General features: G+C 38.3%; 1 protein-coding gene across 1 annotated transcript; it reads left to right on the top strand.

Annotated features, from left to right (window-relative positions):
* The first annotated feature begins 6158 nt into the window (after positions 1 to 6158).
* Positions 6159 to 209746, top strand: PRR16 (proline rich 16). The gene is made up of 2 exons (XM_047093227.1): positions 6159 to 6317; positions 208991 to 209746. Exons 1-2 carry the CDS (start codon positions 6159 to 6161, stop codon positions 209744 to 209746), a joined length of 915 nt encoding a protein of 304 aa, XP_046949183.1.
* The last annotated feature ends 78612 nt before the right edge of the window (positions 209747 to 288358 follow it).

A 288358-nucleotide genomic window follows, 5' to 3' on the forward strand; every position in this document is an offset into this window, starting at 1 on the left:
CCAACATAGGAATGCTTTGGGCACCTAAACATTCAGACTATAACAATATATATTTGAAGTTTAGGTTGAGGCTTGGGCGAAAGCTCATGGACTTTTGATGAGCAAGAGGGATAAAAAATGGAAGTAGTATGAGGATTAAATAGAGTAGTGGCTTCATTATGGATCCCAATGATTGTATCACAGTCCACTAGCTCAGAGTGGAAAGGTGTCTGAGTCCTTATTCTCAGCATTGTACAGAGTGCTCTAGACTAGAGCATTGCAGAGTTAGGTCATTCCATCCCAGTTTTCAGATAAGGAACTAAAACTACATACTCTGTCTGGCCATACACAGTGGATGGCATTCCTGGCCACCTTATACCCGGCAGGACTTGGCTTTATATGCCTGAAGGCCAGAGTATTGCTTAAGCAGAGGGAGGGTACAACCACTGCCAACTTCTCCTCTCTGACGTTATCAAAACCAGTAATTGTTCTCGGTTCACTCTTACTTTCTTGGAAGGAACAAAACAAAAACTAAGACAAAAACTGAGGACCCTTAAACTTCTAAGAACAGCAATTGCCAAGTATCTATGAAAATTAATTGGACGCATGAATGAGAAGTTTCAGTGATCTTGGTACTAATATGGTGTCTTGTTTTCTACTAAATGATCAAGTTTTCCTTGGTTGTGGCTGAATCGCCTTCCAGGGAAAGAGACTGCTAAGCTATTAAACTGTGCAGAGTGGCAAGTGGCCAAGTCTTAAAAACACCTCTTTGGCAGGTCTGTAACAGTCCTGGAGTATTGAAAGTCTCGGGTTCTCTGTTCACTTGGCCCAGAAGTTTGAAGCTGAGAGGCAGAATGAGATGTCAGGCACAGGTCCCAGGGATTCAGGATGAGTGGAAACTCCTGAGTGGAGGAAAGAGGGTAATTGTTTCAGTATTGCTTCCACATGTGGTGGGGGCAGTTCAGCAGCTCTGGGCTGGGTCAGGTCTTCAAAGCTGGGACCCTGAGATGGGAATGGATGAAGGGTTCTTGGCATGGGTGAACTGAATGTCTAATCTAAGACTTGAGTGAAGCTTGCTTTGGGAAGCAAGAACAATTTAAAAATGTCAGTCTTTAGGAGGGGCCTGGGTGGCTCAGTTGGTTGAATGTCCGACTTCAGCTTAGGTCATGATTTCACCTTTTGTGAGTTTGAGCCCTGCACCAGGCTCGCTGCTGTCAGCCCTGAACCCTCTTCTGATCCTCTGTCCCTCTCTTTCTGTCCCTTCCCCACTTGTGCACACGTTCTCTCTCTCATTGTCAAAAATGAATGCACATTAAAAAATTTTTAAAGATAAAATGTCAACCTCTAAGTGTGAGAAAAAAATCAAGGTATGTGATCCAATTAAAGTCTGTATGGTGGATACCTATTTTCCCCCCCAGGGGCACACCTCCTCTTTTGGAGGAGAAATAGGGCACAGGTACAGATGACTTGATTGAAGTTGGGCCAGTCACTGTACTTTTTGCCATCAGTTTCTCCCCAAACAGTGCTGATTCATATGGGGTCTTTCTTTGTGTGAATCTGAAAATGATTTTACTTCCTGAAAACACTTTACTTCCATATAAGAAAATTATCATAATATACAGATTTTGTTAGAATAACTTGTTTTAGTGCCACCTGCTGGAAAATCATGGTAATAAGTATAAAAATGTAAGCCTTTTCTATAAAAATGGCACAACTCTGGTAGCAGCTTTGCACCCAACTCAGTCGCAGTGATTGGCTCATGTGTCCATAGCCTAAGCTAGACCTATCAAAGTCGTCTCCTGGGCACTTGCCGTGATGATCTTTTTCTTTTCTAGCTGCAAAAGTTGTGAAAATGTGAGCCTTGACTTACCGGTGACCATGTTTTAACTTTATGTAGGAATGAGCTTAAGAGAAAGAATGCACGAAAAGAGGGTGGGATACAGGGACAGAAAGACATAGTCCCAGTGGTCTCAGAATTTCTGACTCCAGTCCTACTCGAAGACATTTCTATCCATACTTTGCTTTGGCTATGAAATAATTTCCTTTGTTGAGTTAAGCAAAAGTTCAGTTTCTGTCACATGGATAAAAAAAAAAAAAAAGCCAAGTATATATTGACTTTGGATGTCAAGTAAAATAAACTGACTACAGTTGGGAAAGAGGGCAAGATTAGATACTTTGAGTTAATCTCGGTTTTTATATTAGAGTCATGTGTGGAGTTAATCTAAAATTGTTCCTGCTAGGACTGTGTCGTGCTAAACCTAGTCGTACATATCCTCCCTAGTGTAGAGTCGTGCCTAAAGTAGCCATTTAAAAAAAAATTGTTGAATTAAAGTCCATTGACTTTAAAGACTTCCATTGAAACTTCCAGATCACGTTTGTTAAACCAGTATGCGTTTATCTATAGTAGGTAGACATCATGCCAAAAGCAGTTGATAAAAAGGAGACATTTCTCCAGACAAATGGAGACCACTCCACAAAATGTATGAGTCAACACAGAGTTCTAGCTCTTAATTTGTATTCCCTAGATATGAAACATTGATGTACCATTTAACTGCCCAAGGCCTTGGTTTTCTCACCTATAACATAAAAAGATAGAACTAGATGATCTTTAAGGCTTACTCTGGAAAAAAAAAAAAAACAAACAAGTTTTCTTTTAATCTCTCCAACCAATGATTTTCAGAATGTGGTCCCTTTCCAGCTGCCTAGAAACATGTTAAAGGCAAATTTCAGACCCCACCCCAGACCTACTGGATCAGACACCCTGGAGGGAGGATCTAGTAATCAGTGCTTTAACCAGTTTGAGAACCACTGCCCAGACATATGCAATATACTTATTTAATAGTCAACATATATATGGAGAACTTTCCTAATTTCTCTCAGCTGTGTTTCAGTGACAACATTTTGTCCTTTAGACATCCGTGTCCTTCTCCACCAGACTCCTCCTCAGTCCCCCAGTGAAAACTGTTTTGGTCAGAGCAGTGTCGCCATTCTTTTTTTTTACATTTTCAAATATCTCTAATAACTTTATTAGATTTTCCAAACAAAAAAATAACTTCCTGCAAAAGAAAAATAAAAAGTCAAAGCATTAAAAGCGATGTTATATTATGCATATCATCCTTTTTTGAGAATCGATAAGCATTGTTAAGGTAATGAGAATCCATAAGAGCTACTGCCAACAAAATGGAACACGGTATTTTGGAATATTCTTGAACTCTTTGTGATTTAAAAATTATGTCAGTGTCATAACATTTCCTACAGGTTAATTATTAGGGACCCTTCGCAATAGATTACACACACACACATACACACACACACACGCTCAAGAAAACTGATAACTGCTTGTAACTAAAAAAACAACCACTAGATGATCTCCTATAATTATCCAATCCTTCTTGCTGCAAATCCCAGAAAATATAGATAAAGAGACAGAAAGAATAAAATGCTGGGTACACGACCACTTCTGTGAATAAGGCTTTCCTTTTTTTGTGTGTGTATCTAAGTGATGAGGTTTGAGTTATGTACCCAATTGCAGCTAGTGCTAGTACATAAACAAATTTATGGACAGATTGATGGTAAATTTTACTATGTGTCACTTTGCGGTGTGGTCCCCATAATTTGGCTTTAAAACTTCATATATGAACCTCTGAGAGAGTCCAGGGTAAGCCAAAGGAATAAATTATGTTTTTTCCATAAGTGTAAAAAAAAAAAAAGTAAATAGACTTTATGTGTCCTTTTCATTCTGCTTCCTTCTCTTCAATATTTTTAACTCTCTTTGTAAGAATTTCTTCTTTAGGCATATTTTACCCATACCTGTTTAATAACTGGAAGATCGTGGTAGCCACCCCTGGTGGGTCCTACCAGCTTTCTAGTTTGGATTTGGAAGTCCCCTTTCACTTGACTCTGTATTATATTCAAATACAGATCTAGACAGGTGACAGCCATTATTTAAGAATAAATTGTGCTATGGATATGGATGGTATGTTTTAGAGCGATAATTATGATTTGATTTTGAGCCAGAATAGTTTAGTTCATTAATACTAATCTTAGGACAACAGATTTATTTTTTTTTTTTTATCTTTAGTGAAGGAGATTCAGAGTAGCATGGATATATTCTTAAGTTGTAAGAGTATTCTTTTGTCAGTGGAAAGGAAAACATCCCTTCTTTTCCTCCTCTCCAATGTTCTTGACACTTTGAGTTTTGTGGGCTTCTGTATCTACCTGCCTACAACTGAGAGTCAACAATTCAAAGCTAGAGAAAAAGCATTTTTCCTTTTTTTTTTCTCATGCTCTCCTGCCATTTCTGACCATTTATCTTTATTCACATATAAAATAAAGCTATCATTAAAGATCAGAAATTTCCAGTAGGAGAGTTTGTAAACCTGATAAAATTATTTTTACTGTTACATCTTTATAAAATAAAGAACCTGCAGAGATAAAGGAACTTAGAAAAAAAAATCTCTTCTCCCTACCTCAGAGACGTTGAGCATATTGCTTATTGAACACTTCTAATTATTTCTTCCTTTTTCTCCTCTCCAATTTTCTTACTGAACACTGGTTCTTTTATTCTTTCCTTATTTTAATTGTCTCCCAGCAGCTCCTGCTGAGACATCCTATCTAAATTTCTATTTTTTTCTTCCGGTGCGTCTTTTTTCCATATTCATATAAGACTTCCAATGATTTTGTCAAGGGAAGGTGTTCAGAATTAAGACAGTGATTGATTACGGAGGGCTTAAGGAAGTCAGAAGGGGAGAAGTGCCAAGATTTTTTTCATCTAAAGAGGCTTGTTGGGACAACCTAGGGTGTGAGAAGCAAAAAACAAGGGCCCTGCTAAGGCATGGCCAAAATGGGAAGCCTATTAAAATAATGATTTGGAGTAGTGTGCACTGAAGACAATAAAGTAAAACCATCCTGCGAGGTCAGTAGCTAATAGCCCATGGGTTTGTTACTAAGGAAATTAAAACTTTAGCTAATGAGAATGGGAGCCACCTACTGAGAATGAGACTGAAGGCTTCCTATTAGCTCTCCTCCCTGGATCCTTTTGGCAGAACAGTCAGAAAGTTATTTCCTATTTAGTAGCGAAAGGCTTGAAATGGAGATTTAAAAAAAAAAAAGATGGGGGGAAAAAAAAAGTTGGAGGCAAACTCTTCTTATTCAGCTCTTTCAAGAGGAGATCCAGACAGCGTATCTACCCAAACATACATCAGCATAGGTCATGAAAACAGAAAGAATAGTTAGAGAGAGAGAGAGGACCTGTCCCAGATAAGTACAGCCAAGATGACTCAGTCTCCCTGAGGGATTTTTGGTGTGGGGACGTGAAATTAATACACCCGCTATTAGTTTTGTGGAATCAGCAGGACTAGGCAACCTCGTTCAAGAACTGTGGCTGCATTTCATTATTCCACGGGTGAGGGGTCTTTGTGCACATTTCTCTCTCTGTCTCTCTCTCTTTTCCTGCAGAAGTAGGAACACCTCTGTGTAACTCCCAGATCAACTAGGAGAATGAATGATTGGAGGCCTTCTGAACATACTTGGGTCCTCGATAAACACTTACTGTCGCTTTACTGCCCCTAAACGCAACTCCTGGCCCTACGGGGGGACGGGGGGGGGCGTTCTTTCCATTTTGTCCTAAAGTGTGGTGGGGAACCAGGGCTCTGCTAGCGGGGGAGAAGGAAGGAAGCCGGCTAGGTGTGAGAAGACCCCCCCCCCCCCCCAGTCGGCTGCGGAGACGAGGGCATTTCAGGATGACGGCCAGGGCCGGGCAGGGCGCGGACTTGTGTCCCTGCTCGCGGACGCCCGCGTGCCGGGCGAGAGCTCCCGGAGCGCCGGGCCGCGGGGACTGCAGCTGACGGCCCGGGGCGCGGCGGCCGGGCGGCCGTCTCCGCGGGCGGGGAGCGAGCGCGTGTGTGCGCGAGAGCGGCGGGCGGCGGCGGGAGGAGGCGCAGGCGCGCTGCTCGCCCGTCTGCAGCCCCGCGCCCAGCGCCGCGTCTCGGGGAGTTGATGGCAGCACCACGGTGCGGCCGCCCTGCCGAGCGCCGAGCGCAGCCACCCGCCGCTGCCCGGGGAGCGTCCAAGATGCGGGGGGCTCGTGGCGGCAGCGGCCGCAGCAGCGCCAGGGACGGGGGCGCGCAGCAGCCTCCGCTCGCCCGCCTGTGCTGACCTGCCTCGCCTGCCCCCAGAGAATGTCAGCCAAGTCCAAGGGGACCCCCTCCTCGTCCTGTCCAGCCGAGGGACCGCCGGCAGCCTCCAAAACCAAGGTGAAGGAACAGATCAAGATCATCGTGGAGGATCTGGAATTAGTACTGGGCGACCTGAAGGACGTGGCCAAGGAACTTAAGGAGGTGAGAGGCGCGGGGGTGGGGAAGGAGTTCGTCACCTTTCGCCCCCTCGGGGTTCCGGTCCGGTTCTCAGTGGGGACCGCCAGATTTCTTAACTCCTAGCAAACTATAGAAGGACGCCTGCAGACGGACTTTCCTTGCTCCGGCGACTCCTGAAAAGAGTTGCTGCACTTTTTTTTTTTTTTTTTTTCCTTTTTAATCAGGAAGAAATCAACTAGTGTTTTTTTTAATCGATGGACCTGGGATCGTGGGAAGGGCGAACGCGTGCGTGTCTCTGTATCTGTGCGTGTATTGTCGGGGAAGGGGGGGCTCACTGGGGGTGTGTCGACAGAGGAAGAAATGAGCAGCCCGGCCGGAGCGTGCAAAATGCTCCTGTCCTGCCCTCTTGCTCCCCCAGAGTCCTTTGGCAAGTCGCTCCTTGCCTGGCAGCCTCCCCAAGCCGGGGCTGGAGGGGCGCCGGGTTCCGGGCCCTGGGCCAGGCCGGGGAGGGCAGCCTGGGGGAAGCTAGGCTCTGCCTCCCCTCCCCGCCTCCAGAGCTGCGCTGGGTGGAAGGCGACCGGGGCTGCAGGCAGGGCAGCCCAGACTTGGGGATGGAGACGGGGGTCTGGGACTTTCTCACTTTCGCAGTTCCTGAAGCATCCCCTGCCCTCCTAACGTCGCTCCCCGTAACTCCGGGCCTTCCCGCCACCCCACCTCCTGCGTTGCTCCCATCTTGTAGCCGCTTGGCTTTGAACCGGGGGAGCGGGGCGCGTGGGTGAGCGTGTGCGCGTGTGTGGTGTGTGTGCACCGGGGTCCTGCCACTTGGCGTCCTGGCTCTCGCCAACCGGACTGTTTGGGTTCTTTCCCGCTGCCCCTTCACCCTCACCCTCTGTTCCACTTCTGGCCTCCCACCCCTATCCCCTGTGATCAGGATTGAAAGCAGCCGGGGAGGTGTCGGGGCTGAGGCTGCGTAACTCCGGCGGCTGCTCCAGGCGAGGGGGGTGGGGGGAGGGGTGGGGTCGCCCGCGAGCCCGGCCGGGCGGCAGCTGGTGGCTTCGCGGAGCTGGTGGCCGAGTCCCAGTCCGCTGTTCATCTCCCTAAGGACGTCTGGTGCGGTTCTCGGTCCGGGCGTCCGCACCCGCAGTTGTGCCAGAGCTCAGACTGTAACTTCTAAGGTGGTGGCCGCGGCGGGAAGGGAAGGAGTGGGGCAGACGCGAGGTCCAAAATTGTATTCCTGTTCATGAGGCCAAGTGGGAGGAGACTGAGGGTTGTTTGGATGTCTGGCCTCCAGAGATTAACCTCCTGCATCCAATTTCCAATCCAAACGTGAGGAAAGAGACCCTCCCCTCTCCCCCACAGCCCAACTCCCTTTCTCCCCCGATTTCCCATTACCTCTAGGAACTGAACTCCGCGCGTCACCGAATGAAAATCTGTTAAAATGGCCCATTCATTGGCAGGGTTCGGTTTGCCGGTGGCACATGCCATTTCTGTAGGTTGTTCCATAAAGCATAATTGCCACTGAGGTCCTGAGAGTGGAGATTGATACAGATGATCGGTGCAAGGATCTAACTTGTTCGTGTTTGCAGGGCTTTTCTGGGATCATTGCTTCACAACTGGTTGACAGATGGCGAGGTTATGCATTGACATTCAAGTCTAAAGATGCTGTTCGTTTCTTTGTTATTCTTTTATTTGACGTCTTTGGCAGGCTGTGTTTTCATCTGAAACATTATGGCGTTTTAAAAAATGAACAAATTTGGGCATGTTCCTTTTGGCAAAATTTTGTAGTAGTTGAGGTTTCTACGGTAGGAAGTGTGGGAAACCTTTATCAGCAAAGTCATGTGTTTACTGTCAAGGCAGGAGGCTGGAATTAAGAAAAAAGGCAGTCAAAAGTCTGCATTTATGGGAACATGCTTCCTTATGTTACGATGTGTCACTCCACTGTCTATTTTAGACAGAATAAATAAAGAGGAACTGCACATGGGCCTGGTTCTGCTTTGCCTCATTATTCTATAGGCTTTTGGAGACCAGATAGATCTACATTGAAACTTTTAACCTTCCTAAGACTCTTGATTAGAATCCCAAAGAAGGAAATCAGAAAATTTGTGGGTCTCTCTTTCCCTCTTTCTGTGTCTTCATTTATTTGAGGCTTTATAAGGGAAAAAAAAAAAAACAAAAACAGGTCGTTTATTAAGAGTATGGGAAAACGTAAATAATGTACAACCAAGTAAATGAAAGGATCTATCTTCCAGACAGATCCAGAAATAAAATTTTGACTTAATGCTTTGGAATCTTTGATTGGCTGCCAGGGCCTTTTGTGTAAAAATCTTACCCTGAGAGTGAAATTTATGAATGATAAATGATGTCGTGGGATTGTTAATTACTTCTGTGAGGCTATCATCATCCTAGGTTTACGCACGGAGTTGTATATGCTAAGGCTGAATCTCAGAACATTGGTCATTTATGTAATGTGAATGATAGTTATTTTGAGAACAAATATTTATAGGGCATGTTTAACCTATGACATCTTGCAGTTGTCCAGCATTTATCTTTTGAAGATAATACTGCACATGTGATTGAACATATCTTTGATGTAGTTTTGTATGGAGGAGTAACTTAAAACTGTAAAATTGCAAACCTCGTTGGTCTCTAGATCTGTGACTTGTAAACATGAATTTCACTGTTCATCATTGGTTAGATTCAGTATTCTGGCAGTTTATCATTGGTATATATTGAACAAAAACTGTTATATTTAGAATCTAATTCTTTTATTGTCAATGGTATGCCTTTATGCCATACTCTATCTTGACATAAATTAGCCATGAGTTCTTATTAACTCGGAACAGAAATTAGAAATAAAAAAAGTGATTATGACTAGATCACTTTACCAGTCACCATATGGTATTTGTTTTTCTTTTCTGCTTTTTCTATTCTAAAAGGCAATATTCTTTTTTGAATATTCCATTTTTATTCTTACATAAACTCTGCACCCATAATACTGGACCTGTGTTGGAGGTTATTTTGAAATTGCTTTTCTTTTCAGAAGTTTTCTGGACTTGAGTCATTTGAAAATTCAGGTATTGGAGTAGGTTCGAACATAGTAGTGACTGCTTGAAACACGTTACTAATTAGGACAAAACTATGATGAGTGTCTTCTATGATTAGTTATTTACTGATCATTGCTTCATCATTTATAATTGGATTATATCTTGGAAGAAAAGGAACAGGATTTCTGGAAACTCTAAGGGCAGTTTTATTCTACCCTCGGTATTCAGTAAAATCTTAAATGATTTTCAGAAATAATGAGGATCTTTTGATCTTCTATAGTATAATGGAAAAGCCTTATGCATAATTCAGTGTATTTACTGAGTACCTACTATGTGCCAAGTACTGTCTTATCTTTTCATGGCTACCAAGAAGAAGAATTTATAGTTTCTGGTCTCAGTGACCTCAAAACATCAGTTTGGGATGCATTTTAACTGTCTTTGAACATCACTAGTGTAAAAAGGCATTATTACTGCTTTTAGTGGTCACTCTCACTCTGATCTAATGGGCTTGAGAATAAAAAGCAGAATTGAGAATAAGAATTAGTGTGTGTAGATTTATACAATGATATTTGCTGTGTACTTAGTAATGTAGCAAGACTTTGGTGAAGAATGTCAAAGCTTAAAAAGGATGATAAGACAGAATTTTAAGGACCTTACAATTTATTCAGATTGTCATGATTGACACAAATGGATCAATGCCACATACAGGAGATCACCTATCCAAGTCTTGAAACTGGATGTATTGAGTTTTTCATGAGGGATTAATCCTTTGGGTGGATGAAGAGTCAAAACAGAAGATTTTAGATCTTTGAGATGTGGTTACAATTTGAATAAGTAGAGAGGAGAAGAAATTAACAGGAAATAGCATTAGGATACAATATTAATTCATGATGCTTTTTTCTACACATTGGAAAAAAAGAAAATAGTGGTGAAACTGGAGTTTTAGGGATAAAATTAGCCATCATTGGTTTATTAGGTGTGGGCATATACTTTTTTTATATTAAGAAAAATAGAAAAACTACTTTTTAAAAATAGTTGTCAAATAATCTGACATCTTTGGGTATCTCTTTGCCTATTATTTTATGAAGATCTCACTGGTAAATTGTTTTGCATCAAATACTGTTGTTAATATGGTATCACAGATCTTGTTAGAAAGACACTGAAATACGTAGTAAAGAACCTTTTGATTTGGAAACAAAATTCGTTGCTGCTTTAGCTATATTCTCATTTAGTTTAGACTCATTATAATTTTGCACTTTTTTGCCGTGTTTCACTTTATAATGTGAAGTAATAAGGCTGCTAATAGGTTGAATATATGCATATGTTACATATTTGTTTAATGAGTATAATTTATTAAATTTAAATATTTGATAAATATGATTATATATGTGTATTTAGATACACACATTATATATATACATATATACATATGTATACATATATAATTTATCTATTTATCTATTTATTTATTGCTAAGCCTTTTAAGCAGATATGTCTCTCATAGAGAACCCAGTTAAGATGAGTTATTCTTTCTGCACCCTGGAATCACTTAGTGACTGGACTACTTAGGTGGGAAGCTATGTCAGTAGTGTGACTGTGGACTGGAAAGCACTCATGATTTTTCTTATGGGGTCATAAAGAGAAATAAATTAAACTTAAGTTTAATTTTGAAAAGTTTGGAACCCCACTGGAAACGGTCCATTTGGACACTGAGGGAAACAGAATTGACAGAATTAACAATTACCTGCAAAATATTTTTGTTCTTTGGGGTACCTGGGTGGCTCAGTCGGTTAAGTACTCGACTTCAGTTCAGGTCATGATCTCCTGGTCTGTGGGTTTGAGCCCAGCGTCGGGCTCTGTGCTGACAGCTAGGAGCCTGGAGCCTACTTCAGATTCTGTCTCCCTCTCTCTTTCCTCTCCATCCCTGCTTGTGCTCTGTCTCTCTGTGTCTCTCAAAAATAAACACTAAAAAAAATTTTAAATATTTTGGTTTTTAAATGTTTTCCTCTTTTCAGATGGCTTATTCACATCAAGTTCTGTAGTTTATTGCTCTAGGAAATCCTACCAAATATTTTTTGGTTAATAAGTCCATGCATGTAAAATTCATTACTAGAACAAATTATAGAGAATGATCTCTGGAATATTTTCCAAGTTCCAAAGTTGTGAATGAATGAAATTTCACAGTTCAATCAATTGTACCAATAACTATACTTTTACGACACTATGCAACAGTCCGACTCCTTAAACTCAAGTATATTTACAAAATGCTAAAATGTTTTTTTTTTTATTTTTCTTGTCTTAAGCATGATGGCTTAGCATGTTACTGGAAGAACGAATGGTTCTGAGAAAATAAAGATAACCAATAACCATGTTTCACTGTCTCTATTTTCTATGCATTAAAACCATTCAACACTCAAGGAATTAGCTGATAAGAAACTCAAGCAACCTTAAACCAATAAATAGATAATGTGCCTTCAGGCAATAGTGAACTAAATAGATAATAAAACCAATGCAATAGGTTTCATGTTTACCTGGATTATGTTTTTTTACCTTTGCTGTTTTGAGGATCTCAGGTATTTAAATCAAAATGTAGCAAAAGAGATAGAATTGCAAGTTTGAGTAAAACATATTTTATCAAACAAATTAAACTACAGATCCTTCTATGGAACTAGTTCATGAAAAATTTCGTGGGCAATTTTTGGGAATTAGAGGGCTCGAATTCTAATAGGCGCTAATTCAGTGCTGTTTGAAATGTGTGTAACCTACCTCATGCCGAAAATAGATTAGTAAACAACAAACAGTACTTTTTTTCTTTTAAAAAAGCTTAAAATTTATTTATGTATTTTATTAAGACTTTGTGGGGTTTTTTTTAATCCAACTTAGGCTCACAGCAAAGTTGAGGTGAAGGCACAGATTTCTGGATACCTCCTGCCTCCACACAATGCATTGTGTCCCCCATTATCAACATCCCCCACTGGAGTGGTGAATTTCTTAACAACTGATGAAGCTCTACTGACACATCATAATCACCCAAAGTCCACAGTTCATAACATGGCTCTTTCTTGGTGGTGTGCAACTTTGGGTTTGGAAAAATGCATAATGACGCGTATCCATCTTATGGTATCATACAGAGTATTTTTATGGCCCTAAAAATGTTCCGTGCTCTACTTATGCATCCCTCCCTTAAACCCAACCCCATGGGTACTTTGTTTTAAAGAACTAATTTCATTTGTTTTTCTCATTTCAGAAGCAATAGAGTATATGAATATCATAGAAAGTTTGGAAAAAACTAAAAATTACACAGAAAATTAAAATTATCTTTAATGTCAAATAGAAATAGATATGTTAAACATTTTGCTATATTTCCTTTCAGTCGTTTTGTATGCATATTTTTAACATAGATGAAGTCATAAATTATGAAATTTTATGCAGCGATATTTTTTGCTTTCTTAAGGAGTATTAGATCATAATGATTATATAGATCTGCTCTAAGCTACTGTATAAATCCTCTAATGTTGGACATTCTATCAATTTATGAATTTTTGTGATTGTTAAATATCACTAAAAATTTTTAAACTGCTTTGGCAATGAAAACTGCTAAGAGCTAGATTTTTACTCTCCACCTTAGTACTCTTTAAGTATATTTAGTTATATTAAATCTTCTAATACTCAAAACAGGCATATGAGAAAGGTACTACCGTTACGCCATTTTACAGATAAGAAAACAGAGGCCAGAGATAAGTCACTTGCCCAAGGTCACTTGGGAGACTTCACTGCCAGGCATTTTAGTGCTAGAGCCCCGACATTTAACCACTAAGCTCTATGACTTTTCCTAATTTGTTGTTGTTGTTGTTGTTGTTGTTGTTTACATTTTCTTAGAAGTCAAGAGTGTAAAAGTGTTTGAGCTTTTGATCCATATTAACAGTTTTCCGGGGAATTTTTACAAATTTTTACTCCCAGCAGCACTATATATAGACATTGTTTCTTTTCTTCTTTCTTTAGGTAAAATTAACATACAACGTTATATTAGTGCCAGATATACAATGTAATGATTCAACAGTTCTGTAAGTTTCTCAGTGCTCATCAAGATAAATTTACTCTTAATCCCCTTCATCTATCTCACCTATCCCCTCACCCCTCTCCCCTCTGGCAACCACTGTGTATTTAAAGAGTGTGTTCTTTTGTTTGTCTTATTTGCTTTCTTTGTTTTTTCTTCTGTTTCTTAAATTCCACCTATGTGCAAAATCATACGGTATTTGTCTTTCTCTGACTTTTCACTTAGCATTATGGACCTCCAGGTCCGTCCATCTTGCAAAAGATTTCATTCTTTTTACGGCTGAATAGTATTCCACAGCATATATATCCCACATCTTCCTTATCCACTCATCTATCGGACACTGCTTTTTTATTTTTTATTTTTTTTTTTTAATTTTTTTTTCAACGTTTATTTATTTTTGGGACAGAGAGAGACAGAGCATAAACGGGGGAGGGGCAGAGAGAGAGGGAGACACAGAATCGGAAACAGGCTCCAGGCTCCGAGCCATCAGCCCAGAGCCTGACGCGGGGCTCGAACTCACGGACCGCGAGATCGTGACCTGGCTGAAGTCGGACGCTTAACCGACTGCGCCACCCAGGCGCCCCTGGACACTGCTTTTTTAAATTTTATGTGAAGCTAATAAATCTTTTTATTTTTGTTTTGTAGTTAATTATTAATTTGTGGTAATAGTCATTGGTTTTGTGACTTGGCACTCAATTTTGGGCACCAGTCTCAAGTCAGAATTAACAGTGAGTTGATTAGACCTTGAAATTTGCATCATCCAAATAAATATGTGCTGCAGAATTAATCTTGGCTATTTAGTATTAAAAAATGTTGATAAAATACTACTTAGTTTTTTTTATATTATGACAGCAAATAAAGGAGCAACTAATACGGGAGCTTACTGATATATAGTATTGTGTGCTGCTGTTTCAAATTAATTGGAAAACTTTTATTTTCTTTTGATGCTATCAAACGGTCTCAGAAGGGATGCAGTATCCTTAAGTTTTCTGAGATGTTTGGAGTTTCATAGCATTCTGCTATGACTGATGAAGAGAAAAGCTTGTTTAACTCTCTACCAGACATAAACTTATTGACCCGACTAAAAGGTCACGTGTATTTTTATAATTAGATTTCTCATGTTATTTTTGGTGATGTCGATTGTAAGCCACCCCTCCTCCCATGTACATAAGGGATACAAGAAATAACCTTATTCTAAAATCTTGTTTTTTTACCAATATAATATTAATAGAAATGTTTTCATTTTATGCAAAGTTAGTTCATTAGGAAGAACTGCTTTAAGCTAAAATTCCCTGTAAGATCTGGGAACCTAGAGTAAGTGCTTCTTTGGCACTAAGTGCTAGAAAGTAACATTAATTAAAAGGAGGAAATAGACATATCTAGGTAATGTCCCAGCAAAGCACACTCACAAGGTGGCCTGTCAACTCAGGACAGATGTAGCTTTACATGGCATTTTTATTTTTGAGAATGAAAGAAGATGCAGATTCTAAAGGAAGTGAGCTTCTAGACCCCGCTCTAGGTACAAACATTGCCAATTTGAAGACAGAACTTATATTTATGATTTTTGTCTTCTCTCTTGCTGCTTTGCAAATGCTACTTCAAATTGGCATTTGGGATAAATGCTTACTTGTAGAATAATTGAAGTGAGCCAAATTACATACCTGTGCCCAATGAGTCAGTTATTACCGTGTTTGGCACACTATAAACAGATTCTCAGCTACAGATAATGTGCGCCATACTTGCTTAGAGAAAACAAATTTAATGATTTCCAACAGGTTCCCTTCTCTAGTACTACACAAAAGCTAACAGGTATGTTGGCCTTTATTTGCCTCTTGCCTAGTATCAAATCTTATCCTAAGATTTCCAACTGTATTCATGCTGTGGAAAAATAACAAGTTAATATCTATATCTATCTATCTATCTATCTATAGATATAGATATATATCAAACTAATTACCTTGTATCAGTGATTCTTAATTTTTCCTCCCATATAACAGAGCCCTTTGAAAGTTTGACAAAATCATGGATATTTCTCCTGGAACAAAAGCTCACAAGAAAATAAGGTTTCACAGATACTGAGGGAATCTTGGGTAGGTGAGAACAACTCTGGTGATGAGACAAAACAAATGATTGCTTGTGTGTTTTGTTTTCATTTTTAATTTTCAGGTAGTTACTTGAAACCCAGCTCCGTAATTTTCAAGATCAAAAGTCCTGGGTATATAAAAAGAAAACAAAAGAAATACTGATGGCTGTAATCTGATGGTTTTTGTGACAGGGAACAAATGGGTAGTTTATCCACAATTTACTTCAGATACACACACACACACACACTTCACTACTCTCCCCAGAGTATAGAAAGCTTATGTGTCTAAAGGTTATGTGACAGATATATCATATGCAGGACAAAATGTTTCCAGAACTTATTGTAAATTAAGCGTATTCTCTTAAAACTGGTCCCAAAAAAGTATTTTTTCCTTTCCTGCATGACATTATTTCATGAAGTAAGAAAGATTTATTGAATACTTGGTTTATGTAAGACACTATGCTGTAGACGATGAAGCATACAATCATGAATAAGCTTAAGGGACTGCACCTGAAGAAGGTCATCTATCATAGGGAACCACCTCTTCCAGTGTGAAAGAAGGCTCTCTAAAGCAATGTGGAATGTATAAAGGGCCATAATGTTAATTCTAGAATGAAGAATGATGGGAGAAACATTCATGTCACTTACCATTTTAATTGATTTCTTTCTACTTAGGACACTGCTTAGTAAAATGTGTGGTAACTCCTGTAATGATACCTAGTAATTTGGGGATATGAGCACAAGCCTTTCCAATTCATACATTTGTCGCTTGGTTATTCCACGTTAGAACAGTATTCTTGGATATGATGTTAATATATTATAACATCTCAATTCACATTACAAACACCAGAAATCTCTTTGTGAGACAAATCTCTCCCAGTGTTCTCCATTGCCAAGTAAACATGTATGTGGTTGGAAACAATCAGCAGCCAGTTATTGTTCTCTGTAAAATTTGTTAAAATAAATCATTAATATTTTACATACATTGGGGCAACCAAACTTATGTTAGTATATAATTTAAACATTTTAATTAAATTTCAGTAAAACAGCTAAAAACTGTGACCATGGCTGAAAAAGCTATCTGGGTAACCATTTCTTTTTTACTTTTGATGATAGTGATAAAACAATAATTGAAAACAACTTGTGATTTTTTTATTAAACAAAATTGTTAATGTTTGTTTTTGAGAGAGGGAAAGAGAGAGAGAGAGAGAGAGAGAGAGAGCGAGCTAGCTAATGGGGGAGGGGCAGACAGAGAGGGAGACACAGAATCTAAAGCAGGCTCCAGGCTCTGAGCTGTCAGCACAGAGCCCAATGAAGGCCTTGAAGTCACGAACCATGAGATGATGACCTAAGCCGAAGTTGGGCACTCAACTGATGGAGCCACCCAGGTGTCCCAGAAAATAACTTGTGATCTTAAAACTTAAGTATCAGCAATAAGTTTATTCCATTATATAGAATAAAGTTTAAATTTTATTATCCTTTGATTGGATAGCTGGATGTTTTTGACAAATATTTGGAATTACGTTTTTTTTTTTTTAAATAATAGAAAATTTCTGAGGCTCTGTCATACAGGGAGGGTAACATCATGTAGACAGGGAAGTTCTCAGCCAGACCAGTTGATTTCATATTGCTCTGCTGTGCAGTATTGGACATGTTTCTTAATGTCACTCTGACTTCATTTCCTCTTTAAAACAGCAATGGTAATGATAATATTACCTACATTAAAGACTCGGTATAGAGATTGAAAAACTAATTATACATAAATCACTTTATTAAAACAGTTCTCATGAATACAGTGAGCACTGTATATGTATCTATAATTATTGTTACTATTCCTTGAATTTGTCTGAGCCTCTTTATCCATTTACTCAACAAACACTTGTTTGGAACCTACTGTATGCCAGGCACTTTTCTTGTTGCTGGGGATATAGTGACAAAATTCCTTCATGGAGCATACACAGAGGTTGGGGAGGGCATGAGGAAGACAGACCAACATAATTGTCAAGCCACGTCAAATACTCAAAATCCACAAGTCCTGTAAAACAAGAGAAGATTATAATGGGAAGAGCAGTCACAGAGACGAGGTACAGTTTTAAATAGGATGGTCCAGAATAAGCCTGGCTGAGAAACACACATGACGATGTCAGAGGAAAAGCTTGAAGGTGAAGGAATATCCTGTGTGTATATGTAGGGGAGCCCTTCTCCAGGTGGGGGGAACTGCAGTCCCAGGGCCTCACGGGAAGCATGTGTGCCGGGTATTTGCTGAAGAACAAGGACTCCACTGTGTCAGGAGCGTATGTGCAGGCATCAGAGGGACACAGGGCAACATGTCTAAGGATTAATACTCTTGTTGGAGTCCGATGGGGGCTTTGTAGTTTTGATCAGAAGAGTGACTGGATCTGATCTATTTTCATGTTTTCCTCTTTACCTTTAATCTCTAGTTCAGGCTTCCTCAAACAAGGCTTTATTGACATTTGGGGCATAAAATTCTCTGGTGTTGAAGGCTGTCCTATGCATCGTAGGATATTTAGTAGCACCTCTGGCCTCTACTAACTAGATGCAACCAAACATGTCCGTGTGAGAACTAAAGATGTTCCTAGACTTTCCAAATGTCTCTTGAGGAGGTGGAGGAGGAGTCATTGTGGTTGAGAATGATTGCTTTAGCTCTGCCTTCTTATTCCCTGTTACTTAATATTGCTTTTTATTTATTTATGCTCTTACTTGGTGTTTATCCTTCAAGCATTGGGACTTTGTGTTTCTTTCCTATCTTGTATTCTCTTTCTCATCTTTTTAATGAACCATTATCTCTGGGTTTTTTTTTCCCTAAATTTACTTGATTCTTTTTTCCTTCCCTGAACTTACTTTTATTTATTTATTTATTTTTATAAAGTTTATTTATTTTGAGAGAGAGGGTATGAACAGGGGAGGGGCAGAGAGAGAATCTCAAGCAGACCCCCCACCGTCAGCATGGAGCCTGATGTGGGGCTCAAACCAATGAACTGTAAGATCATGACCTGAGCTGAAACCAAGAGTCAGACACTTAACCAACTGAACCACCCAGGCGCCCCTCACTGAACCTACTTTTAAAAGGCACATTCTCATTTCCATTCATCACTTCCCCTTATCTCATTTTCCATTCTTCACAAAGAAAAATTAACCTGATGAATTTGAAGCAATTGAACGGCATGTCTATTTTACAATTTGGGGAAAGGAAGAGAGACTCAGAAGGGACAATGGCAGTGGCCAAGGCTAAGTGCTCCTATTCTTGCCACTCATAGTTCCTGAGCAAGGTCAATAGCAACCTTGACTGGAAGGAGGGGCTCTTCACCTCAACTGTCAATGTGTTTAGACTTCTGCTGCCTGTTCCACTTCTATAGAAATAGGAGAGGTTTGAATGGTGTCTCAGCTCTGGGGTATAGCACGGGTTACAGAATAAATACGGTGATGGTGATGATGATGATGGTGATGATGGTGAAGGAGGAGAAGGAAGAGAAGGAGGAGAATGAGAAGAACAAGAACAAGAACGTGACTGACATCTGTTCAGGTACCAGGAGCTGTTCTGAGTTAATTCATTGAATCACCCTCATTAGTTAACCTGTGAGGCTATTACAAGGTTATTATGAGGTTGCTCTATGTATGGAGAAGCTGAGACAGAGAGGTTCACTCATGGAGAGCAAATGGTGGAGTTGGACTTTGAATATTTCTCCCTTTAAACCATCGTCCATCATCAGCTCCTCACTTTCCAGCAGGAACACAATTTCTCTTCTGTGATCGGGTTTTTAACTTCAGTATCATCTCTTTTTCCTTTCCTTCCTCCTCTCCCTTCTCTACTTCATCTCTTGCTTTCCACTTTCTTGTTCTTCCCTTCTGTCTCCTCCTCTTCGCTTCCACATTTTTTTGTTCCCTTCTTTTTCCTTTGGTTTCTGACCAACTTCTTTGCTATAACCCAAGGTCTTACTCATTTATTCATCAGTTTTCTTTGAATGCCTACTCTAAGCAAGGCAATGGAAATAACATAGTAAGCAACGTATGCATGACCCCTCCCATGTGGAACTTACATGTTAGTGGGGGGCCGTCATTTCAAATGAAGACAGAACTAATATTTATTAAGGAGCATCAAGGGCACAGAGAGAAAAGTACATGATGCAACAAGAGCATAACATCACTGATGAATCTTGTATATTTTTGCTAAACAGGGGATTTCACATTGGCTGCTGCCTTCCTTCCCACGGCCACCTCTCTAATCCCTTTGTGGTAAACTTCATGGATGATGTTTTAATAGCCCTACCACTAACCTCTCTCCTTTGTTCTCTGCCAATTCATCCTCTAAACACAGGCGAGATTAATCTTCTTAATGTGCTGCTTTCTTCGGGCCACTCCCCTGCTTAAAAGATCGTACACTATCCTCCTGATACTTAAAATGTCAAATGAACAAACCCAGCCTCCCAGCTTGACATCAGGGTCCCATGTTTCCTATTTGGCTTTATCTCTGGCTTCCCTTCAGTGAGTAACTGGGAGACCATCCCTGACAATCATGACACCATCTCAATTTTTTACCGGACTTGCATTCTATAGTCTTCATGTTTCGAGTCACTGTGTCACTGCTTTGCATCTGCTGGTGTTGTTAACGACTCTTCCTTATTTGTGCCTTTTTCAAAAGATCTAGTAATTTTTTTCTCTTTTAATTACTAACCATGTCATTTTCAGTAAAGCATTTTTAGGGGCATCTGGGTGGCTCAGTCAGTTAAGTGTCTGATTTCAGCCCAGGTCATGATCTCACGTTGTGGGTTTGAGCCCTGCATTGGACTCTGTGCTGACAGCTCAGAGCCTGGAGCCTGCTTCAGATTCTGTCTCTCTCTCACTCTCTGCCATTCCCCCTCATCTCAAAAATAAATAAAAATTAAAAATATTTTTAAATTAAAAAAACATTTTTAAAGTCTCACTCTTGTCTGTTGAGGAATTTGAACTTGAGGGTCCATTTCCCAGTAATACTTATTAAAGGTGTTGAGGGTTGAAAGCCAGTCATTCCACATATGCAGGAGAGCCTGCTTCTGATTATCTACTCAAGAAAATCATTAAGAATCTTCCACATCTCTTCTATACCTTCACTTTTTCACTCTGGTCCAGAGGATTCCCCTCGGCATACAAATGAAAATAAAGATGATAGTACAATCCTTTCCTGACCTGACTCGCCCTGAAAATTACCATCCTAATTCCTAGTTCCCCTTTACAAAACCTGAGGAGTCTTCTCTTCTTACTATCACCTCTTTGTCTAAACTCAGGCTGTTATTGTCTAAATTCAGGCTGATCAGTCATATGCTGTAACCACTGGACCACACCTGCCTCTATCTAGGTTGTCAGTGAATCCTCATTTAATCATACTTGATTTCGAATCCTCACTTTATTTAATCTATTGGCAGCATTTGACAGTCTCTTTTTTTTTTAAACTTTTTTTTTTTAACATTTATTTATTTTTGGGATAGAGAGAGACAGAGCATGAACGGGGGAGGGGCAGAGAGAGAGGGAGACACAGAATCGGAAACAGGCTCCAGGCTCTGAGCCATCAGCCCAGAGCCTGACGCGGGGCTCGAACTCACGGACCGCGAGATCGTGACCTGGCTGAAGTCGGACGCTTAACCGACTGCGCCACCCAGGCGCCCGGACAGTCTCCTTAATATTCTGTCTTCACTTGGCTTGAAGAATGCTATGCTTTTCTCACCTGATTTTCCTTTTTCTGTTACCTTTACTTATTCCTCCTCTCAGATATCTGAATACAAATTTTGATCCTCTTTTGAAAAACAAACAAAAAAAACTATTTACAGTCTTCTTCTTGGTGTTTGTATTCACTCTTGTGGTTAAATTCCATGTACAGGTCCATGATTTCCAAATTCGTATTCCAAATTCCTGAAGCAATAGCTGTCATGTGAGCTGTGCTCATTTAGCAAATTAATGAATAACTGGATCCCTTCAGACTCTTTTTCCATCAAAGTTCTCACAGACCCAACCATTCCCTTTACTTTCCACTGCATATCTACTAGTTCCAAAGAAGCGAGTTTATAGTAGATGCTTATTAAACAACTTCTGCATGGATTTTTTCATCTTCCAATTACATGTGCTTATAGTTTGTAGGTTGGCTGGAGGGAGCTTTTGTTTCCCCTCCTTTGATTTCAGAATCTACTTAACCACACTAAATGCATCTCATTCAACTCAACCCACATTCTTAACTTTTGAAATGAACAAAGGACATCCCAGTAATAGCACATACAGTGAATGCTTACTTTGTGTGAGGCAGGCTATTAAAAAAAATGTTTTTTAAGTTTCTTTATTTAGAGGGGGGTAGGGAGGGACAGAGAAGAGAGAGAATCCCAAGTAGGTTCCACACTGTCAGTGCGGAGCCTGACATGGGGCTCAATCCCACAAACCGTGACATCATGACCTGAGCCAAAATCAAGAGTTGGATGCTTAACTTACTGAGCCACCCAGGTACCCCGAGTGTTAAAAAAATATTAATTCCTCAAGTCTTCATGCTTCTAACCACCCAACCTTTGGTTCCATGTTATCCCTCCCAAACGGAAACTCTGGAGACACCTTGTCTCTATAAAACCCTAAATGAAGTGTAACCTCTGGGCTTCACCACCAGATAAAAGTCTGGCTCTGATTTGAAAGTGCCCATTATTCCCTTAGGCTCAGAGATGTCATTTTAAACTCTTTGAAGTGCTTCAGATATAATTCTGCTCTCTTCTAAAAGAATATGTAGATTAAAATGAGAAAGTATGTCTACTTTTTACAGCATTCACTGTGTTTTGCTGCTTTTTGAATATTGTATACCTTTCTTCCCAAGAGGGATTTATAAATTTTAAATTAACTGGAAAATGACATCGAAAAAGGGATAATTGATACTGTTTAAAAACATTTTAATCATTCCACCATGTCCATAAGAAATAACCCAGCAGTTTGTTGCAAAGACCCAATATTATGTAAAACACCCAAGAACTAGGTAATATCAGTATTTGGCTTCTTCTTCTTCTTTTTCTTTTATGTACTCCCTCTAGTGTTCAAAAGTATGAGTACTTAAAATTAGCCTATTGAGATACTGAAGGATGCACATTAATGTAGAAACAGGGCCTTCTTAACGTTGTTGTTGTTGTTGTTGTTGTTGTTGTTGTTGTTGTTTTGTGCAGGAGGTTATATTGTCCAGTTACTGAACTTTCAGTGTATTATATAAAAAACATATTCCCTCTTCCACTTTCCTGTGGCGATCTGGTCTTGTCTGTTTTTTCACGTGTGTATTTTCAGTCCATCTGCTTCAGTGAAGGGAGAATATTGAACTTCTTGGATTCCATCTTTAAAGACAAGACCATATTGAAAAATTGTCTTCAATTTTAAAACTAAACTCTAGGTTTCAGTTGGGCAATTTGGATATGAACAGAAACCTTTTCACATGCTAAATACAAAGTGAAAAAGAAAACCTATATGAACTAGAGAAATGTGTTTGTACATAGAAATTAAAATATTTAAATAGTTGACATCAGATTTCTTTAATATATTGAAATATTATGTAAATGCAATGGTTTTACACTACCTTAAGAAATAACCACAATATCCCTAGGAGTAACAAATGAGTGAAAAGAAGTGATATATATTATTGTCATTTACTATAAAATATTAATGATTTCTTAACACATATAGAAAATAAGATAATTAAATTATTACTATTTGTCAAGTTTTAAAAATAAGAGACTCTTGTTTGAAGTTAATTTTTTTTTCAATTTTTATTTTAATGTTTTTATTTATTTTTGAGACAGAGAGAGACAGAGCATGAGCAGGGGAGGGGCAAAAAGAGAGGGAGACAGAATCCGAAGCAGGCTTCAGACACTGAGCTGTCAGCACAGAGCCCAACACGGGGCTCAAACCCACGGACTGTGAGATTATGACCTGAGCTGAAGTCGGACGCTCAACTGACTGAGCCACCCAGGTGCCTCTGAAGTTAATCTTTCTAAATTACGTATAATTATGTCACTTATATTTGGTTAACGCCCTCCAGTCATTAAAGTACTTTGATACCTACTATTTCAGTTACTCATCATCATATGATATAAAAAATAGACTAAGTTACTTTTAGTGACTCTAGAGATACTGTTTTCTGTCTACTCTGTGGAATTTATGTTCAATACTTGAGCCTTATTCATACCAGGCTATCTTGTATGCCCTCAAGGACTTAACTTTTTTTTTTTTTTTAATACGTAGAATATCATGGCACAACATACCTCTTTGGGGTTGTTTCATTACAGACAGTGTGCACCACGTTGAGAGCTTAACATCTCCTTCCTGAAGTCACAAATACTTATAATGTCTAATGAATTCCATTGCTCACCAGTAAGTAGCCTTTTAGGTTACCTGGGTTCTCATAGTCTCCGTATTGAATACTGGGTTGGCCAATAACACTTCTAGGGTATTTTTTCGTAGGGGTTGGGGGGAGGGATAGTTATCAAAAAACTGTCCAAATTCTTATCCATAATGCCTTTATTTTTGTCATTTCACTAAAAAGTGGTCATATCTTGTATAGTGATTATTTATTTATTACCAAACACAGTAAACTCCTATGTTGTCATATTTAGCTCTTTCTTAGATTTGAAATGTTTCTGGGGTGCCTGGGTGGCTCGGTTGATTAAGTATCCTACTTCAGCTCAGGTCATGATCTCATGGTTTGTGAGTTCAAGCCCTGTGTCCGGCTTTGTGCTGACAGCTCAGAGCCTGGAGCCTGCTTGGGAGTCTGTGCCTCCCTCTTTCTCTGTCTATCCCCTGCTCGTGCTCTGTCACTCTCTGTCTCTCAAAATTAAATATAAACGTTAAAATTAAAAACAATTTGAAATGTTTCTAACAATATGATATTATTATTAGTTCTTGATCTTGTGACTTCTTTCCTCAGGAAAATTAATAAAGAAAAAGAAATTTAATGAAGAATTGATACCTGAACATAGTTGCGTAGTTGCATAGAGAAAAGAAAAACAGAGCAAGGGTTATCATTCAATGGAAAATATAACAAAAAACTTGTGATGTTTAGAGTTACGTAATTATTGTTATAATATTTAGTGAACTTGAAGGTAGACTGTTATTACTAAGTTGACACAGAATGATGATTGTTTTAAATTATGAAGAAATCTAAACCAGTTGGGTATTTTTTAGTCATAAAATTGGATCTCATTTGCAATTATAATACGAAATTGTCTTATTTCATGCTATTACTAACAGTAAAGATATGAGGGCTGATTGAATTCATGTCTTCAAATTCCTCCTCTAAGCCACCCTGTATAGTACTCCTCAACTTAACATTGATCTCAAGTATGTTTCAGCCATAAAGTACATAGAAGACACCACTTTAGCTGACTTACTTCCCTTTGTTATTTGTTAATTTTCAAGATACTTTAAACACACTTTACCAGCCTTTTAAAATATATCATTATAGGGGCGCCTGGGTGGCTCAGTTGTTTGGGCGTCCGACTTCGGCTCAGGTCATGATCTCGCGGTCCGTGAGTTCCAGCCCCGCGTCGGGCTCTGTGCTGATGGCTCAGAGCCTGGAGCCTGTTTCAGATTCTGTGTCTCCCTCTCTCTCTGACCCTCCCCCATTCATGCTCTTTCTCTGTCTCAAAAATAAATAAACGTTAAAAATGAATGAATAAATAAATAAATAAATAAATAAATAAATAAAATATATCATTATAGATACTTTCCATTATTAGTATAGGAGAAGTATTTAGTACATATGTATGCATGATAACATTGTGTAGGAAGTCTTTGGGAGACTGTTTTTTGAAAGTAGAGTTAAAAATGTTAATACAGGGGCGCCTGGGTGGCGCAGTCGGTTAAGCGTCCGACTTCAGCCAGGTCACGATCTCTTGGTCCGTGAGTTTGAGCCCCGCGTCAGGCTCTGGGCTGATGGCTCAGAGCCTGGAGCCTGTTTCCGATTCTGTGTCTCCCTCTCTCTCTGCCCCTCCCCTGTTCATGCTCTGTCTCTCTCTGTCCCAAAAATAAATAAACGTTGAAAAAAAAATTAAAAAATGTTAATACATTAATATTTTCCCTATAAATTATAGAAAGCATATTAATTTTATAATGTAGGTAGGAAGTGATGCATTAACATTGCTGGGAATATAATTAAAAAATAAGATGGTTCTGTAAATTTAAGAAAAGCTTTTTAATAGAAGTGTTACTTCCATGCACAGAATTTGGCTGGGGAAAAAAGGAATTAAAATTTTGTATTCTTACGCAATTAAGTGAAATTTATACCAGTTTGCCTCGAATATTTCTTTTCCAAAATAAATTTTGAAATAGTCTAATGATTATTCAAATAGGTTTTCCTACTCAAATAGGTTTTCATTACTAAAGAGAACAAAGAAATATCCATATTTGATTTAATATCTGATCTGTCATTCTAACAAAAAAGTGAGTAATGGCTCATTTTTTTGTGTATTGCTGTAACTGCCATAATTTTAGTATATTTTAAAATGAAATTTAGCAAGGGAACAGAAATTAGATATAATTATCTAATAAGAAAATTGCCATCCTTTTTTTAATGAGCAGATTCTCCACCAGGCATTTTCTTCTTTACAATACAGATGTATGCTCTATGAGAGTAAGGGCCTTGTATGGATTTTATATTACTTTACTTTATTGGTTTAAAAGAGCAGCTCCTATCAGGTAGTAGCCTAGCAAAGTATATTTAATGAATACCTATAAAAGTAAAGTGTAATAACAGTTGTTTCTTGATAAGTATATAGAGCTATAAAGAGTGAATAAGGAATTTTCAGTATCTGAACATCTATAATTTAAGTCTAATATCAAGTCTCTTTGCATTGCTGTATTTCAGAATCCAGCTATTGTATTGGCTAAGGTAGGCCAGATTATACTGCAATAATAAATGAACCCTGAAATATAGGTGTAACTCAACAAAAGTTTATTTGTCCAATACACTGTGCTCTCCTATGCAAGTTTAGTTTGGAATCTGATCCAAAGAGTCGCTCAGGGACCCAGGATCTTGTGTTCCTGCTATGTCAGCGCATGGTTCCCAGGCAAAAAATAATGCAAGGAGAATATATTGCATTTAATCTGCAAGTGACACAGATTGCCTATGCGTACAGAATCATAGTAACAACCTAAATTAAAGGAAGTGAACTCTTCTCATAAACCCATGTTGAAGAAAATCAGTTGGGATTTGATGAACCCATTGTTGTCTTGGCCACTAGACTCTTTCCAGATTCTTGTGTTTCAGAATAAGGTTTATGGAATGCTCATTTCATTGGATAGGTTTTACACACACACACACACACACACACACACACACACACATTCTTATATACACGGAGAATTTGTCAAACTCAATAAATTTGGCATTATTTCCTAAACTTATTGGAGTGAAGATTCTGCTTTTTGGGAGACCATCTGTCAGAATTAGTATTCCATGGCACAATTTGAGAAAACCCTCTTCTTGATCAAATAGGTTGAATAAATCACAAAATATGTCATAAAATAAGAAAGCTCATTTAATGGATCTTTAGCCTAGAGTAAATTTGTGGACACATCACTTGTGAGTGTATCTGTCAATAAAACCTAAATAGAAAAATAATGCACCATTTAGCTTATTGTGAAAGCAACTTTCTGACCATCTCAAGTGTCAGAGCACAACCACGGATCTGAAAATAAGAGAGAAAAGAAATGTAGGTCATGGACTTACGTGATTCTTAATTACTTTGTGTAGAGATCATGCACTGAAACGAAGTTTTTTTTTTTTATTCCAGTCAATTCCAGCTTCCTCTTGGTTGGCACAAAATATTAACATGAGATTGTTTTCAGTCCATAGCAAGTTATAGCTACCAAATTAGAAAGTTGCAGGTTTTCTTTTTCCTCCAGAGACTTGTAAACTGGCAGCAGTGTGAAACAAAAGCATCACAACCAACAATTAGGAAAAACCCAGAAGGCCCATTAAAAAGCAAGCAAACGCACAACGATGACTAACCATATTTTTAGTAGGAGAGGATATCTCTCTATTCCACAATTATTCAAGTTCTCCAAATAAAGTTAAATTACCAGTAGCATGCTCTGTTTTGAAAAGACAGGCAAATACATAAAACACTCTAAATGATTGCCATTTCAAGTACTGAAAGTAAAAAATAAGTAAGTTTCATTCCTTAAAACTGTAAGCTTCAGAAATAAGAGATGTTCAGAATGTATCTTTGCTTCTGTCGATGTAAATTAGAAGACAGTGCTATAATGCTGTTTTGAATTTATAGAATAAAATGTGTCATATAGATTTTTATTTCTCATTTTCTCTCTTAATAACATGGCAGTTATGCACTTCTAATTTGCAGTTACAGTGAAATCTTAATTAACTTGCTAAACTGTTACATTTTAGTATAATTTTTAGCCCATTTAGAAGAGTAGATTTTAAAATGTTTCTCTATGTCTTGTGTAATAATTGCACTTTTGTATCAATTTGCATCACATTTTTCCTTAAATTGTTTTCCCATAGTTCCCGAAAAAGTATCAAGATAAATAGTGATTATCCTCACTTTGAGGCATTTTCTTTGTAAAAAAATTACAAAAGGACTGTACATATAATTAGGTATACTTTTCATCATATGTTTGTTGGAAATGCATTTTGGATGATGGCAAATGCCATCATAAAGCAGGCATTAATAGGATTATTTACGAGCTTGTAACATCTGCTGTATGTACCTGCTGTGGATTTCCTGAAGTACTATTAAATGAAAGCAATGATGTATCATGCAAAGTATAGACCAACTGCAGTGAAATTGTTCACCATGAGTTACTAGTGAATCTTTTGCATACGTTGGTGTAAACTATGTCTGGATTTAGTATTTAATGTTTTCTACTGTCATATTGAATTTAGCGTGATAAGTGACTTGAAAAGAGTGGAAAATGACTAGGTCCAATGATTAATTTTCTTGGAAATCTCTTAGTTTGAAAATGCCTTAGAAATACTTTACCTTAGGAGTGCCTAGGTGGCTCAGTTGGTTAAACCTCTGACTCTTGATTTCAGCTCAGGTCATGATCTCATGGGTTCCTGAGTTTGAGTCCCTTGTTGGATTCTCTGCTGACATCATGGAGCCTACTTGGGATTGTCTGTCTCCTTCCCTCTCTGCTCTTCCCCCACTTATGTTCTCTCTCTCTCTCTCTCTCTCTCTCTCTCTCTCAAAAATAAATAAGTGACCACTAAAAAAAGAAATATTGTACCTTAATCATTTTTTTCTTTTCTATATATTTTTTAAGTTTATTATTTATTTTGAGAGAGAGAGAGAGAGAGAGTGCATTTGGCAAGCCAGCACGAGTAGGGCAGGGCCAGAGAGAGAGGGAGAGAGAGGGAATCCCAAGTGAGCTCCACACTGATAGTGCAGAGCCCGACTCGGGGCTCGAACCCCTGAACTATGAGTTGATTGCTCAACAAACTGAGCCACCCAGGGGACACTCTTCTTGCATATTCTATATTAGAAACAAGATCTAAGGGCACACACTTTTTATTTTTATTTTTATTTTTATTCATTTTCTTTCTTTAGACTATCTACTGTATAAGGTAATGGTGTTTCTTTCAAGATCAGAAAGCCTTGATCGCAAAATCCCTTAGGAACATCTGATTCCAATCAGTGAGTTGGAAAGACAAATTACCAGAGTACATGGGACTACAAAAAGTGAAAATGGAGTCAACAAATAATAGCATTCAGTCTCTTTATTCAGCTTTATTTTCAATTCCTATGTGGAAAACACACAGTGTTCAGTTTTCAAACTTTAAGTTTTGGAACCATTGCTGGTTTTGGTTTGTTGGGTTTTTAGTTGAAATAAACACACGAAAACCTACTGATCATGTGAAGACCACTTGGTACCTTAACTGTTACCCTTTTTCCTTATGTGTTGTTCTTCCAAAGTCTTAGGTAAGTGACATTTTTAAAAATCTAAAATGCGTTTACTGTGATGATTTCCCACTCTTGATTCAGGGTGCTTGTAGTGCCCCTTCTGAAGGAGCATCCTTCTGTGAGCCTTGCTTTGCCTCCTGTAAGTTGGCAGAGAGCAGTGGCGCAGTGAATACACAAAACTACACATCGCTAGTGACGGTTGTGACTTTATAGCGTCCTGGGCATTTCATACCGTGATGCAGAAATTGATGCTCCACTAGGTGCTGCTTCTTGTGTTTCCTCTTTCTTTCTTTCTCTCTTTCTCTCTCTCTTTCTTTCTTTCTTTCTTTCTTTCTTTCTTTCTTTCTTTCTTTCATTTTTTAAATTTTAAAAATTGTTTTAATTTTTATTTTTTTAATATGAAATTTGTTGTCACATTGGTTTCCATACAACACCCAGTGCTCATCCCAACAGGTGCCCTCCTCAGTGCCCATCACCTACCCTCCCCGCCCTCCCATTCCCCATCAACCCTCGGTTTATTCTCAGTTTTTAAGAGTCTCTTATGGTTTGGCTCTCTCTATATATAATGTTTTTTTTTTTCCTTCCCCTCCTGCATGGTCTTCTGTTAAGTTTCTCAGGATCCACATTAAGAGTGAAAACATATGGTATCTGTCTTTCTCTCTATGACTTATTTCACTTAGCATAACACTCTCTTTTTTTGAAAAAAAAGTTTTTTAATGTTTATTTATTCTTGAGACAGAGACAGCATATGAGCAGGGGAGGGGCAGAGAGAGAGGAAGACACAAAAACTGAAGCAGGCTCCAGGCTCTGAACTGTCAACACAGAGCCCGAAGCAGGGCTCGAACTCACAAACCATGAGATCATAACCTGAGCCAAAGTTGGATACTTAACCGACTGAGCCAGGCACCCCTTGTGTTTCCTCTTATCCTCTTTTAGAGAAGAATGGAGGAAGTCCTTCTCAAGAGTATATTCTTTTTTAAAAATGTTTATTTATTTTTGAGAGAGAATGTACACAAGCAGGAGAGGGGCAGAGAGAGGGACACCACAGAGGCCAATGTGGGGCTCAAACTCATGAACCATGAGATCATGACCTGAGCCAGCCAGATGCTTAACCGACTAAGCCACCCAGGCTCCCCTTGAGAGAATATTCTTGTGGGGAGGTTGTCACCACCACAAAGCCATTTCAGATAATTTTAGGTTTGAATGCAATGTAAGAAATCATACAGAGATATCCCATGTACTTTTACCCAGTTTGCTCCAGTGGTAGTATCTTGAAAACTCTAATGCAATATCATGACCAGTATATTGACATTGATATAGTCAAAATACAGAATAGTTCTCTCACCACAAAGATCTCTCATGTTGCCTTTTTATAGCCCCGCCTACTTCCCTCCTGCTCCCACCTGCCCTCTAACTCCTGCCAGTCACTAGTCTGTCCTCCCATTTCTCCTATTTACCATTTCACAGTTGTTATATAAATGGAATCACACAAAATACAACCTTTTGGGAATGGCATTTTTCCCTGTCCATCTTCATCCTCTGGAGACCATTAAAGTTTTTTATCAATACAGTTGATCCTTAACAACTAGTAGGTTAGGGATGCTGATCTTCCCCCAAGCCCCATGAGCTCAAAAATCTGCATATAACTTCTGGATTCACAAAAACTTAACTAGTAATAGCCTACTATTGACCTGAAGTCTTACTGATAAGATAAACAGTTGACTAACACAAATTTTGTATGTTATATGTATTCTATACTGTATTCTTACAACAAAGTAGCTAGAGAAAATAAAGTCACAAGGAAGAACAGATACATTTGTAGTACTGTACTATAAGAAATCTGTGTATAAGGGGACCCACACACTTCAAACCCTTATTTTTCAAGGGTCAACTGTAGTTTGTTTCTTTTTATTGCCCACTAGTATTCCATGGTGTAGATGTATCCACCATACCTCATTTAAGCACTCACCCATTGAAGGACATCTGGGTTGTTTCCAGTTTGAGCTATTGTAAAGAAAAAAAGCTGCTATAAATATGCATGTACAAGTTTTTGCATGAACATAAATTTTTACTGCTCTTAGATAAATGTTTGAGAGTGCAATTATTGCTGGACTATTTGGCAGTAACATGTTTAATTTTATAGGACCCATCAGTCTTCCTGAGTTGCTTTACCATTCATGGTTCCACCAGCAATGTATGAGTGATCCTGTTTCTCTGTGTCTTCACCAACATTTGATGTTGTCACAACTTTTATCTTTGCCATTCTGATAGGCGTTTAGTGACATTTATTGTAGTTTTAATCTGCATTTTCTCTGATGGCTTATTATGTTGAACATCTTTGCATTTGCTTTTTTGCTAGGCATATATTATCTTTGGTAAAATGTTATGTCAATATCTTTTGTGTCTCTTTGAATTGGATTGCTTATTTCTTAGTTTTAAGTTCTTTATATATTCTAGATACTTGTCCTTTGTCAGACATAAGGTTTGCTACTACATTTTCCCAGTTTGTAGCTTGTCTTTTCATCCTCTTCACAGGGCCTTTCTTAAGGCAAAAGTTTTAAAGTTTGATCAAGTTCACTTGAGCAGTTTTTCATTTTAGAGATCATGTTATTGATCTCTTTTCCTAGGGGCGCCCCTGCGTGGCTCAGTTGGTTAAGTGTCAGACTCTTAATTTTGGCTCAAATCATGATCTTAACATTCCTAAGATCGAGCCTCACATCAAGCCTTGCATAGAGCTCCGTGCTGACAGCATGGAGCCTGCTTGGGATTCTCTATCTCTCTGCCCCACCCTCCCCTCGCTCTCTCTCAAAAATAAGTAAACATTAAAAACAAACAAACAAACCTCTTTTCCTAGACCCAAATCCTAAAGGTTTCTCTTATTTTTTCTTAATATTTTATGTTTTTGCATTTTACATTTAAGTCTGTGATACATTTTGATTTAACTCTTGTATAAGAGGTAAGAGTTAAGTTGAGGTTCATTGCTTTATCTATGGATATCTACTTGATCCAGCCCAATTTGGAAAGAAAGGCTAGCTTTCTCGCATTAAATTGCTTTTGCATATTTCCAGGAGATCATTTGGGCATATTTCTCTGGTACTATCTCTAGATTCTGTATTCTGTTCCAGTGACCTGTGTGTCTCTTCCTCCAGTGATATACAATATTGATTATTTGAACTATAATAATCCTTGAAGTTGGGTAGACGGATTCCTCCCACTTTGTTCTTTTTCCAAATTGTCTTAGAATAGCCAAATCATTCTAATTTCTTTGATTTCTATATAAATTTTAGAGTAATCTTGTCAATCTTTATTTTTAAAAGAGCTTTGCTGGGACTTTGATAGGAATTGTATTAAACTTGAATATCAGCTTGTGAAGAATTGACAACCTTTTAAGTGGAATCTTCTAGTCAATGAACATGATATGTGTATTTATTTAAATCTACTTAATTTTTTCTAGTAGCTTTTTGTGGCTTTCTTGATATATTCATATACATGTTTGATTAGATTGCTACCTATTTTTGAGCTATTATAAATGATATCTATCATGTTTTAAGGGTTTTTTTTTTAATGTTTATTTATTTTTGAGAGAGACAGAGACAGAGTGTGAGTAGGGGAGGGGCAGAGTGTGAGTAGTAGGAGAGGCACAGAATCTGAAGCAGGCTCCAGGCTCTGAGCTGTCAGCACAGAGCCGGACGCGGGGCTCGAACTCACAGACCGCGAGACCATGACCCGAGCTGAGGTCGGATGCTCAAGTGACTGAGCCACCCAAGCGCCCCTATCATGTTTTAAATTTCAGTGTCCACCTGCTTATTGCTAGTATATAAAGATACAGTTGGCTTTTGTATGTGTATCTTAAATCCTATGATTTGATGAACACATTTTTTATTTCTAGGAGATTTAGTTTTTAGTTTATTTTTAGGTTCTCTGGGATTTTCTGACAATTGTGTTTCTTGCAAATAAGGACAGTCATATTTCTGCCTTTTTTTATTTGTATACCTTTTCTTTCCTTTTATTGCCTTATTATACTGACTAGATCCTCCAATGTGTGCTACAAAAAAGTAGAGAGAGTGGCTGTCTTTTTTTGTGCCCACTGTTAGGGAGAATATATTCATTTTTTCACCAGTCAGTAAAATATTAGCTGTAGGATTTTGTAGGTGTCCTTTATCAACATAAGGAAATTTCCTTCTATTCCTATTTTTTTTTCTGAGAACTTACATCATGAATGGATGTTGAATTTGTTTAAATTCTTTTTCTGCATTGATGGATATGATCATAAATGATAATTTTTTTTTCTTTTGCTTTTTAATATGGTGGTTTAAACCAGCCCTGCATTCCTGAAATAAACATCATTTGGTTATGGTGTATAACTTACATATACATGAATTTTATTTGCTAATAAACTGTTGAGGATTTTTGTTTCTGTAGTCATGAGGGATGTTGGTATGTAGTTTGATCTTCTTGTACTGTCTTTGATTGATTTTTGCATCAGGGTGATACTAGCTTTATAAAATGAATTGTGAAGTGTTCCCACACCTTATATTTTCTGGAAGAGATTGTGTTGCATTTATGTTAATTCTCTGAATGTTTGATAGAATTCTCCATTTGAGCTTGGAGATTTTTCTTTTTAGGAACTTTAAAATTATTATTTCAATGTCTTTAATGCTTATAGGATTAGTCAAATTATCTGGTTTATATTGAACAAGGTTAGGTAGTTCATGTTTTTCAAAGATGTGATCGATTTCATGTCATCTCTCAGCTGTTATGTCTGTAGAGCTATTTATGGTATTATTTTATTTTATTGTTTTGGTATCAGCAGGAGCTATGTTGATATCCCCATTCCATTCCTGATACAGGTAATTTGTACTCTCTGTCTTGTTTTCTTGGTTACTCTTTAGAGGTTTGTCAGTTTTGTTGTCCTTTTGAAAGATCAGTTCATTATTTCATTGGTTTTTTTTCTGTTTTTAATTTCATTGGTTTCTGCTCTTGTGTTTATTATTAACTTCTTTTACCTTGTTTGTTTGTTTGTTTTGTTTCTCTTTTTTTTTTTAGTTTCTTGAGGTAGGAATTTGGATTTATTGTTAGGCTTTTCATCTTCCCTAATGTAAGCTTGTAATAGTATATATTTCCCTTTTAGCTCTGCAATAGCTGTGTCCCACATATATTAACATTTTATATTTTTATTTTCATTCAGTTCAGTTTCCTTTTTAATTTCTCTTGAAACCTCTTCTTTGACCCATGGGTTATTTAGAAGTGTGCTGTTTAGTTGCTAAGTATTTGGAGATTTTCATGTTCTCTTTTTGTGATTGATTTCTAGTTTGATTTCCATTGAGGTCAGAGAATACACTCTGTATGATTTCAATTATGCTAATTAGTTGAACCTTTTTTATGGCCCAAAATATGATATAGTCTGGCATATATTCCATATATAATTGAAAATAAATGTGCATTCTGCCATTTTGTAGAGTGTTCCATGAATGCTGGTTAAATCTTATTGGTTGATGGTATTGTTGAGTTCTATTATATCCTTCTGATTTTCTTTCTGGTTGTACTCTCAATTTCAAAAGAAAGGTTTTAAAGACTCCAACTACAGCTGTGGTTTTGTCTACTAGGTTTTGCTTAACTTGTTTATAGCTCTGTTTTGGGTGCATACTCAGGGTTGCTATGTCTTTTTGATGAATTGATCCTTTTATAATTGTATAGTATTTCTCTTTCTTTAATATATACATTTTACTTTGACTTCTATTTGATCTGATATTAACATAACTACTCTTGCATTTTTTAAAATTAATGCCTGCATGCTTCATGTTTTTCCATGTTTTTCACGTGTCTGTATCATGTTAAAAGTGAGTTTCTGGTAGACAGTATATAATTGGGTCATTCACATTACTAATCTCTTTCTTTTAATTGATGTTTTTAGACCATTTACACTTAACATGATTATTGGTGTGTTAAGGCTTAAGTCTGTCATTTTAGTTTTGTTTTCTGTTTGTTTTCTTTCATTTTCATTTCTCTCTTTTTTCCTAACTTCTTGCATGTTACCTGAATGTATTTAAAATTTAATTTTGATTTATCTATAGTATTTTATGTTTATCTCTTTACATAGCTTTTTTAGTGGTGGTTCTAGGTATTAAATTATATATGCATAGTTTATCACAGTCTACTGATGTTATCATTTTACAAATTTGAGTGCAGTGTAGACACCTTACCTCCCTTTATGTCTTCACTCTTCCTCATATATAGTACTTGTCTAAAATATCTTCTCTACATATATTTACAGTTTTATCAGTCTTACACTTTATTATTTTGCCACCAAACATGGGGCACCTGGGTGGCTCAGTCACTTGAGCATCCGACCTCAGCTCGGGTCATGGTCTCGTGGTCTGTGCGTTCAAGCCCGGCGTCGGGCTCTGTGCTGACAGCTCAGAGCCTGGGGCCTGCTTCGGATTCTGTGTCTCCCTCTCTCTCTGCCTCTCCCCCACTCATGCTCTGTCTCTCTCTCTCAAAAATAAATAAACATTAAAAAAAATTAAAAAAAGAAAAGAAAACTTAAGACCAAAGCAGTATCTGTTGTATTTACCCATGTTTTTGTTTCACTGTGTTTTTTCCTTCCAGATGTTTTAATTATCTTTTTAAATTACTTCCTTTTTGTTTATAGAACATCCTTTAGTCCTTTCAGAAGAGGTCTGCTCATGACTAATTCTCTTCACTTTCCTTCATCTGAGAATGTCTTGATTCACCTTTCATTCTGTAAGGGTATTTTCACTGGTTATAGGATTCTGGGTAAACAGTTCTTTCCTTTCAGCCCTTAAAAGGTGTTATTCTACTTCTTTTTTATATCCATGGTTGCTGATATGAAATTTGTTGTAATTCAAATTACTTTCTGCTATAGACAAGATGTTATTTCTCTCTTACTAATTTCATTATTTTTCTTTGTTTTCAGAGAGTTGCCTGTGATATATCTTGGTTCGTATTTCTTATTGGATTTATGTTGTTTTGAATTTGCTCATTTTCCTGAACCCAAAGGTATATGTCTTGAAAAATAAGGGAAATGTTCAGCTGTTATTTCTTTGGGTATGTTTTTTGTAACCCTATCCTTTTCCTCTCCTTCTGTGACTTCAAGTTGTAATGAATGTTAGATCTTTGGGTAAGGTCTTATGGATCCCTGCAGGTCTTATTGTTGTTGTTGCTGTTTTCAGTCTATTTTCCTCTGTTTTTCAGATTGGATTATATCTATTCTGTCTAGTCCGTAATATTCAAATAAATTCACTGATTCTTTCTTCTGTCCCCTCCATTCTGTCATGGAGCCCATTCCATGAGTTTTAAATTTTGATTATTGTATTTTTCACTACTAAAACCTACATGTGGCTCTTCTTTATGTCTCTGATTTCTTTACTGAATATATTTCTACATTTTTTCAATGTTTTTGTTTATTTCAGCATATTCACAATTATTTATTTAAGCTATTATTTTGTGATTTTCTTTAAAATCTTTATCTGATATTTTTTGTCATCAAGATGTTCATATCTATTGATTATCTTTCTTTTTTTCATTCTCTTTGGAAATTTCTGGTTATTGGAATGATGAGTGATTCCCAACTGAAACCTGGACATTTTGGATATTATGTTATAAGTGTTTGTGAAGAGAATATAATACATCATTACTGCCAGAGTGGGTACAAGTCCAGTTTCCATACTCAGCTCTGTTGATACCCAAGGGCATGAAAGAAGGGTGTAGGAAGGGGAGGTAGACTTTAGTCTCCTTTGGGAATGAAAGTTCAGGTCCTCTCCAAACCTAAACTTTTCCAGCATGCCTCTTTATAGCCTCTCCAGGGTGGAAGTCTAGGCTCAACACTTGGCCTCTGCTTCTGCAGGTGGGAGTGGGTCCACAGTGTTTTCTGTGGTTGTTGGTTAGAGTAGAGCAGCTGTTGTCCAAATTCTCTTTTCCTGTCAGGCTGTTCTTTTCCTGGTGATTTGGCTAGAGGAGAAAACTTTTTGCTGGGCCTTCTTAGTTTGTTTCCCTTTATAGTTCCAGCTTGCTGGTTCCTTCACCAAGAAGTCAAGGATATGTAATACAAAAGGAAAATTCAGGGAACTTACCACCTTTATTCCCCCTTGGATTTTGAGGTCCCTACCTATTCTTCCTTCTCTCTTTCTTTTAGAGTCCTATTATGTTCATTTTGTATATAATATCCAGGGATTTTATTCTATTGTTTTATTAAAAAAATTTAATGTTTATTTCTGAGAGAAAGACAGAGTGTGAGCCGGGGAGGGGCAGAGAGAGAGAGGGAGACGTAGAATCCTAAATAGGTTCCAAGTTCCCATCTGTCAGCACAGAGCCCAATGCGGGGCTTGAACCCACAAACCATGAGACCATGAACAGAGCCAAAGTCAGTCGTTTAACCGACTGAGCCACCCAGGTGCCCCTGTAATGTCCAGGATTTTAGTTGTACTTCATGGGAGTTATAAAGTATATCTACTCCATGTTTCTGGAAGCTGAAGTCCTTGATACCATTTGCTTTTCAATGGGAACAGTAAACAAATTCTATATGTGATGGTGTAGACATATTGTAAAATTAAAACTTTTTGGCTAAAATGTTAAAATTTCAATTATGAATCTTAAAAAACATGTCATTCACCAAAGAAAAGCATTAATTCTTGATGTCTTGCCTGTTTGTAATTAGTTAATAGAAATACCACATGGAGAACTGATTGCCTCTGAAGAAGTTTGTATTTTCTGTCAATCTCATTAAAGAAAATACAAATATAGAAATAAAGTAAAGGCCATGACTTATTCCTATTTTTTTTTTATTAAAAGAAACGGTCTTTCAGAAGTGGTCTTACAATGGGCTATGCCAGATAAAATAAATCCATGACAAGAGAGTCTACATTATTTAAGTTAGGCTAGATTCTATACATTTTCTGTCCTTTTTGTTGTTTACCTTATAGGTTGATTAGAAATTAATGTTTGGATACCACTCTTTTGTATTTATATTTGATCTTACTATTTTGATCTTATGAGCTTAGTACTACATAATAACCAAGAAGTCTTAAAAATAAAGTGAGTGGAGCATCTGGGTGGCTCATTCTGTTACGTGTCCGACTCTTGATTTCGGCTCAGGTCATGATTTCACAGTTCATGAGTTTGAGCCCTGCATGAGGCTCTGCACTGATAGTGCACTATCAGTGCAGAGCCTGATTGGGATTCTCTTTCTTCCTCTCTCTATGCCCCTCTCCACTCACCCACTCTTTCTTGGTCTCTCTCTCTCAAAATAAATAAATAAACTTTAAAATAAAAAGGCTATCTTTTAAAATAAATAAAGTGAGTAACTATAATATGAAAGTCAATGGAAATGCAAAACGAAAAGGTGAATTCCTTTCCTCAAGAATTCAGGGAAGAGGCGTTTAACTTCAAATGACAGAAGTCTTAAACTTGTTAATTTGAAATAATATGAAAGGTTCTGCATGAGTCGATAGGGTGAATGTGAAAGACCTTAGGACAGTAAAAATGTGTAGGATAAATTAATAAAGAAACCTTCAGAATTGGTTTTATTATTTGTGGGTGACACACTTCGTTTAATGGCATGAATGAAATTAAATGCACTTTGCTTTTGAATTCTACTGCTTCTCAGTGGAGATGGGTTTAAACATATATTGTGACAGAATTGAAGAGGGATATTATATCCATCATAAGTTTAATTAGATGCCAGATATTTCTTTTGTCTAGAAAAAAACGGATGGCTTGGAGATATTAAATCCACATCCATGTGTGCTCACACACACCAAACTGGATCTTGATAAGCAAAGATTAACTTCTAAAAATAAGTCTAGGGGCGCCTGGGTGGTTCAGTCAGTTGAGCGTCCGACTTCGGCTCGGGTCATGATCTCACGGTCCGTGAGTTTGAGCCCCGCATCGGGCTCTGTGCTGACCGCTCAGAGCCTGGAGCCTGTTTCGGATTCTGTGTCTCCCTCTCTCTCTGACCCTCTCCCGTTCATGCTCTGTCTCTCTCAGTCTCAAAAATAAATAAACGTTAAAAAAAATTAAAAAAAAATAAATAAAAATAAGTCTAGTGCATGACTGTATGATGAAAAACTAGTTATATGCTACCCCCTGTTTTTTTGCACTTACTCTTTTAAGGGGACGTCATTAGTAAACAATATCTTCTCTGTGACCTAAAGGACTTTTATATTAAGATGGTGTTTTTTTATGTTGGTTCGGGTCTCATTCATAGAAATGAGTGGAAATCTCCAAATAAAAATATGTCAGAGAATCTGATCTAGTAGTTCATAAAATAAAAAGAAGAAGAAAAGGCTAGTATACATATGAAAAATTGCTCTAGATAGCAGGAGGTAGTCAGACATTTTCAAAACAAAGCTAATGAAGATATAAATTGGAATAATAGTTCTAGAGGGCAGTTTGTCAGGATATGTCAGGATCCATGCAAACCCTTTGTCCCAGTAATTTCACTCCAAAGAATCTGTTCCAAGAAAAATAATCAGAGAAGCACAGAAAAATTTAAATAAGAGCATGCATCAAAATATCTCTATCAGTTTTCTGTTGTTTTCACTGTTTATTATTTTTCTTCCTAATCCTGGTACTATTTATCTTTTACATTTGACAGTTGTTTCATAGTATCAATTTCCAAATTGGTAAAGGAATATAATAAATACTATTTTCAAAAGCATATATTAAAATTGTCATAGTTAACCCATTTCAATCTCATACCGTGGTAGCCAGTTAAGAATTGAATATTCTTCTTATGGTCTTTGTTACTCTTTAGACACAAAATCCCTTTAATTCTTTCTTGTGTCTGTGACCGAAATGTTTTAAATGGTAGACACCAGAAACTGTAATAAAAAGCCAACCGATAAGTAAGAGACTCTGTGTGCTTAAAATGCAGGGCCACCTGGTGTGGAATCCACAGATCTTGTGTTAGATTCCGGCTCTGTTACTAACCTTTGGCAAGTCTGTTAATCCCTCTGGAGGCAATTTTCTTTTTATTACTTGAAACATATGATGTTGTTGTTTTTGTTGGTTGAAACATTTCTATAGTGGCAATTTCTTGTTCAACACAATAAAGTGAATAATAGATTTTCTCCTAGCACCAGTGATCTGTAAGTGTATTGTAGAGTTAAGGCTGAATTGTCTTAAACAAATAGTTTCATCTTCAAAAAATCTGCTTCAAGAGGCAAAGGAGACTCTGGCCATTCACAAACATTCACATATTCACTAGTGAAATGGTTAGGTTATTCTTTCATTTAAAAAGTATTTTCCTGGTTCCCAATCCTGTGTTATGTTGAGGCACAAAAATAAAATACTAGCGGCCCACTAGGTTGAAAAGAGTTAATTGGTACATGTTCAATCTTGAAGACACCAAATTCCAATAGTCTAAGCAAGTTTAAGTATAAATTAGAAAATATCAGAATTGAGAATTTTTTAAAATGTCATAAAAATAATAGGTCAGACTCTAGGGACTAAAGTATTTTGTGTTTGATGAAATGAGGGAAAAGGAGAGAAAATGTAAATTAAAGAAAAATATTTACTTTAAAATAATGTAACTTACAAGAGTGTGAAGTTTTTTAAAGAAATTATACAATTCTATTCTTTTACAGTTTCCATGAAGTGATGCAGTCTTACATGGTCTCATTTTAAGGGGATGAAAAATGAGTTTGTTGATACAGTATGTATGCTCTAATAGAAATAACAATAGACATGGAGTCATTGCAGGGAAAATCTGGAATCTGATTGCTGTACTCCTAAGAGGGCAGAGAGATTCAGATAACCTCATGAGCTAAAGATATTTATTATCATTCTAGTAAGATTCATGCTTCTTTGGGAAAAGAAACTGTAAAATAATCCACCTGTTGGAAGCAGTGATACTTGGCAGAGGTTCAGGACCCCCCTCTCCCCGCCCCCCCACCAACACACTCTCTTCTTCCCTCTGCCCTGGCCGTGGTGCTGATTCTGCTGGAAGTAAACAGCCAATCATGGTGCATTATCTCACACTGGAAAAGTGTCACCGGCAACACACCAGAATCAGAATCAGTAGACATGCATTCGGGGTCTTGCAACATATCATATTCTAGTGGAGAGAAACCAAAAGGGATGGAGAGAATTTCTTTGAGTTCCTACCAGGCGTTTCTTATATACAAAGCTGTTGAGTTAGTAGAGAAATCATGTGGATATGTGCAGTCTTTTTCAGCTACTCCTTTGAGACTTCCTGTTTTGAAGAAGTCTGTCATGTCTTGGATGACATGTTGAAAAGAAACTCTTTTGCTCCAGTCTTTGCGAAGTACTTCAAATTAACAAAGAGAGCAGTGAGTCACTCCTCACAGGGTTCACATGGGCAATGAATATTTGGTCCAAGAAGGGCAGTCTCTGGAAGAAAATGATGATGTGGTCAGTAGGGAGGCACTCATGCAGGAATTCAGAAGAGGGCACTGAGCCAGTTCCTTGCTGCACAGCCGTACAGTCCCCATTAGCCACAGGGAACCGCTCTGAAGCCAGGACTCTGAAGGGGATGACAGTGGCTGTGGCCTTTCCATGCTGCTTCTTAGGCATATCAGATGAGAATGCCAGAGAGTCACACACTCTGGAATTACCTGCGCCTTCACGTGAAATTCCTCAGGGCCCGTCATCACAAATCTTAGGCAAAGAAATGTTCTGCATTTTCAGGGGTTTAATCCCACTGACTAATAGAACTGGAAGACATTGCTGATGGTAGAGGGCAGGAGCACGTGTGCTTGATATTGGCAGCTTTCAATATAGCATGTCTCCAGGTTCTTAGAAATTCTCTCAGTTTGGTATTATTTTGTTTTTCTCTACACATTTGCAATGTCATCTGGAGAATCAAGCTGTGTTTCCGTAGTGTCAAGAATAATGCTAAAAAGAATTCCACCTGGTTAATTTAATCCTCTCTCTTTTCTCTTCTCCTGCTCTTTCTCTTCTGCCTTTCCAAATACTTTTCTGACTACTAGAGATGAGTTACAGGATAATAGAAACTTAATGAGGCTTCTCATAAGTGTTTGAATCGAAAACTCGAATGTCTAAAGAAATACTGATGGGCTCCTTAATAAAGGAACAATTTCTAATCCATTTGGTTATTAAGTGCTCCTAAGCAAGTGTAATAAAAACAGCCCAAGTCCTGGATAAGAACTCTAACAGGGGATTCGTTGCTTTCAGTGTATCTGAATACAGCCTCTGCTTCCTGTTTGGGCAGGTGTCCAGTCACAAATGGATTTCTCAAATGGGCTCCTTTGCACCTCGCTTACCAGATGGAGAGGGTTTGAGTAGGTGAAGCTGAAATTCCAAATGTGGTTCTCGAATTTTACTTTGAGATTGTTCATCCTAAGAATTATTAGTGTCCCCATCACTGGAGGATAAAGGTTACATGCATTTGGCAGTTGTATTAAGTGTCAAGTATTTAAATGGAAAAAGTGGCATGGAATTTTCCATTTTTCTTTTACAACAGATCACTACGGAGTAAGTTTTAAACAGGTTGAAACCTTCTGTTGTCTTTTCTCTTTTAATAAATCTCAGAAGCTCTATGACATCAAAATTGCTCATGAATTATTTGCACATCTACCTGAAGCTAATATCTACTTTTTAAATTTACTACCTCTCTTCTGAAAGTGTGTATATTCGTGTTTTATGTATCTATGTATACATATATATGTACATATATATATATATTAATAAAAATACACTTCATTTTTGTTAAGTCACACATAAGCTCGTATTACATCCTGACAGAGTCATATCATGTAAAAAGAATAAAACTTTGCTTGCCTTGAAAACTTAAAAATACTGATTTCCCAGTAATGACACTTTAAAAACAATGAAGAAACAGGCAAACATATACTATGAGACGATACAGTATTTTCATATGAATTACCTATGAGTCATCCCCCGTGTGTCTCTGTTTCCGTTTAGAATTTTGATAAAAATTACCTTTTAGGTTTATTTACAATTCTATTTTTTATTCCCTTTTATAAAGAAAGGACAAATATGATCTTATTTTATAAGAAATCCCTGCAAATAAAAATGGAAACATTGAAATATATATTTTGTTTAGATATTTCTAAATAATGTTTGAAATTTTCTCCCAGAGATATGGCTTCATGTTCACTGAACACATACGTGCTGTAAGCTGACCTGGTTTGTGTGAATTAGGACTCTGTTAAAAATGCAGATTATAGAAAACCTGATTAAGAGTGGCTTAAGTTTATTGTGGTGATTTTTCTTATGTAACAGTTCTGAGGCAGGCAATCCAAGTCTAAAGCAACATATTCATAGTATCATGATGCACTTAGACATTTTCTGTCTTTCTGTTTCTCCACCCATGTCATATGATTTTTTTTTTTCCTGATGGTGATAAAATGACTGCTGCATGTCCAGCATCACATCAGTTTTCAGGCAGAAAGAAGCGAGGAGAGCAAGAGGCTAATGAGGACTCAGAAAAGCTTGCCAGCTGTCTATTCCTTTAAAAAAGTTTCCTATCTGTTCCATCTCATTGAACATAGTGGGTCCCATGACAGGAAAGGGGGCGAGAAAGGGGAGTAGTTTAGCTTTCTGGCCTCAGAAGAAGAAGGCAACTACAGTGGCTTTGGAGATGTCTGCCAGCCCATTCATTGCAACTGTCTGTCAGTGGTCACACCAGGCAAAGCAGTCTAGCTAAGCAGCTACTTCTTTTCATTCTGATCATTGAATGATTTGACTTACAAGTCAGTTTTTATTTTTGAGAGTGTATCCAGAAGCTCTGCAGAAATTGGATACCTAAAGATACCGTCTTTCTGAAGCCTGTCACAACTGCACTTCTATGAGATAATACTCCACATTTAGTCATAGAGATTTACACTCTCTGAGGCATTTTTATGTTATGTGTGTGTGTGTGTGTGTGTGTGTGTGTGTGTGTGTGTGTGTATCTACATTTGTCAAAGCTAAAATGGGCATTAAGATTTATTTCTATTTTTGATGACATTATGCCTAGAGAATATTTACTTCAATTACAAAACAACCTTTTTATTGATTATCATTCCAAATTTATGGGTAGTGGTTTTCAATTTGAAAAATCTTGCAGTTAGCAAAAATGGCAATTGTATGCCTGCGTGCAGACAGATGGCATACCTCAGCAATTTAGTTTGTTCATCTTACAGAAAAGTATGAATTCCCTCAGGACCAACATGCCTAGTTCATATCAGCTATGGAGGCAGCAAGAGTAAAATGTGGGACTGACACAATGTGGACATTGTCTGTAAAGCCTGAAGAATGAAATTCAATATTTTGGTGATTTTTATGATTGTGTTTTGCTTTGTTTTATATATTTTAATTAAAAACATCTTTTTTCCATTAATAACTACATGCTCAAGTCTATTATTATGATATAACTTGAACTTTGTCAGAGAACACAGATTCAGAATATTTAAGACGTCCGACTTCGGTCAAGTTCCTGGGTGGGGAGTGTGAGCTTCTATTTTCTTCTTTGCAAATGGGGACATTACCACATGAATCACAGTCATGTTTCCGTGATATAAAACATGGGATGTGCCTAGCACAGAGCCTGGGCAGAGCAAAGACTTAGTTTCTTTTCCTTCCTTCCTCTTTATTTCTAGCTTTTTACCTTCATACCTGAAAGTGCCTAGCTCTTTTATAATCTTTATTTCAGATTGGGGCAGGGGCAGGTGTGTGCTGGGGAAAGAGAAAGGTACAATAGTGAACAGAGTTGCAGAGTCATTCTGGAGTGTCCCAGGAGCTTAGAGATTCAGAGGACAGCAGTCGCTGCCAGAGAAATCTCTTCCAGAACTCTTAAAACTATGTCCTGTTGGGTTTGTATGGAGACAACTGGACATCAAAGCCGTGCTTTCGTATCAGCAGCAGATACCGCTGGTTGCCTGCCCCCTGCAGATTCCCTCTTCCTCCCTTCCTTCATGTCACAATCTTGCTTTGGTTTGAGGTGCTCACGTGTCCACGACATACATATAATTTTCAGCCTCTTTTGCTAAATTGTGATGCAGTCAGGTAGTGACATCTAAATGTAAGGCATTGGTAGCACTTCTGGGAAACCTTTTAAAAGGGAGTAGATGGTGGCACATACAATTTCTCCTTTTCCTTCCTTTCCTCCCTTCCCATTGCCTGGCATAGGGAGACACAGTTGCCCTTCTAAACCATGAGGATGAAAGCCACACACAAAGATGGGTGATATCTGGAGTATTCTTTCTAGACTTCTTTTGGTTGTGGTATATTCCCTGGAGGGCTTAATATTGGGCTTTCTATCGCATAAACCCCTATGTGCTAAGAGCAGTGTTATTTATTTATATTTTTTACATGCAGCTGTATCCAGTTTTCAGCTGTTGAAATAACTTAAAAGAGAATGTGTGGAGACTAATGACAATTCACCCTCCTAATAGCCCTCTGCTGCCATATGATAAAATCTGCTTCCTTCACTTGATAGTCCAGGAAGCCCCAACTACTTTAGAAATCACAGTAGAAAGGAAGGGCTTTAGAACAATGGTATTCTCTTTCCGTTCATCATTAAATTCCCATACTCATAGGCTCACACTTCTCTACTGTGTGCAGAATACACCTACGTTATAAAACCTGTTTTTACTTAGCAGCGCCTTAGTGGGTAACATCCTTCCGCAAACATTCTTTTCCTATATACAAGGATCATAGGTTTTATCTATCTATCTATCTATCTATCTATCTATCTATCTATCTATCTAACTATCTAGAGAGATAGCTTGAGCAGGGGAGAGGGGAAGGAGGGAGGAGAATCTCTGCATGGAGCCTGATGCAGGGCTCGATCACACGACCTTCAGATCATGACTTGAGCCGAAATCAAGAGTTGGATGCTCAACCAACTGAGCTACTCAGGCACCCCTCCTCTTAGGTTTTAAAGCATGAATTTGGGGACAGAGCTACTGTATGATTATGATCTGCTTTATCAAACAGTGAAAATGTTAAATATGTAAATGCTGCATATGAGTACATTAAACCATAATGTCATAAGAAGTACTAGGGTTGTCATTGTCTGAATTTAAACATTCATTACTAAATGCTTTTATTCTGTATAACTTGTAAATTCTGTTGGGTGAGGTTGAATGGTGATGATAATTTGCTTAGTAAGATAAAATTTGTCAAACTGGAAATATATAGTGATGGGCCTAGCTTCCTCATAAATGGGCTGTCGATTATATAGCCCTATTTTCTGTTTACGTTACCGTGAATCTAGATAGTGAATTTCTAATTAGCTGACAAAACGCAGTAGTGTAGTAAATCCTTGTCCTATACATTCACGCGTGTTTTGTGTTTCTTGTATTCATCTTGTAAATACTTTAACTCACATGGTTTATGAGCAGCACAGGCCCACTATGGTGTAATCATACATCTGTGGGCCAGATTTTCCCCTTGGCTTCTGTTGGAGTTTTCTGCCTCCATCTGTAGGACTGTTTACAACCATATGCTTTGGGGATCATGTGAGAGAAAAAAGGGCTGGTTAAGAACACCAGAAGATGGATGGCAAGCCATTCTGGGCTACTGAAATTTTTCAGTTGATGCAGCCGGGGAAAGTATGCTGCTTGCCAAGGCTCTGTTTTCTCAGCGTGGGGGTATAGGGAATAATGGCTGAGAAGCACCCTACCCCCAGGGTTTCTCTATCTATTGACAGTTCCTTTTGCCATTCTTCATAGTTAAATGCAGTAGTATCTAGACATTACTTGGGAGAGAGGGGGAGGATTGAAATTTGAGAAGGAGAGCTATCAATTTTATGCTACTCGTGGCTGTTGAATTTTTGTCATGTTTCAGTGTTAATGGAACTGCAGTTTTCCCCTAGAGTATTGAATTGGAGTGGGAGGAAATTCTTGTGAATTTCAGGCAAATGACAGGTGACTATCAGGGCAGTTCACTTTTCCTTGTGTCTGTTCAATCAGAAGTATGGACTAACAGGAAATGAATAACCTGAATGTGCTGCTTAATTTTGTGTCAGCATTAAGTCATATTTACTCCGTAATAGATCATCAAGACTTTAAGTGCTTTTATCAGGATATTTCTCCAGCTTGACATGTTGGGCTTCTGGTGTATGGGGATTACTGACTCCCTGTTCAGTATACTGCCCTCTACAAGGGGGTGTTTGTACTAGTGTGTCAGTAAGGCTTCTTTAACCAAAAAGAGTTTCCAGAAGAGCCAGTGCATGAAAGGTTAAAAGATCCTTATGGTAAAATGTCCCAAACTGGATAAATACCTGTTTTATCCTAGCCAGGCTTACTAAGGTGTATTGTCATTAACTTACTCTGACTTAGTGTTCGTTTCTCAACTGTTGAAGTGGGAGAATGATTTATGCCTGCTTCCCAAGAGATGGAGTTACAAGCAAAGTACTCATGATTGGCACAACACTTGGGGTTCTCAGAAGGCTACTTAAATACTAAATGGTAGCATTCAGTGCGTTACATAGGAGCTTGTTAATGTATGTTAGAATACAGTTCATAATGGGAATATGAGAAATGGATAGGTCTTGACAGTCAAAACCGCTCCTCAGTTGAAACCGCTAAGATGTAAAATTACTCTCTGGCATTGCTTATCATTGTGCAACAGAGCCTGCTATCTTTGAGGGATTATTTTGAACTTCCTATCATTTGTAGAAAAGGATCATGTCCCATGAAATGCCATCTGTACCCACATATTGGATGTCAGACATGGTATGATGCCACTATTTATTTATTTATTTTTAACTATCATAAGCAACCTTATAACATGGCTGATAAAGGGGATAGGATGCACTGGGTGATAGTGAGGGGGGATTTGAAAATCACCTTATTAGATAAATGAATTCTACTTAGTGTGGTCCCCAAATTGGAATACCTAGAGGATTCCTATGTATCCCAAACCCTAGAATTTAGACAGATTTAATAGACAATTAGCGTGTCATATATATCTCTGATGCAGCGTGGACAAGGAATCAGGAGACCCAAATTGCACTCCTGGCCCTGCCTGGTATTGTGCCATGGGCCTTTAGTTATCTCATCAGTGAAATATGTGGGGTGCCTCTTTTTACTTACTTGGAAACACTAATGTCATGTGTTTAAGAGTACAGTATGATATTATGAGATATGGTCTGGTGTTCAGCCTTATGGTTTCAGAAACCTGATTTATTGGCATACTGAATGTGACTCTGTCTCTTAGGATCCCCCACACAAGCTCCCATAAACTAATGAATAAAAGCATAATGCCAATGTATTAATATATAATGAGAAATAACACTACCAGAGGGGCCATCAGCTTTTGGCTAGCTGATTTTCTTCCTAAAGGCAGGCTACTTGGGAAACCAGAATATAATTAAAAGCCTATACAGGTTGAATGAAATCAGTTTAGATTAAATGGCATCAATCTAAAGTAACTTAATTTGTGCATATAAGGCTTTATTTATCCCTGGGACCAGAGAGAATGTATCTTTGGGCCAAAGCATTCCCTCCCTGGGACCATGCCTCTGAGAATGTTCCCTTTCTACATCTTTCTAAATTTCCATGCCAGCTCTTCTGACTGGTTCATTATTATTGATGATAGCCAGGTTTCCATGTCTGGGAGCCATTTCTGTCTCTTCAAAATGACTTACCTTATCTCTCTCTAACCCATTATGTACTAATTTTATAATTCAATTTTCAGAAGGAAACCTTATCTCTCTTATTTCTAAGTTCTTGGTGGAATTTCTCTCCATAGCCCTGGCCCTCTCCTCACTGCCTATGTTAGGTTAATTCAATATTGAGAGAAGTCAGGTCTAGGGTAACTTTCTACTCACTTAATGCATTTATTTGGGAAGTTCTTGGTGTTTAAGAGGCAGTTAGACTTTTCAGGTTTACTCTTATCCTATGGAAAATAATCAAATTCCTTCGATTTTGACAACAGAGAAGAAAGAATATTACATTTTGGTCCCAGTTTAGTGTCCAATAAAAAGACAAGCACACAAACAAAAACCTAGAAGAACCCCTGCGGATGTGTCATTTCCACTGATTTATCTTAGGAAAGTAAAGGATAGGGGAGCCTGGGTGGCTCAGTTGGCTGAGTCTCTGACTTTGGCTCAGGTCATGATCTCACAGTTCATAGGTATGAGCCCTGTGTCAGGCTCTGTGCTTACAGCTCAAAGCCTGGAGCCTATTTTGGATTCTGTGTCTCCTTCTCACTTTGCCCCTCCCCCGCATGTGCACACTCGCTCTCTCGCTCTCTCTATAACATAAACATTAAAGAAAAGAAAGTAAAAGAAAAAAAAACAACCCTGCCCTTACTGGAGGTCTTCTAGGAAAATGAACAACCATTGTTTTTGGAAGCTTTGATGTAAGAGAAATCTGTTTGAAGTCCCTAAGACCCACAGTTAAATTATTCAGTTTTATTCACCGCACCAATTAGGTCACGCTTTACTAGTGAGGTTAAGGAACCCTGAGAGGAAAGATGCTAATGGAGTTTCAAAAATTTTCCCCCTCACAGCTGTGCTGAATTTCAGCCCTGCCCCAGATTCAGGTACCTACCTGCTTTGTATGCTACCAGCACGACCCAGAACTCTTGATATTGCTGGACTCCCCTTGTGTTGACTTTTTCTCCCTGCTCCCCATGCAGGGGCTAGTGTTTAGGGTATAAGTCTCCTTCCCTCATGCAACTGCTGTCTTTTGCTTTTCCAGGAGGCATAACTTCCTGTTTCTGGCAGGTTTCTGAGCAGCCGGCTTGTGAGGGCTCCAGGGGATCAAATCCATAAAAGATCCCAATTTTTTCAAACTCCATGAGTATCTTTCCTGTCAGGGTTCCTGGCTGTGGCTTCTATACTTAGTTAACAAAATGAGCAGTCATGAGGATGGGGTGGAGGAGTGCCAGGAAGGCTGGAGTACCTCTGGTGAAACTTGGTATATGGAAATCCCTTCCTCAGGGACTCTTGTTCCTGGCCATTCTTCCCACACATTTGGAAGGGATGCATGAATGTTATCTTACAGGAGGTTGGATTATGGCAGCAGAGAAAAATGAGGATGACACTGAGGAGGTATTGCCTATAGGCACTCTCTAAAGAGCCGGCTTTAAGACTTAAATCAGGGGCGCCTGGGTGGCTCAGTCAGTGAAATGTCAAACTCTTGATTTCGGCTCCCGTCATGAGTTCACACCCCCAATATGGTTCTGCACTGACAGTGGCGTGGAGCCTGCTTGGGATTCTCTCTCTTCCCCTCCCCTGCTCTCTCTGACCCCCACCCCCACCCCCTCTCTCAAAATAAATAAATAAACTTTTTTTTAAAGACTTAGGTCATTCTGCTTATATCTTTTCAGTGACTTCCTAGTAAATTTAAATTTTGACATCTCATCATGGCCATCTGTCATAGCCTACCTTTCCAGGCTTACCTCAGACCTCATTCTCCTTTGCTCTTTATACTGTAGCCGCACTCCTCCCCTTCTGGGTCTCAAAACCTCATACTCTATGGGCTCAAAGGCTTCACATCTGCTTCTTGAGACCTGACCCTCCTCTTCTTCAGCTGATTCCTTCTCATTCATGGTGAGATCCTGATTGCTGGCCCTGTCCTGTGTTCCCGTTTTTCATAGAACTTCTCATAGGACTTGTCACAGTTTGGACTTTTATATTTACGTGTGCGTGTGTGTGTGTGTGTGTGTGTGTGTGTCTGTTTAATTGACTGGCTTACAAGGCTAGCAAGAACATCCGTCTCATATGTTATCATATGCTTAGCCTTTAGCACCACCTCTAGCATATAGTAGGCGCTCAATAAGTATTTTATAAGTGAATGGTGAATAGATGAATCTTAAGCTTCCAGTCTAATGATGTGCAAGTGGCATCCACAATGCTGGCACAGTCGCTAAATCCAAGGATTCAAAATTAGTTCTGTATAGAACTAATATTAAGATTTGTGATAAAGGAATATTGATGCATTTTCTTTAACTTCCACAGATATGTATACGGAGTGTATCATCTGTCCCCTAATATCTTCCAGGGACTCCTTAATTCTTACTTTTTTTTTTAATGTTTATTTTTGAGAGAGAGAGAGACAGAATGAGAGGGGGGAGGGGCAGAGAGAGAGAGGGAGACCCAGAATCCGAAGCAGGCTCCAGGCTCCAAGCTGTCAACACAGAGCCTGACGCGGGGCTCAAACCCACGGGTCCTGAGATCATGACCTGATCCGAAGTCAGACACTTAACCCACTGAGCCACCCAGGCACCCCTCCTTTGTTTTTTTAATAGAGAGATAAATGTTAAATGTCCTGTTCAGATGAAGTGCCATTCTAACATAATCTCTTTGGTAAATTAATGAAAGAGTGATACGTGATTGATAATACCGGGGATGTAATACCGATGATGATCTGGATAGCAGGAACTTTGTGTAATGTAGCTGATCTTGGCACCTGTCTTTGGAAATTCCTTGGCTTAAACAGCATCAGGGATGCCCTCCCTATGGATCATTGTTCTTTTAAAATCTTTATCTACTCAGTCACTCTAAAAAAACAAACAAACAGGTTAATAGTATGTTGTACTCACACATGTATGTGCATATTCATTTGCACGGTAAACATGTGTTTCTCACAAAAAGCAATGTGTTACAGAACGTTCACCCCTGGAAAGAGAAATATACGGTGTACCTTGTGTGGATTGGGATTATGCAAAGATCCCACATCCATTTCCTTTATAGCATCTATATATTCTGATATTATTTTGATTTTATTCAGTTGGAAGTGCAGTAGTCTACCTCATCCATGGGGAGTACGCTCCAGGACCTCCAGTGGAGGCTCGAAACCATGCATAGTACCAAACACATATACTATGCGTTTTTCTATACGTACATACTTTACGATGAAGTTTATTAATTGGACACAGTGAGAGATTAATAATAATAATAATAAAATAGAACAATTGTAGTAATATACTGTAGTAAAAGTTATGTGAATGTGGTCTCTCTCAAAATACCGTAGTGTATTGTACTCACCCTTCTGGTGATGATGTGAGATGATAAAATGCCTGTGTGATGAGACCGAGCGAGGTGAATGTCGCAAGCATTGTGACGTAGCTAATGTAGTCTTAGGCTGCTGTTGACCTTCAGATCATACGTCAGGAGGCTCATCTTCAGACCACAGCTCACTGCAGGTAACTGAACTCTGGGAAGTAAAACTATGGCTCATGGGGAACTTCAGCATTTTCCACATATTATGTTGATACAACTTCTTTCTTCAGTGCTCTCTTGAGACACCCTGACCTAAAACACCTGTCAAATTTGAATTGATGCTGTTTTTGTTCTTATTGAGGATATTCTGGTAGGTGATTTTTACGTTTCTGATTGGCCTCTCTTATTAAGACAGCTGTTTCCCTACATTGTCTCCACATTACAATTTGAATTTGAAAATTTTTATGTTAGAAAGTAAAAAAAAAAAAAGTCTCTTGACGTTATCTCTCAGAAGGGAAATAGTACACATACTCTGGCAATTAGAAGACATTTACATTGCACTTCAAAATTATCCTATCACAATGTCTGTAGGCCATCACTTGTGCTGAGCCAAGTATGGCCTACATAGGTTCTTGTCTTTTTATACTTTCTTCTTTCAAAATGTGGTTGTTTCAGGCACCAATCAAAGAAGCAAAAAGGAAATCGGCAGAATATATTGAGATGCCATTTGGTATGTGGCCATGGATTGGTGATACCCCATGGATAGGGGGCATTTCAGAGGCAGGAATGCTTTGCATCATAGACTGATGCTAATTCTACCATGGCAAGGGAAGCTGGTGACTTCAGAGCCTGCTGCTTTATTTCCCATTTTAGCAATTACCATATGGCTCATATGGTACCTACCAGCAGGCTTTGCCAAGCAGGGCCACTGAGTAGCCTGTGGCATTTTGAACATCCCGCTGGGTCTGTATCATAACCAAGAATGATTTCTATTGTTAGCAAAATCTGTGAGCAATCCTCCTGAGGTGAATAGAACCCAGAGAGATGGCTTCTTTGGGGTTTCCCTGAGTCAGAGTCAAAAATTGGTGGAAAGAAATCTTTGGCAGCAGATATTTTTACATCACTGTACTGGAAAAGTCTTGGAGAAAACTGGTATGATGGAGAACATAGGCTGATTTGCTTAACCTAAATCCTTTTAGAAAGTCTACTTTGTTTGTTTCAAAACATCAATTTTGGTGTTTTATTTTTCTTATTATAGTTATACAAACAATGGATGAATTCAATTAATTCCCCTTTAAGAGAAATTGGAACATTATTGATGGAGCAGAAATCTGCCCCACCATCCACCAGTGTGGGCCCCCCCTTCTCCCTCTGCTCCCCACCCCCACAGACTTTTCTCCATAACTCCTTTTTTTTTAGTAATCAATACTTTATTTTTTTTATTTATTTTTTTATTTTTTTAAATTTATATCCAAGTTAGCATATAGTGCAACAATGATTTCAGGAGCAGATTACTAAATGCCCCTTACCCATTTAGCCCATCCCCCCTCCCACAACCCCTCCAGTAGCCCTCTGTTTGTTCTCTATATTTAAGAGTCTCTTGTATTTTGTCCCTTCCCTGTTTTTATATTATTTTTGCTTCCCTTCCCTTGCGTTCATCTGTTTTGTGTTTTAAAGTGCTCACGTGAGTGAAGTAATATATTTGTCTTTCTCTGACTAATTTCGCTTAGCATAATACCCTCTAGTTTATCCATGTAGTTGCAAATGGCAAGATTTCATTCTTTTTGATTGCTGAGTAATACTTCATTGTGTATATATATACATCTTCTTTATTCATTCATCCATCGATAGACATTTGGGCTCTTTCCATACTTTGGCTATTGTTGATAGTGCTGCTGTAAACATGGGGGTGCGTGTGTCCCTTCGAAACAGCACACCTGTATCCCACGGATAAATGCCTAGTAGTGCAATTGCTGAGTCGTAGGGTAGTTGTATTTTTAGTTTCTTGAGGAGCTTCCATAATGTTTTCCAGAGTGGCTGTGCCAGTTTGCATTCCCACCAGCAGTGCAAAAGAGGATCTCCATAACCCTTAAGACTTAAGATTCTTAAGACTTTTGGGGTGCCTTTGGTGGCTCAGTTGGTTAAGTGTCTGACTCCTTGTTTTGGCCCAGGTCATGGTGTCATGGTTCATGGGTTCGAGCCCTGTATTGGGCTCTGTGCTGACAGCGTGGAGCCTGCTTAGGATTCTCTCTCTCCACGCCCCCCTCCCCTTCCCCCCCCAACCCTCTCACTCACTCTCCCTCAAACTAAATAAATAAACTTAAAAAAAGACTTACAACTGTTGTTTATACTTTCATACACTTCTTTAAAAATCTTCCATATATATATATATATATATATATATATATATATATATGGGCTCCCATAGAAAAATACAGCTTTCTTTCTTTATAAAACATAAATGAAGGGGGAAAAACTTTCTATGTTGAAAATATACCTTAAAAAACCTCCAGGGTCTTTAAAAATATTGCAGTTTCACAGTTTGCCTTTCCTTTAAATGTAGCTACATTTTTTTTTAAGATTGCTCTTTTTTTTTTTAAGAGAAGTACTGTAGAGTATTCATGGTTAATATTTTGTAGATAATGAGTGTTTATAGTTTTAACTTGGTTTTCTGTCTGTCTCCCTTATTTCCAAAGAGAAGGGCCAGTGTGCAGTGTTTGACTTTTGTTTTGAGGACCGGGAGAACTGAATTCTAGCGTCTTATCTGCAACTGTTCTCTCTGTGACCCTTCTGGGTGTGATCTCTCTGAGATCTACAAGGGCTTAGCTCTGAAGTTCTAAGATTCCCCATAATGGAGCAGTGTGGTTGCAGATGGATCAGTATGCTTGAATTGAGTACCTTGGCTGGGGAAAATGTTGTATGTCCATACAGTGAAAGATGGGTAGTTTTATTGAGTTATTGGATCTTGAGTCATATTGCCTGGATTTGAATTTTTCTCGTCTGTTTGTGGGTGTGCATGATCCAGGAATGTGGTAATAAAAAGCCTAGTTATCTTTTCTGATATTAACTTTAGCAAAAGTTAAAGATGATGCTCTCATTTATATACTTAAATCTCTTAGTACCTGTTGGATTTCTCACCTAAACCATCTCTTGTACCAACAGTGAAATAGCAGCTGTTTGATTGCTTGTTCTAGGTCCTATTTATTTTATTTTTTTTTAATTTTAATGTTTATTTTTGAGAAAGAGAGAGACAGAGTGTGAACAGGGGAGGGGCAGAGAGAGAGAGAGGGAAACACAGAATCTGAAGCAGGCTCCAGTCTACATGCTTTGAGCTGTTAGCACAGAGCCCAATGTGGGGCTCGAACTCACAAACTGCGAGATCATGACCTGAGCCAAAGTCAGATGCTTAACCAACTGAGCCACCCAGGCACCCTGGTCCTGTTTATTTCAAAGAGAAAACTGTGCCAGTTATTTTATTGGGCCTTTAAGATCTGGGAAGATGACATAATAAGCAGGATTCTTAACTTCCCGGAGCCCTCGACAAACAGACACACACAGCAGCTTCGTAATTACAGATTACAGTTATTATGGAAGGAAAGAGTTGGATGCAGTGGGGGAAGAGGACATACCTATTGGGATAGGAATCCTGTCTCAGGGCGAGTTTCTGAGGAACTGACATGGCGGCTGTTTTAGGGATGGTCTAGCTGGGGCAAACCTAAGAGGAGGGAGGAATGCAGATGAACGCATTGAGATAGGAAGACCTCCTCATAATCTAAGAAGTGGAGACAAGGTACCTGCAGCAACATAGTGATACTCGGAAAGAATCATGCAAGGTAACCTAGAGAGCGTGTAATGGACTCTGTGAGAGTAGGGGCTACGTCTGGTATCGCTCACTGTTGTATCTCCAGACTCCATTCTGCCGAATGAATGAGCAAACGAACGAAGAAAAGTGTGCCTGAGGTGACTGAAAGGAGCTGCCAACAGGTTAGCAAGAAAGCCATTTGGTGTGACAGAAGCACAACATTTTTCAGGAAGAAAGGGATGTTCCTCCATTGCCGCTGAGAAGTGAAGTGAGGTGGCATGAAAGGACCCCAGGTTCTAGTAGCCCTGAAGGGACAGGTAACTCGTGGGAGAGGTTTCATTTGGGCAGTAGACTTAGCAGTCAAACTTGATTGGATTGTTAGGGATAGCAGTGGAGAATGGAGGTGGGATGTATTATAATTCTCTTTTAGAAGCTGAAGGAAATCGTTTCAGATGAAAGAAGAGAGACACCAGAGCGTTTTAGTGCTCTAGGATAGGATCCAACTGAAAACAATATGCAGATGTAAGAGGTTGTAACATAGTAGGGGAATTGGTATCTTGAGGAATTGCTGAGAAGCAACACATTTTATTTATTTATTTATTATTTTTTTTTTTTTTAGGGCAGAAGAGATTTTTTTTTTCTTTTTTAAAGGCAGGTTTTGGGGCGCCTGGGTGGCGCAGTCGGTTAAGCGTCCGACTTCAGCCAGGTCACGATCTCGCGGTCCGTGAGTTCGAGCCCCGCGTCGGGCTCTGGGCTGATGGCTCAGAGCCTGGAGCCTGTTTCCGACTCTGTGTCTCCCTCTCTCTCTGCCCCTCCCCCGTTCATGCTCTGTCTCTCTCTGTCCCAAAAATAAACGTTGAAAAAAAAATTTTTTTTTAAATAAAAAAAAAGGCAGGTTTTTTTTTTTATATATGAAATTTATTGACAAATTGGTTTCCATACAACACCCAGTGCTCATCCCAAAAGGTGCCCTCCTCAATACCCATCACTCACCCTCCCCTCCCTCCCACCCCCCATCAACCCCCAGTTTGTTCTCAGTTTTTAACAGTCTCTTATGCTTTGGCTCTCTCCCACTCTAACCTCTTTTTTTTTTTTTTCCTTCCCCTCCCCCATGGGTTCCTGTTAAGTTTCTCAGGATCCACATAAGAGTGAAACCATATGGTATCTGTCTTTCTCTGTATGGCTTACTTCACTTAGCGTCACACTCTCCAGTTCCATCCACGTTGCTACAAAAGGCCATATTTCATTTTTTCTCATTGCCACGTAGTATTCCATTGTGTATATAAACCACAATTTCTTTATCCATTCATCAGTTGATGGACATTTAGGCTCTTTCCATCATTTGGCTATTGTTGAGAGTGCTGCTATGAACATTGGGGTACAAGTGCCCCTATGCATCAGTACTCCTGTATCCCTTGGATAAATTCCCAGCAGTGCTATTGCTGGGTCATAGGGTAGGTCTATTTTTAATTTTCTGAGGAACCTCCACACTGCTTTCCAGAGCGGCTGCACCAATTTGCATTCCCACCAACAGTGCAAGAGGGTTCCCGTTTCTCCACATCCTCTCCAGCATCTATAGTCTCCTGATTTGTTCATTTTGGCCACTCTGACTGGCGTGAGGTGATACCTGAGTGTGGTTTTGATTTGTATTTCCCTGATAAGGAGCGACGCTGAACATCTTTTCATGTGCCTGTTGGCCATCTGGATGTCTTCTTTAGAGAAGTGTCTATTCATGTTTTCTGCCCATTTCTTCACTGGGTTATTTGTTTTTCGGGTGTGGAGTTTGGTGAGCTCTTTATAGATTTTAGATACTAGCCCTTTGTCCGATATGTCATTTGCAAATATCTTTTCCCATTCCGTTGGTTGCCTTTTAGTTTTGTTGGTTGTTTCCTTGGCTGTGCAGAAGCTTTTTATCTTCATAAGGTCCCAGTAATTCACTTTTGCTTTTAATTCCCTTGCCTTTGGGGATGTGTCGAGTAAGAGATTGCTACGGCTGAGGTCAGAGAGGTCTTTTCCTGCTTTCTCCTCTAAGGTTCTGATGGTTTCCTGTCTCACATTTAGGTCCTTTATCCACTTTGAGTTTATTTTTGTAAATGGTGTGAGAAAGTGGTCTAGTTTCAACCTTCTGCATGTTGCTGTCCAGTTCTCCCAGCACCATTTGTTAAAGAGGCTGTCTTTTTTCCATTGGATGTTCTTTCCTGCTTTGTCAAAGATGAGTTGGCCATACGTTTGTGGGTCTAGTTCTGGGGTTTCTATTCTATTCCATTGGTCTGTGTGTCTGTTTTTGTGCCAATACCAGAGAAGCAACACATTTTAGATTTTGGGTTTTTATTTTTTAATACCTGGTGACCTCATATCCAGCTTCCCCTTTTTATAGGAGGATATCTAAACTTTTTTTTTTTTTTTTAGAGAGAACATGAGTGGGAGAGGGGCAGAGGGAAAGAGAGAGAGTGTCAAGCAGGCTCCACACTCAGCAAAGAGCCAACTGTGGGGCTCAATCTCATGGCCCCGGGATCATGACCTGAGCCAAAACCAAGAACTGGGGACTCAACTGACCGAGCCACCCAGGCACCCCAATACTTCATCTTTTTGATTCACTCTTCTATATCTATATCCCTGAACTAATATTTTCTATTGTTCTTTTCTAAACCTTTTCTAGATACAGTTAATCCAGGACATTATTATTAAAAAGCTTATGAAAGGGTAGAATCAAATTTTCTATTTTTATATGATGATGTCCAATATCTTATTAGAATATTTACCCACAGAATTTGATCCTGTTCCTGAACTTATAGTAAACTCAGAATAAAACAGAAGCAAGGCAGAGGGCCTCTACAGATTGATAACCTCTTCCCTTGGAAAGAACTTAGGTTGAACCTGAACTCAGTTCATGTTGGACCCCTATTCTAACAATAACTGAAACATTCAGTATTTTACTGTCTGTGGTGCCTTAACACTGGGTTTCCTTTGATATGGGTAAATATTTCATCACTTCAGTTTATTGTTCTCCTCAACTGAACATCTTTTGTGAGTTGTCATGTATGTGTTACATTTGAAAAGCAGTCATAAACTAAAAACATGTCTAAGTGAAAATGGTAATCCTTTGTTTAAAACCTTGAAGGTCTTGGGGCACTTGTGTGGCTCGGTTGGTTAACCATCAGACTCCTGATCTCGGCTCAGGTCTTGACCTTGAGGTTTGTGAGATCAAGCACCAAGTCAGACTCTGTGCTGACAGCCTGGAGCCTGCTTGGATTCTCTCTCTGCCCCTCCTGTGCTTGCGCACATGCACATGTACTCTCTCTCTGAAAATAAATAAATATTTTTTAAAAATGAAACTTTGATGGTCTTATTTCTCCACTCAAAATTGCGTGTCTTCCTCCCCTTCCTCCATCTCACATTCTTACAGATTTTATTACACTTTTGTTAATTTCTTTGTTTTCTTTTATTTTTTTGTCTCTTTTTTAAAAAAATAATGTTTATTTATTTTTGAAAGAGAGAGAGAGAGAGAGGACAAGTTGGGGAGATGGACACAGAATCTGGAGCAGCCTCCAGATTCTGAGCTGTCAGCACAGAGCCTGACATAGGGCTTGAACCCAGGAGCCATGAGATCATGACTTGAGCTAAAGTCGGACACTTAGCTGACTGATCCACGTAGGTGCCCCTCTTTTCTTTTCTCTTTTTTTTTATTTTTTATTTTTTATTTTAGAGAGAGAGAGCACCAGAGAAAGGGGCAGTGGGAGAGAGAGAATCTCAAGCAGGCTCCACCCTCAGTGTGGAGCCCAATGTGGGGCTCGATCCCATGACCTTGGGGTCATGACCTGAACCAAAATCAAGACTCAGACACTCAACTGACTGAGCCACCCAGGCACCCCTTATTTAATTTTTCTTAAAGTGAGCTATAGCAACTTTTCTTTTTTTTAAGCACAGTTTCATAGATCACGTTCCTTGGGAGATGGAGGTTTGTCTTCAAGGGGCTTATTTGGAAGTGCCTCTGGAAACACCTCTAAGGGAAGAACAGAAACAGGGTTAGGCCAAGGGAGAAGTTAAAACATGCTATCATTGCAGCAGTGGGTTTACCTAGTTCCAGAGGAAGTGTTGAACTCACCATGGTTCTTCAGAGAGGTCCGATGTGAAGCCAGGGCCTTTGTTATCTCCCCTTCAACCAGACCTTGAGTAGGCGGTGCTTCCCGAATGGAATGTCACCTTGGATGGGACAGCTCCCTTGGTTCAGGGCGATTCCTGGAAAGGACTCAGTTATAAATTGTCAGCAGGCATCTGGTGGTATTATTCTTCTGTTCTGAATAGAGAAAGTAGGCAGCATCCAGAATTGAATTTACAACAATTGTAGTGAGGGAAAGAAGGAAAAACCTGCAATAATTCAGAAATGAGTTTAAGGACAGAGGAAACAAATAATAGGTTTTCAAAGAGTCTTCATTTTCTGTCTTCAAAGTATGTTAAGATCTATACTATATAAAATGTGTGTGGCCTGGGATCATTCACTTTTCTTAGAATAATCAGAGAGAACATATCTTTAGGGTTTTTTTTTTAATTTTTTTCAATGTTTATTTATTTTTGGGACAGAGAGAGACAGAGCATGAACGGGGGAGGGGCAGAGAGAGAGGGAGACACAGAATTGGAAACAGGCTCCAGGCTCTGAGCCATCAGCCCAGAGCCCGACACGGGGCTCGAACTCCCAGACCGCGAGATCGTGACCTGGCTGAAGTCGGACGCTTAACCGACTGCGCAACCCAGGCGCCCCTCTTTAAGTTTTAATATTCTATAGATTTCTGGATTTGTTGTTGTTATCGCAATAGCTGTAATGGAGTGTGCACACTGTGTTTCTGCATGTTACATGTGCACACTCACACACCCTAGATCATAATCACAAATTACAGTCTGCCTGTCTTTATGAGACTTATTTTTCTGGTGGAACGTTGAGCCTGTTGTCTGCCTTTTGACTTAATTTAGAATCAGAAAGCATGAATCCCAACCTCTCTTATTCTAAATTAACTTCAAAGGAGTGACTTGAATGATTTACTTTTTAAGTCTTTTCATTTATTTGTTTCTATTTTAAAGGGGTGGACTTCATAACTTGTGCGTTTCTAGAAAATAATGCATCTGATCATTTCACTTATTTATGACTCTGGTCTAATTAACCATTAGCTCTGTGTTGGGGTGATAAAAACATATGGAACTTTTTTAAGTGCGTTTGCCTCTATGATAGATAGATTTCAATAGAATAACTCAACTATAGCCTGTAATACTGAATGTGCTATTTAATAGCCAACATTATTTTAATATTTATTTACTAATGGGGCAAATGCTGCTTTGAATTTCATATATTAACTTTGCCGTAGCACAGATCCATATAATAAATTCATTTGTATTTGGGAATATTATAGTTAAACACCATTTAGTATTGACATCAGTGAATATGGTTTATTCACTTCATACTGTTTAATTTCTTTTCATTTGTAGCAGTGTTTTTTGAATATAAAAATTATTAATATTTTATGATTTAATGTTTATTTTCAATTGGATTTTTTCTTAGAGCTTTGTAATTTACTGTAGTTATAACCCTCCACAGTGAGTGCTTTATCATGCTTGAATTTATATGCCTTTTAAATTAACAAACATATATTTCCTGGTGGAACTCACACTCCGTCAACGTTTTCAGAGTGAGAGTGTATTCTTCCTGTGACTCATTTATTGATTATTTTGTAACCCAACTCATACCACAAAGATTTGAGATACTATTAAAAAAGCTATCTCCTAAAAGTGGAATAAAGAAGAAATAGATGATTAAACTCAAGAGAAATATAAACAAGTAATAACTGAAGACCAGACAAGAGAATATTCATATGTAGACCACAGGGATCAAAGTGGTTCCTGAAGTTAAGCTTCCAACTTGGCTCTGTGTTTTTCAGAAGTCAAAATAGAAAGGATACAATTTCTCAGTTATGTAGATTCACCAATAGAGAAAGCGATGACATTATTTTCAACTTGCAGAGAAGGAAATTGAGACACAGACATTTATGTAATCTGCCTAATATAGCCTGTCCAGTGTGAATCAGGATTCCAGGAGTTAAGCTGAGTTCTGTGCCGCATTCTTTCTTTACCTTTCTCTATGGAATAGTTTTCAACAGCCACCCCTAAAAAAATCTGTACATAACACATAGTACCAGAATCTAGAGTTTCTTGTTGCTGAATTATTGTTCTGAAAAAGATCTTACAAGGATAGTGTTCTTTGTTTATACGTCTTCCTTAGTGGAGACATGGCATGTCTCATGTGCAAGCTACAAAATGAAGTGAGCATGAAAAAATTTGGATACTTGAGAAGATACCACACTTGATTTTCATTGACATCCAAACTATGAGGTTGAACGTCTGAAACGGCTGATGTTTAACCAATTTTTAACCCACAAAATGGCAATTCCATTATGGTTTAATTTAATATCAAAAGTGATATCTTAAAGATATGATAATATAGAAATGTGTTGTCAGTAGGGTACTGTGGAGACTTCCTTTAAAAGATTCTATAATTCTGCTTTTCCAGTCTGTAAGTATCCTTGAAAATTTTCCATATTATTGTCTGTATAAGGCAACTTGTCATGGCGACACACTGTTTCTTGTGAGACTTAATTTCCTCATTTCTAATGTGGACTTACAGAGATAAGGAAATAAATATGTTTGATGGTCTTTGATTACTGCAAAATGATCGGTAAATGTGAGAGGGCTCTATTATATATTTAAATACACTAAATGACGTTGCCTTCAAGTTCACGCACTTAATAACTCAAGCTATACCACAAGGCCCTATTATAGCTCCTTATTCCTGACACTTCTTGAACTGTATCTAAACTTAACCTTAATAAATTAAATACAAATTGTAACTCCACCACTGTTTTTCTTTTTTCTTCCCCACTTTTAATGTATGCTGCCTTGCTACACTTTAAGAATCTTTATTTTTTTTATATTTTTTTAATTTTTTTTTAACATTTATTCATTTTTGAGAGACAGAGACAGAGCTTGAGTAGGGGAGGAGCAGAGAGAGAGGGAGACACAGAATCCAAAGCAGGATGCAGGCTCTGAACTGTCAGCACAGAGCCTGATGGGGGGGCTCGAACCCACGAACTGTGAGATCATGACAGGAACTGAAGTCGGATGCTTAACTGACGGAGCCACCTGGGCGCCCCTTTAAGAATCTTTCTAAGCCATCTCAGTTTTTTTCCAGAACATGACTGATTATAAATAAATACATTATTAAGTAGATGTGCCACTTCAAACCATTCATTTGGATGCTCCACTCCGGATATGCAGTAGTGACTTAATTTAAGATCACATGACTTTCCTTAGCGGCAACAGCAATGATGCATTATTTTATTTTATTCTTTTTTATTATTTTTTAAAGATTTACTTATTTATTTTGAGAGAGGAGGAAGTGAAGGGGCAGAGAGAGAGAGAATCCCAAGCAGGCTCTGCACTGTCAGTGAACCCGTGAACCACGAGATCATGACCGGAGTTGAAATCGAAAGTCAGACACTTAGACTGAGCCACCCAGGCGCCCCAGTACTGCATTATTTTAGTAACTACCAGATAGGAAATTCTGCTAGGTATCGTGAGGGCTGTTGTCTTGCTAAATCTGCACCCACGAATAAGTAATATAGACAAAATGGATGCACACAGAGCAGTTACATGTCAGTGTTTGTAAGTTATTAGTGCACTTTGAGAAACAAGCCTTGGCAAAGACTCAATGTGCAGTTCAAAGGGTCAAGTTGGTGTAATAGATGTTAGGCATAAACTTTTTTTTTTTTTTTAATGAGGCAATGGATGAATTACTGGGTAATGATAAGTTTTCTCCCTTTTTGGAGAATTTCAAGTGTTTAAGAAGAAACAACCTTTTTGGAAAAGTGTTTCCCCACGCAATCATAAGATCTGAAGAGAATTCTGATTTAATTCGTTCTTCTATTGATGGAGCCAGAGGACAGTCAGGTCTGCACTTCCGGACCTAGTCTTCCTGTTCAGAGGGGCAAGGCGTCCAGGGAATGACCTGTGAAGAAAGTGTTAAATGTTTCCCAGAGCCTTTGTGGGCCTGGGCAATAAAGTTTCATCCTGTGGCCACCTTCTCATCATTACTGTGAGCCTTGCAGACTTTCTTCCCTTCATACACTAGGTCCTGCCCAGACCCACTGTTCCCAAGGAGAATACAGATCAGGCCACCCAGTCCCTTGTTACCCCTCAATCCATTTTACAGCTGCTTTCAGATCTGCATGTCTTCCAAAAGCATGTTATTTAAATATAATTACATACCTTTCATTCCATTTGTGACTTCTGGAATATACTTCTGTGCCTTATATATTTTCTCGAAAGGCAACAAATCCAGGAAATAACATGAATCATTGCAGGTGTCCTTCATTTATTCATCTCATAGTCTACACCTTGAGCTCCATTGTGTTATAAACCCTGGGTTGGAGCACATCTTTGGAAATATGGCCAGTGCTGTATATACTAGTTCAGCTCTCTCCCAGAGATTAGTAGTCAGAAAATAATATTGCCTGTAAATGCAATAATTGCTTAAATCACATCCTTAAAGACTTAGAACCATCTGATCTCAGGAAACTCACAGCAAAGTAGCCAATGAAAGAATATGTAGTAATTATTTTTCAAGAATTTACAAGCATTTCCAGACTATATCTAGGTTTTTAGTGAAATTGTTATAGCACAAGTGTCCCAACTATTTCAGATGAGCCTTTGATGAAAATCATTAATGTGTGATCTGATCAGCCAGTATCAGAATCATTTGATCATCTTGGGCCACCATTCAGACAGCATTCTTCTCTAGATTGTGTCACTGTGTAAATGTATTTTAGAACTTTGAAATCATGGAAACATAGAGTTGGAAGAAACTTGAGTAATCATCAGAGTAAAAATCGTCACCAACTCGTAAACTCCTGGTTATGTAAAATGAAACCAGTGTCACTCGGCGAGTTAATGGTTGAAGTGGTTTGATAATCTAGGTTTCCCTACTGCTAACACATTGCCTTTCCTGATCAATTAATGTGTACTTCCTGTGATTCTGGATAGGTCTTCACTTTGATGGGAAATGGCTCCCAGGGTTAAAGCCTACTTAGGTTAGTCCCCAAGTGGAAGATGCAGTAAATAAGCTCCCCAGCTCCCTTGATCAGAGCTCCTCACTTCAGGAAAGCACGTCAAGCCTTTGACCCTGGCAGCACCAGCTCATGTGCGTGGTTCTCACTTGGATGTTTGCCTTTGTCCAGAGTTGCATTCTGGACTTTGTGATTTAAAGAAGGTCAGGGTGCCAGAAGTTCAAATTAGCATTGGGACATAACTGTTGCTACACTTCTAAATCTCCCTGCCAGTGTGAGTGGTTCTGAATGGGGGGTGGGATGGTAGAGGTTCAACAGCATTGACTTGCTACCTGTAGCACCAATGGAAACTGGAGATAGTGAAAGGAAATTCCCCGAAGGAGAGGGTAAACAACAGGAGAAACGCTCTCTGTGACTAAGAATGGGGGTCAGGAGTCAAAGTCATCTGTGCCTCATACTAGCTCTATGTCTTATGTAAGCTGGTGAGCCTTTCAGGGCCTCCATTTCGTCATCTTTAAACAGGAGCAATGCTTACCTCATGTGGTTGGTGAAGGTCTTCAAGTCTAATAATTAGTAGGTATTCAGTCAGTTCCAGTAATGAGTACTGATTTGAAAATAGTAATACTGTACTTGTTTTAGCAAGAAAGTGCAGGTAGAGGAGTTACCACTTAGAACTTTTACTTAATATGCATTGCAACAAGCAGAAAAACAAATACACATATAAATATACAAATATATATTTGAAAACATACACACACACACACACATATATACACACACACACAAACACAATATATATAGTAACTTGTTCTGCAACTGTTCCACAAGATGAGCAAACATTTCTAATAAATGCTAACTGGATAAACGAGTGATGTCTTGCAATATGAGTAGTATGTGATGCCGAATGTCACATGATCAAAACTGAGTCAATGGTTCTTGAAATTTGCTTTGATATAAGGTGCTTTGGATTTCAAGCATGTCTCTGGATTGAATTATGCTTACAAAATAAGGTTTAATTGTAGACTGAAACTTCCAGAGTTCTTACATTAATTAACTACTGTGGAGATTTTCCTTTGCATTCCATGGAATGTCTCCAGCTGTGTTCCCTTAAAGCGGGATCAGCAAACCTTTTCTGTAAAGGGCCAGATAGCAACTATTTTAGGTTCTGTGGGCTCAGAGTCCAAATCAAGAGCATAATGTGGATGCTTATATAACAAAAACATTTCCACAAATTTTATTGATGAAATTCAAAATGGAATCATAATTGAGTACAAGTTTTTGCAACAAATCTACTGATAAGAAGTTGAACTCTTTTTTGGGAGGAAATAACATTTTCCTTAATCATAGTTCAAAGTTATCACCCCTTATCATCAAAGTGATTGCTAACATTCATTGGTAAAAACCATTCTTAGCTAACGGGCTGTACAAACAGGCGGTGGGCTGGATTTGGCTCATGGGTTGCAATTTGCTGACCCCCATCTTAAAGGATTAAAGAAGCAGAAGATCCATGAGAGATTCTGATCAAATTAACATATTAGCAAGGAATAGTTTGAGTCACCTCTGGCTAATTTTGGGTCATGAAGTGAAAAGTAAAGCTATAATAGTGTCTGAACTTATTTAGATGTAGAGTGCATTTGGAAACAAAACTTGGGACTATGCCATAGGTTCTCTGGTTTCTGGAAGGCTCTAGAATCTACAACTGAGTATTCTTTCTTTTTTTTATGTTTTCTTGAACTTTCTGCTCAGAGGGTAGGACAGGGTTGACACATACCTTCTTATGTGCATGTTCTCAGATGTTGGGGCCATTTTAGAAGAAGAAAAGAGAAAAAAGACATCAAAGTCAGTGCTGAGGGATGTTTGTTTTATTTTCTGTATTAGAGCAACACGTAGCCTGGAAGTGAAAACAGACAAGAATAAAAATTACCTTTCCCCTTTATGCCTAATGGAGAAACAGTAGGAAGAAATGAAGGGAAATCCACAGCTATTTCATAGAACTCTTTGTTAAATGATTTTTTAAAAATGCCAAATTAAGTTAATGAATATTATTTTAGATAAAAATCAGACAGGAAAGGCATGCAGAAGCCCTAATAGTGATAGAAACCTAGCTGTTCCTGCTGTGCCTTGATGAGTATCTTGTGCACCTGGACTGGTATCTCTTACCTGCTGCTGCTGCTGCTGCTGCTGTAGAAAATTCTAGAATTTAGGTATAATGGTGACATGATATCAGAAGAAAGAATCCAAATATGACACCAATAGGGACAAAAATACCCAAAGCTTTTTGCACTAAGTCAGCACTGTGGAGAGCCACAAGGGTGATTTCAGAGAACAGTGGTTGAGGAGAGCCAGTTGGAGTATAGTAGGGTTGATGCTGCTCTGAACTGGCCCTCATTTGAGTGCAGCTGAATGGTGATTGCTGGACACATTGCTTTATAGGAATCAGGACATCAACCATCTGTGGCAACTTTGCCATATTCTGGGGATGGAGTAGAGAAAAGAGCCTGGAGTGTCAGAGAGCCTGTGGAAAAGCAGACAGTGGGAAAACTGTGGTACCTCAGAGGAAATACAAAGAGTCCCTCAGTCAGTTAGGGATTTGGGCTCAGTGAAGGCATCTGGGGTTATAGCTCAGCCTTAGAGATCTAATGCAGAATGGGATCCCCTTCAATGCAGAGATGGATGCAGACTGAGAAGGACGGAGGTACAAAGAGGATGGGGTAGAGATGCTGGATCTAGAGGTGACTTACAAAGAATTCATTCGAGCAGGGTAGGGGACACCGTTCTTTCCTCAGAAGTTTGAGAGTGTCAGGAAAATAATGGAGGCAGGTGGAGGCTGCCGTCTGGCGAGAGTTGACAAGTCTCCCCACCGACCGCCCACGTGCTGGATGACAATGGGAATGTCCATGAGGAATCCAGGAAAGTGAAGAGTAGGAGTATGGGTTTCCCCAAATTCCTGAAGAGTTGTGATGTTCTTCAAAGGCTGGCAAAAACAATGAGGCCTTGTGGAAAGAGGTAGGGTTGACCCTGTGTCTCATTTACCTGGAGGATGCTGTGGCTTGAACAGAAAATCATTTTTTTGCTATTTTGCTAACATATTTTTTTATTATTTAAGTGTTCTCTCCTCCCTGAAATGCAATTTAATCTCAAACCAGCAGATATTAGTTCTTAATGTGTATTAGGCCAATACACTTGATTTCTGAAAAAAAAGAGTTGGTGTTTACTGTAATAACTTTCCTCATATCAGCATTTATTGACAGCCTACTAAGTGGTGCTGTGCTAGTATTATAAAGATGAATTTGATATGCTTTCTGGAGAGGATAGTTTAACAATTATATTATTTCTAACATCACAGTCACTGTTAATGAAGAGAAACATAAAATGGCTGCAGAAACATGGAGGAGGTGGTAAGTTTGTAAATGGCTCACAGTGTTTACTTTTAACAGTGGCTTATTGACCACCCAAATCATCTCTAAGGTTATATATGCTCTGAAATAATGTATAGTGAGGCTGTATCATATGCTGCCTTGAATTTAAAATTATTTGTCTCTAAGACAAAAATCCAGATTTTTCTCTCTTAAATTGGCAAGCACACTAAAATAACCTTCTGGGTTATGTAACAAACTCTTGGCGATATTTATCCATTTGAATTAAGTGGAGAAATTCCTGTTGGGAGTTTACTATCACAAAGTGCCTCAGCTTTCGTGGTTTAAGAACTACTCCTGTTCACATCATTCTGATGTGAGGGGAAATAGGATGGAGAGCAATTCTTAAGCATTCTCTTGAAAATGAAAAGGGAGGAAAGGATAAACTTTAAGAGTGAATGCAAATCTCAGGATTCAAGACTGAGGTATTTTTAACCCCTTTGTATTGGTTTGCACTAAAATAGAATAATTGTCAAAGGATCTAGTTACCATGGTGATACATCTTTTAAGAGCATGTAACTAGATAAAATCACTCAATTATAATCCCAGAAAATATTGCACATGGTATTATAGGATTTCTTTCTTTTTAATATTAACCTTTTTAACTAAATGAAACTAATACAAAATTGGGTTTTGTGTGCTTGAATGAAATGAGAAGAAAAGAATACATTACGCATCATGACATATTTATTTCATTTTTTAGGAAGCTTACTTTTCTTAAAATATTTTTTTCCTGCCATATATCGAGCTAACAGGAACTGACCATCTGAAGACCAAATACAAGCAATTTTTAAGCCTTAAGCAAAAAAAAAAAAGTTATCTCTGTGAATATGCCATATATATATATCATATATATACATATATATGTCATATATACCATATATATGACATATATATATCATCATATGGCCATCATATATGGCATATATATATGATGTATATGTATATATATCATATATATATATATGGCGTAAACATAATATATATATATATTAACTTAAATACTGCATGGAAAGCAATTAGCACAATGTCTGCTCCAGCCCTAGGTATTTTTGAACCATGGAAATTCTTTGCTGGCTGTGTTTCCTTTTTCCTCTGGTTTCTCCTGTCTGCATTTTTTCTTTCCTTTACTTTCATTGTGTCTTTGGCACTTTTTCTTTTGTAACTCCTCTCATTTTTTTAATTCCTTCTTCCTTTACATTCCTGTTTTTTTTCTTTCCATTTTTTTAAACTAATAATATTTAAAAAAAATAAGTATGTGAGAGTAGCGTAAGACTAGTTCCAGGATAACCCCATAGTAGTGAAATGGTATATTGTTGCAAGGTTGAGTAGCATTGGATTTTGGAAGCGTAAAGTGCAGGGGGTATGGGAGAGGTGGGTTTGAGAAATGGATGGCAGGGTGGAATTTGAAGGAACGGGAAAGGAGCAACCTTAGTAGAAGAGGGACTTGAAAAATGAGTGAGTCTCCTTGGTAGGACTCAGGGTGAAAGCTCTTGTTTTCCCATCTGTGCCAGAGAGCTTCATAGAATCTATATACTAAAATTGTAGAAGATTTCAGCAAACATTCTGCACATTGAAATCCCAGTTGTGGGGGTAGGGCACCTAGGTGTCTCAGTCACATAAGCGACCAACTCTTGGTTTTGGCTCAGGTCATGATCTCGTGGTTTTGTGAGTTCAAGCCCTGGGGTGGGCCTCAGTGCTGACAGTGCAGAGCCTGTTTGGGCTTCTCTCTCTTTCCCTCTCTCTCTGCCCCTTCCCCACTTGCACTGTCTCTGTCTCTCTCAAAATAATAACAACTAAAAAAAAATAATAAAAAGAATAAAAAGAAATCCCAGTTAGAATTTTACCTACCTAATTCCATGCAGTGCATAGGTTAGTGCAACAGAAGATAGAAACAGTAATAGACATACATTTGGTGAAAACTAATTAAAGATGAACAGAAATGCACAGACAGCCTCCTCCTTCTCCTCCATCAGACATTCTCAGTGCTCGGCTCCCTTTTCTCTGTATCCCCAGTATATTGGCTAAAATAACTAGGAGGTTTGAAAACTCAGAGTCCAAGTTTTCTTTTCTCATTTAAAGGAAGGAAAACTGTCAGGTAAGAACCTTCCTTGAATATAAAGTATCTTTTCATCTTGAGCAGTGGTAGTTTGGTAGCAAATGCTAGGTTGCCATATTTGATCTCAGTTTCACTGTGGAAGCAGTTGTTCAGAGGGAGTGGTTTGGACCTTTAGGGTTTTTTTTTAATGTTTATTTTTGAGAGAGGGAGACAGAGTGTGAGCACAGGAGGGGCAGAGAGAGAGTGGGAGACACAGAATCGGAAGCAGGCTCCAGGCTCTGAGCTGTCGGCACAGAGCCCGACTTGGGGCTTGAACTCCTGAACTGAGAGATCATGACCTGAGACGAAGTAGGATGCTAACTGACTGAGCCACTCAGGCGCCCCTTGGACCTTTTAAAGAATAGTTCTGGAAGGCTCCTTGACTTCTCCCTCCCTCTACAGTGCTCTAGGGAGCTTGTGCCATTATGACCAGAATGTAGTATGGCGAATGGGTTGTAGTGAGTGTCTACCTTTCATCCATAATACCAGTAAGCCAATCATTGAATACATGCACTCACTAGCAGGTCATTCCCATATAAGCTTCACTTGGAGTATTTTCCTGTGTGAAGAAGTTTGAATCTTTTGATTTCTGCCTTCTTGTTCATATCTTTATTTACTTAGGCACCTTGCTTGGTGCCACTGTCTAAATACTGCTTCAGAACTCTCTAAACTGACACTCATTTGGTAAAGAACCCAAGAGAAAACACAAAAACAGAAGTAGTATCTTCTGAGCATAGTGCTAAATTATTAATTGTTAATTTATACATACATACTAAATATGTAAATATGGTGCAAAGCATAATTAATTTACTGAAATGACTGCTGAGCTATTGTACAATAAGTTGACAAGTCAATGGTGGAAGTTGTTAACAGCATCTAATGAGTTGAAGACATCCACAGTCAACTTGTTAACAGGGAGCTAATTGAAGAGATAAAATAATCTATTAAAACTTTCCTTTTTGAATACCTTGTGTTCTCTCATATTTCGAAAAATAAGAATGGAGTGAATTTTATATCAACAGAGAAGATGAGAATAAAATGTATTTGATGATTGTATAATGTGGTCTCCAAATCATAAAACCCTATTGGTTGGGATCCAGAGACCCCGTCTTACCCAGTCCCCTCACTCTGGGCAAGATTACACGTAAATCTCATTATAATTATCCAGATATGTCATTTTGGGCAAAGGTAATACACCATTGTTCAGAAATATTTTCTATATTTGTTACTTACATACAAGTTCTTCAGAAAATCTATTCCTTTGAAGTACATTTCTGGCTTTCTTTAATAGATACAATAAAAATGGATTTGAATATTCTTTGTTCATTCTTATACGAGATCAGATTTCAGAGGAATGGCTAATAATGCTGGTTTGCTCTGGTAGTCAGAGTTTTTATACATTCATCATCCAAGTTATTGTGCCTGAAAGGTTAAAAACTTTATAATATGTAATGTTGTATTCAAGGAACTTAGAAAAAAATATATGCAACTTTATATTTCAAGAATGTTGACTTATTTTTTATAAGGAAATGTATATAGGATTTTGGAAGAACTCTTATTTTCTGTAGGAGTTAACTTTTAATTTTATAAGAATTTTTAGGATGAAAATCCACATACTAGAGAAATGACAGGCAAAAACCCATTCCAGAGCCTGTTCTCCAGGAAAAAAGTAATTGTTACATTTTGCAAAGGTCATTCCCAACAACTTTCCTGTGTAAAAATAAAATCTGTAGAATGAGTGGGCTGGGGCAATGTCTCCCCAACATTTTTGGTGTTTCCAGGTCATTCTAACTCAGAGCAATGTCCCTTATGTCTCAGGTACATGGTTGCATTCCTGATCTTCTACTTCCTTTCCTCTCTGCTGTCTACCTCAGGCGTCTGCTGTTGCTGGAACTTAGGGTCCTGGATAATAGTCACTAGACTAATTTGACCAAAAGTTTACTACTCCTGTGCATGTGGAGTAATCTACTGGATTTCTCTGCAGTGATCTTACATATATGCCTTTCATCCACCTGGATACAATGCCAAGGCATCAAATTCAGTAATTCCAAAAACAACCTAATCATCTATACCCCTACTAAGTTTTCTTTTCAGTTTGATTTAATTCAACAACTATTTATCAAGCACCTATGATGTGCAGGGCATTGTTGCAGGGACTTGGTGATATATTAGTAAATGAAGCAAAGATCTTTGCTCTTTTGGAGCTCAAGTTTTAAAAAGGGAGATAGATATTAAACAATAAGACGTGATAAATTAGTAAGTTTCATAATATGTTAGAAAGTGATAAGTTCTGTGGAAAAAGAAAAGGTCAGCTGTTATAAAGGGATTCTGAAGTGTCAGGTTGGAGGTAGGGATAGGTCGCTATTCTGAATAGGATGGTTATTGTGAGAGTGGCATTTGAACCAAGACTTCTAGGGGGTGGAGGAATTGGCCATGTGAATATATTTGTGGAAAACATTTCAGTTGGTATATACATAAGCCAGGGAAATTTCCCAGCCAGAACCATGCTTGCCTGGTACATTCAAGGAAGCATTTGTGGCTGGGACAGAGGGAGCAAAAGAAAGGGCACCAGGAAGTGAAATTGGAAAGGCGTTTAAAACCTGGCCATTGAGTGTTGTCATTCTTGTCTCTGAGTGAAATAGGAGATTAGTGTGGACTGTTGAGCAAAGAAGCACATGATCTGTGAGCTATGTTTTTTAAAGGATTGTCCTAATGTGTGTGCTGAGAATAGTCTATAGAGTGGAATTGGGCAGAAAGAAAAAATCAGGCTGTCACAGCAGTGTGGGTGACAGATGATGGGATGGCATGGACCAGAAAGGTAGCCGTGGAGATAGTAGCAAGTGGATGGATGTTGGGTATGTTTTGAAAGTAAAACTAACAAGGTATTCTGGCAGATCAGATGTGGGTTATCATAGCAAGAGAGTAGTCATGAATGAATTCAGGCTGTTTTTTTCTTTGTTTTGTTTTTGTTTTTGTTTCTGGTCGGGGGGCGGTGCTAATTATTTGGGGTTATCTCCACTGAGATTTGGAAGGCTTTGAGAGACACAAGTGTAGGCAGATATCAGATATTAAGTTTTTGACAAATGGAGCTCAATGTGATTTTTAGAAATCCAGACAGATTTTTAATAGGCAATTTTGTAAATCATTTGTGAGTTTGTGCCAGGAGACCACCCTGAAGATACAAATTTGGTTGCTTTTGGGCCATAGGTGGTATTTAAAGCCATGAGACTGATTAACTCAATCAGTAAGTGATACGGAGAAGAGGTTCAAGGACTGTGTCCAGAGGCACTCAGTGTTAGAAGAATGAATCCCGCACCCCACATATGTCTGCTGGCTCATGTTTCTGAATTTTTTTTCTTATATTTTATGCTTTTTACATTAAACTCTAATATTCCTTTTTGAGAACATATACATAGAAGGCATTTTTATGTGCTTTTCACAGTCCCTAATAGAGATGGGCAAATACAACTTAAGCCCAGCTGTCATTGACTATTTTGCCCTTAAAATAATTTGTTGTATCTTTTTTTGGTATCTATCATTTTATTGATGAAATTATGTATCAGCCTCTTTGTACTTAAAAATATATTGTTTCTCACCTCTTTCTATGTATCATTTTTTCCCCTTTCCCTAAAGACTGCATACAAAAGGGTCCATAATTCTGTGTGTTTCAATGTGTTTCCAAAGGTTATCTTAAAATAAATCTTTTTAATCCTAGCATGTTTGTTGCTTTTATTTAATTAGATGTGAGCCCCAACTGGTCAAGTTAGAAAGGCGAGAGATATAGTTTTTTAAATAAGCTATTATGAGCATGTGTATTATGAAAGATTCTTGCATGAACAATTTTTATTTTATTGGTAGTTGAACTCCTTTGCCGTTCTGTAATAACCTTGTAAATGAACCAACATTTTTATCAGAACTTTGTAGTGCTAATTATTTTTAAAGGTTTCTATTGTGATGAGTAACAGACATGGATCTAGATAATGTAACGAAGCAGACTGTATTGAATTTGGGATTCAGAGTGATTGTGTCTATTTATTTTACATTGCCTGTGTTTCATTTGTGTGGCACACACATACATACACTTCATATACACGTGTATATAATGAACATAGATAAAAGCTACAATAGAGTGCCATATCTGTTAGTTTGCTTCTCTTTTCACAGTCGAGAGTAACATTGCAGATCTCTGCATTAAGTCCTTTGAGTATCCTCATGAAAGAAAATATGCTTTGTAAGATGGTTGTAAAACATTGTTTTGTTTTGAAAGAATTTCAGTCACAGAGAGTGTGCACAAATGGTACTCGGAATTCTTCTGTACCCAGATTCCCCAACTCTTAACATTTTACCATGCTTGCTTTATTATTCCTTCTCTTACCTTACAATTGTTTCCTGAAATCATTGAAAGTAATTTGCATACATGGTGCCCGCTTATTTCTCAATACCTTGTGTTTATTTCCTATAAAACAAGAATGATCACTTAGGTAAACACAGTACAGGTATCAAGACTAAGAAATTTATACTCATAAAGGGCTGTTATCTAGCCTGTAGTCTTTTGTCACATTTCATCAATTGTCCCATGCTTAGTTGCTCATGTTAGGTCATTTACTCTCATTAAGTGATGTACCTTCATTTATAAAATATCACATCAACCGCTGCCAGTGTTTCTGCTATAAAGTTGTGACAGTTGGCAGAAACAAATGACTTTATGTGTGTGACCTTCCTGTGATCAGAAGAGAATTCTGTTTGAATCTCCTTAGTGGCCTTTTGGTTTAATGTCAGTGATACACTCATTCCCATAATACTGCCTGTGGTCATCTCTTTTCTAGTGGCATAGTATTACACTTTGTACTTTACAAAGTAACTTTTTTTTTCCAGTTAAATATGTGACTATCTTATCCAAAGGGTTCTGCAAATGACAGGTCCCAAAATGTGTCCTTTTTGGAAAAAAATGTCGTTAAATTAGTATACGTATACACGTTTCACTTAAGCAAAACACACCTGAATCAATAGAAAGAAACATGCCCATGTAAAAGGTTGCAATTTTAAAGTGTGTGCAAGGTTTTTATGTTTACATTTTAGAGGATCTACCTCCGTCCGTATTGGCCACTGATTAAATAAGTCATAATGTTCGGACTAGCTGTTGTCTGCCTCAACCAAATGTCAGCCAACATACTTCCCTTATCTCTTAAGATTTATTTAGACTATTGGTTTTTTGACTATGTTCCTAGCACCATAGTATTCTTTAAGAAGAAATAATTACTTGATTCAAATTTAATTTTATGAAATTAATCATTTAAAAGCTCTAGGATAACACGCATTGATTCATTAACATACTTAAATGTGCTGAAGTTCCCCAAGATAGTTAATTTCTTTTACCAAATTGACTCTCGAAATAAAGACTTCCCCACCACCTCTGGACATCTCTGGCGTTTTTGGAAAATGTATTAGTGCCTAGAAGGATATAGTGCTGTCTGTATGTGGTTCACTTGCAGTCCTATCAGATTTCCCAATTCCTGCAGCATATGCGTCGCATTTCAGGGGAAACTCAGGGGCTGCTCTGGCAAGTATTACACAAACATCACCCATCCCGTCATAAATGCAATTTTTTCCACAATACTAGTGGATATTGTTAAACTGGAAGGTCCCCTTGCCTCACCCCTACCGTTATAAACAACATGAGCTGAATTTGGCCAAGCAAGATCATGTTTTAGTTTCTTTACTGACTCTTTAACTGTAGTTACATGCAAGTGACTGCACTTAAAAAAAAATCAGTAATGGAACTGAAATAAAATGTGGAGTCAGCCTGAAATGAATTGGTTTTGAAATTTTGTATGATTTTCTAACCATAAACAGTTGCCTCTAGATCTTGGATTTTTTTAATGATATTTCTAACATCATAATTTTAAAATATACTTTAAAGCATACTTTTTGCCAAACAAAGGACATTAAGATGGATTGGGTTGTCTGTTGGCACCATCCATGTTGAATATTTACTGTTTAGGAAATGCAAGAAAGCTGTTAGTAATGTTCCATTTCTAATCTGAACGAAGAAATTTCTACTACCCCTCTTTCAAGCTACCGAATTGGTTTAATTGATAAATAGTCTGAGATTTTAAGAGGCGCTCTTGAGAAAACATGGCAATTTCAGCTCTATTTCTACGTGAATTAGGGTTTTTTCATTGCTCTGCAACTGAAATGAAATCCCCAAGTAATGTGTTTACAAAAGCAGCAGTTGTATATCAACCTCACCTGCAAGATTTTGTGTTGTTAAATATACATCAGTTCGGTTTATGGGGTATACATATGACAATTTTGAACTCGTAAACATTAATATATACTATTAAAATGCCACTTTTAGTGGAGATTTAATGGGTTGAATAAAGTCTTCCACTACTAAAATTTTGATAACCCCATGGTGGTTTGAATTCTGTAGGAAAAAAAAAAAAAGAAAGAAAGTACAGATCCATAGGGTGCTTTTGAAAGCAGAAAGGATCTTCAGCCTTGGCATTAATACAAAAGAACATTGTCCTTGCTTCTCAGACTTTACTCAAAGCTCCCAAATAAGCTGGTTCCTCTGAAACCTCCATCCTCTGAGTGAGCTCACCATTCTTTTCCAAGAGATTTTAGCCTTGCTTGGAGCCTGGCGAATTTGTACCACCTGCTTAGGACCACTGCTGGGAGAAAGCGTTGGCTGCTGACTTAGCAATTGTAATGTGAGTTTGTTCCCTGGAGGAAGATTGAGAAAAAGTGAGGGAAGTGGAATAAAGAGAAGGAAAATTGGTATGCAGGAAAATGACTAAATCAGGAGCAGTTGACCCCAAAGGCAGGGAAGGCTTTCCCCCCGCCCCACAATACCTGCGCTCCTGAGAAAACAGGAAAGAACAGCTCAATATGCCTTTTAGAATCTTGTGCAATTTCTGGCAGGCAGCTCCGAGGCCATTTCTACAACACGAAGAGAAGAATGGATGCAGGTTCTCATGAATATTTCCTAATGACAGAAAAAAGGTTTTAAAAAATCATGATTTTGGTAAAACAAAGCAACTATATGTGTTTCTACACAGTATTTTTTTTTCCTGGTAGTTTCAAAATTTCTAAGTCAGGACCAGATATTTAAGATTACAATAATAACAGAAGAACTAAGAAATAAGAAACAATGACCATATGTTACTCTAAATGATTTTAATTTAGGTTTTATTCTGAAATTTATAAGATTAATACTAAATAATATTGTGAATAACTGTCTAAGAATCTTACAGCTTTAAATTTTTTTCTGTCACAAAACTTAAATATTTGTTGGCAAAAAGTGTATAGAATAGCATTATGAAGGGGCACCTGGGTGGCTCAGTCAGTTGAACATCTGACTTCAGCTCAGGTCATGATCTCACTGTTCGTGAGTTCGAGCCCTGCATGGGGCTCTGTGCTGACAGCTCAGAGCCTGGAGCCTGTTTCAGATTCAGATTCTGTTTCAGATTCTCTCCCTCTCTCTGCCCCTGTCCTATTCATACTCTGTCTCTCTCCCTCTCTCGAAAATAAATAAACATTAAAAAATTTTTCCAAAAAAAATATAAAAAAGAATAGCATTATGAGGCATAAGATTCTTGTATCATTCATTGATTGAGTGTTTAAGTGATCAGTTCAATATAATGTAATTAGATGCTTAATTTTTTTAAGAACAATTAATATATCAGCCTCAAGCAGATAAAGTATCTAGATTATTTTGTTTTTGCTGTTGCTTGCAAAGATTGTTATGAAAAGTTTTTACATGTATTAAGCTTTATTTTTATTTTTATGTTTTTTTGATGAGTGGTTAGCATATATAGTGGTAGGAGAGATGACTGGATCATTTGTAGAGTTCATTTTCTTTATATTTTAGGTTCTTTGTTGTTTCAAAATGTCTCTTTGGTTGATATTTGTGCCTGTCACTCGTAAAGCCTGGGAACGTAGCTATTTCTACAGAAACTCATACTTGTGTATACCTGGCCATGGTTTTTGTTTTTTGTTTGTTTTCTGTTTTGTTTTTGTTTTTGTTTTTGTTTTCCATTTTGGTGAAACTTAACAGGGTTGCATATTGTGATGGTTCATTAGGCAAAGAAGACATTAATTAAAAGTGTTGCCTTCTTGAATGAGCCAAGCATATTCACCCACTATTTCTCCTTTGAGAACTTTTCTTTAGGTCAGGACAGGAAGTCTTAGTAGGGCCACAACAGAGCCCTCTAAGGAGCCACTCTTATCTGCTTGCACACACTAGCCAGTTTGATCTTTTTTGAACACAAATATGAAACTGGAAAGAGACACACACACACACAGAGAGAGAGAGAGAGAGAGAGAGAGAGAGAATCCTAAGTAGTTTCCATGCTCAGCTGGACAAGAGGCTAAATCCCCCAACCCTAGGATCATGACCTGAGCCAAAATTGAGTCAGATGCTCAACTGACTGAGCCACCCAGGTGCCCCTGTTGCTTTCCTTGTTAACATACTTTTTATAGGCATGGACTTGCCTTTACCAGAAAATTCAGGGCTCTTAGGATCACAGCCAGATTTCTGTCTCAGTCCTGTGAGACCCTGTGTGACCTGGCCCACCTCTTTCTCTGGGTTCACTGCACACCTTGTGCCCCTGAACAGCCAGTGTTCAGGTCACATAGGCCTCTTTTCTGCCACTTGAAAATGTCATGCCCCTTCTTGGACCTTGGACATACTGCAACCCCCACTCCCTTCCGCTGTCCTTTGGTGTTCCCTAACCAATCCTTTTCTGTCCTTCAGAACTCTGCTTATAGGCTTTAGTCATTTGCTGACCCCAGGATAGATTAACACCCTTTGTTTGCTGTTTTTCAACACCGTGTACTATTCTTTTGTAGCATTTATCAACTCTAAATTATTAATTTTGTTATTGGTGCTAAGTTGTCTCCAAGCCCAGATAGAATGTACCTTCCATGTAGGCATGTGGTACAGAGCCATGAACACAGGGTGTGTGTCATAAATATTATTCAGACAAATATAAATGTAATATATAGTTACGTTTTTGTGAATTTATAAAGGGAATCATTTGACGTCTTCTAAGTTGCTTTAGTATTTGAGGTAGAGCAGAAGTAGCACAATTTAGACACAAAGACACAGCAATAGGTAACTATTTTTTGAAAGCCTGAATGTTTTCATCTACTTCCCAGCTCGCCATTATTTCTCCTCACAAGCATAGGGTTTTGTTGAGCAGTGTAGATCAAAATGCACGTAGGACTGCATTCTTCTCCTAAGAATTGATGGTAAGAAATTAAATAGTGTCTTCCACCAAAGCAGATATGGGACTTTAAAATGACTCCTTGAGGACAATTTGAAGAATTGCCTGTTTCCTAGGATTCTAGTGCCGAGATACCCTCATATCCACATCATTTTTTTTTATAACCAACATCTGTCTTTGGTAATAATTGATCTAGACATAGGAGAGTTCCTCCCAGGATAATTGGGGTCACGTAACTTTCAGGGCCCAGATGGGCTATTTTGGAAATGAACATTGTCCATCAACTGAAAAGACATTTCCCCCAGGATGTCTCAGCCTCTTCATATTCTCCTGATTGTTCTCTGAATCAGCTAGCAAATTTTTGTCGCCCTTTGTTCTTTTTTTTTTTTTTAAATACTCTTAAGTATTCATTGAAGCCATGGATTAAAAATAAGCAAATACATCTTCTCAGGTGTACCCCTTTAAAAGCAAACCTGGTATTTCTTCTCTCTGGGGTGTTACAAAGAATGTCTGGAAAGGACATGTCTTTATTAGTTAAAACTGTGTGTGTGTGTGTGTGTGTGTGTGTGTGTGTGTGTTGTATGTCTTAGGGGAACACCGTAGTTCAGCATTGGGGCAACTTCTGGGCCTCGTTGGAGACATGACCTTGTTATAAGCCTTGAGTCAGTCTGTTGCAAGGTTTTGAGTGGTGACAGTTACGCTGATGTAGTTTTTGTTTTGTTTTGTTTTGTTTTGGATAAAGGAATGTTTTCTTCAAGAAAAATGTATCCTTTTCTGATTTTACTGCTAAGGAATATGGAAGCCCCATCACATCTTTATTCATGGTTTCTCAATATTTTTAAACAAAGCCTTTATTTTGGAAATGATTTTTGATGTACAGAAAAGTTGCAAGAGATTGTGTGAAGAGTTCCACATACCTTTCAACTCATTTCCTCCAATGTTAACATCTTTGATTATAACCCTGATACATTTGTCCAAATTAAGAAATTAACCTGCCTGGGTTGTTCATATTTTAGAATGTACGTGGTATGCAGTGTTTGACCAACCCCAGCTGTGTGTCTTCAGGTGATATACACTTGGATGCTATAGGTGAGAAAGGCAATGGATGTGAACAGAACCTGATGCCAGTGTGACTCCAGTGTCGATCGCCAGTACTTTATTTCCACCAGCAATGTCTTTGTTACTGATAGACCATTTCCACATCACATCTGTATGCCTCCGTGGCATCAAAACTGCCTTTCATTCCTGCAAATTATGCAACTGAAGGCAGCCATGGGTAGTTGAAAGGGCATCAAGATAGAAGTGAGAACTTGGGCCACCTGGGTGGCTCAGTTGGTTAATTGTCCACCTTTGGCTCAAGTCATGATCTCGCGATTCATGAGTTTGAGCCCCGTGTCAGGCTCTGTGCTGACAGCTCAGAGCCTGGAGCCTGCTTTGGATTGTGGCTCTTTCTGTGTCTCTTCCCCTCATAGCTCGTCATGCTCAGTCTCTCTGTCTCTCAAAAATAAATTAAAAAGAGACATTAAAGAATTAAAAAAAAAATAGGAGAACTTATTTCTGACCATGGAGCTATTAACTCTGTGACGTTTGGCATTTCACTTGCTGTCTTTGGGTCTCAGTCTTCTCATCTGTGAAATGAAAGGGTTAGAACTCTGTTGATCTTTACTGTTGGTCTTTTGCCCTAGAGGTAGATAATTTTAGACTTATTTCTTTCATGATCCTGTACGTTCTAGACTCTGTGTCTTTAACATGAGTTTCCTTAACAGTCCCTGGACCTCTGTGATCATTGCCAGAGCACAAGTGTAGACAAGTAGGGACACATTAAAATGCCTGAAGTTATCAGGCAAGTATATAACACAGAGTGCAAAAGGAAAATGAGGTTTCCTGATGACCGGAGAGCTCCTGCCCTTTCTAGTGATACAGATACTTCTCAGCTCCTGGGGCCTGTGTGTCAGATGGATGCTAGATCTTCTGACCTTCCGAAAGAACCCACATAAACAGCTTTTTATGTGAGCTCTTGCAATCTTTATATATTAGCAACTAATTCAGTGTCAAGGAAGCCACTCTGTGGGCTAAATTAAATATTCAGCTTACTGGAACTTAGCTGTTGCATGCCAGTTTGTGATTTCTGCTTCATTTTAGTGGCTTTCGAACACTGCCCATTGAAACAGTAAGAAGTGACTTTTTCATCACAACATAGTATATACACCTATGTGTGTGATGTATGCAGGTGCATGTGTGTGTATATTAAACTGAAGCAAAATATAATGAAATACAATGTATGATACAATTATGTTTTCCATTTTATTCTATGTAGCATCTTTACTGTTCTGTAATTTCACATTTCATTTCTTGAAAACAGCAGTCCCATTCAAATTAGATCATTTTTATGACCCATCAGTGGACTGACTTCCTAGTTACTGCTCCTCTGAAAAGTTTGGAGGGCAGTACTCTTGATGCCTACATGTGATTTTTCCACCTACATTTCTGAGATCTGAAATATCTTAGACATGGTTTCCTCAATTTGATATCTTCAGAATCATTCCATAGCTAATGTGGAAGATGTGTTGCCTGTTGAGAATGTAGACTTTCTATGGCTCAAATTATCAGCGTAATAGGAGATAATAGTGCCTCTAAGAAAAAAAGGACAAGTAGAGAGGGTAGAAGAGAAGGGACAGAGGTAGGCTATTCAATTTGAACATCACAACTCTTTTTGGGAAAAGAGATCATTTTCTTCCTTTCAGTTGCCTACAGAGGACATGTCTTCATGCTTATCCACATGCACATAGCTGTGTCCATAAGCATGCTTGCCTCTTTTAAATGTTTTAGTTGTTTCCTGGCAAATAAAAATCTATTACTAATGAAAAGTAAAATGTTGTAATGAAGGGGCACTTGGATGGCTCAGTTGGTTAAGTGTCTGACTCTTGATTTTAGCTCAAGTCATGATCTCATGGTTTGTAAGTTAGAGCCCCACATCTCTGTCAGCACAGCCTACTTGTGATTTTCTCTCCCTCTCTCTGATCCTCCCCTACTCATGCTCTCTTTCTCTCAAAATAAATGAATACACATTTAAGAAATATGAAATGTTCTGATAATTAGAAATTATTGATGATTATTATAGGTAGTTTTATATATTGGATTCTCTCTATGAGGTTGATATTTTTATTAGACATTATATTTGAAATTAATCCGTGCTCTCCACTTAATGTCAAGCTCATTGACAAGGTTTCTTTCAAATCTAATAACTTATAGTTTTATAATAGGCAAGTCGTATATGGCAATGACTTTCATGATGTCATAAAGAAGGCTGAGAAGTATTACCATATGCTTTTTTATCCTTTAAGTCATTGGGGCTTATTTTTAGTTATTGGCAAGGAAATTATTAAAACTTCCTTATAAAAATAAGATGTCATATAGTGCTTCCCAAATGAAATTCTTTTAAAAAGTGCCACATGACGTATAAAAAGTTTTTATTCATATCTGTGGAGAAATATCCTAAAACCATATATTTTGTCAATGAATCATGGAATATCACAGCCGTATCGCACCACTCATAATAAATAATTTCCCTCATTAAAAATAAAATGAAAAGACGTTGGGTACCACTTTTTTGAACTCTTTAAAGTTTAGACCTCACAAAAATACATTTGTCCCTCAATTCCCAAACTTAATCTGAGGGAATACATCATACCCCAACAGCTTGAAAAGGAAGATATATTCATGCCAATTTCTTTTTAAGTAACCTAAAATAGCCTGGAGTCTCTATTTTCTACTGATCGTGACAGTGTAGTTAGATGAAGATACGTTCCGCTATTGAGGTAGACATATACCAGCATTTATTGAGCACCTGCCATGCAAAGTCCTTTTTATACATCACTCCATTAATTCTCAAAGCACTACAAGGAATATTTTTATCATTTCCATTTTATGAATGAGGAAGCTGGAGTTAGTAACAGTGTTGTACAGTTAGTGGCACAGCCCTGCTCTTCACCCGCTGTGTTACATTGTCTCCATATTTAACTAAAAAAGATTTACTTGCAAGCCTGCCAACAATTAATTTTCCACACTCCCTAGAATATAGAGGAGATGCTTATGCATGTAATTATGGCTAATTTCAGTACACAGTGGTAAAGATGGATCAGTAGGACTGAAAATACTGAAATATTTTTGTGTTGTTTGAAAGATAGTTACTGACCCGACCTGGCCTCTCTTGCCTCTCCTCAAGTAGCACCCAGGTTTTCTCCCAGAGCATCAATAGATCTTCCATAATTTAGAAATGGCCAGACTAGTGCTTGGCACAGCAGAAACCTGTTGAGGGCTGCCTCAGTGCTCAGGCCCCTGCTCTTTCTGCTTGGTTGGTATGACTACTGATTGTGTAATACTTTAGAATCATCCCTACATATCAATACTTAACCTGAGGAAACTGGTGAGGTGCTGTGACTAGTCAATGACTACAGCCTGATCTGTTGAACTGAAAGTCCTCAGTGGGGAAGTGACTAAGGGTTTGGCTACAGATTTCTTCTCTCCTCTCAGATGTCTTGAAGGTGAACATATAATCCAGTCATCCCAGTGAAGGGGTCTGGTGGTGTCTAAGGAGCTCACACTATAGTCATTTTCCAAGACTGGCAAAAAATTTCCAGATCCTTGGATATTTCTTTATTCCTGGGAAAATAGGCAAGACAAAGAAAGGTAGGGGCAATATGGAAGTTCTTGGGAAGTAATAGTTACTAACTGAGGCAGTAAATGGGATAGCCCATCAAATCCCATCCCCTGTAGCCTACCTAGGCAGGTGGCTGCATCTGTCTGAGCTCAGAGGCTCCGTTGGCCTGTCCTGAGAGGAAAAATAAAATATCTGGTGACCCTTCTTTCTATGGCTTTCCTCTGTAAACCTTTGATATTCTTAGATGTATTTCGGAGGAAGGCAAATCATCCTCATTATGATGCAATTTTCATTTTTTATGATATTAATTATCTCTTGGCGTTATCTACAAGAACATAATGGATAAAAACAAAATTTAATCTTTGTTATCTGGCACAGTATTTTAAAGAGGAGAATGTAAGTCACAAGCAAAGCGCTCATCTATTTGAAGCTATTTAAAAATTTCTGCAACAAGTGTTTATTCCCTTCATGCTGTGAGACTTGCAAACATTCACAAAAGGGTAAATGGGTCTCAGTGTCTATATGGATATAATAACGTATTCTCTTTCTTTAAAAATCAATTAAAATTCACAGTGAGTGAATCTACCAATTTTTACAAAAGCATGCGTGCATACAGACAATAGATGAGAAATTTTATTTCGTTTAATTTTCATAGGACCTTATTTCAGTGATATGGGAAAAAAATACCAGCTAATGAGGATAAAAACACCAGAGCTTTGGATGAGTGAATATGATAAATCACTGATTTGTCCTGGGTCTCCTTCACTTCTGTGTGCTGATTATGATGGCAATAAGTGTAAAGAGATACTGAGGAAGGTAGAGGGTGTTTGTCAAGTTGCGAATCTTGATTTCAGAAAAGGAAGCTAGGATTGTGTTTCCACATTTTGCAGATATACATGCATGATTGATGTTCCTATTCACTTTCTTTCCTAAATTGCACCTGTTTCTTTTTCTTTTCTTTTTTACTGTTTATTTTTGAAGGAGAGAGAGACAGAGCATGATCCCATAAGGGGGAGAGAGAGAGAGGGAGACACAGAATCTGAAACAGGCTCCAGGATCCAAGCTGTCAGCACAGAGCCTGATGTGGGGCTTGAGCTCACGAACCTTAAGAGCATGACCTGAGCCAAAGTCAGAAGCTTAACTGACTGAGCCACCCAGGTGCCCCTAAACTGCACCTGTAAACACATGAGCTTTCTTTGTGTTCAGCAATGCTTACCTGAGCCAGATGTAGCCACTATTTCACAGATATAGATACAAGGAGAGAGAGAGGGAGACCGAGAATGCCAAGGGGGCTCCAGGCTGCCAGCACAGAGCCTCAGAAGGGGCTTGATCTCTCACAAACTGCAAGATCATGACTTGAGCCCAAACCAAGAGTTGCACGCTTCACCGACTGAGCCACCCAAGTGCCCTGACAAATGATTGTTTTCCATTCACTTTTTTTATATTAAGTTACTAGTCTTTTATATTTTTTCCCTAAAGCTTAGCTAGCCCTCAGTTATAGCTTTTTTATGCAAATTCAATGAAGAAGGCTTGGAAATTCAGACAGTTAATAAATAGGAAAAAGTCTTTAAACTAGTCAATAATAAAGAGAAAATATTTAAAGTATTGCTGGTCAAAGGAGAATGTGTCATTTGAATCAGAGTTGCTTTAAATTCTTTTTAACATTTCATTATTTTTGAGAGGCAGAGACAGAGTGCAGGTGGGGGAGGGTCAGAGATAGAGGGAGACACAGAATCTGAAGCAGGCTTCAGGCTCTGAGCTGTCAGCACAGAGCCCAATGCGGGGTTCAAACCCATGAACTGTGAGGTCATGACCTGAGCTGAAGTCAGACATCCAAACAGCTGAGCCCCCAGGTGCCCTGAATCAGAGTTGTTTTAAAGAAAAATTGTGAAGTTTATAGAAAAATAATGGGTCATTCATTTCAGGCTGTCTGTGCTGGTTGACAGAGTAACTTCAATTTAAAGGGTCAAATGTTATAATTGACCTTCAGGCCTTATGCTTTTTCTTTTCCTGTTGTCCTGGAATTATCTTTTATTGATAGAGCTGGAAATAAGCAAGGACTTGACACATGTTATCTTTTCGTGGACTGACTGCAATGTCACACTGTGTGACATCTGACTTGCCATTGGCCAAGAGGTGACTAAAGAATTAGGAAACAGACAGTGATATGAACTGTTGCCCGACTGCCATGCTTTCTGCTTTTGGTTAGATTCCACAAATTAGATTTCGATGCACTCAGCTGAGTTTAAATGTGTTGATATCTGACTGCTGAAAACATTGAGATTTGATGTTAAAAAAAAAATAAAACAAAACGAACAAGAAACAAAACAAAACTAGGCCCTTTCTCCATCTGTACACACATACACACATGCACATACCACCCCCCCTGTATACATATCTGCTTCTTCTTCCGTAATAAAGCCAAATTACCATTCTAGAAGAGTGTATTGACTATTTTCCTTATACCTCCAAGTTTCCTATCCTTGCATGGTTTTCTACTTTTATTCCTTAAAAGATAAACTTGTTAGAATAATTTCCTGAAACATGAATTCCAACATGTCCTTTGACTGTTAAGAATTGGAAGGGGCTGGGGTTCCTGGATGGTTCAGTTGGTTAAGCGTCTGACTCTTGATTTTGGCTCAGGTCATGTCCCAGGGTCGTGGGATCGAGCCCCATGTCAGGTTCTGTGCTGAGCTTGGAGCCTGCTTAAGATTTTCTGTCTCTGTCTCTATCTCTGTCTCTCTCTCTCCTCTCTCTCTCTCTCTCACTCTCTCTCTACTCCTTTGCCCCACTCACACTTGCTCTCTCTCTCTCTCTCTCTCTCTCTCTCTCAAATTAAAGAAGAAAAAAAAAAGGCAAAACATAAAAGGATTAGAAGCGGTACTTTGTGGTCTACCCCATCACCTGAAGTCTTAGGCCTGGTTTGAAGACATTCTTTATTCTCTGGTCTCCCTGCATATGAAAATATTCTCACTGTTTTGCCACCCTCTGCAGGAGTCAAGCAGGCTTCCTTCCCTCCCTTCAGAATAGCTTATGTTTTCCCATTTCTCTAGTCTGGAAGCATCTCCTCTTCTGTTTTAATCTACATTCTGTGTGTTTCAGGCTGAGCACAAGACTCTGAGCCCCTGGTCTGCCATGGGTCCTCTCTGACTCTGGTGGCCTTCAGTGATCTCCCTCTTGGTTACTCTTATTTCCTGCTGTCACTTTTTCACTTCCTCAAATTCCTCACAACATATTAGTCAAATAAATTATAAATTTTTTGAGAGGAAGAACCACAATCTAGATTTCTTTATACTTCTGTAGCATGTGTTGGAAGATTCTGAATATATACCTATTGATTCTTTAAAATATACCTTTGTAGTCTTGGTATTGGGAAAAAATGACATACTGCTAAGGACTTAGGAGCCAAGGCAGGCCCCGGCTAACAGAGCTGTGGATGGGACATTGTCCCAATTAACTGTTTCGAATCTGGTAGGCTTTATTGTGTTCCATGGCTACAGATCTGCCTAACCTTAAACCTAGGCGGTTAACCTGCAAATGAGTCAACTCAACAAATACTTATAGAGCACCTACTACTCATAGGAATGTGACAAGCCATTTAGTGATATAGTGTTGATTAAAAGCAGATAAATCCCCATCCTCTGTGTAGTTTATGTTCTTCCCCTAGGACTAGATTTATCTAATCTCTCATCAAAATGTACAAATGCAACATTCATCTAGGGGCACCTGGGTGGCTCATTAGGTTAAGTGTCCGACTTCGGCTCAGGTCATGATCTCATGTTCATGAGTTCAAGCCCTGCATCAGGCTCTGTGCTGACAGCTCAGAGCCTGGAGCCTGCCTGGGATTCTGTGTCTCCCTCTCTCTCTGACCAACCCCCCCCCCCTTGCACGCGCTCTCTCTTTCTCTCTCTCAAAAATAAATAAACATTAAAAAAAACACACAAAAAACAAATGTAGCACTCATCAGCCCTGTAAAGGACCCAAAAGGGGGATTTGGCAAAAGTCAGGAAAATCAGACAAATTTTCCTATGAGAAGAAACTGAAAAATGAATCCCAATTAACCACCTGATGAGAGGAAGTGTATCAGCACTGGACAGATGGAATGCCCTTCAAATGTTATCAGGAAAACAAAGTATTGCACAGAATGTTCCCCAGCACCTGCTTGTCATGATCACTAGAAGAGCATCTTCAAGAATATAGTCTTCTTTCACTGCGTGATGCCAACTTCAAAAATGAAGCTTAACAGATTCCAGAATTTCTTGAGAAATAATAGACTTGGTCATTAGGTTTGAACAGCTCACCGCATAGGTTTTCTAAGAGGTCCCTTAGTACCGATATGATTTGGCTGCTCTGAAAATGGGAAAGAAAAACGAAGACAAAGGAAAAGTGAGTGGCACATGGTGGGTTTGATTCTTTTCCTGGCACCAGATAGAGGAAGGCTCTGGCTTTGGTGGTGAATAAATGTGAAATAAAGAAATTTTAGAAAGCAGTAATGCTTCCCTTCCACTCTGATCAGAAGTGCTCCTGTGTCCCTTATGCTGGTTGGTGTGACAGAAGGTGTGAGCGGATCTCACTGTATGCAGCAAACAAAACTGAAGATGCATCGTGTTTGAATCTAACAGCTATAGATTTATATCCTGGTGCTGCTATTCAGATACTGATTTCTGCACCTGTGGAAATAGGAACACTATTAGGAGGATTAATTGAGTTAATATTTGTGGATGTACCCAACAAAATATTTTGCACATAGATGTTTCCTCCATTGTTTTTCCTCTTTCTTCATGACACTTATTCCTTTTCTTCCTTGCTGTTCACATTACATTTGACCTTGAAACACATGGGTTTGAACTGTTCAGGTCCACATATGGGCTTTTTTTTTTTATATGTACACTACAGTACTGTGTTTTTTTCCTTATGATTTTCTTAGAAACTTTCTCTTTTCCTTGGCTTACTTTATTGCAAGAATATGTAGTGCATGTAACATACAAAATATATGTTAATCGACTGTTTATGTTATCAGTAAGACTTCTTGTCAACAATAAGCTATTAGTAGTTAAGTTTTGGGGGGAGTCAAAAGTAATATGTATATTTTTGGCTGCTTAGGGGTGACAGCCCTGACTTCCCCATTATTCAAAGGTCAACTGTATTTTTTATGTGGTATAGCTTTAAGAAGGGAAGGACAGAACTTGGCAGGTGCTCTGATTATTTCAGTATCTTCATTATTCCTTACCAGCCCTCCATACTGTGTTTCCTCTTTATAAAAGGAAGGTTAATTAGCACATGACTTTTAGAGTCAGGATATCTTGGGTTAAAGTGCTGGCTCTTTGACTACGTAAGCTGTGTGAGTGTTAACTCATTCTTAAATTTTGCTTTAGATTCAGATTCAGATTCATCGTCTCTTAAATGTGGATATTAGGAACTCCCTCATCAAGCTGTTGTTGGTTTAGCATATACCTGGTATATAATCAATATAAAACAAACGCATGTTAGTTTCTTCTGTATGCCAGAAATAAGTCCTACTTAAGTTTAAACTCTATAAAACATCACTGTATGTTAAGTCCAAGAGTTTTCTGCCAACTTCCAATGCTTTCTTTGGTCAACAAGCAAGACCTGTGCATTCATGTAAAGGTGGGCTATGATAAATATATGAGAAATTATTTTTAATGTGGAAATAATGCCAGTGGGGGGTACAGAAAAAGACATTAGCCATAATGGAAGGGCTGGTCGGCTCACTGGAGGGAAAGTACTAGTGCATTCTCTGACTTGGTAGAACATGTTCTCTTGTGGTAGTGTCATGCCTTATGTACATAATAAATATTCAAATGTATTTGATTAGATTAGTGGCTATGTCCAACAGGAGTTCAGTGAAGGGTGTGTAGAATATCTGCTGGAAGTGAGTCTCAGGCATCCTCTTAGATCCTAATTCATAGTCACCTATGGCATTTGGGGACTAAAAGTGACATGTAGCTTCCACAGTAGCAGTAGGCTATAATGCACTAAGTAGACCACTTCAGTAAGACCTCAGGAGCTTCTAAAGATTATACTGACTTGAAATTCAGTTTGTGTCTTTCACAAACTTCCAGTGGCTTCTCTGTCATTGTACGACTGAAGATGTTGTCAGTAGGGACTAATGGTAAACACTTCTTTCCTCCATGCCATTCTTCCTTCAAGTGACTGCATTGAGAACTAGATGCTTTATTCTTTCTTATAGATAGTCACTGGTTGTAACATTAATATGACCTATTAAATGCCAAATAATTATAAAGAGAACCAAAACAGTATGGCATATGTATTATTTTGGGCAGTGGTATTGACGCTTGAAATATAGCTGAGGTCGGGGCGCCTGGGTGGCGTAGTCGGTTAAGCGTCCGACTTCAGCCAGGTCACGATCTCGCGGTCCGGGAGTTCGAGCCCCGCGTCGGGCTCTGGGCTGATGGCTCAGAGCCTGGAGCCTGTTTCCGACTCTGTGTCTCCCTCTCTCTCTGCCCCTCCCCCGTTCATGCTCTGTCTCTCTCTGTCTCAAAAATAAATAAACGTTGAAAAAAAAAATTAAAAAAAAAAAAAAAAGAAATATAGCTGAGGTCAAATGGGAATTGTAAGACACGTACTTAAACACAAACACAGAATTAATTTATCTTTTTACCACTCAGAACCCATGCCATTTATATCTCTTAAAATGAACTTGCAAATAAGAAATATATTTTCTAATTGCATGTGGATTCAAAATAGCTAGCAATAGCCTGTTTTGCAAAATTGGAGTTGGTGTTTTGTTTTGTTTTGTTTTGTTTTAAGTTAGAAATAGTTTTGGGAAACTCTTGTCATTCAAGAACTATTATTCTGGGGCACCTGGATGGCTCAGTTGGTTGAGTGCCTGACTTTGGCTCAGGTTATGATCTCACTGTTTATGAGTTCGAGCCCCACATTGGGCTTTGTGCTGACAGCTAAGAGCCTGCAGCCTGCTTCAGATTCTCTGTCTCCCTGTCTCTCTGCCCCTCCCCCGCTTGTGCTCTGTCTCTCTATCTCTCAAAAGTAAATAAAAATGTAAAAAAAAAATTTTAGGGGTGCCTGGGTGGCTCAGTCGGTTAAGCGTCCGACTTGAGCTCAGGTCATGATCTCACGGTCCATGAGTTCGAGCCCCGCATCGGGCTCTGTGCTGACAGTGCAGAGCCTGGAGCCTGTTTCAGGTTCTGTGTCTCCCTCTCTCTCTCTGACCCTCCCTCACTCATGCTCTGTCTCTCTCTGTCTCAAAAATAAATAAACGTTAAAAAAAATTTAAAAAAAATTTTTAAAGAGCTATTATTTTTTATATGCAAACTAAAACCATGTTTCTTGATCTTGGACCATCCTTGTAGAAATAAATTGTGTGCGAATCTCTTCTGCAACTTTCTCTGTCTAGGCAAATTGGATCTTAGGGCCATGTCAGTTTTGCAGAAGAATGTTAAAGAAATTATCATTGTAAGTATAGCTCTTATTTCCATCAGATGTCATGCCTTAGGCAGTTCTTTAGCACTTATTTCTTATTGATTTTTAGAGTCTTCTATTGCATGTTGATGATGAATGAAAGATTAGAATTCAGATAAGGAAATCTGAGTTCTGAGTCTGCCTCCTCAACTAACCAGTTTCATCACCTTGACTTCATATATTCAACCTTCTAGGATCGCACAGTTGAATGGGTCAGGTTAATGCTGCACTCAGACTACTTCCCTCACTTTACAGTGTAGAGATTTTAGCTGGTTGGTCCAAGACAGATTTGTTCAGTTAATGTTAACTAAAAAATATAATGCAGTCCCTCTACTCATTTTTGTGCTTTTTCCACAACATCTTCAGATTCCATGAAGAATGAAGAAGATAACAGATTCCAAAGTGGTAAATCATTGTCTTTCATTTAGCAGACAAATAAAATATCACATGAAATGCTTACACAGATTTTTATTCTTGCACAATTCTGTGTGGACTTACTATTAAGCTATGATCTGAGGCCATTAAAAAAGAGCAGTGATAACCAAAGTGTAGTGTATATGCCCTAAAAACCAATTTCATCACACTTGTTTAAAATCTGGTAGACTTACTAAATGATAAATTCATTGCTCCTTCCTCTGTACCATAGCTTGATTTTAGTAAGGCATCATCTAAACCTAACTGTTTCTGAAAGGTTCCACTCCAAATACCATCACTTTGGAAGTTAAGGGCTCAATATATGAATTCGATGGAGAGACAAACCTTCAGCCCACAAACATTCATAGCAGGGCTTATCTATAAAATGAATAACTTTCTGGGTTTCCCAAATTATAGATGTAATTGGGTAGATAACCTGTTAAGGTTTTATCAGTTTCACTTTCTCAGTCCTTTTTTTTTTTCCTATGTGGGGCGGTAAAATTTTAGCTTCTGAAACGTAATTCTGACCATTGTCACAATTATTTTCCCATCTAGAAAATTGATTTTTTTTTTTTAATGATAAGCTCTTACTTTCCTGGGCAGGAATTGTATGTCAGCCAAGTCGTATTCTTTGAATATTATCACCAGACTTTTCACCAGTACCACTCTAAGACTAAAATGGAAAATCCATTTTAAATGGCATAAAATAGAAATGTGTCTTAATTTCCATTTTTGTGTGTCTCCTCCTATAGCATACAGAAAAGCATGTGTTTTGAAGGCCGAAGAGAAAATTGAGTATCTGCCTCACCTACAGTCAGTAGAGTTTTAGAGCTATATATGTACATGCATGTATCTATATAAGACATACAGACTTTCCAAACCTTCCTTACACTGCTTTATTCTACTTATATGATATTTGATTTTATTGTATCTGCACTTTTCTTTATTTTTTGCATATTGCTTTACGTGATCATTATTGTTATACTGATAATGATGAGAAGAGATACCATCTGCGTTTCAGGAGACCTGGCTGCAAATAATTGACCCTGTTGTTTGTTAGCTTTTTTTCCCACCAGCTTCACTGAGGTATTATTGACAAATAAAAATGCATGTATTTAAGATGTACAGTGCAATGATTGGATACATATATTCATTGTGAAATGGCTACCACAGTTAAGCTGATTACATATCCATCATCTCACATAGTTACCCCTTTGTGTATTTGTGGTGAGGACATTTGAGATTGATGTCAGCAAAGTTTATGTATACAGGACATTTTTAAAACTAATGGTCATGATGCTATACTTTCAGTTTCTAGAACTTCTTTATATGGTAACTAGAAGTTTATACCATCTGACCAATATCTCTCTTTTTCCCAACCCCACCAACCACCAGCCCTTGTCAACTACCCTTCTATTCTCTGATTTTATTTTTATTTATTTATTTATGTATGTATGTATGTATGTATGTATTTGGATCCGTATATAAGTGAAATTATGTAGTGTTTGTCTTTCTGTGTCTGGTTTATTTTACTTAGCCTAACATCACACATGGCAGGATCTCCTTTTTAGAGGGTAATATTTCAGTGTGTGTGTGTGTGTGTGTGTGTGTGTGTGTGTGTGTGACATTTTCTTTATCAATTCATTTGTTGATGGACACTTACCATGTTTACATATTTTGGCTACTACAAATAAGGCTGCGGTACACATGGGAGTGCAAATATCTGTTCAAAATACTGATTTTATTTCCTTTCATAGACCCAGAAATGAGATTGCTCAATCAAATGGTAGTTCTATTTTTAATTTGCTTAGGAATCATGATACTGTTTTCCATAACTGTTGCACCAGTTTACGTTCTGACTAACAAGTACATGGATTGCCTTTTTTCCACAGTTTTGCCAACACTTGTTAGTTTTAGACTTTTTGATACTGGTCATCCTAATAAGTGTGAGGGAGTACTTTATTATGGTTTTGATTTGCTTTTACCTGATGATTAGTCATGTTCAGCATTTTTTCATATCCCTTTTGGCCATTTTTGTCCTTTCGAGGGAATGTCTAGCCAGGTTGTTGGCCCGTTTTCTAATACAGTTATTTGTTTATTTGTTATTGAATTGTATAAGTTCTGTGTATATTGTAGGTATTAGCACCTTATCAGAAACAGGGTTTGCAAATATTTTCTCCTGTTTCACATATCGCTTTTACATTTTGTTCACTGTTTTCTTTGCAGAAACATTTTAGTTTGATATAGTTCCACTAGCTCATTTTTTTGCTTTTGTTGCCTGTGCTTTTTTAAAAAAATTTTTATTTAAATAGTTTTTTTTATTTAATTTTTTATTTTTTTAAATTTACATCCAAATTAACATATAGTGCAACAGTGATTTCAGGAGTAAATTCCTTAGTGCCACTTACTCAGCCCATCCCCCCTCCCACAACCCCTCTAGTAACCCTCAGTTTGTTCTCCATATTTATGAGTCTCTTCTGTTTTGTCCCCCTCCCTGTTTTTATATTATTTTTGTTTCCCTTCCCTTATGTTCATCTGTTTTGTCTCTTAAAGTCCTCATATGAATGAAGTCATATGATTTTTGTCTTTCTCTGACTGACTAATTTCACTTAGCATAATACCCTCCTGTTCCATCCACATAGCTGCAAATAGCAGGATTTCATTCTTTTTGATTGCCAAGTAATACTCCATTGTGTATGTGTGTGTATGTGTGTATATATACATACACACACACACACCACATCTTCTTTATCCATTCATCCATCGATGGACATTTGGGCTCTTTCCATACTTTGGCTATTGTTGATAGTGCTGCTATAAGCATGGGGGTGCATGTGTCCCTTTGAAACAGCATCCCTATATCCCTTGGATAAATGCCTAGTAGTGCAGTTGATGGGTCGTAGGGTAGTTCTATTTTTAGTTTTTTGAAGAACCTCCATACTGTTTTCCAGAGTGGCTGCACCAGCTTGCATTCCCATGTTGCCTGTGCTTTTGATGTCAAAACCAAAAGAAAAAAAAATCACTTTCAAAACTAATACTTTGGGTAACTCTCTGGCAGTCCTGGATATTCATTTTCTTATGCAAAATAAAGGGTTTGATTATGTATCATTAAAATTCTTGTGGTTTCTCTTGCATTCTTGAATGGGATTGTAATATATAATTATATTTAAATTCATTCGATATTTAGTAGAAGAAATATGAACCATATCTGATAATTAGGTTATTGACAATTTGAAATTATTTAGCAGCCCTTGAAATACGTAACATGGTTTTCAAACTTAGAATCCTTACATACAGGCACCTCAGAAGAATCATTTTGGAATTCATTCTATGTGAAACCTGTTAATATTAGAAAATATTTCAAATTTGAAAGGATCAGGGCTATGGTCATTGATTAAAATAAACTACAAAGTATGGGAGATTTTTGTTAGAAATGAGGCATTTTATCATATTCAAGTTTTTAAGCTATTTAAGCATTTCCATGTAAACTGTTGTTTAAAATAATCCATTCTCGGGGCGCCTGGGTGGCGCAGTCGGTTAAGCGTCCGACTTCAGCCAGGTCACGATCTCACGGTCCGTGGGTTCGAGCCCCGCGTCGGGCTCTGGGCTGATGGCCCAGAGCCTGGAGCCTGTTTCCGATTCTGTGTCTCCCTCTCTCTCTGCCCCTCCCCCGTTCATGCTCTGTCTCGCTCTGTCCCAAAAATAAATAAAAAACGTTAAAAAAAAAAAAAAATAAAATAAAATAATCCATTCTCTATGTTAATTAACTCAATTGTGGAAGTCTTTTCACAGTGTGTACTTATATCAAACTATCATGTTGTACACTTAAATATGTTACAATTTTATTTGTCAATTACACTTCAGTAAAGCTGAAAATAAAATAACATAAAATCATCCATTCTTCCCACAAAACAGAATAAAGGCCCTGAGATTTTGCCAACTAAAAGGCTGAAAGACCATTAAGAAGTAAGTTGGTATAATGACTTGGAGGTAAATTCTTTATTTATATACATGATATGTAGTATAGAAAGATAACAGATATTTGGAAGGATTATAAATAGGCTATTAACTCTACTTCTCTGTGCTTGATGTAGGAAATTTTGAAACAAAATCAGTATCTTGTCACTAGGCTCTAATGTCAGTTATATACATACCTTTGAATACGATCTTATGTATTTATTATTTTAGGTAACGATTAGTCATATCATTCTGGGAAACAATTGAGTGATGATGTTATTTTTAAAACCCCTATTATATAAATTCCTTTAACAAATAATACTATCTTCATTTCGCTCTCTTCCAACCATTTTTATACACTTCCTGTAAGGCACTTTACTGGTTACTCTTTATGAATGAGATACAGCTTGTATACTCTATTATGACATCAATAAAATATGCAGGCTTCATTTGATACTTTAGTAATTTTGGTTTTGGTTATTTTTGGATTACAGCACACAGCAGTACAAATTAAAGTAAAAATTGTATTGTCATGTATTAGTAATCCACAATGCCCAGATATATCTAATAGCATAATGGGTTGTAACAGTTTCTGGAAAGTATACCAGTGATCCTTTATATGCATGTATTTTGTGCTTGTGCTAGAATGCTGGCTCTTTTTTAATTTCTTCATATGTGATATATTAGAAGTTAACTAGAGGCAAAAGAATTTTTAAAAAAATATTAAAGGGAGGTATAACCTTGAAATACAAAGTGATACCTTGATATAATTATACATGTCCTTGAGATGAAATGAGACTTTGAGGTTCTATACTCTTAAATGTGGAAACTAGCCTATTCAGACTAGATAATCAGATGAACCTTGCCTAAATGCAGAGAAACATTTCAAAACCAGTAGTTTCAAGAAGAACTTGTTCTTCTCTGTTTGATTGGATATCTAATTCATCAACCTGTGATCTGGAAAGATAATAGGTGTTTGAAATAAAGCTGGATTGTGACTCCTTTCTCTACCCTTTCCTTCTTGTAAGATCCCTAGCCACTTTCTGGCCTTACACATAAAATAAAAAGTAGTGCTCTCCACTTAAGGGTTTGTGGGATGGAAGAGTGCTGGGTAAGAAATATTTTTAATTCTAGCATGCATTATTTTTCTAAATGTTTCTTTACTTTTGAGAGAGAGAGAGAGAGAGAGAGAGAGAGAGAGAGAGAGAGAGACAGAGCACTATCCTGAGAGGGATAGGGAGATGCAGAATCTGAAGCAAGCTCCAGGCTCCGTGCTGTCAGCCCAGAGCCCAATGTGGGGCTCGAACTCATGAACTGTGAGATCATGACCTGAGCTGAAGTTGGATGCTTAACCAACTGAGCCACCCTGGCACCCCTAATTTTATATTGCATTGTAATAAGCCTTATGCGTTAGCCTCTTAAAACCCGATACCTGTAAAATATCTTTCTATTTCCTTGTTTTGAGTACTGAGCTTATTATAAGTGCAATTAACTTTGCAATTGCATCACAAATGGATTTCTTTCACAGTATTTTGACATTTCAATTTATCCTGAATCGTTTTTCCCCCGAATTTTGACAGGGCTGATTTAGCTTCTTCACACATGGATCATGGCATATTCTGTGTTAAATGTATAAACAGGTCATGGTTGGCTGTGTGGGTGACTTTACCCTGCCCCTTCCAGTGGATGTCACCAAAACAATACCTTGACTGGCATGTACTGCTTTTGTATCCTACTGGGTTTTACGTATTTTTCTTTTTTTGGCGTTTGTTTTCACTAACAATCTAGGCTTTCTTCACCCTACAACCATTTGGAAAAATGACTTTTGCTGAGGTATGCTGTCTTCTGAGGGAAGGGTTTTTTTTTTTTTTTATCACTAATGTCAAAATATGGCTCTATCCATGTATATGAAAAACAAAGGGAGAAATTGAAACACTCATCTCTGGTTGTAAAATTCATTAACTATTAAATAGTTTCTGGCTCCACATTCTATAAAATTTAAGTTTCAAAAGGGCATTCACTTTACAGCGAGTCTCTTCTCTGTCTCCCTGCCTCTCGCTTCCTTCTCCCAGGAAGCAAAGGCTGTTAACAGTTTCTTGAACTGCTTCCCATACATATTCCAGAAGTAATTCTCTATGAATTCAATCACAAAAGCACTTTTACCCTAACTTAGCCAGCATCATGCTGTGCTTGGGCTTGACTCTAGTCTTTGATATATTACTCTTAAACTGTAAAAAAAATAAAAAATAAAAAATAAGTGATTTTCTTACAAGTGTGGTGAAGTTCTATCATTATTTTTTGTTTCTGTTCCTAAGGCAAACTCAGCTTCTGCAAAATTTTTAAGTAAACTGCTTTTCTGTGGTTTGTATTTTGTCTTCTATACTTATCAGATCAGTGTATGTTATGTTTTTATGGTTCTCATATCTTATAAATTGGTGTAGAGAAATAAATCTGCTATCCTAAGCCAGATATCTCATGCATGCCATTACACCTATAAAGCCTCTCTTGTGTCTACCCATGGGCCATATAGGCTCTTAATTTCAAAATTCATACTCATTCTGTGTTGCTGGCTTACTGGACTAATTTCTTTTTTTCTGAGATATAATGTACTTGCCTAGGGCCCTGTTATGGATTAAATGTCTGTATAACTCCAAATTCTTTTTTTTTTTTTTAATGTTTGTTTACTATTTTGAGAGAGAGACAGAATGTAAACAGGGGAGGGGCAGAGAGAGAGGGAGACACAGAATCTGAAGCAGGCTCCAGGCTCTGAGCTGTCAGCACAGAGCCCAACGCGGGTCTCGAACCCACAGACTCTAAGATCATGACCTGAGCTGAAGTTGGCCGCTTAATAACCAACTGAGCCAGCCAGGCGCCCCCTATATACCTCCAAATTCTTATGTCGAAGCCCTAACTCCCAATGTAACAGTATCAGGAGATGGGGCCTTTGAAAGGGAGTTTGGTTTAGATGAGGTCATGAGGGGGTGGGGTCCTCATGATGAGATTAGTGCCCCTAGAACGAGGGACCAGAGAGCCTATTGTTCCTCCCCAACAACAGGCCTTGTGCCTTGTAGAAGGTAGAAGGTCGAAGGCCATCTACAAAGCAGAAAGAGAGCTCTCAACACACATTAGATCTGCTGGCCCTGATCTGGGCTGGCCATCTGAGCTTCCGGGACTGTGAGATACAAATGGTTTTTGCTGTTTAAATTACCTGAGCTGCGGTATTTTGTAATAGCAGTCCAAACTGTCTAAGGTAGGCCCAGGCAACCTGTTCAGTAGAGCCTCTTACCTGAGGGACTAGACCTTACTTTGCTTTTTCAGTTAACCTTCTTACCACTTTGCTTTTCCCATCCCATTTGCCTGGAGTAGACAGTGTTCATAGAGTCCGGTGGGAAATTACCCTTAAGATAAGTGACTACCTTTTAGAGGACAGTCCTGTATAACAAATGATCTGTCTTGTTGGACAAGGCCCTATCTAGTCCAAGCCCTGTCTCCTTTCCGCCCATCTCCCCTGTGATTCAGAATGTCTTTTGGATGAGGCTACAGACTGTATGACATTTGTATGGATTTCATGTGGTTGCAAGGTAGATTTCTAACATGATATGACACAAGCTTTAGTGTACGTGAATTTACTAGAGCCTTGCATGTTTCCTGTGGTTCTTTGTACGTCACCAGTACTGCTGGACAAGTGATCATAAGCTTTGTGCTGTGAGATAATTTCTTCTTTGAGTATTAGTCATTTTTTTTAATTTTTTTCAACATTTTTTATTTATTTTTGAGACAGAGAGAGACAGAGCATGAACGGGGGAGGGGCAGAGAGAGAGGGAGACACAGAATCGGAAACAGGCTCCAGGCTCCCAGCCATCAGCCCAGAGCCTGACGCGGGGCTCGAACTCCCGGACCGCGAGATCGTGACCTGGCTGAAGTCGGACGCTTAACCGACTGCGCCACCCAGGTGCCCCTGAGTATTAGTCATTTTTTAGGAGACCTGGGGAATCCAGAAAAATGGATGTGCATGGAGCCAGGCAGTGTGCAGGCGTCACAGGAACTGCAGAGGGCGACACATTACCCTAATCGGCCTGGCTTCCCAGAAGTCTAGGTCTTCAGGTCCATGCAGGGAGATTCTGCATCAATGGGGCTGAGCTAAAACCCAGACAGTATGTACTTTTTAATGCTCCTTGGGTGGCCCAGCTGTGCAGCTAGTGGGGAATCACAGCTCCCAAGAGCCAGAGATGAACTTTATAAGAAAGATCTTTTTTTTTATTTAAATCTTTTTTATAAATTTTTTTAAATTTATTTTGAGAGTGAGAGAGAGAGAGAGAGAGAGAGCACAAACAGGGGAGGGGAAGAGTGAGAGCGGGAGAGAGAGAATTCTAAGCAGTCTCTGCATTGTCAGCACAGTGGTTTGTGAGTTCCAGCCCCGTGTCAGACTCTGTGCTGACAGCTTGGAGCCTGAAGCCTGCTTCTGATGCTGTGTCTCCTTCTCTCTCTGCCCCTCTCCTGCTAGTACTCTGTCTCTCTCTCTCTCAAAAGTAAATAAACATTTTTAAAAAATAATGCATATTAAAATTAATATGTGCAGAGCCTGATGCAGGGCTCGAACCCATGCACCGTGAGATTGTGACCTGAGCCGAAACCAAGAGTCAGATGCTTAACTGATTGATCCACCCAGGTGCCCCGAGAAAGACCTTTCTAAAAAAAAAAAAAAAACAACCAGAGTCAAATCACCTGGGGGGGGCGGGGGAGGGGGGGCGGAAATGACTTTTTAAGGTTTATGTAAAAAAAGAAAAAAAGAATATAAAGAAACTCATCGTTTCCCTCCATCTCCTCACTTTCTCTACCACCTAATCCTAATCCAGGGAACCAATTTAAAACAGAAATTCCTGTTTAATATTTGTGGATTTATTGTCTGTGTTGTATAGCATGGCATACAGGCTACAGTACTTTTCATGTTCGTAGCATACAGGGTAATATAAAAGTGAGAATTAACACATTGTTCGGTAGTGATTGATCCTATAATACCACCAGCTTTTTCTTTGTAAAGCGATTTTGATACTTTTTTGGCACACAGGATTTACACACTAACTGTCTTGATACACTGGGTTAAGTTGTCAGAACCATCTGAGTAGAAGTTTTGTGAAATGAATTTAGCTAATTTTATAACAACTGTGAAATGTTTCTGTAACACTGTCATCACCGGCTCCTGACAAACACACTATAGAATCACCAGCCACTTCTCAGAGCTTCGATACCAGCTCGCCTGTCTGGTTTATCAACTCATGGGGTTTCTTTGTGTTTTTTTTTTCTTCCTTTTTTTTTTTATATCTTCCCCTCACTCAAGTGAGAGTGTTTCATTTCACTCATGTTTTGACAGCACTGTTCCATACATCCTTCTCATCACTGTCCTGCTTTAAAGGTTGTTTTTCTTTCCATTTATAAATGTTTATAAACATGTGTTAGATGGTCTCAGATTTTCTGTTGTATACTCGTGAAAGACTTTTTAAAATTGATTGTTTACTGTATCCTCCATGAGCATTGGGATGCTTTATTTAAAAACAAACAAACAAACAAACAAACAAAAAAACATGTGCTCTCAGGGCACATGGGTCTGACTTCAGCTCAGGTCATAATCTCATGGTTCATGAATTCAAGCCCTGCATTAGGCTGTCTGTTGTCAGCATGGCGCCCTCTTCAGATGCTCTGTCCCCCTTTCTTTCTGAGTCTCCCCTGCTCCTGTACGCACGCACTCTCTCTCTCTCTCTCAAAAATAAACATTAAAACACTTTTTAAAAAACAAAGTATTGGGGCGCCTGGGTGGCGCAGTCGGTTAAGCGTCCGACTTCAGCCAGGTCACGATCTTGCGGTCCGTGAGTTCGAGCCCCGCGTCAGGCTCTGGGCTGATGGCTCGCCTGGAGCCTGTTTCCGATTCTGTGTCTCCCTCTCTCTCTGCCCCTCCCCCGTTCATGCTCTGTCTCTCTCTGTCCCAAAAATAAATAAAAAACGTTGGAAAAAAAATTAAAAAACAAAGTATAAAAAATGTATTCTCTTATGCGCTTGAAAATACGTGTAAAAACTCTTAAGTGTGCACAAACTGTTAGAGCATCCCATGTAATGCTCTGGGGAGAGACATTTGGTAGGCAAGGGTTAAGGCAAATTCATGGCTTCAGTTTGAAGAGTGATGAGTTTTGGGGGTTTTCCATTCAACCTGGAATCTTGTGTCTTGGAAACAGAGCAGCTCCACTAAGAATTTGGCTACCACCCTGAGACATCATGGACATGCTTTACAGAGTGTGTTCGCTTAATAAGGATTTACTGTCTTGGAAGAGATAGTAAAGTACAAATCATAGTTCCTGAACGCAGCAAGCTTATGAGTTGAACAAGGCAAGAAGCATCCCACAGCACAGCAGAAGACATCCGTCGGAACAGAAAACGCTCAAAGAGATGGCGAAAACAGAACATTACCCCACGAAGGACAGCAGAAAAGTGCCATAGTGTCCTGTGAAGTCCCAGCATGATCAGGGAAGTGTTCATAAAGACATGGCACTGAAGTATGGGCAGGAATTTGCTAGATGGAAGGTGGACATAATAAATACCAGGAAGGGGCGGGGGGAGGCAGTGTTTGGAAGCAAGGGACGTGGCTGGCAAGAGCTGGGTGAAAGGTTCGTAGTGTAAGGAACTCTTGGAGATAAAATGAGGGATGTTTTACAACTTTTATGAGACATGTAACAGAAACTCTACTTAAAGAAACAATGAAGTAGTAGTGATTATTGGATCAGACAGCATAAAATTCCAGGGATAGGATTCAGTTTAGATATGGCTGATTGGGGTCTGAAGGTGTGACCAGGACCTGGATTCTCTGTTGTTATTTCTTGACCTTGTGTTCCCAGGGTTTATTCCTTTTCAAGTTTACAAGGATTATATTGTTCATCCAGATGAGTATATCCCAGTCATTTCCATGGACGAGAAATAAAAGCTCCAGCAAACCTCTCTCAATGGTTTCCCTGGCTCCCTTTGAAGGCATTACTGTGGGTTGAGAGGATGGGGTGTATTGAATGGTTCCTGCCAGTCACTTTCATTCCTAGAGCTGACTTTGTCCCAGCCGCCTGAACTGCTGAAAATGGAAAAATGCGTTCATCAAGGGAACTGTTGGTGGAAGAAAAGGAGTGTAAATGTTGAAAAGGCAAACACTGGCTGTGCTGCTTAGCCAAATATATGGGTCCTGATGTGTAATGTAGGGAGTGAAGAAGCTCAGGTGGTTCATGTTCATTTTCAGTAGAAACATGAAACATGGCCTGGTACAAAGAATAATGGGAAAGCCCAACATTCGAATAACCTACCGCCTGGGCTTTATACTGCTAGGTATTTTACCAATGGAAACGCTTGCACATGTGCATAGAGACATGTACAGGCATATTCATAGTAGCTCTATGCAAAGTAGCAAATTTGAAAACAACCTAAATGTGAATCACTACAAGAGTGGAGGAGTCTTTTGTTGTGTATTCATAAAATAACACCATAGGCAAAATGAATAATGAGTAGCAAAATGTGTTGACATGGATTAATCTTAGTAATAAGTCTTTCAGTGAAAAAAAAAAAAGGATTCCCAAAGATTACACACATGATCATCTTTTTGCAAGTTTAAAACCAACTGAGTTTTAAAAATATGTAGTTTTTAAGAATCATGCAAATGCAATAGAATTATACACAAAGGGAGGAGACAGAAAAGAAATAAACAAGTGAATGGGTAATATACATGGCAGTGTTATGTGGCTCGGGAAAACAATCCATGTAAGATAATAGAGGATGCTGAAGGGGAAATGTTGGGATGTTATTTAATATGTGATGGTCATCGATGTCTTCTCTTAGAAGATAGCGTTGAAGCAGAGAATGGATGGAAGTGAAGGAGGGGGCCGTGTGGTTGACACAGGAAGAAATCTCTTCTGTGAAGCGGGGGGGAGTAAGTGCAAATGCAGTAGTTACTGTAGTGGAAGTGTGCTTAGGGTGTGCCAGCAGCTTCAGAGAAGCCAGTCTGGATGAAGAACAGCGGTATGGGGTAACATGGTAGGGTGCAAAGTCAGGACGGCAGAGGGGGTTCAGATCACGTAGGGTTCTCAAAGCCATTATAAAGACCTGGCAATTGACCTCCATTAGATAGGAATCCTTTGGAGGGTATTGAGGAAGGGAGTGATACAGTAATTTTAAAAGAGTTACTATGGCTTCTTTGTAAAGAAAAAAAAAATGGGAAGGCCAAGCTTGAAATTGGGGAGATCAGAGATCACTTAAAAGGCTTTGAAGTCATTCAAGAGAAGGGTGATGGTTCCTTGGGAAAACATGATTGTTCTGGTTATCTATTACTTTGGAATAAATGACCCCGAACTTAGTGGCTTGTAACAACAGCCAGTGTATAATACATCACATTTTTGTGGGTCGCACATTGAAAATAACGCCCTCAACTGGAAGTTGCGCTTCATGAGGAGTAAACAAGGATCATTTTGAGGTGTATGGCTGGTGGCTTATCTGGAGGATCCAACACCACTTCAGACACATACTTGATGCCTTGGAAGGGAGATCAAGAAGGCTGGGCTTCCTTGAATCCCTCTCTCCTTCCATGCAGTTTCAGAACCTCTCCACATGGTCTTTTCCAGTGTGTTATTCAGACTACTTACATAGTGCTTTACAGCTCCAAGAGGAAGTATCGTAGTAGACCAGAAGTGATAGCTGCCAGTGTCTTAAGGCCTGGATCCAGAAAGTGGGGCAACATCACTGGTGTCATATTCTATTTGTCATAGCTGCCACAGGACCCACCAAAATTTCAGGGACTGGGATTTAAGCGTTATGTCTTGATGGGAGGACTCTCAAAGAATTTGTGGGCATATATAACCTGCCATAGTGCAAGAGGTGCAGATTGTGAGAAAAGGTTGAATTCTAGTTAAGTTTTAAGGGCTTAGCCTGTAGGTTTGGCTAATGGATTAGATGTGCCTTTGAAAGAAAAAAGAAGAATCATGTTTGGCAGTATGATTTTATTTTTATCTAGACACCTGGAGGAATGCGGTTGCCGTTTACTGATACAGGGAAAATTGTGGAAAGCAAAAGCAGAAGTTCCATTTTGCACATGGTAAATTTGAGCTGCCTGGTAGACATCTGAATGGACATATCAAGTAGGTTGCCAGATATATGACTGTGGAGTTCAAGAGAGAGGTTTGAGCAGAGGCTATTTGCATATAGATGGTATTTAAATTAATGGGACTGGATGAGCTTCATTTAGGGAGGAGAGTAGGTGGAGAAGAGGAGAAATCTAATTACGGAGCCTAAGGGAATTTTAAATATTAGCAATTACTGAAAGGAGGAAGAACTAGCAAAGAAGCCAAGAGAGAGTGGGTCATGAAGAACCAAGGGAAAATGATGTCTTAGAAGCCTTGTGAAACTTTCTGAAGGACTAGGAATGATCAAATTAGTTACACATGGCTGATTACGTAGGTGAGGACTACAACTTGAATATTATCTTGGCACCTAGAATCCATTGGTGAACCTTATGGGAGCTATTTGAGTCCTAGGAACAAAAACCTATCTGAGTGGCCCCAGAAAACAAGTAGAGAAAGCGAGCATGGACAAAATCCATATATTATATGGATCCATATATTATATTCCTCTTGTTGGCTCACATGAAATGTCTCTATTCTCAGTCTTGGCCTCTGTGTCTGAACAGAGGGGACACCAAGGGCTCCGGGGATTTGTCTCAACTTAAGGGCACTTGCTAAATTAACGCCTATGACTTTAAGTCTGTGACTTAAAGAATGTTGGCTAGAATTGTTTTTGGCCATTGAGTATGTTTCTATCTGTTTCCCTCTCACGCTGTTAAATATCCAGAAGTCTTCTCCACTTTGAGTTTAAATGCTTGTTTGGAAATGCCTTGTTACTACTATGTCAAAATGGCAAGAGGAATAAATTCTGATTTCAAATCTGTGAGGAAGAAAATGGAATTTGAAAGCCTTTGGGCTTATACTTCTCAGCTGGCCACAGGTCACGCCATTATATGCTGTCTTCTTATTATTTCCCTCTTTGTCTCTGAAGGCATTGGTATGTGAACCGGTGTTTTCACTGTGGCAAGGCTACAACCTTCTTTTGGATTAATTTGGTAAAAGTTTAGGAGCACAGTGAGCCTGGAGGACATTGACCCCACTGGTAGGAACTCACTGCTACTCATTGGATGATTTTGACAGCAGTGATGTTAATGATGGCACCATCGCCTCTGCAACACTACTGCAAGAGAAAGAGGTGCTGTGGTAATTATGTTATACATCCTGTGCCATAGAATCGTTCCTATACATTGGGGTAGGAATTACTATTGTTGCCATTTACAGATGAGAAATTGAGATTTAATAAGGTTCAATAACTTGTTTAGTGTCATATATCCAGTCTGTGCTGTCAACACACAAAGGTAGGGAGAATGGAAAGCTTTTAAGGTTTGAGTGCTATTTCCCCTTTGCCAGCTTTAATTCAAATTAGTGAAATAGGATAGCAACTAACCTACTTATGCTTTATTGCGAGAAACAATCTATCTATCTATATATGAATACTTTTAATCGATAAAACATTATATGATTTTGAGATACATTTCTACAATAAAGGTTGGAACACATTGTTTTAACCCTTTGGCTGACCCATTCTTTAAGGTTGACAATTTGTAGTACTTTTACTTTGGTCTTTTCTTTAAGTTTTCTGGATTGCTAATTTCAATGAAATAGAGTTTTGTGTTAAATGATTGCCTTTCATATTTTTCTACCTGAAGCCAAATGATTTATATGTGCCTTTTTCTGCAAAAATAAGTCATATATTAATAGTAAATATATTTGTTTTTTGGGTGTGGAATTTTGTAGGTTCTTTATAGATTTTGGATACCAACGCTTTATCCAATATGTCATTGTGTGTATGTGTGTGTGTGTGTCTGTGTGTGTGTGTGTGTATAGTAACATACATAATATATAATAATATATATAATGAAATACTCCTCAGCAATGAAAAAGTATGAAATCTTGCCATTTGCAGCAATGCAAATGGAATTAGAAGATATTATGCTAAGTGAAATAAGTCAGAGAATGAGATATCATATGATTTCAGTCATATGTGGAATTTTAGAAACTCAGATAGATGAACATAGGGGAAGGGAAGGAAAAATAAGATAAAAATAGGCATGGAGGCAAACCATAAGAGACTCTTAAATACGGAGAACAAACCAAGGGTTGCTGGGGGCGGTAGAGGGGTGGGTGGGGGGGTGTATTAAAATGTTGACAGGCATTAAGGAGGGAACTTTTCAGGATGAGCACTGGATGTCATATATAAGAGATGAATCACTGGGTTCTACTACAGTGTATGTTAACTAACTTAAAAATAAAATTTAAAAATAGCAAATATAACTTTTATAGCATTTTTAATAGTATTGATTTGCCTAGTTTTTGTGATTATTCTCAATTCAAATAAAAGTCTTTGTTTTTAAGCTGAAAACAGCAAAGCTTAGAGAAGCATAAATAGGACTTAAAGAAATAAAAAGTGTTACCTGATTTTTAAAACATATTTGTATTTATGTTAAACTTACAGGTAAATTACAAGAAGAGAAATCCTGAAACTTTTTAAAAAATAAAATGTTAAGTTCTCTCTTCTTTCTCTGTTAAGTTATGAAAGACAATTTTCTTTCCATTTATTTTCATTTTGATATTATTTCACCCAGGGGAATACAAGTAGAAAGCTATTTATACTTGGTATCTACCAATTTATAAATTCCATGAAACTAATTAATTCATATATCAAAAGGTATGCTGAAACAATACTGCAAAGCATGTTGTCTGTTTTCTCTTTTTTTCAAATAATTATAAATATAAGCTTAACATTGGGATTGTTTAGTTTGAAAAATTCAGAAAGGACTGGATTTAAGACAGTTATTCAGTGGCCCAGATTACTCCAGATTAATCTAGAGGGAAAACATGACACAGAATTTGATTTAGGCAATCTTGAGATACTCCAAATTCAGGATTTAGTCTGTTCTGAAATGTCTCCCAAACTGCCAAGATCCTAGCATTCCATGGAGTGGAATCCATCATACCATCCTCTCTGTCGCCATCTCTGTCTAGTCAATGGTACTGCATCTGTATGGTCACCACATTTGCCAAGAGAAAGCGTTTACTTTTCTGGCCAAGTGAATGTATATGCACAAAAAAAATTAAGAAATTTATGGAAGGAATTAACTTGAGAGAAGTTTTGGATTTTTTTTTGTTTTTCTACTTTTCTAATTCTAGCTTTATAATTAACAACAGATAGAAGAGGGCATCCCAGCTTTTGCCCCTACAGAGTATTCAAAATGTCTTCTTTTTGAAAACTCTGATAGAAACACTTCTCTTGGAAAACCAGAGGTTTTGATACAAGTTAGACCTTTTGAAAATAACATTTTTTTTCCTATGTGTAAAAACACCATAGACTCGTTGTCATAAGTTCAGCTAATATACTGAAATGTAAAGAAGAAAGTATGGCATACCACAGAAATACTGCATATTCAGTTCCAGACCATGACAATAAAGCTAGTCAAATGAATTTTTTTTGTTTCCCACTGTCTATGAAAATCATGCTTACAGATACTGTATCTGTTAAGTGTGCAGTAGTTATTATGTCTAAAAAACAACATGCATACCTTAATTAAAAACACTTTATTGCCAGGGCGCCTAGGTGGCTCAGTTGGTTAAGCATCTGACTTCAGCTCAGGTCTTGACCTCATGGTTCAGGAATTCAAGCCCCACATCTGGCTCTCTGCTGTCAGCACAGAGCCATCTTTGGATCCTCTGTCCCCCCTTCTCTCTGCTGCTCCTCTGTTCACGCGGACACTTTGTCATTTTCTCTCAGAAATGAATAAACATTAAAAAAATAGAAATTTAAAAAAAGCACTTGATTGTTTAAAAATGCTAATCATTATCTGAGCTTTCAACAAGTCATAATCACTAATCAAAGACCACAAAAAATATAGTAATAATCAAAACGTTTGAAATATTGGGAGAATTACCAAAATGTGACACAGGAAAACAAAGTGAGCCCTGTGGGAAAAATGGCACTGGTAGACTTGCTCGACACAGGGTTGCTACAAACCTTCAATCTATAAAAAACATAAGAGCTGCAAAGTTCAATAAAGTAAAGTATAAAAAAACAAGGTATGCCTTAAAACATAATTCCAGGACAAAAATTGGTGCTCTCACATGGAAATTCTTGTAGTTAATTTCTTCCATGGGACCAGTTTAAAAAAATTTTTTTAATGTTTATTTATTTTTGAGAGAGACAGAGCGTGAACGGGGGAGGGGCAGAGAGAAAGGGAGACACAGAACTTGAAGCTGGCTCCAGGCTCTGAGCCATCAGCACAGAACCCAATGTGGGGCTGGAACTCATGAGCCATGAGATCATGACCTGAGCTGAAGTCGGATGCTTGACCAACTGAGCCACCCAGGCACCCTGTATGGGACCAGTTTTAAATGTTAAAGTTGTAAGGTAAAGAAAATTTGTTAGTGTTATGGAATTATCAGATTTTGGAATTCTTCTTTCATGGAGATACTATGTGTATCTTTTTAAGTTAAAGCACATTGATATGAATAGCTATTTTGAATATGGGTATATATTATGAAAAGCCATACTTACTGGATTTTTTTTTAAATAAATGAAACATTCTGTACTGTTAGGAAAATGTGAAGCGACTTCACTCAAGAAACATTTACTGAGCACCTACATGCCAGTTACTATTGTTGATGCTATAAGATCTCCAATTCCTCGTTCTCTAAGAAACTAGTAAAGTAGTAGAATTAGGAATATGATGAGATTATAAGCATTAATTTTTATTTTGTTCCCAGACCACTTTTAAAAAGCAACTGAGTTATCTATAATACTTGCTGATTCATGCTTGTGTATTAACAAAGCTAAATTTAGTACTCAAAATGTCTGTAGCTTGGGGCACCTGGGTGCCTCAGTCTGTTGAGCATCCAAGTCTTGGGTTTTGGCTCAAGTCATGATTTCATGGCTTAAGTCATGATTTCATGGTTCATGAGTTTGAGCCCTGCATTGGGCTCTGTGCTGGCAGCCAGCACAGAACCTGCTCTCTCTCTTTCTTTCTGCCCCTCCCCTGCACTCTCTGTCTCTGTCTCTCTCTCTCTTTCTCAAAATAAATAAAGAAGCATTAAAAAAAAATGTCTGCAGCTGTGGAGAAAGAATTTTTTTTTTGCAGTAAATAATGCTATTTCAATTGAATATATAGACTGGAAATAATAAATGAATTTTGAACCTTCCTGTCATTAAGAAAATCACTGTTAGCATGACTGTAGCTCTAACACTGAAAGAGAAAACAATATAACTTTTGTGAAAAAATAGAATATCTTTATTACCTTTTAGTAAGCAAAGAATTTTTTAAGAAACACAGGAAGTTCTATCTGTAATGGAAAAATATCAATAGACTGGGCTAAATGCAGTTGAGCTACTATTTATGAAAAAATCACAAAGAGAGTGAAAGGGGAAAACACAAGGAGGAGAATTTTAATATGTATATTTGATAAAGAACTTAATTCCAGAATATATAACTCATTCCAACAAATCAGCAGCAGTAAGAAAAGACAACCCCATGCAAAAAAAAAAAAAAATGCACAAATGGTGGGAATGTCCATTTTACAAAAGCATTTATGTAAATGACCAAAAAACATATGAGAATCTACCCAATTTCTTTAATCAAAGAGAAATGCAAATAAAACCCACTCTATGATATTTATAAACATGCATCACAATGATTAAAATGAAAAAAAATAGTATGAAAAGCTGATGAGGACAAGGAACAACTGGAACTCTTATGTCATTATGTCATTGGTAGACACATAAATTGGTTTGGCTGCTTTGAAAACCATGTCTGGAGTCTTCTGAAGCTGAACATAACATATACAGTAAAAGACAGAAATTCCATTTCTAGGTATATACCAAAGGAACTTGTTCATATGTTTACTGAAAGACATGTAAAGTAATGGTATAGCAGGAATATTTAAAATAGCTCCAAAGTAGAAGTAACCCAATTGCACATCAATAATGAAATGGACAGTGTGATATTTTCATACGATGAAAACTACATAGCAAACAGAGTGAAGTTTATGCAACACCATGGATTAATTGTATGAGTTCATAGCATTTCACTTACTACGTTGAGCAAAAGAATCCTGACACAGGGGCACCTGGGTGGCTCCATCGGTGAAGCATTCGAGTATTGAGCTCGGATAAGGTCATGATCTCTCAGTTTGTGAGATGGAGCCCCACACTGTGCTCTGTCTGCACTGGAGGCGTGGAGCCTACTTGGAATTTTCTCTCTATCCCTCCCCCGCTCTCTCAAAATAAATAAATAAACTTAAAAAAAGAAGCCTGACACAAAAGATTATTTATGCAATTTTAAAAACCAGTAAAATGAATCTGTGGAATTAGAAATAAGGATTGTTTTTCTGGGGATGTAGTAAATGAAAGGGGAGCAGTTCTGGAGTGCTTGTTCATAGTCTGTTTCTTGAGTTATCTGTTGATGTCGTAGGTGTGTTCTCTTGTGAATTCTTTTTTTTTTTTTTTAATGTTTATTTTTGAGAGAGGCAGAGACAGAATGTGAGTAGCTTAGGGGCAGAGAGAGAGGGAGACAGAATCCGAAGGAGGCTCCAGGCTCCAAGCTGTCAGCACAGAGCCCGACGTGGGGCTCGAACTCACGAGCTGTGAGATTATGACCTGAACCGAAGTCGGACGCTCAACCAACTGAGCCACCCAGGCACCCCAATTCTCTTGTGAATTCTAAATAGTCTCAGTATGCATGCTACACTACAATGAAATGTATTCATAAACACTAGAGAAATTGATGAAGGGAAATCTATTTGAAGCTAGTATATTGCTTGGGGTTGACTGCTCCAAGACAAAAACCTTAACCTTCTTAAAAAATCACTTCTGGGGGCGCCTGGGTGGCACAGTCGGTTAAGCGTCCGACTTCATCCAGGTCACGATCTCGCGGTCTGTGAGTTCGAGCCCCGCGTCGGGCTCTGGGCTGATGGCTCAGAGCCTGGAGCCTGTTTCCGATTCTGTGTCTCCCTCTCTCTCTGCCCCTCGCCCGTTCATGCTCTGTCTCTCTCTGTCCCAAAAATAAATAAACGTTGAAAAAAAAATTTAAAAAAAAATCACTTCTGGTAGTAAGGAAATGTTCACCCACCCCTCTACATGAGAGTTATCATGCTAAATTGAGCTATAATTCCTTATTCATGCTACTGTTCTTGTATTTTTGCCTGGGAAAATCAGAAAACTATCACTAAATTTAAAAAATAGTGACTGTAGCTGGGATATTTTTTTTTTCTTCCTGCCTTCAAACTTCAACTGAAATACTGACTTTCCTTGGGTCTTGACCCCACCAGCTTTTGAACTTGAGTCTCTGCCATTGGTTCTCCTGGTTCTCAGGCCTTTGGACTGGGAATAGACGAACCCTGTCGGATTTCGTGGATCACCAGCTTGCTGACCACAGCTCTTGGGACTTTTTGGCTTCCATCAACTCCTAAGCCAACCCCTTATAATCTATCTCTTTGTTTCTGTCTTTCTATGCATCCATTTGTTCCATTTCCCTAGAGAACCCTGACTAATACAGAAATGAATTTTTTAAATATTTGGTTTTCTCATACTGACAGCTTTTTTTAAAGCATGGGTGAATTCCAGGAAATGGTTCAGAACAGGTGAATAATTGCATATCCTTGTGGGTTCACACTAATATGATTCATGTATAACTATATATAGCAATGTGTACAGACAAAAGCAATATGTGTTCCAAGAATTTACTTTGAAATTTTAACAAAGAAATCCAAACCAGAACATTCTTATATTTTCATCTCAAATGTCCTGTTTAAAGCCCTGCGGTGTTCATATTGAGAAGGCAGTAGCATATGAAACCTCAGTAAGCAAAGGCTATAAACTCTGAAAAATGTAGAAGCTTAAGAGGCACTGTTTTATTGAGGTCTAGAGGATGACCTTAGCCCATCCATCCTCCCTGTGGACAGTAACTTGATTAGCACATTAGTTCAGTTTTGAGGAAATAAAATGGGAGCAAAGAAATAACACCAATGTGTTCTCCAAGATAATTTTTAGTTGTGTGTGTTTCTTCTGTTTTGCAACATTGACATCTTCCTGGAATTTTTGGGAAATACCATTGCATGATCATTGCTTTCTGGGACTTTTGCAAACCTTGCACAAGCCAGTGCAACATTAAACAACACACAGATGTTTAGTTTGGTAATGTTTGCTGTGTTTCTTCCTCTGTTAACAATGCTGGATTTCTGTTAAGGGGGTAAAGAAGGACACACAAGGGGGAGTGGCAGGCCATACAGTACAAAGTAGCAACCCTCATTTATTGAGTAATGGCCATGTGGCAGGAACAATGCTGAGAGCTATATTTCTCTTATTTAATTCTCCAGCAGCAGTGGAGATGCTATTATTATACAAATTTTTACAGATGCAGAAACTTAAGGAGTTACTAACTCACAGAAATTTACACTATTATAAAGTGGCTGGGATGTAACTTTTTAAAAATTTTTTTTAATGTTTTTATGTGTTTTTAAGACAGAGCATGAGTGGGGAGGGGCAGAGAGGGGGGGGGGACACAGAATCTGAAGCAGGCTCCAGGCTCTGAGCTGTCAGCACAGAGCCTGACGCGGGGCTCGAACTCACGAGTTGTGAGATTGTGACCTGAGCTGAAGTTGGGCTCTTAACCACCTGAGCCACCCAAGTGCCCCTGGGATGTAACTTAAAGCCAGTTCTTTTGGAATCTGGAGACCAAACCCTTAAATGGTATGCTAATTTGTGAATGAAAAAAAGAAAGAATGAGGAGAAAGGAAGAAGACAGGATAATAAAGACCAGCTTAATTTAACAATATTTCATTATTGGGGTGCCTGGGTGTCGTAGTCAGTGAAGTGTCCGAGTCTTAATTTCGGCTCAGGTCCTGATCCCATGGTTGTGGGATGGTGCCCCGCGTCATGCTCCATGCTGGGCAAGGAGCCTGCTTAATTCTCTCTGTCTCTTCCTCTGTCTGTCTCCCCCACTCACACACTCTTTCTCTCTAGAATAAAAATGAATAAATAAAATATTCTATTATGAAAGATATTATCTTCCATTATCATATATTAGGTAAAATAACAGGAAATGTGAAAGAAAAAAGTCAGCTAGACACCCACATCTAAGGAACCTCTTCTGTTGCCCATACCAGTTCTTATGCTGTGCATACATTTGCTTGATTGTGGTCCTTTGATATATGTGCTTTCATTATTTTCTCACTAAACATTATGCTTTCAGTATTTTCTGTGGTGCTATAAATCTTTGTAAACAATTTAGTGTTGTATAATACCACATTAAGAAAATGAGCCATAATTTAATTAACTGTATTTCTATCTGGGGACATTCATTTGTTTGCTGTGATACATAATACAAGTATGAACATCAGTATTCATAGACCTTTTTCCCAATTTGGGATTAATAGCCTCCTCTGAATATCCATTTTATAGGAAACTTTTTAAATAGTTGGTCCTTGACAGAATATTTATTTTAGAGATGGTGTATTATACCCTTTTCCGCCTGACACTGTGACTTTCCTTGCAATAAATTGTATATCATTGTTTTAATTTAAGTATAATTGACATACAGTATTATATTAGCTTCAGGCATACAACATAATGATTCAGATTCAGTATTTGTATATATTGCTAAATGATTACCAAAATAAGTCTAGTTAACATCCATCACCACACAGAGTTACAGAATTTTTTTTTTCTCGTGATGAAAACTTCTAACATCTACTCTCTTGGTAACTTTTAAATATGTGATACAGTATTATTAACTATTGCTGCTGTGCTGTGTATCACTGATTTTTAAGATAAAGCACCTCAGTGTTATTTTTTTCCTAAAATCTTAGAAAGCTAATGAGCTTCTTTTCCACAACTATAATACCTGTTTTATTCTTTTTAAACTCTTCCTTAATCTTCCTTTTAACAATACAAATCAGAAATATTCAAATGGAGATTTACTTTTTCCACAAAGGGCATGCTGTGTTCATCACCTTTTTATTTTAAGTTATCCCTTATCACCTTCAGGCTACTTAGGCTTCTGTCAGAGCATTTATTACTCTATTCTAAATCCCAAGCTGGACCTGATTATCAAAATTATTCATTGACATCAGTCCTTTTGCATGGAGAAAGAGAGATGGCCAAAGCTTTCTGGGGGTGGGGTAGGGGTGGGGCGGGGAGGTGCCTTGTACCTCTTTAAACTGAGAGAAAGGGCCACAACTTTTTTGGGAAAGAGACTGTTCAATGAAATTCTGTCTTAGCAGATGAAGTTCTGGTCATAACTTGGCTTCCTGAATTTGCATGTGTTTTGTCAAAATTAGTAAATTCTACACGAAATATTAGAAGAGGATCATTTTTCTGCTTTTATGTCTATGTTGTAAATTGTGGGCACCCCTAAAATTTGAATACGATTAATGTCAGTAAGAAATTTCAAGGTTTAATATCCTGACCTACTGCAAGTACAGATTATCACGTACAATGAATATGATGTAATTGGCTGGACACAGTGACAGTGTGAGACAAAGAACCTGCTGTAAATGTCTTGAATACCATTGTGAAAAGAAGATGTATATATTATAATAATTATGTGTAAACCTGGACCTAGTAAACACTTATATTTTTAATGAATTCTCACAGCAACCTTAGGAGCTAGATGAAACTTTTAGCCTCATTTCAATGGATAGGAACACTGCATTATGTATGAAAAAGCACATGATAGTCCAGGAAGGAGATGGGCTTATTTTGATGTGAGCAGTGTGTTATTTAGCAGATTGGAGTGAGATCTTCCAAGGGGGAGTGTTCTGTGAACACCTGTAGAATATCTGTAGATGGTGGGTGACTGGGTTGCAAAGGGCTTAAGATGAGCCATAAGTTTAAGGAGAAGTGGGAGAGAATTCTAAGAACAAAAACTGAGTGAATGAAAGCTTATTTCAGAGGAGTATTTTTATGAGTCAATTTTAATAGAGGCAAGGGTTTATATAGGTAAACGTAAATTCAAACAAATGCATGAAGACTTCATTGTGAGAAACTATGGAGTAGAGGTGTCTGGAGTTTACAGTGTTGTACATTTTCTGCCAAAGAGAATTCACATGTCATTTCACACAAAAAGACATACGTTTACAAAAAAACAACAGTAACAAAACTATGCTCTTCGGGGCACCTGGGTGGCTCAGTCAGTTAAGCATCTGACTTTGGCTCAGGTCATGATCTCGTGGTTCATGAGTTCAAGCCCCGCATCGGGCTCTGTGCTGATGGCTCAGAGCCTGGAGCCTGCTTCAGATTCCATATCTCCCTCTCTCTCTGCTCCTCCCCTGCCCCCACACTCACTCGCTCCCTTTCTCTTGCTCCCTCTCTCTCTCTGCCTCTCTCTCAAAGATAAATATTAATAAAATTAAAAAAAACATAAAACCTTTACTCTGCAAACCTTGTTGGAGAAATAGAGTTAAAAACATAGGGAAAGATTGTAGATGGCTTTAAAAAGCAATCTGGAATCTTCTATCACTTAAGATAGCATTTTCTGAATGATTTTCTTATGTTTTCCATAATGGTAATATCTGTTACAGGAATGTGAAACTCAGAATGGTTATTTGCAGATAGTCTTTCAATAAAAAAAGAAAAGAAAAAGTGCCCAAAGAGTATGAGGTCTCAGACTGACTTAAATCTAGTTGCAAATTGATTTTCCAAAGACTAGGCAGCCTGCCAAGTCTATTTTGATTATTCATTGCCTCATAACAAATCATTCCGAAACTTGGTGGCTTCAAACAGCAATAATCATCCATTATCTGTCATGGTTTCTGTGGGTCTCAGCTAGAAGACTCAAATGCTGGAGGTTGGGATTATGTTTACATTCAGTCACAGATCTGGTGGTAGCTTTTGCTATGGCTATTGATTGGAATGTCCACATGGGGCCTCTTCATCTAGCCAGGGATTCCTCACAACATAGTGGCTGTGTTCCAGGAGCAAGTGTCTCAAGTTAGAAGGTGGGCCTATCTGAGGTCATTTTGCTTTTTATTACTCAGCCTCCGAAGTCACATAGCCTTGCTTCTTCTAAAAAATTATTGATTGAGGCAGTTATAAAGGTCCACCCAGAGTTTAGGAGGAGAGAACATAGACCTCACCTCATTTCATTGGAGGATTGCCATCACATTTTAATGGAAGTGTGTGGGAAGGGGTGTGTGTGTGTGTGTGTGTGTGTGTGTGTGTGTGTGTGTGTGTCTGCCTTTGCAGAAAATACAATCTGCCACTCCATCTGAGGGTTCTAAAAATTGCCACAGCCTGGCAAACCAGGTAGGAAGCAATGAGTCACGTTTGTCTCCTGGAGGTATTTTATGAAACATGGCACGGGTTAGGGCAACTCACAAGAAGAGACTTTTATACTGTCCCTCTTAAGTGCATACATTTTGGTATTTGTATTGAGGAATTGGGAATTTTCCTTGTGAATATGACCAGAAACAGAGCTAAAAATAAAACAACCAGGTCCAGGATGAAGTAACTGTGTCAAGAATGGCATTGAAATTGTTTGTAAAACTCATGAGATTTGGTCCTGTTGTTCTGCCAAAGCTAAGATGAGCTGCCTGACACAAAGGAAACCCCAGACATTGGTAGATGCTTCAGAATTATGCGGTTTGTTGCTTGGTGACTGCCTCCTAAACGCCAGGCACCCTGACTCTAGGCCTACCCTCTGGTCGTCAGTGTTAGGGCACATTCTCAGCTGCCCTGATGCAGCAGTTGTAAACACGTAGGCATTTGATTCAGGATGTCCCAGGTATTTGAGGGATTTGTTGGAAGTTTCAGAAATTGTCTTGACTCTTTTTTATTGGCCAAGTGTAACACATTAAATATCTGTTGTGGGTCAAGCACTGTTTGCTACAATGGAGATGCTAAAATGTACCAGGTCCTCCCTGTTCAGTAACATACCTAAGGGAAAGAAGGCATGCAAATAGGCCATTTCACCACAGTAAGTGCAGTGCCCTGATACAAGGTCATAGAAAGGGAGGTCTTCTAGGCAGAGGGAAAAGCCCTTGAATAGAGACACAATGTCCCAAGCAATTAATTATAAATTATAGGATAACGTAGAATGTGATAGGAGTTGAGGCTAGCGAATTAAGGAGCATCTAGGACATAGATAAAGAGTTTATTCATTTTTTTTCTTTTTGAGAGAGAGAGAGAGAGAGAGAGAGAGAGAGAGAGAGAGAGAGAGAGAGGAAATCCTAAGCAGGCTTCATGCTCACTGAAGAGCCCGATGTGGTGCTCAGTTCTATGAACCTGGGATCATGACCTGAGCCAAATCAAGAGTCAGACACTCAACGATAGAGCCACCCAGGTGCCGAGGATTTTATTTTTGAGGGGCATTGCCTGAATTCCACACATACAATGTCTTCACTTTTTTGAGTTCTGATTTAGAGTCTGGGTAAGCAGTTTTTACAGGATGATATCAAAAATTATAAAATTCAAGAATCAGAAAGAATCTTAGAGGTCATGCAATAGCTTTAAAATTCTAATTAAATGCACAGTAATAATTTGCTCCTTGAAATGTATCATAGTTGATTAATAGAAAAGTTAATTGCTGAATTTTTTTTCTTACTCTTACTCTTGAGTTTTTAAAAAGTATTTTATGAATGCTATTTGGAATTTGTTTTACTGTGTTTATATTGCTTTTTCTACTCAACATGTAGTGCCTGATTTGATGCTTGTGCAATTTTGTTTAGACAGTCACATAATAAATTCTCTGCATTTTACAATGGAGTAAAATGTCTTTTTGATGAGTTATGAATAGCCTATGATCAAAATTTAGCAATTACACAACCAGGAGCAATAGTTCTGACTTCTGATTCAAATCACATGTTTAGAATGAAGCTACTTTTGGGGCACCTGGGTGGCTCAGTCAGCTAAGTGTCCCACTTCAAGCTCGGGCCATGATCTGACAGTTCATGTGTTTGAGCTCTGTGTCAGGCTCTGTGCTGACAGCTCAGAGCCTGGAGCCTGCTTTGGATTCTGTGTCTCCCTTTCTCTCTGCCCCTCCCCTGCTTTCAGTCTGTGTGTGTGTCTCTCCTTCAAAAAATAATAATAATAAAATGAAGGTACTTTCTTCCAAAATAGCAGCCATCAGTGTTTGTTAAGAGCATACTTTTTAGAAGGTCCTCTGGAAGCAACTGTCATGTTATCTTATTTAATCCTCCCAGTGATCCTGTGAGACAGATAGTATGCTACAGGAACCAAGACTCAGAGACATGAGGTCATGTCCATCGTGATCAGGACAGGGTGGGACTGAAACAGGTCTCCTTGGAATCCGTGTTCCTAGCTTTTCCACCTCACCAGATTGGCTCCCCTGTTGTCCTCAGTCTTTCAAAAGTATTTTGTAAAATAAAACAGCCATGTATTTACCTTCCCCCCATGGGAAATGAAAGGTTCAACTGTTAAAACAGTCTAAAAATCAATTGACTTCCAAAAGCTAAATAAGAACAAGGCAGACATGTCAATTTTACTTCTGGGCTTGAGGGAAGTACATTTTCTTAGTGAAGTGAGCCTAATTTTTTATTAATCAAATTTTAAGTCAATAAAAAAAGCACCACACATCACTACACAATAGTGTAAGAAAATTGCGCTGATTTAGGAGAATGAAGGAAGAGGATTTTTCTGTTCAGTTAAAAATAAAGCTTAATTTTTGTTTCTCTCCCCTAATATTTACATTCCATTAAGAATGTCAGCTGTGTTATTCAACACATCAAGGTAGTGTTTCCAGCTGAGCATATGTGTTTCGGGTACTTGTTAACAGATTACCTTCAGTTCTGGGATCCCTATTATCCTGGAATTTACTCTCTACATAGAGAAATAAAATACAGAAGTAGATTTTCTTTTTTATTTTTATTTATTTATTTTTTAATATGAAATTTATTGTCAAATTGGTTTCCATACAGCACCCAGTGCTCATCCCAACAGGTGCCCTCCTCAATCCCCATCACCCACTTTCCCCTCCCTCCCACCCCCATCAACCCTCAGTTTATTCTCAGTCTTTAAGAGTCTCTTAAGGTTTGCCACCCTTCCTCTCTGTAACTTTTTCCCCCCTTCCCCTCCCCCATGGTCTTCTGTTAAGTTTCTCAGGATCCACATTAAGAGTGAAAACATACGGTATTTGTCTTTCTCTGTATGGCTTATTTCACTTAGCATCACACTCTCCAGTTCCATCCACGTTGCGACAAAAGGCCATATTTCATTCTTTCTCATTGCCACGTAGTATTCCATTGCTAATACGCCAGAACCCATTGAAGCAGCACCACAAGCCTGGCAGTGTGTTATTTATTTATTTATATAATTTATTGTCAACTTGGTTTCCATAAAACACCCAGTGCTCATCCCAACAGGTGCCCCCCTCAGTGCCCATCACCCAGTTTCCCCTCTCTCCTGCCCCCCATCACCCCTCAGATTGTTCTCATTATTTAAGAGTATCTTATGGTTTGCCTTCTTCCCTCTCTGTAACTTTATTTTCCCCCTTTCCCTCCCCCATGGTCTTCTGTTAAGTTTCTCAGGGTTCACATATGAGTGAAAACATATGGTGTCTGTCCTTCTCTGCCTGACTTATTTCACTCAGCATAATACCCTCCAGTTCCATCCGCGTTGCTGCCAATGGCAACATTTCATTCTTTCTTGTTGCCAAGCAGTATTCCATTGTATGTATAAACCACATCTGTATCCTTTCGTCAGTTGATGGACAGTTAGGCTCAGTTCCATAATTCGACACATCTCCAAAGGTAAGGGAATTAAAAACAAAAATGAACTTTTGGGACCTCATCAAGATAAAAAGCTTCTGCACCACCGTAATCTTGAACTATAATACGTGTAATGACTCTTGATCTGGGATTAAGGTATCCATCTCTCATTCTCCCTTATTTCTTTGTTTTAAATATGTTTTTTAGTATTTATTTACATTTGGGAGCCAGAGAGACAGAGTGCAAGCAGGGGAGGGGCAAAGAGAGAGGGAGGCACAGAATCTGAAGCAGGCTCCAGGCTCTGAGCTGTCAGCATAGAGCCTGACATGGGGCTTGAACCCATAAAGTGCGGGATCATGAACTGGGACACTGTCTGATGCCTAACCGACTGAACCACTCAGGCACCCCTTTATTTCTTTGTTTTAAAAAAATAATAGGAAAAAAATATATAAAAAAAAATAAAAAAAAATAATAGGAGAAAAGTCCTAATAAACTTCCTAGATTAGATTCCTGGCTCTACCATTTTCTAGCAATGTGACCTTAGATTACTTAGCCTCTCTGGGCTTCAGCTTTATCTTCAGGAAAATAGGGATGATAATAATAAAACCCACTTTAGACGAGTATTATAAGGATTACATGAGTAAGCTTTTTATTTTAATAAAGAATAAAAATTAAGCTCATTAGCCTGGTTTTTAAGGGTTTTTTTCTATTTAATTTAAAGACACTTCATGAAATGTATATTAAAAATGTGTATTCCTCTTAACCTGGATGAAGCCTAATTTTCTGAGTGTTCCTTATTGGCTCCTACTTTAACACCTTTCCAGAAGTGATTGTCTTTAACCAGAACACCTCCACCTACTTCCCCGTGATTAGGATCTAATAATTTTTGGTATAACCTAGCCCACCACAACGATCGTACCTATAAATTCTCAATGTATGGAAATGTCCAACTCGATGCACACTTTGTTGCCTTTTCTCACAGGCTTAATCTGAGGCTGTGGATTTTGGCCAGTGATCTTTAGACTATCTGGTCAAAAGGCCACAACTCAAAAGAGACTGGGCTTTGAATTTGCCTGCCAAGAAAGGAACTTAGAACAGAGAATAGCTTCGCTTTATATGTATGATGGTCACCCTCCCTGCCTTCCTTTTCTACTGAAAGCATTTCTGTGGTTCATAGTTGATTTATTTAATTTTTTTAATCCTTTTATCTAGAATCTTCAGCTCATATGTGGTTTTTTTTTTTAACATTTCATGGAGATATGATTGGCATACAGAAAGCTGCACATGTTTATTTTATCCTCCTTGTTGATTTGGGGTTTTCTCCACACCTCTGAGGTAATCATCACAAGCAGTGCCGTAAACATATCCATCACCTCTGAAAGTTTTCTCCTGCCCTCTTTTTATACCATTATTTTTTGTGATAAGAACACTTAATAGAATATCTACACTTGTGGCAACATTTTAAGAGATACCTGCACTCCTATGTCAGCTTGTGTTTTGTTCCCCATCTAAGACATGATTTTCAGAAAGCACTGTAAGAATATGTACCCCCCTCAGCAGAAAAGAAACAAAAGATAAGTGATGCTATCAGATGCTCTCTTACCAGGGCCTCATTCCTCAACCTCTTCTTAGCTGGATCCCACCAGATCCAGCTCAGATTCTTGATTCTTTCTCTTTTACTCCTCTGCCTCTGAGAGCCTGTGGCAAGTTGTGCCCAGCTGCGTCCTTGCAGACTTGTGTACTGAAGTCACTTGTGCGCTTGACTTGTCCCCCTAAGAAATAGCCTCTTGAGAGCGGTTTGCCTTGTTTACCTGTTTTCTGTAAGTCTTTTGCCAGTAAGAGTTTCTTACTAAAGATTTCAGTTTATGCTTAATCTCTAATTACTGTTAGTATTTTTCGGTGTTTATTTTTGAGAGGGGAGGGGCAGAAGGGGAGAGAGAGAGAGAATGAAAGAGAGAATCTTAAGCAGACTCTGTGCTCAGCACAGAGCCCCATGCGGGGCTCTGTCTTACAACCCTGGGATCATGACCTAAGATGAAGTCAAAAGTCAGGCCCTTAACTGACCGAGCCATCCAGGAGGATGGCTTATGGATATTTTATGTTCATTTTGTAAAGACTGGTTCTACATTAAAGTTTTAGAAAATGTTGCTTTCTTCAGAAAGCTGCTGACTTATAAGAAGTAGCTACATGTATAGAATCCTTAGCAACTAACAATGATACTAGAACTGTGACGGGGAACTTGAGATCAGATCGATCTGGGTTTATACCACTGTGAGGTTGCTTCTAGATATGTGACCTCCCCAAGTTCCAGTTTATATAAGTGTGAAATGGAGAAGGAAAAATTTTTAAATAGTTTAGTGAAAGTCCAAGGAGACCTTGACTGTGAATTCAAGTGCCAGACTCACCAGGAACATCCAATAAAGTTTAGGCATTATTATTATTACTGTGAACAAATATGAATATAAATAAATGCATATTCATAATTATTCATCACCATTCTGGTTTATAGTAGTGCACCACAAAGAAAGCTTCTCTGGGGTACCTGGGTGGGTCAGTCATTTGAGCATCCGACTTCAGCGCTGGTCATGATCTCACAGTTCATGGGTTTAAGGCCCACACTGGGGCTTTGCACAGACTGCACGGAACCTGCTTCAGATTCTGTGTCTCCCTCTCTCCCTGCCCCTTCCTTCCCCACTCACACTTTCTCTCTCAAAAATAAAAACTTAAAAAATATATTAAAAAAAGGAAAAAGCTTCTCTGATCTTCATCTGTTACCTATTTTGTATTCTTTAGATTTAATCTGATAGTATTTCAAACTATTCTCACTTATAGTATTATATTTTTTTATAGTAGGTTCTTCATTAGCAGAAAATATATCTCTTCTTCTCCTGCCACAATCATTGTATTAAAGGCTGTATAAATATTTTTATAAATGGTTATAGCCCAGGATTGATTTATGACAAGTAGAAAATATATCTCTTTTTTACAGTATTCTGAGAATTTTCTGCACATTATAGAGTAAAATATGAATTTCATTTAGTTAATTTAATAAATACAGTACTTGTTTGGGAGATACAGTGAAGTAGTTTGCGTATGCATTTGTTTTCTTTTGTTTTTTAATTATCTGTACAATGACTCCCACTCTCCCTTTTGTGCTATAATCCCATGGATGGTCTAAGTGCCTTGGGTTTATAAGTTATGTTGGATGCTTTTAATTTTCAGGATTATAGAAATTGCTATATAATATCAGGGTAAAAGTGATTTTAAAATAGTAAAGTTGGGGCACCCGGGTGCCTCACTAAATTAAGCATCCAATTCCTGATTTCGGCTCAGGTCATGATCTCCTGATTGTGAGACCAAGCCCTGCAACAGGCTCCATGCTGGGTGTGGAGCCTGCCTAAGATTCTCTCTCTCTCTCTGTCCCTCTGCCCCTCCCCCTGTTTACACCCTCTCCCTCCCTCTCTCTCTCTCTGTAACTAAAATAAAATAAAGTAAAAATAGTAAACCCATAGAGATGAATAGTGTGGTAAATATACTTGCATGGAAGCATTTGGAATTTCTTACCTTGAATCTTTAAAAGGAAAAATAAAGTGTGAGTTTTAGAATGGTGTATTTCCCAAACGACACTGTAAAACAGCTTTGCAAGTACAGCTTATGTCCCCATTTGATGTGTAAAAGAGAAAAATCCCAGGATTGCCATCAGAGCCTTTGTTTCTTATGCAGTACCATAGCTTAAATCTTTATATGGTATTTTGGACAACCAAGAAGATACACCAGCATCATCCAAGCATTATACTTTGTTATCATTTTGTCATATGTAATGATGATGTCATACCATTCTTCCATAAATTTTGGTAGCATTCACTTTCCTTGGTTGAAGTTTATATGCTGCTTCCAAAGCACTCTCTTTCAAACATAAATTTTGTATAAAAAATAGTCTACTTATTAATGTGAAAAATATATTTGTAGGCCCGGGCAATGGAATGCAGAATAACTCTTAGAGCAGTATTCTGTGTGGTGAATGCTTGGTAAATAGTCTTGACTAAATTGACAGTTGATGTGACCAAGTTGTAAAATGCTATATTCAGGACCAGCCAATTTGTTTCTGTTTTGTTTTGACATATATTGCATCCACTGATATATTACATCTATATGAAGCATATGAATCAGAATAAAGAAGATTTTTTTTTTTTTTTACTATTTGTGACATTAAGAAGACAGGCTTTTGTGAATAATGGAACTATGATCTTTTGCAGTGGTTTATTTCAGAAGCAATTTGACATAAAACAGGTCTACACATTATTTCTTTCCTTTTTCTTTGCTGCCCACTCTCTACGTGATTCATCCTTAGAGGAGCATATTTTTTTTTTTAATGACACTGTAAATTCTCTATCTCAGCCAATAATTAACTTTGGATTTTCGCAATAATGGTTATTATTTTATGACACATGAAAATATTTTGTTACACTCAAAATATTAGTATTTTATTAACATGTCTCCCATGTAACTTCTAGATGTCTGTATTTTCTGGAATAGCATGAAGTAATTAACGATAACCTCTTTGACACAAAAACCTTAAGATACCTCCTTGGGAATTTCCTTCTTTAATTACTAACTTGAGAAGTCACTTTATTGTCAGAGTCTTCACATGAACTTGGGATTCTCCTTTAAGCATTTTTTTTCCATCAATTAATGTCTTTCTTTCATATGAATACTTAAAAAGGTTCTGAGTCCCTAATATTGCTTTATCTTAATGGTAGTCCTAATTAGAAGAATTTAGCTTTGTAACTTAAATCAACTCTTACTGTTTCCATCTTTAAAAACCACCCAATGTATTTCCTGTCAAAATGTTATCTTTTGTAAGCACTTTTTCTGGTTGAGAGCCCCATTGCAGGGCACTGGTAGCTACTGTGAAAATTTAAGAGGTGTCTCATCACAGTTAAGGATAGCTTTGTTCTCAAGTGTCAGCAATTACTTGGCTTGGCTTTGACTCCTTAGAACTGGCCATTGAAATACAGAAAAGCCTTCTCATGACTTGTACTTTTATTTATCAGTCTATCCATCATAGAACATTCCTAACAGATCCTACTTCTTCATCCCTTGTCTTTTTTTTTTTTTTTCCAACCCATTGTCCATTGTGATTGGTTAATGCACACGGTCTGGCTTGTGCTCATGAGACCTGAGAAGGCATATCCTGAAGCCTGTGGGAAAGTCTCTTCTCTCTGCCTGCATAATGCGCCTGAACTTTATCTGGGTGTGGTGAAGAGTGTGAGCCCTCCCTTTAACTTTTCCTTCTTGTGACCTAATGGAATATTTCAATCATACTCAAATTGCAGATGGTGAGATAACTCACACCTTTCTATCCCTTGCCTGACTTTAACAAAGCAAATATTTTACTGTATCTGATCTAAAATTTTTATAAAAGTTTTGCTAATAGAATGTCACAAATACAATTTACAACCGCTGTCCAAATCTGCCTAGTCCCACTCTCCTTTGTCTCGTCCTCGGTACCTGGACATAAACAAAATCGTTAATTTGATGTTTATTTTTGTAATGTATTTTCTATATTTTCTGCATATGTATACATTTGTACATAATGGACATAATTGATTTGAATGCTGCCTGATTAGAGTCATACGCATTGATTGTGCAAAATAGTTTTTCTTACAACATTATGCATTATAGAACTTCTGGTTAAAGTTCATACATTTTTACTGCTGGAAAGTATTCCATTATAGAATATAAAGGACATCCCATTATAAAGACATAGAACAACTTATTTGTATATTCACTCATTGGTGGTTACGGTTTTTCTAGTATTGTTACTAAGGATATTAAAGTGGTATGTAAGTAATGGTTTTTCTTTTTAATTTTTAAAAAATGTTTATTTACTTTTGAGAGAAAAAGGGAGAGAGACAGAGACAGAGGCTTGAGCAGGGGAGGGGCAGAGAGAGACACAGAGTCTGAAGCAGGCTCCAGGCTCTGAGCTGTCAGCACAGAGCCAGACAGATGCATGGTTCCAACATACAGACTGCAAAATTGTGACCTGAGCTTAACCAGCTGAGTCAACGAGGCACCCCAGTAGTGTTTTTTATTTTTAATGTTTATTTATTTTTGAGAGAGAGAGTGTGTGTGCAAGAGCAGAGGAGGGGCAGAGAGAGAGAAGGAGACAGAGAATCTTAAGCTGGCTCAGCACTGACAGCAGAGCCTGATGCCTGATGTGGGGCTTGAATTTAGGAACCATGAGATCATGACCTGAGCTAAAGCAGGGCATTTAACTGACTGAGCCACTCAGACGCCCCTCTAAGTAATGTTATAATCACTATTTCCATGATTACAAATACTCATTGGCCTTTAGGTTTTCTCATTAACTAAACTTATTTACATAACTTACATTTCTCTACTGGGTTATTCGTCTCTTATATATTGATTTATATTAGATTTTGTTTATTATATTTGAATACTTGTATTTTATAAGATATAAACTTTGAAAATATTTCTGTTTGTTCTTTTGGTTGTTTTTAACATTGTTCATGTAGTAAATCTTGTAACTTTTAGTAGAATTTATCAGCATTTTACTTTAGGCTTTGTGTTTTTGAGTCTTGTTAGAGAATTTCACTTATATTGCAAAGTCATAAAATGATACCATGTTCTTCTAAAATTGCTCAAGTTTTGCTGTTTGTATTTAACATATGTTTTCCACCCCAGTATATTTTACCCTATTTTTTTCTAGAAGTGTTAAAGACTTTCACATTTAAAATTTTAATTAGTAAAAATTTACTTTTGTCTGTCATACAAAGTAAGGATTAACTATTCTGATTTTTCCAGATTGATAGCAAATTATCAAAAACCATTCATTCTTTGCCCTTACTGATTTATCATGTCAAATCCCCAGAAGTATATTTCTGGGCATTTGTTCTTTCACTTAGTCTATGTGACATTACCACAGACCATGTAGCAGTATTGCATTTCTGAGTTGCTATAACTTTATAATAGTCTAAAAACAGGAGGAGGATCCTCCCAAAAGTGTGAAGCTCATTGCTCTTTCTTCTTTTCTTCCTCCATATTCACCTTCTATTTTTTGTAGCGAATATTCTTGGCAAAGCAAAAAAGCAAAAAATAAGTAAGACTATATCAAACTAAAAAGCTTCTGCATACCAAAGGAAACCATCAACAAGATGAAAAAGCAACTTACGGAATGGAAGAAAATATTTTCCAATTACATAACCAGTGAAGTATATTCAAAATATACAAGGAACTCATACAGCTTAATAACAAAAATAAAATAACCAAATTAAAAAATGATCAAAGGAGGGGCACCTGGGTGGCTCAGTTGGTTAAGTGTTCAACTCTTGATTTTGGCTCAGGTCATGATCTCACGGTTCATGGGTACAAGCCCTACTTTGGGCTCTGTGTTGAGCCTTTGGACTCTGTGTACAGAGCCTGCTTGGGATTCTCTATCCCCACTTCTCTCTCTGCCCCTCCCTCCACTTGTGTGTTCTCTCTCTCTCTCTCAAAATAAACTTAAATTTTTTTTTCTAAAAAAAAAACATGAGCAAAGGACCCAATTAAACTGTTCCGTGGAGAAGACATACCAATGGCCAACAAGCCTATGAAAAGATGCTCAACATCACTAATTATCAGGAAAATGCAAATAAAAACCACAAAGAGATGTCATCTCACACCTGTTAGAATTATCAAAAAGACAAGAATTAACAAGTGTTGGTGAGGATGTGGAGAAAAGGACCCCTTGCATGCTGTTGGTGGGAATGTAAATTGGTGCAGCCACTGTGGAAGACAGTATGGAGGTTCCTCAAGAAATTAAAAATAGAACTACCATTTGAACCTGCAATCCCAACTCTGAGTATATGTCCAAAGTAAACTAAATCATTAGATCAAGGAGATATCTGTATTCCCATGTTCTTTGCAGCATTGTTTGTCATAGCCCTGAAAGTAAACTTCCAATAGGAGATGAATGTATAAAGAAGATGTAATGTTTTCTAAAATGTAAAAGTACATATTCTCCTTGTATTTATATTAATAATGAAATCTTCAGCCTTAAAAAAAAGATGAAATCTTGTCATTTGCTCCCTATGGATAAAACAAGGGCACATTATGCTAAGTGAAATAAACCAGGCAAAGACAAATACAGTGTGGTATTAATTCCATGTGGAATTAAAACAAACAAACAAGGAACAAAGAAAAGTCAGACTTATAGAAAAAGAGAGTAGAATGGTGGTTGCCAGTGGGCTGAGGGAGTGGGGGAAATTCAAAGAGGCAAGTAAAAGGATTCAGTTTTTTAGTTACAGGATGAATAAGGTCAGAAGATCTCATGTAAAATGTCGGGTGAGAGTTGATAACACTGCATTGTATAATTGAAATTGGTTGTGAAACTAGAACTTCAGTATTCACAAGGAAAAGAAAGAAAGAAAGAAAGAAAGAAAGAAGAAAGGAAAAGAAAAAGGTAAATATGTGAAATGACAGATGTGTTAATTAACTTGGTAGAAATCCTTTCACAGTGTGTATGTAGATTAAATCATCATGTTGTATACTTTAATTGTATTACAATTTTACTTATCAATTATACCTCAATAAAAGTGAAGCAGCATACTTTATTTTTTTTAAGTTTATTTATTTTGAGAGAGAGAGAAAGAGAGAGAAGAAACACATGCGTGTGAGCAGGAGAGGGCAGAGAGGAAAAGAGAGAATTCCAAGCAGGCTCCGCACTGTCAGCACAGAGTCCAATATGGGGCTTAAACTCATGAGCTGTAAAATCATGACTTGAGTCAAATTCAAGAGTCAGACACTTTACCAGCCGAGCCACACAAGCTCCCTGAATTGCATTGACTATTAACTTTAATTTTTTTTTTTTATTTACCACCTGCAATCACTTTATTGACCACCAGCGTGATTCTCTTAGGATAAAGTGTTGTAAACCATATCACATTCTTTACCTAAGATCATGTATCATTGGCCCTAAGAATTTAGTCAAGGAAATATACAAAGCTCTGTTAAATAATTTCAAAAATGGAGGAAATGCATTGGAGGATTCCATCAGAAGGGAAGGCCTTTTTATTCCATTTTTCAGTATAGGAATTTCATGTATTAATAAATTATATTTTATTGCTGCCTCATTAAAACCTGAAAATAGTGGTGCTTGGTTCAGTTGTTTCAAAAATGTATTTGCAGCAGCACAACCTTCCCATGATTTATAACAAATTTGTTCATGGGGCCAGTCGTGAAATGTAGATCTTAGCTTATTCACTTTGCAAAGACAGACCTCTCTTCTCACCTTCAAACAAAAAGTGAAAAGTTCTGGGGTGCCTGGTTGGTTAAGCGTTCAATTTCAGCTCAGGTCATGACCTCACAGTTTGTGGGTTTGAGCCCCACACCGCATGCTCTCTGCTGTCAGCACAGAACCTGCTTTGGATCTTCTGTCTCCCTCTCTCTCTGCCCCTCCCCTGGTCTCTCTCTCTTTCTCAGAAATAAATTAAAAAAAAATTTTTAAATCTGAAAACTTCTCAATTTTTTATAACATACTATATCCCAGACCCAATGATGTATGAAATGTGATAATTATTACACTATAATAATATAATAAATGTATTAATACATAATATACTATAATAATCAGAACAATCACAATTAATAAAAATAAACTATTACACAAGATAATAATAAATATTTTTGTCTTGAGGCACCTGGCTGGCTCAGTTGGTTAAGGATCTGGCTTAGGCTCAGGTCATGATCTCCCAATGCAGGAGTTCACTCTCTGCTGTCAGCTCAGAGCCTGCCTTGGATCCTGTCTCCCTGTCACTCTGCTGCACCCCCGCTCGAGCACACTTGCGCTCTCTCTCTCTCTCTCTTTCTCTCAAGAAGAAATAAAACATTAAAAAATACTAAAAAAAAAATAAATATCATCTTGTTAACACTGCAAGGAAGAAACTAAAACAAACCTTAGATTCTTTTCACTTTTAGAAATCAATGGGTCATTTCTTCTACAAAGATATTTTGTACAAAGAGATATCTCTTCTACAAAGGAATTTTCATTGGGGATTTACAGAGATTTGTCCACATAGGTGAGCTGGGGACAGTAACTGTGCCCCCACTGTGGATGCTGCTCTAGGGACGCTTGCCCTGTGATTCCTCAGAGTCTAGTACTGTGTTCACTACCTGTGTTAGTTTCAAAGGCCTTTTTTAGTCTGTTTCACAAAGATAGCAGTTTTTCCCTGCACTTCCCCACTTCCCAAGGCATATTAAAGAAGATTTTCACTAACCCCTTTAAATCGTGCCAACAGGGAATTTTCTTTCGGTGTTTGTTTTGTTTCCTTCCGTTTGCCTTGTTTTCCTGGAGCTTATTACCATATCTGTATTTCTCCCCACCCCCCACCCCCAGAAAATTCACTTTATAAAAAAACAAGGAAAATCTTGTAAGTTTCACACATTCTGATATTTTCCTAATCAGTCCTCTCATGAAAATAAAGACATAAGTAAACAGTAACACACCTTACAGGTAGAGACCTACCTTTTAACGTCTTTGAATCACTCATTCTTTTCCTTCCTTGGAAGGAACTCATCCTTCCATTGGGTAGCACATCTTGGAGCACCTTGGGCAGCATCACTGACATGCTGGCCTGCTTTGGTTGAAGCTCTTCCCTTATGTTTCCTTGAAAAATGTCTACTTGTTTCCTTTTGAACCTAAATGGATCAGATGTAATGACTAGAGGCCTTTGCTAGCACAGGATGGAGTAAGATTTAGCCTTCCTTCTATAATCTCCATGTCACCTTACCCTCACCCCCTGGGATGGAACCTATGCTTTAAATAAAAATAGTTTTCCTGGGGTGCCTGCGTGCCTCAGTTGGTTAAGTGTCCCGACTCTGGGTCGGACATACATGATCTCAGTGTGTGAGTTTGATCCCCATGTTAATCCTCTGTGCTGACAGCTCGGAGACAGGTTGGAATCTTCTCTCTCCCTGTCTCTCTGCCCCTACCCTACTCTCTCTCTTTCTCTCCAACTAAATAAGCTTAAAGAATTTTTTTTTTTTTAATAGTAGTTTTGGTATGCCAAACAAATTTCTTAGCCCAAGTAGCTTCGACCCTGGCTACAGTTTCCAATTAGATTGCTGCCTCTGAGCCCTTTTCATGCAGAAATATTGAAACCAGTACTGATACTCAGAATTGGAGGGAAGGGTAGATGGTGGCGTAGGAGGACACTGGGCTCACCTCGTCCTGCTGATAGCTTAGATTTCACCCACATTGGCCTAGAAAACCGCCGGAAGACTAGCAGAATGGACTCTCTGGAGCCAAGCGTAGACGAGAGGCCCATGGAAGAGGGCAGGAAGGGCAGAGAGGTGGTGCACGCTACACAGACTGGTGGCTGGGAGCCTGGGTGGTGGAGGGGCAGCCCACCCAGCAAGGCAGAGCTCCTGAGTCTGGCTTGCAAAAGTGGAGGGGCCGGACTGCGTGAGTTCTGAGGCCAATGGGACTTAACATCTGGAAAGTTATAGGTCAACAGCTCTGCTCCGAGAGCAGGAGGGTGAGAGGACACCAGGAGAGAGAGATGTTGAGCCCTGGAAGACAGAGCTCAGCTGGGCAGGGAACAAAGGCACTGGGAAGTGCCATCTCCCTCTCCCATCCCCCAGCTGAAACCCCAAAGGGAACCAGTTCACTGAACTTGTTTGCACCACTCAAACACCCACTGCTTCCTCTGACCCATCTGCCTCCCTCCCTTCCTCCCTCCTGGTGCTGCAGAGCCCCTCCCGCAGGGGACCACCGAGGGCAAAGTGAGCTAAGTCTGCCCCTCCCACCCCCGTGCACCTTGAGGGTCCACCCCCGCTAATATGTCAGATCCCATAGAAGCAGCACCACAAGCCTGGCTATGCAAGCAGCCCAGACAGGGGCCACACCACTCCACATTGAGTCCTGCCCCTGGGAGGGGGGAAGGTAAGGTACACACCAGTCTGACTGTGGCCCTGCCCACCAACACAAATTTCTCTGGACAGCACAGGGGAAGTGCCCTGCAGTTTGGAGCTACCGCAGGGACTAGCCAAAATGATGAAATGGAAGAATTCTCCTCAAAAGAAACTCCAGGAAGTAGCAACAGCTAAATAATTGATCAAAACAGATTTAAGCAATATAATGGAACAAGAATTTAGAATAATAGTCATAAAATTAATCGCTGGGCTTGAAAAAAGCATAGAGGACAGCAGAGAATCTATTGCTACAGAGATCAAGGGACTATAAAATAGTCATGAGGAATTAAAAAATGCTATAAATGAGGTGCAAAATAAAATGGAGGTAGCCATAGCACAGATTGAAGAGGCAGAGGAGAGAATAGGTGAATTAGAAGATAAAATTATGGAAAAAGAGGAAGCTGAGAAAAAGATAAAAAAATCCAGGAGTTTGAGGGGAGAATTAGAGAACTAAGTGATGCAATCAAACGGAACAATATCCGTATCATAGGAATCCAGAAGAGGAAGAGAGAGAGAAAGGGGCTGAAGGTGTACTTGAACAAATCATAGCTAAGAACTTCCCTGATCTGGGGAAGGAAAAAGGCATTGATATCCAAGAGGCACAGAGAACTCACTTCAGACGTAACTTGAATCAATCTTCTGCATGACGTATCATAGGGAAATTAGCAAAATACAAGCATAAAGAGAGAATTCTGAAAGCAGCTAGGGATAAACGGGCCCTAACATACACAGGTAGACACATAAGGGTAGGAGCAGACCTATCTACTGAAACTTGGCAGGCCAGAAGGGAATGGCAGGAAATCTTCAAAGTGATGAACAGAAAAAATATGCAGCCAAGAATCCTTTATCCAGCAAGTCTGTCATTCAGAATAGAAGGAGAGATAAAGGTTTTCCTAAAACACAGTAACTGAAGGAATTCATCACCACTAAACCAGCCCTACAAGAGATCCCAAGGGGGACTCTCTGAGTGAAATGTTGCAAGGACCACAAAGTACCAGAGACATCACTGCAAGCATGAAACCAACAGACATCACAATGACTCTAAACCCATATCTTGCAATAATAACAATGAATGTAAATGGAATAAATGCTCCAACCAAAAGACATAGGGTATCAGAATGGATTAAAAAAAATGACACCCATCTATTTGCTGTCTACAAGAGACTCATTTTAAACCTGAGGATACCTTCAGATTGAAAGTGAGGGGATGGAGAACTATCTATCATGCTACTGGAAGTTAAAAGAAAGCTAGAGTAGCCATACTTATATCAGACAAACTAGACTTTAAATTAAAGGCTGTAACAAGAGATGAAGAAGGGCATTATATAATAATTACAGGGTCTATCCATCAGGAAGAGCTAACAATTATAAATGTCTATGCGCCGAATACAGGAGTCCCAAATATATAAAACAATCACAAACATAAGCAACTTTATTGATAAGAATGTGGTAATTGCAGAGGACTTTTATACCCCACTTACAACAATGGATGGATCATCTAGACACAGGATCAATAAAGAAACAAGGGCCCTGAATGATACATTGGATCAGATGGACTTGACAGATATATTTAGAACTCTGCATCCCAAAGAAACAGAATATTCTTTCTTCTTTAGTGCACATGGGACATTCTCCAATTTAGATCACATACTGAATCATAAAACATCCCTTCATAAGTATGAAAGAAGTGGGATAATAACATGCACACTTTCATACCACAATGCTATGAAACGTGAAATCAACCACAGGGAAAAGTCAGGAAAACCTCCAAAAGCATGGAGGTTAAAGAACACCCTACTAAAGAATGAATGGGTCAACCAGGCAATTAGAGAAGAAATTTAAAAATATATGGAAATAAATGAAAATGACAATACAGTAATCCACATGCTTTGGGGTGCAGCGAAGGCACTCCTGAGAGGAAAATACATTGCAATCCAGGCCTATCTCAAGAAACAAGAAAAATCCCAAATACAAAATCTAACAGCACACCTAAAAGAAATAGAAGCAGAACAGCTAAGACACCCCAGACCTAGCAGAAGAAGAGAAATAATAAATATCAGAGCAGAAATAAACAATGTAGAATCTAAAAAAGCAGTAGAGCAGATCAATGAAACCAAAAGTTGGTTTTTTGAAAAAATAAACAAAATTGATAAACCTCTAGCCAGGCTTCTCAAAAAGAAAAGGGAGAGGACCCAAAGAGATAAAATCATGAATTAAAATGGAATTATTACAACCAATCCCTCAGAAATGCAAGCAATTATCAGGGAATACTGTGAAAAATTATATGCCAACAAGCTGGACAACCTGGAAGAAATGGACAAATTCCTAAGCCCTCACACACTTCCAAAACTCAAACAGGAAAAAATAGAAAACTTGAACAGACCCATAACCAGTGAAGACATTGAATCAGTTATCAAAAATCTCCCAACAAATAAGAGTCCAGAACAAGACGGCTGCCTTGGGGAATTCTACCAGACATTTAAAGAAGAGATAATACCTATCCTTCTCAAGCTGTTCCAAAAAAAAAAAAAAAAAAAAAAAAAAAAAGGGAGGAAAACTTCCAGACTCATTCTATGAAGCCAGCATTACTTTGATTGCCAAACCAGAGAGCCAGCCAAAAAACAGAACTACAGGCCAATATATCTGATGAACATGGATGCAAAAATTCTCAACAAGATACTAGCAAATTGAATTCAACAGCATATAAAAAGAATTATTCACCCTGATCAAGTGGGATTCATTCTGGGGTTGCAGGGCTGGTTCAACATTTGCAAATCAATGTGATACATCACATTAATAAAAGAAAAATAAGCATCATATGATCCTGTCAATCAATGCATAAAAAGCATTTGACAAAATTCAGCATCCTTTCTTAATGAAAACCCTTGAGAAAGTCGGGATAGAAGGAACATACTTAAACATCATAAAAGCCATTTATGAAAAGCCCACAGCTAATAACATCCTTAATGGGGAAAAACTGACAGTTTTCCCCCTGAGATCAGGAACACGACAGGGATGTCCACTCTCACTACTGTTGTTTAACATAGTGTTGGAGGTTCTAGCATCAGCAATCAGACAACAAAAGTTAATCAAAGGCATCAAAATTGGCAGATGACATATTATACATGGAAAACCCGACAGACTCCACCAAAAGTCTGCTACAACTGATACATGAATTCAGCAAAGTTGCCGGATACAAAATTAATGTACAGAAATCAATTGCATTCTTATACACTAATAGTGAAGCAACAGAAAGACAGAAAAAGAAACTGATCCCATTCACAATTGCACCAAGAAGCATAAAATACCTAGGAATAAACCTAACCAAAGATGTACAAGATCTGTATGCTGAAAACTATGGAAAGCTTATGAAGGAAATTGAAGAAGATACAAAGAAATGGAAAAACATTCTGTGCTCATGGATTGGAAGAATAAATATTGTTTAAATGTCAATACTACCCAGAGCAACCTACACATTCAATGCAATCACAATCAAAATGGCACCAGCATTCTTCTCAAAGCTAGAACGAGCAATCATAAAATTTGTATGGAACCACAAAAGACCCCGAATAGCCAAAGTAATATTGAAGAGGAAGACCAAAGCAGGAGGCATCACAATCCTAGACTTTAGCCTCTACTACAAAGCTGTCGTCATGAAGACAGCATGGTATTGGCACAAAAACAGACACATAGACCAATGGAATAGAATAGAGACTCCAGAATTAGACCCACAAAAGTGTGGCCAACTAATCTTTGACAAGGCAAGAAAGAATATCCAATGGAACAAAAGGCAGTCTGTTTAACAAATGGTGCTGGAAGAACTGGACAGCAACATGCAGAAGGATGAAACTAGAGCACCTTCTTACACCATTCACAAAAATAAACTCAAAATGGGTAAAGGACCTGAATGTGAGACAGGAAACCATCAAAACCCTAGAGGAGAAAGCAGGAAAAACCTCTGATCTCAGCTGCAGCAGTTTCTTACTCAACACATCTCCGAAGGCAAGGGAATGAAAAGCAAAAATGAACTATTGGGACCTCATGAAGATAAAAAGCTTCTGCACTGCAAAGGAAACAATAAACAAAACTAAAAGGCAACCGATGGAATGGGAAAAGATATTTGCAAATGACATATTGGACAAACGACTAGTATCCAAAATCTATAAAGAACTCACCAAACTCCACACCGGAAAAACAAATAATCCAGTGAAGAAATGGACAGAAGACATGAGTAGACATTTCTCTAAAGAAGACATCCAGGGGGCACCTGGGTGGCTCAGTCAGTTAAGCGTCCGACTTCGTCTCAGGTCATGATCTCGCGGTCCGTGAGTTCAAGTCCCGCATCGGGCTCTGTGCTGACAGCTCAGAGCCTGGAGCCTGTTTCAGATTCTGTGTCTCCCTCTCTCTCTGACCCTCCCCCGTTTATGCTCTGTCTCTCTCTATCTCAAAAATAAATAAACGTCAAAAAAAATTTTTTTAAATAAAGAAGACATCCAGATGGCCAACAGGCACATGAAAAGATGCTCAACGTCGCTCCTCATCAGGGAAATACAAATCAAAACCACACTGAGATATCACCTCACTCCAGTCAGAGTGGCTAAAATGAACAAATCAGGAGACTATAGATGCTGGAGAGAATGTGGAGAAACGGGAACCCTCTTGCACTGTTGGTGGGAATGCAAACTGGTGCAGCCACTCTGGAAAACAGTGTGGAGGTTCCTCAGAAAATTAAAAATAGACCTACCCTATGACCCAGCAATAGCACTGCTAGGGATTTACCCAAGGGATACAGGAGTGCTGATGCATAGGGCCACTTGTACCCCAATGTTGATAGCTGCACTTTCAACAATAGCCAAATTGTGGAAAAAGCCTAAATGTCCATCAACTGATGAATGGATAAAGAAATTGTGGCTTATATACACAATGGAATACTACGTGGCAATGAGAAAGAATGAAATATGGCCTTTTGTAGCAACGTGGATGGAAGTGGAGAGTGTTATGCTATGTGAAATAAGTCATACAGAGAAATATAGATACCTTATGTTTTCACTCTTATGTGGATCCTGAGAAACTTAACAGAAGGCCATGGGGGGAGGGGAAGGGGGAAAAAGTTACAGAGATGGAAGGAGGCAAATCATAAGAGACTGTTAAAAACCGAGAATAAACTGAGGGTTCATGGGGGGGAGGAGGGAGGGGAAAGTGGATGATGGGCATTGAGTAGGGCACCCGTTGGAATGAGCATTGGGTGTTGTATGGAAACCGATTTGACAGTAAATTTCATATTAAAAAAAAAAAGAATTGATGATGATTACATTAGCATTCAAAATAGGAGGCAGAAGTGAACAGTACTTGGTGCAAAGCTGTCCAACAAGTAGAAACACAAAACTGTAGACATGTCTTCAAGGTGAAGATTTGTTTACTGCTTGAACAGTTCAAACTTTATACACAGTTTAGTAGTTAGAAAAAAAGGCTAGCATACTAATTCATGGTTTTATATCCTGAAAAAAGGCATTTTAATCTATTAATTATAGGGCTGTTTCTATTAGGCTAGATTTTACTAATCTATTTTTAATGATAAAACTACAATTCTTGGGGTGCCTGAGTGGCTCAATTGGTTAAGCGTACAACTCTTGGTTTTGGCTCAGGTCATGATCTCACAGTTTGTGGGATCAAACCCTCCATCAGGCTCTGCACTGACAACGTGGACCCTGCTTGAGATTCTCTCTCTCCCTATCTGCCTCTCCCCTACTGCTGTGCTTTCTCTCTCTCTCTCTCTCTCTCTCTCTTTGTGTCTCTTTCTCTCAAAATGAATAAACTTAAAAAAATTACATTTCTACGGGGCGCCTGGGTGGCGCAGTCGGTTAAGCGTCCGACTTCAGCCAGGTCACGATCTCGCGCTCCGTGAGTTCGAGCCCCGCATCAGGCTCTGGGCTGATGGCTCGGAGCCTGGAGCCTGTTTCCGATTCTGTGTCTGCCTCTCTCTCTGCCCCTCCCCCGTTCATGCTCTGTCTCTCTCTGTCCCAAAAATAAATAAACGTTGAAAAAAAAAATTTAAAAAAAAAAATTACATTTCTTGGGGCACCTGGGTGACTCAGTCGGTTAAGCGTCCAATTTTGGCTCAGGTCAGGATCTCACAGTTCATGGGTTCAAGCCCTGCGCTGGGCTCTGTGCTGACAGCTCAGAGCCTGGAGCCTGCTTTGGGTTCTGTGCCTCCCTCTCTCTCTGCCCCTTCTGCCCTCACTCTCTGTCTCTGTCTCTCAAATATCAATAAACATTAAAAAAATTATATTTCTTTCAAAAGTATACTGTGATAATTATTAAGCTTTCCTAAACTTCTAGATGGTATTTCATCTGTTTTTTGTTAATTTTAATTTAATTCAATTTATTTTTTTATTTTTAATTCTGCTGTGATCCAAGGTTCTGTGGTTGTGTTTGACCCATACAAAATAAAATGAGATTAACCCATTTTTGGTTGGAGTTTTGGAGTGTAAACTGAGATCTTCATTCTCATTATCGTCCTGGAATCAGAAAGTTGTCAAAAAGAAGATGTCTGCTGCTGGTCTCGGTATTCTGTGAGGCAAATTAATCCTCAAAACTGCTTATATTCAGAATAGAGCTGACTCTTCATCTTGGGAAGATCATATCCCCCAAAAATATGTGCTTTCCTTTTATAAGAATGGATATTCTTCATCAATTTACATCCCTTGGCTTCCCTTTTCAAACTATTCAGGGATATTTGTCAAATCATGTGGAAACTGATAATGATAATCTCAGGATGAGGAGTCATTCATCTAGGCTTTTAGACCATGAAAAGTTTCAAGATTAAAATAATAGGAATACAGGCATGAAAGTAGACTGGAAGCAATATAAATTTTATCAAATCATTCCTGTGTTTCTCTTAGAAAAGCAGTTCCTTACCATTTAGTGTATAGATTTGTAGCCGAGAAGGTAATGGGTTGTGTCCATCATTCTCCATATGTCTGCTAGCCAGGTCAATAAGTTCCCTTGCACAACGAAGATAACTGGTTCAAAATTCACCTGCCTCGAAATACTCTATTTCAATGCTGAACTCTTATTTAAACTCTGAATATCTGATGTGGCAACATGAGTTCTTAATTTTGAGATCAATATTAACTACAGTCAAATATACTTTAAAGCTAAAAAAGCTTCCATACATACATTATTTAATTTGATAATCTTAAAAATATGTTATTTTGGGTTCTAAAATGCTAATACGTGCAATTCTTTTATTGCATTATTCAGTGAAGCATGTATATATTACTCACATCCTCCTTCCACAAAACCTTAAAGTCCTTTTCAGCATGGGTATTAATGCCTGTGTTTGTTTGTTTGTTTGTTTGTTTGTTTTTTTAATTGAGCACTTAGGTGATTTGATCATACTTTGATTCTGAAAAGTCACATTTTCATTTTACTGAAGTGAGGGATTAGTGATTATGTCACTTTCCTTTCTGCAACTGAGATTCTTACTGGATAAAAATATGAGCGTTGTGCATACTTCATGAAGATTTTAGGCAAAAGCATCCAGTTAGGAGTTCAGCAGTAATTAAGGGACACATAATGCTGTTATTTACCCATGAATTTATACATGGATCATGGATATAGTGCATCTTGCACGAATCTAAATACAGTGAGAGAAACGTGGTAGTTAAGCTTGAATTTTAAAATAAGGATCACATCTTGTGTAATTGCTGGTTTTCTGAATAATCGTAGAATGTGCAATCATAGCTCGTGTTGGTATACTATAAATGAGGTATGCTAGATTTTACAGTCAGATTTCACCATTGTCTTTTTGGTAGCACTGAAGTTGCAATTGGTTTCAATTTGAAGTTTGTAAACTTTTTTGCTACTTTCTTCTTTCTCTTAAATCTTGAGAAAAAAATCTTTCCAATTGCCCTATGGAAGATCATGCTCTATATTTTTTCAATAATTCTATAAGCCTTTTATTACTAAAATTCATGACTTAAATCCCCTAAAGGTATTTCCATATCATTTACATGAAATCCAAACCATCATTTTACTTTCCATTTGGACAAAGTAACTAACACATTATCCAAAATTTGAATATTGCTATTATATTTATAATAGTCCTGTTATAAATAGGATTGCTTTACACATATGATCTATCACATAATTAAATTCAGTTTTTAAAATGTATTTTTACTGAAGGCTTTTCTGGGTTTCTTGTTGCAATTTCAACAGCATAGTGATATGCTGATATGCTGAAAAATTACTTTTTTCTTTAAGGCAGTCATAGATCCTATAGATGATGGCCACTAAAATGAGACTGAACCCCTGCCACCCCATTTTAATTCTTTGTATCCAGACACATGATTCACTTAAGAAATCTGGACCAAAAGTCCAATAGTGCCCTGAAGCTTAGCCTAAGAGCTGAGTATTAATTAAGTTTGTTTGGCCATGAACAAATCTCCTTTGATCCTCAGATGCTAATGTTCTAAACATGAGTAAGGGGTTATCACTTTCCCTCAGGAACTTTCATTGCAGCCAGTTGGATACTGATTAGAATTTGAATGGAGCTTTCCTTAGCAAAGCACACTAGCACACATGGATTCCATTGATGGTTTTTGGGGCTTGTGGGTATGGGTGTGTGTTTGATTCCTAGAGAAACGTGATAGCTTAAGACAGAGACATCTTTTTCTTCGATTACCAGACCATGACCCGGTGCATGTGACACATTTTACAAATGTGTGTGGTTGATCAGAAAGAGACTAGATAATGGGGCCTGCTCAGTGTAAAACCTATCATGCTTTTTGAAAAACCTCTTCGACATTCAGTTTTTATCCTGTGGGCTTTTGTCTGCCCCTTGTTGTTGGAAAAATAAGCAAATCCTCAGGACGGAGTTATTAAAACAGATTGTGGATGTTGATTAGTTCTGCAAAAGCCAAAAATGTAAATGCACATTTGTCAAGAATTCAGGTTTGCTGCTTTCCCCCTCTAACAAACCCAGATCATATTCTGTTGTTTCACAGTAGCTGTTTCCAAGCATAGAGTTCAGATGTTTTCCTTCTAGAATGGGAACTGATACTCCGGATAATTGAAACGCGATTTCATGACTTCCTTCGAATGTTTACCAGATAATTTTGAAACCTTTTTCCATTTTGGTTTTAGCCTAGTATGAGACTCTTTCAGAAATACATGGTGGGGGTTGGGAATGAAGGAAGACATTGTTTAGCTTGTAGTTGGCCAAAAAGTTCTGTTGCTGAATAAGATCACAAATTATGGCTAGAATGGTTTGGTAAGTTTTTTTTTTTTCCACTGTGCAAAGTCAGACAGTCTCTGCCAGACAGAAGAACGGAATCTATACTGTCAGAATGGAAAACATGAATAAAAGTGGTAGCCTTTATGAAGCTGGTGAGCTCTGGCAGTGAACTTAGAGGCTGGCACTTGTACTTTGCTGTGAGGGGGAACATATGGAGACTCAACTATGGCAGCATGGTCTGCTGCTAGATTGCCCAGAGAATATTTGACACTGAGATTAATGACAAGGCTAAAGTGTTAAGTTCCAAATTGTTTATTTGAAGTGTTCTGCCAACTTCTGTCGGTGAAGGTTCTGATGTGTATTGTTTCTGCCATGCTCTTCGGATTTAATAACAGAAGTGAAGGTAAACACTAATGTGCTTCAAAGAGTATTAAATCCTGTCCATGTATTAGCTCATTTAATTCTTACATTGATCATCTGATGCATGTGTGGTTTGGTTTTTTTTGTTTGTTTTTTGTGGGTTTTTTTTTGTTTTCTAGGGTTTTTTGTTTGTTTTGTTTTGTTTTTGTTTTTGTTTTTTTTTTAATACCTCCCTCTCAGAGATAAGAAAAGAGAAGCAAATTAGTATCTTCACTGGGCCCATAGTTTAGAGAGTCTGGCCGTGGATGCCTTACTTCTACAACCCATCTCCCGTGTGTCTTAATGTGCAGAATAAAACAGTAGTGTTCCATGGGAAAAATCGACATTCCCTTCCTTAGGCCTTTGTTTTAGTGGCCTTTTCATATAAAAGATTTTGGGCACGGGACACCTGGGTGGTTCAGTCTGTTAAATATCCTACTCTTGATTTCTGCTCAGGTCATGATCTCTGGGTTCCTGAGTTTGAGCCCCACGTTGGGCTCCACACTGACATTGCACAGCCTGGTTGGGATTCTCTCTCCCTCTCTCTCTCTGCCCCTCCCCTGCTTGCAATGTCTCTGTTTCCCTCTCAAAATAAATAAATAAACTTAAAAAACGATTTTGGGGGAAAGGAGGGGAAAACAAAAGTGCATAAATTCCATCAGAGGTATTAATATAGATAGCCTAATTTTTGACCCTTTCTTTGCTTTTCTATTTCAGCATTATAAGTTTATGAATCTCTGATTATTTTTTAAATTAGTAATTTTTACATTCAAATTTTATAATTATAATTCATTATTAACAGAAATGTTTCCTGTAATCCACATGTATATAATAAAAGTGTGGTCAGGGATTCTGGGTGTTTTATTCCCCAGAATTAGAAGGGCTCCTGGCACATAATTGGTGTTCAGTGAGTATTTCATGAATGAGTGAGTATTCATCATAAGCAGACAAGTGATAAAGTTAACTGCCTTGAGCTTATTCCAAAGTATGCTTTTGCATTTCCTCTACTATTAAATATTCAAAGTTATTTTGTAGATAAAGAAAATCAAGACTTGAACGGGAAGAAGCTAGATAGTGAGAACATTGTGCCCTTTCTCTTTACCAGTACTGACAAAGCACGGGGCTCTGTAGGTAGTTAGTGACAGAATGAGTGAATGATTGGGCAGACTGAATGACACAGCTCATGTCCTTTTGTGGATACCTAGTTTGAACAAGGTACAAATAGAGCAACTTCAGTATTTGAAGAACCTGCTGCTGGAGGTTTAAGGCAGGGACTGAGGACTCCATATTTCGGGAGCAGTGATCTAGCATCTCTGGATTGGGTGAAACCTTATGGACCATCAACTCTGTATTTAGACCTCACAGGCCATGGGCTCTGTATTCACTACCCTCTGGTACTTGGAGATTTTACAATAGCACTGCCAAACTTAGCCTCTGCTCTAAGTTCATCTGTCGCTCAGATTTAGTGTAGTCTTTTGTTAACAGGCTCTAGGGGATGTTTCTCTGAGGTTGGTTCAGTCCATTAGCCCCTCACACAGCCAGTCTTGGTTTCCTAAGAAAAGACATCCTTTCAAATATTTGAGGATTGCTCTCTGGTTTCCAGATGCTACTCAACACCACCACACTGCTTGTGGGGTATTTATATTGGTTTCTGGCACTTGACCGAATGCCCCTCCTCTTCCTGATCACTGTCTCTAGAGCTGGTCCTTATTTTTGTACATTAATGACTCATTGGGCAGCAATACTAAAACAGCATCGATTAATGTGTGCAGAACAAAACCGGTTATGTGTTAGTCTCAGGAAAACTTCCAGTGACTTGCTATATAGCAAGCTTTTGTTAGAAAGACCAGGTAGTCAGTGAAAAGTTCCTGGACATTTTATTGATTGATCTCTATACCACCATTCTTATGTTTTCAGCCACATGATGCAGCCCCCTGCATGTGCATTTGCTCCTTGCACACACTTCATATGTGAACTTCTCCTCTCTCTCATCTGTGTGCGCATCTCCATTGCTACAGCCAGTTCCTTCATCCTGACTCATGCTTCCCCCTCCTCCCTTCATAATCTCCTGCACCTGTTCAGTTCAGTGTGTTTGGAAAAGTCTAAAGTCAATACGCTATTTTTAAAAGTTCTCTAATTTTTTTAACAGAAGCTCCATAACCTACTCCCACCTCCCCACATGATGAAACAGGGAAACAGTGCTGCAGGCAGACAACAGGATACCAGGAAATGTCCGAGAAGGTCAGCCCCACCCTGACATGACGCTCACAGGGAATTGGACAACACATACCAGCATTTCTAAGAAACATGCAAGTCCAGTATATCATTTGTTATTCTAAATGTATACAGAAATGGTAATTAACAATTAGATGTTTGGATATTCAAGTTACTAAATAATGACCTTGAAAACAGGTAACAATCACAACACTAGTTATCACCATATAAGTTGTCATATGTCATTTTCACAACATAGAAGTTATGTTTTATGTTTAAATTCCCTAGAGGAAAATATCTATGATAATACCATGAAATTAAGCATTGTTTGCTCTGTGGAGCTCCAAAGGTATTTTAAGGAATACTTATACTGTTTATTTAATTGTAGGATTTAACTTTCAAGGTGCCAGGATTAATGGGTTCATGTTAGCATACCTATGCTTTTTATGAACAAAACTAGTTTACATTTCCATAACTTCCCTTTATAATATTGACTACAGACAACTAGTCATTTGGGCCATTAAAAAAACAAAAATTACATACAATATATGATTATTTAGAACCAATATTGAATTATGCTCATTTTTTCCCCTTAAAAGTTGATTTGTGTTGTTTAGAACTCATTCATAATTCAGGGATAGTCGGCCACACCATATGTGACCATAAGAAGGATCATTACCTTTAACAGCTGTGAATCCTTAATGAAGTGAAAACATGTACAGTCAAGGTCAACAATGTTCGTTTGTTGCAAATTTTTATTTTCCCACGATCAAAGGGTAACAATAAAGATTTCGTTGGTATCAGTACTTTTCTATATATGAAAGAATACGGGCTTATTACTTACTAAGCTGTGATGCTTCTGGAGTAATAATTTTATTTCAGTGTTCCTATCTATGCAGGACTCCAGTTATCCTTTGTGTTAAATATGAATACTAAATTTTTCCACACTAGATAAAATCTGAAAGATGCCATGGTCAGTTAACTATTGAATTTGAAGAGAAAATTTATTAAATGTAAAACCAAAAGTAAAAGATGTCTGGATAATGTCAAATATTGGGAATATTTTGACCTGTTTTCAAACAGGTCTATTCAGGTCTAATTCAGACCTATATTCAGGTCTAATATTTTTCTATTTTTCTTTAATCAGTTACATCCTTTGGTTGTGTGTTTGGAAATGCCCTATTTGAAATGAATTCCTCTGAGAGTATCAATTTTGTAGTTGAGAGCCTGTTAATTCACCTGTACAGCGAATTCAATAATGTAATTAGTAAACATTTTTTTCAGATATGGAGTTGTAATAATCACACTGGTTTTTAACAGGACTCACACCACGAATTGTCTTCATTTTAATATGTCCTACTTGTAAAACAAGAAGGAATGCTAGTTGCAATTTAGCTATACCTATCTTCTCAAATTCCACTTTTCAGATAAATAAAATACAAGTTATTGAGGTCTATGTAAATATAAAAACATACCCAGTGGAAAGTAAAGGTAAGTTTTTGACTAAATCAGGAGAAAGAGATTAGAAAACCTGTCTATATTTATATTGATAGGCAATACTCATGTAGAAATATTTAGAATTGCTTTTTATTTTACTTTTCTTTTTAATAAATAATGTGATTTCACCATAAAACTAAATGACACAACCAAGATCAAATCACATGGTGAAGATAAGACTAGAAATGAAGATTTCTTAAATTCATATTCTAGCTCTTATATTAACTGATGATTAATATTTTGCAAGTCACTTATTCAATATGAGTTCCTAAGACCTTCAGCTGACCTAGTGAGCCAGAGAATTCAGGGCCTCATTTCCATGTATTCTGTTTGATATGACTTTTACAGAAAAAGCAGAGCACTGCAGGCTTAGCATTTTCCATCAGAATAAAGTCTTGGTAATCTCCAACCAGACAGTGTATCTCCTCTCCAGTGAAGTATTTTGTACCTTTAAGATTTCTGTTGTACTTAGCAGACAGTGATAGAACCTCTCCAACTCATTTATAATTTTTCTAGGAAAAACATTCAGGTCTAATATTTAACTCTTTTAGCTGAGGATAGTTCGTTGAAAACAGAGAATTCACTGTTGAAATAATTATAAAGTTGACTAGTAGAAATAGTGATATAGAATTTATGGTAACTTTTCATAATGCTTATAAGAACTATAAATTTTACTTTATTTTACTTTAATGTTTTTATTTTATTTTTGAGATAGAGAGAGAGAGAGAATGGAGAAAGGGCAGAGAGAGAGGGGGATAGAGGATCTGAAGCAGACTCTGTGCTGACAGCAAAGAGCCCAATGTGGGGCTAGAACTCATGAACCATGAGATCATGACCTGAGCCAAAGTCAGATGCTTAATTGACTGAGCCATCCAGGCACCCCAGGACTCTAAATTTTAAAATACTTCTTCAGAAGTATTTGCCACACTGAACAAAAGAGAAAATCCAACATTTAATGATGCTATTGAGTTCAACCACATTGCTAGTTCCTAAGGCTAAGAAAAAAAAAGTCTAATGTCAATTGAATAGCAGTTGTCACTCAAAATGGTTTATTATACCAGCACACTGATGAAAATTACATATCCAAATTAAAGTTGGGACAGTTTGGAAGACTGATAAATCTCAGCAATAGGAAAATTGAAAATTTCTCTTAAGTGTGTAATTTAAATATAATAAAGCAGTCCTTTGATAGCTTTATCATTTTTGTCAAACTAAAAAAGAACAGTTTGAACTAATTTAGTAGATTACTTAATTCACGCATTCACTCAACACTTGGTGAAAATGTGCTTTGTACTGGGCACTTTGTTAGAAGTGAGAGATGTGAAGATTACCAAAACATGGTTTTGCCCTTGATAGGTTCAGAGTATGGCAGTGTGTGTGTGTGTGTGTGTGTGTGTGTGTGTGTGTGTGTGTGTATACATATACATACATACATGTATATACGTATATATGTGTATATATATATTTGTATATGTATATACGTACATATATATATATATATATATATGTATAAAAGCAATGTAAGTGAAGGGAGTTGGAAGTAAATCAGAGAGAAGATACGAAGTAGTAATTCGAGTACAGGAAATAAGGATGAATAGTGATGGTAGAGAGGAACTAAAACAAGTGTGGCTCAAAACATAACATAAGTATTGTTCAGTAGTCCTCAGAATTTTTAAACATGGGATGTGCAACGAACTTGCCAGCCACAGTGGAGTCTCCTTTTTCAGTTAGTGAAGTGAAAAGAAGAATATGAGGACTATGTAGCAGAACTTTTGCAGTATTGTGCAGTTCCCTAACAAAACAGTGAATGAAATTGATCTTAAATTTATTCATCCACGCGAATGACCTTGAACATGGTAAGAGTGAAACCTTGTAGAGCATAATGGCAGCAACGTCCGCAGGTGCAATGATGAAGCAGCTCTGTGGCCATGTTGCATTTCTTCACAGATGTGTGCAGTGATTGATAACCTGCAGGAAAGTGTGCTTCTGAGACGGGCTTGTTTGATTTTATTGTTAAATCAAAACACTGTGGAAGTTATTCTGGACAAGTATTGTGTACATTCAACCTTAGGCGGCACACAAGTACTTCTAATGATGCCGGCCAGTGACCTTGGTATAAACGCAAAGCTGTAGGTGAAATAAAGCCAGAATGCTCTCCTCTTTGGTTATTGTTGTGGTACCTGCCAAGGTTCTAGGTGCTGAACTGGTCAATTCACGTTTCCCCTCTGACTGGCCACCCCTCCGTAGTGCTGTTGGCTGAATCTTTCTGGCTTCCTCCACCACTGGATGTTGCTGGGCCCACATATTCAATCTGAGAGCTCTCTTCCTTCCTCCCCTCCATGCTAACCTCATCTAGTCCTTCAAAGCTCCATCAGCAGCTGTGAGTAACTCCCAGATTCACAGCCCTGACCCTGACCTCTCCCCAGAGCCCACGCATCATCTCTGTTGGACGTTTGATTGGTGTTGCGAAATAAACATGTCAAAAGAAGAACTTAAGAATCAATGCCTAGATCTGCCACTCTTCTTTCTCTTTCTTCAGTTTCCTCACTGTCAGTAAATCACTCCATAATCGCACCAGCTGCCAGGGCCCAAAGTCTTGGGATCGTTCTTGCTTCCTCCTTTGGACTCACCGTGCGTGTCTTATCCACTAGGAAGTTTTGTCAAATCTGACTGAAGAACATATCCTGACTCCTGTTTACCATCTTCACTCCCCTCTTAAGTAGACCATCCTTATGAATTCCTAAGCGGACCTTGCTTCCTCCCTTGCCATCCTACAATCCATTTTCCTCAGAGCACCCAAAGTAGGGGGTGAAGCAGAAAAGAACGATGGGGTGCCTGAGCGGCTCAGTCGGTTAAGCATCCATCTTTGGCTCAGGTCATGATTTCATGGTTCGTGAGTTTGAGACCCGCGTAGGGCTCTGTGCAGACAGCTCGGAGCCTGGAGCCTGCTTTGGATTCTGTGTCACGCTCTCTCTCTGCCCCTCCCCTGCTCTCTCTGTCTCTCTCAAAAATAAACATTAAAAAAAGAGAGAGAGAGAGAAGGAGTGTCAGCCCATTTTGAAAACTGTGGCCTCCTATTGTCACCAGGGCTCCTTCAGTTTCCTTACCGTGTTTGTGTACCTTGTGGTCAGTCTGCTGTGGCCCCATGGACCCTAGAACTCACCTATCAGTCAGATGCCTCTACCTTCTTCTCTACCAACGCAAACTATTCTTTGGGTTCTTTGGGCTTCCCAGACTCATTCGTGCTTCCAGGCCTTTGCTACTAGTATGCACATGACTGGCCCCTTCCACTCTTTTAGCCCCCAGTGGCTATGGTACCTCTTTCAGACCATCAGCCTGAGCTGTCACTGTCCATATGTGTCTCTGTCACTCCCTATCACACACTCAGCCACTTGGCACACAGTTGTCTCTCTGTAGCTTTTCTCGTGGCAGTTACCAACCACTCTGTGATTTCTCATTTATGCGTTTGTTTTTTTTTTTAATTTCTGACCGTCTCCTCCCTGCCAAATGGAAGTTCCTTAAGGGTACGGACCTTATCATTTCTTTTCACTACAGAATCCTCAACATCTAGGAAAGTAATGGCTCAAGAAGTATGTATGGAGTGAAAGAAAAAGATTCTTTCTACAGATAGGTTTTTTGTCCCCCCCCCCCCCCCATTTTCAGATGCTCTAAAGAGGTCACCAGGGAATGAAGACGCTACGGAGAGCTGCAGAAGTGCCTTACTCATTACTTCTATATTGTCTTCTGAGAACAAAACATGACAAGTGTGCATTTTTTAGAAGTTGGCATTCCATATTTTAGTAACTTTTTCCGGTCTTTAAATCAAGTGCTTTTTGCATGACTTTCTTTTCGCTTCTTAAAAGTCTATATGGCAAAATAGAATTTGATTTGCAGAAACTTAATGTTAGCACTTTGAAAAGTATGCAGTAGGGAGAAAATGATAAAAAAAAAATCACACTATTCACTCACAAACACAACATATTTTGTATTTTGGAATTAGGGATTAATGTATGAATAATCCTTCCAAAGAAAAATGAAAAGTAATATGAAATAATTCTTTGACTGCAGATACATTTTTTTTTTATTTTCAGCTATGTGTAGAATATACCACCATTTGAAAATGTGCTGTCACTGCAGTTATTTTTGGATAGGGAAGAAGAAAATAAAAATGTTCCAATCATCGGGCTCCTTCGTAAAGCGAAAGGAGACACACACAAATGGAAAGGTTTTATGGTAACAAAGGTATCCAGACTTGACATAAATTATGGTGAATAAACCCTATTATTTTTCCTAGATTTTCCTTGGTAGTTCTGCATAACAATTACCTATTCCCGAGTTTATTCCTGTGACTTGGGATTCTGCATGTGTAAGTGATAGGATTGCCTAGGACACAGTGGAAGGCAGTTTGCTTTAATTACTGGAAGATGAATTCTGGGTTTAAAATGCATGTATCTAAAGTCCACCTTTGCCTCTTTCTAAGTGCATGCCTTGAGCATATTACTCAGTTTCTTCTGTATGAAACAAGAATCAATAAATAAATGCTTGCCTTTTATGGTTGTTTTGAACATTAAATGAGGTAATCCACGTAGAACATTCAGTGTCTGGAGCACGATAAGCCTCTAATGATGTTAGCGAATATTACTCTCTTTATTTTCATCTTGACAGTTAACTCATGTTGCCATATATTATTAACTGTCATCTGTCTCATGCAGGCTTCAAAGATTGCATTCGATTAACTTTTCATTATGGGGCGCCTGAGTGGCTCAGTCTGTTAAGCGTCCGACTCTTGATGTCGACTCAGGTCATGATCTCATGGTTTGTGGGTTCAAGCCTCACATCAGGCTTTGCACTGACGGTGCAGAGCCTGCTTGGGATTCTCTCTCTGTCTCTCTCTCTCTCTCTCTCTCTCTCTCTCCCTCTCTCTCTCTCCTTTCTGCCCCTCCCCTATGCTTTCTCTCTCTCTCTTTCTTTCTCTCAAAAATAAATAAATAAGCCTAAAAAATGAAGAAGAAATAATTGCATCGATCTGTTATAGACTGGTTAGCCACCTAGGGCATTGTTTTCCAATATAGATCAATAGGTGTTTCATAGGAGAAATACAAACTGCATTATCTTAACATTTTGAGAAATGCTGCACTAAACAAATTTAGTCAGGTTTCTACATATCAAGACTTTTCAGAGCCTTTATCATGTTAATTAATGTAGGGCTGCATTTTGTTTTTCTGTAGGTTTTAAATTTTACACATATGTACTTAATGCTTATGTAATTAAAAAGTCAAAAGTGTTAATGTGCACCACGATCTTCCAGGGAGGGCGTAAATTGTGCAACATTTTTCAAAATTGGGAATGTTTTTCCTCAGAGGGTCTATTGCTGTCTCAATTCACGGACAGTGAAAAAGTGATTGGTAAGAGGGAAAATGTTCTTATGGTCAGGATTGGGATCCTTTCTGGCATGTGAAGAATCACATCTTTGAACTTGCAAAGCTTGACTTTTTCAGTATTACATTTATACAGAATGGATAACAGAATTTAAGATGAAACTGAAAGTAGGGTATAATTTAGACCTTTCTTATTTCACTCATCTTTGAAAGAAGCCTTTTCCTGTGGCTTAAAGTAAATCACATAGTATGATGAAAGGAAATTGGTCTGTGTGCAGAACAAACTGATGATGCTTCTACTTGTCTTTTCTGGGAATATGTCTTGCTTCAGTCACATGTGTCTGTCTCCCAGTAAAATAGATAGCAAAGTACAATGGTGTGAACTACACCCTGGAGCTCTGTTTTCTGGTCTGTTACTGGCTTGCAGTGTGACACTGGTCAAATTACCCTACCTCTCTGTGCCTTACTGATCTCATCTGAAATTGGAGGTAATAAATAGATACGCTTTATTGGGTTGTGATGAAGATTAAATTACTATCTTTGAAGGATTAAGAATTATTCCCAGCCCATAGTATGCACTCTATATTTGTTAAATAAACTAATTAAGCTGAGAAAGCTATGTCATTGCATTTTCTGTTTATTGTCATTCATTCTCTTCTGTGGCGTGTCTAGTGTCCTATTCAACAGGACTGACGTGTTAGCAGGAAGCATGTTCACGGTAGAAATCTAGTTCTGCTACATTGTCTCTGCACCCAGGATGTTCTGGGTTGGTTTTTGGTGTTGTTGTTTTGTTTTGTTTTGTTGTTGTTTTGGGGGGTTTTTTTGAGTATAGTTGACACACAATGTCACATCAGTTTCAGGCGTACAACGTAGTGATTTGACACGGTTCTGTTTTCTGCTGTATACACCACAAGTGTAGTTACCATCTGTCCTGTTACACTGCTATCCCAATATCATTAGCCGTATTCCTTATGCTGTCCCTTTTTTCCCCCTGTTTCATCCTGCACCCAGAAGCCTGTATCTCCCTCTCTCTCACCCATTTTGCACATCCCGCAACCCTCCCCCCACTGGCACCCATGAGTTTGTTCTCTATATTTCTAGGTCTGATTCGGCTTTTCGTTTGTTTGCTTATTCATTTGTTTTGTTCATTTGTTTTAATTCCACTTATGAGCTGAATCCTATGGTTTTTGTGTTTCTCAGTCTGAGTTATTTCACTTAGCATAATACGCTCTAGGTCCATCCGTGTTGTTGCACATGCACAATCTCATCCCTTTAATGAGTGTGGAATATGGAACATCTATAGAATATCCCTCCCCACACACACATATATATATATGTTTATGTTTCATTTTCCTCATCCATTCATCTGTTGAAAGATACTTAGGTTGTTTCCAAATCTTAGCTGTTGTAAATAATGCTGCAATATATGTTAGTGATACATGTATCTTTTCAAAACAGTGTTTTCGTTTTCTTTGGGTAAACACCCAGTGGTGCAATTACTGGATCTTATGGTAGTTCCGTTTTTAATTTTCTGAGAAGCCTCCATACCGTTTTCTACAGTGGCCGCACCAGTTTGCATTCCCACCAACACTGCACGAGGGACTGTTTTCCTCTACATCCTTGCGAGCCTTTGTTATTTCTTGTCATTGTGATTTTAGCCATTCCAACTGGTGTTTGATGATATCTCACTGTGGTTTTGATTTGCATTTCCCTGATGATTAGCAGTGTTGAACGTCTTCTCATGTGTCTGTTGGCCATCTGTATTTCTTTTTTGAAAAATTATCTATTCAGGTCTTCTGCCCATTTTTTAATCAGATTTTTTTTTTTTTTGGTGTTCTGTTGTATTCTTCATATATTTTGGATATTCACCCCTTATCAGATATATCAGTTGCAAATACCTCCAGTAGATTGTCCTTTTGTTTTATTGATCATTTCCTTTGCTGTGCAAAACTTTTTTATTTTGATGTAATCCCAATAGTTTATTTGCCTAGTGGTTACTAGATATTCTTCCCCAGGCCATCACTGTGGGGGTGGCCAGACAGGAAAATAGTTATTTGCCTGCTCTCTGTATGAAAACATACGGTGTTCGTGCTTGATAGTGTATTCTATTAAGCAAAAGCGATAGTTGTGTCTCTTAGTGTGAAAATAGATTGAGAAATCTAAACATCTTATTTTACTAGCAGTACTAACCTCTTAAAAATTATTTCCATGATGATTTGGTGCACAGCAGTAATGATAATAGTTAATATCTAGTGAGCACTGCGCAAAGCCTGTTTATCATCTAACCTTCACTATAAGCTTATAAAAGAGACATCGTCAGGGACGCCTGGGTGGTTCAGCCAGTTAAGCGTCTGACTCTTGATTTTAGCTCAGGTCACAATCTCTTGGTTTGTGAGTTTGAGCCTCACATCAGGCTCTGTGCCAACTGTGCAGAGCCTGCTTGGGATTCTCTCTCTCCCGCTCTCTCTCAGCCCCTCCCCTCCTCGTGTTCTCTCTCTCTCTCTCTCTCAAAATAAGTAAATAAACTTAAAAAAAGAAATAAAAAAATAAAAGAGGCATTGTCATTATCCCCATTTTGCAGTCAAGAAAATCAAAGACACTAATGACTTGTCTAACATAGAATTAATACAATGTTAAACTGGTTTACAAACCTAAGAAGTCCACCTCTAGACTATGTACTCCTAACCACTTTACACTCCTGTTTCTCTTCACCTCAAAACTTTAAAACAATCACAGAGCACTTAGAAAGTCTAAATCAATGGTTTATATATCTCAACACCAACTTCCCCAAGGCTGAATAAACACTATGGGTATTTGGAACCGTGCACGTGAGCATGGGCATATGATGAGTATAATTCAGTACATACCATGGACTATGATATCCATAGAAGTATTAATAATAGCCCAAAACTGGAAACAATCCAAATATCTATCATATGAAATATGATAGATAAATATAGATATTAAATATCCATGCAAGAGACTGTTATTCAGCAATAAAAAGTAACCAACTCTTGGGGCGCCTGGGTGGCGCAGTCGGTTAAGCATCCGACTTCAGCCAAGTCACGATCTCGCGGTCCGTGAGTTCGAGCCCCGCGTCGGGCTCTGGGCTGATGGCCCAGAGCCTGGAGCCTGTTTCCGATTCTGTGTCTCCCTCTCTCTCTGCCCCTCCCCCGTTCATGCTCTGTCTCTCTCTGTCCCAAAAATAAATAAACGTTTAAAAAAAAAAAAAAAAGTAACCAACTCCTGATACATGCTACAACAATCAAGAACCTCAAAAACATTCTGCGAAGTGAAAGAAGCCAGATATAAAAGACCACATAGTATAGGTTTCGGTTTATATGAAATATCCATAAAAAAACAGTCTCTAGAGTTGGAAAGTAGAGTATTGGTGGCCTGGGACTAGGGGTTGACTGCACATAACCTTGAGACGTCTTTTTAAGGGGTGATGCAAATCTGAAAGCTAGATTACATCAAAAGTTGCACACATCTGTCAATTTACTGAAAATGATTTACCAGAAAAGACTTGTACACTTAAGTGGGTGAATTTATCATTCATGTTCTTCTGTGATGTGTCTAGTGTCCTATTCAAGAGGACTGACATGTTAGCAGCAAGAGTAGTAGATTGATGGTAGTAATCTAGTTCTGCTACTTTGTCTCTGCATCCAGGATGTTCTGGGTTGATTTTTGTTGTTGTTTTGTTTTGTTTCGTTGGTGTTTGTTTGTTTGAGTACAGTTGACACACAATGTCACATCAGTTTCAGGTGTACAATGTAGTGATTTGACAGGGTTCTGTTTTCTGCTGTATACACCACAAGTGTAGTTACCATCTATCCTGTTACACTGCTCTTCCGATATCATTAACCGTATTCTGTCAATTTACTGAAAATCATTTACCAGAAAAGAATTGTACACTTAAGTGGGTGAATTTTGTCACATGCAAATTATTCCTCAATAAAGATGTTAAAAAAAAAAAAGATAAACCTAATGATAGCCCAGAGATTGAGTATTTTGGTCCGTAGTAAGTGATAAAGATAAGGCAGACTGAAAATCAAGTTCAAAAGTTGATAATACATTGTAATTTTTGTATTCATCTGGCCTCTCTCCATAATTTGTAGAGTAAAAGCTAAAAAAGTCATTTTTTTACAGTTAGCATCAAAATAAGTTGGCAATGAAATAGGAAGTTTTATTTATTTAGAATTCAGTCATACATAATTTCCCTTTGATGTGATAATCTGAGTATCTGACTTTGGAAATAAATTAGGTTTCTGTACCTCATTTAAAGCTCATCACTTGAAATAAAAATGTTTAAATGGAAGTTGCATTATGGTATTAAATTTATGTCTGGAGGAATTTCTGCAAAGTGTAGAAGAAACTCTCTATTTTAGCCTGGATGGCTAATTAATATACTTCTTCAGTCAGTGGCCCAATTTCATTATATTCTGTCCTTTTATTTTCACTCATTTCTACTTCGTGAGATATGCAGGGTGTTCATTTATCATTTCCCCTATTGTGCACATTAGGCAACAGAGGCATATAGGGATTTAACTTGGCCTCGTACTCAGTGGCCCTGAATACTAGTCGCATATAATCCATATATGATCCCAATACTGTGAACTCATTGTTTCAACTAGCAGATACTTAATAAGTGCCATTTGATGAATTTGGTAGAGCCATGTAGATATCATAACTAGGTTCTTTCTTTTTAAAGTTTCCTTAATTTATTTAAGTACACCCAGCGTGGGGCTCAAACTCACAACCCGGAGATCAAGAGTCACATGCTGGGATGCAGGGGTGGCTCAGTCGATTAAACATCCAACTTCAGCTCAGGCCATGGTCTCATGGTTCATGAGTTCGAGCCCCACGTTGGGCTCTGAGCTGACAGCTCGGAGCCGGGACCCTGCTTTGGCTTCTGTGTCTCCCTCTTTCTCGCTCTTCCCTCCCCCTCTCAAAAATAAATAAAATGTGAAAAAAATGTAAAAAAAAAAAAAGTCACATGCTTTTCCTACTGAGTCAGCCAGATGCCCCTTATAGCTAGGTTCTTAAGCAAGTTCATGACTGTCATCTTAAAGGATTCTCTGAACATCTTATAGTAAGTTGGAACTGCAAGCAGTAAGGATTTAAAATATGACTCAGTACCGATGCATTACAATAGTCTTTGTTGTGCATTATCAGGCATCTTACATGGGCAGATGGAGAAAAGTATGATCCCACACAAACTCTGCCCATTTAAAAATAATTTTCCCGAGTGCATCATTTCTCATTCCTGGGCTTCAGGCTTTGTGAAAAAAAATTAGGGAGGTATTATAGATTACTTAACTATTGTACTGGCTCTCCATGCATCAAAACAAAAGAAGAGCGACAGACTACTGGTTTTACAAGTTATTCTTCCCCCAGAAGCATCTTGAATGGCATATTCCCTGACGCTTAAAAGCCTCTGATCTCAGTCTATTTCTTATGAACTCAAGAATTTACTGCTAGAGACAGATTTGTCAAAAGCTCACACATCATTCTCCCCCTCCTTAGGCCCTTTCTTAAAGAAATAAAAGAACCCTTAGTGTGTTTTCTTGTTTTGTTTTAAACAATATCTCTTGACCTGTTCTTAGTTACAATTACATTTCTTAATTGCATTCTCTTTCTGTTGCCTTTATCCCGCTGAGTGCATTTTTTCTTCTAGCAGCAACGTGGCTCCTATAACCATTTCTTCAATTGTTCTGTTATCTCGTGAATTTATACTCCTTACATGCGAAGGTGGATTGTTCCCTGGAAGGCTGAACGTCAAGCCTGGATGCTTTGTTTGGTATTTGTGGCCCTCCTGTTTTCACTTGATGGTTTTTGTATTCAGAAACTCAGATGCTAACAGCAAGGGAACAAAGATGGGTATCTTTTTCAGAGAGCAGTAAGCATGGGAGCTATGTAAATGTTTTTCTGGTTACACTCACTTTGTTTTTAAGACACTTGTCTTTTAGATATAAGTGAGTCTGAGTGGGGTGGCCATAACCTAAAGCACATGTATTGGCAAGTTTGCAGACATTTGTTCGAGCTCTCTGAGCACATGTTGAATAATAGATTCTGTTTTTGTTTATATGTTTTTGGCAGCGCCCAGCACTGTGCTTTCTAAAGTTTAGGAAACATGTAAGTTTATGGGAACTCTTTGCCTCTACTAAGGCTGTAAAGGGGAGAAGATACAAAACGTAGGACAGAGAGGATGAAGCAGATTTTTGTTTCTTTTTTGTTGTAGGAAATTGTAGCTATGTCTTTCCCATGCAAAATTCAGCATCTTAAAGGTGGGAGTCTCTGATTTTCCTTGTGGAATCCCCTTACCTTGTTTGAAACACACACACATTGTTCTACTTTTTAGAGACTACATTCAGTTGTTAACATGCCTGCTTGATTTCTCCCAGTGCATGTTTCTAAAATGCAGGTTTTACATGCATACACGGTATTCCTAGATGTCTCTTGACCAATAAAAGGATCCTAGCATGTTTTAACTCTGTTCAATACCTAACTGTCCAATATTTTAGACTCGTCTTGGCTTATATGCCTTACAGTAGTCATTTCTATACTGTTTTATGCTAACGACGCTTATTTAGATTAACTGATAACGTTTTCCGTTTTTTGCTCACCTTTATTTCCCACTCCTTTCTGCCTACATTTCCATATTCCCAAAGTACATCCTTGAGTTTTTTAGGTAAGAACAGCTAGTAGAAGCCTCTCTTTGTTTTTGCTTTGAAAAATATGTATTTGATTCTCCATTTTAGATTTACTGGGCAGAGGATTCTAAGCAAACAGTTATTTCCTCTCAGCCTTTTAATAATATCATTCCATGATCTTCTGGTGTCTGCTGTAGCACTGAGTCCTCTAAATTCAGCTGTTGGCATAAGTATTAGTATTTAGCAGCTCATGTGCTCTTCATCCTGCTTGCTTTCAGGAGCTTCTCTCTTCTTTGGTCATTAGCTGTTCCATTATGACGGCCCCCAGCTGTGGATTTTTCCTTGTTAATCACACTCACCTCGCCTTTTATCCAAGGACTCCTGTTTTTCGTCAATTCTGGGAAATTCTCGGCCGTTCTTTTTTTAAAATATTAACATATTCCCACTGTCCTTACTTTCATTCTCTCACCCCTCCTCCCTCCCTCCCTCTCTGTCTCAGAACTTATGTTTGATTTTTGTTGTTGTTGTTGTTGTTGTTTTTAAGTTTGTTTATTTATTTATTTATTTGGAGAGAGTGTGTGCGTGTGAGTAGAGGGGCAGAAAGAGAGAATCCCAAGCAGACTCTGCACTGTCAGCACAGAGCCAGATGTGGGGCTCCCTCTCACAAACTCTGTGATCATGACTGATGAGGGAGCATAAGGTAAGCTGACACTCACAAACACACCACCCCCCCCAGCCGGGTGGGATATGTGTGACATTCCTCAGGCACTCCTGGCTGCCCAAGAACACAGGAAAGGGGAAAACAAATGGTTAACTGATAAGAAATCACAGTCATGCAGGACATGAGTCTCCATCAGTTTACAAACGTCTTAGTAAGTTACAAGAAAAAGGCAATCTTATCAACCTAATCTCCAGAAACCTACTGACTTAGTTTCTTGGAGCCCCAACGTCATCCTTCCCTCCATTGTAATGTGGGGAACAAAGGCAAGAAGGAAATGGCAGGTAAAATTAAATTCCTTTATAAGCTGCAGCCCATTGACAAATACTGGAGGCAAATACAGAGTAGAACATTTCTCCAGGAACCCCCTGCTGTCCTCACTATAGGAAAAATAACCTTAGCTTGACAATAGCAAGGCCTCCTATCTTGTGAGTCCTCTTTAGCATATCAAAGTCCTTCTGGAGGCCTCCTTTTGTCTTTACCTCCCCCAACTCCATATAATATCATCAGTCACTCTTCACAACCCCAGTGCAGCCCCTGCTCATGGGTCCTGTCCCCCTGCTTTAATAAAATCACCTTTTTGCACCAAAGACATCTCAAGAATTCTTTCTCAGCATCAGCTTCGGACCCCCACTACTCCAAAAACCATCAGTGACCTGACTTGGAATTAAAAGTTGGACACTTAACCACCTGAGCCACTCAGGTGCTCCCTCAGAACTTCTGTTAACTGTTGTTCCTTCTTATTGTATCATCTACATCCCCTAGCCACTTGCTAGTATTTTCAAAATCTTTCTATTACTCCATTCTGTTTCCTTGTCTGTTTTCTAGTTCACTGGTTTTCTCTTCAACAGTGTCTAATTTGAATTTAGCTTTCTTATATGTTTACTTACATGTATATGCAGTATCTTATTCAGTGTTTATTTTTTAATTTATGTCTTTCGTCACTTTAAACCTACTTATTTTACAGTTCATCTTTTTTTTTATTATTTTTAAGCTCTTGGCTTTCTATTCCTGTTGTGTGTTTTCTGTGCTGACACTCAGTCATAGTGGGTTGCTTTCTTATACATTTTGTCATTGCTTATTATAAAGTTATCTAAATCTTCAAAATATTGTAAGAGTGACCTGCCTCTACTTCTTCCAGATGCTTCTGTGCTATTACTAGCCTGCTGCTAGATACGCTTTCATAATTTCCTGGCTTGGGACTGCCACGGTGTGCAGATTCTGACATTTGAATCCCAAATCAGGTAAAGATTTTTAAAAGTTACCAAAAACAAACAAACAGAACACCATTTTCCTCGAACCCGCAGTGAACAATGTCCTTAATGCTCTACGTTAAGTGGATATATTTATTTGTTTTCTTGGTTGACCCTTCACAGAGGGTGGAGCTCTTCTAGAGCTCTTTTCTGTTACAGGTATTGCTACCTTATTGTCTGTGGTCCATGCTGAATGTCAAACCTCAAGCTCCTTGATCACCTAGACCGGCAGTCACCTTCCTCTTCACAAGTTTTGTCTCTGTACTAGCTCGTTGTCTTCCATGTCCGTTCCTGGAACCTAGATGGCCCCTTTCCTTTTTGAGCAAATCTAAATAGGCATTTTAGAGAAGTTTCAGGCTCTCTGGTCTGTCTAATCTAGTCTGTTGTGGGACACAGAAGTTTCCAAAATTTCTTAGTGGTGTATCTGTTCTCTCTAAAAGTTGACAACTCGCCCACAAATAAACAGATTTTTTAATGTTTGGACTCGACTCTAATCATAAGGAAACAAATGATGATAGGATAAGCTAATAGTGAAGATTTATTTAAAACCTAAAATTTAAGAGGGAATCCAAGGAACTTAAAATAGATATGACCTCCTCTTTGTACATCACCAAAGTAAAATAAGAGCTGATATTTTAACGTTCATGATTCTAGGGCAGATTAAGATCCCTAATTTCATATGCACATGCATAATAGGAGCCTGGAACCCTCCTTTTCTGCTGAGCCTGGAAAGAAATAGATTGGAAGGAAAATAATTTACCATTTGAATATTACTTTCTTGATTTTTTTTTCTCATTAGATGGATCTCCTTTCTGTCTTTATGTTTTCCTATTTTTTGCTGCTTGCAGCTCATTCTCTCCCACACACTTTAAAAAAAGATCTCTCTTGAAAGGAACCCTGATTTAGCAGTTTTGTTGTTGGTTTGCTTTGAAACTCATGCAAAGTAACACATAAAGGCAAAGAAATATTAAGGTACCATAATATTACTGTGTCATCCTCCTTGTTAGAAACTTGAGCCAGATTCATTCATTCCTTGTGATCTCCTCCTCCAGTGTTGGCAGGCATCATAGCCACCTTTTTTAAAATGTGGAAGTGACTTCACACATAGCTTATTTCCCCAAGGTCATTCATGGAGGCATTAGTAATTATGATATTTTTAAGCAGAAATAGATCCAAAAGCTCTCTAAACAATGTATTTGACCCAGTATTTTTAGGATAATTTATGACAGGTAGAGGCTAGAAGAACTTCGATAATGGTAATCCATAAGGTAATAAGGCTGTGAACCAGGCACTGTTTCAAGGCTTTCCATTTATTTATTCATTGAATTCTAACAGTCCATGAAATTCTTTTCTGATCCTGTTTTAAGGCCAGGCTTTCTGAGAAGTTAAGCCCCTCCTTAAAGTTATGTAGCCAGGATTTAGTGAAGCTAGGATTTACAATCAGGTCATCCGCAGTGTGGCTCCCACAGTCTATCTGTCTCTTGCTTCACACACACACACACACACACACACACACACACACACACACACACCCTAGTATATACATACAGGAACATACACACATTCTAACACACACACTCCAACACATACAGCCTGTGGTGTGGTAATTATCTTAGAAATATCTCTACCTTCGTCTGTCTTTTTCTCTCTCTGTTTATCTGTGTAGGAAGAAACAGGAAAAGAAAAAACCTTTCACTATTCAGTTTATATTATGACCCTAATATACTGGATTGTCTGATCACTGGCAAATGCTCCAATCCTATTGGAAAGATGTTATTTTAAAGGCACATATTTCATAGGAGTGAGGCTAAGATCTTGTCCTGTGCACTTAAACGAGCTCTGAAATCATCAGAACTCTTATTTTCTTATTATTGAAAAACAAAAGGTTTTCTTTTGAATTTTGGTATCTAGTGACTTAATTCAGAATATGTGCCTTCTACTAACTCAGAACAAGCAAATGAGTGACGCTTATCATTAGTAGGTAACTTATTTTTTGATGTTTACCTATATTATACACAATGATAAACCATTAACTAAGATTAGATATTTAAATGTGATGTTGGATTCAATTAATATATTTTTATTGTTTTAATATTATTTAAGGACTTTCTATACTATTGTTTGTTTAAATCATATAATTGTTTAGAAAAAAAATAAACCTTAATATTATCAGTTTTACAGCACAAAGATTAAGAAAATGGAAATAAAGTTCTGATTAATTGGAAGAGCATTTTGCTTCCTTGCATGATTTATCAGTGTAGATTACATTCTGTTTTCTTCTCTAGTTTGACCGACTGGGCTAAACTTAGTGAAAAATGGTATAGAAATGCTTTGTGTGGCCTCAGAATTCAAAGCCCCAAAAGGGCGGTCGCTTTCCCAATTCTCCTTCTTCTTCACCTAAAAAGAGTCTCACTGTCATTTTAAATCAATATCACTGAATTAAAATGTATGATATGTGAAAGCTACAAGGATTTTTACATTGATGGTACTAACATATTTGATGCCCTGCAGAAAGAAACCATGAGACAGGCACACATAAAGGTTTCATGATGAAAGTCATTGTCATGCTGCACTAAGACCTTCTAATTCACTGTCAGCACAGTATCAGCTTTGAAGGCAGTCTGTTCTTCGGAGACATGGTGTTTTCTTTATACACTAGCCATTCCTACATTAACAGAGAACTGGGATTAAATTTAAAAGGTTGCATGTGCCTGTCAGTGGAGCATTACGTATGGGCCAGAGGTAGAGCATAATTTCCTGCTCTTTTCTTCACAGGATAACTTTTGGCCAACTCTCTCATCTTTATTAAAAAGTAGACAGATAATACTGTCAAATGGCCTTACTACTCTCAAAAACAAAACAAAACAAGACAAAACAAGACAAAACAGAATAAAACCCAGCTCTTCTCTGCTCCTGTGTCTGAGTGTCTGACCCACAGGACTACGACGAAGGCTTTAACCCTTAGGCTGAGCTAGCTTACCCTTTAGGCAGTTTTTGCCTTGCCCTTCTGTGAATTGGCAGTCCTGAACTGGCCGTCAGTGATTTGGCTGACTTGCTGCAGAGCCTGGAGGCAGCGAGTGAGAGAAGTATGCACTGCCTACAATTTTAAAAAAAGAGACCCTTGTAGGGCTAGAGGAGTAGAGCAAGTAGGGGTGGAGCTGGACAAGGAATACGAGCAGAGAAACAAACAAGCCAACAAGGCAAACATCAAGGATTTAAACAAAACGTGCACCCAGTTTAAAATTATCCTGAGGCCGAGCAGATTATGACCAGTCTTCTCTAAGATGCAAGGAAAAAAACAAACCTTCTTCCTGATAGATCCATCTAGCAAGTGTCTACTGCAAACTCTGTGCCATGTAGAGTGAAACATGTGGAGAAGTCAACCCTTAAAAATCCCCATACCTGGTCTAGCAGAGCTAACAGAATAATGGCTGAGGCAGAAAAGACCAGTAAGTGTAATGCAATTTAATAAGCAGCAGCAGAATATGTAAGTACGATGTAGATTTAAAGAAAGGCATAGGATAGAAAGCAAACGGTTTTTTTCCCTCCTTTTCTTTCACTAGCTCTCCAACCTTTTATGATGAAGGAGAACTCCACTTTCAGATAGCATGGTCACACTTTCACACTGTTTGCATGAAGTCTGGAATGGTCCTCAGGCAGTGTTCCTGCCCGTAAGCACACCCTTCATATGCTCACAGAGAGGAAATAGAATACTACCTACGCCTCTAGATGGCCATCCATTTGCCCTTCTTATGTAGGACCACGTCAGGCTTTCTTCTGTTCAAGCTGACCTTCATTCCTTCAAATGAAAACAGCAATTAAGAGAAAATAGTACTGTTTTCTCTGAAACACATGCCAGGGACGAATCATCCATATGTAGCTTCACTCTCCATTACTAAACTGAGCAGAGCATTCACCTGAATCTGCAGGGATGACATCCTTTTGCCTGTTGATTATATTTATCTGCTTGTCCCCAGAACCTTAAACCCAGTATGTGAACACTGACCTCATATGGTTCTCCACCCTCCCTGCCACCAGCCTTGTCAGTTCTTCCCTTGTTAGGTATGCCTTGTATTGTCCATCCATATTCTCCAGCCAGAAATGTTGGTGCCATTCTAAACTTTCCTTTTCTGGGGGCACCTGGGTGGCCCAGTCAGTTGAGTGTCTGACTTCGACTCAGGTCATGATCTCACAGTTTGTGAGTTCAAGCCCCTCGTCAGGCTCTGTGCTGACAGCTCGGAGCCTAGATAGAGCCTGCTTCACATTCTGTGTCTCCCCATCTCTCGGCCCTCCCCTGCTCTTGCTCTGTTTCTCTCTGTCTCTCAATAATAAATAAATGTACAAAAAAAAATTAAACTTTCCTTTTCCTCTTTACCCTTCACGAATAATCAACCACCAAATCCCGACTGTCCTACCTCCCAAATGTCTCTACTGTTTATCCCTTACTTTGTTCCTTAATTTCTTCATACCATCGCCATGTCTCCCATGTCTCATGTGCGTTTGGGACCACATCCTTACTAATTAGCCTCAGGCTTGTCTGCTACCAAATGGTCCTTCCGGTTTTTTTATCTGCAAATCTGAACTTGCAATTTCCCTGTTAAAAGTTCTTCACTGTTTGCTTACTTCCCATAACGGCAGTTTTCAAACCTGTTTTTACTGGGCAAACAAGACCATCTCAACTGCATGGAGCTGATTCGATGTGAAGTATAATGTGGGAGACAGAGACAGAATAGAGCAGTGATCCCAGAAAGGTCCCTACTATCATGGCTTGCTGAGTGGCCTCAGGTACCTAGGTGTGTCTGCAGGGCAGAACAGCGGCTTGAAAATCATCAACCTATAGAAAAAAAATAGAAGCTCCCTTTGGGTTACCTGTAGACCGTGAATGATCTTCCTGTCTAGGCTCCTTTCCTGCACTCAGTGTCTTCAGGCTACATCCCCAGTGAACGATTGCTACTTCACAGAAGCGCTGAACACCCATCTCTCTGTCCAGAGCGTGAACTCCTGACGAGAACTCCAAACCGGCGACTCTGTTACTTAGCCCACATCATCCGTTCTTTGTCACGCTCCCCCCCTTGCCAGTCACACTAAACTTTCCCTTTTCTGTAGTTTCCTGCTGCATTACACTTTCACCTCTACAGCGTATTGCTTTGTGACTCATGTCTTACCATCTCTTTCTCCAAGATACTTGTGGTCCATAACCAGGCCTCCATTCTTGATTTCCTAATACCTGGCATAGTCTTTAAGCCTGTAGTGGGTCACTAAGAAATACTGGCATCGCAAAGAAGTGGATAACTTACTTCTTGTATTATTATAATTGGAATTGAAATAATTTCAAAGGTAAATAAACATACTCTTGAAACATTTGCTATGGGGATATGTACCTTTATTTTTTTTTTTAATGGAATAAAAATTCAGATGTCATTTTGTTGATAAATGTTTGAAAGCAAGAATAGATATATAGGTAAATAATAATAATAATAGTAGTAGTAGTAGTAATAATAAACAAGAAAGAACTTAAATTGTCCTATATTGGATGTAAAACTCTCTCTTTTGACTACTTTAATTTATTAGTAGTAAATTTAAGGCATTTGAACAGACCTTGCCAAATCCCCAGCCCATTCACAGTTTCTCTTCTCTATATGATTGTACTGGAAACAATACTGGCAGTCAGAAGTCACCGCTCCGGATTGTGTTCTGTCCAGGTTACATTCAGGTAATATGCTGGAAAATGGAAACATGGTTAAAAAAACAATCACTCGTTCTTTTGTTTTGGTCAAAATACTAGAAAAATATCTAGGAAAGTGAATTGTAAAATATACCTTATCATGGCTTATCTTTTTTTTTGCCTTAAATTATTAAAATTCATTTTAAATATTCAGTTTGAGAACCTGATGAATATTGCATGGTATGTCCTAAAAATGTAAAACCGACCAGTGAAACCTCACTGTGAGCTGAGCAGGTGATCTCTCTTCCAGGTGTGCCTTTGGTAGACCTGGATGAAGTGTGGGCAGGGGGAGTAGCCTTGGGACTAAAGCATTTAGCTGAGGCCATGGAAAGCTCTGGAAGAACTCAGAGAGCTGGGTTCCAAATCTGTACATTCTTTTATGAGATGTTCAGATACTAGAACCAGTCACCTAACTTCCCTCTCGTTTCCACTTCTGAGAAGTAAGAATGAGGACTACCTTATAGTGAATGTCCGCTGCAATAATATACTTAAAGTGCCTAATTTAAGTCCAGGCATACAGTAGGCATCCAATAAATGCTGGCTATTATTTTTATTTGACTCCAATATGTGGAACATTGGTCTTCTGAAAAGCTCTAATGTTTGTAGCAGGGCTACTGAGAGAAAAAGGCAAAAGGAAATGTCCAAGTTTGCCAAGTACAAAGAGCTTAGCAAATGTCAAGCACTGATATTTTAACAAATAATGTTTAATTTTGTTCATTTTCTTAATACAAGGGCCCAGTGGGAGTTAACAACGTATAGGGCAGGTAGATGTGCAGGTTAACGTCGACAGGGAGTGCAAACAGGGATTCCCAGTATGTCTGACAGCAAGCCATTGCATTTACAGCTAAGTCAACAGAAAATTGAATCACATTTATATTTTCATTTAATATTGCCTCTTGGGTCAGAATATTTCATACACTTTTGAGCTGAGGGCCAGGCCTACCTCATTTTTTATGATACCTAGTCATATTCTTCATTTGACCTGGCATTTTGAAAGGCATTCCAGAACCTTTCTTCTAGTAATGGATGATGCCTGTTTTCTTACATAGAACATTGTCATTGAGGGTATTTCATACAGTGAAATAACACTTCTGGTTTATATACTTCAGTTGGTTCATATTGTGAGTTCATAAACCATAATGGGAATTTAAATAACTTGAAATGAGACCTTTGATAGAAAGCCTTCTTACCTGACTTTCATTTACAGTTAAAAGATTCATCTCAACAACCTATTCATCTAAAGCCAGCTGTTGACTAAAATAAAATATTTATTCCTGTGGCTCTCTCCTGACTAGATGCCTTGCCAACATTTGTACGTCTTGTCATCTCTGAAGAGTGTTCGGTATTTTCAACTTTTCTGACAGCTGTACCTTTTCTATGCTCTTTAAAATTGTAGATTACCTGGCTGTGTTTATGACCTTATTATGTAGACAAGACATGAATCCTTTATTTAGTAAAGGAAAGATTAATGAAATTGAATACTCTTTGTCTTTTTCTATCATTGTAAGTATCAACCTGTGTATTACAGCATCATAGCAAGCACATTCTAATGGAGCTTGGAATTTAAGGCCACTAATGCTGAAAAGCATGGATACACACACACATACACACACAGTGAGAAAAAGGGAGGGAAGAGGAAGGGGGGGAATGTAAGTGAAAAATACTTTAGTTGAAATGCAACTTTAATTGTCCCTACTATTTTTGACCAGTTAATATGAGCAAAAGTCATGCCAGATACTATAGGAAAAATGGAGAGAAAAAGACATACACGCCATCATGAGTGTTTGCAATCTAGTAATGAAATATATCAGTATTTGCTGCTAATAATTGGCTTAAACAGAAAGGAAAATTCTTGTCAACTTAATAAGGGGTGTACAGATAGGTATGTCTGTGGGTACCACAGGATTGGTGAAATCAGTAGCCCGGTGATATCATCAAGAACTGGGTTTCTATTATTGCCCCCATTGTGTCATCCTTGGTTTTGGTATTATGCTCCCTCTGATGGCTAATTATCTGCAATACTTCCAGGCGTTACATCTTGAATATCAATGACCAGAAGAGGAGGAAGAAAACCATGCCATGTAATCTTGTGGTTATCTTTCTTAAGACAGAGGAATTTTTTTTTTCCTGGAAATAGTTCATCAATCTCTCCTCTTACGTCTTTCCATCCAGTATGGGGACCATGAATGATATAAACTGGTCATCTGAGAGGAATAGGTCTTCAGGAGTTACATCCCCCCAAATAGGAAGATAAGTTAAGATTTCAAATAAGTATTTTACAGGCCAGAGAGTGATACATACTACAGAAATATTACTGAGATATTACTGAAAGGTGGTAATTATATGGGGGTTAGCCACATGGGAAAAATGAGCACGATCTCTTTTGTGGTTGTCAGGGACAGATGAAGAAAGTGGCAAAAATATTCAGTCACATTATTTAAAGATGTTACTACTAACTCTCCCATCATGGCACCTATCACAGTTGCAAGCAATAATTTATAAGATTATTTGTTTATTTTCTGTTGTTGCTTCTGTACTGAAACTTCATGAGGACAGAAAAAATGACCATCATACTCATCAACGTGTCCCTCTCTATTGAATGAAGCAAAGAATGAATGCATTGCCATGGGGAATGCATAGAATTTTTAGCTGGTGCAAGGAGGCCATTCCAGATCAAGGGAACATCATTAGCAAAGTCCTCAGTCCGGAAAGCTCAGCCACCGGCCTGAAACTTAGGGTGAGTGTCGTAGAAAAGTGAGACACTTTCCAGGGATGATAATCGGAGGATGAAATCCATGGATTCTTCTTAGCAGTCATGAAGAAGAACGGAACGTTTCAGAGTTGGCTGATGGTATCATAAGAGGTCTGCTTTCGGAAGAGACACTTGGCAATGGTATGTTATAGATTGACCATAAGGGGACAGAGTGGGCACGGGCCTGACCAGAGGCTGTACTGGGTGGTCAGGAAGCTATTGAGATCCTGATTTGGGCTTAGCAGAGGAACAAAAAGGTAGAAAATGCATTTCTAGCAACATTAAAGATGAGAATTGAGATGACTTATTAACATGTAAGAGAAAAATGAATTAACAAAGGGAAAACCAAGAGAAAGATAACACCACAACTATAGACATCAGACTAGGCATTACATTTTGTTCTGTTTCTGTTTGTAGGGATATGAGGTACCGAGGCAGAATGTGTGGTAAGAACAGGCAGTCACTCCACTAGGGGGATGACTCAGTTACAGACCCCTGAGGCTGCCACGTAGGAGATGTTCAATACCGGACATTGTATAGAATGACAATAACAATAAAAAAGATGCCATGAAATGCTTTCTGAAATAAATTAGAAATAATCTGCTGGAATCTCCAGAGAAATTTCAAGTTAAGCGTTAGAATTAGACTATGACAGAAAAGGCCTAGGATGAGAAATTTTAGAAAGAAATATTGACTGTGTTGACAAGCTTTGCCTGAGTCTTTCAGCTATTGACTAATATGTGTCTTGGCTTTAACCATGTATTTGTAGAACAGAAAGGAACTTTGTGGTATCTTCCAGTCTTCCTTCTTGCTTTCAAGTAGATGACAATTAAACATTCCAGATACATGGAAATCTTAATTTTTGAAGAGAGTTCACCCCCAAAAAAGAGGTTTTTAGAAACTGAGTTACTTTATATTTGAGTGATAAATGTCACTGTCTGCCAGGAGATTTTTCTTGGTGTAATTATCCTTTGATATAATCAGTCACTTCTACCAGATGCCTTTTGTTGTTTGGTTTGGGTTGGTTTTTTTGTTCTGTGGATTCATAGACTACATTTGACCCCGTCATATTGAAGTCTATTATAATTTCAGCCCTTCAGCTTATTTCTTTAATAATTCCAGTCTCTTGGGGCACCGTGGTGGCTCAGTCAGTTAAGCCTCCAACTTTGGCTCAGGTCATGATCTCACACTCCGTGAGTTCGAGCCCTGCATCGGGCTCTGTGCTGTCAGCTCAGAGCCTGGAGCCTGCTTCAAATTCTGTGTCTCCCTCTATCTTTGCCCCTCCCTACTCGTGCTCTCTCTCTCTGTCTCTCTCTGAGAAATAAACATTTTAAAACATTAAAAAAATTCCAATCTCTTAAGAGTTATTTATAAGTACAGTTTTTAAAATCTGTAATTGCTTTTGGATGACCTCTGAACCTTTTTTAAAATTTCTTTTATTATTATTATTTTTCTTATTTTTAGAGCGAGTGAGTGTGAGCAGAGCAAAGGGGCAGGGTGGGGAGGGAGAGGGAATCTCAAACAGGCTCCACACTGAGCGTGGATCCCACCATCTTGGGGTCATGACCTGAGCCAAAACCAAGAGTCAGATGCTCAATCGACTGAGCCACCCAGGTTCCCCATCTGAACCTGCTTTGAAAGCTTATATAATCCTTCTAAATTCTGTACAGCCTAGAATAGGTCTTTGTCAAATTATCTGAAAGTCAGACTTTGTTTTAACTTTATGTTCTCAAGCACTTTGCAGACAACTAGTGTTTATAGGTAATATGAGGAAATTACCAGGTTACATACTTTTATTTGTAGGGGAACAGTGTGGGTTTCCTGATTTAGGGGCTACCAGAGGAATGAAACAGCAGTAAATGCATATTTAGATGTCCTACGGAAGTAGAAGCAAGAGGACTTATTACATTATTAGATCTAGCATTTTGGAGAGGCATGGCTTGCCAAGTCACTGAAATGGGAAGCTCGGGTAAAATATGAAAAGGTTTAGGAACACTGCGAAATGTATTTATTCACGTTCCTTATATGCAGTTCTTTTCTGAGCTTTACAATGTTCATACTCAGTGTATCTATACAAGCAGGGTTTAGAAAAGGCTCATCTACATTGTGTTTGTTGGGCATTTATGAATCAAAGCTTCACAGCCAGGGGCGCCTGAGTGGCTCATTCAGTTAAGTATCTGCCTTTGGCATCAGGTCATGATCTCACCATTGGATTCTTGGGTTTGAGCCCCACATGGGACTGTGTGTGGACAGCTCAGAGCCTGGAACCCGCTTCGGCTTCTGTGTCTCCCTCTCTCTCTCTGCCCCTCCCCCACTCGCACTCTGTCTCTCTCTCTCTCTCTCAAAAATAGATAAACGTTAAAAAAATTACATAAAAAAAGCATCATATCGGGGATGCCTTGCTGAACATAAATGTATGCCATGAAAACAGCTAGAATTTACAGAGAATCTGTGGTAACTTCACATTTATTATCTCACTTTACTCTTCGAAACAAGTCTGTAACATAGGGCATTACATTAAAACAAAAACAACAACAACAACAACGAGGGGCAACTAGGTGGCTCAGTTGGTTGAGCGTATGACTTAATTTCAGCTCAGGTCATGATCCCAGGGTCGTGGGATTGAGCCCCCATGGGCTCTGTGCTGAGTGTGGAGCCTTTTTAAGACTCTGTCTCGAAACGGGAACCCTCTTGCACTGTTGGAGGGAATGCAAATTGGTGCAGCTACTCTGGAAAACAGTGTGGAGGTTCCTCAGAAAATTAAAAATAGACCTACCCTATGACCCAGCAGTAGCACTGCTAGGAATTTACCCAAGGGATACAGGAGTACTGATGCATAGGGGCACTTGTACCCCAATGTTTATAGCAGCACTCTCAACAATAGCCAAATTATGGAAAGAGCCTAAATGTCCATCAACTGATGAATGGATAAAGAAATTGTGGTTTATATACACAATGGAGTACTACATGGCAATGAGAAAGAACGAAATATGGCCCTTTGTAGCAACGTGGATGGAACTGGAGAGTGTGATGCTAAGTGAAATAAGCCATACAGAGAAAGACAGATACCATATGTTTTCACTCTTATGTGGATCCTGAGAAACTTAACAGAAACCCGTGGGGGAGGGGAAGGAAAAAAAAAAAGAGGTTAGAGTGGGAGAGAGCCAAAGCATAAGAGACTGTCAAAAACTGAGAACAAACTGAGGGTTGATGGGGGGTGAGAGGGAGGGGAGGGTGGGTGATGGGTATTGAGGAGGGCACCTTTTGGGATGAGCACTGGGTGTTGTATGGAAACCAATTTGACAATAAATTTCGTATACTGAAAAAAAAATAAAAAAATAAAAAAAAACTCTGTCTCTCTCTCCTTCCCTCTGCCCCTCTCCCCTGCTCACTCTGTCTTTCTCCCTCTCCCTACAGCCCTCCCTCTCTCTCTCTCTCTGTCTCAAAAAGTAAATTAATAAAATAAAGACTTTGAAAGAAATTTAAAAATTAAAAAAGATGATTCAAGTCTTAGAGATATTAAGTAGGTTTCTAGTGTAAGAAATGGTGATGTCAAGATTAAACCCATTTCTGTCTATCACCAGTAGGTTCTACTACCTTCTCTGACATTTACAACTTAGAAAAGTTGCATAGAAGCTTCGGAATTTGTTAAACTCACATGGTAGTTTTCTCCCTGCAAGAGGGTTTCTTGGTCACACTGACTTTGCTTTTCAATTTTTCTGTCCAAATAATTAAAATCTTCATTATTTTTAAACGAATTAGTGTTATAGGTACAGCTGAAAGTTTCCCCAGAACAAGTATCCTTAAAGAGAACCAATACTTGGGCACCTCGGTGTCTTAGTCCGTTATTCATCCAACTTTGGCTCAGGTCATGATCTCACGGTTCGTGGGTTCAGGCCCCTCATCAGGCTGTGTGCTGACAGGCCAGAGTCTGAAGCCTGCTTTGGATTCTGTTTCTCCCCCACTCTCTGTGCCCCCCCTCCCCCACACTTATCACATTCTGTCTCTTTCTGTCTCTCAAAACTGAATAAATGTTAAAAAAGTATTTTAAAAAATTAAACACCAAAATGCATTTTATGGGAATGATTTAAAAGGGCATCACGGGTCACCTGGGTGGCTCAGTCAGTTCAGTGTTCAACTTCAGCTCAGGTCATGATCTCATGGTTCATGAGTTTGAGCCCTGCATGGGGCTCTGTGCTGACAGCTCAGAGCCTGGAGCCTGCTTTGGATTCTGTGTCTCCCTCTCTTTGTCCTTCCCCCATTTGCCCTCTCTCTCTCTCTCTCTCTCTCAGGTAAAAAAAATAAACATTAAAAAAACTACAGTGTTAACCCAAAAATGTAGCATGTAAGTATTGTGTTGTAAAATTCCAAATCGGGTCTAGACTGGATTAGTTATCCCTCCTGTATTCTTACTCAGCTCTTAGAAACTTTTAGTGTTGTCCTTAATGTCATGTTATTGTAATTACCATTTTATATGGCTGTTTGCCTCGATAGAATAAGGTCATGGAGAGCAGAAACATTATCTTACTGATCTTTTGGTCGCTAGCAGGTGACATATGTTCTGACAGGTAGCATGTAGTTAGTAGTTATGACTGGTATACAACGAGTGACAGAATGAATACAGACATACTTAGGTAAGTTCGTCATGAGTATCATCTACTGTTTTGAGATGTGTTCGTGTGTAATGTCTCTGATAATTCTCCTCATTCCTTTCTCCTCTCTGAAATCCACTTTCCTGGAAGCGGATTACAGAATGTCTCAGGTTGATGGCATGATATTTTTTATATTTTCTTACTTATTTTCCACTTCAGTCATTTTGTCCTGCTTTCTGGGACTTTCTCTTCTGTCCCTTTTACTGGATTTTTAAGTAAGGTAATAAAATGTTAAATATGTGGGAGCTCTTTCTTACTTTTATTGCATATTTTCATAGGACAATATCCTTTTTTAGGGGATGCAGTATATTCTGTCTCCCTCTGAAGATATTTATATTTGAGGTTCACTTTTTCTCTCCATTCTGTTTTTTTCTAGATCCTTTTATCTATGTTTTTCCCTTCCTTTGAGCCAGTGGGGGTAGGCGTAGGCTAAGAAGATTTTCTTCAGCTCTAAAATTTTTGTGAACTTTTCTGCAGCAACTATTACGTGTCGAACAACGTGTTAGGTACTAGGGGGATACAAAGACTATCTTTGCCTTCTAATGAGTCCATTGTCCAGTTTTCCTTGCAGAGGAGTAGAGGGTTGAGTAGAGGTGGGAGCAGAATATTTCAGACTGATGAGCCATCTTTGAGTAATACATAGAAGTAAGAAACAACGTGTGAGGTTGCTCAGGGAAGTGCCAGTCAGATAGAGCTGCCATGTAGAGGGCAACTGTGGGAGTGGAAAAAAAAATGAACTTAAAACGATAGGCAGAGAGATCAGATCCTATAGCATGTTTTGTGTTCTTTCAGATTAGGATTAACTCTGAGGAAATAACTCTCAAAATAACAGGAGTTTAAACGAGTTGGAAGTCTATTTTTCTTTCGTATAAAATGGGTAGTCCAGGCGTGCCAGGGTGGCTCAGTCGGTTAAGCATTGAACTTTGACCTAGGTCATGATCTCACGGTTCGTGAGTTCAAGCCCTGTATAGGGCTGTGTGCTGATAGCTCAGAGCCTCCTTCAGATTCTGTCTCTCTCCCTCTCTCTCTCTCTCTCTCTCTGCCCCTCACCTGCTTGCTCTCTGTCTCCCTCTCAAAAGTAAATAAACATTGAAAAAAATTTTAATTAAAAATAATAAATAAAGGAGGTAGTCCAGTGCCTCTGCCATACTGTGATCCAAAATGGCTGTTCTGGCCATCATGTCACCATTACAGGCAGGAGACAGGAGAGAACATCAAAATCTCCTCCCTTAGGGATGTTTCCCAGAAGTTGTACACATTACCTTCCATCAGTTAAGCCTACATAGTACCTCACATCTACTAGTTACACAAGAGCCCAGGAAGTGTAGACTTTTGGCAGAGGGTGGCCATTTGCCCCGTTAACATTCTTTTAGCTAGGTATTCTTTGGCTGAGGAAGAAAAGGGAAGCTGTTAGGGGACAATGCACAGTCTTGTTTAAGAGTTTAGACTTTACCTAGACAGTGGGGAGGGGCACTGAAGAGGTTTAGGTCAAGGAAATCTCACTTTAGAAAGGTCACTCTGGCTGGGGGCGCCTGGGTAGCTCAGTTGGATGAGCATCAGACTTCAGCTCAGGTCATGATCTCAGGGTTGGTAAGTGAGTTCCACCCCACATCGGACTCATTACTGTCACCTTTGAGCCTGCTTCAGATCCTCTGTCCCACTGTCTTGCTCTGCCCCTCCGCCCCCTCATAAATAAATAAACATTTAAGAACAAAAAAGAAAGGTCACTCTGGCTGTGACATCAAGGATAAAGTGACATGAAATTAGTGGCTCTCTGAGCAATTAGGCAACCATGAGAAGTATGAGAAGTCTAACATGTCACAGCTGTCCTTAGGGACTGGAGAGAGAACATCAGTGCTAGTGACATTAAATGACTGAATTGATTTTGTTTTTTTTATCCTCAGGGTTGCACATTTGATTCATAATCACTTATGGCAGTATGGTCACCGTAAACCTAAGCCTAAGTTAAACAGAGGGTGAGAAATACTCTTAACTCCAGATGCCCCTTCTGAATCTTAGAGGATTGTTGTCTTATTTGTAGAGAAGCTTTGTTTGTCTAACACTGTGTACTTTGATTTTTTTTTTCATGGCATATACAATATGGTAAAAGTTTAAATACAAAAAGATATGCCAATAAAGTATATTTTTATTTACATTCCAAAATCTGAGAACATTATATGTCCTACTGTGTCACAGGTATTTTTTATTCTTCTAGGAAACCTCCGTGTACACACACACATACACATAGACACCCCTTCTTTCTTTAAAACCTATGAGTATTATATGTAGAGGATTTCCAGCATAAATTGGAAGTTCTTCAACTTACAGGATTTAGCTAGGTGTGAAGATTCAGCATAATAAAGGATACTGGGAGGCGGGTTTAACTATGCAATCTGTTCAAAGTCCACATGTTTAAGAATGGGGACATAAATATTCTTCTCTAAATCAAGTCTCAGTGACCCCTAATGCCAACATTGTATAATATAAACATCCCTTTGAATTGAGTGTGATTCTAGTATTTATAAATGTACACATGTGCATTATTATTCTCATTACACATATGATGTGGACTTTAAATGCAAGCTAATTACTTCATCTGGTGCGGAATCAAGTGGTGAATCTGTCCAAAGGCTGGAGGAAAACCTCACTGTGTTAGAATTATGGAAAAAAGTATATATCAGTCTCCAACTTAGAATCTTCCTAAGGGCTTTTCAGAAGAACCTTGACCTCACTGTGTGCATTGCACCATATTTTTGCTATTTTTTAAAAATACAACTTCTCAGAGCACCTGCTTGGCTCGTTTGGTTAAGCGTCTGACTCTTGTTTTTGGCTCAGGTCACGATCTCCTGGTTCATGAGATGGAGTCCTGTGTCGGACTCCACGCTGAGAGCACAGAGCCTGCTTGGGATTCTCTCTCTCCCTTTCTCTCTACCCCTCTCTTTCTCTACCTCAAAATAAATAAATAAACTTAAAAAAAGATATATCCTCTTAATCTTTCCATGTCAGCCCCTGCAGAGCTTTGTACATTAGTTTTTGAAGCAGCTGCACTGTGTCAGTTCCTTACTGACAACATTTTGTTTTGAACTTTTGTTTTTATTTGTGAGAATTTGCTTTTGTTCTTGCTTTTTTTTTTTACATATAGCTCTTTAACAAATGGTATCGAAATCAGCATTCTTATATTCATGATGACAGTGTAACTCTGTTTATACACATGTCCCTATATAACAAATACTACTTTAGTGAATATGAGAAAAAAATACATATGTATAAATACATACACGCAGATAATGTGAATTCCTAGGTATAGAATTGAGGGCCAAATGGTATGATTATTTTTCATTTTGATTAATTTAAAATTATCCATCAGGACTAGTATGCCATGTGCTCCCGCACAAAGATTTTTATAATGCCCCAGCTAGGTAACATAAATGCACTGAGCAGCCTGTCTGTAAGTTATTTGTACTGACACCAAGCACCCTCTTTATATTCTCTCCTTTTTTAAAAATGTTGTTTATTTTTGAGAGAGTGCAAGCAGGGGAGGGGCAGGGAGAGGGGGTTAGAGGATCTGAAGCTGGCTCTGTGCTGAAAGCAGAGCCTGATGTGCAACTCGAACTCACAAACCGCAAGATCATGACCTGAGCCAAACTTGGACATTCAGCCGACTGAGCCACTCAGGTGCCCCTCTTTATATTCTCATTTAAAACGTTGCCCACCAGACTTTCTAAATCAAATAGCCCATTTAGGTTACATGCTTGCCAGGGCTATTATATTGTAAAATTTTTCACTATTGCTATTTTCTCATTGAAAGATGATACTTATTAATGATAAGGTTGAGCAGTATTTATATTTATAAACAATATGCCTGGCTTTGTGAACTTTTATTTTATTCCCTTTGTGAGCCATGACAGTAATGGTGATGAGGCCATAGCTGTTAACTGTTAGGAAAAGAATTGTGGTGAAAATTATACCAAGATATATTGAGTTATCAGTGGAACCTGAGTGTAGACAAAGAGCCGGTCGAAGGACAGAAAGCTTCAGAAGCTTCATAAGGCAAAAGAGATGTGCTCCTCTCATTGTTCACGTTTCCCCGATTCTTCATTAATATCCAACCCTCCAGCCTTTCCCCATAACATGCTTATATATTGCTCATGTTAACTGGCCCGTGGCAATGATGAGTGCTTAATAATGTGATACCTAATGACATAAATGCTCAGTTTCCACTGGTGATTGTGTATGTTGTCTTGTTGACGTTAAGTCCATAAAATTGAATGGTTAGAATCAAGTGGTTAGAAATGTATTGTGTTGACAGGAATTTTCAATGGATGGTTTTTCTTGAGTTTAATCACTGAACTTTTTAAAAAGAGATTTTTATGGTACTTAATAGTTTAGTGTATAAAGGAAAGTATAGAAGGAGATGGACATATATGGAAGGTTTCATATAAATAAGCAAAAAGACAGGAAAGAGGAGTAGAAGTAGTAATTTAGTAATACTTGAGGGTCCAATTTATTGCTTCATATTTTCCTCTAACGTCACTTAATTTAATTTATAATCTAAAAACTCGGGGAAATGGTCTGTGGGATTATCCATTAAAATACCCTAGGGGGCGCCTGGGTGGCTCAGTCAGTTGAGTGTCCGACTTTGGCTCAGGTCATGATCTCACGGCTCCTGAGTGCGTGCCCTGTGTCAGGCACTGTGCTGATAGCTCAGAGCCTGGAGCCTGCTTCGGACTCTGTGTCTCCCTCTCTCTCTCTGCCCCTAACCCACTCGCATTCTGTCTCTGTCTCTCTCAAAAATAAATAAACATTAAACAAAATTAGAAAAAATACCCTAGAATCAGACATAATACAATAAAGGCATGCAATTACATGCACCATCATAATGTGCATTTGGGTGGTAGTGATTGAAGGTTGGTTTTCATCCTTAGCCCAACTGATATATTTAAGTGAAGGTGATCAAATGAGAAGGCTGGATATGGAAGGAAGAATGAAACCCCCCCTTGGGGAGGCAGGCAAGTTGAGGAAAGTCCTCATCGTCTTGGTATTCATCCTTCCCAACTCCCTGGATGCGGGATAGGACAGGTGCCAGCTAATTTTAGATGGTACCTCATAGATTTGGGTTGCACATCCAGACCCATAGCATCCCAACTCCGCTAACTAGTAAGACTTGTCCAGTTTGTTTCATTATTCTTACAGTGTCATTACCGCCTTTTACATGAATGAATCTCTTGGACCCTACTTACCACATCATTACAGTTTTATTGTCCTTTAATTTCTGCTGACTGGATATCTGCTATTATACTACCTCAGCATCATGGAGGAAGAAGTCAACTGAGGAAACTTAATTGTGTAACCAATTTAAAGTTATGTGTTTGCTTCTGTTTGGCTCCATTGTCTGTTCACATCCTATAGCTGTGAAGTTGAAGGGTGGTAGTGATTATGTGAAAAAAAATGTGTTTTTTTTTTTCATAATCTCTTATCACATTGAGCTCCAAAGAAAGTAAGTAGAAAGACTTTCTTTTTTTTTTTCTTTTTTTTTTTATTTAAAAAAATTTTTTTTTTCAACGTTTATTTATTTTTGGGACAGAGAGAGACAGAGCATGAACGGGGGAGGGGCAGAGAGAGAGGGAGACACAGAATCGGAAACAGGCTCCAGGCTCTGAGCCATCAGCCCAGAGCCCGACGCGGGGCTCGAACTCCCGGACCGCGAGATCGTGACCTGGCTGAAGTCGGACGCTTAACCGACTGCGCCACCCAGGCGCCCCAAGACTTTCTAATGGTAGTAATGATTCTGAAAAAAAAAATGTTTAGATACATATCAAACATACCAGAATAGGGGAAAAATAATTGTGAGTACAGAAGTCAACATCTAAAATCCAGTAATTAACTGTAACTGCAAATAAGCTCTGAAAGGCACATATTTAAGTTGACATAGTTATACACCTTGCCAAAGCAGCTTTGTACCGTTTTTTAAGAGAGTCATTTATATAATTTTTGTGTCTAATATAAATAAATAGAATCAATTTAAATAGTCATTCACTTGACTTACATCCTACATTTGTGATATTTTTGTGCTTAATGTTTCAATACTAAACTATTTAGGAATTTATTTCATTCAGTCTGCATTTATTATGGGATTACCATATGTTTGTGAAGAAAGCACATGTAAATGCTTTCAGTAGAAATATTTGAGTTAATAATAAAAGGACCTAATATTTTTATTCCCCAGGGCTTTAGAATGAGCATCATCTACACTGACCTTTGTAGTAGCCAAATGATTTTTTTAATATGAGAGTCTAGATTATTTGCATAAAGGTTGCATAACATGCTATTTTGTATATATGGCAATATCTCTGTACCCTCATAAAATCAAATGTATTCATTCATTTTCATTTTCGAAGTGTTTCATAGGGTTCAGTTACCCTTTTCCTCATGGAGCTATAAGGGTAAATTAGAAATGGTCTCTGTATTGGATCTCTGTATATTTTGGTTGAGGGAGACAAATAATTAGCAGTCCTCTTGCCAACCCAGGCTTTAAACCAATTGAAAAATTCAGCATAAGCAGTTTGAAGCTAAAATATCACCTAAGTTACTGATAAAAGGCAGCTTGAAGACTGTTACTGACATACCCTGGTGGCTGGAGCCAGCTCATAGGGGGCATGAGAGCCCAGTGTTCACACACCTTCCCGGCTCGGTGTTCAGTGACACCATGTTGACATAGAGGAGTGACTTTTTTCCTCCTGGAGATCTGGTTGTTAACCCTTTAACAGCATACTGCTGTCCGAAAGCATAAATTAGTGTAACTACTGAATCCCAGGGCTACTCACTCAACGCCATGCAGGGGAGGTCAGGAGATGCCCTCCTGGCAGCTAGAGCTGAATACGTGTCTTGGGTACATATAGCTAACTCACCAGGGGAGGTGAAGAGGAACAATGTTACGTTTGGTCTTTGTAAACCATTCATTCCACATTCCCAAGGGCAGAAGCAGTGAGGATATGAACATCCAGGACTCCACTCGGAAGGAAACATTAGAGGTATTAATGTTCCTCCACCCTCAATAAATTGCCCCCAATCCTCTGCTTTTTGCTCTTTTTCCTGTTGAATTTAACTATTAAGAATTAACTATTAAGGAATACTGCTGTTCTCTGTGGGGAAGAAATTTCCATTCCATGAGGAGAGTTTTCTTCCTATCTTTATGAGCCTGCTACCTCAATAACCAACCATTGTTTCTTGAGTACCCTCTGGGAAATCCTGGTCCTCAGTTATCTTTTGTTTCCAGAAAGGCCTACCTATCGACCCACATATGAAAATGAAGTATTAATAGATTTAAATTCCATTGTTCTGACTACAGATTGAACTACAGAATTTTCTTGCGCAGTTTTTGTTTTCTGGAACAATACGTGATTTCACAACAGAAGGCATTCCTCACACTGTGCTGGGAAGGCAATGGCTGTGGCATTTTCTGGCATAATACATCCCTATGTAGTATATCAACTTTAGCCATGCTTAGGTTTGTAGGATTTGGGCATTTCTGCAGCTGTTGTAACAGTTTTCCATGGGAGGCCAAGGACCTGCTCTGAGGTTCATTTCTCCCTGAGGCCCACAACCTGTGCCAAGCCAAGATGGAACCAGGCAGAAGATGAGAAGAAGAAATACCTATGTCCATCACTCCAGTGTCTCCAGAAAGTACTGAGATTGCTCACATAGGTACAACAATTACATCAATTTCTGAAGCTTTCCTACTCAGTCTGAAGATTTATTTGCTTGTCTCTTTCTCCTCCCACAGTACGTCCAAGCACAATGTGTAGCAGAAGCTTTGCAGTTTGGTTAACAGAGAGATCATTCAATGTTAAGGATATGACAGATTTCAGAGCCAAAGTGTCTTCACAGGCTGTTGAGTTGGTCAGTGATGGAGCTGAGATAACATGCATATAATCCAGTCGCTGTGTCTGTGTTATCACACACATGTTCTCAAGTCAAATTCTTCTTACTCACGTTTTAGATTGCCTCCTCAGCGATCTTGAGTGTAAAGTTTGGGTCACAGATGAACACTCCATTACTAAACTTCAAATTATGAAACTAGCATAAAGACAGTACAAATACATCCATTGCTTTAGCAAAACAAACATTTTAGAGTAAATGTATCAACTTTCTTCGGATCCTCAAATATAAATATTATAGTTATTTTTAAATTTGGAATCATAGATCTTCTGAACAGTTTTTGTTGTTTGCAACACATTTTACGTAGCAGCAAGATATTTTGTAACTTTTTTTCATTGACAGACATCACTGCAAAAGAAGCTTGCCATGATGCTCTGTTTGTTTTCTTAACATATAATCTACATTTTGATAACTTCACATACTATAGATTAAAAATATTCAGAGCTTCTACATGGTAAAACAAACTAATATACTTCACAGGATTTGCATTTTTAAACATTTTTTTTTTTTGAGAGAGGAAGAGAGAGAGAATGAGTGGGGAAGGAGCAGAGAGAAAGGGAGAGAGAATCTCAAGCAGGCTCTACACTGTCAGCGCAGAGACCAACGTGGGGCTCGAACTCTCCAACAGTGAGATCATTACCTGAGCCAAAATCAAGAGTTGGATGCTCAACCGATCGAGCCACCCAGGCCCCCCTGTATGTTTACTTTTAAAGAAGTGTTTAAGACATCTTATAGTCTTTTGTGTTCCTATATACTTGAGATTTTCTGTCAGTTCTCTCTGTACTTGAAGGATCATTTTTTAAATGCTCTGGTAATGAATTTTCTCCTTCAGGATGCGTAGACATGGCCAATGAATATTGATCTAATCCTTTCTTCACAGCTCTTCCTGTGATCTTTCAGGTTGGGGAATTTTGGTGTTTGGTAGTTTGTTACTGGAGATTTGAGACTATTATGTTGGTTGTCCTTATATTGCACAGCAGTTTTTCTGGGGAGGACATTCTTGGATCACACTTTCTTCCTCCCAGAACTTTATACACATTGCCATTCCATCTTCTGTGATTTGATATTGCTCTGGGAAAATTCTTTTTTAAATTTTATTTCTTTTGAGAGAGAGAGAGAGAGAGAACACATGCGCAAGCAGGGGAATGACAGAGAGAGAGAGAGAGAGAGAGAGAGAGAGAGAGAGAGAATCCCAAGTAGACTCCGTGCCATGAGCACAGAGCCCACTGTGGAGCTGGATCACGAGCCATAGGTCATGACCTGAGCCAAGAGCAGGAGTTGGACACTTAACCAGCTGAGCCACCCAGGTGCCCCTGCTCTGGGGAAGTTCTGATACTAATTTGATTTGTCTCCCTTGAACTTGCCCTTTCTGCTTAGATGCCTATCCTTACATTGTTGTTTATTTCTTAGAGGCGATTGTGTAGTTTTAATAATCAAGTTAACTAGTTCCTTCCTTTCAGATAAATTAGCCTTTTGAATATATTATTTATTTTATTTTACAATAATGGAGTCTATTTACTAAGAAAACCAACATTTCTTATGATGGATATCCTCTATGATTTCCTCTATAATTTCTGCAATCATTGATGCCTTGAGGGGTGCCTGGATGGCTCAGTCAGTTGAGCACCTGACTTGGGCTCAGGTCATGATTTTGCAGTTGGTGAGTTTGAGCCCTGCATCCGGCTCTTTGCTGTCACTGCAGGACCCACTTCAGAGCCTCTGTCCCCCTCTCTCTCTGTCCTTCCCCTGCTCATGCTCTCTCTCTCTCAAAAAAAGAAAATTTTGCCTTGAGATGTAATCAGGATAGACCTTTGCCTTAGACACTGTATTTGAGAGCACCGCACTCTGCCTCCTCTTTCTAACATAGGGGACACAGCACACATGTGCACCTGGAGTCTGTATCTCCCATCTAGATTGCAGTCCAATATCCTAGATCCTGGAATTCCCCAAGTGTCAGCTCCAAACACAGTTCAAGGACTTTTAGTAGCTCCCTGTCATGATCTTTCTTTCTGAGAGCCGACCAAATTCCTGGTATGTTGAGACCCGAGGAGTGCCCAAAAGATGACTGTTAGCAGAAACTATGGACGGAGCTTGGAAGTATGGGCTGGGGTATACACATGTGTCCTTTGAGGCCCCTCATGGGGGAAGAGGACCAGGTTGGGAAAAGGAGAATGATGTGTTGTGGTTGAGGCTGGGAGGCCAGGAGCTTGTCCTTTTATTTTTTCTTTTTAAAAATTTTAATGATTATTTATTTTTGAGAGAGAGAGACAGAGCATGAGAGGGGGAGGTACAGAGAGAGAGGGAGACACAGAATCGGAAGCAGGCTCCAGGCTCCGAGCTGTCAGCACAGAGCCCAATGTGGCACTCTAGCCCATGAACCTTGAGATCGTGACCAGAGCCGAAGTCGGATGCTCAACCGACTGAGCCACCCGGGCGCCCCACTTGTCCTACTCACTGCCACACCCTGACACAGAATCCCGAGTTGTCAAAGAATTCTGCATTCACACCTGGACTCCAAGTCTTTTTATCAAGGTCCATAATTCAGTTTTGGTAATGTCTCTTCTCTGCCTTGCCGTTTGCATTGTATTGATTAGTTGAGTTAATGATGGTACGTTAGAACTCAGTTTGTTTCTTTGGCTCTTCAGTTTCTCTTTTCTTCTGTGTGTGTGAATATATTTATACACACACAAGATGTCTATATATCATGTGTCTGTGTATCTATAGATACAGACGTAGATATTCTTAAGGTAATGGGATAAGTGTATCATATTAAGTATTTCTCGAGCACGGAGCCTTCAGGGCACATTTTCTTCTGTTTCCCCCAAATGGAATCCATCACCTTTTTGGCATGTGTTCCACGTGTCTGTTTTTCTTCCCCCTGCCCTTGCCACAATAGTGTTTATAGAGTCTCTGTGCCAGTTCTTTTCATCTTGCCTAGCTTGAACATGCTCTGCTTGGAACTTGCCCTGGGCATCAGGCAGTGTGGGTGACTTTTCTCTACCGTGTTCCTATCGTGTTCCAGTCTGATTTATTTTCCCAGGCAAGCCCCGAGGTGAAGACAGAATTCTTTCATGTCCTAGCCACAGTCCCATAGCTTGAAGGCGTGGGGGAAATGGAGCGGAGCGAGCAGAGGCAGGGACGGAGAGGTATCATGAATTACTGCTCTCGTCGTGTAGAATAGACAAATGTCGCGTTCTGGTTCATTCTCTGACCGCATTCGGGGGTTTGTCACGGGCGTGCGGGGAAAGGCCTTCTGGGTTGTGTTGTTGCTTGAGTTCAGCCTGGCCCCAAGGCTTCTGCTACCAACTCCCTGCCCCTTTTGCTCACTTCCCTTGTTTTACCATCCATTCCTCTTCAGTCCTGCCCCAACACAGTCACGGTCCACATGTTGTTTTCCTATTTGGTGTTATTTGTGAGAATGTGAGGACTTTCACTACTTCACTCGTATCATACCGAGGCATTAAGGCAAATCTGAGAGTCTGTACTGAAATCAAGCTAAAACCCTCTTTTTCTTTAGCTGAATGTATTTAAAGTTCACCACTTAAAAAAAAAAGTTTAGTTATTTATCTTGAGACAGAGCACAAGCAGGGTAGGGGCAGAGAGAGAGTGAGAGAGAGAATCTCATGCAGGCTCCACACCATCAGCACAGAGCCCGATGGCAGGGCTCAAACTCATGAGCTGTGGGATCATTGATCCTGAGCTGAAACCAAGAGTCAGACACTTAACCGACTGAGCCACCCAGGCGCCCCTAGCTGATAGTATTTCAAATTTAAGGCCATGAATTGCACCTCTTTTGTTCTGCAGTGTCTGCTCTCAAGAGTTTTTCCTATTTGTTGTTTTATTTGTTACTGCAGAAGGGGATTCTCCTTTGGTAAGTTTTCACTGCGACTTCCCTTTGTATGAGTAAAAGTAATGCATGCATGTGCTAAAAAAGGTTGAAAAGGTTGAACAAGGTTTAAAAAGTAAAACAATGAATGGTCTTCTCATTTACATTTTCATTCAGTGCACACCTCCTACCCCCATTTGTTATCACCCAGAAAATTTTCCTTTGTATTGCTTCCGGGAAATGCTGTCTATCTGTCTTGCTGTCTTAAGTAAGTAGACTTTGTTCTTTACCTAGCTCTCATACAGGGGCATTTGAAGGTTAGGAAAAGAAGCATTCTGAGGAGTTTAGAAAGATACATATTAATTAGAAAATTGCATATTACGACGTTTCAAGTTAAACCTTCACTCTTTCCTATCTTGAAAACTCTGCCTTTTTTTTTTTTAATGTTTATTTACTTTTGAAAGAGAGAGACAGAGTGTGAGTGGGCAAGGGGCAGAGAGAGGGAGACACAGAATCTGAATCAGGCTCCAGGCTCTGAGCTGTCAGCACAGAGTCTGACGTGGGGCTAGAACCCATGAACTGTGAGACCATGACCTGAGCCGACATTATATCCTGTTCTGAGATGGACTGAAGGTAACTTTTGTTTACCAATTGCAAATATGGAAGTTGGAAAATTGACTTACTTTAAACAGTAATGGTATTCAGTAGTATATCTATTAGAACAGCAAATGTATCAAGAAGGCAAATCCTTGTGTCATAAAATATTCCTGCAACAGTCCTGGTAAGAAAGCCTATATGTGCACATCTTTCTACATGTGATAAGGCCATAACAAGGTTGAATAAAAATGTTTTAAGAGATATGCCCTATGTTAATTTATTGTTTGAGAAAGGCTAATTTGGGTATTTTAAATTTTTTTAATGTTTTTCTTTGTTTTTGAGAGAGAGAGAGAGTGCGAGCAGGGGAGGGGCAGAAAGAGAGGGAGGCAGAGGATCTGACGCAGGCTTTACACTGAGAGTGGAGAGCCTGATGTAGGGCTCGAAGTCACAAACTGCAAGATGGTGCTCTAAGCCAAAACTAAGAGTCAGCTGCATAACCGACTTAGCCGCTCAGGCACTCCTCGGGTATTTCAATTTTGAGAAAGGTTTGTCCAAAATATTTTTTTCAATTGTGTAGAAAGAGACTAATTCTGGGGTATATCCATGTAATGACACTGAGTCTGTTAAGCCAGAGGTCCCCAAATGATGATGTGTCAGCTGGATAATGCCTGAATACGGGGGGTTGGCCTGAACAATTATTTTTTAGTTGCACCATTGCTTGAAAAATCTGTAAATTGCACATAAAAAATCAATCTTTCTAGCTTCTCTTGAAATCTTTCAAAATGGGCAAGACAGGGCTGTCTTTCTCTGTTCCCTTTCCACAGTGGTATTCGCTGCTACTCACTATATTTATTGCAGTATATGCATATGCCTTCCTCCTGTAGGATCCGACCACTCGACTTTGTGGGATGCTTGAAAATGCTGTATTGCTTTCTGAACATTCCTCATATATTTCTCATGTTAGTGTTTAACCCTAGTCTTCTGCAAAAGAAAATAAAGGTTGAATGATTTTTTTGTTGTTGTTGTTATTATTGTTGTTAACTTTCTTAGTGTTTATTTTTGAGAGAGAGAGACAGAGAGAGAAAGAGAGAGAGAGAGAGAGACCGGACACCAGTGGGGGAGGGGCAGAGAGACGGAGACAGAATCTGAAACAGGCTCCAGGCTCTGAGCTGTCAGCACAGAGCCTGATGCGGGGCTCCAACTCACAAACTGTGAAATCATGACCTGAGTCGAAGTCTGACAGTTAATCAACTGAGTCATCCAGGCACCCCTGAATGGCTAGATCTTACAAATTACCAGGAATATTTAGTCACCATTCCCTACCTATTGGTTAACATACATGAAAATAGTATGTTCTAAAATCCATATACATAATTATGATTAATTCAAGATCCATGTATTAGATCTTGAAATTACAGAACATATGGTTTACACTCTCATAATTTCATACTACATGGAACATTCTTAAAAATCCCTTTCTTAATGAAATTAACTTACATAGCACAATTGTTCCATCTTTTCATTAAATTAGACCTCAGGAGAAGAGAGAATCTTACTTTGACAAAACTGCATTTTATAATAACAATGTAACAAATAAGCTAATTAATTTTTTTAATAGTAATAGGGAATTTGGTGACTTACAGAACTACAGTAAAGCCTTGGATTGTGTGTAACTTGTTCTGCCAGTGTTCCACAAGAAGGGCAAACATTTCAAATACATTGTAACTTGATAAACAACAAATATCCTGCAATATGAGACACCAAATGTGACACGATCACAACTGAGCTAATGGTTCCTGAGATTCGCTTTGATTACAAGCATGTTTTTTGAACAAGTTAATGCTCCCAAACCAAGGTTTTACTATAAATATAATTTTGGCCACTAGGGGGCTTTGCTTTTTTTTTTTTTTTTTTAAACCAATGATACTATAATTGTGAAGATAAACAAGGTTTTATGGCTTCCAAAAGTTTAACTGCGTAATTGCAAAGTTTTAAATGTAGTTATATAAAGAATGCAAGAATCTTATCCTAACTATAAGCAAAATATGTAATATTTGAAACTGGATGTGGGGAAGGCAAGGTTATTGTGAGAAGTAAAAAGTAGTAATGCAAATTCACAGTAATGCAAATTCACAGTAATGCAAATTTCATGTATTCATTGTCTTAATATTTTAAAAGTGTTAGAAAAATATTCTACATTTTGCTTATCCAAATACCATATGCAGAACATGTAGATGTATAGTACCTTTGCCAACAGTGTTGTTAGAACTAACCCATAGGAATAGCTTTTGCCATGAAAACTATGAAATCTCTGTTTTTGTGAAGAAAAAAATTCACATTGAAGTCTTTCAGGGAATTTTCAACAGAATGGGAACCCTGAAAGATAACTTTCCAAAGTCCTAGCACATTTAAGTGGCTGCTGGTTCTCTTTGGTGAAAATTTTCATTGTTTTTCAAATTATGTGTAATTTATTTTTATAAAGTATCTCCAGAGTCGTGTGACAATGAAGACAGATGCTCAGAAAGCTAATTCTAAAAGAATTCCAAATTTTAAATTCCTTCTTTCTCTTCCATCTTGTATATTCTGGTTCATTACATTAGACATGCAGGTGTTATATTTCCAAATACAACTCACCTTATTCCATTAAGAGTGCTCAGGCTCAGGCACAGAGGGGACTCTCAGAATGCTCGCACACCTTTATTAAACCACAGATAATGTCCCTGTGTACATTCATGCTACGCATGCTCTCATCATAATTGAGTTAGACCGGGTAGTTTCTAGTTAGGAAAGATTTCTTCAGAGATGAGATTTTCACATGTTTTCACTAATGCAAAAATAATGTAATATAACCTTCCCATTTGCATCATTTTCTGTAATTATCCCTAGGTTTGCTTATGACGAGAGTAATCTTTTTTAATGACTTACTTTATAGCAACGTCTTTCTACTTCCTCAGGGGTCTGTGAAATCATAGATGCTCGCATCACTTTTCTGTTCAAATCTTGCTTTTTTTTTTTTTCCAGATAAAAGCCAAACTCATGGTATTTAGCATGGTATTGAAGGCACTTTAACACATTTTACCACTTCTTCACCTCCATCATCTTCCCTTTCTGTCTTTACCCATGTTCTCCCTTCCTGTCTTGACCCTTCATGTGTCCCCAGTGCACGCACCCTCCCCCACCACACACACACACACACACACACACACACACACACCAACACCCACACCCAGCCACTCACGCTTCCAGGACCTTCCCTGACATGTTTTCTCCCACTCTGGTAGAATTCATTGTTCTTCCCTCTCTCCTCTCAAATTATTTTATCCCTACTTATATTACAGCACTTATCACAGATGGCACAGACACGTCTCCTTCTTTCTTTCTTCTTTTCTCTTTTTTTTTTTAATTGACAAAGTTGGGAACTAACATCAGAAAGGAAAGACTCACTTTCACCATTGCATTAATTAGTGAGTCTGCATTAAAATCACATCCAAATGACCTCCCTTCAAATCAAATAGTGGTATCAACATCAACATTTCTAGTACCATTATTTTGAGTGTTTGATACATGCTATTATTTCTATAGTGTAATTATATGTTTGAGATACCATGGAAAGGAGTACCAGAGTTTTCCTGATGTTTTTGACAAATAATTTCATATTCCACATGGATTCTAGGGGAATTGAGACAAAAAATGATCTAATTTGCTAACTTCTTCTTCCTTTGTGTTATATACTAAACATCTAGCTTAGTATCTGAGATGTGCAAAATGAAAACATATGTCAAAATGTCACTTTAATGTATATGTAGGTATTTCTTTAGAAGTGTCAATAAATGAATTGTTTCAGTAATCTTACAAGTTTTTTTTTTATTTTTTTATTTATTTTATTTTTTTTTTAATTTTTTTTTCAACGCTTTTTATTTATTTTTGGGACAGAGAGAGACAGAGCATGAACGGGGGAGGGGCAGAGAGAGAGGGAGACACAGAATCGGAAACAGGCTCCAGGCTCCGAGCCATCAGCCCAGAGCCCGACGCGGGGCTCGAACTCCCGGACCGCGAGATTGTGACCTGGCTGAAGTCCGACGCTTAACCGACTGCGCCACCCAGGCGCCCCTATCTTACAAGTTTATTAATTTTTTTTATGTTTATTTATTTTGAGAGAGAGAGAGACAGAGCAGGAGCAGGGGAGGGGCAGAGAGAGAAGGAGACACAGAATCCGAAGTAGGATCCAGACTCCAGGCTCTGAGCTGTCAGCACAGACGCAGCGGTTGAACTCACCAACCATGAAATCATGACCTGAGCCGCAGTTGGACACTTAACCAACTGAGCCATCCAGGCACCCCACAAGTTTATTTTAATGTGTTCTCTTAGTGTCTTCTCTCCAAGAGAGCTGTGTCTGAAAGTATCATATTTTTAAGATATGCATATATATGTGTATGTGCTTTTATTATTTTTACATTTAAATATATATTTATTTTTATCGTTTTATTATTAATTTATTTTTAAATTATTTTAAATATATATTTTATTTTTTATTAATTTTATTATTTTATTTTATTTATGTCAGTTTTAGTTTTTATTTTATTTTTAAATATATTATTTTAAATATTTTATTTTTATTATTTTTAAATTTTCTTTTTAATATATTATTTTTAATTTTTTAAAACTTTAAAATGATTATTTGTTTTATTATTTATATATATATATAATATATTAGGAGAGGTAAGTGAGAAATCTCATGAATATCATTTTTTTTTACAGTCCAAGTTCATCACCCCAAAACTTTATAAATATGCACCAAACTGCAAGCAGTACCTATGTAAAAATGTTTTGTTCTGGTATTTTTCATTTGATTTTTAAAGTATTTGTTATTTATTCATTCAATAAAATGTCTGTTCCAGACAAAGGCATGGGATGCCCTGCCCTCTGGGAGCTTATATTCTCACCAAGGAGACAGACATTAAACAGCTAAATGCACAGTTAATCACTATATTCGTGTGTGGTGTGTGCTGGGAAGCACAGATATCGGAGCTCTAGGACTGTGGTATAAGACTTGAGAACATTCTGGAAGGGCTCCTTGAAGAGGAGAAATGTGGGCTAATGTTTTAAGGGTAGGAAAAGTGTGTGAGACTGTGTGTGTGTATTTGGTGTGTGTTTTGTGGAAGGAAACAATGGGGAATGCCTCTGTCTTGGTAGACTTCTATGCCGATTCCTGGATTCTCCCTCAATGACTTCTGCCAAGATCCAGAGATCGGAGCTTAACATCTTTGAAGCACTGGATGAAATTAAAAGAGAAAAGAGTGAGGAAAGTAGCTTTGGGGCATGCTGGTGTGGAAGACAGGACCCTGATCTGAGGGATATTATGACCTTACTAAGTATTTGTCCTGCATCTTAACAATAGGATACCACGTAAGGTTTATTTATGTTGTATAAATGTATGTAAGAAATATATATATACATGTTTAAAAGCTCTGCCTGACTGCAGTGCAGAGAATAGATTAAATGGAAGGGTGAATTGGGTAGAGAGGGGGTTTTGCTCATATAACCTTACTCATGATGTTTACAGAATATTTTTATTGAGCTAGTTTAACATCAGTAGGTAGCATAATGCACAACCTGAGGTTTATTTCATTCACACTTTTACAAATGCAAAAAGATAGAGAGATTTAGAGCTGTATGCTTGTGCTAACATGTACACTTCCATTAACATGAGTTACAACCTCATCTTGAATATTGTTAACATAATGGAATCTTATCGAAGTGTATACTCACAAAGTGCAAGGAGATGAGTCTTTTACATCTATTAAGTTGCTAAAGCAATTATGATGAGGAATGTTTCCTTTTCCACACTTTACAAGCAGTCTCTGTGGAAGCATGTTGCCTGTTAAAATAACATGATACCTTATGAAAGTTAGTAAAGGCATTTCAGCCATTATAATCTGCGGATAATGTTTGTTACAGGGGAAAGAAAAGTCATAAATATATCGCTTGCTGAAACTGATAGACAAGTAAATGTGGGAGTTACATCATGTGTAGTACATTTTAATTATAGGAAGCTAAGCTATGTTTTAATGGCACTTTGTCTCCCCTAATTGTTTTACATTTATTCTAAAGAGTAAGCATTTAGCTGGCATGTGACCATGAGAAATTGTGTATAGGCATACCTCGGAGATATTGTGGGGTCAGTTCCAGAACACTGCAATCAAGTAAATATCCCAATAAAGCAAGTCAAATGAGTTGTTTTTTTTTTTCTTTTTGGTTTCCCAGTGCATATAAAAGTTATGTTTACACTATACTGTAGTCGGTGAAGTGTGCAATAGCATTATGTCTTAAAAAAACAATGTCCATACCTTAATTTAAAACAATTTTATTGCTAAAAAATGCTAGCCATCATCTGAGCTTTCAGCTGGTTATCATGTCTTTGCTGATGGAATATCTTGCCTTGATATTGATGGCTGCTGATGGGTCAGGGTGGTCACAGGGGTGGTTGCTAAAGGGAGGGGTGGCTGTGGCAGTTTCTTAAAGTGAGGCCACAGTGTCATTTGCCACATTGACTTTTCCTTTCATGAATGATTTCTCTGTAGCATGTGATGTTGTTTGATAGCATTTTACCTACACTCTTGACTTTGGAGTCAATCTTCTCAAACCCTGCCCCTGCCGTATCAATTAAGTGTACGTCATGTTCTCAATCCTTTGTTGTATTTCAGTAACCTTCACAGCATCTTCCTGAGGAGTAGATTCCATCTCAAGAAACCACTTTCTTTGTTCATCCATCAAAAGCATCTCATAATCCATTCAAGTTTTATCATGAGGCGTGCCTGGGTGGCTCAGTCGGTTGAGCATCCAACTCTTGATTTTGGCTCAGGTCATGATCTCACGGCTCAGGAGTTCAAGCCCCATGTTGGGATCTGCACTGACAGTGTAGAGCCTGCTTGGGATTCTCTTTCTCCCTCTCGCTCTGCCCTTCACTCACTTGCGTGCTCACTCGTGTGTGCGCACGTGCTCTCTCTCTCTCTCTCTCAAAAGTTTTGTTAAAAAGTTTTATCATGAGGGCGCCTGGGTGGCGCAGTCGGTTAAGCGTCCGACTTCAGCCAGGTCACGATCTCGCGGTCCGTGAGTTCGAGCCCCGCGTCGGGCTCTGGGCTGATGGCTCGGAGCCTGGAGCCTGTTTCCGATTCTGTGTCTCCCTCTCTCTCTGCCCCTCCCCCGTTCATGCTCTGTCTCTCTCTGTCCCAAAAATAAATAAACGTTGAAAAAAAAAATTAAAAAAAAAAAAAAGTTTTATCATGAGACTGCACCAGTTCAGTTACATCTTCAGGATCCACTTGTAATGCTAGTTCTCTTGCTGTTTCTACCATAATGTGGTGACTTCCTCCACTGAAGCCTTGAACCCCTCACAGTTTCCCATGAGAGTAGAAATCAACTTCTTCCAGACTCCTGTGAATGTTGATATTTTGACTTTTTCCCAGTGAATCACAGATGTTCTTCGTGGCATCTAGAATGATGAATCCTTTCCGGAAGATTTTTTATTCACTTTGCCCAGATATGTCAGAGGAATCATTGTCTATGGCAGCTATAGCCTTGTGCAGTGTGTTTCTTCAATAACGAAGACTTGATCCATGGGCTGCAGAATGGTTTTGTGTTAGCAGGAATGAAAACAGTGTCAGTCTCATTGTATCTTTCCATCAGAGCTTTTAAGCGACCAGGTGCAGTCATATTTTGAAAGGGATCCTGAGGTTTTTTTGTTGTTATTTTTGTTTTGTCTTTTCCTGGGCAGTAGTTCTCAACAGTGGGCTTAAAATATTCAGTAAATCATGTTGTAAACAGATGTGCTGTCATCCTGTCTTTGTTGTTCCATTTATAGAGCACAGGCATTTAGCATAATTCTTAAAGGCCCTAGGATTTTTGAAAATGGTAAATGAGCCTGGCTTCAACTTAAAGTCACCAGCTGCATTAGCCCCTAACAAGACAGTTAGCCTGTCGTTTGATGCTTTGAAGCCAGGTACCAACTTCTCTTCTCTGTGAAAGTCCTAGATGGCGTCTTCTTACAAAATCAGGGCTGTTTCATCTACAGTGAAAATACGTTGTTGAGTGTGGCCACCTTCATGAATGATTTTAGCTAGATCTTCTGGATAACTTGCTCCGGCTTCTACACCAGCCCTTCCTGCTTCTTGTTGCTGTTTTATGTTGGAGAGCTGGCTTCTTTGCTTAAACCTCATGAGCCTACACCTGCTAGCTTCAGACTTTTCTTCTGTAACTTCTTCACCTCTGTCAGCCTTCATAGACTTGATGAGAGTTTTGGCTTAAGGGAATGTCGTGGCTGGTTTGATCTCCTATCCAGACCAGTAAGACTTTCCCTGAAGACTGTTTTGCTTTCTTATCATTCATGTGTTTAGCGGAGTAGCACTTTTAGTTTCCTTCAAGAACTTTCCCTTTGTGTTCACAATTGGCTGTTCCATGCAAGAGGCCTAGGTTTCAGCCTTTCTCAGCATTTGATGTGCCTTCCTCACCGAGCTTGATCATCTCTAGCTTTTGATTTCAAGTGACATGTGTGTGGCTTTCTCTTTCACTTACACACCTCCAGGCCATTGTTGGGTTATTACTTGGCCTAATTTCAATATTGTTGTGTCTCAGGGAATAGGGGGGCCCAAGGAGAGGGAGAGAGATGGGGGAACAGCAGGTCAGTAGAGCCATCAGAACATACACACTATTTTTTTTTAATTTTTTTTTTAACGTTTATTTATTTTTGAGACAGAGAGAGACAGAGCATGAACGGGGGAGGGTCAGAGAGAGAGAGGGAGACACAGAATCTGAAACAGGCTCCAGGCTCTGAGCTGTCAGCACAGAGCCCGACGCAGGGCTTGAACTCATGGGCCGCAATATCATGACCTGAGCCGAAGTCGGCTGCTTAACCGACTGAGCCACCCAGGCGCCCCTACATACACACTATTTATTGATTAATTTTATAATCTTTTATGAGCATGGTTTATGGTGCCCCAAAACAATTACAATAGAAATATCAAAGATACTTTGTCACAGATCAACCTAACAAATATAACAGCAATGAAACTGTAATACAGTGAAAATTACCAAAATGTACACCAGAGGCATGACGTGAGCAAATGCTGCTGGAAAAATGATGCCAGCAGGGGCATCTGGGTGGCTCACTTAGTTGAGTATCTGAGTTTGGCTCAGGTCATGATCTCGCAGTTCATGAGTTAGAGCCCCTCATTGGGCTCTCTGCTCTCAACACACAGCCTACCTCAGATCCTCTGTCTCCCTCTCTCTCTGTCCCTACCCTGCTTGAGCTCTCTCTCTCAAAATAAATAAATAAACTTAAAAAAAATGATGCCAACAGACTTGCTCGATTCAGGTTGCCACAGACCTTCAATTTGTACAAATTGCAATATCTGCAAAGTGCAGTAAAGCAAATCACAATAATAAAATGAAGTATGCCTATATAATCATCGGAAAGATTTCTACTTCCTTCGGGAGCATCTCAGAAATGCTTACAGTTCTATGCAGAAGTGATTTAAATGAAATCAGGTACTTTCGTGTTATGGGCTTAAAAAAAAATCAAACTTCTTGGTATTGAAAATTGTAGAGTTAAAAATTTTGGATGATTTAATGGTTCAAGTAACATGACCTGTTGAAATGTGTGATTTTCCAAGGCTACCAGGGTCCATTAACATTTTTGGACAAATAATGTATGGAATTAAATTTTGTAGTTAGATACAGGCTCTCTACATACTATCAATACTCTGGCTGTAAAGTAAGTTATGACTTAAAGGAAATGAACCTACTGAAACGTGTGTCTGTCTGTATTTCTCCCTCAAAGCACTAACTTCATGCTTTTTTGTTTTGTTTTGTTTTGTTTTGTTTTTGACGGTGCCATAAACCTCAACCTTCTGAGGACTCACCTTTAATGTTGCAATTTATGGCATTTAAACTCCTTAATGTGGCCTACCGCCCCACCCCCACCCAACCTGGCCTTTATCTGTTTTCACCCTTGTGTCATGTTCTCTTGCCATTTCCTACTTCATTCTTTAGGAACACATGAAAACTTGTACTTCACAGGTGCCTGGGTACCTCCATTGGTTAAGCGTCCGACTCTTGATTTGGGCTCAGGTCATGATCTCATGGTTCATGAGTTTGAGCCCCATACTGACAGTACAGAGGCTGTTGGGATTCTCTCTCTCTGCCTCTCCGACCCCCCTTTCTAAAAATAAATAAATAAACTTAAAAAAAAAAAACATGTACTTCATACCTTCATGCTGTTGCCTCTGCCAAGAAATTCCTTTTCCTCCAAATTTTATTTTATCATTCGAGTCTTCTCCCAGGTGTCATCTGACTTGAAACTATCTCTGACCAATGCTGCCAACTGACCTGCTTGGAAAGAGTAAATCACTCCTGCTTTTCTATACTTGCAAATCCTGTTAACGTGCAATGTATCATAAAGATTCGCCTCTATGGGGAAGAAGTAGGACTCGTTCATCCTTTATCTTAGATTTTCTTGGGTCTGAATTTAACTATTATCAAGCTAGTTACATGCACTCATATCCTCATCTCCAAATCAGGTTCTTCATAAGGATGTACCTTTACCCAAGGCACTTTATCATCTTTACCCAATATCTAGTCCTTTTCCCCAGACATAACCCCTTTTAGCTATTTGTCTTTATTTTCTACCTAGGTAATATGCTCAAGCACTTAAAAAAATTTTTTTTACATTTATTTATTTTTTGAGAGTCAGAGAGAGACAGAGCATGAGAAGGGGAAGAGTAGAGAGAGAAGGAGACACAGAATTGGAAGCAGGCTTCAGGCTCCGAGCTGTCAGCACAGAGCCCCACGCGGGGCTCAAACCCACAAATGGGGAGATCATGACCTGAGCCGAAGTCAGATGTCCAACCGACTGAGACACCCAGGCGCCCCTCAGACACTTTTATTTTAACCTCAACTCATATTAGTTGGCTTATTTTTATGGAATATGAAGGATTGATCCTTTGTTTTTTCCATACGTTGGAGAGATCAATCAATAACCAATAATCTTAATAGTAAAAATAGAATGAAGCAGTGTTAATGAACTTGTAAGGAAATGATTTTAAACATATGTTTCTAAACTGAAGCCTCCCAGAAGGAAATTCAATTCACGATTCAAATGAATTCTCTTCTTACACAATTGTAACCAACCACACTGCCCCGTATCACTGCTGTGTTACCAATTTCCAATTATATGACCTGTTGAATATAATCCATTATTATTTTTTCTTGGAGCTTTCTGGTTCCCTGTTTTCATTTAAAATAATTGGTTTTTAGGTCTGTGGCACAAGTCATTCTTAAATTGTTTGCTTTCACGTTTCTGTGTTATAATGTTTCTTGGTTCTAATGAGGTGTTCCTTTCTTGGATTCCATTTTACTGTGTTACTGTAGGTTATTCATGTTTGAAGAGCAGACAGAAGGGATGTAAACTGGCCTTGTTCCTAATATCTAAAAATATTTTAATTTTCACTTACAGTGAGTTATTAATTTAGCCAGTTGTGGAATTGGGGCTGAAATCGCTCTAACCAGAACTTCTGAAGTTACTGGTAAAAATATTTTTCATCATTCATTCATTCTAAGGAACTGTGGTGATCTCATTTTCTTTTTTTTTCTAATGTTTATTATTTATTGAGAGACAGAGCACAAGTGAGGCAGAAGTGTTAGAGGGAGACACGGAATCTGAAGCAGGCTCCAGGCTCCGAGCTCTCAGCACAGAGCCTGATGGGGGGTTCGAACTTGTGAAATGTGAGATCATAACATGAGCTGAAGTTGGATGCTTAACTGACTGAACCACACAGGCGCCCTGGTTATCTCACTTTTGTTTCTTTCTGCATGTCCTGGGTTAGTTTTGTAGATGATCGAATTTGTTTTCTTTTTCATTTATCCTGATGAGCCCTCAGTTGATGCTTTCCTACTGAAGGTCCAGTTGTATAATCAACTATGAATTTCTTTTCTGTTATTAATACTTTGACCATTGCCATATCACATATCCCTCACCACCGCCTTTTTCTGGAACTTCCCAACCAGTTGGAGCCCCAGGATAGATTTTTTTGCTCTCCATGTCTTTTAACTTTTTTCTTGTATTTTCCTTTCATTAAAAAAAAAAAAATTCTTGTTTTATGGTTGCAAATATTTCTTAGATTGTATCTATCAGGCTTTCTATGAATCTTTTTCAATTTAGCATTTATGTTTTATATTCCCAGTATTTCTCTTATGTCTGCTGTATTCTTTTATAACTGTGTGTTCTTATTTTATAGCTGCAAGACATTCTCAAATCTCTGTAGCCCATTAATTAGAGTGACTGTAAAGTTCTCTTTGGCTCATTAATAATGGCAGTTTCATCTTCAGTATTGATCTATACATTCATCCTGATTTCTCTCTTTTGTGCTATTGTTTACCCCAAATTATCTTATGATCCTCAGGCGTATATTTACAGTATATAGATGTCTTGTAGTCTTTCCCATAATAGGATGGCACAGTGCTGATTGAATGTTCTGAATATGTCACTTGGGTGTCCACTACTTCAGAGTATGTGGATAGAGAGAAACTAGCTGTCCTTACCTCAGTTCCAGCATGTTCCCAACTAAAACATAATGGAGAAGAGTTCTGCTCTGAGTTACCAACTACACTCAGCCTACTTATCCAGACACATTGTTCAATTTCCTTATAGCTAGAATCTCAGGTTTTCTTTGGGGTATGGACTATTACCATGTTGCTAACCTTGCTGCCCTTAAAAGAGCATGAGGCCATTCGACACAGTGTTTTCCACTGTGAATTACAGCCACTCAATAGCTTCACACTCTACTTTTTACGTTACTTCTCACTCTCGCGCTGTCTATATCCCACTTGCAGATCTGAAATTCTTCTGAGGCTCCATCAGTGCTTTTTCCACCTTTTTATTAATTCATCCATGTATTTATAAAAATCTCTGATCCATATATATACCCCACTTTGAGAAAATTTTCTGAATTTGTTGCTTTTTCCCCCCTGTACTCTCATTTAAATATGATTTGGAGAGGAAGATACTAAGTACAGAATATCAGTCCCTATTAAACAAAAAGCCTTTTTTTTTTAGTCCTCAGTGCCTCATGTAATAACAGATGAATAGTATTTGCCTAAGAAATATTTGTTGAACCCAACTGAACACACAGAAAATAAGACACATTGCATTCTAGCTTTATCTTGCTTTTCTATCGATCAGGGTTGACAGGAATGATGGTGTTGTTTTTGTTTTCAATCTTGTTTACTTCTTTACTTCTGCTTGCAACTTATTTTTCCTTTCCTTCCCCTACGGTCTTCTGTTCAGTTTCTCAAATTCCACCATTGAGCATGGTCTATAGCTATGGGGAGGGAATGTTTTCAGCTCTCTCTTTCTCTTGGTAGAAATTCCTATGACTCCCATTCATTTCTCTTTTTAGATCTTTGCTTCTGATGCCACATATTTAAAATGTGGTTGTTTTGACAAACCAACATCAAAGACCTTAGAAGAATGCATAAATTTTCTTGTATAGACTCAAGTTGGGGTTAAATTCTTTCTTTCCTCTCATTAACTTTGTAATTGAAATGCTTATAGTTGAGAGTTGTTACTGAAGAGACCCTAGAGAAAGATTCACTCAAATTTAAAGATCATTTTCTTTGTTTTTGAGGCAATTGAACTATGTATTATGTGGTTTTTATTTAAACAAGATAAGTAGGATTTAGAAAAGTTCTAAATACATCTAGAGCAATATAGACAGATATTTAAAGATACACATAACACTTAAAGTATCTTCATTGTTTGGGAGAGTGACTGAAATGTTCTCTGTGCCAAACTGTGGAGCTAGGCTTGAAGAGTCAACAACATAGGAGGAGAGGTTGTCACGTGTCACCAATGCTTTATTTCTGCCTTCCTTTTTCTCTGCCTAATCCACTCCTTTGTGCCTTCCTGAAACCATCTGAAATTGGTGAGTTTGAAGACCTTGAAAACCAGACCCCAGCTGGGAAAGCTAGGAAGGAGGGATGGAAAGGAGGTCAAGACATGACTTTTCTCCCAGAGACTACTTTTGTCCAGTTCTCTCGCCCAGCATATTACCTATTCTGTGCAATCAGTTCTCTCTGCCAGGGAAACAAAGATGGAAATCCATGCTTCCATGGTCTGAGTGGAACACATATAAATAGATAATTCCAATCTGTTAATAAAATAATGAAAGGATATAATAAAAAGGAATTAACAAAAGGATAAAGCCACATGAGAACATAGGTAAAGGATCTCCTAATTCCTTTTTTCATTCTGGGTAAATCTGTTTCTCCCAAATTTCACTCTAATGATTACTCTACATCGTCTTTATTTTTATTCTTCATAGTTTAGTATTTATAGAATTAATAGAAATGACTTTTGGATTTCCACAAATAACTTAGATCACATGATCACTTCATTTCTGCCAAATCTGCTTCTCTTTTACGAAGATATTTAGGGCTATTCCCCAGACATGAAAACCTTGAGCTTATGCGATTCCTAAATCACAGTTACCATTATTTTTAATTATTCTACAATCAAACCATAGCTTCCTTGTATGTGATGTTAACCAGAACCTGCTAGAATCATCAAGCACATCACCTGCCCTTGTCCTTTCTTTAGCTCTCTCTGCCAATGCCATTAGCAGATTCCTCTATCGACCTGAGTAGCCACAATTAGACAGATGGCTCAGTTTCATGTTTGAGGCACACGTTTGTCCTTTGCGTCTAACGGTTAGGTGTGCCTGTTCTTTGACTGATGACCAATGTCTTGTTTCTTCTCACCTCCCAATATCTGCCAATAATCTGTCCCTCTAGTCCTACTTTCTCTCATTTTGTTTTCTCTTTAATTCCATCGTGCCTGTGATTATGACTCCTTTCGTTGCAATATGATACTTTAAAAGAGTTTCAGGAAACACTGAAGCATAATTATAAGGACACAGTGTATTCCTTGTCTAGCTAATTGATTCCTCTCTCGCTTGGCTGCCATAGAATCTAACCAGCCAAGCAAATAAACCTCAGCACCTTTCAATATGTTCTCCACATGGCAGCTCTAAGAATTACTTATATTCTTTCTTTCTAACTTTATTTAACCAGTGTTAAATATTTATTTTATTTTCAAGTTGTAAAATGTTTCACACATGACAGAAAATAAATAAATTAATGTAATGAATGTAACCCAGGCTTAAGAAATGTTAACCCTTTATCAAAATTACTTGGCATCAAGTTTTAAATTATATTTTTCACGTTTATTCATTTTTGGGGGAGACAGAGAGCGAGCGGGGGAAGGACAGAGAGAGAGACACACACACACACAGAATACGAAGCAGGCTGCAGGCTCTGAGCTGTCAGTACAGAGCTGGGTGCGGGGCTCGAGCTCACAAGTGGTGAGATTAGGACCTGAGCCGAAGTTGGAGCCTTTACCCACTGAGCCACCCAGGCACCTTGACTTTACATTAAGTTTTAAAAGAAATAAAGTGTTTTAGCTGTAGGGCTGCTGCCTCTTGATATCCATTCCCGTTTCTCTTTGCCTAAACTTGACGTGTATTATTTATTTTCACATTATATAAATGAAACCACCCTTCTCTATATAAACAAGACAGACATACTGAGTATGTATATTTTAACTTTTTTACATTCAACATTAGTTTTTTGGGATTGACCCCTGCTGATACATATAGTTCTAGTTACTTCCTTTGAACCACTTTATGTTTTCATACCCAGTCACTTGCTAACAGATATTTAGACTGTTTCCAGTCTTATGCTATGAGAAAACAAACAGCCTGCAAGGAACTATGCTTCTTCAACCCTATGCACATCTCTTCAAGTTCCTCTGGAGTGGTGTAGGCTTTGTTCATAAAAGACCTATGTTGTAGGATATGGACCTTACCCACTTTATAGGATGTTGTCAAACATTTTCCCAACAGACTGAATTAGTATAGGCATTAGCAATGTTTGAAGTTCCCGTTTATCCACCACATCATCATCATCGGTTGGAATTATCAGATTATTTTGTTTTCACAAACTATTGAGTAAGAAAGGCTATTGCATTTGTCTTCAGTTTGCCCTCCCTTGATTACTTGTGAGGTCATTCGCATTTTCATGATTTTTGGAAATTTGGCATTTGCCTTGTGTCAGTTACTTTTTCATATCATTTTTTCCAGTTTTCATGTGTATATGTGTACATAAGCTCTACAGTTTGCTTCATTTTTTTTTTGCCTAAATTAGTACAATAGTGTTTTAAGAAAAATTTAGATTGTTTTGGCTTAGTGTTTGTAGAGCGGTATCAGGTTTCATGAGACTATTTGCCTGATGTATCTTATGGGTGTCACTTTATGTCAATCCATGTCCCTTTTTGAATAAATTATTGTAATCTACTTATATTTATTATGATTACTAATATATTTGAAGTTTTTCTATCTTCTGCAGATTTTTGTTTGCTGTGCTTTTTTTTCCTGCCTTTTTAGAATTTGCTAATTTTTTCTTACTCGCGTTTTCAGCCTTACATTATTTAAAAAAATTTTTTTTAATATTTATTTATTTTTGAGACAGAGAGAGACAGAGTATCAACAGGGGAGGGACAGAGAGAGAGGGAGACACAGAATCTGAAACAGGCTCCAGGCTCTGAGCTGTCAGCCCAGAGCCCGACGCGGGGCTCGAACTCACGGACCGCGAGATCATGACCTGAGCCGAAGTCGGAGGCTTAACCGACCAAGCCACCCAGGCGTCCCCAGCCTTACATTATTTTAGAAAGTATACATTTGTCTATTATTTCAGTAGTGTCCCTAAAATTTTTTCATATGCGTTCTTGATTTAATGAATCATAATCAGTATCAGATAGCTAGTGATTCCTTATACACACACAAATACTGTGAGCTGAAAATGCTTTCACTCTTGATTGTTCTCCAATCAGATGTCACTTTCCCTAGTATTTTACCTACACATTTTTCTCCTCTCTCAAACTAGTCATTAGTATATTATTGTTTTGTAATAAATGCACACTTTTATTATTTTACAATGTCTCTGCTCATCTATGCTGCTTGTATTCCAGCCCTTTCTTCTGGTTTTTTACTTCTTTCTGAATTGTCCTTTATCAGTACTTTCAACACTGAGCTGTGGAAAGCACACTCTCTCAGTCTTCATTGTCTAACAATGTCGATTTCACCCTCACTTTTACAAAAGAGTTCAGCTATATTTCCTATGGCTTTCTTTCATTATGAAACATATTCCTAAATTTTCCTTGACTTCTCTTGCTTGTTTGAAAATCAGTCAGCCTGATTTTTGTTACTCAATACATATTTGGTGCCTCTTGCTTTATTGTTGTAAAATTTTTTATCATTACTTTCTTAGGAGAAGGAGACATTTCCTCCTTTTCTCACAGGGTTTTTCTAGCTGATTGAGGAATGAAATTGATGTGCGATAGATTAACAAGAAAACAAACAAAAAAATGTTTATTATGTGTACATGGAAGTCCAGTAATGAAATATACCCAAATAGATGACTAAGGCAGGCAGTTTTTATACATTTTAGACAAAGAGAAATGAATTCTTTAAGAATCGACAGGCTAAAAAAAGCAGATGTTTGAGAACTTTAATTAGTTAAGGAATTCTAAGCAGAATTTGGGCTCAGGTGATAAACTGGTAAAAAAGTAACAAGATTTTTTTTTCTTCCAAGATTTTATTTAAATTCGGGTTAGTTAACATGTAGTGTAGTCTTGGTTGTAGGAGTAGAATTTAGTGATTCAGGTTTGTTTCTACAGTTTTCTTGTCTTTGAAGTTCCTATCTCTGGGGATAAGGTTGCCTTTTTACTTCTTAGTACAGGGAGGGTGCTTTTGATACAAAAGATTTATTTTCTGCTTTCATGGGACATAGGAGGGTTTGAGTGTCCTTGTGGCCTGGTTCCCAAGTAACCACTGGGCTAGTTCCCAAGTAGCTTCGATGCAAAATAATTAATTTGCCATTGTGGTTCCTTTTGGGCAGCCTGCCCTTGACTCCACCCTTCTGTGTTCTGTGTTTTCATTATGGCATGTCTGACTGTAGGTTTGTTTCTATTGTCCTGTTGAAACTCTTTCAGTTTGTGTACTTCTTGAATCAGGTGATGCTTCCATTCTTGAAAAGTAGCCATTCATTGTCTCTTGGAACATCGCTTCTCTCACTTCTGGAACCCTTGAAAAATATGATACTTGATCAGCACTTGGCAAGGACTCTCCCACCCGACTGCTAGCTAGCTCTCAGGCCTCACACGGTGCTCTTCAGCCTAGAGTATTCTTTTTTTGCTCACCCTCAGGCGCTGTCTTCTGTCGAAGGACCTCTGTCAGGCTCTTTCCTGAGTGGACTTCTGGAATCACGCCTCTCCTACTAGTTAACAGCCACTCATCCTTCAGGAGGCCTTGCTGATTTTTCTGATGAGGTGTTTTTATTCTCCTCTTATAGTATCTTGATTTGTCATTCAGAACTCCTGGGGCATTTGTACTGTGACCGTTGTTTGTTTGAGTATCTAATTAAAGCCAGGCCCTTGCACTAGATTCCCTGCTCCCTGAGAGCAGAGAGGGTGACGCTTGAACCACACAGGTTTGAGTCATGTGGGTCCACTTATATGCTGATTTTTTTTTCAATAAGTACAGTACAATAGTGTAAATGTATTTCCTTTTCCTTAGGTTTTCCTTAATAAACTCTTTTCTTCAGGTTACTTTGTTCTAAGAATACAGTATATAATGTATATACCATAGAGACTGTATGTTAATCAACTGTTAATGTTATCAGTAAGGCTTCCAGTCAATGGTGGGTGCAAAGAAGCACCCCTAAGACCTGTGTTGTTCAAGGGTCAACTACATTTTGTCGGTTTTAGTTTTTTATTCTGTTGGCATTTTGTAGGCACTCAGGAAATAACAATGTAGAGACTAAAACCAGGCAGGAGCTACGAAACTACAGTAAAATCTTGGTTTGTGAGCATTATTTGTTCCGGAAACATGCTTGTAACCTAAAGCACTCGTCTATCAAAGCGAATTTCAAAAACCATTGGCTCAGCTGTGATCATGTGACATTCGGCATCACATACTGCTCGTATTGCAAGGCATCACTCGTTTACCAAGTTAAAATTTATTAGAAATGTTTGCTCGTCTTGAGGAACATTCGCAGAACAGGTTACTCTCAATCAAGGTTTCACTTGTATCAGAGACCCGGGCAGTACTAATTCATCTTTGACTATGAGCTTCACTTCCTTCAGAGTAGACCAGCTTTCCCTCCTTCTCTGCAGATATTTAATGCGATAAAAGGCTCAGGGTCAGTAGTCTCCCCATGTTAAATAGCATACAGTGCCTGTGAGGTGAAACTGTCCCTCTATCTCTCACATTGTTTAGCAGCCCTGCCCCTTGAATTCCCAGGGTGTCTGGGCTAGAGCTGCAGAATGTGGAACCAGCTCTGGATCATTTCTGGATAGATCCCTTGTCCCCTCTTTTATTCTAGAATAACTGAGCAGATGTGTCTTTTAAAAATAACAACTTCAGGAATCAAATAAGATATAACATGTTTTCATTCACTGTTAAACTAAAGAAATAACCCTCGATACATTTATTTAACAAGTATTTATTGAGCCCCTTTTGAGTGCCATTCACTACGTTAGGCCTTTAGGTTACAGGAGTAAAAACAAACAAGGTCTCTGATCTCACTGAAATTAGAGTCTAGAGAGGGAAGACTCTTCCAACACTCTTCCTACTACTAAACAATCAAAAAGTATGTGAATGCTTTGAATGAAAGAAATAGGGTTTCCTGGGAATATTTAACAAATTAACATGACCTCTATGGGAAATTGCAGTCAGATGGTAGTAGTTGTAGTAGGAAATTGCAGTAGTATTGTTACAAAGACTTATTGTGACTTGACACAGCATCTCAAGAAGAAAAATTAGTATGTGCTAATGTCCTGTGGCAGGAAGCAGACTGGCAATGATGAGGGTCTAAAAGAAGACCTGACAGGTTTGAGAACAGAAAGGAAAAGGGAAATTTAGGGGCACCTGGGTGGCTCAGTTAATTAAGCGTCCAACTTTTGATTTTGGCTCAAGTCATAATTTCATGGTTCATGAGATCAAGCCCCTCACACTGGGCTCTGCATTGACTGTACAGAGCCTGCTTGGGGTTCTCACTCTCCTCTCTCTGTCTGCCCCTCCCCCTGCTCGTGCATGCGCATACTCTGTCTCTCTCCCAAAATAAATATTTTTTTAAAAAAGGGGGATTTATTAGAGTTGAGATAGTCATTTGAAGAGGAGAGATGGTGGTGATGTGTTATCTCTGTAGTACAATTGCGACTTGTACTGGCTAAAAAGGACCAGTGTTATATTTTCAGAAATTTTGTGTGAGCCACCTGCTAAATACCCATTATTAAAAATAGAAGTATATAAACTCATATTAAATAAATTACATTAAAAATAAAGGTTTTCTAATTATCCCAAGTCATTTGTAATTATTTTACTATATTTTAGTGTTATTTGTATTCCTGGGGTTATCTATTCTTTTTTTAATTATTTTTTTAATGTTTATTTATTTTTCGAGAGAGAGATTGACAGAGCATGAGCAGGGGAGGGGCAGAGAGAGAGGGAGACACAGAATCCGAAGCAGGCTCCAGGCTCTGAGCTGTCAGCACAGAGCCTGACATGGGGCTCACACCTACAAACCGTGAGATCATGACCTGAGCCAAAGTCGGACGCTCAACTGACTGAGCCACCCAGGCACCCCTCTCCTGAGTTTGTTTTTGCCTATTCTGTCCACATGGTAGAAACATCTTATAATGATGTGCAACTGTGCATTGCTTTCCAACCTCACACACAGTGATGTCACATTTACTGACTTGAAATTGACCACAGTGGGAGTTTACACCAAGGAAATTGGCACACTTTTCAAATCAGAACTCCCTTATACCTGTAAAAACCAGCTGTTAAACATTGACCAGCACAACACCGAAGTGAGACTATACAAGACCTTGGAGACAGTGTTAAGAATTGATCTTTCTCACAGGAGAAATAAAGAGGCACTGAAAGGTTTTAAGCAGGGAGTCGACAAGAGCGCATTTCTATTTTTAAAAAATCCACTGACGCTACAGAAATGAAAAGGGGAAGCAAGGTGACTTTGGAGAGCCCATATGGTAAATAATGGTGGCTCAGACTAGGACCAAAGAAATGAAAATGCAGAGAAGTGGATTTAACATATACAGTACTTAGGAGCTAAAATAGAAGGCTGAGCTCTGGCAGCAGTAGCAAGAAGCAGTCACTTAAGACCCTCATGAGGAAGAAGTGAAATCTCTACCTCTTCCCTAAATTCTGGATGCTTCGGATGTTTTCATTTTGAGCCCAATTCTGCCACCATGTGTCAAAGAGCCAACTTCACAGTTGAACAAACCTAGGCCCGAATAAGGAGAGAAAAATCTGCATATGGAGATGTGAGATAAAAAAGACTATCTCCCTACAAAAATGAATTATTTAAAAAGTAATCTGTAACCTTTCCGTCCTCATTGATGGCAACCCTGAGAATGGACTCGGAGATCTCTGACCCAGGGAGTATAAATGACTGTGTTCTGATACCCAGCATTTGAGCACATGCTTTGCTTCCCACGAGCTGCCCCCCAGACAATGACTGGACAGGACTGAGACCCTAAGGCAAGCCTGTTAATGGGTGATGCTAGATTCCTTCCATGAGTGGCTTTAACACCATGACCCCCCGGTGACCTTGCCAAACATCCTTAGAACTGCATTGCCTTAGGTGCTCCCTCCGACTTCTCTGTCTTCACATCAATTCTCCTTCACTAGGTAGGGGCATGCATCATGGTCTGATGGTTCTGCAAGACTCATTGATGCTCCTGACTCTGCTTTGTGTCTAGGGCAGGTCTCGAGATTCTGTGACTTGAGTCCCTCCTCAAAGTGATAGCACACATCTGTAGCCTAAGTTCCCGGGTCCAAGAGAAGTTCCTGCCCCCTTCCCCAAAGTCAAACAGCTGCGGTTCCTACCCCTTCTCAGAAGCAGGAGACTGTTGCCTGTGTCTTAGATGTTACAGGTGTTTTTTTTTTTTTTAAACCTCTTCCTTTAATGCTTAAGTGATCTGTTTTATAAGGGACAGAGATCTGGGAAATACCTGGGGTTTTATGCCTGTGTGCCCAGGAGGGACTCATTCATTCTATTCTCACCCTCATCACCCCATGTGAGAGGCCCATGGAATGAGTGAAGACAGACTGTTTTGTGTCTGAGCTCCTGGGGATTCTAAATTGTCATGATAGCACATACGCCACCTTTAATTATTCATTCAAGTTCTAGCTGTTTCCTCGCTTTCATGGAGGCTGCCTGTTTCCTGTGATTTGCCAGAGGTGAAGCAGTCATTGTGTCCTTTCTCTCCATAGAGGGCTGGAGACTCTTTCCGGTTCAGTTCATTGGGAATCCTTGTGATCTCAGTTCTGTGATGGTCTCAAGAAAAGTGATGATTTTGCAGAGTAGCTGGCTTTTCTCATTTTTAGCACGAGATTAGTGTTTGTCCCATAGGTTTCTACATGCTGAGCCGGGAGAAAGTCCCTGCCCCTTGATATTAAAAATAAGTTATGTTTGTGCATCAGTTATGTTTTTATCTTTGGTGGGTTCAGCAGAGTCGGGAATAGAATGTGTACGTAAGTCATATATTATATGGCAGGCATGTGAAATCCTTAGGTTATCAAACAGTCGACGCTCCTATGGTAACCATTCTATAAATTTCTTTAATGGTAACATTGAGCAACAGTGGAATCCACAATCCAGTATTCATTAAGACTCACATAGCCGATTACAGCTAGACAGGGAGACATCGTTTCTAGGATGTTTTGCTTCGGGTCATTCTTCACCACAGTTACCTTGTCCTTTCCACCAGGTGGTTGACCAGATTGATACCCTGACCTCTGACCTACAGCTGGAGGATGAGATGACCGACAGCTCCAAGACGGACACCCTGAATAGTAGCTCCAGCAGCACGACAGCCTCGAGCATAGAGAAGATCAAAGTGCAGGCCAATGCCCCTCTCATTAAACCCCCCACACACCCCTCTGCTATCCTCACCGTCCTGAGAAAGCCAAACCCTCCGCCGCCTCCCCCACGGTTGACACCTGTGAAGTGTGACGACCCCCAAAGAGTGGTGCCAGCCGTCAATCCTCTAAAGACCAATGGAACCCTTCTGCGAAACGGAGGCTTGCCAGGGCCGCCGAACAAAATTCCCAACGGAGATGTCTGCTGCATCCCCCCCGGTACCTTGGACAAGGCTCCAGCACAGCCTCTGATGCACAGACCTGAAAAAGACAGGTGTCTCCAGCCAGGACCTCGGGAACGAGTTCGGTTTAATGAGAAAGTGCAGTACCATGGCTACTGTCCGGACTGCGACCCCCGGTATAACATAAAAAACAGGGAGGTCCACTTACACAGCGAACCTGTCCACCCACTGGGAAAGCTTCCTCACCCAGGCCCCCCGCTTCCTCCTCCACCCCACCTCCCTCCTTTCCCCCTAGAGAATGGGGGACTGGGAATAAGCCACAGTCACAGCTTCCCCCCTCTCAGACCTGCAACTGTGCCTCCTTCCACTGCACCAAAACCACAGAAGACGATCTTGAGGAAATCAACCACTACCACAGTGTGATGTATGCCATTTCAAAAACTTTTTGTGCTTTTTTTTTAATTTCTATATTATAAACATAAAATAATAAGTAAGGAGCACTTTCTACTCAAGCAATAAAAAGCCCAAATATATTAATTCTGCATTCAGCAAAGTGGCATAAAAAAACCACCTGGTAAGTATGCCGTGTGTTGTTTCTATCCCAGGTTTACGTTATTTAGAAAGTTGCATCACCAGAAACCACAGAACCATGAAAAGGCAGAATATGGTGTGTGTGTGTGTGTGTGTGTGTGTGTGTGTGTGTGTGTTTAACTGACCTGTGATAAACAGTGACCTGCAGGTTTCAAATAGTTTGGTTTACTATAAGAGATGGAATTAGATTCATTTTATTCATGCCTAACTCATCTATGCATTAATAACATATCACCCCCCCAACTTTGACCCAATGCTTTTTAGGAAGAAATTTTAATACTGAAGGACTATTTTGTTATTTTTTTTCTAAAGATGTTTGTCACTAGTTTTACATTATTAAATGCTGAGAACAATACCAAAAAGTTTATTTTCTATACTATACAATTATATGTTCAAGCTATCTATGTAATGAAAGATTTTGTCTGTGGAAATGTCATGTGTCAATAAACAACAGTACATAATGGCAAAATCAGATGTTCCTCAGAATTAAAATGCAGCAGTGGTTCATTTCATCCCTACTCATTTCACCGAAATGGGTAGCTATTCTGACAGAGTGTGGAGAAGATTACAGTGAGCATATGCCAGAATTTTCCAAGTTCACTATCATAGTCAGGTCATAAATAGTACTTCACGCATTTTCATAGGATGTATTGTGGTCCCCCCAAGACCGTATATGGAGTGTCCCGTTGACCCAGTACATGGCCAAGCCCTTTAAGGCCCTCCTCACACTGAGCATTCCTCCAGGACATACCATAAACCAGTATGTTGAAGCAGTGGGATGGTTTGCCTCCTGCATCAGCAAGCTCTCTGCCTTCCAAGGAAATCCCTATTTATCAGAACTACAGCGGAAAATAAAGACGCTTCTGGAATAGGATGTTTTTAGTATCAGCCTTAACGCTGTTTCCCCTCAGAGGTGAAATATGTCAGGGGTCTTTGTCATATTTTAGGAGGAAGAGAAGAAATCCTTCCCTCCTAACATCTTACAAAAGCCCTCTCTTAAGTCTGACTTGCCAGCTTACGTCACTTACCCATCCGTGGACCACGTTAACTTCCCAACTACTGTGATGTGGACTGATCGGATATTTTGTGAACTAGAAATGAGCTTATCTGTCCTAGAATTATGAAAACAGGTGCATACCTGAACAAAAGTTGTCCATGACGTGGCAAGAGTAGAGGGATTCATCTTTGGTGGAAATTCGTTTATTGTGCAGCTTAATAAAGAATGCTTTAATCTTTTAGACTATCTGGCTTTTGATCTCAAAACTTTAATTTTTTGTTGCTACAGGGAGATAGTCATATTTCTTTGTCGCCGTTTTCAAGCCGTATTATGGTAATTTGGAATCCTTTTTTTCACAACTTCCTTTTAAAAGATGATAGCATACCTTAGGCAGATTAACAGAAAAAAATAGGCATTACTTTTTGAAGGAACAATTTCATGAGTAAAAAAATAGAGGATGTCATGTTGCATATTTACTCAGCATGATTTTCTTTCCTGTGTGTGTTGGCGATGAAGATAATGCAAGCAGAATAAATCCAGTGTTGTTTTTTTTTTTTTTTCCAGAAAGTTACAGAACATAAGACCAATTATAAAGACAGGCCATCATCTAAAATTTATTAATTGTTTGATAAGTATATTTAATAAATCTGACCCAAGTAAACAAAGAATTGACTCACCAAATACCAAAATATTATATTCTTAACATTTTCATGCATCCATTGAGGCTTGATATGAATAAATCCAAGATTTCATCATCTTTCTAGGTTTTAATAATTACTCTCTTTCCAATGTGTATCCATTGTTAGACCATGTAGTGTTATAAGCAGTCTTTGAATACATGCAGCTTTCTCCCTTCAGCCCATCTTCCTTCCACAGCCAGTTATGTGTGACCTAATAATTAGCTTTTAGTTCGAAACACTGACACCTGTCGATGTCTGGGAGCCAATATGGATCTCAACGTAGAGCTTCTTAGCAGCCACAAATCATGCACAGAGTAGATAACTCCATTGCAATAAAGCAGATTGAATAAGCTGAATAATTCATGCTGATCCAGTAAGGACTTTGAGCCAGATGCTTAGATACAACCAGTGAGGTTCAAATTCACATCTCTTCTTCCAAGTATAGACCAAAGGTGCCCCATGGGAAATCATCTTTTTAAGTGTGATTGGTGACATATGCCAAAACGACAATACCTGCTTTTGTTCAACACATTTACAAGTAAATTTTGGCCTGGAAAGCTGAATTAAATCCCAACCTAAAAAAGATAAGAGGTATTGACCTTCTTCTCTTATTACACTTTATTATAGAATCAGCATTAATGTTAGATCATATGAGTGTTGGGACTTTCTTTTGAGTTTATTTCCATATGTTATTTCATTTTTTTTCATTAAGGTATGGAATATATTGGGGGTGCCTGGGTGGCTCAGTCAGCTAAGTGTCTGACTTCAGCTCAGGTCATGATCTCTTGGTTCATGTGTTCGAGCCTTGGGTGATGCTGTGCTGACAGCTTGGAGCCTGGAGCCTGATTCGGATTCTGTGTCTCCCTCTCTCCCTGCTCCTCCCCAACTTATGCTCACTCTCTCTCTCTCTCAAAAATAAACAAACATTTTTTTAAAAAAAGGTATGGAGTATATTGGGCCAATGTATTTTTTCCCAACTGGTAATTTTGAAACATTCCCTGGAACTTAGGTCTTTAAATATATATAAACTTCTAAAACATGAAAAGCAATGAACATAGGGCATCATAATATTTGCCTGGAAACTTCTAATTAAAGTGTCATAAGTGGCAATGCCATTTCTATCATCAGAAAACATTGCTTTCCAAATTTAAATTCTGCCCATCATCCATTAAATCATCATAAAACAGGGCAAATAGTTGCTTTTCCTGGAGATTCCAAAGCAAAAATTCCTATTTCATACCCCTCAGGACAGTTCTTTTTCCCAGTGTGCATTCGGAGCCTTTCATTTCCCTGAGGAGTATATACCCCCAAGTTAGCCTCCGTCCTCTTTTGAAGGGGATGTTCCTACAAAAGGTGTGAGGGGATTGCTGCTTATGGCAACACTCATTCAGAGTGAAACATATGTTTTTTTTGCTTGTTTGTTTGTTTGTTTGTTAGTAGTATCTAGGGGCGCCTGGGTAGCTCAGTCTGTTAAGCTTCCGAATTTGGCTCAGGTCATGATCTCATGGTTCATGAGTTCTAGCCCCGCATTGGGCTCTGTGCTGAAAGAGGTTCGTGCCTGCTTCGGATTCTGTGTCTCCCTCTCACTCTGCCCGTCCCCTGCTGGCACTCTGTCTCTGTCTCTCTCAGAAATAAATAAACATTTTAAAAAATGTTTTTGAAAGTACTATCTTTTAATTAAATTGACCTAGGCAAGAGTTTGTCTTGCTAGTTGAAACAATGATTATCCCAATTTGGACTTAGGAGGTTATTGTATCTTATCTGAGAAAGGCAAAGAGAACGTAAAAAATTGACCAGAGTTCCCTTCCGTCTCTACGTAGTTACAGCAGTTATAAAAGGAGATAAAACTGATTGTTTTTTTTTTTAGGTCATGCTTAAGCTAAATTTAAAATATCTGCTCAAAAATACAGGGCATGCCAAAAGAGAAATGTGCCACTCTTCCAGTTTGTTATTATATTCCTACCTTCCCTCATTAGCTTAACTTTATTCTAGAAAAAAGGAAAATGAGCCTGGTATTAACTGAAGTGGTTTAATTAACCTAAAAAGTCTTGCATTTGAATATTTGCCTGCATCTAATTATTTAATGAATAAAGGTCTAAGGCATGGTATTATTTGACTTTCTTTGGACACATCAGTAGTTGCTTGCTTTTGGCATTACGAGGAGCAGCGGCTATATACTGTCTATGCAAAACCTTTTATCTACAGATTCTAATTATAGCAAATTAGAATTAATATTTATTAATATTAATAAATTCTACAAAATCTAATTTTTAGATGCTCCATGAAGAAAAGCTTGAGTAGTCCATGTTTAATTGCACTGGGAATGATGTAATCAAGTCACGAATTGGTGCCTTCCTTGACCAAACTTTTTTCCATGGAAAATACGCAGTAATGCAATGTCAAGTCTGGCAGTTGTCCTGATTCAGTTTCTTTCCCCTGATTCTCTATTGGTAGCACATTTTGCTGCCCTTGAATTTGTAGCAGATTGCAGTGCGATGTACTTTGGTACATACTGATGATTTCTAAGTGAGGGAATGATTTATGAGCAATAAAGCTCTGTGAAAAGCCTGCATCTCATAATTAGATAAAATGCACAGAATCTCACAGTTACTAGACGCTGTCACCAAATCACACGACATTTTCCAGGTCGATTTGCTTTTTAGGTCGATTTAAGTTTTCAGACCAAACATTTTGGAGTTTTAGAATCGTTCAAGTTGCCTGATTCTGAAATAATGACAGATGGGTTACTTCCATGAGGGCACACAGTGGTGGTGAACATGAAACTGGAGGTAGGCACGTCTCGTGGGGCAGCAATTATGTAGGGTGTCATTATGTTGGAAGCCCTTGGATTTATCATTCTGGTCTTTTTGAGGAAAAAACTAAAGTGGAACATAAAGACGCTCTGCCAATAACCCTCTCTCAAATATTGCTTATAACTCTGACTTCTTAATCAAGGATAGGTAAGCTAATATTATTAACTGTTTTCTCAAACTTTACGTGCATTAGAGTTTCTCTAAGTTCTCATAGGAATGTATAAGACAGATGATATTACTCTGATTTTACAAGTGAAGAAATCCAGGACCTCAGTTTCAGTATTTTGCCAAAATCAACCCCTTAGTCAGTGACTGAGCTGGCATTTTATGCCAGCTTGACTCCCCATAATTTCTCCCCCATCACATCACCATTTAATTAGGTTCTTCATTGCCCTGAACTTTGCAAATCTTTCCTTTATTCTGAGCAGCTATTTTGACGCTTGGAAGGGGTTACCTAATGCTATTTTGACATTCTTAATATGTTTGATCTTTGCAGAATATAAAAGGGATTTCAGGCAATTTAGCAACCGTCTAAAATGAATGAGCTGCTGAATAATGCCAGCCTCATTTTCTCGTGTATTATATCAGCAGCCTCACCTTTCAGGGTTTTTTTTTCCCCTAAGTTCAAAGACTGTCTATTATTTTGGTTTTTTTCCCTAAGAAGTTTTGATTTCTTAGTATGAATGCCTTTTGACCATGAACATGTCACTTCCATTACCTGTATTTCATTTGTAAATTTCATCTATTTGACATTGACCCGTGCACTAAAAATAGCAACTGATCCATTCCATGGAACCACTAAAGAACGAGCGCATTAGAGCTCTGTTTACTAAAAACTTTTCATCCTTTTGCTACTAGACTATAGATGTGATTTTCCATTGTTTGATAGTGTAGTTATCAATTCTCCCAACCACCAAAGGGAAATTTGGACCAACTAAATAAAACAGTGGAGTGCCCTGGAGTAGGTTTGGGTTGATATTGACAAAACATGTGATATCTAACCCTCATCAAGGACTTCCTGTATGCCAACCATTCTTCTACGTGTTTTGTATGTTGTATTTTCGCCTTGTAACACCATTTTCCCTCATAGCAACCCAATGTATTAGACACTATCATTATCTACATTTTACAAATGAGGAAACTATGGCACCAGCATCAGGCTGCCCAAGATTATAGAGCCAAGAAGTGGCCAAGCCAGAATTGCAAGACTGCCTAAAGCCTAGCCTCTGCATTGTGCACAGGTGACCTGTGCAGCTGAAGGTCCCTATTTCACTGGAACTTGTCTGAAGCTGTCAAAAGACATACCATGAGAGGAGAACAGTCTCTCTTTATAAGTCAAGATAGTCTAGGTATGGTAGCAAACAACCATAATATCTCAGGAGGATCTGAGTTATTTCTTGTTCACTCAAAGTTCATCTTAAGTCCAGGAGGCTCTCCAGGCAGCCATTCAGCAGTCCGGGCTCTACGGGTTTTGTAGGGACACCATCTGGTCAAGTGTCTGCTTCCAGGACCACCACAACAGAGGATGGAGCTACTTAACTTGTGCACTCATCTCAGCCTCTGTACATGTCACTGGCCAAAGCTAGTCACTGTAGTCCCCATATGCCCAAGAAAGGAAAGGAGATCTGCACATCCATGAGTACAAGTCGTACCTACCACTGTTCCTAAAGGAGTAATTTTTTGGTGTGTGTGTAATTCGAGTATATTATAGACTATTATAGACCCCTTCCCGTCCTTTCCTTTTCATATTACTTGATATTCATTTAATCTCATCATAAATTAGGATGACATCTTATTTTAAACAAAGATAGAGAGGAAAGAAATGGACTTAACAGCAGCCCTGCTAAAAACTTAGCGGAGGGAGGGCGCCTGGGTGGCGCAGTCGGTTAAGCGTCCGACATCAGCCAGGTCACGATCTCGCGGTCCGTGAGTTCGAGCCCCGCGTCAGGCTCTGGGCTGATGGCTCGGAGCCTGGAGCCTGTTTCCGATTCTGTGTCTCCCTCTCTCTCTGCCCCTCGCCCGTTCATGCTCTGTCTCTCTCTGTCCCAAAAATAAATAAAAAAACGTTGAAAAAAAAATAAAAAAAAAAAAACTTAGCGGAGGGAATTGACAGCATTTACTAAGATGAGGGATAAGTTGTATTACAGCCTTTAGCTACCATATTTACATTCTTTCTGAGGATACTCACCAACCTACATGTGATAGTTCAGCATTTTAGAATCGCGTACTAAATTTTCAGTACTCAGGGTGCCTGGGTGGCTCAGTTAGTTGTCCATCAGACTTTGGCTTAGGTCATGATCTCACTGTAAGTGCGTTAGAACCCTACAGCAGGCTCACCGCTGTCAGCACGGAGCCCACTTGGGATCCTCCGTCTCCCTCTCTCTCTCTGCCCCTACCCCGGTGGCACTATCTCAAAAATAAATAAACATTAAAATAAATAAAAATAAATAAATTTTCAGTAGTCAAATCTCTACAGATCCTTTTATAGGACATTAGGTGACTATATGAATAATTATCTTTAGAAGAATAGATAAACCTAATTTGAAGACACTTATTTATCCAGAATAGTCCAAAGAAGTATGAAACTCCACTATAGAAATTTAGGTCATTGATGATATAAATTATGGCGTGTGTTTATAATATTCACTTAGGCAGCAGTGTGCTATGATAAAAATGTAAGTTTGAAAACAGAATGCTTGGATTTGAGTCTCAATTTTTCCAACTCCCACATGTTCCTGGTCAAATTGCTAAACCAAGTCTAGGGCTTGCTTTAAAATGAAGATTAAAGTGCCCCTCTTTTCTACCTAATAAGGCTCTTGAATCATTATCCTCCCCTGTTGTATATTCTGGGATCACCCAACCCTTTTTATTTTTACACGTCAGGAGCGAGGACAGTAATATCAACAGGAGGATGTTGCAATTTCTGCACAAACCCTAAATGAACTTCTAAGGCATCAGGACCATACACAGAAGCTCTTTGGTAGGCAGAAAGGCTGGAAGGGAAATCAGACAAAGCCACATCAATAGGCAACTTCAGGATTCAACAAGTCTGCAGAGCTACCGAATAGGCAGGATCACCAATGCATTCCACCTCATTCTTTCCAGATATCATTTATTGGTTCCAACTCCAACTTCTTTTCAGTTCATGTCTCTCTTGTGGTACAAAATTAGAGATGATCTGCATTTCCCTTGCTTAATTTTGTCTCTTACTTTGCAAAGTCTTAGATCTGTACTTGTTGCCCACACTGCCCCTTTCACACATCTTAGTTCTACTATAGTCACCTTGACACACTTAACCATCCCCCACTGCTACCCAATTCGCTAACATTTTTCTGTTTCTCCTTAAAGTATACCACCTTCCAACATATTGTCATAAGGCCCCAATCATTTAATGAATGTGAAATACCTTACGAACCTCAAACTTCAAACAAATGCCAATCATTGCTATGATTTTGCCATGTTTCTTGTCAAATTACCCTGCTCCTTGTTAATCTGGTGGATTGATTTGTATTTGCCTAAATTCATGCAAATGGTATTTTATTCATGTCACTTATAAAGTAATTATTTTACTTGGATGTTTTTATACTTATACGATCAAGTAAACTTATGATTTTCTTAGAACTTTCCAGTTCATATGTAGAAGTCTCATTTTTGGTTTATTAAATTTTATTAATTTATAAATTAGCTAATTTTATGAATTAGTAAGTCAGAAAAGGCACATGAGAGAAATCCTAGGTGACTACAACAGAAAGCACAGCTCATTAAACTGTTTTGACAAGTGTAACTTAGTTTTAATTTTTTATGATAATATTTAATAGTACATGAATAAATTCATTTAGAATTTAATTTGTCAAACTAATTAAAGTCTAATACCATTAGGCCTTTATAAATCTTCGAAAAGTGTTTGTTTGAATAAGAGATTAAGTCATCAGGCTTTTGTTTAAAAAGAAAATGTCTATGTTTGTGATTAAAAACATCATTTATCAATGATATTATTAAAATCTGACAAAGCATTAACCATCGTTTTGCTTTAAGCAAAGTCTGTCATGTATTTGATTACATGTTTCAGTGAGGTATCTTTCACAAGGACTAAGGACTAAAGTTTTTGATCATACTAATTTATGGATTAAGTATAAATAAATAAATAAATAAATATGGCTAATAACAGTCCAGAGTTATCATCCAGAACTTTTTCTACCAATTCCAACACTTCAAGACAAAAACAAGATATTTGGATTTACTTTACCTCCTTTTTAAAACTTCACAATTGTACCAATTGACGACTGTATTTTCCTTGCTATTTGAGATACACTACTGACATTCTGATTTTTTAATAGATTTCTAAGTGGATTTAATTATCATTACAGAGAATTAATATTAAAAATAGCTCCTCCAGGGGTACGTGGAGGTCCATTAAGTGTTGGACTCTTGATCTCAGTTCAGGTCTTGATCTCAGGGACTTGAGTTCGAACCCAGTGTTGGGCTTCGTGCCCAACTTAAAAAAAAAAAATAGTTCCTCCATATGACATCCTAATAAATCTGATCATCAAAAATCCAATTTGCAGCTGTATTTAATTTCTGCCTCTCCCTGGTGCCTTTTACCCAAGTAATTTGGATTTTTTCCCAACTGTCTTTCCTTTTTGTAATTTATTCCCAGTGACACTCTACTCAGAGAGGCTTTTAGCTCATTTTCAATGTTTCGTTTGCTACCTTCCTGGTCACTTGACCTCTTGCCTGAATTTCCACTTGATTCTGCAGATATCCAACAAAGAAATTTTTCTTTCATCATTTCAGCTCAGTCCAGAAATTTCGAAGGCTCAGGTCAATCTATTTAAAATTCTTAACTGGGTCTGGCAGTTCTAGCAAAAACCCTCCCAAGGCTGCTTTTACAACCTCCCCATCTAGGGAGCCCAACACTGGTAAGACTGTTCCGGCCACATGGTCTCAGTCAGTGACCCCCTGACCTGAATTACTCGCTTTCATTACTGCACCTTCTCTTGGACATGTGCCACGGGCCTGAAATAACTTCTTCCTGTTGTGGTTTTGTAAATCTTGCTGTGCAGATTCCCACCATTTATTCAAATCCTTTCCTAATCAATCAGTCAACCAATCAATGAAGTAAAACATTTTTAAGAATGTAAAAACACCACAGTGGTAAAATAGTTACAACATAGGTAAAAATTTTAAAAACAGGAAACATAAAGATGTATGTGGAAAACATAGTAAATAAATTAGTAATAAACTAGTAATTAAATAAATGCAAATTACTGTTTGTCTTCTCTTCACAAAATTATGTAAAGGGACATTTGCTTTCACTGGGAAACAAAACATACAGTATTAAATTAGAAGAGACTTATAGACCCATCACTTACTAGGTTAGAAAATTGACCTCCTACTAGGACAAATAAACTCAGGCAAATGCATGTGCAGAAATGTAAGTTTCTTTGATATAAAATGTATTCCTATTCACTTAAGACAAACGGTCCCTAGGAGAAGAAAGATTGCTACATATCGGTGTGTGAGAATCAGAACCTGGGCGGAGAAGAAGAAATAAGCTAGAAAATCTGAGCTAACAATGTAAGGTACTGTCACATATGCAGAAAGTGCTAGGCGAAAGGAAGGAAAGGAAGTGAAAAGGAAACTGAAAGGAAGAGCAATTGAAATCTTATACTTAAAGATTAACCTGAATACAATGGAAGAAAATGAAGGTTACACACTTAACATGTGAAAGTTTAATTGTATTTTGGACCATTTAAACCAAGGTTATTATAATGCACCACTCGTATTTCACATTTTTATTTTTTTTTAATTTGAAGATATACTCTACTTTGACTAACAACATGGGGAAAAGCCACTTTTTCCTCTCCAGATGTATACAGCTGATAAGGATTTCAAAGAGACAATTCTGCCTATAAATGTTCCCATGAGAGTAAGACTTTCAGTTTTATATTTAGTCTTTCTATTGCATGTGCTTAAGATCCGTCTCACCCTGGGGCGCCCGGGTGGCTCAGCCAGTTGAGCATCCAACTTTGACTCAGATCATGAATGTGCGGTTCGTGACTTTCAGCCCCAGGTGGGCTCTGTGCTGACAGCTCAGAGCCTGGAGCCCGGTTCAAATTCTGTGTCTCCCTCTTTCTCTGCCCCTCCCCTGCTCACGCTCTGTCTCTCTGTCTTTCAAAAATAAATAAAGATTTAAAAAAATTCAAAAGAAAGATCAATCTCACGCCAAGCTCTGTCCAAGTCACTAGGATGACATAATGGGGACAGGAATGAGTGCTCCCCGCATTTTGGCAAGGACCACAGTGCCAGATTCAGAGACAAAAGAGGTAAGTAACAATTTGCAACTGAAATTGTGTCTGGGACATTTTCATTACACTACCCTAAACCTGTCTCCACTTACTGGAATCAATATGCAAAATTACATGAGTCTTCTTCCCGTTGAGAACATTCAAATAGTCCTTTTTTGCTGTGTTTAGGAAACACACCAAATGTGTTTCCTAAAACCAGTGAAACAAATCCTTATGTTTTATTTCCGGGAGAGTACCTATCATGTGAGTGCAATATTCTTTCTATAGAGTGTGATAAAATTGCTTTGATAAAGACACAGCAGCCATCTCGATGTGTGTCTGTGGACTGAATCCATAGAATGAACAACAAGGTTAGAGTGTTTTATTGGTTATTTTCTATTTTCTCATAGGTTTTTCTATGGCTTTTATTTAATGTGTTATTCCTTATAATGTTTGGGCAAATGGCAGAGATATCTGAAAAGACTCCTTTTATATATTTGGTTCAGTTGTGAGTTTTCTCATTGATAGTTTTGAAGTGTGACATTTACTTAGCTTATATTTATAAAGGTTAGTCGTAATAAGTTTCCTAATCCAAGAAATGAGGGCAGATACTCTGGATTTCTTATGACGTATGGGCTGATATAAAAAGCAGCTGATAGTACACTCCTCTTTTAGAAAACAGGGCAATGGGGTTGGATTTGAAAGTATATATTACCTCAAGGTGTCTTAGAAACTGTCTTCTTCTCTTTCAAAATATTCTGTATTCCCTCAGAGGTTTTTTGTTTTTTTTTGTTTTTTTTTTAATTATACTGTTATGGTTACCATGTTATAGTAACAATTAGTTTTTAGATGGCTGTTTCCTCTACTAGAGGTGAGCCTCTCTAGGACATGGACAGTAACTTAATCCTTCCTTTCCTCCTTTTTCTTTTCTTTCCTTTCCTTTTCTTTTCTTCCGTTCCTTTCCCTTTTCTTTCCCTTCCTTCCTTCCTTCCTTCCTTCCTTCCTTTTTCCTTCCTTCCTTCACTTTTTTCTTTCTTTTTCTTTATTTAAAAATTATTTATTTATTTATTTATTTACTTGTTTATTTATTTATTTTACCTTTTGACCCCCTTCACCTCTTTCTCCACAGCCCCTGCCTCTAGCAGCCACCCATCTGTTCTCTGTATCCCTGAGCTTGGGTATTTGTTTATTTTTTAATATTCCACTTAGATACTACCTCAAGATGTCCTAGAACTTTTTTTTAAAATAATGAATTAGATACTAACAATGCATCAAAGTTTATCTAAGCAAAGAATTAATTTTTTTCTATCAAAATTTAAACACAGTGTTATAAGAACACAAGCTCTTACAGTCCTCTCTAAAATTCCTAGGAAAAAAAAGGTCCTTTGAAAAAAAATTAAGTTTATTTACTTATTTTGAGAGAGACAGAGACAGCAAGTGGGCAGGTGGAAGGGCAGAGAGAGGCAAGGGAGGGGGAAGAGAATCTCAAGCAGGCTCCACACTGTCAGCACAGAGCCCATTGTGGGTCTGGAACTCACGAACCATGAGATCACGACCTGAGCTGAAATCAAGAGTGAGACACTTAACCAACTGAGCCACCCAGGCACCCCAGAAAAAAGCTTCTTAAAGAAGGAGGAGAGGTAGCAAACCCCTATGAAGGTGGTGGCACTTGTAGGTTCTGGGGGGATTGTGCTGTGGAAAACAGAATTTTCATCTGACCTTGGATCTTGGAAATGGGTGGTGATGGGGGCAAGGTTTCTATTAGCATAGGCAATGGACTTTGTTGGCATGAGTTCCTTTTTTTCCCCTTTTTGGCCTAGGGGTGGGTTGCAAGTCTGAAAGAGTGCAGGGTCCCTATAAAAGAGTGGTACTGATTGTACCCAAGAGAACCTGTCTTTCTTTTCCAGATGGAGAGATGAAGAAATCTGAGAATATATGTTCTAAAAATTCTTAGCATTTTATGGTATAGAAACTAGAGCACCACTGTGCTGAGGAATATTTTAGATCTCAGGATACTCATTTGCTTGGCCGGATATGCCAGTGTGGATGTCAGTGCTGACTAGACATCATAATCACCCGGGAAGTTTTACTCCCTGAGCCCCATCCTGGACCAATTAAATCAGAATCTCCTCCTGGTGGGCCCAAACATCAGTAGATTTTAAGATTTTAAAATTACCCATGTGATTCCAGAACGTCATCATGATTAAAAACCTCTGAATAATAGTGAACAATAAAATGGTACATCTGGTATTAATTATTGTATCCTAATGGCAATAGTATGAAATCAGTACTTAGGGAGCCTATTTACATCTTTATTTTGCATAGGAGGAAGAGACAGGAATATATTTAGAAATCTACATTTTAAAAAGTTTAAGTGGAGCATTAAAATCTCGTTTCAGTGAATGCAGTGTTAAAAAAAGGTAATTAATCCCTCAGCTAGAGATCCCTTTAAGGTAAATTTAAAGTGGCCAATATATGGTTTCTGTGAATTCTCTTACCACTCAAAGTTTCTGTGATTCCCTGGGTTAACATCTATTTCAAGAAGTTAAAAGTAAAATTTAACATTAAATTATGACAAAAACCAAAAGTTTAGTTGTGTCAGTTTTAAGAATACTGCTTAAGTATTAGTAATATACTTAGGTATCAGAAATTCTAAACCTATTATGACTATAGACCATTACTCTAATTTTATGACAATAATTCATTATCAGTCAGCTGTTATTCATATTGTTAATGGTAACTTTAATGTAAAGTATCCAGTATAATGTTCTGACATTGTCAGAAATCTTATATTCTTATGACCTCCCTCAGTTTCTACTTTTCCACAACTCATGTCCATTGTAATAAATTATCTTGGTATTTTCCACACGTGCTTTAAACAAATTTCAAGTGTCTATCACTCTCATTTATTTATTGTTTATTTTGAGGGAGAGCACGTGCGAGTAGGGGAGGGGCAGAGAGGGAGAGAGAGAATCCCAAGCAGGCTCCGTGCTGTCCAAGCTCGACATGTGGCTCGAACCCACAAACTTTGAGATCATGATCTGGGCCAAGATCAAGAGCTGGACACTCAATTACCCAGGTGCCCCTCTTTCATTTTTATGTAAAGAAAGTAGAAGTCAATTTTCAAAGTTTAGAAAACATTCTTCATAACCTCCCCCAAATTATATATTCTAGTAATTGTGTTTATCTTTTATAATCAGCTTATATTTTTCACACTAGCTTTAACAAACATGAAATTTGTCTTTATTTCTTTGTGTGTGTGTGTGTGTGTGTGTGTGTGGTGCTCTTTGGCTAAGGAAGTAAGTCTCCTTTTTTGACACTCAGGACATAAGTAAGAACATATAATCATTACACATATTCAAATTCTGTATTAAGTATCAAAGTTAGCAGCGACTATAAGTAATTTGCAATGCCCTTTTCTGACCCTGTGATAATTAATTACTCTTAGAAATAAATATTTCCAGGTAATAAATTTGAACTGAAGCCTGTCATAAGATGTTGTGGATAGAAAAAAGGAGTAAAGCATCTCAATCTAAAAAAATCATTAAATATTCCAACAGAGAAGATCTCAGTATGTCATTGATTGCTTATTGCCTAACAGAAGAGGCATCTTTGAAAAAGCACTTTGATTTTAAAATTCTCATTGTATCTTTTATCATTCCCCTTTAACAGTCATGTGGCAAAGTTCAGAGAAATGCAACTAATTGAAGTGGAGATAGAAATGGCTCTAAACAGGCTTAGGGGGTGATCCCACTAGAGAATAAAAAGAGAGGAGACTGTTTTTAAATTTATGAAAACTGAACCGCAAGTGACTTGGACTTTATTCTTTTCTAACTCAGAGAGCAACTGGCAAGAAGGGTTTCTTTGGTTTAACTCTGGAGCACGTCTAGAATAGTGATCGGTACTTGGAGATTTTATATTTAATGTTGGTGAGCGTGTCAGCCACAAGCCTTCGAGGTGTGAGGACACTCCAGTGTTCTTGCTTTGTGATCTTAGTTCCTGAAGATGAAACTTGCTGTTTGGATTTGGGAACATAGGTGTCCTCTCTACTTGGATTCTGGTATTGGTGGCAGTGCACTGAGGCTGGAGACCTTTCGGGTCCTCTGATCAGTATGCACCTGTCAAAGCCCAATCATCGTTATTGGTGCTAGTGTGTGGGCCCTTCAAGCCCGCTGAGCAGATACTGCAAGTGGAACTTGCTTGTTTGATTCCTTGAATCTGTTCTTCCATAAACACACACACACACACACTCAGGACTTTTTTTTTTCTTCAGTTGTTTAACTGCACTATCATAACACTATACCTGATCTTTGAAAAGAGCTATTTGGGATTTTCAGGGACCTCTAGTCAGAGAAGAATGGTGAGCTTTGAAAGAGAGGAAGACAGAGAGAAGGTAACGTTTAATAAGCAACCACTTTGGGGATCTTACATATGCTGTTTTATTTCATCTTTATAACAACTCTTGGCAAAGAAAAAATTGCACTGTAGAGGTTTAATAGACAGGGAGGACTTTGTTCAAGACAACCACAGTAGGGGTCAAGACTCTAACAGAGGAAAAGTCTGAAATGTTATGAACTGAAAAGGCAGATGAGTTTTCAGCACTCTGATGAGCTAGTGGAGGACCTTCACCTGGGAACACTGGTCAGTGTGGTGAGACCTCATGTTTTTGCTATTTGGTGCTTATTGAAACTAGGTTCCCCCCTCCCCACCCCCCTCCACGTCCAGAGAACTGAAAGATAGGGGCACAGGTGGTTTCTTTCTTGATGGTTATTGTTCAGAAGGATGCCTCTAGGTTGAGAAAGATATGCCTGAGTTGTAAAACCAGCAAGAGACTGAGAGAAGTTTTGCACCTCAAAGGGTTTGTAACTGCAAGTTGTTGTGGAAAGTAAATGCTCTTCTAAGAGGGAGGTCTGTGTCCTGTGGTCAGGAAGAAACCTGTGAAAAGTTGAGGGGAAGTTGAGCCTATCTTGATCCTCTTTCAGGTAAATGTTTATTCCTCTTGCTACAAAGACACTGGGGCTTGCAGGTGTTTATTTACCCTCAGTCTCCCAGCTGTTAAGCTGTGAAGTTTTGACTTGACCATAATCCTGATCTGCTCCCAAACCGGTGTTATTTCCCAACATAATTTTTTTAACGTTTATTTATTTTGGAGACAGAGAGAGACAGAGCATGATTGGGGGAGGGGCAGAGAGGGAGGGAGACACAGAATCCGAAGCAGGCTCCAGGCTCTGACCTGTCAGCACAGAGCCCCACGTGGGGCTTGAGCTCAAGAACTGCGACATGATGCCCTGCTCCGAAGTTGGACGCTCAACTGACGGAGCCACCCAGACACCCCTTCCCAATACACTCTTCAGCCTTGTCAAAATCCCGGCAAAGGGAGGACCCTGGGCACACAGGAATTGTCAAAGCTTGCATTCTTAAATAATTTCCTGAAGCTCTCCAGCCCCTTAAGGGAAACGATCATGTCTAAAGAAGTTTTGTTTGTCTAAAACTATCATATGCCCCACGTTCTCTAGTTTTCACCAATCTGAGTATTTCATGGGCTTAAAAGCAGATGCAACTATAAGGCAAGAGCCATGTCATGTGCCTGCCTGTCGTGTTCTACATTTCTAATAAAGACTTCTTACGGGCTGCACATGATTCTGTTGGAGTGTTTGTGAAACAGCTTGAAGAGTTTTCCCTTTTTGCCTCTTACATGACAATCAAGTGTGGTACTTAGGAGTTAGGCACCATTTGTGATAAGGGGAAGAAGAAAAGAAGGCAAGTTCAGGAAAACAACTATTAATAAAGGGAGATTACTTCACTCAAATCTTGAAAGCAACAAGGTTGTCAGGGGCCCACAAGGGTAAGGGGCCGTTCTGTTGCAGATCCTAATAAGGCTTTGCAGCTGGAAAAGCATCATCTGAGCCCGAAAATTCACATTCCTGTGGCAGGTTGTAAGCCAACAGCCCGGGGAGACTCAAGTCTTCTTCCCAATTGGCTACTGATTAGGTTTTTCCTTCTTTAAAAAAAAAAATTAATGTTTATTTATTTTTGAGAGAGAGAGAGCATGAGCTCGGGAAGGGCAGAGAGAGAGGGAGACAGAATCCAAAGCAGGCTGTGAGTTGTCAGCACAGAGCCGGACGCGGGGCTCGAACTCAAAAACCGTGAGATCATGACCTGAGCCAAAGTTGGATGCTTAACTGAGGCACACCTTGCTTTTCACTTCTAAGAATGGAAGGAAACATTGAAGTTTGTCGGCACAGGATTAGCATCCCTGAAAATATTTAACGGTTTTCAGTTTAATAACATTACTCTTGATTTATAGTTTGTCAAAAGACAACCATGTTTCTCTCAGGGTTTTTGATGACAGGGAAAGACACCTCTTACCCCCTCAGTGAAATCTCTTTTTGAATTAAGTGCCAGGGCTGTTGACACCTTCATCTTTCCCAGTCCATAAGAAAAGTTTTCCCAGTACTGTAAGAAAAGTTGCTCATTCTTCCTAGGTTTTGATCTTAGGATAGATGAAAGACAAAACAATCCCCCCCCCACCTTTTTTTGGACAATAAATGCATCAAAAGCATAGAAAATTACAGCCAAGTACTCTAATCATGGCTATCAGTTATTTATCTCAACTTTTCCAGAGAATTGTGATTACCAGCTTTTCTTCTGTGAAAAAGGGGTCATTTTCTTTTATAATAGTAGTTATGAACTCCTGGTTGGATTTTAAGTGTCAGGCAATGGTTTCCTTAGGATTAGCTTCAGAATATTTTTACTTGAATATGCCAAGATTCTGGTAATCCTCAGACAGGAGAAATTAAAAATGCTATTATTTAAGAAATTTTATTATTATTATTGAGCAGGTAGAGTGGAAAATGGATAGGAAACACTTGGAATTTTATGAGCTACAAGCAGCCATTTTCAAGGACTTTGAACCCAAGGAGGAAGATTATTGTGGGTATGTAGGAAACATGTCTATTTCAAAAGGATACCAGAATTAGGCAACATGTACAAGCACCGTTTCAATTTTTTAAGAGTTTGGGGGAAATAGCAGAGTTAAAGAAGGTACATGGGCCTATCAAACACATTTAGTGTGAATTAACCTTTAGTTATTGGTATCCACAGGCCCTTCTTAATTGATCATCTGCAAATGATGCTCCTACTTTGCAGTGAGATTCTTCAGGGGAGAATTGGATGATTGGTCCAAATATCTTCTGCTTTTATTTTCAGTCTTTGGCATTCCTTGTAAAGATGCTCATAATTGTATCTAATATTACACATGATCATCTCTTTCTGGAAAAGTGTTTACTCAAAAGAAACAACTTTTATAAACACAAACTATCCACATAGAACCCTTTGATTATAACCCTTTGACCTCACAAGCAGAGTGGCCTGATTTAAACAACATTAGTTTTGGTGATAGTATGTTTTCAATTTCACAATGGTGTGCTACAAATTGATACATTGAAAGGTTTTGAACCTGTACTATTTTTGTCCTCTAGAAGCAAGTAGAAATTAAGAAATACCACAGATATCTTGATGTAAGGATACTTTTTCTCTGGTGATAGTAGAGGGTGAATTACAGGTTCTTCCAGAGATCATGGTATAAATAACAAGATATTTGCAATGAAGTTTTCCAGTGCGTGTTTTGGAAGGAGGATTTATAGTTTACATTTCCTTGTACAGCTTTGTTCTTGGAGGTGATTGCTTCAAATGAGCTACAGAATTTGAGTTTTTGAGAAAAATAAACTTATTTATTTATTTTTATTTTTAAAATATAATTTATTATCAAATTGTAGAAGAATAAACTTTTAAAAGTAAACAGACTACAGAGGGATGGGATATCACTTACTTGGATACATAGCTCAATTCCTTGAACCTTGATTAGTTCTCCCCAATGTCTTCGTAATCATATAAACATCATAATGACAGGAAGTGCATGATAGCTCGCCCATCTTCTCCCAGGTATGCTCAGTCTCATTAAGAGTACACGTGTCTTGGGGCGCCTGGGTGGCTTGGTCGGTTAAGCGTCCGACTTCAGCTCAGGTCATGATCTCACGGTCTGTGAGTTCAAGCCCCGCGTCAGGCTCTGTGCTGACAGCTCAGAGCCTGGAGCCTGTTTCAGATTCTGTGTCTCCCTCTCTCTCTGCCCCTCCCCTGTTCATGCTCTGTCTCAAAAATAAATAAACGTTAAAAAAAAATTAAAAAAAAAAAAAGAGTACACGTGTCTCGGGGTGCCGGAGTGGCTCTGTCGGTTGGGTGTCTGACTCCAGCTCAGGTCATGATCTTGCAGTCAGTGGGTTCGAACCCTGCACCGGGCTCTGTGCTGACAGCTTGGAGCCTGGAGCCTGCTTCGGATTCTGTGTCTCCCTTTCTCTCTGCTCCTCCCCCGCTTGCGCTCTGCCTCACTCTGTCTCCCAAAAATGAATAAAGGTTTAAAAAAAAGCAAAAAAGGTACAGATGTCTCCAGAGCACTTAGTATATTTATTTCCATGCTGCCACAGCACGTGACCCTAAACTTACTGGCTTAAAACAGCACACATGTATTCTATCTCTAGTAATCACAAATCTGAAATGGGCTTCATTGGTCTAAAATCAAGGAGTCAGCAGCGCTGTGTTCCTTTGTGGAGGCTCTAGAGACAGATTCCTTTGCCTTTCTCAGCTTCTAGAAGCAGCCTACATTCCTTGGCTCATGACCCATTCATCCGCAAAGCGAGCCATGGCCAGGTATGTCTGCCCTACATGGTGTGACCATGCCCGTGGCCACATGGACATTGGCTTTTCTGTCTCCTGTTTCCCCGTTTAATAGACTCTCATGATTACAGGGAGCCCATCTGGACAATGCGAAGTGATTTCCCATCTCCAGGTTGGTTGATGAGCAATTTGTTTTTCGTCTGCAATCGTAATTCCCCTTTTCTGTGTAACCTAACCTATTCATAGATTCCTGCAATCGGGATGTGGACATTTTTGGAAGGCTGTTATTTCAGCCCACCACAACTACAATAATTTTATGTACTTGTTTACCTGTTTTTAGCTGTTTCCTCCCACTGGAATATTAACTCAGTGAGAATAGTAATCATGTCTATCTTTTTCACTTGCTCGTGCTCAAATACTGGTTGAGTGAAGACTGAATACATGAATGGAAAAGTATAATATATCAAACATGCTGTTGGTCAGGGTTTAGGGCACACAACACATATTTCTCCTCTTTGCCCCTGTGTTAGGGACCATTGGAGATTTCCACACAGGTTCAACTTAAGGATATCGACAGGTCACCGTGATTAGTGCTCCAAAGGGAGGTTGGGGTTCTGAGCCTGTGGTCCTGCAGGTATATCTGTTTTGCATTCAAAAGACTCCGCTCCCAAGTCTGAAGCAGTGCCGGACAAAGCCTGGCTTGTGTTTCAGGTGCAAACCCTGTAGTGCTTAGGAGAGAATCTGTGAGAATCCTGTCTACAGCAGAAACACCTGCAAAGAGGACTGGGCTGAGCCAAGTGCAATCCCTGCTTACAAATTCACCTCAAGATCATTGAAGTTTCTGCGGGGAGAATGAGGGGCCAGCAGACAGGGGCCAGCACTATCACTCCATGGAGTCCCTCCTGGGGCTGAAGCGAGAGAAAAGGGTGCTGAGTGGTCAACTTTCATTCAACCACATGTATGGTCTTATGCTTTTGCTTTTTTTTTTCTTATTGATAAGCTTCTTACTCTATATCAGTGCTCCGTGGATAAGTCCTGGCTGGGATACTTTCAGGCTCTCGAAAATATATTCTTGGGGCACCTGGGTGGCTCACTTGGTTAAGCGTCTGACTTTTGGTTTTGACTCATATCATGATCTCGTGGTTGTGAGATAGAGCCCCAAGGCAGGCTCTGCGCTAAGTGTGGAACTTGTTTAAAATTCTCTCTCTTCCTTTCCTTCTTCCCCTTCTTCGCTCGTGCTCTCTCAAAAAAGAAGCAATTGAAAGAAAATATATTCTTTAACCCAGTTACAAAAATATACCTACAATCTATGAATACTCCATACTTTATAACGTGCCTTTCATGGGCCAGAAAACGAATGTCCTGACCAATCTAGAAATGCTTTCAGGTATATAGGGTAATTATCTTTTTGTAGCATAAACAAATACTAAATACAAAAAGATTCAGCATTAATAGGGTGCCAGGGTGGCTCAGTTGGTTAAGCGTCTGACTCTTGATTCTGGTTCAGGTCATGATGTCACGGTTTGTGGGATGGAGTCCTGGGTCTGACTCCTTGCTGGGCATGAAGACTGCTTAAGATTCTTTCTCTCTTTTATCTCTGCCCCTCCCCGATGGTGCACACATTTACGTGATCTCTCTCTCTCTCAAAAAAAAAAAAAAAAAAAAAGACTCAGCATTAATTTCATGACGTTTCTAGCTCCCCATTTAAAAATTATAAAATCAATACATAAAATAATTATAATATGATACTGTAATAATCCTGGAATTAGAATATGGACATCTTTATGGAGACATTATTCTACCTGCCACAATTACAATTCTTTTAATTACTTGTTTACTTGTTTTAATCTATTTCCTCCCACTATGGTATCAACTCAGAAATAGTATGTAAGTGGGAAATGGGAATTCAGAATCTTAAATCTTGGAATATCTGAATTTAAAGCCCGTGTAATTAAACCATTGATATTATGGATGAAAAATCTGAATGCAAAAGATATCGATTCAGTGGCTTACCCACATTCTTACAGCCCCACAGTGGGTCATACCTATAAGTTGGGCTTTCTATTGATATTTTCTTTCCCCTCAGCTGTGTTGGTAGTGTGTGTTCTTTCTGTCTTGCTTCCTTCCTTTTTTCCAGTCTTCCTTTTATCTTCTTCCTTTCCTTCCTTTGTTCCCTTTATTTCCTTCTTCCTTCTTTCTTTCTGGCATGTGTTAAAATTTTGAGATAAATAGTTGGTTGAATTCATAGAATATGGAAAGTATGAAAACTGTAACACTTAAGTATATAACTCTACAATAAATAAGAACACATTTAGAAAAATATAAAACCACTCAAACACACCTTGACTATAGCAACTAATCTTTTTCTACACAGTTTTCCTATATTAAAGCCCAGATTACATGAGAAAACTGTCCTTTGGCCAAAAATGTGATACATTTTCAAGACCTATGGTCTTTCTAGTGCCCCCATGGATTGGCTTTACATACATTATGATTAGAACACAATTATAAAAAGTAACTTTCTGACTGAATATCTTGTTTCTTCAGGCAATCAATTTTTTTCTTTGTGATAAATATGCATAATATTACATGAAATACCAATATTAAGTCCACTAAAGTAAATTCCCAAATAAATAAATGGCATGTGTTATTATATTTGATGATAAATGTTGAACAACTTGTTAGAATTTTTTTTTAATTAATTTTAGAGACAGCGTGAGTGGGAGAAAGGGGTAGAGGGAGAGAAGGAGAAAATCTTTAAAAAAATTTTTGTTTAATGTTTGTTTATTTTTGAGAGACAGAGAGAGACAGCATGACCGGGGACGGGGCAGAGAGAGAGAGAGAGAGCGCGCACAAGAGAAAGAATCTGAAGCAGGATCCAGGCTCTGAGCTGTCAGCACAGAGCCTGACTTGGGGCTCGAACCCACCAACAGCAAGATCATGACCTGAGCCAAAGTCGGTTGCTTATCCAACTGAACCACCCAGGCACCCCAAGAGAGAGAAAATCTTAGGTGGCAGCCTGAAGCCCGACATGGGGCTCAATCCCACGATCCTGGGATCATGACCTGAGCTCAAATCAAGAGTCAGCTGACTGAGCCACCCAGGTGTCCCTAGAAGTTTTATTAAAATCAAACATAGAAGTACAGAGTATAACATATGTAACTGGAACTGATTTAGTCTCTGAGAAGGCAAATGTTTTGATAAAAATACTTAGTTTTGCCTGAATTGGCCTGTGCTGTGGGATAGAGCAGTTGGTTTCCTGTGTCTAATCTGAAAGCACCAATCTTGTTAAACTATTGAACGCTGAATGCCTTGCCTTTAAAATAAATTATAGGGCTTTATTATGAGTAAACAAAATACTGAGGAAGAGCCCATGGAAGCTGCTTTGATTTCACTATTTCATCTTTATATCTTTTGTGACTCACTGTAAAATACATAAACATCCACCTGCATATATTCTATTTATGACATAATTGAGTAATAAGTAAGCTATAAGTGAGTGTTTCTCAAAGGCATTCATAAGTGAAAATTAAATGAATATATTCATATTTATGATAATACTTCATAGAATATTTAATATGATTTCCATTGAGGAATGTTGTATGTTAATATGTTCTAAATTCTACACTTTCAATTTCTACATGGTATGTAGACATGTTCTATGATTTCATTTCGGAGCCAGTACCAGATCATCTTGTGCTATCCTATTCTTATCATGTTAAAAACAAAACAAAGCAAAAAAAATGTGAAAGCAGAGGTGATGTATGAAAATCAAAGTACATGAAACTGTTTGGTTTTTTCTTTATTATTCTTTACCTGTGAACGTTCCAGAAAATGCACTATTTTTTTTTAATTGACTCCTGTTGCCCCTTTCCAACCCCCTTTCAGATGAAGAGTAAAGAGAATAGCAGGGGAGTGTTTCTATAATGCTGCTTTACTCACATAGACCTTCTTTCCTTCTGGAGTGTAGACCCCGGAGCCATCTTGCTTCCCTCCAACCTGCCATGCCCCTGTCATGGTTCTTAACAGTGAACTGGCTCTAGGTGTTAGCAGCAGCAGCTATCAGCCAGCCCCCAAGACCGAAGACCGTTCATCTGCATCTCTATCACAAACTAAAAAGAAAAGGCAGGAGAGGGGCGCCTGAGTGACTGAGTAGGTGGAGCGTCCAACTTCACCTCAGGTCACGGTCTCGCAGTTTGTGGATTCGAGTCCCATGTCGGGCTCTGTGCCCACAGTTCGGAGACTAGCGCCTGCTTCAGATTCTCTGTCTCTGTCTCACTCTGCCCCTCTCAGCTCATGCTCTCTCTCTCTCTCAAAAATAAATAAACATTAAAAAAAATTTAAAGAAGAAGAAAAAGCAGGAGTACCTAGTAACAAGCATATCAGGAAGTATTCCGACGCGAGGAAATGGCAATGCCAAATGGGCCGCTCTAGAAGCCTCTTCTCCATCATCATCCTCTCCCACGTTCTTGCTCCATTTATTCGAGTGTTTGTTGGGCTCCTTTTTCATCCAACTCCTCAAATCCTTCAACTTTGCTGACTTTGTGACCAGCAGGGATCTGTCTTCTCACCTATGTGGCCCGTCCTCTCAGGCAGCATCAGTGACTTCCTTTTATCTTTGAAGTTAAGTGAATTCTACCCTTTTTTTTTTACTTTAACTTTTAATACTTTTCTGTTTATTTCCATTGGTAAAACTAAACAAAAAACATGTTTTTCACTACTCCATAAACAACCAGCAGACACCTGCAGAGCAGGAGCATTCAATCTCAGTATTTACGTGTCCTGTTTTTCTTCCCCAACTCCATCACCAACAATAATCCCTTGAAGACACAATTGCTTCTTCCTTGTATCCCCAGTGGCTGGTGTGATTCATGGAAGGAATGGAAGGCTTGATACCTGGTTGTTGGATGAGTAAGTAGAATGTACAAGTGAGTGAATGGATCATGATTCCTGAGAATTTTCTCCATACCAGGCAATGTGCTAAGAGCAGGAGGTGGGGAATATGGAAATGGTTCTTGTACTCAGCAAATTTACAGTCTCACAAGAATTTCTGGGCCCTATCACTCACCATTTGACAAGTATTTTGATGGTAAAGTGTTTTTATTATAATGTAGTAATGAACATCTTACTAAAAATGGTTTTTCTGCACTAATAATTTTGAATTGCTTTCCTGTCATAGAATCCATGGGTCAAAATATATGAACACTTGAAGCTTTAATTATTCATTAGCTCCTTCCTTTTCATGCAAAATAAGAGACTTATAAGTATTGACAGATTTTTGTTTTTATCTTTAGCCAGAGGAAAATGTTGTCTTTAGGGGAATATTGTAGTCCTATATATTTTATTTCTGGTCAAATCATTCTACCTGACTTTTTTTTTTCTGGTTATCTTTGATCATTTGTTTTTGAAAACTTCGAGGGAACTCATGGGGGACCTGACAAAAATAATGATTTGATTAATAAACTCATGTGGGATAGACAGATTTGCATAGAAATCACAAAGCTGTTTCTTACACCTGTGTATTGTCAATTTCCTACTTAGCCTCTGGCTGCAAACAACATTTCAATGCTGTCTGTCACATCAACAGGTTCTTTTTGCTTGGTAATAATCTAGAAAGATGATGACATTTGACAGGAAAAAAAAGCTGATATGAGCAGTGTGCAATATTTCCTTTGTGAAGAACTTGGTGTAATATCCTTCCTCACCTGGTGCTCTCTATGACTCCGGGCTCTTTATTTGAAAAATGAACCACACTATTAAGAATCAAGAGAGTATTCATTAAATCTGAATGTCAAGAAGGGAACTTTATAAGGAACTTTTAATGTTTTATACTTTCGTATCTAAATCAAGATAGAAAGAGTAAGTTAGATTTCTTTTTACATTTAACTTGTGCCTTACATTCAGTACTGCAAATATCAAGGAACAGAAATTGAATATTCTGCTATTTTCTTTCCCTACTCTAAAAATATATTGTTAATAAGGCAAAAGCCTTGGAGATTCAACCCATCATCTTTGTCATACATTAGACCTGCTAGACCCTTGAATATTGAAAGTTGATATGGCAGTTGCTTTTTCAGAAATCCTACAAAGTGGTTGTATTATGCATCAGATGATACTTTTGTAAATTTTTTCTGTTTGGTATTTACCTTCTGCATTGAAACCAGAGTTAATTATTCATTTAAAATATTTGAGGGGCTCCTCAGTGGTTCAGTTGATTCAGCATCTGACTTCAACTCAGGTCATGATCTCACAGTTGATGAGTTTAAGCCCCGCATCGGGCTCTGTTCCAACAGTGCAGAGCCTGCTTCGGATCCTCTCTCTCTCTCTCTCTCTCTATCTCTCTCTGTACTCCTCCCTTGCTCACTCTCTCTCTTTCAAAAATAAACATTTAAAAAGTTTTTAAAAAGTGTATATGAGGAGACCTTGGATTGCAAATGTCAGAAAACTCCAACCAATCAGGCTTTAACAACCAAAAAACATCAATTATCTTACATGCCAAGAAGACATGTAACTCCAGAAATGGTGGTTCAACAGATATAATTAATATCATAATGAATATAAGCAAGAAACCAGTTTTTATCCTGTCCTTAGCATCTCTAGGAAACTCTCTTTACGGTTACAAAATCATTTCCGCAGTTAGAGACATGACATGTAGACTCCAAAGTTCCTGAAAAAGGACAGTGGTCACCTCCTCCCTGATTCTTTTTTAAAAGTTTAATAAACCTTTTCCAGAAGCCACCCAAAAGGTTTCCCCTCACTTCTCATTGGCCAGTGCTGTGTCTAACACCTATGCCTAAAGCAATCACTGGAAACACAAGGGAATTAAAATGTTTAGCTATAATCCATGGTTCACCCTCGACCAGGAGAACTATTACCCTTCCCTAGATAACACAGCATATAATGTCACACCTGAAATATAATCAAGACTCTGGAATTAAGTAGTTACAGGGATTCAGCTTTTGGTGGGCAACACAGAGGATGTCACGAATTTAACTAGGTTCTGGCCCTGAAAGATTAGACAGTCTAGTGTGGGAAACGGATAAGACAATAAAGGATTGTTAACAGCACTACTTAACATCTATTGTGTGTAGCCCCAATAGATGCATGTAAGCGATGTCACAAAGGTGATGAAGAGAAGCATCTAAGAAGGGATAGCTTATAATTTTACTCATTTTTTAGTTTATTTGTTGTGCAAGAAAGAGAGAGAGAGAGAGAGAGAGAGAGCTAGTGGAGGAGAGGTAGAAAAAAAGGGAGAGAGAGAATCTGAAGCAGGCTCCACACTGCCAGCACAGAACCCGACATGGGGCTCAAACCCACAAACCGTGAAATTATGACCTGAGCTGAAATCAAGAGTCAGACACTTAACTGACTGAGCCACTCAGTCATCCCTGGAGAGTTTATGATTTCAGATTGAGGGGAGAAAATGAAGATAGTACAGCTGAGAAGACCCGAGGACAAATATTACTTCCGTGTGATTATGCTTGACAGATTGTGAAAGGTATCTTTCAAAATTATTTTTCATCACTTCAGTCATGTTATCATTTAGATTTTCAAATAACTTACCATTATACTTTTTCTTGGACTATATATATCGACAAGTAAGGTAAATTGAAAGCTTTCTTATAGGGGTAGACTTTGTTATTTCAGACCTGGTGAATTTGATTGACCGGAGTCATGATGACAGTAATGATAGATGACCATGATGTTGATGTGATGGCACTGCTAGTCTGACTGTACGTGATGTCAGATGAGTTGTAGAAACTTTTTGTTCTGGATTTTGAATTGGTACACTGAGCATCATTAAGCCTTATGCAGTAAATTAACTCCATTAACGTAATTGTCAATTATGTGTCATATGAATACCAGAAAATTTGTTGCCTGTTTCGTTTTTCTGTTAAAGTTATCATAAAAGGAGAAAGGGTAGATACGATGACATTTTGAATATGTAGCTGATGGGAATAGTTCTTACGCTCATTAAATGCAAGTGCAAGTAGTATTATGATTTGAGACGTATTATGCAACAATAGCCAAAAAAGCCAATTACTGTCTCATGCGATGCATCTTCTCAGTTCCAGGTGAGGCTAGGAAAACAGCATGACAGTTCAAAGAGAAGAAATTTACATAGTTTCAATTAATCACACAGCTTCAGTAAGTTGGTTTAAAAAACTATTTTATCTTTATCTTCCATGTGAATTTATGTTAGGTGAGGATCACCTACCCACTTTCTAATTGATTTGAAATCCTTAGAAACTATATACAATTCATGCACAATGAAGTATTGATCAATTCTGATATTGATTTGGAAGAAGTCATGGCATGTGGTGACTAAAATGTAAAGAACTCTATACAGAGCCTTGTATTTGGTAGAGGGGATGTGGGCCCCAAAGGAATATTTGTTTATTTATTTACCTCCTTCCTTATTGATTTTTTAAATGTTTATTTTTTGAAAGGTAGAGAGTAGGGACAGAAAGAGGCAGAGAGTGAGCTGGAGAGGGGCTGAGAGAGAGGGAGACAGAGGATCCCAAGAGGGCTCTGCACTGACAGCAGAGAGCCTGATGTGGGGCCCAAACCCATGAACTGTGAGATCATGACCTGAGCCGAAACCAAAAGTCAGATTCTTAACTGACTGAGCCACCCAGTGCCCCAAAAGGAATATTTACTATATATTATTGGTATTTCATTTTGCCATATGGGGGTGAGAATAAAGTAGAGATTTATAGCTATAAGATGACTACTCTTGCCTCTATCTCCGCATCTGTGAACTGGGGCGTCTATCTCTATGAATGTGTGACATCAGAGTCAGGACATGAACCCTAGCTTTATCTCCTTGTTTTTCATTTCCCTCTTCTCTCTCTGTTGTATTTGCACCATTCTTCCCTTTCTTTTCTTCACCTTTATTCTGCCATTTTCTTAGCCCAAATTAGCAAATTTCCTTTTGATCTTTTACCATCTTCTTTATCTCTTCCAAATGAAAAGGCATTAAATTCTCCCAAGCCTCTCAGATGCTTCGATTCATGAATCAATACATGAATCATGTAGTCCTCACATTCAGATAATAGCAATGGTTCTAATATCATATAACTATCTCATTGTGCCTGGTTTTATCAATTTCTAGGAGAAACAGTATTTGGTGGGAAGGAAGGAAATCCGCTCTCATTTCTCTTTTTGACTTTTTGATCAAGAGTTAGTAAATAATAGGCATTTGAAGAATAAGAAATGAGGTTCCTGAATAATTGATTCCATCTCTCTCTCTCTCTCTCTCTCTCTCTCTCTCTCACACACACACACACACACACACACACACACACACTGAACATAGTGGCTGACACAGTATTTTCCATATCAATCAGCTATAAAGTTGTACTAAAAATAACATTTAAAGAAATGTTTAATATGTACAATCTGGTTATATCATGGGGTATACAGTTTCAGACTCTACAGAAAACACATTTGAATTGTCACTTTTTTTTTTTTTTTTTGCAACACTATCCTTCCTTGTACTTCACCCTTCAAAAGAGTTTTTACTGAGGAACATAATAATCTCAGGACACAGAATATAAACCTAATCTGTAATTTTGAATGTTCTACTGAAGGTAGGCTAAATTATTAGATGGTAGTGCCTCCCACTGAGCTCAGCACCTGGCAGGTTGTAAGCCCTCAAGTTTTATTTGTTGATGCTGTAAGGCACTTCAGAGCAATTTGATTTGTGCTGTGTTTTTTCTTTCCTTCCTTCTTTCTTTCTTTCTTTCTTTCTTTCTTTCTTTCTTTCTTAATGTTGATTAATTTTTGAGGGACACAGAGAGTGTGAGCATAGGAGGGACAGGGAGACACACAATTGACTCAGGGCTCGAACCCACAAATGCAAGATCATGACCTGAGCCAAAGTCAGATGCTTAACCGACTGAGCCACCCAGGTGCCCCTGAAATCCGCTTTTATGGAACATAATATTGGATTAATTTCTATGCCTCTGATAAGTAATTCTACACATGGGTAGATGGAGTAAACCCTTGTATTCTTTATGAGAAGTAGTTATCTTTAGTAAATTAATAATGTAAACAAGCTTTAAAGAGGTTAATCACGAAAGAAACAGTTACTTGAAACTCGTTCATTTCTCTGTGCTTTTTATTTCCATAATTTTTCAGGTTATATGATTCTTCATTTAATTTTCCCCTGTGCTGTATATAGCTGAACCTTGGACGTCATGGGTTTAATGTGCACAGATCCATTTCTACATGCTTTATATTTTTTGAGAAATACAGTGCAATACTGCAAATACATTTTTCTTAGTATTTTCTTAATAACATTTTCTTTTCTCTACTTTATTTTCAGAATACAGTATACAATACATAAAAGAAACAAAATATGTGTTAACTGAATGTTATGTTATCAGTAGGCTATCTTGTCAACAGTAGGCTTTTAGTAGTTAAGTTTTTGGGGTGTCAAAGTTCCATACAGGTTTTCAATCGCCCTTCACTGTGGTATTGTCAAGGGTCAACTCTACGTTTATCTGGCTAGAACTTTGTCTTTTTATTAAGTTGTCATTTGTAAATGTTCAAAATAGTCTCTTTTTCAAAGTGGAATTATTTCAAGCTATTAATTTTACTGTTTCTTTGAGAGTGTACATTGATGATATTAATTCATTCATTGATTTTTACATCTTTTTTTGAGTGTAAAATAAGATAATTGGGAAATATATAAAAGTGTGATATAAAGAAGGGCAGGAGCTGAGTTCCTGCTAAGGTCATGACTATAGGATGAATGTCACTATTGGCTTCAAGATGGTGAGCTCCTTGACTGTTGCAGTGTTGCACTTGGAGTGCAAGTGATTTGTGTTTTTGTTTGTTTGTTTGTTTTGTTTTATTTCCAAGACTTATCCCAGAATCTGGCACATACTAGGTCTTCAGTAAATATTTTTTGGATAATGATAATGACAATGACAATAATAATAAAAGGAATGACCCAAAAGCAGGGGTAAATGCCATTTAAATAGCTGGTCAGTCAAAGCAGAATGAACAAATTAGCCATAATGTTCAGAAACCTCCAGCATGTTGATGTGGCTGAAAGGGGGCGGGGGAGGGAGTTGGGCAGGAAGTACTAGGAGAAAGAAGCAAGAGAATTGAGTGGCACCAGACCATGAAGGCTCTTGGTACCAATGGGAAGAACTAAGATTGTATTCCATAGGTAAGTGCAGACTTACTGGCAGGACATAATAGAATCACGATTTAATTTGGGGGGTAAAAAAAAAATCAGTCTCCTGGTAAGGTAAATGATGAAAAAAGGATGTAAGTGGAAGGAGGAGTCAGATATAAAAGGTATACCAACATGGTAGAAACTATAGGATTTCCAATGCATCATATACTTGGGTTAAGGAAACGAAGCCGATTTTGCAGCACCCAATACTCTGATTTAGGACCTGATATGAAAGGCCATTCATTGCCCTGGCATCAAAGCAGGAAGATCAGAGTCTGTGGATAGGAAATAACATTATCCTTTATTGTTTGAATGGTTACTTGTGTGTCTGGCCAACCAAATTTAACCAAGTAAGAAAAGGACTGTGTATGATATCACCCTGCCATCATTTCCTCTGGCATTATGGCTTACACCTATAGTTCTTCATTAAATATTTGTTTAGGATTTTACGTACCAGCACATTTTATTAGATGTGCATTAGAAGCTTGAGGAAAGGAGAAAAAACTGTGTGACTGAAGTGGTATATAATTTCCTCTCAGTTTTCTCTGGGAGTAAACAGATGATTACAGCCAAGAGTCTGAGCAGAGAGAAATAAATGGAGTTAAGTGTTATCTTTGCCATATTGTCTGTGAAACAAGATGATACAAAAATCCCCAAGTTCACTCAAGGGTTTATGGCACCAACAGATGGAAAAATCTTGAAAAAAAAAATGAATTAAGACATGTTGCATTAATTATAATAGAAATCAAAACCCCAGTGCAGTGTTTTAAACTTTTCAAAGTATTAAAAAGAATCAAATAATTTTATTTTGTTAAAGAGGGTGATTTTTATCAGCAACCTCTTTGGAAACATCACTTGATTCCCTAGGCTTGTCTAAAATCATATAATGAGCATTTAGTTGCAGTTTTTCTGACTGGTTTATTAAATAAGTCCCTTGTACTCATGCCAAATATCTCCCTTCTGGGAAATTTGTCTTGACGTCTAGGTTATTTCTCCACACTCATGTTGTTATTGTGCTCTATTTCACATAGCTGTGAAATGAAAACAGAGAATCGGGAAGTTAAAATGGCCACTATTATGCTTTTTTAATGTCATCGTGTAGCTAATGCATAGATATAACAACTCTTGTACCAAAAAGCACTGTATTCTTCCATCATGCAATTGAGGGAAATATATACTAACCTGAAATTTTATGAGATACACAAAATCCTGGACATTTAGTTGCCTGAGAACTCCCAGCACTTTCTCAGCCTTCAACGAACTTGAACCAGAGAAGTTTACAGCCTGACCTCCGTATCAGGCAATATGCACGCCTTAGAGAAAGCAAAACAAATTATTATGTGGTTGCATGGTTGCTGCCCTTCAGAGGCTATGTTAAAAAAGTATTTTAATATTTGGGGCACCTGGCTGGCTCAGTCTAGCGTCTGACTCTTGATTGGCTCAAGTCTCGATCTCACCGTTTGTGAGTTCAACGTCTGTGTTGAGCTCTGTGCTGACAGTATGGAGCCTGCTTGGTATTCTCTCTCAGTCTGTCTGTCTGTCTGTCTGTCTCTCTCTCTCTGCTCCTCCCCCCATGCTCATGTTCTCTCTCCCTCTCTCAAAATAAACATTAAAAATTTATTTTAATATTTAAAACTTAATTACATTTCAAAATTGTCAATATTTTTTTAAAGCTAGCGATTTATACATTCACTTTAAAATTTACATTAATTGAGGGGCGCCTGGGTGGCTCAGTTGGTTAAGTGTCCGACTTCGGCTCAGGTCATGATATCACAGTTCATGAGTTACAAACCCCACATCGGTGTCCATGCTGATAGCTCAGAGCCTGGAGCCTACTTCAAGTTCTGCATCTCCCTCTCTGCCCCTCCCCTGACCACATTCTGTCTCTCTCTCTCTCTCTCAAAAATAAATAAGCATTAAAAAAATTAAAATTTATATTAATTGAGAGTTCACCCTCTGGTAAAAGAAAACACATTTGTCATATTTTTATTAATATTTTTCAGTATCAATTTATTTGATATCACCATTAATTTTATACGTCTAAATATAGGTCTAGATACACATATAGAGGTTATCTTTCCTCATCGATCTGTGTGGGTTTGGTTAATGACTTTTGCACCTTCAAGAAGAAATGTTCCTTTTTTATTTTCCCCTGTGATCAGACTTGTGTCTTGCTGGTAGAAAGTTATACGGAATAAGTTTATAATCAGAAATATCTCAAGACGCAAGCTGCAGCAAACTCCAGCCCCACCCCCCCCCCCATCAGTCTTCTGGGAGCACACAGGAATGCTCCCATGCACCCATCACCTGCAGCCTGGATGGCAAAAGTACCTTCTGTCCAGACTGTGGAATTCTCAAGCTGCCGTGATCACCTTCTCCCACTGACTGTGATCTCCTTCATGGCAAGAATTATTTTCACTCTTCTGAATGTTCAAGGTCTTAACACAATGGGCAAAACTGGTGTTCAGTTATTTATTTCTAGAATGGAGGCATGACTGGATACTACAGTAAATAGGCAGAGGAGCTCCTGTCATCCAAGGAAGGGATTCAACTAACTCCGCCTGTAGGGTATCCATCCTGCAGCCTCTTGGAGGGTCCAAAGTTAGGGATGCCATCTAGTAATCCAACATTCTGGATTGTCTTGGGAAGGAGGGGTGGTTTATTATGCTAAACACATGTCCTTGTACTTGGTACTAAATTTGTTCATTCCATGGAATTAAAAGTGTTTTTAGTCAGTGCAGTATTGAAGACAGTGTATAAGAAAATGCCACGGGCTTCCCATGATCTTGGTAGTTCTGATAACGCTTTGAATATAAAACATAAGGGAAGTTGAGATACAAATAGTTCTTTTTTGTCAAACAAAAGAAAGTCGGAACAAAGAGTTATCTCCTTCAGATTCAGAGAGCAGTAGTAATTATCTGTGGGTGTCAAGAAATCACAGTTGCATTTTTCCTTTGAAAGCCTTATGTGGTGGCACAGCTGGAGGTGAACAATGAGACCTTAGCTATTTAAAGGTCATGGGATGGGGGGCAGTCACGTGTGCACAATGTTCCTTAATACTCGACAATTTGTGGATTTTTTTTAAGTTTGTTCATTTTGAGAGAGACAAAGATAGCACAACTTGGGGAGGAAGCAGAGAGAGGGAGAGGGAGAGAATCCCAAGCAGGCTCTGCACTGCCAGCACAGAGCCCGGTGCAGGGTCTGAGAACCCATGAAGCCCTGAGGTCGTGACCTGAGCCGAAACTAAGAGTCAGATGCTTAACTGACTGAGCCACCCAGGTGTCCCATATGGATATTTAAAAAAAAAAAAAAAAAAAGGTGTATAAAAATGATGTAAGCTAACAATTGTAAAGTGCTCAGAACCAGAATCCTACCATTTTCTCTTGACTCTTGGCAAGTAGAAATGGCGTGCCAGGGGAACTCAGGCCTCTGTCATTATCATGAGTTCTTACTGTGTTCCTTAACCATTCTTATTTTAGTATGTTTAACATTTTACAGTATAGTATGTTTTAATAGTTAATAATGGCTTGGACAGGATAGAAAGTATGGGAGCCCTTGCTGTTGGTTTTAGTCTTTGGGAGGAGGGTAATGGAGAGGTCGTATCTGTTGCCCTTCCTGACTGACATATCTGCTCTGCAGGACAGAAACTACCTGTGCCAAGTTCCCATACAGCAGAGCTAAATCCAGGGCTCTACATAGTCCGAGGGCTCCTTTGAGAATGTCCATGACAAGCTACCTAGTCCTCCTGCCCACCTGTGCAGGAACTTTACCACCGTGGTTTATAGGAGAGCAGCAAAATGTCTTTTCCATTTTCCACGTTTGTCCCCTAGATTGTTCCTGTAGTTAGGACAGCAGCTAATCAATCCACTAAAAGCCCTCTTTGGTCCCAGAACACCAGTGAAATTTCTCTTAGTCAAGATCACCAGTGGCATCTTTATCGTTATATGATCAATGTCCTATCTTGAAATTGACTCCTTCCTTGATTTCTAAAATGTCACCCACCATTCTTTAACTTGAGTCCTTTCTTCACTTTGCTTTCTTCTTGCCAAATATATCTGCAACTCCAAGATTTTCCACTTGCCCCCTATGCCATACACTGAGGACTTCAAAACTGGTGTCTTCAGAAGAATACTGTCTTCAAAGCTCCACATCTCTGTTCACCTTCCTACCATATAACTACATCTGGGTATCCTGCAGGCAACGCAAAATCCCAATGTGTCTAAGAAAGGAATTCAGTCTCCTCTCCACAAACCTGTACTGTTCCTCTTCTTTGTTAGCTGTCATTCATACCACCTTGTAGACACCCTTTGTACTCTTTTTAAAAAAAATTTTAATGTTTATTTTTGAGAGAGAGAGAGAGAGAGAGAGAGAGAGAGAGAGAGTGGAGGAGGGGCAGAGGGAAAGGGAGGCACAGAATCCAAAGCAGGCTTCAGGCTCTGAGTTGTCAGCACAGAGCCCAACACAGAGCTCGAACTCCCGAACTGTGAGATCATGACCTGAACCAAAGTCTAACTGACTGAGCCATCCAGTCACCCTTGCAGACACCCTTTGTAACAAGATGGGAGAGTATCGCTTAAGTGCTTGAAATAGTTTATCTGTAAAACGAGAACAGTGTTTGCCTTGCAGAATCGCTGTGAAGATAGGTAGTCGACTTGACAAATGCCGTTGTTTTAAAAATATTTATTGCTCTATGTTTAATGGATTCAGATTAAATGAAGATTTTATAGAGACAAATAATTGAATAAGTTGACTAGTAGACTCTTCTATAAGTTTATTTTTAGAACCATTAAGAAAACTTGTAAATACGTAAAATGCAGGAAGTCTCTGATTAAAGATTAGACTAAAAGGTAAGAATAATACAAACAAAAAAACCCTCTAGAAACTATCTAAATGTACTAAAACAAGTTTAAGTAAACTATAGAATATCATTTCAGTGGACTATTAGGCATATATTAAATATGGTAGAAATACGCTTATAATTTAAAATCACATGAAGAAATTATGGTATAAAAGTACACGTATTGTTTGGTCAAATTATGCATAAAAAGAGCATTGCATAAAAAATAAATTTCAAAATGCATATTGTAACTATATATGATAGCTGAGCTAACTTTTAAAAGTCTTTTTATTGTTCCTCACTTTTATAATTTAGAAAATCAAATCAAACTGCTAAAGCAGCAGTCTCTGATCTAGAAACAAAATAAGTATAAATATTTAAACAGGTTACAATATTTTGAGATAGTAACAGTGAAAATCTTATTTTTTTTCAAAATGACTTTTTTACACAGTTGCCTAGAAACATTTCCATATATATATATATACACATTCATATATATATACACATACATACATATATACATATATATATATATATATATATATATATATAAACACAAAAACAGCAAATGACTTTTCCTCTATTGTCCTACAAAGAGGCAGATTTTAAGTTATTACATTTTAATGAAACAATTAGGAAGTGATCTTAGAGGATAGTTTTCCAGTGATGGCAAATCATACCTGTCGGATTATACTAAATTCCCAGATGGTCTCCCTCTTTAAACAGTAAACGAAAGGGGATAGTTTGGAATCAGCTGTGATCTTGAGCTTTTCTGGTTTTGTTTACTCTTGGGAATTCATGTTGGCAGGTTCATGAAGAGCATGTATTCAGACTCTACAGGGAAACACTTTATCTGTCTGTCAAACTGAACGGAGTATTTCTCCACAGCTGGGCAAAGTAACCTATCCATATGCTCAAATACCTCCTGTTAACATGTTTATTTATTCTCACCAAATTGTTACCACAACCGTATATTACTATTGAATCATTTTTTAGTGATTATGTTTGGAGCCCACATGTATTTGATGATCTTTACTGCAAAGTTATAAACATTTTCAGAATGAATAACCCAAGCTTTAATATGGTGCTTATATAGCCAAGAATGCCTTGACTACCAGGTGTTCAGTGCATTTATGCTTTTCCTCTACCTCCTCAAAGTCATTTCATTTTAACAGATGCTGCGGGAGACCGTTCTCTCCTATGGCTTGAATCGGTGGGGCTCCAAGAGCATATTTTGCAGATGCACTGCTCATGATTAAATCCTTTTGAATGCTAAATTGCCACAGTGTAAAGCTTCCTCTAAGTTTCTAGACTATGGAGAAATCCATCTAGGACTGGGAGATTTGAACATGTAAATTGACTTCGGGCAAGGATGCACCCTTTCGTTTGCTGGTATAGCATCAGAAAACAAATGTTATCATGAACATAAATGGTTTCCGAAATGAGATATTTGTGGGTTTGTGTTTAGATTTTGACACACTCTGGCTTTTTGGCTACGTAGGTAAATTGGTATATCTCTCTGAGCCCTTGTCTCCCCATCTTCTGAAGTGGCAGAATAACATTTATTTCTTAACATAATTTTGATAATTAAAATGAGCAGACACATGAAGACATTTAGCACTGTGTACGACAATTTTAAGATCCTCCCTAATGTTTTTTTGTGTGTCTAGTACAAGGCTAATATGGCACCAGTAGGTGATTCAAGCAGTTCTCCATTCACTGGGTTTGTGTGTCTGTTTGCTTATTGTCTGTCTCCGCTCCGTAAAATTACGAGTTTCATGAGACCAAATATTTTGCTCAAACATTGATGTTTGACTGAATAAATAAATGAATGAAATGTCATCTGATTTAAGTCTTACAGCTGCTTAGTAAGTGGCTACATGATATGAGTGGAGAGGCTCAAGGGCGTCCTTTGTGATGGGGTAGCATAAGCAAAGGCAGGAAATGAGAAACAGCATGGTTTCAGGAGAAACCGCCATGGGTTTCATATGCCTGGGTTGTGAACAGTAAGGTGGGGAGGAGCAATGTGTTATGGACCCTGCCAAGAAATGAACTTTATTCTGTAGTTCAGCGGCTTTCAGTACCTGCTGTGCAGACCCACATGAGTTCCTCAGAGTACCTCACAACTGGCAAGGAAGTGAAGAGGAACCCATGTGGACAGGGCTTTATCCTAGAAGATTCACTTTCCCCCCAAATCCCAGGATAGGGTGCCAACCAGAACTGTTTTTATTTCTTTAACATATTTTGAGTAATATTTTTAGGGTTTTGAGTTATGGTTTATTTTTATGAATAATTCTACTACATTATAATAGGTAGAAAAATACGATTTTAATGGCAACTCTGGAGTGTTTGATGCAGAGGAATGGAATGGAAACCTCTGTATTTTTGTGAGCTCACCATAGCAGCTCTCTGAAGGGTACATTTTCGGGCTTCTAAAGTAGGTATCATAGTGAGTCAGTACAATCATAGGTGGAAAACACCAGAGGCACCCGTAGATTTTAGTACGAAGATATGGAACATTTAAAGTCCTACAAACTTGGAACAGCTTGTGGAATGTTCTGTGGTGGGTGTTCAACTAAAAGTTGGGTAGATGAATCCAAATCTCAGGGAAACTTCTGGGCTGAATTTCAAATTTCATAGATGTGAGTGTGTTTTACATAAAGGCAAAATTACAAGAGTAACTAAAAATAACCAATAAGGTTCACTTAGAAGACAGCAGTGGACCAAGGGTGGATCCTTGAAAGTAATTGCCTTTTCAGAGATCAGGGTACGATAAAGAGCCCAGCAAGGAGGTACAGAAGTAATTGTAACTGACGTACAAAGGAAACTATGACAGTTTCATCAACATCAATGGAAGCCAAGGGCATGTGGAGTTTAAGAAAAGATGAGTGAGTGTGAAATGTTAAATGTCTGGTGGATTTATCAAACAGGGAGTCAAAATTATAAATCGTACATATGAGAAATAAAATTATTGTTTACCCTGAGATGTTTTTCTAGTGCTCCTATATCCTCTGAATTTGATTTTTCCTTATGCTTAGCAGAGAATCTTTTGTTCTTTTATTGGCTCCGGACTCATTCATGCCCTTACCCAGACTGAAAAGTGTACATATGGTGATCAGAATTAATCCTTTTCTCTTCTGTGAAGGGTGAATGAATGTATCATTAAAACATAAATTATGCACCAGAACAAAGTAGCGTTAAGCGTGAGCCCTTTAGGCAAATGTTTAGAGCATGGTGTTTGGATTTCATAACGTTGGTGGAAAAGTTGAGATAAAAGGCATACTTCATAATTCACCAGATCTGAGGAGTGAGCAAGAATTCCTTGTGCTTGGATCTGATAGAACATTTCCCTTGAAAAGATAGAGACCTGTGTTGACATCAGACATTTGTATCTACGAGTGTACAGTAGGTTAAAATGTGTTATAAATTCTGGGTCCATAGTGAAGAATTATGCAATCTATCAGCAATCTTCAGAAATGTTCTTCAGTCATACCAGAAGCTCTGAGAATAATGATTTGGGCTGCCCATGTTATGGAGTTGGGGAGGATGCTGTTTCAGTGGTGTGTCTGATCTGGCTCACACCTACTCGTAAAAGCCGATGATTCACACACACCTTTTCTCAGCTCCCCATCCAGTGATGTCATGTTGATAGCTTGAAATCAACCATGGTGGGAGTGTTTACCCCTTCGAAGTTGGCAAAGACCACACATCTTTCTTTTTCTTTTTTTCTTTTTTTTCCTTTTTTCTGGAGAGCTAGTTGTTACAATGTCACTGGTACTTCTCTGACAGTAGAGACAGGTCGATGTGATTGGCATTTATCTGCTCCTTTTATAGGGTTCTCTTCATGCTCTGCTGCACTGAAACACAGTTGCTCAATGCAAGTGTGTCCCTTCTTAATTCCAATGAGATGGAAATGAAAGCACATTATGCAGTGAGTAGGTAGACCCAATTCTGCAGAATGCCCACCCATTCATTACTGTACCATATTGATGTGTGCAGGCTCATAATCACCTTTGATTTCATTGTTCCACTCAACTTGTTCTTTCCATTATAGAGTTTGTGCCAAATTTTTTGCCTGTATTACTAAAAATTATTGACATTTTTCTTGCAGTGGCTCGAGCAGTTCTATAATCATGAACAGCATTGGACCTATGCTCAGCTCTGTAAGAAGTGATCTCCTCCAGTAGCTTTGTACACAACTGGGAAGCATCTATGACTTTCGTAGCGTAATGACTCCAAAACCTTTTGCATACAGATTACACAGCTTTCCCATAGTTTTGCTGAACTGGTAAAAGGGCTCTGACAATGTGTCCTTTAGCTTGGAAAAAAAAATGAAGATATTACCAAATAAAATGTTTTTATTCTAGCTTGGATGTTAAAGTGTACTTATAAGTTACATGTATTTCATGTCAACTTATATCATCCTTTAATTAAAATTATAAGTGTGTGTAGCAGGGATAGATCCTATTAATCCATTGATAAAGTTGTCTGATTTCCTTTCATCTTCCAATCTTTTCTTGATTTATTGAATTTCAAAATTACTTATTTATACTTAAGAATCTTTGTGTGAACTTCTAACTAATGTGTTAGCTACTCAGTGACTTTACTCCTACATTTTGAATTCAAAGGATTTAATTTTCCTTTTTCAGCCACCCCTGCCTCAGTTTCCCCTTTTATAAAAGTACTCTCCTTTATTTATTTTTTTTTTAATTTTTTTTTCAATGTTTATTTATTTTTGGGACAGAGAGAGACAGAGCATGAACGGGGGAGGGGCAGAGAGAGAGGGAGACACAGAATCGGAAACAGGCTCCAGGCTCTGAGCCATCAGCCCAGAGCCTGATGCGGGGCTCGAACTCCCGGACCGCGAGATCGTGACCTGGCTGAAGTCGGACGCTTAACCGACTGTGCCACCCAGGCGCCCCAAAAGTACTCTCCTTTAAATAATGTTAAGTGTTTGAGTCAAGAATCTTCTAAGCACATGTATACCGATTTTTAGAATACAAATTAAGGACTTAATTGGGAAAATTAGAATTTAAAAAAAATTGTTATTTGAGAAAATGAAGAATGTTTTCTCAAAGTAGCTTGGCAAATTTCTTGGCAATTCGTTTGTAACTAACTCATAGAAATCTCCAAATTTTAAATGTTAGAAACTTCAGAAAAGTAATTATTCAGTGATAAGGCATGGGTTTATAACCTTCACTTTTCTCTCCCATCATCTCAAATCTACTAGTTCTGTAAGAATTTTGTGTTTTGGGGCATCTGAGTGGCTCAGTCTGTTGAGTGCCTGACTCTTGATTTCGGCTCAGGTCATGATCCCAGGGTCATGAGATCACGTTTGGTTCCGTGCTGAGTGTGAGCCTGCTTGGGATTCTCTCCCTCTCCTCTTCTCCCCCTTTCTCCCACTTATGGTCTCTCGAATGAATGAATGAATGAATGAATGAATGAATGAATTTTGTGTTTGTTTAGATTCTGAGACACACAGAAGAGGAAAAAAAAAGAAAAATGGCTTCTTTTACACTTGAAAGATAGCATGATTAACATGCATTGACTTTTAATATTGGCCTGTCTTTGTGCTTTAAAAATAAACCTCTTATGCTTCCAGCTACCCTTGTCTGCTTGAGCCTGGTTCCACAGGCTGTAGCGCAGAACATCATAATTTTAAGGAGTTTAGAAGGAGAAGGGTAGGCACAAGTAAAGACATTGGTTTTGTTTTATTTCTTTTGCAAACCAGAATTTTAAAATGATTAAAATACATCCAACCAAATGTCTGAATCACATTGTTTGGGGCAATTTGAGAAAGAAAGCGCTCAAGGGCTGTGTTTTTGTCTGGCTCCTGATGGTTACACGCTTACATCTGAAAGGATAAAATATACTTTAGAAAGTATGTAGTTGAAGCAGTTTTGAATACCCAGGATAATTCTAATGTGTGTTTTTAAAAGTTTCACCTTCAGAATATCTAGACAAATAATGATATTATACACATGTATACTAACTTAATACTGATGTCGGGCATTATATTCTAAAAAATTTTTAAAAACCTGTTGGCAAATGATTCAGGAATTAGGAAATATATGAAAGGGGAAAAAAAGCCAGGGAAAATGCCTTTGGGGGCAAAAGGTGTAGGAATTGGATATTAGGGAAGTAGAGAGAATCCCTGAGAGGGGAAAAAAATGACTGGACAGAAATAAAACATTTTCTATATAGAAAATACAATATTTATAGTAATTACAATGAAGAATGATTGACATTACTTTTTAAAGCTTTGGGCATATCAGTCATGCATCTACAGGAGCTCCTGGGTATAACCGTGTGCTGATCTTTCATTTAATAAACCAGTTAACTCTGCCATTAAGTTGGAGGGTGGATGTAGAAATGAGGTTGAACTTGCCAGCCTGGTCTTTAGATTCTTTCAACCCAGATAGTATATCCTCATAATATTTAAAGATGTATTCTCTTTATAAATGGGTTTAATATTGTGATTTTACACATTCTTGTCTTTAATTATCTGAGGTTTGCTGTTGACTTTTCAGGTCATAATACCGACATGACTGTCCCCCACCTTTGTCCACCTGACAAGCTTGACAACATCATCATTGTGACTAAAAGCAAAGGAATGATTTTACATAGGTTAAAAGATCCTTTCAAACTGATCTTTTAGGTCTACACCTAAACCAAACCATTTTCAAACACATGGGCTTGCAGCTTCTCTTAGATCTTACTTCTTTAGCACAAAGCTCAGAATTCGGCATACAATCTCGGTGGCTGCGTTGGGGTACCAATTTGATTTGACTTTATCAGAGGGTGACTGACTGACTTGTGTTCAGTGTCAGTAATTACTGCTTTTAGCAGATACTTCCTTCCTGTAAAAGGCTATTTAGCAAACAACACAGAGCAGAGAGACAGGGCCACCTACTTAAGACCAGCTAAGATAAAGTAAAAGGCACAGAATTGATTAAATACTGACCTTTGCAGAGGAGATCCACTTCCCTGAATCTTTGTGCAACTTCATTAATACCTGCATATAAAAATGGTATTTCCATATTACAAGAACACTCTTCTGGGTGCTTGGCAAAAATAGACTAATAAGGCATCTTTCATGTTCTCAGGGAACATAAATAGAAATAAATAGTGGTAAGCAGTAGCAAGTGGTATAATTAGGCAGGTAAAATTTTGGTAAGCCATTCTTACAGAAGGTAGCAAAAGACATTGAAAACTGAAGTTTCTCTTTGAAGGGTTAGGCTAAGTATGCATCACAGAGAGCAATACTTTAGTAAGATGCTTATAAAAAACATGCTTTGTTTATTATGAGTTGTTAGATACCTTTATAAAAATTTGTAGTGTTGAAATTTTGCTCTCCTAAAATCATGTACATCCAAATTTGGATCATCAAGGCGTGTGCTGCCCTTAAAAGGCAGGACTGGGGTGCCTGGGTGACTCAGCCAGTTTAGCGTCTGACTGTTGGTTTTGGCACAGCTCACGATTTCACAGTTTGTGAGTTTGAGCCCTGCATCCAGCTCTGAGCTGACAGAGTGGAGCCTGCTTGGGACTCTTCCTCTCCTTCTCTATCTGCCCCTCCCCCTTCTCCCTCTCTCTCTCTCTCTCAACAATAAATAAATAACATTTAAAAAAAAAAAAAAGGCAGGGCTGAAATTGCAAATCTCAAGCCCTTATCCAGTTAGAAGAGAAAAGAATGGGTTACTTTTCTTTGTCCAACTCAACTCTGAGACTAAGTTGAAAAAAATACAGTTGTCAGGTCTGAGTTTTATATATAAAAATCAACTTCTTTGAACACTTAACTATGAATTTGGGACCAAAACCAAGTTTACAAGTAACTGAGAGTCTGTTTAGATTATCTTTACAGACGGATCTATTTCACATCATATGTACAATATCATACAGTGAGTTTAAGTGTGTCCTTGGAATACTTGCTAAAAAATCTTTTCTGTATTCTATTTTGGCCATAGGATACAGAGATCTTTGTCCTCTCATTAGGAAAAAAAAAACATTCTAAAAGTAGATAATTTTATAAGACAGTAGCATCTTAATTATGTTTTAAAATATTGGGATGTTTCATGTTGGTCAACCTTCCAGAAAGTTTGAAATTTCTTTGAGTTTTGAGAAAACAGTATTCTGCAAGTAGTTTTTCAGTAAGCGTCAAATGAATTACTGGAAAATCTAAAACATATTTTAAAATCTGTGTAATAAATTAATCAAATTGGAAGGGGAAAACTCTTGATGTACTAAACTGTTCTATGGCAAATATACTCACATGCTTAAATGGCCATATTATACTTCATAGGATTCTAGAATAATATCAATCTTGGGTGCTTTCATCCTAAACCTTGTTAACCCATTGGTGCAAACTCAGGGAATTCTTAAACTTATTCCCCACACTGCCTCCTGACCAAGCACGTGAGTCTGTTTTTGGCCTATCTTGTGCATTTGTCCTATTTTGTAACCCTGTACCAGTACCACAGTATCTTAATTAAAATTGATCTGTAAAATGGGTTTATATATGGTAGCATAAGTCCTTGGTTCCCTTCTTATCTTGACTTAGACATTCTTAATCTTTTTCATTTCTATATAAATATTATAACCAGGTATTTACTTATTTATTTATTTCCTCAAAAAAAAAAGACTCAGGATTTTGAAGAAATTTTTTCAATATATAGAATGATTTTAGGAAAAGTGACACTTTTAATATGTAGTATTCTAATCCAAAGCACCATAACCCCTCCATTTATTTAGTTGTTCTTTAATTTCTTTTATAATAGCATGTAGTTTTCTATGTAGAAGCCTTGAAAGTGTTTCTATACATAGATTCCTCCACATTGGATATACTCTGCTGGTATTAGAAATTACTTATTTTGTTATTATTTTTATTTCTCATTTGTTATTTCTTATATAGAGAATTATACTAATTTTACATGTTGACAAATTGTCTTCTTGCTAAATTCACTTATTTTTAATAATTTTTATGTAGATATTCTCATTTTTCTAAAGTCATGAAAGTTTCATTTCTTCACCCCCCATCCCTACAACTTTTATTTCTTCTTCAGTTATTGCAAAAGTTTGGCCCTTCAGGACAATGAGAATAGCAGTGGTGATAGCAAATATTTTTGTCTTCTTCCAGATCCCAGAGGGAACATTTTCAGTATCTCACCATTAAGTGTGATGTTTCCTTGTTTTTTTTATTTTTGTTTTTATTTTGCTAAGAGTTTATGTTTGTAATCATCAATGAGTGTTATTTCTTTTTTCAAGTGAGCTTTCTTTATCTATTGAGATGATCCCCCTTCCCATGATAGCATTGGTCTGTTTTGTCTACATTCATTTACATATATGTTTTCTCAATTATGCATTTTTAAAGATTTTTTAAAGATGTTTTATATTTATTTTGAGAGAGAGAGAGAGAGAGAGAGAGAGAGACACATCGTGAGTGGGGGAGGGGTGGAGAGAGAGGGAGAGAGAATCCCAAGAAGGCTCCACACTGTCAGTACAGAGCCTGATAAGGGGCTTGATCTCACAAACGGAGATCATGACCTGATCAGAAATCAAGAGTTGGATGCTCAACCAACTGAGCTACCCAGGAAACCCTCAATTACTACATTTTTAATGCATTGCTTTCAAAAAAATGTATTGAACTTGAATGTTTTTGATACAATGCATGTTTTTTTAACCAATGAATAAACTAATTTACATTTATTGATTCAGTGTATATATTAGTGTGTGATTCTGTTGTCTTCTCTGTTTTTAATGCTTCTTATATTTTCAATGTTTTGTTATTTTTGTTTTATTTTCCCCATGAGTGCCTTTTTATAGTTTAGGGACTATACTGTCTGTTTTGCCTCAGGTAATATTAAAAACTTTTTGTTTTATATTATACACAATATTCTTGTGTAAGTTCCTTTAATTTTTTTTTTATAAATTTTTTTTTTAACATTTATTTATTTTTGTGACAGAGAGAGACAGAGCATGAACAGGGGAGGAGCAGAGAGAGAGGGAGACACAGAATCTGAAACAGGCTCCAGGCTCTGAGCTGTCAGCACAGAGCCCGACGCGGGGCTCGAACTCACGGACCGTGAGATCATGACCTGAGCCGAAGTCGAACGCTTAACCAACCAAGCCACCCAGGCGCCCCAGTTCCTTTAATTTTTAATGCTGGCTACCACTTTGACCATTGGAGTTGCTAGTTTTAATTTTAAAGTTTTCGTAGTTGTCTTTTATAATTTGACGAAATAGATTGAAACCATATTTTTGTCATATATTCATGTAGTCAATACTTCTTGGTTTGCTTTAAAGGAAGATTAAAAAATGAATACATTCAAACTGTTTTCCATCTGTATTCATTTCCTATTGCTGTTTTCACAAATTATCACAAACTTACTAGCTTAAAACAGTGCAAAGTCATATCAGAGCTCTGGAATCTGCAAGTCAAAAATCAATCTCACTGAGCTAAAGTCAAGGTATGAACAGGGCTGGTTCCCTATGGTCTTTAAGAGAGATACCATTTCCTTACCTTTTTAAGCTTACCAAGAGTGTCCATAATCCTTAGGATATGAGCCCCTCCCAGCCAGCAATGGCATCTCTCCAGTCTCTGCTAACATCAAACCTGAGTGAATCCCCAGAATAATCTCATTGCAAGACCCTTAATTTAAACACATCTGCAAATCCTCTCTTCTAATTGTTGTCACATAATGTAACAGATCTATAAGTTCCTCGGATTAGAACACAGATATTTTTTTTGCCATTTATGTATTCTTTTTGAGAGAGAGAGAGAAAACAGGGGAGGGGCAGAGAGAGAGGGAGACAGAGAATCCCAAGCAGGCTCTGCAGTGTCCGTGCAGAGCCCAATGTGGGGCTCAATCCCATGAACCGTGAGATCATGACCTGAGCTGAGATCAACAGTTGGATACTTAACTGACTGAATCATCCAGGCACCCCAGAACATAGACATTTTGGGGAGAGAAGGCAGGATTATTATATCTACCACACCTACTTTCCTTTTTTCTTCCTTTAATATTTTCTTCTCAAATATTCTTATATGGTTTATTTTCAAACATTTATCTCTTTTGGAGGAAGTCATGGAGAGGGCTTGACCTAAGAGCTGGACTGGGCAATCAGAGGGACTCCTCACCCTATCCCCAGTCTTTGGAATGTACATTCTGCCGCTATTCTGATAATGGGAGCCCTTTTGAAGGACACATACTCGAGAGAGCAGTATGTTGTTGATACCACATGGATATTACATGTGAGTGAACCCAGTTAAGGCTTCTGTATAAAATTTTAAGATTCTGGTTGGCAGGTGCAAAGAGTTACTTGTCTTGTGGCCTCTCAAGATAAGCCTGCTAAGTAAGTTCCATTGCTTATTAAACCTGCTTTCTACCAGTCTGTAGTGGTTGGATTCTCTCTTCATTCTCTCCTTACCCTCTGTGCACAGAGGTTAGTTTCAGATTTCACCCGGAGAAACTCCCCAGGTTGTGAACCAACAATCTCCTGTAATCCTGTTTCCCAATTTTTCCATCTTATACTTCAGTTAAACAACAACGACGACGATGATATTGTTTCTTTTATTTGTAATTAGTGAAATTCAGTTTTGAGAAGTTTTTGATGTTTCATCCAAGCCTATCTCACTAGTGCTCTGTTTCCTAGGTGATTTTTTTTTGGGGGGGGGGAATGTGGACTATAGCTTTTATTGTGATGGTCAGCTTGGTTGGTATAGTAGTATTGGGTCAAATTTTCTTTCCTTCAGAATTTTAGAGTTTAATGTGTTCTGCATTTGAATTAGTGGAGAAGTCTGAAGATAGCCTCATCTTTTTACAGCTGCAAATGTCTTTGCAAAATTCCTTCCTCCTTGAACTTCAATTATTTAATCAAGTTATATTTCATTGTTAATGGTTCTATATCACAGTTCTTCCCTAGACAGTGTTACTTGGGCTGCCTGGGTGGCTCAGTTGGTTAAGTGTCTGACACTTGATCTCAGTTCAGGTCATGATCTCATGGTTCATGGGTTCAAGCCCCACATTGGCTCTGGGTTGACAGCATGGAGCATGCTTGGAATTCTCCCTCTCACTCTCTCTGTCCCTCCCCAGCTTATGCTCTCTCTCTCTCTCTCTCAAAATAAATAAATAAACTTATTTTTTAAAAAAGACAAGAAGGGGCGCCTGGGTGGCGCAGTCGGTTAAGCGTCCGACTTCAGCCAGGTCACGATCTCATGGTCCGTGAGTTTGAGCCCGGCGTCAGGCTCTGGGCTCAGAGCCTGGAGCCTGTTTCCGATTCTGTGTCTCCCTCTCTCTCTGCCCCTCCCCCGTTCATGCTCTGTCTCTCTCTGTCCCAAAAATAAATAAACGCTAAAAAAAAATATATGAAAAAAAAAGACAAGAAAATGTTATGTGCTTTCATTTTCATTTTCAACTTTTCTAAAATTTCAGGAAATTTTTCCTCAGTTTCTGAAAGCATTTACATTTTTTGAATGGATTTGCTTCTTCTGGAAGACCCGTTATCCTTGGGTTGATCATGTTTGACAACTTTCCATACCTATAGGCTTTAATTACTTTTTCTTATCTTTTGCCATCATTCTGAACATACTAATTTTTCCTATTTGTCAGTAAAGTGTTTTTCCCTTATATGTTCTTTTCCTTTCTGCATCAAAGGCATTTACTAATTCGGTAATACTGAAACATTGGCCCTATATTTGTTCCCTGACTCCTCAAATTTCGTTTTCATCCCGTCCTTTTGTTTTATGTTTTTATCTTTGAGATATTAAGAAGAATCATGTTTTCTATTACAATTTTACATGTAGATTGCCCATTCTTTTTCTTCTAAAATAAAGCTTATGATATTTTTCACCTGGCTCATTTTTAAATTTTTTTTTTAAATTTTTTTTTCAACGTTTATTTATTTTTGGGACAGAGAGAGACAGAGCATGAATGGGGGAGGGGGCAGAGAGAGAGGGAGACACAGAATCGGAAACAGGCTCCAGGCTCTGAGCCATCAGCCCAGAGCCCGACGCGGGGCTCGAACTCACGGACGGCGAGATCGTGACCTGGCTGAAGTCGGATGCTTAACTGACTGCGCCACCCAGGCGCCCCCCACCTGGCTCATTTTTAACATGAACAGTTTGGCCCACACTTTTTCATCCCACTGATGTTGTTTGTGTAACTTCATTAAAAATGTTTGCTATCTCCTCTTACCTGACTTCTCCTTCTCTCCGAGCTGCAGATACCCTCAGTGCATGTTCTCTGAATGTTTGAGAGAAGGGGATTACAAATTGTGCTGAAACAGGAATCTGCTGGGATTAGGTAAAACCTAATCACGTGCACTTACTTGTACCTTGTATATCATCTTCTATAACCCAAGTGACTAGGGGTCACTTGGGCTATGGGATATCCATGCCATAGTGTATTCAGGCTTTTAATAGCACCTATGGATTTGGTGCAGAATTTAGAGTCTTGGCATTTGTCCAAGAGAGGCTGCCTAAGTAGCTTTAACCCTAATCCTCCCTGGCTTTTCTTTTCTCTTCTTTTCTTTTCATTTCTTTCCTTCCTTCCTTCCTTCCTTCCTTCCTTCCTTCCTTCCTTCCTTTGATCTTCCTATCTTTCTGTCTTTATTTCTTAATTTATTCTTTTTTTATTTTTTTAAATTTATTTTATTTATTTTAAAATATTTATTTTAAAACATATTTATTTATCTATCTATCTATCTATCTATCTATTTTGAGAGAGAGACCGAGAGAGCATGAATGGGAAGGGGGAGAGAGAGAATCCCAAGCAGGCTCTACTCTGTTGGTGCAGAGCCTGACGTAGCGCTTGAACCCACAAATGGTGAGGTCATGACCTGAACTGAATTCAAGATTCAGATGTTTAACTGGCTGTGCCACTGAGGCACCCCCACTCTGGCTTTTCTAGAAGTCTTTTCAAATCCTCCATCAGCATACATGGATGATGAGATTGGCAATTTGATTCTAGCCCCAGGTGTTGAGTCTACAGTGGGTTGGAGATATTTTAGCAGGTTCCTCTCCTTACCACCACAGAAATCTCTTTCTTTTTCTAACTAAATTCTTGTTTATGCATTGGATCTTACCTCTGGGTAAGATCTGTTTGGAATGTTTCTGCTTTTTCTCTCTGCTTTTCTCCTGGCCGGAAAACCAAAACCAGAATGTCAACTGTGTTTGCTTTTTTCTGAGGTTCTGGGTCCTCTTTGAGCTGGCTCCACACTTTCTCATTATGCTCTTGCCAACCGTGCATTTCTAGTTGGATTTTTTTTTAAGGATTTTGTGAAATCACATATCTCCCCCGTGTTTCTTACTGGTCTGTCAGAAGTAGCTAAACCAAGGTGTGCCTTGGAGAATATTTTTAAAAGCCTTCTCTTTCTCTATCACCTCTTGGCTTGATTGCTTCTGTTGCTTTTGTGAAATTGTTTTTTGTTTGTCTGTTGGCTGGTAGGTTTCCTTTTGTGTTCAGCCTATTTGGGCTCATATGTTTAGGTTTGGAGGCAGTGATATGTTAAGGTTTATCATAACTGTATTATCTTGGAGATTTGTATTTAGTCTTGCTCAGTCTTTTCTAAAGTAGTTGTTCTTCCACTCAGTTATATTACTTTTTTGTTCTTTTGGATCATTTCCACATATATTTGGTCCAGAACGATGTTGGTGGTTGTGATTTGCATGGCCTGGGCAACCGTAACTATAATTGACTTTGGCATGAAGGTAATGTTAGTGAGGTGCCTGAGATCTGCTTCCAAGCCCTGGTGCTGTTCTAGTTGAGCATGATTTGAATCTGGGGAAGAGCTCTTCTGTGAAGTTAAAATTGCTTTTCTGAAATATACCCTCTTTCTTTGAGTCAATAAGAAATGTGGAGCCACAACAAAAGTTCAGGAACATTGTTTGGTGAAGCATATCTTTTTTTTTTAAGTTTATTTATTTTTGAGAGAGAGAGCTCAAACTGAGGAGGAACAGAGAGAGAAAGAGAGAGAGAGAGAGAGAGAGAGAGAGAGAGAGAATCTGAAGCAGGCTCCAGGCTCTGAGCTGTCAGCACAGAGCCCGAAATGGGGCTTGAACTCCTGAGCTGTTGAAATCATGACCTGAGCTGAAGTTGGACACTTAACTGACTGAGCCACCCAGGTGCCCCAAGGTGCTTACCTTAAAAGGACTTCTTAAACAAGCTGAGAGCTACATCCAGAACCTCCCAATTTTGTCAACCATTTTTTCTTAACTCTTCAGCATTTGTCTTTGACTCACTTCTTTCAGATGTAATGTGGGATTCATGGTTGGCAGCCTTCACTGTAGACTGGAATCACCCGGGAAGTTTTAAAAACAATAGGTGCCCAGATCCTAGCACCAGAAATGTGGTTTCAATTTGTCTGGGGTGGAACTCTGACAGTGGTATTTTTAAAAGCTCCTAGCGGTGTTTCATGTGCAGCCAGAGTTGAGAACCATTGTAACAGAAAATCAATCAGGAAGAATACCCATTTTTAAGGAGTGAAACTATGGGAATACCAGCTTAACACTATAACACTTCAGGATAAATGAAAGTAAATTATTTTCCCTTCACCTGGAGCCACATGAGACATTACATTGATCTAAACTATTGTCCAATGTAGTAACTGGATAAAAGCACCTACTTCTGGGGAAAGGAAAGCAAGCTGTCCTTCGAAATTTGAATGGAAAATATTAAAATCTTATTTTTACAGTCAGCTCTATTTAAAGTAATTTACTCTATCAGAATTCCTGAAAGGTAAAGTTCTTCACTGACTGTTGAACAGAAAGCTTGGTTTCAGATTTGCTTGAAATTTGCTATCACTATGAAGAAAGAGTTCAAAGTTAAATGTATATTTTAAATCCCTAACATTACAAAAAAAAACCAACAAAGACATTTAGATTTATGTTCAGAGATTATCCATTTGTGTGAGGCTAGAGAGAAGGATATGGTCTACATTTATCAGTTAACCTGATGTGCTACTAGAAAGTTTACCCTGGGAATGCTTTATCCATTTGAGGTTTTGTTTGTTTGCTTGTTTGTTTTAATCCGAGCAGCAAATTAAGTATTCCAACTTTTGTTCTGCTGAGACCCATTGCCCTTTACCAGACTAGAACAAAAAGGATGGATTTTCAGTCAGTTTCGGTCTCACTCATGTGGAAAGCTTCATCTTTTAGAAATATTCCAGTGCCGGTGGACCTGATCAGACCGGTGACTCCCCACATGTTCTAAGACTTCCAAAGGGAGATATCCCATTAACTATGAAAGCTGTCCTATTAGCCACCTATACCCACCACAGATGCCTGGAGACAGACAATATGATGTTAAATTTATAGATATTACTTAGCCAAGAAATATAGCAAGATATAGACATGGCATCAGATGGTTTTGGGGACTTAGGAATTTACTCTGTTTTAAAGAAAGAGAGAGGAAGAAGGGGAGGAAGGAAGGAAGAAAAATAATTTAGTTTATCAAACTTTTTCTAAAGTCAGATTTGTAATTCATGTTGCTCCATGGATTATTAGGCTTAATAAATTATAAGCATTATAGGTACATCTAGTTTCAAGAAATAAAAAAAAAATGACATTTGAAACAATCTATTCTCCACATTTTTCTATATATATTTTTAATACTTACACAAAGTTAAGTGATTCATCATCAATTGACATCATATATTTTCCAGGTGTTATCCATTAGTTTAAAAATGTGAGTAATCTCCACACTATCAAATCTCTCTGTGGGTTATTTTTGGTTTATATGTTATTGAATGGTTAAACTTTCAGGCAGGATAGAATCATCAAATACCTTTCAATAATGTTTGCCTGAAGAGAGTAAAATATTGAAATAGAAAAATAGGTTTGCTTCTGTCCATGTGTTTTTTAATCAATCATGTACATTTCACAACCTGTTGAGATGGGAGTGAAGCTAACACTTATAAAGCGGCCAAAATAGGATGACATTAACCTTCTTGGGCCAAATAGTTGTGATTCTCTCTCCATATTTGTCTTAGTTTTAGAGACCCAATGCCAAAATATAACATATTTCCTTTACGCCATTTTTCTTTCCATGCAAGATTCATTCTTTTTTGAATCATTCATTCTCTTTACATTTTATATACATCTAGTACATACCAGCTACTGTAGTGGAGAGCTAGGAAAGAATCTGTCAATGTGGAGAAGATGGAATCATGAGAGAAATGGGAATTAAACAAATAAAGACACAAATGTGTAATATAAAACTTGAATAATGCTGTGGGAGAAGATTACCAGTTTTTAGGAAGCATTTGGAAGACATTATCTCAAGTGGAAGTCTGGGAAAGCTTATAGGAGGAAGTGATATTTGAGCACAGATCTAAGAATCAAAGAAACATTCATTTAATCACTACCCTCTCAGACAGATAAATGAGACCTGACAAATTTTTGACATAAAAGAGGATCTGCATGGGGAATTAAAGGAGCTGAAAGAAAGCTCGTGTGGGTGGTGGGCAAAGAGCAAGAGAAAGAAGTATTAGGGACAATGAGAGCATATGGAACAATCTAGAAATAGAATGAAAATTTACTTTTATTTAGGCGAGGTGACAGAGATGGATCAAAAAGTGATATTTTGTTGTTAGAATTGCTTAAATTTACTTTGAAAACTTCACAGCTTAATTTTTTTGCCCCTATTTTTAAAAGATCTTGAACAGTTGACCCTTAAAACAATGCAGGGGGTTAAGGGTACTGACACCCACGTGCAGCCAAAAATTCATGAATAATGTTGATCTCCCCAAAACGTAACTTCTAATCTTCTGTTGACTGGAAGCCTTACCAATACCATAAGGAGTTTATTCACACATATTTGGTATGTTATATGTATTATATAGTATATGTTCACAATAAAGTAAAAGGAAACTAGAGAAAAGAAAAATTACTAAAAAATTACAAGGAAGAGAAAACACATTTACTCTACTGTATTTATTGAAACAAAATCCAAGTATAAGTGGACCTGTGAATTTCGAACCCGTTTTGTTGAAGGACAAACTGGATTTCTCTTGTGTATCCCCTTACCAAGTGGTTGTAGTATGGCAAAGCCTTTGCCACACAGGTCAAATAGTAAAATATAGACATACGTGTAAGAACAGTTTTTTCTTTGAAAACATTATACATGTATCTATGCATTATTGCTAAATCAAGGTCAGACACATTTTCATAGAAAACATCAGAAAATGTGTAAGTATTTACATTTGAAGATCTCATATGATATCCTTTATATTATCGTAACCACATTCTAATTTACCTTTACAACACATACTGATTTAAATATTATACAACTCATCTTGTTTCTAGTAATTTGGAAACATAAGTTCTAAGAGTTTGTATTGGCTTTCTATTTCTCTCTCCCTGCGCTTCATCGTAACACTAAACTCAAACATCTACTGACGTCTGTCTTATGTAATTTATCATCTCCAGGATAAACCATTTTTCAAAAAATTGTTGAAGTTGCCAAAGAAAAACTAATGTCTAGGAATTAAAATATGGTAGCATGGCTGCCCTCAGGTAGTATGCACTGCCCTCAGTGCAGAGTAGGGTTGGGAAAGCAAAAGTCTTAAGTTTTTTTTCTTTTTTAAATTCCCATAGTATTTTTCTATAAAGTTTCTAGAATGGTATACTCTCACGCTGAAGGTAATTTTAGGGTTCCACCCTGTTTAAGTCTTGAAACTGTTGATGAAGAACTAACGAACACATACTTGCTGGGCACTTTCTTTTAGTCCATCACGGTGTTAAGTGGTTGGAAAGAAGTGTGTTATGATTACTTCCGTCAGTCAACTTGCAATTTAAGTAGAAAAGTGCCCTCACAGATTTTTAGGATTAGAGGTAATGAAAGGCCAAATGGAATGGAGATAAGAATGGGTGCCTCAGTGGCTCAGTCGGTTAGGTGTTGGACTCTTGGTTTTAACTCAGGTCTTGATCTCACAGTTCATGAGTTCGATTCACATATCAGGCTCTGTGCTGACAGTGTGAAGTCTACTTGGGATTCTTTATCTCCCTCTCTCTGCCCTATACTCTCCCTCTCTTTCTCTCAAAAATAAATAAAAAACTTAAAAACAAAAAACAAAAACAAAAAATGCAGTTGTGAGGTCTAGGTAAAAGCAAGTTGGGTTCATTAAGAAACATGTGTGGCTTTTTTATACTTGAAATAGACCTAGAGAATTGGGCAGACCTTGGCAGGCGGTGAGAAAGAGTGAGAACACAGCATATCTGTGAATCAATTCCTTGTACAAAGTTGAGGAAACAGAGTGTGTGGGACTCTGGGAGGAAGCAGTAGAAGCACTGCCCAGACCAGAAGAAGATGCATACTGAAAAGTGATTAGGAACCAGGTTGGGTAAAGGAAGGGTCTGATGATAAGAATATGGTGATACTACGAGTAAACCTGCAGAGCATGTTGTTATGTACATTGCAGATTCGGCGGCAAGACTAACGAGAAATGGAGACAGGAAGAGTATCATTTTAGAAAACGAAGTTTGTGTTGGATCACAAAAACCATAGTATATGCCAGTGCTGAAGAGTATGTGTATATATACATAGGACATTGGTAGTCTATTATATACTTGGAGCAGCTCAGTGCTATGCTCACAGCTGAGCTTTGAGAGGCAGGATTTTGTGGTATTCATAAATGTAGTATCTAAAGACCCCCTGGCTTTAAATTCTTGATCAAACAACCTTTGTGATATTAGGCAAGGCCATTTTAAACTCTGTGTTTGCTGTTGTGAGCATTAATGAGATATTATACGTAAACAGGTACAATGTTTGGAGCACGATAAAGTCTGTATAAATATTACCTACTATTAAGCTAGCAGCAACATTTAAGTAAATAGATATGAATATATTTAATGAATAAAAAATCAGATCTGAGAGTAGAGGCAAGAAAAGGTCAACATCTAAGATAATGACTTTGCACTTGGAAATACTGTAGGTGGTAAAAGTAACATGATTGATAACTGAATTTTGCTCCAAATTGGTAAGTAACATAGACGAATGACTTTTGTTCCCTACTTCACCTATAAGAGATGTAGAACCTCTTTTTAAAGCTTCTTAAAATTCTAACTTATGAGGTTTGTTGATGCTGGGGATTTATAAGAGAGTGCCTGTCTCTAGGGCTTAAAAAAATACTACATTCTCAGAGTACTTAGAAAGCATTTAAAAGACAGATTGTGGGAAATGGAAGGGTTGTTGGAATCAGCATGACAGACAAGAGTTAGTCTTATAATCTCAGGGGAGAGTCAAACTCATAACCCGTGTGCTTGATGTCACTTGCATCAAAAGTCTAGAAAATATTATTAAAAGAGTAATTTATGGAAATAAAAAAGAGAAGAGAGCGCAGTGATCACTAGAGCCTAGAAAGCCTAGATTCTGTACAAAGTCAGGTTCATTTCAGCTGCTTTCTTTCGCGCTATCAGGGAAAAACAGATTCAAGGCATTTTTACAATATTTGCCCCCATTCTTTGTAGACAAGGTACAAACAAATAATACAGGTATGCATAACTGGATATATGGACTACCAAATGGATCAGTAATTAGTTGAAATGGTTTGAAATTCCTTTCAAATACTTGATAGAGAAGAGTAGAAATTACTGGTTTGAAGAAGCGCTGGCATTCAAAGTAAAAGATGAAAGCTACAAACAAAGGGAGCTGTACTAAATTTAAGAGAAACATGTATAACTGAGTCATCTAACCGTGAGTGGATTCCCATTGCTGATTATGGTTTGTTTGTTTGTTTGGTTGGTTGGTTGGTTGGTTTTCCATTTGCTGATGATGTTTAAACAGAGTGGACAGCTGGGGATCTGGAAATCACAGAGAATGTGGCATGAATGTTTGCTGTTTTTGCCTGCCCAGTGTGCACATTCCATATTCCTGCACAGTGATAAAGTTTTGCATTAAGAGACTAATCTACCTTTGTTGGAAAAGGTTTAGAGAGTCTGCTAATAGAATGTCTTCCTCTCCTGGCTAAGTGGGCAACTTGATGTAGATCTTTCAGAATTTCTTTACAAGTTGAGCTGTCACAGATGGGATCTTACTCTTCCCTTGAGACCAACACAATGGAAACTACCTGTGAGTTCCCCAAACTCTGTTGGGAGTTGCTCCAGTTTCATTTCTTCCAAGGAAGCATCTTTTCACTGTCAATTCTCAGAGATCCTTCTCACTTTTATAATCACTTCATAATATTGCAAAACTCTCCAGATTTGCTTTCTGTTGTTTAAAACCAGAGAATCTTGGTGAATACACAAGTGTCAAGCTGTACATTCGTTATCAAACTAAATCACTGTTAAAAATATCTTTGCATCCAGAATGCCCATGATTCTCTGATTTAGAAAAATCTTTGTCCCTTTTTAATAGGAAAAAAAAATGATAGTAGAACAGAGGAACTAGAAAATTGTTGACAGGGTGAAAAATCACAGCTCTATTTTCTTCTGATTATGAAATTTTAGGGAATTAATCATAATGACCTGCTATTCAGGGTTTTGAGATTTTTATTTATGTAAAGCTTTCTCTTTGGTTCCAGTGTCCTGCACTTGTTCTGTATTCGATCTTGACATCTGATCTTTAGAAATGATCGAAAGGCCTAACCCAGTGATTTCATGAAATCTGACGTTATCTCTATCAATGTCAGTTTCAACAAGCAGTCACATTTACCTCGCAGGCCAGGGGGACCCTGTCACTCAGGAAAATAAATAGGATTTCCTACCTCAAGGAGATTGAATTAATCCCCTGGACCAAATAGTGAAGAATTCACTCAACAGGAGGCTGTCCTCTCTCCTTTTGTCAGATCCATAAGACTGTCTTCATGTATTTACATAAGTCATCTGGATGGTTATTGGGCATAAGTCAATGGAGTAGACTGCGTGTAAGAAACATAAAACAATCTTTGAAAGAATATGCCTTTGGCGTCTACTTTTTCTGTCTTCCACTTGGCTAAACCACGCTCTGTTACTGACTGTCCCTGGAAGTGTTAGGTCTTCAGTTATCTGACCTCGCCCATCTGTACCTCTCCTGTTTTCTGGGAATCATCTTAACTTCTGCCAATTCTCTCCTTAATCTCTTTTCTATGTTGGTGCCCGTCGGGGATAGATCTTTAATCATCTCTCTGATTTTTTGTGTATGTGAATTGGACAAATCAAGTGTTCTCACTTGGAAAAAAATATGGAATATATTCTATTTCCTCATGATTTTCTTTTTCTTTATCTTTTTTTTTGTTTGTTTCCTTGCTTGCCAGAAAGTTATATGTCTTACTCTCCTGTAATTCTTGTAATCTCTCTTAAATCTTTAATTAATTTTTCTTTCTTATTGCAAGTATGAACTCTTCTCTTGCCTATGTTAAAATCTTAAGCTTCTGACTGTCTTTCTGGGTTGTTTCTTTTTTGACATTTTAAAGGAAGCACTATTTATTTTTTTAAATTTTTTAATGTTTATTCATTTTTGATAGAGAGACAGAGTACAAGTGGGGGAGGTGCAGAGAGAGAGGGAGACACAAAATCTGAAGCAGGCTCCAGGATCCAAGCTGTCAGCACAGAGGCCGATGTGGGGCTCAAATTTACGGACGGCGAGATCATGACCTGCGCCAGAGTTGGATGCTTACCCAACTGAGCCACCCAGGTGAACTATGATTACTGTAACTTTGTAAAAAGTCTTGAAATAAGGCAGGGTTAGTCTGTAACTTTGTGCTTTTTCTTCCCAAAGTTATTTTGGCCATTCTAGGTCTTGTACATTTCCATGTGAAATATAGAAAAAGTTTTTAAATTTCTTCTATAAAAACCCACTTTGATTTTGATTGGGTTGGCATTTAATGTACAGGTCACTTTGGGGAGAATTGGTATCTAAACAACTCTGAGTCCTTCCAGCTCATGAAAATGGTATGTTACTCTATTTCTTTAAAATTGCTCTCAGGAATATTTTATAATTTTCAGCCTATATAAATCCTACATATAATCTGTGTGATATACATCTAAGTGTAATCATTTCTTTTGGGTGCTGCTATAAAGTTTTTTTTTAAGACTTAATTTTTTAGAGTAAAGTAAAATTTTTAGAGTAAATAAAATTAAGGGGGAGATACACAGGGATGCCTGGGTGACTCAGTCAGTTAAGCATCCGACTTTGGCTTAGGTCATGATCTCACATTCTTGGGTCGAGTCCCGCGTTGGGCTCTGTGCTGACAGCTCAGAGCCTGGAGCTTGCTTCGGATTCTGTCTCCCTGTCTCTCTGTCCCACCCCTGCTGGTTCTCTCTCTGTCTCTCTCTCTCACTCTTTCTCTCTCTGTCTCTCCCACTCTCTCTCAAAAATAAATAATAAACATTTAAAAAAACAGAGGGAGATATAGAGATTGCCCCTGCCTCAAATCATGCATAGCTTCACCCACTATGAACATCACCCACTGAATGGTATATTTGTTATAGTTGATGAACCTACGTTGACATTATAATTACCCAAAGTCCATTGTTAACTTTAGAATTCAGTCTTGGTATTTTACATTCTATGAGTTTGGAAAAATGTATAATGACATGCATCAATCATTATGATATCAGACAGAGAATTTTCACTCTCCAAAAATCCTCTGTGCTCTACCTTCCTCCTCTTCAACCCCTGGCAACCAGTACTCTATTGCCCTCTCCATAGTTCTGACTTTTCCAGAATGTCACATAATTGGAATCATATAGTATGTACACTTTTCAGATTGGCTTCTTTCACTTAGTAATACGCATTTAGTTTCCTCCATATCTTTTTTTTTATTAAAACAAAACTTTTAATGTATATTTATTTTTGAGAGGTAGAGAGACAGAGTGCAAGCATGGGAGGGGCCAAGAGAGAGGGAGACCCAGAATCCAAAGCAGGCTCCAGGCTCTAAGCTGTCAGCACAGAGCCTGACGTGGGGCTTGAACTCACGAACTGCGAGATGATGACCTGAGCTGAATTCGGATGCCCAACCAACTGAGCCACCCAGGGACCCCTTCCTCCATGTCTTTATATGAGTCGATAGCTCATTTCTTTTTAGCAATGGATGATCTTCTGTTGTCTGGATATATCACCTACTGAAGGATGCCTAAGCAGCTTCCAAGCTTGGGCAATGATCAATAAAGCTGCTGTAAGCATCCTTGGGCATGCTTTTCCGTACACGTAAATTTTCAACTCCTTTGGGTAAATACCAAGGAGCACATTTGCCAGATCATATGATAAGAGTATATTTCATTTTGTAGGAAACTACCAAACCTGTCTTCCAAAGAGACTCTACCATTTTGCATTCCTACTACCAGTGAACTAGAGTTCCTTTTGTTCCACTTCCTCACCAGCATTTGCTATTGTAAGTGGTCCAAATTTGGGCCGTTCTAGTAGGTGTGTGGTGGCATCTCATTGTTTTAATTTGCATTTCTTCATTGATACGTAAAGTAGAGCATCTTCTTGTTTGTGTATTTGCCATGTGTGTATCTTCTTCGATGTTGTGTTTCTTAAGACTTTTGGCCCATTTTTTAATCCCGTTGGTTGTTCTCTTCTTGTTGAACTTTAAGAATTCTTTGTAGATTTTAGCTAAGGGTCCTTTCTCAGATGTGCCTTTTAAAATCATTTCCTTCTAGTCTGTGGCTTGTTTTCTAATTCTCTTGACATTGTCCTTTGCAAAGCAGAAGTTTTTAATTTTAATAAAATCTAGCTTGTCAATTATTTCATTCATAGATTGTGCCTTTGGTGTCATATATGTGATTTCATTGCCAGTATTTTTTTTTTAATTTCATATTCCACCAGTTCAATGCTGATATATTGGAACATGATTGAGTTTTGTGTTTTGGTTTTGTATTCTGAAAACATGCTAGACTCATGAATTAATCCTGGCCACTTTTGTATAGATTCTTTGAATTTTCTGCAAATACTTTTGTGTCATCTTCAGAGATGGGTTTACATCTCTCTTTCCAATATGTATGCTTTTTATTACTTTTTATTGCACTACCTGGGACTCTCAGTACAGTGTGGAATAGGGGCAATAAAAGAAGATATTCTTATCTTGATCCCAATTTTAGAGGGGAAGTATTGAGTGTTTTACCACTAAGTGTAATGTTAGTTGTAGTTTTTTGTTTAATGCTGATTAAGCCAAGATTTTTTTCCTATTTCTACTTTGCTGAACAATTTTTTCTTGTAAAAAGATGTTAAATTTTGTCATATGCTTTTCTTTATCTATTGAGACTGTCATATAGCTTTTCTTTTTTAATATGGTAAATATTTATTGATTTTTGAATGTTGCTTCTAAGTTTGATTTGGTACTATTTTGTTGAGTAATTTCTATATCTTTGTTTATACTAGGTCGATAATCAAAAGCATTTATTGGGTTTTGGTATTAAGGTAAGTTGCCTTTACTGACTTTGGGAAAGTGTTTATTTCTTCTATTGTTTGGAGAAGATTGTATAGAATTGGCATAATTTTTTTCTTCAGTGTTCCATCAGTTTCAGCAGTACAACCATTTGGGTCTTGAGTTGTCTTTGTAAACTTAGCCATTGGCTGCTGTTCATCTCCCATAGTCATTATTGTGTGTAAACTGCCCATCTTCTTGAACTTCCCTGGTGCCATTTGGTAGGGAGATCCTCTTAGAGTATTGGAATGCCCTTTGTTAGCAGCCCTAGAGACTTCACCATCTCATGCTAGCCCACACTTAGTTTGGCAATATGTTTTTATTAAAATTTTTTAATGTTTATTTATTTTTGAGAGAGAGAGAGAGAGAGTGCAAGCAGGGGTGGAACAGAGAGAGGGAGACACACAATCAGAAGCAGGCTCCAGGCTCTGAGCTGTTAGCACAGAGCCCGACGCAGGGCTCAAACCCACAGACTGTGAGATCATGACCTGAGCTGAAGTCAGAAGCTTAACCGACTGAGCCACCCAGGCACCCCTGGTTTGGCAACATGTTTATTAAAAAAAACCCCTCAGTCTTCTTACTGGCTTATGTGTCACTTGGCAGCATCTATCCATTACTAGGTGACACTTCATTTCTTCTGGCAGGTATCTGTCTCCCTGTCTCAGGATAGTCATTTTCTCTGTGATTTCACATGTCTGGAGATTTCAAGAAAAGTATTTAACTTGCAATTTGTCAATTTTTCTTTCATTGTAGTGGTGGGAGCAATGCTCTTTGCACGTCTAAACTGAAATTTTTTATATCTCTGAGATGAAACTGGTAACCCAATACTCTGAATTGCTAATATTGTTTCATTACAAGATCACCAGAACGTCAAAAACATTTTTTGAGTCACATGCAGAAAAAATATTTTGGCTCAAATATATATTAATACAGAATATTTATCAGAAGCATTGTGTTCTACATTAAGAAACGTATCCGTATTCATGTTTGCTAATACAACTTTTCAGAATTGTGTAGTGGTGAATCTGTGGATACTTGTATGTACACTACAGAAGCAACTAGAGAATTCCAATGAAGTAAAATACAAAACTTCACTTGAAATTAAATAGGACAAAATTTTTTATTAGGAGCTTGAATACTTTGGTTATGTCACATAAATTATTTTCTACCTGTATGTGGGAAGAGTGTTGATGGTACCTGAGCTTTAAAATTTGTGTTTTAGAATAGTTCTAGAATGTTAGAGAAAAGACAAATGCAAGTCTTAATGTTTTATTTTTAAATCATTGATTGTTGTTCATAGTAAGGACTCTCTCATGGTGGATTTTTTTTTTTTTTTTTTTTGGTCTGAAGCAATAGAAACACAGAATGTATAGATCTCTCACTTAATGGCAGAGTTATTCATGATGTTCTTATTCTGAATAGTGCAAAGAAATAACATAATGCCATTAACATTTAAATCACTTTGTAAACATAACTTTCTTTTATTTTAGAAAGAAAAAGCTAAAAAAAAGCCTATTTTTAATCACCTTGACCTGAGATTTGAAACTGAATTTGGATTACCTTAATTGAGATGTAGAAAATTGAGAAAACAGTGACACAATTCAGAAAATTACAGTCAGGGTAATTAATCAAAGTGTTTATTTTAGATCCTCAAGCTATGTGTTAAAATTCTCATTAAGCTTTTCCTCTCCCATTGGAAAAGTTGATAAGAATACCACTGATTTCATCTATAATGCAAAATAATTAATACTAAAGAACATAATTATTTATGTTTAAATTAGAAAAATTTATTTTCAAACAGCAAGAGTAGGTGGAAGGAACTGTGTAATATCACCAAAAAGTATTTGCAGAAAGGAAGCTGCATACACAATATCTCTCTTCTGAGTTTGTTGTTGTTGTTGTTGCTGTTGTTGTGAGAAGTAAGTAGTGGAAAAGTATGAGAGGGTATTTTCAAAGTTGAAATTTTCCGAAGGCTAATTTCAGATCAACTTTTCTCATATAGTTTTAGATGGACTTATTGTTGAAAAAAGATCTCTGAAAAATGCCTCCCCTAACCGCTTCCCCTCACCTCATGATGAAATGAAAATCAGAACATGCTTGACCCCCAGAGAAAATGTATACAAATCAACATAGTTCATTCTCTGAATCATTTTTCATTCATTTTCCTTGTGAAAATTTGATACCTTTCTGTAGCAAAGCATTTAACAGCAAGGTTTTGTTTGGTTAATAAGAATTTTGTGGAAATTTGAAACAAATTAACTGTTAACTGAATTGGTCAGAGAGCATCTTGGAAAAAATGTATTCAGGTGTAAGTTTTGATATCTTTAAAGCTTAATATAAGAGCCTGATAAGGCAAATTATTTTTTTTAATTTTATTTTTACTTTTGAGAGGGAGAGAAAGAGAGAGAGAGAGACAGAGTGCCGAGGGGAAGGAGTAGAGAGAGAGGGAGACAGAGAATGGAACAGACTACAGGCTCTGAGCTGTCAGCACAGAGCTTGACGCAGGGCTCAAACTCGTGAACAGCGAGATCATGACCTGAGCCAAAGTTGGATGCTTAACTGACTGAGCCACCCAGCCACCCCCTGATAAGGCAAATTATTAATTCATCCTGATATAATTTAAGCCAAATTATATGCTCTATAGGTAAATGCAGATAGTAGTATGAAAAAGTTAGGACTTTTTAATTCTTTCATGAATAAGGAAACACTAATGATTTTTCAGCAGGTAAGTGATGTGATGAAAGAGCCATTTGTAAGAGCCAGCCTGGTGTGCAGGGTGGTTTGGGGGCTGTTTAAACATAAGAGGTTTGAGAAAAATTGGTTGACATGTTTCAAAAGTTCTAAAGAAGTTCAGGAGTATAGGGGTTAACAAATGACCTTTAAATCAGTCACTCACCTGTGAAAGTATAATTTCAGTAGAGTGATCTGGTTGGAGATAAGGACATATGGGGGTTAAAATTTCCCTTATATCCTCCAAGTAATAAGTTAACATTAATGTGGGAGAAAGAATAGGTACATAACTAAAACAAGAATATAATGAAAGTGTTCTGTTGAGGCTGGCCAGAAGGGCATCAGCTTTGCTGGGATCAACTTAGATATTTTAAAGTAAACAATGGAGTCTTAGAGACTGAACAAGATGAAGACTGGTAGGTGATATATATATATACATACATACACACATATACACATGCATTCATGTGTACATACACACATACATACATATATAAATATATATACATACATACACACATACATACATATATACACATATACAAATGCGCACATGCACAAATACATACACACATGCATGCATACATAGACACATATATACACATCTGTACATACACAAATGCACACATACACACTTGCATACACATGTGCATGCATACATACACATATATATATACATATATCCATGCACACCTGCATGCACATTCATACACATGCATGGACATACAGACACATACATATAGCTGACCCTTGAACAACATGGGTTAAAATATCATGGGTCCACATTTACACTGATTTTTTTGAAATAAATACAGCACAATACTGTAAAAGTATTTTCTCCTTCTTATGATTTTAACACTTTATTCTAGCTTACTTAATTGTAAGATTCCAATATATAGTACATATAACATACAAAGTATGTGTTAACTATTTATGTTATCAATAAAGCTTCTAGTCAACAATAGGATGTTAGTAGTTCAATTTGGGGGAGTCAAAAGTTATATGTGGATTTTTAGCTGTGGGGGTTCAGCATCCCTAACCCCTGCATTGTTCAAGGGTCAACTGTGTGTATTATATATTGTATATAGTAATTATACATATTATAGACATATTAAAAATTGAAATACTTGCTAAACATTCAACTTGGGTCAGCCTTCAGACTAGCATGTTGATGGTGACGGTGAAGATCTAAGAGACATTCACATGGAACTACTCTGCGGCCATCACCATGCGGAGTGAATTCATAGGCATGATCTCACTGAATTCGTACAACTACCGTATGAGGCAGAAACTATTAGTAAACCCGTGTGGGTAAAAAGGTTACTTAGTTACTTAATTAAGTGCACTCTGACATGAAGCTTATGTTTATTTTTGTTTGCTTGTTTTTTCAAGTATTTGTTTAAATTCCAGTTAACACGCAATGTGTTACCAGTTTTAGGCGAGGTGTATGTTTTATTCACCAGAAAACCTGAAGAAATGATCTTAGATTTTCATTTCCTGACATAAGTAAAACTCAAGCAGAAGACAAGAGTTTTTCTCCCTCAGCAGAGGAAGACCATATGTTTAATCTTATTACTAACTCCTGTACCACTGGCAATAAAAAGACTGAGGGTGACATTAAAATATACGAGCCGAAACTTTCTGCTTCAGTAATCAGACACCCTGAGGTGGAAAGGAGGGTGCAACTATTTTAGATGGAAATGCTAGAGGAAATGAGAAATGGAGAATAGAATGGCATAGAGGGTACTCTCTGGAGGGAAGCTGCGGGTTGCAATCCTGGCTTTGCCATTCCCTGGTTCAGTTAGGCAAGTTTCTGTACTTCTTTAACTTTTTGCATTTTCTCATCTGCAAAATGAAGTCATTGGGCTTGCCTCTAAGGCCTTCCATGTGGTATAATGTCAGGCAGATAGCACAGCACTTCTCTGCAGTAAGTATTGACTCTTCAATCTATATTATTGGTATCATTGTCTTTATTTTAAAGCAGAAAGAAACAAAAATAGAGGAATTACGTCTTCATCATAATGAGCTGTTGAGGGCTCTCTCTGCCTCTGTTACAGTAATTTCCTTATTTCCTTCTACAATTTAGGATAACCTACAGCCCCTAAAGCATTCTAAGCCTGTGTCTCTCACAACTAGAAGGCTGAAGGCTGGTTGTTAATAATAAGAAATAATGAGCCACGTTTAGGTAAAATCAGTTGACTTGCCATTACTCACAATTAAAAAATATCCTGGATAGGCAGGGTTGGCACTGGGTGGAAACTGGTCCCATTAGTGCTTGCCTTTTGCTGGGGAATACAAGACAAATAGTAGTGTTTGGAATCTAGAGCTTAATTAATTATTTTAACTTGTTGGTTATCATCATTGGAATGGTCATGAAAACCCTTTGGACCTGGATATTGTCAAAATATAAGGTCAAGATATTTCTCATTTAAGGTTAAATAATAAAGTAATGATTATAAAATGATACCAGATAAATTTAGATCCTAGGTCTTGGGAGTTGATGGTGTCTAACTTACTATAAATATAATATAAATAGAAGCCTCTTATGGTTTTGATTTTAAGAATGTTCATGAATCACAGACACAGAGTGAAAGTAGTATTTCTAGTTCCTGGATTTCAGTAGGAAAAAAGGAACTATAATTTTCATCTTCATAATCATTTTTGACACTGCTTTAGAGAAAAATTTATCAAGTAATCTAAGATTTACTAGTTAATAGAGAGGGTATGGTTTCAAATGAACTTAGAATGTAAAATTGTATTTTAACTACTTTATTGGTAAGTTCATTGTTAACAGCATTAACTTGTTCTAGCAATTTTTTCTATGATGGTTATTTGTAATTATGCATTGAGGAAAGTAACTCTTGTTTAGAATCATATTTGATGCAAAAATAATGAAAATGTCTTCTATTTATTATGAAATGTGTTAAGCAAACTTTTCTGTATCCTCAAATTATATTTTATATGAATATTGGTTTTCATAATAAGTGAAAATAATAAGAACAAATATTTTTCAAGGCTTGCTATTGTTAGGCTCCATGGTACATGCCTCGTGTGCAATTGTTTTTTATTATTTATCAATATTATTGTTTATCAGTTTTTGTCTACTGTCACTTGAAGGAATTGTGACATTTTTATTCTGTTGTAGAGCATAAGCAATGGCACAGAAAAATGGTAACCTTGTTTTTACTTAGTCAAAAGATACATTTTTCTATAGTGGTTTAAACTTCAACCTATTCTAAATTTTGAGCATATGTCCTTTCAAACATTTTTCTTAGCATAAAAAGAAATTGCAGTGATGGAGATGTTGTCCATTGATTTTTTATAGCATTATTTCATAAAATTGTCTTTATAACAAAATTAAAATTCATACTACCCTAATAATTTTAGAGCTACTTAAAAGTCTTATTAAAATATTTATCTTCTAAAAGATTTGTATCCAAAACATACTTACTACTCTTTTCTTTTTATATGAAATTTATTGTCAAATTGGTTTCCATACAACACCCAGTGCTCATCCCAACAGGTGCCCTCCTCAATGCCCATCACCCACCCTCTGCTCCCTCCCCCTTCCCCCCATCAACCCTCAGTGTATTCTCAGTGTTTAAGAGTCTCTTATGTTTTGGTTCCCTCTCTAACTTTTATTTTTTCCTTCCCCTCCCCCCATGGTCTTCTGTTAAGTTTCTCGGGATCCACTTAACTCAACAATGAGAAAGCAAAAGATCTAAAAAGCCTATGTGCTATATGATTCCAATTATACAATATTCTGGAAAATATAAAAACATAGATACTGTAAAAACAGAAGTGGTTGCCAGAGACTCAGAGGGAGAGATTGGGGTTGAATAGGTGAATCACGGTTTTGGGGTTTTTTTTGTTTCTTAAGATGAGAAAATATTCAGTGTGATATTAGAATGGTCAACACGTGACATTATGCATTTGTCAAAACTCATAGAATTTTAAAGCACAAAAAGTGAACTTTAATATATACAAATTTATAAGATTATTTAAAAGATGGGGGGGGGGGTCCCATGAAGCAATGCAGATCATGACAAGAGACTCTCACTGTATTAAAAATGGGTGAAACAAACTCTCCTATGGGGAAAGGTATAAAAGGTGCTGACCAAGTAACTGAGGATATGGGCAGAGTGTCTAAGACTAAAATCAAAAGGAATTGGCACATATATACTGAACTCTAGTTAATTAAGTTGTTTCATACCAATGTACAAGTTAATTCTAATGCTATTATACATGTGTAATAGAATTGAACAATTAAGTAAGTGGACGGTGGATGTTAGGAGCCCGATTTCTCACTGTTGTAGTAGATGTACAGATTAGCAAGAGGAGGCTTGAAATGTCCATGTGGTAATGGATTGGAGTTGGAGAGATCAATAAGAGCTCATATTTAGGTTAACATATATAGAGATGGTTACATACCAAAATGATCATAAAAAGGTGTGTATGCATATATTAGAATACACACACACATATATTGCTTTGTGCCATCATCTGGGATACTGTAAAAGCAATGGCACCTCAGTAGCAATGGAGAAACACTTCGGGCCCAGACCTTGGTTTCTAAAAAAAGGAACCAGGGATCCTTGGAGAATGCCTGATTCTAACACTGGAATAGGGACTATACAAGATTATCTTTCAGCATCTTGTAAGTGCCTGAAAATAAGGAAGTAAAATACACACATACACACACACACACACACACACACACACACACACACACACACTGCGTTGATACAGATCTGTCAAGGATAGAAGCCAATTGAAAGAACACCAATGGCCAAGGTAGAAAAATTTGCATCATAAAATAAATTATTATTGTATTATAGCCCAGAATGTAAAATAAATTTTCATGAGTCCTTACTGATATAAAGAAATATTTGAATAGGGACACCTCGGTGGCTCAGTCAGTTAAACATCCAACTCTTGATTTCATCTCAGGTCATGATCTCACAGTTCATGGGAATGAGCCCCATGTTGGGCTCTGTGCTGACAGTATGGAACCTGCTTGAGATCCTCCCTTTATTTTTGTCCCTTCCCTCACTTTTGTGCATTGTTTCTCTCTCAAAATAAATAAATGAACATTTTTTAAAAAGAAAAATATATTTGAATAAGCAAATAAGGGGAGGAGAAGATGCAAATCTCCCATGCAGATAATTCCAAATATTTTTGCATAGATACTATGCTGTGAGGAGAGGAGTATAACTTAGAACTTGTGAAGTGTGAGTGATACAGGTGGCTTCCTTCCAAAGAGCATAGTGTGAAAAGGGGAATAAACAAGAGTGATATTACACTGGAGACACCTGACAAAACAACCTCATCCAGCTGATCAAGGTCAACATCAGCAGTGATAAATCATGTTGATAATTTATAAGCTCATGTGGGATGAAAAAGGCCCTTTACCCTTGTGGTCTTCTTCTCAAAATCCCTAACGACAGCCCAGTCACATGAAAAATACCAGACAAATGCCAATAGTGGAGCATCCTACCAAATACCCGGCCATTATTTCTCAAACCGTCAAGGTCAAAAAAAATAATAATAATAAGTAGAGTCTGTGACACTGTCAACAGCCAAGAGCAACATAAGGAGACATGATAATGAAATATAATGTGGAATCCTGGAACATAAAAGAAGCATTATGCAAAACTGTGGAAACTGAATAAAGTATGATTGTATGAGTCACATAGAGCTTTTGTACAAAAGTACCACAACCTGGGGGTCTTAAACAGAAATGTTTTTTCTCATAGTCTGGAGGCCAGAAGCCCAAGATCAAAGTGCTGACAGAGTTTGTCCCTATTCAGGGCTATGAAAGGGATTCTCTACCATGACTCTGTTGGCTTGATGATAAACTTTGGGGTCCCCGGGCTTATTGAAACATCAATGTAATCTCTGCTTTCATTTCATACTATGTTTTCCTTATGTACATGCCTGTTTCTGACTTTCCCCTTGTTTATTAAGATACTAGTCATGTTGGATTAGGGTTCAACCTAACAACCTCATTTTAACTTCATTGCCTCTGTAAAGATTCTATCTCTGCAACAGATCATAGATGGATGGATGGATGGATAGATAGGTTGATTGATTGATTGATTGATTTGAGAAAGATAGACACTAAAATAATGCAGTAATGCCTAAATTTCTAAGGACTTACCTAATATCCAATATAATTGAGGGATATGGTTATTTATTGAAATTTCAAGTGAATTTCTTCCATGTGTTCAATTTAATGACTGCCTTTTCCTTATGCATGGCTTTAAAAACAATATGCATATGACATTGAACATACCAATTATATGGTAGATTGGACATCACCCTCTCTGATGAGTAGGGCCCCTTAAGAAAAAATTTGGAGGTGTCAGTCTCATGACCAGCAATTTAGTAATATAACCGAAATGGAAAATTTAAGCAAAAATGTTTTATGCTTTGTTTTTAGTAGAAAAATGAATCCTCTTGTGTTCCTTTCCCAGAGCCAAAACCAATTACTGAGTAGTTTTGAAACAACTTTCTAGAACAAAATGTAATTATCCCAGCTGGAGTTTCAGGTAATAAAGGCTTTACTGTATCAGCTTCATTTTCCAGAGAAATCTCAGTGGGACTTAGTGTATACAAATTCTTGCTAATTGAAAATACCTTTCTGGTTTGTATTAATAACTTCTTCAAATTTTAGCTCCTAGGCAATTTACTCCAAGGCCCCCGGTTTACATGGTCTAAAGTCTTTTTTTTTTATCCATTGGGTACAAAGAAAGGAACACAGAGGACACAACAAAATGAAGTACTAGTAAAAGCTAACTGCCTGCGGGCAACTTGTGGGTCAATACAGGCTGGCGGGTGTTTTTCTGTGTGTGTGCATGTGCTTACAGTATGGTCTGCTTAACCTCTTTATACTTAGGATTTTTCCTCTCAGCTCTATGAGAAAATATAGAATAGAAATTCAAAACAATAAGAAAATAATACCTGGGTTGCTTTAACGGTTAGCACATAGACTCACTTTGGCTCAAGTAAACATTTCACATTTGGTTTGGGAAAAGATCATCAAAGAGAACTTGAACAATGCACTTAATATTTGAAATGACTACTGCATGTGGTTCATTGTGTTTATTTATTCTGATTTTGATCATCCAGGCTTAAGAAAGGAAAATTACTGATTGGGATACTGGTTTATGTTAATTCTTTAGCTATAATGTAACACTTATAAAGTGATCTGTGAGTTGTCTAGTAACTTCAGAAATAGAGATTTTAGACTTGATGTTCTTCAATATAATGTTTGTTGCTTAATTTTTGTGGGGAGGAGAAAAGAAACTGTATTGTAGATAATATTGAAAGGGTTGTGCTTTTCTCGTGTCATAATTTATATTTTCTTGATATTCCTTGATTGCTGTTTTAAATGTTTCACAATTTATCATGATGTATGTTCTTCTTCTGTTGTGAAGTGTATCACGGGAGAAAGTATGAGCTTCTGCCAAAATTTCTTTCCAGGAACTTGATTTTTATCAATGGGAACATTTTACTTCTGTTGTTATTGCTTTCTGTTTGTTTGCTTTGTTTTCTTTTCCCTGTGTTGGACAGACACTTAGTGATTTTTGTATGCACTAAAAAGTGACTCAAGCAATGATACTCTGTAATGAATGTCCTGTGTAGTTGATGAATTTTCTGATTTATGGAGAATAGCTATGATGGTGTAACTCCAGACTGTCATATGTAACAAAGGTGAGCCCAGACCCAAGTGTATGTCAAAAACTTCCACTCAGGGGACCATACTCAAACCTTGACTCCCCAGCAAGCTTCTTGTTATGTTAGAATAGGGATGCTGGCCTTGAAGTCCAGTGAATTTTTAACTCAGACTCATGTAGTGTCTCTGATGCCCATATCAGCATAATTGTTGGAATGTGTTTGCATATCAGTTGAATAGGGAAAGATAATAACTTATTTGCTTGGGTAGTGGGATAGAAATGAGAGAACATAGGATATATATAAATATATATATGTGCAATGTCCTGTGTTTTGGAGAGATAGTATAGAGTAAATATTAACACTTTAAATGAGACCTGTTTTAAATTCATTTTACTTTTCATTAACTGTTATTCTTTCAAGTTGCTTCACTTCCTTGAATTTAAGTTTCCTATTTAGGATATGAGGGAAGGGTGAATGTATGAATACTCTGGATGCAATGTTGTCTCTTGGACATCTGCTTTCCTTAGTCAAGTATTAATTGTGTTTAACAAATAGAAGATAGTTTGTTAGGCAAGTTTTAACACAGTTTGAAAAACGGGGTGCCTGGGTGGCTCAGGAGGGTAGGCGACTGACTCTTGGTTTCGGCTCAGGTCATGATCTCAAGGATTGTGAGTTCAAGCCCTATCTTGGGCTCTGTGCTGATAGTGTGGAGACTGCTTGGGACTCTCTTTCTTTCACTCTCTGCCCCTCCCCTGCTTGAGCTCTCTCTCTCTCTTAAAATGAATAAACTTTAAAAAAACCAGCAGAAGAAATAAGAGATCTAGTATTTGTTTTAAATTTTCTATCATGAAGAGTTTTAATACAGCCACTGTGGAAAAAAGTATGGAGGTTCTTCGAATAATTAAAAATAGAATGAACTTATGATTCAGCAATCTCACTTCTGGGTACAAATCCAAGGAAAGAAATTCATTGTCTCAAAAAGATAACTGTATTCCCATGTTCACAGCAGTATTATTTATAATAATCAAGATATGGAATCCAACAAAGTCTTGACAGACCAATGGATACAGAAATTGTGGTAGAACTTGTCTTTTGTTTTATCTCTTTTAAAGGATTTGGTATCATATTGTTTTTATTTGCATTTTCTGTTGCATAGTGAACTTGAGCATTTAAAAAAAAAAACATGTCTTTTGGCCATGTGGATTTCCTCCTTAGTGCATTGTTTGTTCAACTTTTCCTACTTTACTATTGTCTTCTCTGTGTTTTGAAATTGATGCATGGAAGTTTTAAGATACTCTGTGAGGAAGGGGTATGTGTAATGATATATTCAGCATGAAGAAAAGAAGGAAGACAGAATATAGAGGACAAAACCACACGGTTCTAAAATAAAGTAGCAAGTGTTTAAAATATAAATAATGGGCCACAGACCCTTGCATGACCATCTCCTTAAGCAAATAATCAGAAATATTTTCTCTTAGATATCACACATGGCCCTATGGATGTTCAAAGAGGGAAGATTTAAGCAAACAGACATAAATGAAATTGAACACATTTTTGTCTGTCTTTGATGATTCAAATGTCCCCTGGAATGACCTTACGCATATAAATAAGAATTGTTGATTTTGGACTGTGATGGTGGTGAATGGCTGTGTAGGATACATCAGCTTAAGCAGATTGCATTATATAAACTGTGAAAAAATGCAGCCCTGGTGAAATTTTTTAGAGTGTTTAAAGTTCTTTCTTTTCATCTTTATTTTCATTTGAGAAAGCATTTCTTTCTGAAAATATTTGCCTGTGAAGAGTTATCTCTTAATAAAGAAATTAATCTTCTTACTTTTGCCTAAACCTCTTTCACCCATTTTAAAAAACTCTTACTGAGTTATAAAATGCATCTAGTAATGTTCATGTATCACCAGTTTACAGCTCAACGGATTTTCTCAAACAAAACATACTGTGTAACCAGCACTGAGTTCCAGAAATAGATAATTACCAGCACTTCCAAAGCCCCATATGCTCCTTTTCCATCACTAGTCACTCTCTCACACTCCAGGTAACTGCTTCCTTGATTTCTAATGGCACAGTTTAGTTTTCTCTTTTGTACTTTATATATATGGGAAGGTAAGTACACACTTTCATAACTTCTTTAAATTGACACTATGTCTGGAGTTTCGTTCATGTTGTATGTAGCTTTTGATTTTATTCTGACTGCTACATACTGCTATTATGAAATATACCACAATTTATTTATCCATTTCAGTGTCAATTAGACATCCTTAATAGTACATTTTGCCATTTGGGGTATCATAAACCTTGACGCTATAAACATTCTATTCCCTGCACTTTGGTAAACCTGTCTGCATGTTAAGTACAGACCTAAGAATGGAACTGAAGAGGATATGTATCCATATGTTGAACTTTAGTCTGTCCAAATGTATACTTACACCAGGGATATAGTAGAGTTCTGATTGTACCACGTCCTTCCAAAACCTTGTCATTGCCTGTCCTTTGTCGTATCTTTTCTGACAGAGGTGTATGGTATCTTGTTGTGTTTTTTAGTTGCATTGTCTGATGCTTAATGAAGTTGGGCATTTTTAAAAACAAATCTCCTTCCACCATTTGGGTTTCCTTCTTTGTCAAGTATCTCCTCAACTCCTTTCCTACTTTTCTATTGTGTTATCTCACTTTTTTTTCTGATACATAGAAGTTTTAATACATTCTGGATGAATCTTTCCTATGATATGCACATTTCAAATATCATCTACATCCTTATATGAACTACATTTTCATTATCTAAGTGGTGTCTTTTATTTTTACCCATTTTTTAAATATTCAACTCAATTCCCACCCCCTTTTTAAAATAAATTTTTCCTTGAACTAATGTGATTAAACTTATCTTCCATTTCACTGATGTCCTAACATCCTGAATCCTCAAAAAGCACAGAAGTCTTCTTTGCCCCCAAGAAGATAAGCAGCTCAATTCTAGAGATGGGTATACAATAGATGCTAATGAAATGTTTGATGTAATGAATGACCTTGAAAGATGTTGCTGTGACAATTCACAAAATGATGCCTGTTTTATATTAATAAGATAAATAACAAGATTTTGATATTTTTCCAGTTAATGGCAAATTCTGATGTGTAGAATTTTTTTTATTTAAATGTGTCATTTCAAATCCTATAACTTTTCTTTTGCCCCCAAAATGGTGACTGTATGGAGACAAAATATCAGTGGTTACTTGATTCCAGAGATTCTCATACTAAGAGGGAGTATTTTAAAAGGTGTGTTTTAAAAGGTGATGTGAAAGCCAGTGCTAAAACAGATCTATGTAACTGTTCTTGAACTTAATCACCTCACATGTGCTCAGATTTTGGAAATAGCTGATCAAAATTAACATTTTGATGTGAACATAGCAAGAAATAACAGCAACTCATTTAAAAGGGTTAAAACCTAGCCTTCACTTATGTTAGACTGCTGAAAGAAACCTCATACCCTTAGGTCCATGACACCCCTGTTGTTACCAAGGCAACACATCTCAGTCCAAATTGCAGGTTCTTAGGAGACGTGGTTGACTTGTGATGTCTCATGGCATCAGGGGACTGAACAACATGTTTTCTCATGCCCGGCTCAAAGAGCAGACTCTCAAAAAATTCTGTGCTGTTGATTCTTTTCGATAAGACAATGGATTTCACGACTTCTTCAAACAGAGCTCTCGACATCACCAAACCAATGTACATCCCATTCTTCAGGAAGAGTGGTATTGGGAGGGACATGAAGAAAGGGGTTGTAAGTGCGGCACAATCAACCCTCTTGCCCTCAAATTTGAAGATTTGAAGATGTTTGTCATCTGAGTTCTAAATTCAACAGCCTTAACTCCCTGAATATCCAGAAACTGGTTGAATTTCACAGGGTTTAAGAGTATTCTTTCACAACAGCCAAATCACAATGTTGGGGGGGGGGTTGAAAATGGCATAAAAATCTTTGGATGTCACCGGATGTAATTAGTCATCATTGAAAGGCACTATTCAAAGAAACAGAAGGAGAAGAAATAGTCAGTATGGCATCTTGAGCCCACTTCTCCCTCCTATATATATATATCCTTGGCATTGGAAAAATTCACAACCTAGTTCTTGCTCCTCAACTTTTTAGAAAATAACTTTATTGAGATATGATTCACATACCATAAAAACCACCACTTTAAAGTACACAGCCAGTAGTTTTTAGTATATTCACCAAATTATGCATCTATCACTGTCTAAACTCTAAGTTTAGAACATTTTATGGCCCCCAAAGAAACCCCATATCCATTAAAAGTCACTTCCTACCACACCTTGCCACCATTTGTAGCCCTAAATGGCCACCAGTTTCCTTTTTTATGGATCTGCTTTATTTGGACATTTCTTAGAAATGAAATCATACAGTGAATGATCTCCACTCTCTACGGTAAATTTTCACTTTTTTTTGGTTTGTTTCCAATCAACACAGATGAGTCTCTGCAGAATGGTAGACTCACACAATACCATTCCAGAAAAGTTTTGAGGAACCAGGGCTAGATATTATAATTTATTAGATCTTTCCTTAATATTGCTTATTACTCACTTTACTCATTCACATTCTGCTCATACTGGAATTTGTCTAAAATATTTTAGGCACTCTCTTCTACTCTCACTCCTCAGAAATTATCAGTCATTTTTCAAAAGAATAAATTGAATTTAGTGACTTTCTGATTCTGTCTCTAATTGAACATTTGGAGAAGCTGAAGCAAAAACCTGACCCTCAAGAACTCATAATCCTGGCTTAATAGGTATGGAGAAAAGAATACATTTTATTCACCAAATCCACCTGGGATTTTATGAGCAGGAAATTACAAGAAATGAATGTTTGCAAAATGATTTGGAAGAAATGAAAGGATTGCAGTAAGAGTTGTTCGCAAGTTACATTTCTTAGGACTTCTATTAAATTCAAAGAATGTTTGAAAGAAACACATTATTTGGCAAATTCAACTTAAGAGTAACAGAACAGTTCAAGAACAAGCATTGTTCAGATGTTGCCTACCACTGTGGTCTTGAGTGGATATACTTCATTTATATATTACTGTGAAACTAATTAAATAACGGATTTGAACTCCTTTCATATTATAGTATCTGAGGACAAAACTCGCATTAAGACATAATAGGATTGTTCGTTATGAGTAGTTACGCTTGACTGGACAGAGTTCAAGCTGTGATGACAAGATGTGTTAGTTGGAAACTCTGCAGAATTAATAAACTTGAAAAAGACTCATTGTATGATGGAATGGGGTCAGTCTTGCATCTCGGAGTTCATTAGAATCTCAAAACTGTGTACTGCGTTATCCCCTATTTATTTCTCTGAGTAAAACTCAAAGTGCTTAATGATCTTGCCCCATGTGGATCGATCCAAACCCACTTGTGTTTCTCCTACATGTACCCTTATTTTAGAAATAATACATGCTATGGGTGGCAGAATAAAGAGATTTTTATTTTTTTTAATGTTTATTTATTTTTGAGAGAGAGACAGAGTGTGAGCAGGGGAGGGGCAGAGAGAGAGGGCGATGCAGAATCAGAAGCAGGCTCTAGGCTCTGAGCTGTCATCACAGAGCCTGATGCAGGGCTCAAACCCACGAACTGTGAGATTATGACCTGAGCTGAAGTTGGATGCTTAACTGACTGAGCCATCCAGGGGCCCCCAAAACATTTTAAACATATATTCCTCCTTCAAAATCTGTTGATGGCCAGTGCTCACAATGATGCAAGTATCAGCAAGACTACCACTGTCAGGTGTGATCCAGAGAAAAGCCTGTAAGATGAGGTGCCACAACATATCCATGAAAGGAGGAATCATGGTCATGGCAGCTTATCTCACCATCTTTATGGTAAAATGAGGAGGTCTGAGCCCTAGGACAGGCCACTACCGCATCGGGGGACATCTGTGGGGAAATCTAATTCATTCTCACAACTTGGCATGGAATTCATGCTGCAGGAGAAACCAAAGGAAAGTCATTTTCTGTAATTGAAACTTCTCTGCAAAGGAGAGTCCTGGATGTCAAGAGGGATGACCAAAGGAGAGGAAACATCAGTCACCAGGTCTCAACATGAAGTGCTTATATTTGAAGGAAATTCACAATGAGCTATACCAACCCACCACTGCTTAAATGCTCTCACTCGTGGCTTGAGGATGGTTTGTACCAAAAGGAAATATCAAACTTGGTAAGAGAGTACTGGAAATGATATCATTCCAAGTTGGAACTTATCCCCTTTTTTGCTCCATTATCTGACCATTTGACAGTGTTTAGCATACAGGCTGTCTATCTCTTAATGACAACTCAAAAGCAGGCGATAAAACATACGGCTTTATGAACAGCAACTATAAACGAAGAAAAAAGATTCATAAAGAACTTACATTTTGGAAGAATTACCTGGGGAGGGAAAACAAGATTTCAGATAGTTCTTCAAACTGCAACGAAATTACTCCCAAAAATGTGACTTCTCTTTTACAAAGAGAGTGACAAGATAATGATAGAATAAGAAACATAATAAAAACAATTGAAAACCCAACTGTAGAGACTGGAGGAGATTACTTAAAGAGCAAGCCATAAAGACATAAAAGTGACTTTGGAAATAGTCAAAGAAAATAAAGTGAAGTGTAATTGGAGTTTTGAAGAATATGGAGGACACAAATATATTCAGGGATGTGAGAGGAAATTTTCCCTGAAATACGTATTCCACACGCTCGAGTCTGGGTCTCGAGAAAAACTCATTCCAATACTTTTCAATCTAGTGGAAGTGGAAAGAAATCTAAATGAACTACTTTCTTTATCTTTGATTGCAATTCATAAATGTCTATTTTTCAAATCTAATCCCTTAGTTTAAAAATGACTTGAACCTCTTACCGTATATCAAAATTTTACCTTACATTTACAGGGATTATTTAAAAAATAATATTCTATCTCTTGAAAAAAAATGGACATGAGCTTTACCAATTTGTTTAGGTCACACTAAATTTACACTGCTTCTGTTAAATGTAAGGTAATATTAGAAATACTTCTTTTTTTAAATGTTTTTATTTATTTTTGGGAGACAGAGCGCGGGTGAGTGGAGAAGGTGCAGAGAGTGGGGGGCCGCGGGGCAGGGGGGTGGGTGGTGGAAACAGAATCTGAAGTAGGCTCCAGGCTCCAGCTGTCAGCTGTCAGGGGCTCAAAC

Source organism: Lynx rufus, unplaced genomic scaffold (assembly GCF_022079265.1).
Source record: "Lynx rufus isolate CCGP_SWC_20201006 ecotype Redwood Valley unplaced genomic scaffold, mLynRuf1.p SCAF_1, whole genome shotgun sequence".
Taxonomy (NCBI): domain Eukaryota; kingdom Metazoa; phylum Chordata; class Mammalia; order Carnivora; family Felidae; genus Lynx; species Lynx rufus.

Coding starts and splice junctions, on each gene's coding strand:
- PRR16 (XM_047093227.1), top strand. CDS start 6,159: ATGTCAGCCAAGTCCAAGGGGACCCCCTCCTCGTCCTGTCCAGCCGAG. Junction 6,318..208,990: donor TGGCCAAGGAACTTAAGGAG/GTGAGAGGCGCG, acceptor CCTTTCCACCAG/GTGGTTGACCAGATTGATAC.